General features: G+C 45.8%; 3 protein-coding genes and 2 long non-coding RNA genes across 6 annotated transcripts; 3 read left to right on the top strand and 2 right to left on the bottom strand.

Annotated features, from left to right (window-relative positions):
• The first annotated feature begins 27,212 nt into the window (after nt 1-27,212).
• On the top strand, nt 27,213-35,947 carry LOC125414740 (uncharacterized). The gene is made up of 3 exons (XR_007236359.3): nt 27,213-27,513; nt 31,301-31,394; nt 35,487-35,947. It is a non-coding gene; the product is annotated as an uncharacterized LOC125414740 (long non-coding RNA).
• A 10,136-nt stretch (nt 35,948-46,083) lies between these two features.
• Nucleotides 46,084-59,736, bottom strand: LOC146891225 (uncharacterized). Its single transcript, XM_085677774.2, has 4 exons — nt 59,705-59,736; nt 51,471-51,527; nt 49,654-50,804; nt 46,084-48,617 (listed from the first exon to the last, which is right to left on the bottom strand). Exons 1-3 carry the CDS (start codon nt 59,734-59,736, stop codon nt 49,679-49,681), a joined length of 1,215 nt encoding a protein of 404 aa, XP_085533900.2. The 3' UTR covers nt 46,084-48,617; nt 49,654-49,678.
• Nucleotides 50,291-81,759, top strand: Cnn3 (calponin 3). Its single transcript, XM_087897612.1, has 8 exons — nt 50,291-50,431; nt 72,933-73,054; nt 73,262-73,328; nt 75,034-75,171; nt 75,520-75,622; nt 76,248-76,261; nt 78,168-78,314; nt 80,636-81,759. Exons 1-8 carry the CDS (start codon nt 50,375-50,377, stop codon nt 80,978-80,980), a joined length of 993 nt encoding a protein of 330 aa, XP_087753738.1. The 5' UTR covers nt 50,291-50,374; the 3' UTR covers nt 80,981-81,759.
• Nucleotides 81,760-83,343: 1,584 nt separating this feature from the next.
• Slc44a3 (solute carrier family 44 member 3) lies at nt 83,344-153,524 on the bottom strand. Of its 2 annotated transcripts, none has more exons than XM_048456661.3 (15): nt 153,367-153,524; nt 152,882-152,989; nt 149,093-149,235; nt 147,663-147,799; nt 146,697-146,790; nt 138,400-138,560; nt 137,043-137,132; nt 135,001-135,125; nt 134,127-134,313; nt 123,521-123,686; nt 115,187-115,343; nt 112,077-112,166; nt 88,111-88,248; nt 84,907-85,143; nt 83,344-83,772 (listed from the first exon to the last, which is right to left on the bottom strand). In XM_048456661.3, the coding sequence occupies exons 1-15, from the start codon at nt 153,391-153,393 to the stop codon at nt 83,668-83,670; spliced, it is 1,965 nt and encodes a 654-aa protein (XP_048312618.3). In that variant the 5' UTR covers nt 153,394-153,524; the 3' UTR covers nt 83,344-83,667. The 2 variants fall into 2 exon arrangements, with proteins under 2 accessions (XP_048312618.3, XP_048312619.3); XM_048456662.3 differs by having other exon boundaries at nt 112,077-112,163.
• Nucleotides 153,525-189,795: 36,271 nt separating this feature from the next.
• LOC148119363 (uncharacterized) lies at nt 189,796-196,074 on the top strand. The gene is made up of 2 exons (XR_015735320.1): nt 189,796-194,410; nt 194,681-196,074. It is a non-coding gene; the product is annotated as an uncharacterized LOC148119363 (long non-coding RNA).
• Nucleotides 196,075-211,146: the final 15,072 nt, after the last annotated feature.

The raw sequence follows: 211,146 nt of genomic DNA, 5'->3' as shown, positions 1-211,146 counted from the left end.
GGATCTACTGCGTAGCTAAGGCTAGCCTTGAACTCCTGATCCTCCTGCTCTACCTCTGAAATGATGGGATTACAGGCATGGGCTACCATGCTTACCCTACTGCCTCTTTTTGAAAAGCAATAGTAGGAGTCTGAAGAACAAAACAAAACAAAAGAAGTTCTTAACTCTGTAAAAGAGAAACTCGAGTCACTTGCGTTGGGCGCGCAGCTGGTTGTTGGCACAGCCAGAGCTCAGACAGTTCTTACAATTCCACATTCTTTCCCACTGCGCTGCCAAAGGAGAAAACCACACTCCCCGCGGATCTCTGGGACTCCCGGACCCTCCTGAAAAGCAGCTTCTACCCGGTAAATTGCTTTTTGACTGCGCCCCACCTTGTTGGTGCCAACTGAGCTTGTGGCAGACAGACAGCAGTGGTGGCAGAGCCTCCAAATTACCATGGGAGGTTGACTCAGCAGAGAAATATTTGGTTAATCCTGGGATTTCACTCTTTGTTCTGAACTTCTGACCTGTAGCTGCTGGCCCAACCACAGGCTCTCAAGAAGGTGACTTAACTAGATGGTAGCTTTGCTGAACGAATGTCCAGTCAACCAAATGTGGGCCTCTGTTTCTTTTAAACCTGAATGCTAGGAAGTAACTTCTGATATGCAGAGACCCTTCCACTTTCCCTCCAAGGACCTCCTGAGGTATAGAAATAAAATCTAGTCAAACATAAGTTCAATCATAATGAAGCATTCAGCAAACTACGGGTAATTTGAAAAAGCAAATGTCTGCACACAAAATTTATTACACTATTTTGAGGGGGCATCATTTGATTTGCTTAATAGCAAGTAGTCAATTTAATTCTGTTTTGGAGACTAACCACAGATACCTACAGTTAGGAATAATGATGGTAGCAAACGGAATTGAGTGCTTACATGCCAAGTACAGGCTTTGATCTTTCACAGATCCCACATTCACTGGATGTGAATTCACTCTCAATAGCATTAGGAATAGTATTGCTACTTCTTATTTATAGATGAGAAAACTCCCAGAGTCATCAGTTGGGGAGTGAAGTAGCACAGTAAAGCAACTATCTAAATGCCAGATACAGTAAAAATGAGAAAAAAACCAAAAATGGTAAATCCTTAATAAATTATTACATAGTCACATAATAATTACGCCACCATTAACAATTACAATATTGGGTTGCAACAACACCAAAAATAATAGTAATAATGGCTCTGCTAATAAGGTGCTTGTTACATAAGCATGAGGACACACTTGAACTTAGATCTCCAGAGCCCATGAGAAAACTGAGCATGGTAGTGCTTGCTGCTGATCCTGACACTGGGAGGCAGAGGCAGGAGGGTCCGTGGGCCGGCACATCGGCCAGCCAGCCTAACCAGAATGACGAGTTCCAGGTTCAGGGAGAGACCTTGTCTCAAAAAGTAAAGTGGTGCCGGGTGTGGTGGCACACAGCTTTAATCCCAGTACTCGGGAGGCAGAGGCAAGGAGATCACGAAGAGTTCCAGGACAGCCAGAGCTACATAATAAGACTTTGTCTCAATTAATTAATTAATTTTTTATGAAGGTAAAATGTCAAGTAATTGAAAAAAGCATATTAATCTCTGGCCCCCACACACATGTGTGTATGTGCCTGTGTACCTACATGTACCCCCCGCCACACACACATTCTTACAGGATGTGGTGCCCTACAATCCCAGCCATGAGGCAGGAAAACTATAAATTCAAAGTCAGCCTGGGCCACATAGTGAGTACCTTTCCAAAAAAAGAAAGAAAGAAGTAGGGGTGGGGGCAGAGGAAAATAGACAGAAAGAAAAGAGAAACAAAGTTAGTTCTTATGGGATTGAGGTATAGTTCCGTGGTAAAGTGCTTACTTACTATAGTCAAGATCCTGGGTTCAACTCCCGGCACCACCGAAGTCATTTTCTTAGCTGGACACCATCGTGCATAGCTATGGTCTCACTGCTCTTGGGCAATAGCATCACTTGAGCCCGAGAGCTAAGGACAAGACTGGGCAACGTGAGGAGATCCTATCTCAAAAGCAAAATCACCAGTCATGGTGGCACACACACCTTTAATCCCGGCACTTGGGAGGCAGACACTGGTGGATTTCTGTGAGTTCGAGGCCAGCATGGTCTACAGAGTAAGTTCCAGGATAGCCAGGGCTATGTAGAGAGACCCTATCTCAAAAAAAGAAACAAACAGAAAAGTACATTTCTGAAGAATATTTATTGCCAAAAAAAATCATAAAATTTTACACTGAGAGCTGGTGTGTGGCTGGAGCAATAGCCCGGCAGTTAGGAGTGCCCACTGCTCTTCCCCAGGACCTTTGTTCCCATCACCCATGCCTGTGATCCCAGCTCGATAGGATCTGACCCTCTTCCAGCCTCCGTGGGCATCCACACATTCTCATACAGAAACACATCCATCTACACCAAAAATTAAAAATCGAAGAAGAAAATAATAATTGTCGGTTTGGTGGTACACTCCAGCTACTCAGGATGGCTGAGGCAGGAGGATTAAAGTTTGAGATCAGTCTGGCCAACTTTTAGCAAGCCCCTGTCTTGAAGCAGATTTTCTGAAGGTTCAGTGATATATAGTCCATTGACAGAGTGCTTGCCTAGCATGCACAGGGCTCTGGCTTCCATCCCAAATACTACAACATATGAATGAATAATTTTTTAATTGTTAAGTTTGTTAAGTACCTCTTTACTCTCCATGAGGGAGATGAATGTGGAAGGGACCACGGATACCCCGTGTCTGTGAAATCAGAGAGTGGGGAGACCTGAGCCCCGATATTGGTACTTGTGAACTATGTCTATGGTCAGATCCTTTGGCTTCCCTGGGTTTTTGTTTGTTCATCTGGATACAACACAAATATAATCGGGCTGCTGGAGCCCAGTGCCTGACCTGGAGGTCAGTGGCCTTCATGGTCGCATGCCAAAAATCCTCTGTGATTCCGAATACTTTGAATAGCGACGTTGGTGTCTTACTGAGGATTCTGCTGGAGGATGGACCGTATTCCCAGCAAATGTTCAGAAAGGCTTTGAGGGGGACCCTTCTCTTCCCCCTCTCTCTCTCTTTATCTGTTATCTGCCGGTACCCCCACTCGTTTGTATGTGTACATATGTCCGTGCATTTGTCCTGTGTGCATATGTCTGTGGGGAATGAGCCCAAGGCTTGATGCAAGAGAAGCAAGCACGCTATCCCCCAAGCGACACCTCTAGTTCAGTTTTTTTCAAATTTGAATCCAGACCAAGGCAGGGTAGGGAGGCACATGGGTACTCAAATTCCCAATACTTTCATTTTGAGACAAGCTCTCACGTGTCCGAGGCACGTCCCAGCTTGCTATACAGGCTAAGGCTTCATCTTCTCATACTCCCGGTACTCTTCCCTGACCGCAGGTATTGCCATCACGCCTAATTTATTTGGTGCCGAGTATCCAGCCCATGGCCTCCTTCCTGCCAAGCAGGCACTCTCCAGAATGAGCTACACCCCCAGCCTTTCGCTGTTGTTTTCATTGTTTGACATAGGGTCTCCCTATGTGGCCATAGCTGGCCCGGAACTCGCATTGTAGAACAAACAAATCTCTAATCTGTGGCAATGATCTTGCTTCTACCTCCTGAAAATTGATTACAGGCATGAGGCTCCATGCCTGGCACTAAAACTGTTTTGAGTGTTACATGTAAAACGAGAGGTAAGCCATCCTGCTCACACAAAGCCTCATAGCTATTGTTTTCAACTATTCTATGCTTTTATAAAATTAAATCCAAAACAGTATCTCCTTCCAAAATATTGATAATAGTCACAGCCAGCATACATTGGATCCATAGTGCCTCAAAACACTGTATGGACTGCTTTGCGGTCAACCTTCATAATATAGTGAGATATGTACTATATGTTGTCCCTCAATGAAGAAACTTAAATCTAGACACTTGGCTTGTCTGGCGCCAAGTAGCCACTGTGTAGCCAGGCAAGACCCAAGTGTTCCTGCCTTGAGAAGCTATGCCTTTCAGGTTACCTTCTAAGTACACTCTATCCTGTCTCTGTGCATCCATAATGTCGTGTCTCACCACACTTCCTATGGTCCCTGTGAACGTTAATGCAGTAGGCCACTCTGCTTTCCTGTTCTCGTAATTCTTGCCCTCTGCCAGAGCATCCTCAGATTCAGTCTGAAGCAATCATCCATCACTTGAACTTCTCCAGTGCCTGTAGAGCCGTGGTCAGGTGCCACGCCCTACAGCAATGCTGTGGACTTGTTATAGACACGTGTATGGTTTCTACATCACAATTGTTTTTCCTTCTTTAGTTTTTATTCATACTCATAAACTTTGCAATCCAGCTAGACTTGAAGAGGAATGAGGAAACTGTGGAACCCAAAGAACTTCAGTGAGAGCAGAGATTACAGTATGTTGTGAGCAGATGGGGTGGGGCTCTCTCCTGGGCTACGGGGGCATGGTCTGAGTGGGTAGGATGCCTGCAAGTCAAAACAATTAGAGTTATTCACAGTTAGAAATGGTGATCTTGCTGGTCCTGCTGTTCCTGGACCCAAAGCCTCCATGGCTCCCACGAAGCTCATGTCTTCTCTCACCTTTCCAAAGACCACATGTTTGCCATTCAGCCACTTGGCAGTGCAGATGAAAAAAAAGATGCAAAGCACTGGGAACCATTTGTGTTTGGTCCAGCGTTTCCCATGGACAAGATGCCAGGTCCTGTATGCTTCAAAATGAAGGGCTTATCCTCAAATGTCTCTCCCTCTATGGATTTGCTACCAGTGCCGTTATGGCATGTGAAGTCACCACACTGGCACATGAATCAGAATAGAATAATTCTGTGAAAGGACAAACCCTTCTATCCAAATCCTTTCTCTCCAGTGCTCAGAGTGTGGGAGTTTTCTGCTGCCCTTGGAACTCTGTCTGCAAACAGCTGGAAGGCTCCCCATCAGCTGTGATGGCCAAGAACACGGCGGGGTTGACCATGGCTTCAGCAAGAGATGACAGGAGGGTGGCATCTGCAAAGCCAGTTTCTATGTCAAAATTCATAGGGTTTATCAAGGAAAGCCCAACGAAAACCACTTTTAATTCCTAGCAAGAAAGCCTAGGAGTTAATCCAGTTCGAAGCCTGGGTGGATTGAGGAATTCACGCCTCGCTTATTTCTGCTCCTTCAGGGACTCTGTTCTTCCCTTCCTGTCTTCATTCTATGTCACCAGAAGTTTTGGGTTTATATTCTCCTGATTCAGTAACTTCAAAGGAAGACGTTCTCTCTGTCTCTGTCTGTCTGTCCGTCTGTCCGTCCATCCGTCAGTCCCTCCCTCCCTGTGGTTAGCTCTGCCTGAGTCCCACGAGTCCATCATTATGGAGTATGATTTATAATCTCATCAGTGTGGTAAGGAGTAGGGGAGAAAGTGCCCACCGAAGTTAGGAGAAGAAAATGGGAATATACATAAACTCATCTGAGACACAACTGTGACTGTCCATCATGACATCACGGATAATAATGAATTTAGGTGACAGAGCAGAGCATGAAACAATAATACAGAGAAGCTTATACTCGCTCACTGACTGGTGCCCAGAAAAGATGGATCTTGAGTTGAAGATAGGAACCAAAGGGTTTCAGAATATTATTTTAAGACGTGCTACATTTGTTTATACTGTGGAATATATGTTTAATGATGCAAAGATGTATTGCATTCTTTTATGTTGCATTTGTTTAACTCTGTGAAGCAGAGTTACTTTGCTTCTAAAACACATAATTGGTCTAATAAAGAGGTGAATGGTCAATAGCAAGGCAGGAGGAAGGAGAGGTGGGGTTGTAGGCAGAGAGAATAAGTAGGAGGAGAGAGGTCAAGGAGCGAGAAAGAGAAGGAGAAGAAGACTCCAGAGGCCAGCCACTCAGCTACATAGCAAGCCACAGAAGTAAAAGAAAGGTATACAGAAATAGAGAAATATTAAAGCCTGGGGGCAAAAGATTGACGGGATAAGTTTTAAAAAAAAGCTGGCTAGAAATAAATCAAGCTAAGGCTGAGCATTTATAAGTAAGAATACACCTCCATGTGATTTATTTGGGAGCTAGGCAGCAGGTCTCCTGAAGAACCAAGAGTAAAAAGCAACCAATTACACCAAGGAATCAGAAATGCAAAACCAAGAACTTTTTAGTCTACATAGATCTCCTGGTTTCCTATCCCTCCTGATACGTTTCCTGGACCCTGATAATAGGTTTCTCCGCTGACACCGTAAGCAAGATCAAGCCAAGTTAAAAATAAAAGATCAGGTATATTTAAGCAAAGCACTGAGGAGTGACTTTGGAGTCCCCAGTGATAAGGCAGAGAGGAAGGGGACAGGAAAAAAATCCCATGGCCGCTCTGCAGGAGGAGGCTTAAATACCCCATAGGTGTGAGGCAGGGTGATGATGCACCCTCCACATGCTGGGTTTGTGTCCATCATAGTAGGCAGGGTCTTGAGCAGCTAGCAGCCTAAGGGGGAGTAGCCACTGCCATCCCCACGAATGTGAAACTGGGCTTTTGGTGGTTCTCTGAGAGGGTGTGGAATTTGGAGGGAGAGGACTGGGGCAGAACTGGGGATTCCAGCTGAATACCTCCCTTCGCCAGGTTCCTGTTGGCTTTCCCTAACATCAGTCCAAACGGTGCTGGTGGGAACAGAATGGAGGCTCCCAGACAAACAACAGACAGAGACCATTATAGAAAACCACAGCAGGTCAAAATGCAGAGAAAAATTTACGGCGTTCCCAGACCCAGTGGATACATCTGCAACGCAACCCCTTAAGAGCAAGAGGACCAGAAAATCTGCTGTGAGACCGCGTCTCCTAGAAATGACTGCACGCTTACCTCATGCTATCCCAAGAATACAGCCGCCTACACAGGACCTGAACAAGAGCATCAGTAGGCATGCTAGTGTAGAAGGGAAAACTCATGTGGTCCCGCCCCTAGCCAAAGAACTGCAGGCAACTAAGGGACGCTGAGAGTGGGGTAAGTAGAGCTCCCCCAAGAAGGAGCCTCCAAGTTGGTCATCTAATACCACAGGGTGAGCCCTGAAATCATGAACCAGCAACACTGGAGAGAGTCAGCAGTTTTATATAAATATAAGTACATTTATATGCATATATGTGTGTAGATAGATAGATAGATAGATAGATAGATAGATAGATAGATAATGTGTATGTGTTTAACAATAACAAGGAGGAAAGAAGCCAGGAGTTTGGTTTGGGAGGGAGGACATTGAGGAAGCAGATGGCTGGAGTTGAAAAAAATGAAAGGAAATGATATATTTTAATATATGTTAATTTTACAAAGTTAATAAAAAATAAAGCAAATTAATTAATATTTTAGGAAAGCAAGACAGATTCTCAGTTCCACGACAGAAATGCTTTTCTCATTAGTTCAAGCAGAGGAAACAGGAACTGGTCATTTGGCGAAGCGTGTGTGCGTGAGACTTAAGAAAGATGAGCCAAGAGAAAGAAAGAAAGAAAATTAACTTTAAAGGAAGCTCAAATATCCATGTTTTGCTGGATGTGTTAAGTAAAAATAGAGCCTTTCCTCAATGGAAAAAAAAGCTTCACTCATGACCTGGATAGACAAGGAACTTGAGCCTTCTGACAGGCTGTAGAGCTGTGGGCTTCATAATGTCCCTCAGAGACCTAGCATGGTGTCTGTTCGCCAGAACCTTCAGAGTGGTCTGCACAGTCCATGCTCCACATTGCTACTACAGCCTCCTGTTAGAAAAGTGAGATTTTCTTAAAAAAGAAAATCTTCCTTGAAGATTGGTCACCTGTATTGAGAATGCCTTAGAGGGACTCTCGAAGAACCAGAATAAGTTTTACATCCCCCCCTCCAAATAGTAAGTGGTCACACATCTGTAGTGAGCTGCCAATACATTCCTGCTCCCAACAAGGCTAGAGTGATCCAGTGGACGGTGGGCGAATGTCTTGACTTGGTATCAATGGAAACAATTTCCACTGGATTGTTCCTTCTGCTGCATAACATTTTGTGGATAAACGTTGACATAATTCAAGAATCTGAGGGCTGTTGCATGAGGCTGGGCTGTATAAGATCTGAAATGAATGGGTGTGAACATAAAGCAGCATTACACAGCAGCTTCCTGGTCTGAAAAGGAAGTAACTCTGTTCACAATGGAAGGATTTCCTTGCTGCCCCCTCTCCTGCTCTGGAGAGGGGTGCAAATAGCCTGAAATCAATATTTATTTAACCAAATGTGTATTTTAAAGTCCCCCTCTTTAGCATAAAAGACAAAGATTCCTTTTTTGTTTGTTTGCTTGTTTTTCAAGACATGGTTTTGTAAATGTGAGATCTTGAATCCACAAGAACCTGAAATAAAGGGAGGTATCAAATATTTGTTGGGGACACTCATGGGCAACAAGGTGGACAGTCCTCTGCTCTGTGGGCACTGGAGCTGCAATCAGATCTCCAACAACCACCCAGGAGAGCTAGCGAGCAAGCCCCTCCTCTCTCTTAAAAGAAATTATGTCCACATTCAAAGACCACGCCCCTAGTACCCCCAAAAGCTATGGGCTGAATGAATTTCTACAACACTTCCCCCTTTCATCTAAATAGAAGGGTTTTAAATCTAGTAAAAACTATATACAATAAGGACAAATATCAAGTATTGTCCAGGAGAAAGAAAGGGTAATAACATACATAAAATAGAACTACAACCACCAAGCATGAAACATAAACACATACTAAATGTTCAGGCTATAAGTAAATAACCGAATAATCCAATAGTTGTCCTATCCTGACAAGTTAAAGTCTTATACCTAAAATGTCTTAGCTAAGTTATGAGAGGATTTTACCCATGACTGTCTAGGGTGTTGGTTATAAATGATTAATTGTCATAGTCAATCTCTTTCTAAAGAGAAAAGGGGGATATGATATAGAAATGAATACTTTACACTGGTGAATTTTGGTTTATTGATACAAATTTAAGGTCAATTTTGTTATGCTGTATATATACTTCTACTCTTATTTAAGGTATTATGTTTATGTAGTTCACTTAAAATGTAATGTATAGTTAAGAAATACAAATTAATAGTCATCTATGATAGTCAAATTTATAGATATGTTAATTAGGTTTTCTAGATATGCAGAAATTTATTTCAGATAGTCTTCAAACACTTCAAAGACCTACAGAATATGGCATTTAAAATACTTTAATAACATACAGTTCATTTTTTATGATGAGACATGTTTGCTCCTGGCAGCACCCATCTACTTCAAAGAAGATGATGGGCATCAAAGAAACTCCATATGGAATTTACTTTCATTGTGGCAAAAATTAGTCACTGGGCAAGAAAGTGCCCTTGCCTCGACTGCTGACAATATGCTGTCCAAATGGGACAAGCAGGACCCAAAAGACAGGACTGCCCAAGTTTGCCAAGATAAGATAGGACAGCCCTTCAGAAAAGCCTGCTTCACAGAAAAGTCTGTCAGACATGGATGGCCCAGCATTGCAGACAGACCCTGGGTGACTGTCCAGGAAGCCAGCTGTTTCTATCATTTCTCACATTTTTTTTGGAAATCGCTTGCTTGTACTTCCTGCTTACTCAGTTACTATTATTTCCTTCTCGGTTCTTTGATGGAGCTGAAGACTAGATAGTTATAGTTTTCCTTAGTCATGTTAAAAGATAAATTAGATATAAAATTTTATACTCACAAAGATAGGATAGATGATAAAATGTTTAATTTTGTCAAATACAAATAAACTAGATATTATAACTGATTATTACTTGGTAACTGTTTTGTTGTATATAATTTTACTGTATTAAAGATAAAACTTTCCTTTTTAATTAGAAAGAAAAGGAGAGGTGATGTGGGATGGCCTTCTGTACACTGTGAATATATATTCTTCCCATTGGTTAGTAAAGAACCTGGCCTATGGCAGGATAGAATATCACAAGGTGTGAAATCCAATCAGAGATAGAGAGAGAAAGAAGGCAGGGTTGAGAAATGATAGTCACCCATCCATAGAACAGGATACCAGAACACCCAAGGTAATGCCACGGCTATGTGGCAATATATATACTATTAGAAATGAGTTAATTTACAAGTGAGAGCTAGCCAGTAACAGCCTAAGCCATTGGCCAAGCAATTATATTAATATTAGCCTCTGTGTGATTGATTATTCTATAAGCAGTTACAGGGACTGGTGGGCTGGAGAGAAACTGGTCCGGTGGGCCCTGGACAAGACAGAAAAGCCTCTGGTTACAGTTTCTCTGTGTGGCCCTGGATGTCCTGGAACTCACTCCTTAGATCAGGCTGGCCTCAAACTCAGAGATCAGCCTCTTTCTGCCTCTCAAGTTCTGGGATTAAAGGCATGGATCACTACTGCCCAGTGAAGACAAAGATTCTTAAAACTGAACTCACAGAAATGTCTGTACAGTTTTGGGGACTTAATGTATATCTATGAATTTTCCAGAAAGACAAGCCATTCTTGAATTAGATTCTCTGTAAACCTCTCCTCACCCCGCCCCCACAAACATACAAAAAGGATGTTAAAGAGAATGCCTATTTACTGTAAAATCTTTCTTCCTTGCCCCACCCAAATCTGGGGCCTGAAGGGAAAGGAAAACCCACTTTCCCAAAATTGAACAGTAAACGAATGTTTGTGCTGTAGGAGGGAGGGTGTGCTCTCAATACTGTCCGCAGGTGATAGTCTAAGAGAAAAACAGGAAAGAAATGGCAACAAGCTTTAAAGGATCTATTTCAAACAAACAAACAAACAAACAAACGACAACAAGGAAGACCCAAAACAAAAGCAGGTGTCTGGGGCTCTTGCAGAGGACCCAGGTTTGGTCCCAGCATCCACACGGTGTCCCCAACAACTGTGACTCCAGTTCCAAGGCATCTGACACCCTCTTCTGGCCTCCATTGCTACATGCGTGTAGTGCATATAAACTTAGGCAAGCACACGCATACAAATAGTAAATAAATCCTTTAAAAAAACCATCTACCTTGGAGTCTTCCTCTCCTTCTTTTCCCTCTGCTCCTTCTCCTCCCCTCCCCTCCCCTCCCCTCCCTTCTCCCCTCTGTCTCTTGACTATTGTTCATTGTTATTTAGAGTTCTTCACTATGATTATTTTTTTGTGGGGGTGGCTGTAAATTACTAGATTTCTTTTAACTAAAAGAGCCAGCACAGCACATTCATGTTCTGTTATAAATTAAGTGATGCGATGACATATGCTTAGTGGTTGGACTGACACACAAAATAAATCAGATGTAATCACTGGAATAGAAGTTTGAGATATAAAATAAACCATTTTGGGGTCGAAACAGAAGACAGGCCCATAGAAGCAGCAGTTTGCCAAAACACAAATAAGCTAATTCTGTTTAGAGTCAGCGAGAGAAAAATCATCCCAATTGGATATTTTTGTGTGTGTGTCCTCAAAAACAGTATCATGAATAGATGTAACTCAGATGCGAAAACATGAAATTCAGAGCAGGCGCAGTGAGGACAGGGGACCAAAGGCACATCCAAACACAGTGTCTGGTCAGCGGAACACCAGAGCCCCAATTCACATGCTCACTTCCTACTCCCTCCTACCCAAAGCAACAGCAAGCGCAGTGGCCTTGCAAATCATCATAGAATGCTATTAAAGAACGCAGATAACCACCTACCCCCATGTGCCGTGTGCTTGCATGCGTGCATTTGTGTTTGCATGTGTGAGGGTACATGTGTGTGCTAGTGTGCATGTGTTTGAAGAACAGAGGTTGATATTGGATGTCACCTCAATCACTATTTACAGAGGCAAGGTCTCTCACTGAATCTGGAGCTGTCCCAATCCCCAAGTTCAGCTTCGCCTGGCCAGCCAGCTTGCCCTGGCAATCCCCAGCACCGAGCACCGGGATCACAATCATGCAGACATCCTCACCCTATTTTCACACGGGTTCTGGAGATCTAACCCCACTTCCTCACACTCGTATCACAAATGCTTTATCTACATTATGTTTCCTTTTCTGTCAGTGTGCCTCGCTGTGGAAGAACGAAAACCAGAAAGATGATTAAAATAGGACGTTAAACCTAGAAACCACACCTTAATATACCAGAGGAAGCAGACTGTGTGAGGCTCAGGGACTTCCAGGCCCATGGCTTCTGCAAGCCTCAGTCCTCGTGTTTACTCTGAAGAAACCCACTGACTGGAATTCCCGCAGTGGGGCAGACCTGGGCATGGCTCCTCTCATTGGCTTCCCGTAGCTCCAACTCCTGGGTGTGGCTCATTCCATTGGCTTTTTGAAGATCTCACTAAAGATCTCCCTCCAGACATCTTTACAGACCCTATCTCAAAAACAAACAAATGAAAAAACCAAAACCAAAAAACGTTAGCTGGACCCCAAAGCGACACCTAAGACTCATCTCTATCCCAAGAGTGGGAGTGGGGCCGGTAGAAGTCAGGGCTGGAGGGGTTCTCGGGGAAGCGCTACTGGACAGACTTATTTTATTCACCTTTGTTTTCCAGCTAGATGATGACATGTTGCTACAGAAATAGTTTGATTCTTAGGAAAGCCTGAGCACAAGACAGATTCAGTAAGAACAAAGCATGCAACCTTTTCAAAGAGTTATTTTCAACATTTTTAGATACCTCTGGTTCCGTTCTCGGGGATGCTGGAGCGTGGGAGGCCAACAGAACCTAACATTCGACAAGCCAGAGAACAATCAAGTCCTCTCCCGCCCAGAGACAGCCGACCGAGTGGTAGAACACCTGTGCCCTGGTGCCAGGCTGGCGAGGCTTTAAACCCTGTCTTGCATGTACCCTAGCCAAGCTACTGAGCTGCTCCTCTGCCTCGGCCATTTCATGTGGAAGGTGGGGACTGTGGTTGTAGTGCCTTTATAGGGTTGTTTTGTAGAAGATGAAGGGCATTAATAGACACGAAGCACATAGTCACACACAGTAAACACTCCATAAAAAGCTTTATGAACTTAAATACGTTTCTTCACAGTCCTTGTTAAATCCGTACCACCTTTTTTTTTGGGGGGGGGCGGGGGCCGCCAGGAAGCATTTTCAAAAAGCCCTTAATACATCCATCCCAAACTCCCACCACAGCGCTCTTCCGGAGGTCCCTGGGTGCGGGCTGAGTTGACAGGCGTTATTACTATGTCCTGGGCATCCTGCCCTACAGGATTTCCAAGCAGCCTCGGGTCCTTGGACATGAAAGCAGGAATTGAAATGACAGAAAACAAAGGGGGAAACAATAGAGCTAGGAAAGGTTTAGCTGTTTCCCATTTCACTGTGCATAAAAAGAAGATTAAGAGCAACTGAAAACCTGTGACGTCCAGTGCGTCTTTCAGGGCAGGGCATCTTTCAGGGCTATCTTTTCTGAAGGTTGGTTGAGTTCACAAATATTCATGCGGCAAGCATCTGTTGATTATGTAGTATGGGCTGCCCTGATGCTTTGTGTATATACGTCTCTTGGCCATCTACTCTGGATTTTCTAGAACAATCCTAACCTTAAATACCTTTGGTGTGTTTTCGTGGGGATACATTAGCAAGGCAAAGAGATGAAAGCCTTCCTCAGACCTGTGGCCAGAGCTTTGCTCCCTGTTTACTGTCGTCATGCGCTGAGGTTAGGAGCCACCCACTAAAAAATACCTCCAGGTCCTAAGGGCTGCAGAAGCCAGGACAGAGCAGGTCCCTCTGCGCTGCCTCTGCAGGAAGAGTAGAAAAAGAGACGCATAAAAACTTCACCCACAGTTGTGGTTGTTCCTATGAGGCAGCAATACTGAAAAGGAATTAAATATTCTCATAACTTTTGCTCATTTCGCTCTACAGTAAGATGTATTACAGTGATGAGAGAGAAAGAGAATACTTTTCTTTAGCATGGCTTGCTGCCACAAATAAAATAGACGGCTCTCTCCAAGCAAGGGTCATAAAGAATGGAAAGAAACTCCATACAGGATGAGGGTGGGAGTCACCGGCATTTCTCCTCCTGGGGTTCCAGAAGCATGCTCCAGAAACTTCTATCAAAGGTGTGAACAAAGGCCTTTTACATTTGTCCTAAAACACTTTTACTTTCCCAAATAGAAATATTGTAACGCATGCTAAACATGCCAGAAGGTAGCTGTGTGTGTATAAAACCTGAATTTATATAGAAACTATGACTCACTTAATGAAGTATTCGTCAGGTTCCCTTGTACAGCACATCTCCAAAGGTTTAAAGGAGGTTTGATTCCCTTCACTTTCTTTGTGAGACGATGAGGTAAAGCGCTCTGTGAAATTGAGAGCCCAGGATGTGAGTCCTGCCTCCTCTGCTTCCTCTTTGAGTCCTTACTTTTTTTTTTTTTTTTAAGCTGTGTCTCCGTGATCTCTATAGTAAAACTAGAGCCATCCGTCTAATTACAGACACGCACTGAATCCCCTGACACAGTGCCAGGAGCACAGACGGAAACGTGAGCTGCTATTAGTATTGTTTCCTAGCTAGCACCTTTGGAAAACCTCGGGCAGGAATCGGTGTGGTTAGAATGATAACCCCCAAGTCCCGAAATGCACCGCGCAGCTCAGACTCAGTGAGTATGAAAAAGCAAGCTTGTCACGCTCTACCCCAGCCAAGGGATTTAAACGCTTAGACTCACATCATTTCATGCTCAGAGTCCCGCGAGCACAGAGGCCTCCTTCGCTTCCTTGTTTATATAACACGGGTGGGAATCCCAATCCCACCCTCCCCCATTCTAGCCTTTGAAGTTCCGCTAGGGGCGGGGAAAGAGAAATTTGGGAGGGAAGACTGCAAAGCTTGGATGTTGGGGTTGCAGCCTAGCCAGAAGAGTCCCTGAAGGTTCAACCCAACAACAACAACAACAAAAAGATCTCAGATCTCAGACTACAGTACAAACTTCCCAGCATGATAAAGACCGAGAGCTATACCCTAGCAGGAGGAGGAGAAGTGTTCTCTGGAACTCTTTGAGGTGGGACAGATCCTGAGGGGTGGATGGGCTAGAGGCTCGACGTAGCCGGACGTGGTTCAGACCACGTAAGCCAGAAAGCTTCAGGAACAGTGGGGCGCCAGAGCACAGCAAACAGCTGTTTCCATTCCATCTCTGGGCTCTGCCTCCAGAAGGTCTAGCTACAGGGCACCAGCCAAGCCGGGGCTGCACGGAGTTCCTCCGAGCTTCCCTGTGGTGAGGGAGCACAGGAGCTCCAGCCTGGGCTGAAATTCCTGGCGAGTCAACAAGGCAATGGGCCTCCTCCCGTGTCACGCCTGGCCTGCCCTCCTCCTGGAGTCTGGGAGAGGTACCTGGGAACTGGACAATGGACACAGGCCACTGACCTGCTGAATGTTCCTGTCTCAACAGCACAAATGAACTCTTATCCTCGCATGTCTGCCACAGGTCCTAATTATATAATTGTATTGCAATTTAAAGGAAAGGTGGGTTTGTGTTTGGGGTTGTTTTATTTATTTATTTATTTATTTATTTTAAGAGTCAGAGGCTGCTTGGCCTTCACGACTGAAGATCTTGCCTGGTAAGGTGGTGCTGTGCTTGTAATCTCAGCATTTTGGATGCAGAGGCGGAGAGATTGCTGCAAGTCCAGGCCTGTCTGAGCTAGGGATACATAACAAGACCCTGAGATGGGTCAGCTTCACCTAATCAGTTGAAAATCTGAAAACAACAGGAGTCCTCCCAAGCCCTGGGCCACAGGGAATTCCACCAGTCCTGCAGTACTTTGCTACAGGAAAGAGGGCAAGAGTTTGTCCTCTTAAAAGATATTCACTTTCCTGTGCTGATTTTTTTCAGAAAGCTTATTCCATTTGCCCCCAATTCCTTCTTTGTGGATGCTGGAACAGAACCCCAGATCCTCTGGAAGAGCAAGCAGTGCTCTTAGCCACTGAGCCATCTCTCCGGTCTTGGGGCTGGGCTCTCAGTAAGAAGTGTTAGGTTATGTGAGGGTCTGTCTCCACAGATGGCTTTGCTCATCATTGCAGAGGTGTCTGTGGTTGCTTCAGGCCATGCAGGAAGGCCCTCTCCAGATGTCAGTACCAGCAGGGCAGGACAATCTCTTTAATACCCCCATCCCCACCCCAAAGCCATGCAGGAAGGCTCTCTCCAGATGTCAGTACCACACTCACGGCCTTCACATCTCCAGAACTACGAGTAAATAAATTCCTTTATTTTTTCCTTTTTGTGATACTGAGGCTTGAGCCCAGAGGCGTGTGCATATTTGTCAAGCATTCCACCTCTGAGCTACACATACCTACTTATTTTATTTTAGAGACAATGGTCTTACAAAATTGCCCAGGCTAGCCTTCAGCTTGTGGTCCTCCTGCCTCAGCCTCCTGAGTAGCTGAGACGTTAGGCATGCACCACCACACCCAACTAAATTTGTTTTCTCTGTAAGTTACTTAGCCTGGGGTATTGCTATAGCAACAAGCACGTGTTAGAGCAAAGAAATACAGACTAATGCCTTCAGTGCGTGGCTTCCCATCATTAAACTTTCATAGACTTAAATTTTGGCAAGGATAGCAAAGTTAACAGAAAAAAAATTAAGTAATTACAGATGTCAACGTGCTCTTATGTGTGAAAAAAAAACCCTCAGGATGTGTGGTCTAGTATCAAAGTATTCAGAAAGAAAAGATCTCTGAAGTTGTTTTTTAGAAAACATTTATGGAAGTGTATGTGAATCGGGACTGTAAGCATGAGTGGGCTTTCGGGGGAAGAGGGGTGGGAGGCCATTTCAAGGTGGGCAGAGAAGAAGAAAGAGCAGGAAAACAGGGAGTAACATTTATGGTTCAGTTAACAAACTAGTATAACTAGAGGGGACGCTAGGAAAACACTTCTTTTTTTTTTTTTAGGAAAAATAAATGGATTTCATCCTAATCGGATTAAAATGCTATGTAAATAACAGAAGTCCTTAGAAGCTTTTCATGTGACAAGGGAAGTGTTTGGAAGAGTTCACAGTGGTGTGTTGTGGGGGTGACTACAAGGGACACCGAAAGCGAGTGGCTAGGATCTTCAGAACCTGCCCTTTAGTTTAGTCTCATGGTTGATCTTGATTCATGAAAACTTTTCAAGGGACACGGGAAGGAGACTCAACTGAAACTAAAGCAAAAAGACAGTTCCTCGCTGGTCATGGTGGGGTTTGTCTGCGACTCTAGCACTCAGCAGGCAGAGACAGAAGGATCACCCACAATCCAAGGTCATTTGGGCTATGTAGCAAGTTGGAGGCCAGCGCGGGTTACACAGACAGATGCTGCCCTTCTCCACAAAATAAATAAAAAGTCCTTGGTTTGTGCAAGAGGAAGTCTGGGACTCATTCATTTTAGTCATGCCTGGATCCAGGAACATACCTCTACAGAATGTCACCTTCATGACAGCCTGCGGTCTCTTAGGATGTGTTGGGCAGTGTGACAGGGGCATAAAGGGGCACACAGGGGCACACAGGGCACACAGGGGCACACAGGGGCACACAGGGACACACAGGGCACACAGGGCACACAGGGGCACACAGGCACACAGGGGCACACAGGGGCACACAGGGGCACACAGGGGCACACAGGGCACACAGGGCACACAGGGGCACACAGGCAGCTCCAGTGTCACAACCTCATTAGCCCTCAAGCCCAGCAGGAAAAGACTGGCTTTCTAGACAGAGCCTAAAAGGACATGCTGGGGCAGACTTCCATGGGCAGGTGTGTGTGTGTGTGTGTGTGTGTGTGTGTGTGTGTGTGTGTGTGTGTGTGAGCACATATGTGTGAGCACGTGTGTGTGCATGTGAGCATGCATGCATGTGTGTGTGTGTGTCTGTGTGCCTGAAGGGGAGTGTAAGGAAAGATGCCAATGGGCATGGATGTGTGTGTGAACACATATGTGTGAGCACGTGTGTGCATGTATAAACATGCATGTGTGCATGTGTGTGTGCCTGAAGGGGAGTGCAGGGGGAGGAGTGTGTGTATGTATGTATGTGTGTGTGTGTGTGTGTGTGTGTGTGTCTGTGCACGCACGTGCGAGCATGCACACAGCTCTGAACTCAGAAACTTCAAGAACATCTTGTGTTCATCCTTTCCCAAACCCCGCACCTCTTCCCTGTTCCACGCCCTCTTGCCTGGCCTTCTCAAGCGAACACCTCACTAGGCTCCCCACCTCTAAATTGGCCTGACTTCTTATTCTGCCACACTGCCAGAGTTCTAACCCTAAAAATAAAGCAGAATTCTCAGATTGTGACAGGCCTTGACAGAGAACAAATTCCATAGTCCCAGACCCAATATGGCAAAGTGACAATTTTCTTAATGCCTATGAATCCCTTCTGTCTCCATTTGTCTGTATGATATGTGTGTATCTTTGCCAAGTGACCTTACTGCTTTGCCATTGTACCATGGAGTCCACTTTCCTACACCTTTAAGTCTGTACTGATCTTACAGTTTAGCTTGACAGATAAACCAAAGCTATGATTGGGTATGTAGTTCTGTTCCTACAGTGCTTGCTTAGCATGAACAGAGTCTTAATATGGTCCTCGATGTTACATAAACCACACGTGGTTGCACCAAACTTTATCCCAGCACTTGGGAGGAAGAAGCAGGAGAATCAGAAGTTCAGGATCGTCCTCAGCTACATAGCAAATTTGAGGCTACCCTGGGATAAATACATTTAACTAATTAAATAAAAACAAATTGTAGTAGGTGTTACCTATGAGAACTGAAGCTGAGATTAAACAAACCTGGCAACTCCAGCCTTTGAGGATCTGGAAAGATGCCCTGAACATTGGGGCAAAGCAGCCAGTCTGGCCCACTGAATTGATGAGCGACCACAGGGAGAACTGGGGCTCTCTGGGTTGACCCTGTGTCAGAGGCCAGGCAGATGAGTGAAGTCATCTGGGCATCCCAACCCCACTGAAGACTTGCTTGCTCAGGCACATGAACAAGCCTGGAAAAAAACTGATAAACAAATGCTCAGCCAACCCGTAGAATCGTAAGACTGAGTTATTGGGGATGGTTCCTTACCCAGCAATGGAAAACTGCAACACATAGATCAACCAGATCTATCGGAGACAGAAACGAGGCACAGTGCTCCAGGCCTGTAAACCCAGGAAGATCGGGAGTTCAAGCTAGACTGGGCCACATAGTGAGTTCCTGACCAACCTGGGTTATGTAGGAAAACTGTCTCAACAAAAACAGGGGATGGGGGAGCGAAGGAGATGGGTATGATGACTCCCATTCATTGAGGGTGACAGGAATTGATAAGTTCAGATAAGAATTGAGTTCAGATAAGAATGTGCGAGACATCTGGAGCCTTTCGGGGGTGTTCTCGTAGAGATGCCCAGTGAGTAGAGAAATACATGCATTTGAGCCTGTCTAGGGCTGGGGTCATACATTTGACCAATTGAGGAGGAACTGACCTGTCCAGGACCACCCACAGAATAAGAAAATGCAAAAGCCAATGTTCAGAGGACAAGACCCAGCGAAACCTTAACGTTTAAGGATGGGCAGAGGAAGGAAAAGCAACAGAAGAGATTACATTTTGTAACACATATAAAAAGGGATATGACTTGATACCTGGGATGGGGTAGGTAATATGGGGAAATTGTATGGACCGAGTCTACTCATCCATCTCACAAGATAGCTTAGAAACTCTATGAGGCCAAGGTGAGATACTGAACACACACTCCCAGGCCCTGGGCAAGCTCAGCTAAGAAGCATTGTAAGCTATGTGGAGAAAGTCACCCCACACTGCTCCCAAATCCCTGTCCCCAACATGACAATCTGGAGAAAACCCAAACAAATTCAGAGCTAAAAGAGCAAAACAGCTACTCTGATCAGTGCCAGAGGGCACAGCAAGGAATTCAGTTACAGGAAGCAAACAACAAAGAACCTAGACGTCAGCGAGAAAGACTATGGTGATCCGTGAGCAAGCATGCGTGGGGTTGTGCTACCTCTTCTATAGACTCGTCTCTCTCGGTTCCAACACTGTGGCTTTCTAGAACATTCCTGTGAGGAGGAATCTTGATTGCTCCTTCGGCGTTCCAGGACCGAAGCAATCGCATACTTAAGCCAGCCTGACGCCGAGCATTCAGAAGCAACGGCAGCTTCAACGAACAGACCTGCTGGCGCTGTTTACAATACAGCGTGAGAGTGCGTGCATGCGCGTGCGCGCGTGTTAATCCCAGTTTATCCCACATCAAAGCTTAGCTATCTTGGATCTACAGTCTCCTTGTTTGATGATAATGTTTCCCCTGTTTCTGACAATAAGCCTGCTGCTCTGCTTCCAGCCCTGCCTAACTGAAGACTTAGTTTTACAGACACATGCTGAGCACCCGCACCAGGCAAGGCTCTGCAGAGCACACACAGACGAGACAGGGCTACGCTGGCAAAGGACGCGTCAGGAGAAGATAAGGCCTGATTTATACATAGCATTTACCCATTTTGGGGGGTGTACATGCTTCCTCCACAGCTGATTCCAAGCTGCTCGGGGGTTTAACAACTGGCTAATAAAAATCTTTGGGACAGGGACTTGGGAATTGACTCCGTGTCAGAGCACTGCCTGTACCATCATGATGACCTGAGTTCAAATCTCCAGCACCCACACAAAAACCTGAATGTGGCTGCATGGGAAACCCAGAGCTGGTGGAGGGGGAGACTGCTAGAGCTTGCTGGCCACTTGCTTAGCTCAAAGTTCAGCGAGAGACTGTTGGACAATCTTGAGGTACCAAGACACCCAGTTTCTTCCTCTGACGTCTGTGCAAGCATGTGCTTGTTCTTTCTCTGTCTCTCTGTCTCTCTGTCTCTCTGTCTCTCTGTCTCTCTCTCTCTCTCTCTCTTCTCAGTGAAAAGTTTCTACACCCCGATAAGCAGCAACCCAAACCAGGCCAAATCAAACCAAACTAGAAAATGCCCAGGTTTAATGGATAAAAACACTCCCTGATGATTTTCCAGTCCCCCCAGGGAGGAGACAGGAGAGGAAGACCAGAAAACCATGTACCTGTTTTCTGGAGGCAGTTTAAATACCCTGTGGGAGTGGTCTTGAGCATCTCTGAGGGAGGGGTCATCATTTGGTGGGCTTTCTGAGATACAGCAGGGTTTGGAGAGAGTTGGGGAGGGAGCTTGGGATGGAGCTTCCACCTGAACATTCCAGACTCTTTGGGTATATGGATGCCAGGGGCTTGGGGTGGAGCTTCCATAAGAACATCTGGCTACCTCGAAGGGACAAGAGTCTGGAGAGATGGCTCAGTGGTTTAGAGGGAATTCTGCTCTTTTGGAGAACCTCAGTTCAGTTCCCAGAACCCACATTAGAAGTCTCACAACTGTAAGGTTACCTCAACACCAGCAGATTGTCTCCTCTGGCATCCACAGGTGCCGTCACGTGTGGTTTTTTTTTAAAAAAAAATGAAATAAATTCTTTTTGTAAAAAAGAGCGTGTACTGCTATGAAGTGGACTGAATTTGGTTCCCAGAACCCACATGGGCAAATCACAATCACTCCAGCTCCTGTGGGATCCAATACCTCTGGCCTTCACATACACACACACACACACACACACACACACACACACACACACACACACACCACAGAGAGAGAGAGAGAGAGAGAGAGAGAGAGAGAGAGAGAGAGAGAGAGAGAGACAGATGCAAGCATGTACATAGTTAAGAATAATAGAATACTTGGGGAAAATACTGAACTGAACTTGTAGGTCTTTCCAGGCCAGCCAATCTGTAGCTGAAGTATACATGGGGAAAATCAACCGAAGAAATGTCCCAAGCAAATCAAGGAAACAAGATTAACCTGTCTGAAGCCACTAAGTTTTGGGAGTAGTTTGTTATGTAGCAATCAACTGATGTACTCCTAGCAGCCAGGAAGCAAGAGCCTTCCAGCCCCACCGCCTTTGTTGTAATCCGGTCCTGTCCACAGCTATCTGAGCACTTCTGCACCAAGATTTCTGGATCCCCGGAGCCAGAAATAAGCACTGACAGCTTCTGTACTTTTGTCCTGTGGGTATGTCAGTGATCAGACTGGGGGCTGCACAAAGTAGACACTCGTTGAGCAGACAGGTATGAGGAAACATTTTATTGAACATGAAAGCTGTGAATTTTATCAAATAAAGGGATTTAGAGCCATTGTAAACCAAGCCACTCAAAACAGGCAACAGTGGGTTGGGATGTAGCTCACTTGAAAGAGTGCTTGCCTAGCACTCAAAAAGTCCTGAGTTCTGTCTCTGGTACTAAGTAAGCCAAGCTCAGAAAGTAGAGGCAGGAGAATTAGGAGCTTAACGTCATCATTGCTTACACAGCAAGTTGTGAGCTAGCCTGGGACACATGAGACCATGAGCAGGCAACATTTAGTAGTACCTTCCTCTTCTACTTTAGTGTGTCCTTTGGATACAGATCAACCATTCTTGCTTCCTTCCTTTCTCCCTCCCTCCCTCCTTCCCTTCCTCTCTCCTTTCCTTCCTCTAAAGTTTATGAATGTTTTGTCTGCATGTACATGCAAAGCCAAGAGAAAGACAAGAGTATTGGATCCCTAGAAGTGGAGTTACAGATAATGTGAACCGTGAGGTTGCTGGGAACCCAAGCCAGGTCCTTTGCGAGAGGAGCCAGGGCTCTTAACTGCTGAGTCATCTTTCCAGCCCCTGGATTACAGACATTCTTATGTGTCCACCATCAGAAACAGACTTTGGACAACTGTAACTGGTTTGTTAAACATTGACAGAGCGCAGGACCCACGAGGACCCGTTTCTTCCAGAGCACCTCACTTTACAGTTAGTGCCTTGCGGGGGTGATCCCCTCCTTTTCTAAGTATGGTGGTTAAGGCCTGGCTGGACATCACTAAACTGTGTTATCTTCTCCCAAGGATTTCAAAGGAAATACTTCCTCCTTTTGAATAGTGTACCTTGACCATGAGTGGAATATCATCAAAGTGTTGGGAATGGGCTAAGAGCAAAATCACCTTGAAAAATCAGTTTCCTAGAGCAAGAAAATAATTATCAGAAATGTCAAGACAGTGTTTTCTCCAGGGAGGAAAGAGTTAATGATTAAAGAGAGAACAAATGGGGGTTTTAACTCTTGCCTAGCTAATAGGATAAGATGTTTTTGAGTCTACCATATGTTTTTAAGTATTCATATTATTCTTCTTTATCATTGTGTGTGTGTGTGTGTGTGTGTGTGTGTGTGTGTGTGTGTGTGCCTGTTCATATGTATGAGTACAGGTAGGAGCAAGTCAAGGCACGTGCACAAAGGTCAGAGGGCAACCATGAGTCCCACCTTGGTTGGGACTTGATCTCTCACTGTCTGCCACTGCAAATGCCGGGCTAGCTGGCTTATGAACTTCTGAGAATTCTCCCATCTGTATCCCCCACCTCAGTATAGGAGCACTGTGGTACCATCGTGCTGAAATACAATCCCTACATGCATGGAAACCCATCTGTTTGGCTGTGCTTGCCTTATGACAACACTGTCTAGGCTTGACTGTGGAAGAAGTTGAGCTTCAGAAGGACGAGAGAAATCCAGGCAAACAGGTCTCAGACACATTCAATTAGTCATGGCTCTTTTGCTTCTCTCTCTCTCTCTCTCTCTCTCTCTCTCTCTCTCTCTCCATATATATATATATATACATATATATATGTATATGTGTATATATATATATATATGTTTTAAATACAAAGAGCTAGAATGGTTTTATTTGCTGTATTGCTGGTATGACATTGATCTTGATTATCAACTTGACTGCCCTGAGAGATACATAGGACTCCTGCAATACATACCTCTGGGTGAACCTATGAGGGCATTTTCATAAAGGATTGGTATCCAATGGGCTGGGAACCCAGTTGGGATAAATGTGGAAGGAGACGAGGCCAGCCAGTATACGCAGCACGCTCCATCCAGAGCCAGCGTGTCTATGTGTCTATTATTGCTGCCATCGTCCTGGATGTCAGACTCCAGCTTCTTCATCCTTTCGGTATAGACTCCCACCAACAGCTCTCCAGGAAGCTTCTGGTCCTTTAGCTGTGGATTGGACCACATCACTGCGCCCCCTGTTCGAAAGCTTGTAGCTTCTCGAGACTGCACAGCCACCAGACTGTCTATCTCGCTACCCTGCAGGTGGCCACTGAGGGACTCAGTCCCCATCACATAAGGTAAAATAAAGCTAATATCCTTCTGGCTTAGTTCTAAGATATAGGAACCCTCATTAGTGCCAATGGCATGGATAATCCATTCAAGACAGGTTCTCAGCCCGACTCAAGAAAGCCCATTTCAGGACAGGTGTCAAAGCCAACACCATGGTCAGAAGTTTGAGGGTGGCACCAACCGAGCTGCTGGTGACACATCCTTTACAAGAAAGCAGTATGGGACATGTTCAAGGTGTCACCCTGGTTTCTCAGAGTCCCTGATGTACAGTTGCCACCTCCTTGTTCAGCCTCAAGAACTGCCAATTAGTTGTTAGGGTCTTTTTGGTTTTTGTTTTTTTAGATTCAATAATTTTATTATTGGTGTGCACGAGTGGTTTGCCTGCATGTTTATATGCGCACCATGTATAAACCTGGTGCTGAAAGAGGCAAAGAAAGGCATGGGATCCCCTAGGATTGGAGTTCTAGGATCCCCTAGGATTGGAGTTCTAGACAATTGTGACCCGTTATCTGAGTACCAGGAACCAAACCCCAGTCCTCTGCAAGAGTGATCAATGATCTTAACCAGAGTCATCTCTCCAGGCTCCAGCTGTGAGGTTAGGGTTTTGGTTTTGTATATTTGCTTGTTTTGTTTTGGTTTGGCTTTTGTTTTATTCAAGACAGGGTTTCTCTGTGTAACAGTCCTGGCTGGCCTGTAACTCACTTTAAAGACCAGGCTGATCTTGAGTTCACAGAGATCTATCTGCTTCTACCTCTCAAGAAATGGGATTAAAGGCATGTGCCACCACATCCAGCTTCTAGTTGTGAAATTTTAAACCAATTTCCTTAACACTGCTAGCTGGGTCTAAATATGCTCACCTATAAAATGAGAAAAAGGACATAGGATTTGTTTTCTTGGTTTATTGTCAAATTTAAATGATTTAAACAGTATCCTGGCTTGGTAAAGGTTATGTAAGTATTAATTACAATATAAGTTAAAAAAAAAAAGGACCAGAGGAAGGAAAGAAAAACATCAAAAAGTGGCTGAAAACAAAGCTCAGTGGTAGAGCACCTGTCTACTCTGCCCAAATAACAACTTAAAGAAAAACCCTTCACGCTCACTACTAGTATTCTCGTGATTACCGCTACTGATAGCGTGCATGCAGAAAGAAATTAGCAAAGTGGACCTGAACTCCTCCACATGGCAGGCCTGCTTGCAAGGTTGCCTCGGCTGGTACCTGGGAACTTGGATTTTGCTGGGATTCCTTCCCGCCCTTGATGATAAGAGGCTGGCCTTGCCTCAACTATGCAAACAATATGGTTTATGCTGCACACCTGCTTTCCTCCAGGGAGTCTCAAATTGGCACCTGTGCCAAGCGGAGGCTGCTTGTGTGACCTGCCCCCTCCATAAAACCTCGGATGTTGCGTCTCTAATAAGTTCCCTGAGTGATAACATTTCAACCAGTTCTCACATGGAGAAGCCCTTGCTTGAGGTGTTATATGTGTCTGACTGTCCTGGGATAGCAGTCCCGGGACCCTGTGCCTGGGTCTGCCCAGAGGGCACGCTCTATTCTCTTTTCTATTGCTGAGTCTTGCAAACATTTGGTCTCTTGTTGTGAGCCCTCATCCTGACTAGGGTTGCCTGAGTGTCCTCTTAGGAAGTTCCCAAACCTGGGGGTGTTTCGGGGGCCCTCTCAATGCAATGTTCAATCAGTTACCTCTAAAAGAATGTTTTGAGGGTAGACAGCACATTATCCAACTCAACGTAGATAAATGAACTCAAAAGCATAGGGTCTGAAGACAAATGTATTTTTAGGTGGGACAGTTGCTGGGGATCAGGGAATCAACCCTCCATACCCTCTCCCCACCTCTGCCACCTTATGCATGCTAGGCAAGCATTCTGTTACCCCCAACTCTTGGAAGAACTAGCCCTACATGAATAAAAGACACTGTTTGGGTGGAAGTTCCACGATTTGGTCTGATTTGGATTATTGCGGAGGCGGAGAGGTTTATCAGGGTGCAGAAACTTTCCAGACACAGACGCCATCCAGCAGTGTTTTGCCTTCAGCGGCCTTTCTCTAAATGATAAACACTTCACGAGCCTCCGGACTTTAGAATCTAATCACCTTGCACACACTGAAACAGAAAGCAGGACTAGCATTTAAATCGTTTAGGTTATTATACACTAAAAGCTTCTGGTCCTGCCCCACCCGTGTGTGACTTTTTTTTTTTCTTCCCTCCGCAATAGACTCTTGTACAAGACAGGGTCTCACAGTGTAGCCCTGGCTGGCCTGGATGTCCTGTGTAGATCACACTCGCTTCACATTCATAAGTAACCACCTGAGTTCCGGGCTTAGGGTTGTGCACCACCACACCTGGTGGAAACAACCGACTTGTGTGCATTTTTTTCTTTCATTCAGTTTTCGCTCTGTTAGGGACTGCATGTAGGGCATCAGCACACTAGCCAAGGGTTTGTACCACTGACCTAGACCCCCGGCTCCACCACAAGTAGACTTGGATGGCTTTTCTACATGCGTGAAGGGAAATGGCATATTTAATCACAAATCCTGTGTGTTGTGGGAGTTCCGTGTCAATGTGCTGGATTAGGAATGTTCTGCTGTTTCTGCGTCTGTTTAAAGTGTACTCAATCAACAAGAATTACTTGAATACCTCCTTCGTGCCAAGCAGACTTGTGAACTTCTTTGATTGAACATGAATGCTGCAGCTCAGAAACATCCTCATTAGGGAAGCCTCTGGGAAATTCCGTTCTCCTCTGTGGAAGAGAATCAACGAACCACGTGTTTGGGGGATGTTGCATTGGGCCTCGTATCCAGTGTGCTAGATACAGGTCTTGCTTTCTGTCTCTTTGATAGAATGCAGCCTTCCTGGGGGGAGGGGACAGGGAAATCAACCTTCCCTTTTTACAAAGGTTAATAAAATGGTACTTGTTTGAGAACTCACTATGGAGCTCAGACTGTCCTGCCCCAGCCGGGAATTATAGCCATGAGCTACTATGCCCAAAATGGTACTTGTCTCCAGCTGGTTAAATTTAAAACACTGGAAAAAAAATAAAATAAACAGTTTTGTGCAAGGCCTTTCAAATCTGGGCATGAGCATATTCTTCTGCGGGTGAGCTGATCATATTGGCATGTCACTCACAGGTCTGCAAGCATGTGTCTACCCTGGAGGGAACTGAGCCCTCCAGGCCTCCGTTACCCTTCTGGTTCTCATAACAGTGTGGTTCGCATTACTGCGGCTGCTGCTGGCCCCTTCTCCCTGAGTGCTGACAGGTTTCAAGGAAGGGCTGGGCCAAAACTGTTTCTCTTTTCTTCTTCAAGCTCTGAACTGAGACATTCCCTGACATCCCGGTGACTGGGCTTCTGAGGCCATTGGAAGCCTCTGTTATGCAGTTGGCAGAAACGACAGATAGTGAGTGCATCCAGCTGCAACAGGAAGCAACAGAGTAAGTCAAACCGGTATTTCCCTGTGAGCATGGGTGCCGCTGCCTAGCCTACACCTGGTGTCCGGGTTGAAAGAGAGAAGTGCAGCCCCAGCGGCCAGGAGCACTCCCCTGCTCCTAGTTCTTTGACATCAAGGGACAAAAGGTCACTGGATTGACTTAATTGGGGTTACTGTAAACTGGGGAGGAAAGCTGCTGAGTCTCCATGACGACCTGAAGTCTAGAGCCTGGTGCCAGCAGGAGGCCGCTGGAGGGTGTGCTTCTCAGGAGGCTGCTTTTTCTCTCCTTGCTGACACCCTGACTCAACCTGGGGCTCGTTGAGTCTGTCGTGCCTGTGACATCACTTCCTCCATCTTATAGAAGAGAATTTCTGCTAGATATATGACCACCCAGCTAGTAAAGACACTTCTGATGAAGTTCTGACCTGTGCAGTGTGGGTAGACACGATATGGACAACGTCTGGGTCATTCTCTTGGTGCTTTCTGTTTGTTTGTTGTAAAAACAATTCAATGGGAAGCAGCCTGGCCTCAGCCTTGGGATGCTCTCACCCCACCTTCTGAGTGCCTAGATTACAGCCTGCTGCTATTACTTTTTTCAACAGACACAGGTAAACTCTTCTCCCCTGTGCCTTCCTTGGTCTTGGTGTGGCTGAGAAGCAGCAGATGAAGTCACTGCCTTTGACCTAGAGAGCCGGGAATGGAAGGTTGACTATGGCAACAATAGCACAGACATCTGGGCCTCAACTACACAGACCCAAGATGATTACTAACCCTGCTTAGACTGTTGGTCTTCATTCACACTTTCCTATAAAAAGGAAACTGTTGTGCAGGATTAGTTAAAGATGTGTTACACTTGTATATGCTGTGGAACATTTGCTTAATGATGCAAAGATGTGTTATATTCTTCTATGTTGCATGGGTTTAACTCTGTAAAGCTGTGTTGCTACCTTGCCTGTGTAAAACCACCTTATTGGTCTAAGAAAGAGCTGAACAGCCAATAGCAAGGCAGAAGAAAGGATAGACAGGGCCGGCAAGCAGAGAGAATAAATAGGAGGAGAAATCTAGAGCAAGGAACAAGAAGCAAGAAAAGAGAGAAGAATTCAAGGAGTCAGCCACCCGTGGAGTAAACAGGAAAGCAAGATACACAGAATAAAGAAAGGCAAACCACAGTTAAAGAGAAATAGGATAATTTAAGTTAGAAAAGCTGGCTAGAAACTGAAAAGTTTCTGCACCCCATAAGCCTCCTCGCCGATGCAATAATCTGAAGCGGACTGAATTAGAAAAAGCCCAGGTTTAATGGTTACAAACGCTCCCGGAAGGCTTCCCAACCCCAACAGTGGAGATGAGAAAGAAGACCAGAAAACCACATGTTTGTTCCCTGGGGGGCAGTTAAAATCCTCCGTGAGAGTGGTCTTGAGCATCTCTGGGGAGGGATCATTATTTAGTGGGCTTTCTTGGGGGGGCAGAGTCTAGATTGAGGCAACCCCATGGGAGGAGGCTTGGGGTGGAGCCTCCATCCAAACATTCCAGACTCTGGATACATGAATGCTGGGTGGAGTGACATTTCCACCCAAACAGAAACAAGTCAAGTTAGGCAGGCATTCAGAAGAAAGAATACATTTCTGCTTATTTACTACAGGAAAGTTGCTGTCTTATTTGAGCTATTGTTATACTGAGCCTTTAAGAGAGTCTAAAACCTGGCGGGATGGTTCAGTGGGTAAAGCACTTGTTTCGTAAGCCCAAGGGCCCAAGCTCAATACTTGTTTCCAATGGAAAGGTGGAAGGAAGGAACCCGCCCCCCACATATGTGCTGAGGCATGCCCCTTTCCCACATGCCATACAAAAAAAAAAAAAGTAATGAATATTTTTTAAAAATCTTGAACCAAACTTGTAAATCTAGTTTTTTTTTTCCTGTTTTCTGATATGGAAAATGATCCCCTTGTCACTTGTAAATTTACCACACCTCAGTGGAAGTAGCCATATGAGAATTTTCAGTTCTTCCACCCAGGAAATTGATTGGTCCATCTTTTGTCTTCTGCTCAGCTAAACTATGATGGGAGAGTCAAGGAATGCAAGCCTAGTTACTGGGCATCCCCAGGAAAGGACATTCCCAGAGGATGGTCATTTACTTTCCTGACCCAGGCTTATGCTCTGAGGTCAACCAAGCCTAGAGGCGTGTATACGGCACCTCAGAAAGATATAAATTCTAGCATGGAAGTAGATTAGCAGGACATACATGGCCACCAGCTGCCAACTCCTGGACTCACTTCAGTGGCAATCCTTAGGTCTGAAGTCACATTTGAACATCATTTGAAAGGACTATGCCTGAGGTGAGATCCCTCTCCATCACCAGTGAGCCTGTAAAACCCAGTTGTCTTCATACTCTCAGAACAAAATGGCTAGATTCTCCCTTTCTGAAAGGGAGATAGGGAAAAGGAAGAGATGACAGGTCCCAAGCAAGCCCCAAACCTAATGGAATAAGCACTCCACATGCAGAAAGCTGAAGAATGACCTCTTCAGATGTCACTGTCTGCCCTTTCTTCTCTGCTAGGACAGTGGTCCTGCCTCTGTGACCAACTGGGGTACTATTCCAATCTTCTAGATGGACCGGAAGCGCAGGTTTTCAATCGCAGCCTTCAAGCCTTCAAACCTGGAGTTTTAATAAGCAGCACTGGAACCTCCATGACTCTGAGAAAAGCGCATTTTTACCTTCTGATAGCGCTACAATCTCATCAATAATAGTCATAATTTTTAAAAAGGTCACAAAATTAGCTGGGCAGTGGTGGCACAGGTCTTTAATCCCAGCACTCAGGAGGCAAAGACAGGTGGATCTCTGTGAGTTCAAGGCCAGCCTGATCTACAGAGCTTCCAGGACAGGCTCCAAAGCTATAGAGAAATCCTGCTTCAAAAGAAAAAATAAACAAAAACAAATCAATCAATAAAAAGGCCACAAAATTGACTTCTTCCTCTTTCTTCTCCCCAACCTTCTTTCTTCTCCTTTTATTTGGTTTCTGAGACCAGGTCTTGCTAAGTAGTCCTTGTTGATCTAGGACTCACTAGGTAGACCAGGCCCACCCACAATTTTCTTGCCTCTGCCTCACAGGTTCTGGGATTAGAAGTGTGTACCACCATATCTGTCTTACTATGTAACCCAGGATGACTTTGAACTAACGATCTTTTTACCTCAGCCTCCCAAGTACTAGGACTGCAGGAATTAACTACCATGTCCAGCATGACAGCATGCCTTGCTCTGCTCCTCCTTCCCCCTCCCTCCCCTGGTGTCATTCTGTTCAGTGCACAGCTGACCCTTAGAACACCAGTGTCCTTCTGGAACCTGGGCCGCGTCAGCTGGCCACACACCGAGAGAATGACCTCTTCGGAGCTTTCTCAATTTTTCACAGAGTGGGTAGGGTGAGAATTTTCTAAATCTTTTACATTCTAGTTCCCTTTGCTTAACAATTCTGACTTCAAGGAAGTTCTTTCTTCTCATGTTTGTATCCGGGACCTGAGCTCCTTCTCAACATTTGGCTTAGAAATCTATCCAGGTAAATGGCTAATTTCCCCTCCTCTCCACCTCCCCTGCCAAAAACAAACAAAAAACCATACAAACAACAACAACAACAAAAAACCTGCTAGAGCATAAACTTGGGCTCTCTGCTCAGCAAGAACTATCTTTTCCTACCCTGTCTGTTGGAGTCCTGGTCACGATGGCGTCACCGCCCACATGTTTACCAGCCATACTGGTTATAACTCTCTAAGACACTTAGCAGTTTTCTTCTTTCCTCTTGGAGTTCCCAGGAGACCTGATTTTAAAGTCCCTTCTCGGCAACCTGGGCTGCTGAGCCAGTCTCGTGGAGTCCAATTCCATAGCTTCGGCATCACCAAGTAAGTACACAGAACCACCGCACTTCTCAGCACCAAGCAACATAGTCACACACACGGGCCGCAAGAGCAAAATACCCGTATGCTGGGAAGTTCTTGCAAAGCTGCGAAGGCGCCAGCCCAGTGTCTGCTAAGGGTTCTCCTGTTTCTAGAATGTCGACCTCATAGCACAGAGAGAGCAAGCTGTACCACGCCAGGGTAGGTGTCGGGAGGAATCAAAGCGAGCAAACAATAGAGATGGCTCCACACCCGTGTTTATTGCGGCGCTATTCACAACAGCCGAGATAGGAGACAGCCACATAATGCGGTTTTATCTCACCATAAAGACTAATGAAAGCATGCCGTTTTCAGGAAAATGAATGAACCGGAGAACATCATGTTAAGTAAAACAAGCCAGACTCAGAAAGACAAAATTACATGTTTTCTCTCATGAGTGACAAAAAGACATGTAAATAGAATGGGGGGGCCGTCTTAGGAGGCGGAAGAGGCCAGTTAGAGGGGCATGGGGAGGCAAACATAATCAAAGCATTAGATGTGTATGAAACTGTCATAATGAAACATAATGAAACATCAATTCTGTAAAATTAATATAAACCCATGTCGGAATACAGCCCAAGAATGAAGTTGTGTGAGAATTTTGTTCTGTTGTTGTTGTTTTTCTATTTTTTAAGACAGGGTCTCTCTGTGTAGCTTTGGAGCCTGTCCTGGAACTTGCTCTTGTAGACCAGGCTGGCCTTGAACTCACAGAGATCCACCTGCCTCTGCCTCCCGAATGCTAGGATTAAAGGTGTGAGTCACCACCACCCCAGCTGTTGTGTGAAAATTCTGAGTGCTTGTGAGAAAACTCCAAGAAAACAAGAGTCTTGAGCAATGCATGCCTTTCATTGGAGCACTCAGGAGGCAGAGGCAGGCGGATCTTCTGTGAGTTTGAGACCAGCCTGGCCTAAAGAGTGAGTTCCAGGGCAGCCAGGGCTACACAGAGAAACCATGTCTTGAAAAGCAAAACAAAACAAAAACAACAACGAAAAACAAAGAACATCAAAAAGAGTCAAAACGCAGAATTGATGTTGGAACGTGTTTTCGTGCTCCTCCCCAGGTGTATCGGAAAGGAGTGAGCTCATTTCAGCTGTTGTTACTCATACGACTCTGTAGAAAAACCTGCTTTTGCCATGTGTGGCTTGTCCTTGTGACTGTACTCCTTACTCAGGTGACTCTTAACCCACAGAGTATAAAGTATGATGCACTGAGTGAAGCTGGCTATTATATGAGACTTTACTTCGCCTCATTTTTAGGCCCTGCCCTCCCAGGTTGATTTGGCCAAGCAGATCGGTAAACACCCATGTATATGTACACACATACACACACACACACACACACACGCACACACACACACACAGGTGGGGAGGGAGAGGTAGAGAGAGGGAGAAAGAACAAACTAGCACTCCAACTTCATACAAGGACACTAATCCAATTCAAGAGCTCCGCCTCTATGACCAGTCACCTCCCAAAGGTGCCATCTTCTGGCGCCACCATGTTGTGGTTGTGATTCCAACATGAATGTGGGAGAAACACTAACAGTCAGTCCCTAACAGACAGACTAGAATAAGCTGCAGAGGGGCATGCTGGGGAATCTCCAGTCACAGTGTAACTGGAGAAAACGGTGGTGAACAGTTTAGTGAATGAGGGCAGGGGGTTCTCGGGGCTCATCACTCTCCCGCTCCCAGCAACCAAGCAGGATTTGGAAATGAATGGACTCTGGGGCCCCCTTCCCAACAGTGACCCTCTCAGGGTCGCCCTTTCTTCACTTTCATATATCGAAAGAATAGAAGCACGGGGTTAAATTAGAATTCAGGAAACAAAATGGAAACAGTAAGCGCTGTGCACCAGCCTTTACTAAAGTTAAGCTCGAGAGAAGGGTATGTGAGCTCATACTGTATTCCCAGCACCTGAGGTGGCTGAGGTGGGAGGATTGTTGCAAATTTGAGGCCAACGTGGGCTACAGAGTAAGACCATGTCTTTAAAAAGTATTTATGTTTTGTGTCTGAGTGTTCTGCACGTACACCTACTTGCCAGAAGAGGGCATCGGATCCCATACAGACGGTTGTGAACCACCATGTGGGTGCTGGGAATTGAACTTGGGTCCTCTGAAAGAGCAGCCAGTGCTCTTAACTGCTGAGCCATCTCTCCAGCCCCAAGACTGTGTCTTTAAAAAGCAAACAAAAAATTAAAACTCTAATAATTGTTATTATTATTCTTTCAAGGACACATGCTTATTAAGTCCTTGCTTACTGCCAGGAATAAGAGACCCTCTGAGTTAAATAATTTAGTGGTCCCACAACTAATCATTCTCCTGGGCACAACTCTAAAAAGCAGGTACTGGGAAGAATTATCTTCTTTCTCCCACCCCCCCTCTTCGTGTGTGTGTGTGTGTGTGTGTGTGTGTGTGTGTATGCATGTGCATATCCAGGCACATGTCCATGGAAACAGAGGATAACTTATAGGAGTCAGTTATCTCCAGGGATCAAACTCAACTGTCAGTCTTGGGGGCACGCATCTTTACCTGCTAAGCCATCTCCCCAGCCCCTAAGGAGAATTCTTATCAATAACACATCCTCCATTCCTTCTCCTCCAGCACCTCCTACTTCTTTGTTCCACAAATGGAAACACACTAGTCTCTAAATTCAAGCACATAGTCTGGTGACAAAGAGTGACTAGTCAATTATGATGCGCTGGATTCTAGGACTTGTTAAAAACCAAGTCATGAAGCCAGGTGTGGTGGTGAGCACCTTTGAGCCCAGCACTTGGGAGACAGAGGCAAGCGGATCTCTGTGAGTTCTAGGCCAGCCTGGTTGGTCTACAGAGCAAGTTCTAGAACAGCCAGGGCTATGGAGAGAGACCCTGTCTCAAACAAACAAAAAACTGAGTCATATAAAGCTAGCAGCAGCTACTGAACCAACATGGGCAGATGGGAACAGGAAAGGCTTCCTGGAGAAAATGACAGAGGAGACGGGGCTGGTGAACAGAAAGCCACACAGTGAACAGGAGAACATGGAAGAGCCCCCAGACGCAGATGTGTTGCGTGGTGGCTGAAGGCAGGTCACTGGAACACAGGTGAGAAACATGGCAACTACAGCTCATTTATTCCAGGCGGCCAGTGAGAAGGCCCAGGAGAGGAGATCTTTGTAGTCTTGTCCGTGATGGGGCCCACCAGGAATGCCAGCACTTGGGAACGAAGGTCAGAGGGGGGCTGTGAATTTGAGGCCAGTCGTAGTTACATAATAAGATCCTGTCTCAAAAACAAAGAGGGTGTTTAAAACTCTAAGATGTTTGGAGCTGTCTTCCAAGCACAGTTGAGTCCCCCACTGGAGGGACGAGGTTGGTTACGCAGCTGTCCTTGGGCACATGCAGAGTTGGTTAAATACAAGACGTAAAAATTATGGCTGGAGGTGTAGCTCAGTTGGTGAAGTATTCGCCTAGCAGACACAAAACCTTAGTCAGAACATGGAGGCAGTCTGATAAGTTCAGGTCTAGCCTTGGCTACATAGCAAGGTGGAGGTCAGCTTCGAGTACACAGGACCCTGTCTCAAAGAAAGAAAGAAACCTCTTGAGTTTTCATAAATAGAAGTTTGGATAATAAATCCCCAGTAATGGAAGCCAAGCTTTTCAAGGCATGGATTTTGTCTTGTTTGTAGCTTACTTCTCAGAGTCCAGGACAGAGCCTGACACACAGGGAACACTTGACGGTCATTTGTTCAGTAAGTGGGGGAGCTAGCGGAAAAGAAGCATATATTCTAAGCGTGCTGTTCGCCGACCTTTGTCCATCCCTTTCGGGTTGGCCCTGATTACAACAGCATTTTTGGCTCACATCTGAAGCAGACAACAAGTTTTTTAAGTTGTATATTAACTAGGCTTTTCAATGGTTATGTAAATGAAAAAGCAGCCTTCAAGAAGTAGCACTGAAACTTTCATTGCAAAAGAATAGCTGAACAAAATTAATAGTCTTCTTGTTAGCCTTTTATTATTACTCCGACAAAAGACTGGAGGAAAGTCAATTTTGAAAGAGTGAACTAAACAAACCTTCCTTTCAATTTTCAGAGATGTAAACCTGCCACGGTCAGTTAGCCCACTGCCTTTGAGCCTGCGGCAAGCAGATACTTCAGGGCAAGAAGCACGTGGTGGAGCCAAGCCAAAACTGGTCCCTTCCTCCTGGCCAAGAAACCAAGGAGAGAGAGAATGAGGTTAAGGTCCCAGGAGCGCCACTGGCCTTACTTCCTTTGTCTAGGCCCTCCTCAAAATTCCACTTCCCTGTAGCACCCCAGGCCTTGGGGACGTCTAACTGGGAATGATGGGACTGTTTGATTCTCTCCCATCTGCCTCACCTTGCAAATCAGACAGAGACAACTTGCAAAGGTCAGATGCATCGTCTGCAGAACACCCCACCGCTGCACATCTTCAACTCCAGGCTGCTCCCTTAACATCTGCCCTGCAATTCTACTCTATCTAAAAAGGCTTAATAGGAATTGGCTCCAAAAATACTTGACTGATGTCAAGGGAAAAGAAACCATTTGAATAAAAATAATCATTTTCTAAAAATAATAAAATTTAGCTCTTTCTTCTTTTCACGGGGTTTTGCTATGTTGCCTAGGCTGGTCTTGCTTGGATTCCTGAACTCAAATGATCCTCCTGCCTCAGTCTCCCAAGTGACGGAAACTATGTACTACCAAGGCCAACCAGGAGCTGCATTTCTTAAACTTCCCCTGCTCTGCCTGTTCATCTGTCTGCGCAGTCATGACAATGATTTCTCACTGTCCTGGAGGCTGGGAGGGAGCTGTGTGTTCTCAGGCTGACCCTCACACTGCAGCAGACAGAGAAGGGGCCAGCCTTCTCTGAAGCCTCCTAGCCTCCTTTATAAGATCCTTAATCTCATCCCAAGGGAGAGGCCCTCAAGACCTGGTGATTCCCTGCCGGTCCGATCTCTTGACACTAAGGCATTGCAGAGTAAGTTAGCGGACACAGTCAGACCATTGCAGAAAAGCTAGGGGAAACAGTCAGACCATTGCAGACTAAGTTAGCAGTCACAGTCAGACCATTGCAGACTAAGTTAGTAGACACAGTCAGACCATTGCACCATTCGTGAGATAGCAAAACCAGGCAATCAGAAGTGCATTTCAACAGCTGAAATTGATATTTTTCGGTAGGGGTGGAGGCTGGCAGGGAGTATTTGGAATAATGCCTGTAAATAACACCACCCTAGTTGAGACCTACAAGCAAAACATATTCAAATTCCTTTACAAAGAAATTTCCTTGAAAATGTTTTTTTGGGGAGGGGGAGGAAAAACTTTTTAGGTGAGGCCAACTTTTTTCTTTTTTAATCTATGATCACAATCCAAATAATTTAAAATGCAAAGTTGGAGAAAGAAATGGAAACGAATGTGGAGGCCAGTTCCGCGCTCACAAAAGGGAGTGGAAAAATTCTTTCCTATTATGCTGACCACATTCCTCTCCTAAAACATAAGCTCTCAGCTGAACCAGTATTATAATACAATAGGCGTGTTTTTATCCAGGATGGCTGGACAATGGGTCCACCTACTTCTTTTTCTCAGCACTGGGGTTGAAAGCAGGGCTTCCTACGTGCTGCGCAAGTGCTCCATGGTTGAGCTGCAAACAAGGCCCACTTTCTAATTCAGATAAAATTAAATTGCTTAGGCTGCCCTAGAACTGACACTCTAACCCAGGCAGGATGTGAACTTGGAATCCTGCTACCTCAGCCTCCCAAGCAGCTGGGAGGCCTGAATCACGTTCCTCGCCTACCTAATTTCAGTGTGGGGCTGAGTTATCAGGTACACCACTCAAGACTTCATTTTTAAATCACCTTATTGTCTAACTAATTTGGGCTTATTTTAATCCTTCTTTAATTCAGAAACACACAGAGAGGGTTGTTTCGTTTTGTTTTGACCTCCGTCTTCATTGTTACTGATAGTAGTCTGTTTCCTGTTGTAAAAATACATCTGATACTGCTTTAAATACAAGCTTGGGCTGGAATATAGCTCAAAAGTAGAGTGCTCGTCTAGCAAGGACAAGGCCCTGGTTTCAAGGTGCAGAGATGCATAAAATTAGACGTGGTCAGGAATGCCTGTAAACCTAGCGTTTGGGAGTTAGAGGCTGGAAGACCAGAAGCTCAAGGTCATCCTCAACTAGGTAGCAAGTTCAAGGCCAGCCTGGACTGTGCGAGGCTGTCTCGCAAACAGGAGCCATGTGCTCTTTAACTGGAAGTTTCGGAAGCTGAAAATACAAAATCTTACAACCCCTGGAGGGTACCCTTTAAGCAGAATTTCAGCATGGCAGATGGCATGGCAGGAACATAGATGCACAGGGAGGGATCAAGCACACAGGCAGAGAGACTGGAAGCCTGAAACAGGGAGGAACCAGTACGGTCTTTCGTTTCAGAACCGCCCACTCTTGAGAGAACTAAGGTCCCAAGAGAACTGCATTAATCCTTTCTGAGGGCTAATGACCTAATCACTTCCCTCTCACTTGGTCCTACTTCTTTGGACATTCTCAGTTAGGGTTTCTATTGCTCTAAAGAGACACCATGACCACGGCAACACTTATAAGGAAAACATTTAACTGGGCTGGTTCACAGTTTCAGAAGTTTAGTCCATTAGCTTCTCAGTGGCGCGCAGGCAGATATGGTGCTGGAAAACGAGTAGGGAAGTCTACTTGATCAGCAGAGGGAAGCGGACTGAGACACTGGGATGTGACCTCCACGTAAATGAGCCGTCAAAGCCCGCCTCCACATTGACACGCTTCCTCCAACAAGGCCACGCCCGCTGCCATAAAGCCACACCTCCTAGTAGTGCCACTCCCACGGGGCCATTCCTCCCCCCCCCCCCCACTACCTTGGTGCATGTATATGTTTATGTGTGACTGCATATGTGTGCAGGAGCCAACCTCGGGTGACACTTGTGTTACCTTTGCATATCTCAGTTTAACGTGGAACTTGCTAAGCTGTTTGGTCCGATCCTTTCACCTCCCTAGTGCTAAGGAATCGGGTGCGCACCAATACACCCGGGTTTTTACTGGTGCTGGAGATGAGACTCGGTCCTTATGTTCTTACAATAAGCACTTTGCCAGCGGGGTCGTCTGCCTCCCTCAGCCATACCCGTAGAAGAGTCTGCTAACACCCCTCTGCACTAGAGACCAAGCCTCTGGCCCATGGACCTTGGGACCATACCCTCCATCCATTCAAGCCATAACCTTACTTCTTTAAGGCCAAGCTCCTCACAGCCTTCAGAGCCCTCTTGCTCTGTCTGACCTTTACCTGGCCCTCCTCCTCCTTCACCTTTCTGCTCCCACTCCCACCCCACTCAATGCAGCCAGCAAATTCTCTGCTTTTTTTGGGGGGGGGGGTGTTTCAAGCCCAACCTCTCCCAGGAATGTATCCTCCCTTTGTCTTATCAACAGTCACATCTCCATTGACAGTTCTTTCTTCCCCAGACCACTCTTCCACAGCACACACAGCCTCGAGGGCAATGTTAGCACTTGATAAGTACATTCCAAGGCGTCCTGGTCTGACTGAATCCTACACCCTGCTCCCTCCTAGATTGGAAGCCCTGAAAGATAAGATCTGTACCTCAAAAGTCACCATGGTACAGGGTCGACACTCAGCAAACAACAGCTAAATTCAATGAAATAGGTTCACCTGTAAGCTGCATTCTTTACCAGCTTTTCTCATATTTTTATTAGATATGAGAAATATATTTAATATTTAACTATTTAATAATAATTTTTAATACAAATAATTAAAGTTATTTGGGGTCTCAGATATAGCTAATCCCAAGCACTATCAAAAATTAAAACAAAAATTAAAAACAATATCTTTTACCAGAGCGTGAGGTAGCACCCTGGGGGATTAGGAGTTTGAGGTCATCCTTTGCTACACAGTCCATTCTGAGCTACGTGAGACCAAGACTCGGAAATAACGAAGTGGTCATGATTCCTGAGTCAGGCAGACCTGGACCCTAACCAGCATAGTTCCATACAGAGACAGTGAAGGGAACACGGAGGCTTTTATGAACTGTTTGCAGAAACAAGGCAAAGGAAACCTCTGATTGGTTAAATTGAAAACATCTGATTGGTTAAAACCTAATAAAAAGTTAGCTGCTGGTTTCTGATTGGCTAAACTGAAGTTCCCTTGCCATTTGGACAAGTTTTTATTTTAACAGCCTCCCAATTCACTATTATAGTGGTCATCACCTTGCTGAGAGGCAACCCAGGACCTTGCACCTGTTAGGCAGTGTTCCTACCACAGAGTTCAGCTCCTAGCCTGCAACTAATTATTCTAACAAGATGGATACTTATTAGCCTTGTCTGAAGTTTTGGGGGATACACTGGTAGACAGAATGGCTCGTGCCCTCTTGATGCTTAGAATCTAATGTGAAGGAAAATAAAGCTTGGGTTATCAGGGTCTTCAGTTTCCTATACGAATGCTTTAAAAATCATTGAATCAATCCAAGCATCTTCACTGCTAACAGGTAATTGTGTGTGCGTGCGAGTGTGTGTGTGTGCGCGTGCGCGCGCGCGTGCAAGCGCGTGCACGTGTGTGTTGGAGATGCAACTAAACATAATTATTTTAAGAAACAGGTGCCCAGCAACTTTGAACAGATCGAAGCTTCTCCCTTGCCACGGTGTTAAAGGAGTTGTTTCAGAAAGGTGTCTGGCTTTCATATTTCAGTGTAAACAAGTTTACAAAGGAATTAAACTGCATTAGTATTCTGATCCCTTCTTAAATCAAATTATCTAAGTCTTTGGTAAGCAGTAAAGACGGCTGGAATATGGCACCGGAATGCAGGCCATTGCTTTTCTTTAGAAAATTTACTTGGCGGAGATTCTCGGTGTTTGCCCTACTCTTTATAGGCAGGAGTCTTTAAGCTACATCAAACTCAAGGACTTAAACGAACATAAAGAAACTGAAAAGGAGCAAGTGTGTGGGATGGGGTAAGGTGGACAGCCCAGAGGCTATGATCCTCAATGCCTGAGAATCAGTCAACACATCAGAATCTTTCTAAAACACACACTGAGCTGGACATGGTGAGGCATGTGTTTAATCCCAGAGCTCTGACCAGAGGCAACTGAATCTATGAGTTCAAGACCAACCTGATACAGGTGAAAGAGCTACACAGAGAAACCCTGTCTCTAAAACTAAAACAAACAAACAAACAAACAAAACACACTGTATACATGAGCACACTGTACACAAAACCACCACGGAAAGTGTCTCAGACCTCATTACCCGGCTCTCTTGCTCAATTTCAGACTGCTAAATCCAAAGGCACCGGTCCACACTTAACCTAGAAGTCAACCACCTTTGATCTTGAATGACGATCAGTGAAATTAATGAAGTGTTAACATAAAACTAAAAAGGGATTAAAGGGAAGGAGGAGAATGGGAAGAGTCATCCAGAAGAGAGGAAAAGGAAGGAACACAGGAAGGAGAATAAGGAGAGGGGTGCGGTGAGAGGAGTGAAAGGAGTCCTCCCTTTAGGATTCCTAGAATAAATACTCACCCACCCCCATGGCCCTGCCTCCCTGGGCTCACCTCCAGCCCCCTAGCACCTCTGCTTTCCTCTGCAACTCACCCCCCTCCACGCCTCCCAAAGGATCTGACCTTTCCTGCTGCCCTCCACAGTGCTGGCCTCTCTAGAGCCTCTGCCTCCAACTTCTCCCTTCCTACTTTAACCAAAAATTTGTTTCCAGTTTTGGGGCCAGGTAAATGTCATGACAGGCCCCTAAAAACTCAGTTAAGAATTAGGCCTCAGTTCCAGCCTCCTGAAACTGAACAAGTCGGTTTCTGAGGAAGACATGAACAAAGGGCGATCAATCCCCAACACACCCTCCACCCCCACAGTAAGGATGAGGGGAATTGCAGGTACTAGGCTGGAACCGTCTCGAGATAATAAAAGCTTTTGCTGATTGTATACATGGACGGTGGTCTTTTGTGGAACTTCTTCAGGACCCTAACAAGCTTTAGTTTGGTTGGTTAGTTTAGTTTACTTTGGTAGCCTGGTTAACCATGCAGCTGAGGATGACACTGAATTCTGACCCTCCTGTCTCTGCCTTCCAAGTGCTAGAGTTAAATGTACATGCATCACCAAGTCTTATACTGTAGCCAGGCTAGCCTTGAACTCTCAGTGATTCTCCTGCCCCAGCATCTCTAATGCTGGGATTACAGGCATGAGGTGTGAGTCACTATACCAACCAAAAACTCATCTAAATCTGCTGGACCCATGGCCCTGTGACTTCATTCTCAATGAGAAGACCAGAACTCAAGAGGACATGACCTTTTGTTCCATCATTGACCCTGTCTGGTTACTTAACCCCTTTGCTCTTTCTGAGTTCATTTTTGTGATTTCACATGTTTATGGCTCTAGCTGCTTCTGTTATCTTTCTCCAAATTTGAGTAGTCCCAGAATTTAACTTTCGCTTTTTTGTTTTCTTTACACAACCTGCCTGAGGGAACTATTGATTATGATGATGTAATACAGTGTGACCAAAAAAACTAAATCACACATACAGATAAAAAATTGGTTTTGAGACGGCAGTGGAAGCAAACAACTTTAATCCCAGAATTTGGAAGGCAGAGGCAGGTAGATCTCCATGAGTTCGAGACCAGCCTCTGGTCTACAGAGTGACTTCCAGGATAGTCAGAGAAATCCTGTTTCAAAGAGAGAGAGAGACAGAGAGAGAGAGACAGAGAGAGAGAGAAGGAGTTTTAGGAGGCAAGGGAAACACACACACACACATATACACACACATACACAAATCTTCCTGAAGATATGGCAAGAGAGGATTGGAGTTCAAAGTCATCCCCACCTATCTCCTGGACTCTCTTATTTTCCCCATCACCCATCAATTCAAACAGGTTGTAAATAGCACCACTAGGACCAAAGGTGCACAAACATCTTTTTAAGATGCCTTCCACTATTTTGGGTTTATAACCAAAGTGAAATGGTTGGATCATTTGGTAATTATATATTTGAACTATCCCTGAGGATGGAAATCTTCTAGAGATGAATCTAGAGAGACAACACTGTGGCAAGAGACACTTAGACCCTGGGCTTCCAGCTGTTGTCAGTGGTGGGCTAGCAGTTTGTCTAATTACTTCTGGATTGAAGTTAGAGAGAGGGTGTGGGTGTTCTGGAGGATTCCCTTAATTAAAGGATAGCTCCAGATTTGGGTAGGGCTGAAGCTTATATAAGTTTAGTAGTATTTATTGTGGAAATTTGGTCTGACAGCCAATCGTGGGTGACTTGGCCCAATGGGTGTGGTCTTCTTTGAGGGTATGTGACCTGAAGACCCCCAAATAAAAAGCCACGGTGGGGCAAAGCTTGCTCTCTCTTGGACCGTGGAGGGTTTGCTGGCCGCAGCAGCTTGGTGACTTCCCCAGACCTCTCCATCTCTCTTGGGAGAGGATCAGAGATCTAAGCAGCAACAGTGTTGCATCCTCGTTCTGTATTGTGTGTTTAAATTTCTCGCCTGCTTAACAGACCGGGCTTAGTCACAGAGATCCATTCCTCCTTAGCTATTCTGTAGGGAAAGGATGAATGGAAGTACGGAATGGTAAGGTTTTTTGTTGATGTTGTTGTTTTCTTGGTATTAGTTTACTAAGAAAGTATCTCAAAGAGCAGGGGACCTTCTCAGACAGAACGTAAGGGAGGAGTTCACACAGTGGGTGTCATCTTTTTGTTGGCCAGTAGCTCCTCTTCCCTCCAGTTAGTAAAGAACTCTACTGAGTTCTGTGTGGTAACTGGGTCTGGAGGACAGTATGGTCACTTTCTTAAGAGTGCCATGGACTGCCTATGGAGAATGTCATCACCTTCCTCTGTGGTTGCACCTGTGTGAGAACCAAAGTTACATTTTAAGTGTTAATAACTATGCCGAGGAGATCCATAAAACAAAATGTCTCTGATCTGCAAGCCTGTTACTAAGTACAGCTAGTTCCTGAAATGCTGTAGACCGTTGTTTACGGGAAATAACCAGCCACATGTTCTCACTCCCCTAAACAAGTTTATTTGACCCATCTGCGCTGGATGTGCTTGATCACATATGGGCAGGAGGTACATAGGCAGGCAATATGTCAGGATATATGCTTGCCCCCGATTGGACCTGATGGGAAATGCAATGAATTATGGGCCTTCCTTCTTAAGCCCTTGTCATACCTGATTCTGGGCCATCTTCTGGAAACCCAGAGATGAATCTGACCAGAGCCCATCTACCTGTCCACCTGGCCAGTAGTTAATTAAAGCTTGTTTTAAATTTGGCTTTAAATTATGATAGTGGTCTTCTCGATTGGTGGGATTAACACCTGGTACCAGTACATGCAGTGAACCATTATCTGAAATAGTAGAAAGAAAATTCCAATGACAAGCAATTCATAATTATGATTTTTGTTTTCACGTAGCCCTAGCTGAACTCAGCCTTGCTATGTAGCCAAGGCTGGCCTTTAACTCTTGATCTTCCTACCTCTTGCTTCTAAGAGCTGGGATTAGAGGCATGGTGTGATATCTTGTTTGTCCTCTAACAAACAAAGCTCACCTGAAGATCAGAGAAGCAGAGCTGCCAGCCACTGGAGTTCTTACCTCTACAAAATGTCCTGATGGAAAAGGGAGCAAGCTCCTGTCTCCTCCTGCCTTATATTCCTCTCTCTGCCCACCCGGCCATATTACTTCCTATTTGTCAGTACACATCTCAAGACCTCTATGGTTAACTAGTGGCTAGTTCTTTCCTCTGATCTTCAGGCAAACTTTATTTGTTAGAGTACAAACACGATATCACCACATTTCCCCCTTTTTTGTCTAAAATTAAAAAAAAAAGATTATGCCAGGCAGTGGTGGCACATGCCTTTAATCCCAGCACTTGGGGGGCAGACACAGGCAGATCTCTGTGAGTTTGAGGCTAGCCTGGACTACAGAGTGAGTTTCTGGACAGGGTCCAAAACTACAGAGAAACCCTGTTTCAAAAAACCAAAAAAAGTTAATAGCTAATATAAGAAAAATAACATACAATAAGTATAATAACTATATACAATATATACAGGCAAAAAATACATCAACAATGTCTAGCCAATTGGCATTTTACAAATTTAGAGACAATACTCCATATATATCCTATTTTGGTGAGTTCAGAAAGTTGTACTCAATTCATTTTGTATCCTAACTTGCATTATCAACCCAAAATTTTATCTTTTTATGTCTCTCAACTTTATATATTTTACAACTCTTTAGTGACTTTCTTTTCTGAATCTGGCAACAAGTAAAACTATTATATACATATATATATATATATATATGTCAAAATAAAACCAAAGGATTATGAGATTAGTATCAATACAATAGTCCCTTAATATTTGTTGATTTTGAATTTTACTTTAACAAGCATGCATGGGTTTAAAGAAGGAGAAAGCCACATTCCAATTCCAAAATTCAGCTTTAATTTTTAATTAGAGTGGGACTACAAAAAGATCATTTGCATTATATGTCTATGGAGAAAAGCAGACACAAACATTTGGAAAGATTTATGAGATTTTATCCTATTGGAGATGTGATATACTAACAGGCCAAAACTCCTTTTCTTGGGACTTTTTTTTTCTGGATGATTTGTCCATTTTCTTCAGATGTCTCATTTGTCCAGTAGTTTTCAAATTCCTCAGCTGAGTGCCTTCATTCTCCAGAAAAGACAAAGACAAAAATGCTTCCCCAACTCTAATTTTGGAGAAATTCCCTTACGGCAAGTTATATCTGATCAAATGAAAAGCATTTGTTAGTTTTAAAGTTAGTTTAGATTGAATAGCTATGCTGTTTGATGAACTACCACCTCTTCTAATCAAGAGGTCTCTCTTGTTGAAATCTAACCTTTATCAATTTCGATGATATCCATAGCTTTTGTTTCCCCTGTGGTAACAAAAGCAAAGCCTCTTCCCCAATGTAACACATATCCTGGTTTCCATTCTGAGAAGTCAGCACATCTTTAAAGTGTACAGGCTGATTTAATTCTGTAGTTTTTTTTTCTACTATTCAATGTCTTTCTGCAGCTGCTGTTCCTTTCTCATTGGCATTTAGAAAATTCAAAGTTAATAAAGCATTATGCAATTTATTTCTGGGAGTCTTTATTATCCCTTTCTGTTTATTTAGCATATCCTTTAGAATTTGATTAGACCTTTTCATAACTGTTTGCCCTGTAGGATTATGTGGTATACCTGCAATACACTTTATATTATAATAAACAAAAAACTGTTTCATTTTCTTAGAGACATATGCAGGGAGTGTTATCAGCCTTAAGTTGTACAGGTATACCCAGGATGGCCATCACTTCTAGCAAATGTGTGATTACTGAGTCAGCCTTTTCAGAACTTAAAACAGGTACCCATCGAAAACCTGAATAGGTATCAGTGGTGTGACTGGAAGTGATATGACTGGCAGAGAGAGGAATATAAGGTGGGAGGAGATAGGAGCTTGATCTCTTTTTGGTCTTGAGGTTTCATAGAGATGAGAACTCCAGAGTCTGGCTGCTCTGCTTCTCTGATATTTCTGCTTTCACCCCCTAATATTTGACTCCAAGTTTTTATTATTAAGACCAATTAGAACTCATGCTACAGATACTACATTAGAAATTTATAGGTTTCTTTTCTTTTCCTTTTTCTTTTCTTTTTTTTTTTTTTGCAACAGGGTTTCTCTGTGTAGTCTTGGCTATCATGGAACTCACTTTGTAGGTCAACTCACAGAGGTTCACCTGCCTCTGCCTCCCGTGTGCTGGGATGAAAGGTGGTACCACCATGCCCAGCTCAAAATTCATAGATTTTAATTATAGTTTGATGGGCATGGTAACATCTCATACTGTCTTATTTTTGTGCCACGCACCATGTAATTCATCCCTTTGTTCAGAGTATCTACACCGAGTAAGCTGTCTGTCATAGTTACCTTCAATTGTCAGTACTTCCATATCTGATCATATGGACTCTTGACTGAGGAACTGCCTCCATGGATTGGCCTGTGAGGATGTTGTGTGGGGTATTTTCTTTTCTTCCTTCCTTCTTTCTGTTTTTTTTGTTTTGTTTTGTTTTGTTTTGTTTTGATTTAATTTTTGAGGCAGGGTTTCTGTGTGGCCTTAGCTGTCCTGGAGCTCACTCTGTAGACCACGCTGGCCTTGAATGCAGAGATTCGCCTGCCTCTGCCTCCCAAGTGCTGGGATTAAAGGCACAACCCACCATACATGAGGCATTTTCTTGTTAATTGATGGAGGAGGACCCAGCCCACAGTGGTTGGTGCCATTCCTGGGCAGGCAGTCCTCCAGTTATATAAGGACAGTAGCTGAGCACCCCTTCATGGTGGCAGCTTTGTTCTCACCTCCAGGTTCTTCCCTAGACAGGTGAAATAAACCCTTCCCTTCTCAAGATGCTTTTCTTCAGTATCTTGTGACAGCCATAGGCAAACAACGCTACCTGCCCATCACTCACTCTTGAGCCTGGGTCTCAGATCCTACACAACATCACAATGGCTGCCTTCAAGCAAACTTACTGCATAACAGCCCCAAAGTGCAAGGACTGTAGTAATGGCAGTAATTTCACTGTGCCAAAGAGAAGGTGGAAAGTACTTCCTTGAAAAGTGTATCGTTGTTGTCTTTAATTATGTGGGTGCAGATACACATGTGTAAGTACAGGTGCCAGCTCCCCCTGGAGCTGGAGTTATAGGTGGTTGTGTGCTTGTTAAGTAGATACTGGCGAAGCAAATTCAGGTCCTCTGGAAGAGCAGAATGTATTCTTAGAGCCATCTCCAGTCCTGAGTTCTTCCCAATATAAATATAAATATCACATCATCACAAAGCAGGGTGACTCCAGTGCAGGGCAGACTATGTTCATAAATAGCAGAGTTATCATTTCTCTTACTGTACCTAATGCAGAAATCAAACTTTATCATTGGTATCCATATAGAAAAAACAGTACAGTCTTCTCAGCATTCAGTACTATTCTGGGTGGTAGGCACCCCCGATTCTTGAGGTCCATGTGAGGGGGGTTAGGGAGCTGGCTATACCAACAATACCACCTCAAGTAAGGGATGGACATTCCCCAAGGGGCACGAAAAAGAGAAGAGTCTTACAAGAGTCATTTCAGCTGGCAAACTCTGTGTCAGACCTAGCTGTATGCCTGTGATCCCCGCACTTGGGTGGCTGAGGCAGATTTTGAGGCTAATTTGATCGTCAGAGTGAAGATCTATTTCAAAACAACAACATCTCCCAAATCAAGAAAATACCCCTCCATCCCACCCCCACATACACAAAAGGGATTTCATACAGTTTCTGGGGACTTGAACTTGTAGAGCCATGGTCATCAGGCTATGCAGGGGGCACCTTTGCCCACTGAGGTATCTATTTGGCCTCATTATTCCCATTGCTAAAAGTCTTCCACACCCCTCTCCCCCTCTTTCCTTCTTTAAGAAACAGGGTCCCACTGTGTCACTCTGACTGGTCTTGAACTCACTGAAATCTGCCTGCCTCTTCCTCCTGAGTGCTGGGACTAAGGTGCTTTCCCATCCCTGCCTCCACATTTCACTCCCGACACAGCTCCACTTATCTCTGGCAGGGCGCTAAACTCGAAGAACAACCCAGCCACACTGACAGAACCTGCTGGGACCAACAGTACTTCCCAACAGTACTTCCCTAAGTGTTGGTGGGAGAGCCACACAAATGTACTTTGGGGAGAAAAAGAGTGGAGCAAATGTTAATGTTCATTTTGAAGCCATACAGAGGGACAAGAGTTAAACACCCACAGCTGTGACTGCCTCCACTGTCCCTCCACAGTGCCTTTCACATCACACACCTTTGAAGCTCTGTAGTCCTTAGCGATAACTTGTTAAACATTAGAATCCATGCCCTGGGCGACAAAAAGGAATAGAATTCCCAAGCACTGTACCCAGGATGATTTAGGAGATCAAAATAGCATTGACCACAATTCATTACCCACTGTGGCCCAACACAAGCCCCGAGGCTTGGGGTTCTGCAGGACAGCTGTGGCAGTGGCTGTAATTTCTACTTCAAATCTGGCTGCTAGGTTTCAAGTGCTGGTTCTAAAAAATGGGTTTGGTCGGCTGGATGACACAGGGCCACTATCACAGGACCGGAAAAACAGCCCCAACCACTCGTTCCATCATCATATTGGGTCAGTTGCGTCATCTGTCTGTGGAAAGAATGCCCTAATTAGTCTTAGGACCTCCAGAAGCAATTGGTAAATCCTAGGTCATCTCACTTTTCTGCCTATTCGACCCATCCCTATCCCCTCACACTGTACCTTACAGATTCGATGAAAAATTCTTTCAGCTAACAGAAATTTTCTGCCTTTTTCTTTTCTATATCGCTCAGGCTGACCTCCAAACTCAAACTCACAGCGATTCTTTTGTGTTGGAAATGCTGGGACACCATGCCACATTTCCTTATTTCTATCCCAGAAAGGTTCAACTTGGCTATTTGGGCTCGTTTGATTCAGGCAGCCACCCCTGGTTCTGTGGGCTCATCTGGAACGTCAGCTTGTATTTGGGAAAACAAAACCCTTATATTAGGACTCAGAGGAGTGAAACCTGTCCCGGGTGTGCTCCAGAACGCCAAGGCATGAGGTGACACTATGGGGGTGGGGTCTTTGGTCGTATTAGGAATCTGAGTTGCAGCCTTCAAGTCGCTAAAACAGACATGAATTCCAACTCGGAGTTCTGGGTAAGTGAATGGGTTAACCTTTGGAAGCCCTACAGTCCAGTGTAGTCCCAGGAGCAGAAAGAAGCAAGGGCCAACGTTCTGGTCTCACCTTCCTCTATCAGTTTGCCTTTGAGATCAGAAGAAAGGAAAGGGACAGGAAAGAATACAGAGTGCTGATTCAAAGAGATCTCTGACTAAAAAGAAAACAAACAAAAGCAGGTAGACTCCTGATTCAGGACAGTCCTCTCACTAAAAAATAAAGGAGCAAACTAAAACTAGACTGGGCAACTGCCACCTAGACTTTTGGCCTGGCTGAACTTCCTCCCTGTAAAGATGCGTGCAGAGGGCAACCGGTGCGAATCCAGAAAAGGATCTGAAAAGCCCCCAAAGCTTTGCCATAGCACTTTCCCCGATTTTTTCGCACTCCTTTAAAGTGTAGTCAGAGTGAGCAGGGATTTGGCAAAGAACCTTGATCAAGACAGAGGTCAGACCCACACAGGTGCGGCAGCTGAGTGGGGAGGGAGGACCTGGCAGGTGTTGCTGCAGGCCTCCCTAAGCCAGACGTGTGGGCTCGGAGGCTGCTCCCGGGATTTCCAGCGCAGCATCAGGGCGCGCTGTGATCCGGGAGGAGGCGGATGGAGTGGCCGGTGAGCGGCGGGCCAGCTCTGGGAGCTTCCTGTCCCCCTCCATCGACGGAGCGTCACGGATGCCTGGGAGTTGATGAGAACCGCGGCGGCTGGGAAGCCCCCAGGCGCCGGGGCGGGGCGGCCGCAGCCCGCTGACCAGCCGGGAGGAGGGGCACTGAGGTCCCCGGTGGCGTGAGGGCGGGGCCGGGGGCTGGGACCCGCGGGAGGGAGCGGCGCGCCCGCTGCGCTGCCATTGGCCACGAAGCCCTGGAGCCGGAGAGGGGGAGGAGGCGGCGCTCCATTGGTCGAGCTCCCCGGCCAATCCCCGGAGGCCTGGGGGGGGACCAGGCTGGGGGCAGAGAGTGCGGAGCTGCGGAGCGGGCAGCGAGCCGGGCAGCCAGCCCCATTCTAGAGTGTCCCTGAGCGTCCGCGGGAGCCGAATCCGACGAACCCTCGAAGCATCGCCCGCGTTCCCCAGCCGGGCTCCGGAGTCTCTCGTAGCGCGCAGAGGAGCGAACTCGAGCATCTCCCGCGCGGCCACCGCTGGGACGAGGAGTAGGGACACCGTGGGCGACAGACCCCCTGAGCCCGAGTGCAGCCGCTTCCCGTCGTCGGAACCGCCATGACCCACTTCAACAAGGGCCCTTCCTACGGGCTCTCCGCCGAGGTCAAGAATAAGGTACGCGCGCGAGCGGTCTGGGGTCGGTCTGCCGCGGGGAGGGAGGGCTGCGAGCCGCCGCGGAGAGACGTCGGGGCTGCCCGAGAGGTGCGCGTTCCCCAGCTCACGGAGCCGGCTCGCACGCGCTGGCCCTGGCTTTGTTCCCGCGCCGCGGCCCGGCTGGGGGTTCCCGGACGCCTGGAGTCCCGCAGCGTCGCGGGGCCCGTTCGAAGGCTGCAAGATGCTCCCCTCTGGGGAAGAGGGCGCTCCAGAGTGGTCTTTGGCCCTTAGGCGGGGCCTGGCCTCGCGGCTGGGACTCCGGGAGTTGCCGCCCCCGCCATCCGCCTGGGTCGGGGCTGCCGTGGGACCCTGCGTCTCCTCCCATCCTGGCCCCCTCCTCCCACAAACGAAGTTGGGCGGTTACGTGGCCAAACCGGGCCCCTCATTGTTCCTCTCCTTCTCCATGGGAGGGGATGCTGAGTGTCCCGCCGACCCCTGGGACCCGCGGGCGGAAAGGGAGCCCGTCGGTGGTGCCTCGGTGCCATTGGCTCTGGTGAGGAAAACCCAGACAAAAGCCTGAACGCGCGGCCTGAGAGCCGGCTCAGCTGTTGATGGGAGACTTAGAAAAGCAGTCCTGAGAAGTTTGCAGCACGTTGAATTGTCACGATCTCTCGGCAGGGTCGCTTTTGTTCGGGGGTTTGTTTGCTGTGGCGGGTTGTATTTTTGGAGTGATCGGAATCTGGCGACCCTGCTTTGCCGAGTACTCATCTCAAGAATGCATCGGGGTTTATCTCTCAGACTTTTGGTCTGGGAAAGAGATGAGAAGCGTCCCCCTCCCCAAATCCTCTCTTTCCTTCCTCCCTGCCTGCATTCCAAGTCCATGACATCAGGGGTTTCGGGGGGGGGGACCAGCCAATCCGCGTGGAACTGCGCACAGACCGCTCATTGTCTCCTTTTTGCTGTTCCGGCCAAAGCGCCACAAAGGAGGGCTGCTGTGGTTTAATTCCCATTAACCTCCCGGGAGCCGAAGCATGTCAGGATTGTCACCGCGCTGTCCCACCTCTGGTAGAATGCATTGGCATTGTCAGGGCTGTTGACACCTCGAAGCTGCGGGTGTCTGCGGTGCGAAGGGAATCGCGTAGAAGTAATGAAGCGCACCGTTGTCAGACCCAATCAAGAGCATGGTTTATTCTCTCCCGCTGTTGAAGCTAGCGCACCGCTTTGTAGTTCATCTAGAAGATTCTAAACAGTCTTTGGAGCAAGGGGTTAACTTTCATCTGTATTCTAAAACGGAAATCTTCAGGGTTTTAACCTTTTAAAAAATGTTTTGTCTGTATTAAAGTTTCCTTAAAGAGGCCGAAAAGTTTGTTTGGAGTACAGCCCTCACCAACTGAAAACCTCGTTGCAAAATAGCGGTCCTTCCAAGTTTATAGCCCTAGCTTTAGGAAGCCGAGGGCGTTGGCGTGTGAGAGCTGGGTGGCTTGTGCTCCGGCGCGGCTTGGCGGCGCACAATTTTAATTCCCTCTGGGATTCTGGCGCCCAGTGAGTCTCTTTACCTTTGCATTGTAAATGAGGTCCTGGTGACGTTGGCAGCCCTTCAAGTGACTTGGCTTTTCCTGGTTCTTAGTATCCAAGCTGGTTTTCTTTTTGCTGACTGGCATAATAGCTTCTCCCCCTTGTAGTTCTAACCGAGCAAATAACCCCAGGAAGTGCAGAGACTCGGGCTGGATTGCTATTACTGTAAGTGTTGGAAACAGTAAATCCTCAGGGTTTTTTTTTTCTTTTTTCTTTTTTAGAACGCTTGGAAATTTATAAAGGCTGTTGGGATTAAACACCAAGCTCATTTGAAAAAAAAATAACCCCCCCTTTTTTTTTATGCGGGACTGTCATACAAGACCTTTTTGTATAAATCTTTTTGATCTCAGCAGCAGAGGTGTCGGGTGAGGTGAGGAGGACCACTGAGATTCCAGCATCATTTTTTGATTAGGATGCTGGGCTCAGGAAGGGTGTGATTGGTCCAAGGTCACAGAAGAAACTCAGAGTATTCTAAGAATTCCAAGGATTGGTGTCTTAGTTTAGCTAAGTACTTAGATATGTTCAACCACAGGACACTGTTGTCTGCCCCTGCCCACCCCTATTTTTGTCATCCACCTGTTACTACTTGACATAGTAATTATTCCTGTCATGGTATTCATCATCTGTCCGGGCTTAGAAACCGAGTCTGCATGCCTGAGCGAGGTGTTGGTCTTTGACTGGAGAGTAGGGCTGTTGGATAAAGAGTGGACATACGGAAACATGAACTTTTCACATCGCATCTTCATTCTCTTCTGCCCCCCCCATATATTGTATAATTAACGTGTTGATTAAATATCAGAATTTTGTTAATTATTTTGTGTGTATGGGTGTTTTATCTGAATGTATGCCTGTGCACCTTGTACCTACAGTGCCTTTGGAGGCCAGAGGAGGGTTTTGGATCTCTGAGAACTGGAGTTACAGATGACGGTGAGCTACCAAGTGGGTCCTGGGGGTCGAACCCAGCTTCTCTGCAAGAGCAACCGGTACTCTTCAGCATTTAGTTAGAGCTCCAGTTCATTTTCTTCCATAAAATACCATTTCATGTCTTGGTAGGTAGTGTGGAGTGGAGTTTGAGTCCAGCAGATGTAGATTCTAGGTCCTCCCCCACTTTGGCTAGTTCCTGTTTTGGATGATGTGGGCAGGTCCTTTGACATCTGTCTATTGGAGTCCTGGTTTATGACATGGAAAGTTCGGCTATTTTGTTTCTTGCAGTTGTCTGACCTGCTCTTCTAAGAACTCAAACTTTGTATCAGAAAGCATGGAGCTTATGTTTTAGTGGTGAAAGCAGCCCACCAATGAATTGAAGGCATCTTTGATTTTAAAATACTTCGAATCGCTAATATTCCAGGGCGGCAACTTTGAAACTAAACCTTTATTTCGTGAAATGCCAATACATAAGCAGAACATGCAAACTTATTTTAAAAAATAGGGCGAGAAAATGTGGAAACCTGGATTCAAAAAAAAAAAAAAAGAATCCCTTCAGTCTGCATTGTGGATCAAGTGTTTCTTCTTTTTTGAGACAGGGTCTCATGGAGTTGAGGCTGATCTTGCATTCACTGGGTAGCCAAGAATAATCTTGAACTCCTCCTATTCCTGCCCACATCTCCCAATTGAGTGCTGGGATTATAAATATGCATCCGCCATTTCTGACCTGGCTTTAAATAACAGTGAAAGAAAGGAACAACAAAAGGACCAGTAACTGATCTCCAGAAGCTTTACCTGCCCTGGAAGTAGGGTGCTGTTGGGTCCTTGAGGAACGTGTGTGTGTGTGTGTGTGTGTGTGTGTGTGTGTGTGTGTGTGTGTGTGGCGGGGGGGGGGGACGACTATCCTGGGTTGTTCGGGTTGAACAGGCTCTGTGAGACTAAAAGGGAAAAAAGAAAGCGAAAACAATAAAACCAACAGACCCTCTAAGGAAGGGCAACGTTTCCTGACAGTTGGGTCTAAACAAATGTTGGAGCCAGTAAAAGCTGGCTGGCTTGGGGCGGATGTCGCAGGGCCCTTACAGCTCTCAGGGTAGTGGAGGAAATGAACAGGAGTGGAAAGGGTTGGTACCCCCACCCCAGTGGCTTTACAACAGTGTGTTTTCTCGGCGGAGCCTGAGTGTTGAGAAAGAGATGGGAACGTGTGATTGGAATAGGTGTTCTCACTCACAGCCTTCTGTCCCTATTGGAAAGTCTGGCTTGAGCAAACTAGCTTCCTGGAGAATCTTTTTGGTCACTTAGTGGTATTCCCAAACAGCTAAAAGCACTTTGGAAGACATTACTAAAAGTTTAAGGCACTTAAAAGTAGATTAAACGGCCCTATCATAAAGTGAGGACCAGGACCCGTGACATCTGAGCAAACAGCTGCGTTTTGGAGTGGCCTGGGTTAGGGTATTTCCCCGGTGGCTCCAGAGTAAATTATCACTGAAGCCAGACTTGATGATGCACTCTTTAATCCCAGGTGTTGGGTGGTAGAGGCAGGTGATTCTAGTGAGTTTGTGGCCAGCCATGGCTATGTCTCCAAAATAAGCATATATATAAATAAAAATAATAAAATCACTTAAGGCTGCATACCAGAATCACTGTAAAAGCATGTAACAGGGTTTATCCTTTTTTTTTAAGTACTGAAGTTAGACAATTTCTCATTAAATACTTGGTGTTGCCTATCTCTGCCCATTAGAGATAAAGATTCCAGGTCTTATTCGGGGATGCATCTCAAGGTCCTTTTTAGGTTGTGGTTTGGAACATAAGAGATGCTGTGTAACTATATTCCTTATTATAAGAAATGGAAACTTATCTTGGAAGTTGTAGTAAATATTTATTGATTTAATGAATTTGTCGATCAGGAATAGATTTTGCTGTCTCCAACAGCTGGAAATCAATCTGCTGAGTAGTCCCCCCGGTAAGAGAATTCCGCTGGCAGGTCTGACGTTTTAGAAGGGCTTCGATGGCTTTGTTTAGTTGTGGTTGAGAGGGGGTCTGACTATGTAGCTCTGGAATTGGCTGTTGTGTAGATTAGGATGGCCTCAAACTCTCAAAGATCAGTCTCACCTGCTTCTGCCTCTCAGGTGATGGATCTTTATAAAGAAGTGTATTCTAACACTGGCCACGTGTTGTTTCGTAAAGTAATTTGCTCTGTGTATTAATAGCACCTTGAAAACTTAACCACTTCAGTAATTCCATCTTCTTGCTGATTTGGGAAAACTCTTTCATGGACTTCCAGCTAGACCGAAATGGTAGAGATCCCCTCTGGAAAGCCTGTTTTGATGCTGAGCCTCACAGAAGTGAGACAGGGTGACCGTCTTTGCTGCTCAAAGGGACTAATTACTGAGATTTGTTTTCTGGCTCACTTTTCTTTTCCTTACCCCTTCCCTCATGTCAACCAAAGCCAAGAAGATGCACTTCGAAAGGACAAGGAGCGGTACTATACCTCTGGATCACTGTCTTTTCATGCTTACTGTCCTGTGGCCTTTCACAGTCTGAGAACATTATATTGTTAGCCTACAGTTTCAGATTTCAGATATAGGCTGAACAGTGGAAACATTGTCGGTACATCCAGTAACTAGAGGGGTGTGCACGGCGTGTGTGTGTGTGTGTGTGTGTGTGTGTGTATGTGTGTTTTCTCTGTGACTGTTTCCCTTCCAGATTAGGACATGAAGATGAATGAGGTTTTTTTTCTTTTCTTTCTTTTATGTGTATGTGTGTTTTGACGGAGCATGCTTTAATGAGTTTTTTACCTTCTGTACTCCATCCCCTGTACACCGTGGCTAAGATGGCTAATACTATTTGTGAATACTGTATTTTTCTCTTGTAAAGCACAGTTGGATGGTTTTGCTTGGCTTGTTTCGCCATCTCTGTAGGCATTTTAACTTCCTTCTCGTGATGAGAAGGTAGCCGTGTGGAGCTTGTCCTCAGTGTGGGGCAGGTCCTGTGTTCTTCTTGGCGTTAACCATATATTGTGTGCATTGGTTCTCTGACTCTAGATTCAGCCATATACAGGCTCTGAACTGTTGATGCCTGTCTTGTGTCCTCTGTTTTATGGTAAGCATTTCTGAAAAGGGGTTGTACATCGCATTGTTTGTGGGGACTCACGTCTAGTCTTTATAGTAAGCAATATAAACATCTTTTGCAAGTTTTCTAAACACAATGTTTCTGAACACTGAAAGGCCTCCTGGCAATGTCATCTCTGGTTCCTGCCAGTGAAGAATGGGTACCCTGGGTTTGAATCCAGTGTCTTGGAGATTCACTATGGACTTTGGGCAGGTGATTTAACTTGTTTATATATCAACTGTCCAGTGTACTTGGCTTTACAAGATTTCTGGGAGATATATGACCTAGATCGATCGTTCATGTCAAGTGTTCAGAATTAGCCCAAAGCCCACACAGTATAGATTTGCTGACTAGGCAAGTATTTTGTTGGCCGGTTTAGTTCAGTTCTGGCTTCTGAGCTGTGTTTGTTGTGTAGATGTTGATACTGTCTCCAGAAGCTGAGCTTTCGTTTGTATTGAGGCTTCTGACAGGACAGGACCAGGTCACCAAGCATCCCTACTATTTCTTTTTCATCAGGAATATGCTGGGGTGTCTGGATCCTTGTCTGGAACTCCTGTAGCATCCTGGGTGATGCCTCTTTCTTGCCCATGCCCCGCCCCGTCTAAGTCCTGGGTCCTCTGTGCCTCTCTGGCCTGGTTTATCTGTGTGTATCTGCCTTCTGAGCAGAAACGGGGAAGCTGCAGGGAGTGGGTGTGCCTCCTGGGCGGAGCTTCCACAATGGCAAAGCCAGAGAACTGGGATCAAGAATGTAGCAGAAAGAGGCCCCCTTTTTCCTCTTCCTCTCTGGTCTGTCTGTCTTTTCTCTTTAATCGCAGCTTCCCAGCCTTCCTTGCTACTTACAGGCTCAGCCAGTGGGTAGGGTATGAGCTTCGTCATTTCGCTTTTCTCCCTCTTTTCTGCTTCATGTGGGAGGAAATCTGAGAAAAAATAATTAGTACCATGTGTAGCAAGTCTCTCTTACTGTTGGTTAATTCAGACATATGATTCTATTTAAAAAGCAACAGCGAGCCAGAGGCTACAGCTCAGCTGGTAGGCTGCTTGCTTAGCATTCACAAAGCCCCGGGTTCAATCATAGCACTCTATAAGCCCAGCCTGGTCACAGGAGCCTGTAATCCTGGCACTTGGGAGGTGCAGGCAGGAAGATCAAGAGTTCAAAGCCATCCTTGGCTATATGGTTAGTTTGGAGACAGCTCGAGGCACATGAGAAAACTTGTCTTAAAAGCGGGATGGGGAAATAATTCACTTGGTAAAGTGTTTACCTTTGGATCCAAGTTTGATTCCCAAGAAGCCACAGAGGACAAAAAGAAACAGTTGGGTATGGTGGCATGTGGTTGTAATCCCAGCACTGGGGAGGCCGAGACAGGCAGCCTACTCAGCAAGTCCCAGGACAGTAAGAGATCCTGTCTCGGGGGTAGATGGTGCTTGAGGAGTGGCACCCCAAGTTGTCCCCTGTGTCCTACACGTATATACACATTCCCCTAAAAGAAAAGCTACAGCGGTCACGTTACACTTTCCATCATTCATAGAGATTGTATGTACATGACCCTTATCCCGGGAGCTTGTTAAAAGCCCATGGCCATTAGCAGCAAAACTGCGTCGTCAGGCTGTTCCGAGAACCTGAATGCTGAGTATTAGGAACCGCCATGACTTCGCCCTGGTCAGATAGACCTAGACATTTTATCTTGGTCGGTTAGGTTTTCATTTCTAGTGTTCTTCCTCTCCTGGCTCCACCTCTTTGCCTTCTTTTTTCTTCTTAGTGGCCAGTGATTCACTTGTAGATATTATCCTGGGGTTGATTTTCTAGTACCTTCCCAAACACCTGTGACAAGAGGCTACTTTCTGGAGAGGCCAGTAGAGTAGTCTTCAGTCTGAGCTATCTTTGCCGGGTATCTGCTTATGAACTTTTGAACCGTGCTGGCGCTGCCCCCCTGAGACTGCAGAGTCTCCTGGCTGTTGGAAGCAGAGCTCCTCCCTGGCAGCAGGTTCTAGTTTATCAGTGTGATAAAGTGATACAGGGGGACAGGGATAGTGGCTGCCTTTTCCCCCCCTAGATGGAGGGGCTCTTCCAGTGTTGCCCGGGTTAATCTCTTTACTCCTGGACCCAAGCAGTCCTCTTTGCTCCGCTCTTCTCAGTGGCTTGGGAGTCCAGGCCGTCTCCACTGCCTTCTCTTGCTGCTTTGTGATGAACTAGCCATGAACTGGATAGAGCGGATGAATGGAAGTAGAAAAGGCTTAGACCCTGGGCAGGCCTGGGTCCAGATTCCTGCTTGACACAAACTCAGCCTTTGGATAGGTCATCTCTGCTTTCTTCCTTGCTTATGAGAGCCTCTCCAACTCTTTAATCTTTGTTTGGTGAATGACATAATTGTGAAGAACGGGAACGGTGCCAGAGTGTCAGAGCAAAGCCCTGAAAGAACCCCGTATCCTTGCCCTCACCTCTGGCTCCAGTCACCCCGACTGTCACTCATACCCCACAAACTGAACCGTAGTCTTTGTATGGATTTCCATGATTTGCTTTCTACTTCCGTACTGGCAGACATTCCTTGAAGATGCCTGCGTGGGAAAGTGCATAGCTCTGGACCCAATATTTAAGTGTATGCTAAGTATTCAGAAGTTGTTCATTTTTGAAAATCAGGTTTATGGTGTGAAACAGGAAGAACGCCACGTTATTTATTTTCATAAACTGAAAGCCAGTACTTGGAAGATAGAGAAGGGAGGATCAGGAATTCATGGCTATTTCCAGCTACCTAGTAAGTTCTAAGGCCAATCTGAGATTCTGGGCTTCATGAGACCCTGCCTCAAAAACACCAGACAGCAGGGCCCGGAGAGATGTCTCCTCGGCTGAGAGGGCTTGCTCTGCAGTCATAAGAATTAGAGTTCAGCTCTTAGTTCCCATGTAACAATCCATTCCTGTAGCCCTAGTTCTGGGGAGGGTGGCGACAGGAAGATCTCTGGGGCTTGCTGGCTTCTAGCCTGTTAGGAGAAAACATGAGCCCCGGGTTCAGAGAGAGAGAGAGAGACCCTGTCTCAGATGGGTGGGTGGGGAGTGAGGGAAGAGGGCACCTGGTGCCCTCGTTTCAGGTCTGTGTGAACACAGGTGCACACACGTGCACATTCACTCTCTCGGCCCCTCCACAGCTAGATAAAGAATTCTCAACAGAAATGACAGCCAGACACGCACAGGAAAGCTATGTAAGTGGCCGTGCGGAGACTCAGGCCACATGCTTTTAGCTCTTTACTAGTGTGTGGTGAGTCACCGACATCCCCACTCCCTGTTCACTGCTCACCCTGTCAGACATGGGGACCGGGCAGCGGGGAGGGATGACGACACTTCCAGTAGAAATTACGTGGTAAGTCGTTCTTAAAGTAAGAAGCTTAGGCAGCATCAGAATGATCCCATTAAATGGTACCCAATGCTATCAGCTAATTGTGATGATGTGCAGTCGGCCTCCTGTTTCTGTGAGCTTCACACGTGTGGAGGCAGCCAACTGTGGGCTGAAACTGTCCCCCAAAATGTTCGTGTCTGTACTGAACCTGTCCACAGACCTTCCTACCCTTTCTCTAAACAGTGTGGTATGGGAACTATTTACAGAGCGTTTGCATTTCTGTTAGGTAATACCAGCGATCTAGAGATGATTTTAGGTATGGAGGGGTGGCGGCTGGAGTTGTAACTTGGTGGTCGAGTACCTGCTTAGTGGGCAGGAAGCCCCGGGCGCCATGTCCGGTGCTACACACATAAAAAGTCATGGAAGGATGTGCACAGGTCCCTTGCATGTACTACTTAAATACCGTTTCATACAAGGGGCCTGAGCATTGGGTGTTTTGGTATTTGTGGTGGTGGTGGGGAATGCCCTGGAACCAGTCCCCGAGGATACCAAGGGACAGCTGCTGAATGTGAACAGTCTTCCAGTAACCGAATGGGAGTCGCCAACAAAGCATAGGAGAAGAAGGGAGACATTCAGGGAGTCCCTGCAATGTTCGTGAATGAACTTGGGGTGATTCTTAGCAGCCGTGAGCAGTGAGAGCCACAAGAACCTCAAGGTTGCAGTAGAGGAAGCGCTGTGCGTGGGGAGAGGCCCCTGCAGTTTCCAGACCTCCACCCCAGTCCCAGGCTAGAGCTCAGAGAGAACCAACATTGTTCAAGGGGCAAAAAAGAAAGGTGTTGAGCCTGGCGAGGGCAGGCCAGGGCGAGGAGCCCCAGGATGGGCCTTTGCCAAGATGCAGGGGAGGAGAATCGGAGGTCCAGGAAGGCTGGTCTCATGCGGGAGGAGGGCTGGAAACAGGCCCTGGATTGTGCTGCTGAGCCCTTGCTGCTAACCTTTTGAGAGACTGTCTTCAGTGGAGCGTTTTTTCCAGGAGGTGGGAGCACCAAGAGAGGAAATGGAGAGATCTGGCCGGACATGAAAGAGAAACAGGTCAGTGCTTGAGGCCAGCATCAGGTTTATTCAAAGGTTTGCTTGTTTCAGTCGAGATGGGAGCCTGTGCCCATTGAAGGGCCAGTGAGGGAAAGGCTGGGGCAGAGAGTAGAGCTGAGGGTTGGCAGAGGTGGGAAGAGAGTGGAGGACCCTAAAACCAGATGATGTGGACATCTCTTGAGCCAGTAGTATCGCTCTTATGTAGAATGGGGTGTCTCTTTGTCCCGGGCCTGGCCTGGAGCTCCTGAGCTGGTCGCATAGACCACAGGAACTGAAGATGGCTTGCCCTGTGTGTGGGATATACTGCGTTCCTCTGCTTGTCTCAGCTGAGTTCCGCTGGACCCTTTGCTGCCAGGGCACTTGTTCCCTCCACCCATTCCCTTGGCCCTTGGCCTGGAGCGGATGGGAAGTAGGGTTTCCGTTTTGGGTTTTGTGCGCGTGTGTCTGTCAGATCACCTCTGGGAGACCTTTGTGCTGGGGCAGAACAATGACCAACACCATAGTTCACGAGGACTGACGATGTTCCTCTTGGTGTATTCAAACTCTGTGACAGTCACATACAGTGTGAGTTGTCACTGTAATTGGGATATCCTGGGCCTCATAGCCAGGTCCTAGCTGGAAAGAGGAAGCTGTGTTCAAGTTTTATTTATTCATTTATTAATGTGTGTGTGTGTGTGTGTGTATGAAACTGAGTCTTGTAACTAATTATCTCCTTTTTTGTCGTGGTGAATAAGAAGCTTGAACTTCAGTGTGCATCTAACCTATCTTCAGTAACATTTGTGTAGGTCATGGTGGTATGCAGGTATGTGATCCTAACTCCCAAGTTTATCATTTTTCCTATTATCAAATTAAAAGAAAAATGAGCTTAAGCTTGATGGAGAGGCCACTTGTTTTGTTCCCGACTGCTCAGCCCCACTCAGAAACTGTTTTAATTAAATCACTGCTTAGCCCATTAACCCTAGCTTCTTATTGGCTAACTCTTACATCTTAATTTAACCCATCCCCATTGATCTGTGTACCACCACGAGGTCGTGGCCTACCAGCAAAGTTTCAGCTTGTCTGTCTCTGGTGGAGACTTCATGGCTTCTCTATGACTCCGCCTTTCTTTCCCCAGCATTCAGTTTAGTTTTTACTGACTAACTAAGTTCTGCCCTGCTATAGGTCCAAAGCAGTCCTTTATTAACCAATTGTATTCACAGCATGCAGCGGGGAATCCCACATCACAAGCTTTTAAATTAGGGACCTACCAAGTCCTTACACCCCTTGGGTCTGGGGACTAGGGATGATGAGGGAATGAAGAAAGGGCAGACACATGTACAGGAAAGCCGGGATGGGGTGGACTGGGCTCTCTGATGGAGAAACCACAGCATCCTGGAAGCTCAGTGTGTTCATTATATGCAGTCAAATAGAGATGGGGTTTTTGCATAGAGCTGAACGGGAAAGTAGGGTTATTATATGAAGATAAAAAAGGAGCCTTGATTATTAAATATAGCTGAGCAAAGAGACAGATTTAGCTGATCTTGGTAGGAGTGTCTCTGCGGGGGACCTGTCCTCAGCTGTAAATGTGGCACAGGGAAGCCGCGGTGGGTGTTCTCTGTAAACACTATCAACATTTGCACTCCAGACCAGAAAAGGGCTTTGCCCCTGAGCCTCACCTGGCCACGCTCTTGTCAACAGCACGTGCTCACTCAGGACGTCACTCCCGCAAGGTCACTTCCTCTGCCGTTTCATGAGGCACAGGGGAGCTTTTTGTTAAGGGGGAAATGGGAAGTTCCGTCCTGTTAGTCAGTGGAAACGTCATGTCCTCTAACTTTCATGGTGGGAGAAGGCTGTGCTTTCCTGCCCATGTGAGACCTTTTTGGGGTTCCCTAGCCAGCCCGCAACCTGCCTTTATTGCTGACGGTTGCCTCCTAACTCTGCTGATCGTCCAGCTCAGTAGTGGATAGGGAGTCATATGGCTCATGGTAACTCGTAGGTGATGGGAGGAGGAGGAGGACCCGGGAGGAGGAGGAGGACCCGGGAGGAGGAGGAGGACCCAGGAGGAGGACTTCCGAGGTCAGTACCAAGGAGCTTCTGGTTGCTCTGTTCTGGGGACTGATGGTGAAGTGAGTTTTGTGAACTCTTCAAATCACAGTAGATCTTGAGTTGCATCCTCTCCGGCAAGCCTGAAGTTATCCTGTGAGGCGTGAATACATACACGCCCCAGAGCTGCAGAAGGCGCTGCTGCAGCCAACACAGCCCACATGGATTTCAGCGCTGCCCGAGTGTGGGTTCAAAGGTTTTGGAGGCAGCCCCAGTCCCGAATCTAGGCAGCAGCAAAGAGCTGACCACAGCGGGTGCTGCTGTGGGGACGCATGCGCGCTCCAGTCATGGAAATGCAAACTTGAGAAGTAGGCTGGTTTTCATCCACTGCAGCTTCGGCTGGGACCCTGTGCCAGCAAGATCTCTATAGATCTCTCAAATTGACAAGGAAGCCCTTTATCAGAATCTTCTCCAGCTGCCTTTCTTGCAAGAAGGTTTCCTGCTTGCACTTCGCTGGTACTAATAAGGTATTTTTCCATTTGGCTTCTAGTTCATTTCCTTGGGATTTCTGTTTATTTATCCTGGGTCTAACCTCCATGTGCCTCAGAATAAATTGGCTCTCTCTCCTGTAAAACTTTCAGTTAATGTTCAGATCATGGCTGGCTTCTCCTATAACCTTCCAGGCCCCTTCTGGGGTGTGTATAGTCACTTCCGGCTGCCCAGTTTTTCAGAATAGACCATGTATGATTGATTGATTGAACATTCATTTATTGAGGCTAGCTTTCAAATTGTAATCCTACCTCTGTCTTCTAAATGCTGGTATTATAAACATGGGCCACTTGCTTGGCTGTATCTGAATTCTTTAATTTTTCATCACCCAATTCGATCTTTCTAGACCAGTGGTTCTCAACGCTCCTGATGCTGAGACCCTTTAAATCCTCATGTTGTGACCGCCAACCAGAGAATCATTTTTGTTGCTACTTCACAACTGTAATTTTGCTACTGTTATTAATTGTAATGTAAATATTGGTGTTTTCTGATGGCCTCAGACAACCCTTTGAAAGGGTCATTCAATCCCCCAAAGGGGTTGTGATCCACAGATTGAGAATCACTGGATCCTGATGATCAGTTTGTTGTATCCCCTTTTAGAATGTATCTGGATTGCAGTATTGGCACAATGTGGTTTCACCAGGGTACAGTTGAGTGATTACCCAGTACCTGGTGACTGCTCCTGCTGACCTTCCAGAACTACGACACACAGTGACTATGTCCCTAGCAGTCCATCTAAGATTACTAGATCGGCTGATGAAGGCTAAGTGACGCCTGTGGTGACTGCAGCAGCATTCAGATGCAGATGTCCTTCAAAACAAGATAGACCTCTGACTCTGAGGCCTCAGGCTGGTGACATGATCCATAGACGAATGCCACCTTTAAAGTACCATTTTGTACCATGCATGAAATTGAGATCCGCAGAGATGAAGTACTGGTCTTACCTCATGGAAGGAGACCTGGGCAGCTGTTCTTGCTGTGACTTTGACCCTTGCTGGCTGCTGGTGATATCTACCCTCCCACCTGCCAAGTGCTTGCATACACTCCCCTAAAGTCTCAGGTTCCCTCCAAGACAGTCATCCTCACCTGCCAGTCATAGAGACTCTTGTTAGGGGGTGGGAGTCAGAAGTGGGTAGACCTGGCTCCAGGATTCTATTCACAATTGCTCACCAAGTGAGATGTTGCCATCCTTATTAACTGAAGTTTTTCAGTTTCGGCGTGTTTGGGGAAGCCAGCTTCCATAGTTGTGCTCCCCCCACCCTGTTGCATGTGCACACGTACCCCTCCCTATTTAGGGCTGCACTTTCCGAGTCTACTTTTACCTGTGTATAGTCTGCATCTGAGAATCTAAAGATTATTTTTCTAGACAGAGAGGCCAGGGTTGACTTTGCTCTTCGCTTTTCCTTCTGTCGGTCGTACTGTTTATTGGAGTAGGCACTAGTCCCGTTTCTCTCGGTGTTTTTAAAGCTCTAGCTTCTTGTCGGTTTCACGGTAACCGCATCATCAAGTCTTAGGGTCTTTGTGTGACTCTGGCTGGTAGAGTTGGAATCTGGCACGCCTTGTGTGTTGAAAGCTTGGTTGTCTACTTATGGCTGGAGGAATGTGGAGGGAGCAGGAGGTGGGGCTTAGTGAAAGACAGTGACATCATGGGGAGGTTTGGGATTATAGCCCCTTCCCCTGTCTCCCTTTCTTTACAGACACCATCAGCTGAGCAGTTTCCTCTGTCTCATGTTTCCCACCCTGCTGTTCTGCTGCATCGTAGGCCCAAAGGCAACTGGGCCAAGTAGCCACGAACTGAAACTGAGCCAAAGGAAACCTGGCTTCAGACATTTTGCTTCAACAGTAGGAAACTAGCATGGTCCATATCAGGGGATATAGTCTATATCATGGTCTGTAGGTCTGGCTATAAGCCTTTGAAAGAATGCCTGCCTTTGAGATGCTCTTGGATGCTACTGTGCTGACTTGCTCCAGATGTGATTGTCCTTGACTTTCAGGCTTTCCTAGCAAGTGCACAACATAGAATGACTTTCAGATTCTGAACTACTGGAATATAAGATCTCTTGGGGCCGAGTCTGCCGTCTGAAAAGAGGACTAGGGGAGCAGAAGCTGAAAGAAACATCCAGAAAACATGTGACAGATGCTGATTTAGATACTGTTCCATCTCTGAAGAGACACTGTGACCAAGGCAATTCGTGAAAGGAAGCCGTTCACTGGGGGCTTGCTTACACCTTTCTAGGGCTGGACCGTGATTGTCATGATGGGAAACAGGCATGGTGCTGGACCAAGACCTGAGAGCTTTACATCCTAATCCACAGGCAGCAGACAGAGGCAGGACCTGGCATAAAGTTTTGAATCTACTCCCAGGGATGTGCTCCTTCAACAAGGCCACACCTCCTAATCCTTCTCAAACAGCTCCACTAACTGGGGGCTAAGCATTCCAGCACAAGCCTTTGGGGGCACTAACATGGGTGTAGTTTTTAGTAGCTAGATTGGGGTCCTGCTGAATCATCTGAGGGGGTCAAAAGCAGCCCTAGAATTCAGGCATGACTGAAAATTGGAAGACTGTTGTCAGCACCAGAAACAATAACCTGGAATGTTGTTTTAATAGCCCCTGTGATGGTTTATTGTAGGAAGGAAAAGTGCTTGGTTCTCTGCTTGCATGGGCCAGGCATCTGCAGATTCAGTCAGCAACATCAAAAATACTAGGAAGAAAATTGTGTGTTCACCAAGCATATGTTTTCATTGTCATTATGCTGTGAACCTTATGTGCCTGCTTATTATACATACATACGTATATATACATATATATATATGTATATATATCGTTTACATTGTATCAGCTCTGATAAGTCTGCAGTTGATATAAAGTATATATGGATGTGCATGGACCATGTATACGAGCTATGCTATTTTATGTAAAGCACTATAGTAGGTAGGGATTTTGGTGTCTGTAGGAGTCCTGAATCAGAGCCCTGTTGATGATACAGGAATAAAAGCCAAGTGCCCTTTACTCTTCAGGGGACTCCGCAGTGTGCCTGGCAAGTGTGGCCATCGGGCAGTTCTTTTCCCATGAGGGTGAGCCCTCCGCCTCTAGGTGCCCTAGTAGCTTCTTGTTGAATGCTTGCTGCTTACACCAACAAAAGCACTACAGAATCGCACTGGGTTTGCCTCTGGTCCATTGCTGAGACGCCTTTGAAGCCTTTTGTCTCCCCGGTTACCTTGTCTTCCCATTGAAGACTTGCAGGGAAATGTCTCTCCACAGTGCCAGGTCTTGGCTGCCTCTTACTCAGCTCTGGAAGGCTGTTATCTGATGTAGTGTCTCCTACCATTAGGAAGGACAGGCCCTTGGGGCTTGTGGTTTTGAAGAGAATCCTTCCTGTGTTGTTTTCTGTTTTATTTGACAGAGGATGACACTTTGAAGAAGGGGGGGTGGGGCTGGGAGGGGCGACGGAAAGAGTCGTGTACCCTAGTTCATCTGGCATTTCTTCCCCTTGCTGTCTGTCACTGTTGCTTTAACCTAATGACCTTTTCGCTCCGTCTCTGCCAGATGGAGTACAAAGGAATGAGACTGTGGAGTGGGCTGGGCTTTGGAGGGTCCCGAGTTTGTCTAGGATTCTGTTCACTGTTGCCTGCAAGACTCTCTGTGCGCTCTGCATACTTCCATAATTTTATTTTTGTGAACAAATACTGCTCTGTAGAGAGCTAAAGCGAGGACTAAAGACTAGCCATGCAGGACTGCCCGCGCTTGAGAGAAGGGCGACTCCAAATGGTTTCTCTGAGCTACCCACATTCAGACAGGAGTGCCCAGGCCGAGCAGATGGGTGGGTGAGGCTCCACAGAGCAGGAGGAACGCAGCTGGGGTAGTTCAGCCTAGTGCTCTTAGCAGGGTTCTTAGCACTGAAGGGAGAAAGGGAGGAAGGAAGGAAAACAGTTGATGTTCAAAGGGGTGAGCAGAACAGGCAGTGTTGGCTGGTAGTAGAGGGCGGTCCACCCATTTGCGGAGGTTTGAATAAAAATGGCCCCCATAGACCCATAGGGAGTGGCTATTAGGAGGTGTGGCCTTGTTGGAGGAAGTGTGTTGCTGGGGGGTGGGATTTGAGGTCTCAGGTGCTCAAGGCAAGCCTGGTGTGGCCCTCTCTTCCTGCTGCATGTGGATAGAGATGTAGAACTCTCAATTACCTCTCCAGCAAGTGTCTACCTGCATGCCACCATGCTTCCCACCATGATAGTCATGGACTAAACCTCTGAACTGTGAGCCAGCTCAAATTAAACGTTTTTTTTTTGTTTGTTTGTTTTGTTTTGTTTTGTTTTGTTTTTTTTCATAAGAGTTGCTGTGGTCATGGTCTCTTCACAGTGACAGAAACTTCAGCTAAGACTTCATCTAACAGCCTGGAAGGCTTTTCCCTTGGTTTTCATCCCTACTGGTGTTTGCAGGAAGGTGTTGGCGAGCTTCAGTGGGGAAGTCTCCATCAGCTGTGCCCAGGCTCGGTTCTCCTCGGCTCCGTGATCTTCACTTGGACTTTGATATGGAAAAGATGATGGCAAAGGCAGGGGTGTTAATCAAATATTTCTCTCTCTCTCTCTCTCTCTCTCTCTTTCTCTTTCCCTCCTTCCTTCCCTCCCTCCCTCCCTCTCTCTCTCTCTTTTCTTTTCTTTTCTTTTTTTTTCTTTTCTTTTCTTTTCTTTCTCTCGAGGCAGGGTTTCTCTGTGTAGCAACGACTGTCCTGGAACTCCCTCTATAGACCAAGCTGGCCTCGAGCTCTCAGAGATCTGCCTGCCTCTGCCTCCCGAATGCTGGGGTTAAAGGTGTGAGCCACCACCTGACCAGTTTCCTTGATGGCAGCTATTCTAAACAGAGTGATGTGGAATTTGAAAGCAGTTTTAATTTGCATTTCCCCAATGCCTAAGGTTGTTAAGCCATTTAACAAAAACAGTATCTATTGGATGATTTTTGTCTTGATGTTTCATTATTTGAAATTCTTTATATATCTTTGATATGAATACCCTTATGTGTGATTGGTGGTTTGTTGTTGTTTGGTGGTTGGTTTTTGAGACAGAGTTTCACTAGGTAGTCCTTAGTTCCTGTCCTTGGACTGAAAGGATCCACTGTTTCTGCTTCTCAAGTGCTGGGACTAAAGGCATGTGCCACCACACTTGACTTAGCAGAACGTTTTTCCTCCTTTCTGTAGGCTGTATCTTTATTCTAACATTAGGGCAATTGGATTTTGGTTTGGTTTGGTTTTTGTTTTGTTACAAGGAAGAATGCTGTTTTAGCCCTAAGTTACTTTTTGTTTTTAGTTTTAGTTTTGAGAATTCCATAATGCATATGATGTGTTTTGATCAAACGCCTCACCCATTCTGCCCACCATTTCCCTTCCCATCTTCGTGTGCTCAGTTAAGCGTACTGAGTCCACTTAGTGCTGCGTGTATGGGTGTGGGTGTAGGATCACCTCCTAGATAGAGCATCTGCACCGTCTCCAGGATCACATCCCTGGAGAACACTCTCATTCCACCAGTGTCCATCCTTTGCCAACAGCTCCTTAACTAGGAGTGGGATGTCAGGAACCTGTCCGTGTTGGGATTTCGGCTGGCTTGATCTTGTGCACGTCTTGAGCTGCGGTCACAGCTGTGGGTTAGTGTGTGCAGCAGCCTTGCCAAGCCAGGTGACTGCATTTGCTGCAGGTGTCCACTGCCTCTGCTTCTGCAGCTCTTCCACCATGTCTTTCCACAGTGACTCTGAACCTTGTCGCCAGGGCCTGGGATACAGAGGACCCATTTAGAGTTGAACACTTCATAGTCCCTTATTCTGCGCATGTTGACTAGTTGTGGGTCTCTGTATTAATCACCAGCCACTGCAAATCTGTGGTTGTTGGGTAAGAACTTCGGATGCAGTTTATTACTGTGTCCATTTAGCAAAATAAGAGCAGTAGGTTCTTATGGATGACTTAGGCAACCATGGGTTTTTTGGTCCAGTTAACAGTGCCAAGTCATGAGGAGTGAGCCTTAAGTCCAATCAGAAAGCCATCTGTTATTCTTATAACCTCCATTCCCCTGTTTCACCAGTGGCCATATCATGCCAGACAGTTGTAACTTCAAGATTCACAATTGTTGTTTACTTTTCAGTCCCAGTAGGGAGACTGACTTCTAGGTCAGTACCGGCTGGATTTCTCTGTGTTCTTTGTGTATATGGATGTGGTGTCTTTAGGGAGGGTAACAATTCTGCAGGGTAACAAAGAAGTCTGGCAATAATAGCCTGTAATGTTGGAGAGATCCTATACCTCTCAAAAAAGGTATCCCATACCTGGTACTGGGCTTTTTAAATAGCTTGTGATATCTATAAGAGGTGTTGTCCTTCTGGTATAGAGCAGCTCCATTTGAACTCTATGCTATCCATAGAAACAAGAGAGACCCTGCCTTAAAAACAAGGTGGAAGGAGAGAACCAGTTCCTGAAAGGTTTTCTCTGACTCCCTCCTCTCTATCTCCACACACACAGGTTTTTTTTTCTTTGCAGGACAGTGGTGATGGTTTCTAAAAACCCTGTAACAATTTCATCTCTGTATTTGAAAAAGCAAGAGGATATTTTCCACCCACCCCCAAATATGGTCTCACTGTGTGTCCCCCACTGACTTTCCACTCCACCCATCTGTCTTCTTGTGTTGGGATTGCAAGTATGCAACCCCTCTTTACTCTCTTTTTTTTAAATGTGTATGGGTGTTTTGCCTGCGTTTATGTCTGCCCCATGTGTCACAGTTTTTGATGCTTGACCAAGTTAGTAGACAACTAGAAGGAACTTATTTACTGAAGTCAGTTTTGCTGCGATGGAGACAGGAACTGGATCAGTGTTGCGCCATTTGTAAAAGGAGTGGGAAGCGGGCTGCTTCCCACTGCCCGGCTCCCAGCTAACTTTACCCGAAATTAATTACATGGAATCCATATTCATTTAAACACTGCCTGGCCCATTAGTTCTAGCCTCTTGTTGGCTAATTCTCACATCTTGATTAACCCATTTCTAATAATCTGTGTAGCACCACGGGAAAGATTCAGCATATTTGACCTGGTGGCTGGCTCCATGGCGTCTGCCTGACTCTGCTTCTTTCTCCCAGCATCCTGTTCTATCTACTCTGCCTATCTAAGCTGCTGTCCTATCAAAAGCCAAGGCAGTTTCTTTATTAACCAATCAAAGTAACACATAGACGACCCTCCTACATCAGATCAGAAGATAGATGAATTAACAGTGGGCCCTTCTTGAAGACCGAAGGGCAGGTAGAGCGAAGACAGAGGCTTCTTGTTGGGTACCACTCTTCAGGTGTGTTGAAATGCATCGTGCAGTTGGGCATCCATCACTTGGAAAAAATCAGCTCAGGTCAAATTTGCTTTCCAGAGCCGTACCTACGGAGGACTGACTTCCGTTTTTGCCCCTATCCTAATCTCTCACCTTCCAGTGTGCATAGTTTATTCTACTCTGTTTAGGAGTCATATATAATTGAACCTGTTTTCTATGTGGAAGGAGATAAATTACCACGGATGTTTATCTGGGGTAAGAGAGCGGTGGCTGCTTTCTGCTTGACCCTCCCTGACAAGGTGAATCCCAGGCAGAATCTACTACTGTCCATACCTCCTTCCTCCTCCCTCAGGTAGCTCCAGTGTCACCCACGCTGGCAGGTGATAAAGTAGACCTTCTCAAGGCGTGAGGGTACGAGGGAGGGAACCTCGCTGCCCACGAGGCTCACTTTACACTGTAGAACTGTCTTCTATAAACTAACTTACAGGTGGGCGGGACTGGATCCATGAAGCACCGCTGTGCCGGCCTAACCCTGACTGTGGAAGCTTGCTGGATTTCCTTTTCTAATCTTGGTTAAGCAAACACGCAGTTAATGTAAATTATCCATTATCCAGTCCCTGTTTCTCTAATTATGGGTAATGGAGTGTGAAGGGGCACAGCAACCCCTGAATCATCTGTTTACTTCAGCGGAGCCTCCCTTGGTGAGGGGGGAGGGGAGGCACCTGCCAGTCGGCTGCTCTCTGATGCTGTTCCAAGGCTACCTGAAGCCTAATGAGCCTGCAAGAGGAGGATGTGTGTGACTCTTTCATTTATTTGAAGTGAGAAATGACATTTTTCCCACCCTTGGGGAAAAAAAAAAAAAAGTAAAGCCATCATTGTCACCTGAAGAGGAACTGCAATCAAGTGTAGTCCATTGTGGCTGCTTGTTTTTAAGACTCGGTGCTGACTTTCATTGTTGGGTGTTCACAGTAACCTAATCAGCCTCTTTTATGTCCATCCTGACCCGCCGACCCGGGGTTCTCTCCTGCAGGGCTGGCTGACCTGCACTCTCTGGACCTGCTTCTGAGCAGTGTGGTGATCCATATCTCTCGGTCCTAAGCCTGATTATGTTTTATGGCCAGCAGACAGCCCTGCTGTTCATTTTCCTTTCTGACAAGGCTCTAATTGATGCCCAAGGTCCTATCTCTAGCCACTGGGCTCTGCCTAAGTGTGTCTAGCTGGCGTATTCACCTGTGGTGAACGAAAAGAGAAAGTGCGTGGTTTTGCCTTGTTCCAGCTGCAGCCGCCGAAGCTACCACTGCCTCCTCTACCTCCTATTTTATTTTATTTTATTTTTGCTCTTGAGATAGACTTTCTCTGTGTGGTCCTGACTGTCCTGGAACTTGCTCTGTAGACCAGAACCCACAGATCTGCCTGCCTCTCGCTCCTGAGTACTGGGGTTAAAGGTGAGCACCACCACCGCCCTACTTTATGTTTTTCATTGACCAGACTCTTTAAGGAACTTTTAGGGCAAGGGAACTTGAACAACTTGAACATTTTTTTTTCTTTGAGACAGGGTCTCACTTTTTAGACTTGGCTGACCTGAAACTTAAATGGTTTGCCTGCCTCTGCCTCCTGAGGGCCGGGATTAAAGGTGTGGTGCGTGTCATTTTTAATATTGAAGTTTCATTTTTAAATAAGTTTAGGGAGCGGGAGCAATGGTTCAGCTATTGAGTGCTGTTTGCTCTTCCAGAAGACCCAGGTTAGATTCCTAGCACCCACTCGGTTACATCCTTCTATAACTTCAGTTCCGGGGGATCAATTGATACTTTCTTCTGGTCTCCATGGGCTCTGCATGTTGCTTAGACACACGTACAAGCAAAACACCCATACACGTAAAATAAAATAATAAATCTCAGGAAGGAAAAAGTTACTGGGTGGTGGTGGCGTATGCCTTTAATCCCAGACATAGGCAGGTGGGTTTCAGTGAATTTGAGGCCAGCTCGGGTCTATCAGGACAGCTAGGACTACACAGCGAAACCCTGTCTCGAAAAACCAAAAAAGAAAAAAGAAACTAAAAGGAAAAGGCTTAGGGTTGTGGTATTATTGTGAAAGGGTCTTTCAAATGTAGTGTTTTTCTAAGCCTAGAGAAATGCCTTTCAAATGTATTTTTTGAAGTGTGTTTATTATCGTGTGTGTGCAGTATAATTTGTATTTGTAATAGAAGGCAGATCCCAGAGCTTTCTGGACAAACTCCTGGAATGGTATGTCCTAGATGGTTGAGATAACCGTGTGTCATAATGCCATGTGTTGGAATCTTGCTCCATCTTTCTTTGGAATATGGTGACTAACAACTTCATCTTTAAAATGTAAGGTCCAGCCGATTCTGTGTTGCAACACCGCTAAATCGCGTTCCTTGTGTCGTGGCTCAGGCTTTGCCTTGTCCTGTTGGGTTCTCTCTCCTTGTCCCTTAATGGACACTGTCTTCATGGAGAATTTGTGTGTAGTTACTGAAGCTGTGACAGCCGGCTAAGGTCACCTGTGAACTCTCCTACCTGTCACTGCTGGGCTTAGTGGGTAGTGACCAGAAGCTGAGGACCCTGGGAGGCAGTGGAGGGCGGCACCCTGTCACCGAGTCCCTCTAAAGTTAGGGGACTTGTATTTCAGATTGCATCCAAGTATGACCAGCAAGCGGAGGAAGATCTGCGCAACTGGATCGAAGAGGTGACCGGCATGGGCATTGGCACCAACTTCCAGCTGGGCCTGAAGGATGGCATCATCCTCTGCGAGTAAGCGGCCTCCCCGGGTGGTTTATGCTCTTCTGCCCTTTCCATGGGCCTTTCCCTTAATAACCCTGGCTCCCCACCCCAGCTAGAGTGTCGGCCTTGATAGTCTACCACCGTGTTTAATACTTTCCTTTACTGACTCCAGGGAATTAGCTTAATATCTAATCCTTGTTTTTGACCCACAAAGTGTCCTTGTAATTTTGTTTTTAGACTCATAAACAAGCTACAGCCAGGCTCTGTGAAGAAAGTCAATGAGTCCTCACTAAACTGGCCTCAGGTAATTACCAAGTGAGCAACCTCCCATCCATTCCTTTTCTCCCTCTCCTCCCTCTTCTCCTCCCTCCCTCCTTCCCTTCCCTCCTCTCCTGTCTTCCCTCCCATCCTCTCTTCCCTCCTTCCCTCTCTTCCCTCCCTCACACCCTTCCCTCTTTCTCTCCTCTCCCTCTGTTCTTTCTCTTGTTCCCCTTCCCTCCTTTCCTTCTCTTGTTTGAGACAAGGGTTTCACTTTGTAGCCCAGGCTGGACAGAACTCAGAATATTCCTGCCTCAGCCTCCCTGGGCCTAGAATTACAAGTGAACTGCACTATCCCAGTTGGCTTCTTTTTATTTGGTGAAAAAGGTCAAAATTTTTATATAAATTGTAGGGCTCTGTGTGTGTGTGTGTGTGTGTGTGTGTGTGTGTGTGTGTAAACAGAAAGCTGTACACGTGGCTTTATTTGTTTTTGCCATTAAAAATGTTGGCATTATTGCTTACTGAACTGGTCTCTTCTCACGTTTAGTTTTAGAAATTTTTTGCATTTAGTTAGTTTACTTTGAAGAATACAATCTTACACACATACCATCTGGACCATAAGAATAAAGGGGAGGGGGAGCAGTGACCCCTAGTTTATGATGGAACATCGCATCATAGCTTCATTTCGTTGGTGCTTATGAATGGCTTTAGCTATGTATTTGGTCTTAAGTGGGTTGGGAGATGGCAACCGCTTAGTAACCAACTTACTTTGAAACTAAAATTAAAATGCATAGTTAACTATTAATATTTGTGTGTAACTTTTGATAAAGAAAGCTCCAGGCCTAGATCACGCTGACACAGAATTCTTAAACACGTGTAAGGACGATGGGCCTGGGAGCCGTGGGCAAAGTGGTCACCACCTAAGCCCAAGGAGTGGAGTTCAGAACCCCGTAAAAGCTGGGTGGACGTGTAAATCCTGGGTGTGTGGGAGGCAGAGACGGAATCGCCAGGGCAAGCTGACTAGCAACACTGACTGAGTAGGTGAGCCCTGGGTGTGCGGAGAGACCCTCCTTGCCTCAGGCAATAAAGTGGCAGGTGATGGGGGAGAAAAATCTAATGTCAGTCTCTAGCCTACACATGTATATGTATACACACGGGGGCACATGCAACTAAATGTCCACATGATGCATACATGCATACCCCCACACACACTCATACATGACCAGTTTTGTCCTTAGAGAGCTTTGAAAAGCAGGGAATATGGGCCAGTCTGTGGAATGCTTGACTAGCATTTGGGAAGTCCTGGCTTTGACCAGCACGGCATAAATAGGGGGTGATAGGGCTCACCTCAGATTCCAGCACCATGTCTGGAGGGTGGGGATCTAGGCCATAAGGTTCAGAAATTAAAGATCTTTATTGTAGCCAGTTTGAGGCCAGTTTGAGCTTCTTGGATTTTGTTTTGTTTTTGTTTGTTTGTTTTGTCTCAAAATAAGAACAGGAAAAAGTGTGGTTTTTATTTTGTTGTTGTTGTTGTTAGGGTTTGTTTTGTTTTTGTTTTGTTTTAAGATCTTCTTAAAGACCGTTCTATAAACCCTTTTCCAGAAAGAGCTGTGTCCTTACTGTGTGTCTGATAGGGATTCTTACCCCAAACCCCTCTGTCTGGAGTCTCGCTAACCAGTCATCAAGATTGCAGGTTCTTAGTGTGTCCGTAGTTAGCTTCAAACCTGATGTGACTCTTTCTATTTATCCAGTTGGAGAATATCGGCAACTTCATCAAAGCTATCCAGGCTTACGGTATGAAGCCCCATGACATATTTGAAGCAAATGATCTTTTCGAGAATGGCAACATGACCCAGGTTCAGACTACACTGGTGGCCCTAGCAGGTCTGGTACGTACATGCTCTACAGTTTCCTGCACATAGCTGGTGAATTACATCATTGTTCTCTCAGGGATACAAAAACTGGGGGGGGGGGGGACACTGCATCTTCCATAATTGCTAGCTTCATAAAAAGACTGCTGACATCAGCTTGTGTCAGATAGGTTAATTAGAACCCTCATTTCAAAGGGTACACTATTATCATTGAGTGGCCCTGAGTAGGTTTTCTCCTTCTGGTATGATATGATCTCACCCTTGAAGCTTGTCTGTGGACATCATCTCTTTGTCGTTTCCTCTTCAAAATGCTGGTGGCAGAATATCTGTGTTCCGACTCAGCTGGCGAATGTGTTTTATGTCTAGGCAAAAACAAAAGGCTTCCACACAACCATTGACATCGGAGTCAAGTATGCAGAAAAACAAGCAAGACGTTTTGATGAAGGCAAATTAAAGGCTGGCCCAAAGTGTAATTGGTTTACAGGTAAGTGGTGTGATATTATTTTTTCATCCATTAACATGGTGCCATTAATTATTGCTACACGAAGTGTTATTGCCTCTCATGAGGAAAGTGTTCACGAAAGTTCTATAATGCAGATTGCTCACATATATACATGGCTTATACAGTTTCGACCTATTTAAAACCAGTGGTGGGGCATGGCGGTTTACACCTGTAATCCCAGCACTTAACAGGGTGGAGCAGGAGGGTTGCTCTGAGTTCGAAGTTCTCCTGGGCTACATAGGAGTTTCAAGACCAGCCTGATCTCCAGAATGAGATCTTGTTTCAAAAAATGAAAATTAGCTGGGTGGTGGTGGCACAGGCCTTTAATCCCCAGCACTCAGGAGGCAAAAGCAGACAGCTCTGAGTTCAAGGCCACACAGAAAAACCTCATCTCAAGAAAACAGAAAAAGAAAAAGAAAGAAAAGAAAAAAAATTAAATAACACAACAGCTATAAGAAAATGATGGTGGTGTTTTGATTATTTTCCCCCAGACAAGGTTTCTCTGTATGACAGTCCTGGCCAACTTGGAACTCACTTTGTAGACCAGTCTGGCCTTGAACTCCTGGAGATCCACCTGCTTCTGCCTCCCGAGTGCTGGGATTACAAGTGTGTGCCTCCATGTATGGCTAAAATGATGACATTTTAAAAGAAACTTCAGGTATGCCGTTCAGCTTGCCCATTGTTTCTCTAGGAAATTAAGTTTTGTTGTTGTAGTTTTTCCTAATCATACTGTCTTTTAAAAAGAAAGAAAATGCACTTTATAAATTCTTAGATGTCATTGAGCAAGGGGAGCAATAATACAAAGCCCACAGTGCCAGAATCATTACACACAATCAGTGTGCAGTATTGCGACCAAGCCTGCTGATTGGGAAGCTGGTGGTTAGGGTGACTTTTACAGTCTCCCTAAAGAGAGTCACAAAACCACACACAAGTGGTGTGAAAGCCGAGGACCTCCTTGGTGAACTGCCCCTTTGACTGAGTCTCTCTCAGGTGGCTTTCATTTTCAAAAGTACAACATTGTATAAATGGAGGGCAGTTAGAGTGGACGAGCCCGAACGCTGATCAGTGAGAGCCCCATGCAGTTGGAGCCTGCAGCCTGAAAATTAACGCCAGTGCTTGAAAAGATAAATTAAGGGAACAAAATAAGGTTCTAAAATACTGTTAACTTTTAAAGCGAAATATGTATTTTTGGACAGTGTGGGTTTCTAAATGTGGCTTTAGTTATACTCAGGGGGACATATGCAGATAAACCCCAAGGGGTATTCACAGATGTCTGTTGCAAACTCCATTTGCATCTATACAGATGTTAATATTGCAGTAATTCCCCCTCCTTTTTTTGCTTATATGTATGTGTGTGTGTCAATCTTTGTGTGTGTGTCAAAACCCCGTGCAGGGGTTTTGCTTTTTGTAATAGACGTTTTCTTTTGTAAGTGTTCTCTGAGCATGGTGGTGTGCACCCATGTGCACCCAGTACGTGGGAAGTGGACCATCAGGGGTTTAAGGTTATTATTCTTGCCTACCTAGTGGGTGCAGTGCTAGCCTGGGTTTGTATGAGACTCTCAGAAAAGCAAAGCCCCACCCACATTCTTTAAAATCGTAGGAACTGGTCCTCTCGTGACACTGGTGGCACTGAGTCCTGGGTCATGTAGTTCTCAGCTGGGCAGAGAAGTTAATTATTCCTCTGAGGCTGCCTCAGTTTACACTTCTCTGGCTGCCTCTTCCTGGTTCTGGCCAGTATACGAGAGTTGTGGGAAGAAAATGTCTCTTTCCTCTCTGAAAATGTTGAGGATGGCTAAGTATGGGCCTTTGCTTTGCTGTTTTAACTCTGAGCACACAGACTGTGCTTGCAGCAAAGATTGCTATGGACTTTAGCCCAGCATGACATTATAAACTTACTGAAACATTACAAGATGTTTTTTATAAGTGCCCCCCCCCCCCTTGTGACTTGATTATGTGACTCAGGAGTGTGAACTTTGTTGATGGCAGCAGAAAGGTCGGGTGCACCTGGACCCGGAGTCAGAGGCTTGTCCTCTTTGTCCACACCTGCTGCAGGGTTCCCTGACTGAAGTGGGCACACTTTGAACTGGTCCCCGTGCTGCAGAGAGTATAGAAAAGAGGGGCGGGGAATTTCTCCATGGTTCTGCCAGCACAGTAGCTTCTTACTTAACACTACGCCTCTTTCTGCAAGTCTGTATACAGCTGATTGTTCTGTGGGGTTCTGTGTATTGAAGAGTGTTTGGAGTTTTTCTTTTAGAGGTAGGCTTCCCATTTTGCTTTCAGAAGCACAGAGGGGAGTTCACACCTAGTTGCCTAGCACCGCCTTAGCTCGAGAACTTGTAAGTCCCCTGCTTCCCCTGCCCCAGCTTTTTGGTGCTGGGTTCGAGATCTTTGTACACAGCAGGTGAGGACTCTAGTGCCGAGCTACACCCCCCGCTCCACTTTACGTTTCCTCGTTGTATTGTGTATCTGTTACTGACCTTTGATAATCAATGCTGATCTTTTCACTTGAAAGATGGGAACCAACAAATGTGCCAGCCAGGCGGGTATGACAGCCTATGGGACCAGGAGGCATCTTTATGACCCCAAGATGCAGACCGACAAACCCTTTGACCAGACCACGATTAGTCTGCAGATGGGCACCAACAAAGGAGCCAGCCAGGTAAGCAAAGGGCACGGAGGCCGCTCTAAGCGAGCACTGACCCCGTGTGTAGCTAGAGTCGCCGATGGTATTTTTCCTATAGTATTTTTAGTCTTCAGGAAAGTAGGCTTTGCTGGGAGAGCAGGAGAATCAAAGGGCCCTTTCTCCAGGCTGCAGAGTGTAGCGTGACTAATGGTTTTGGTTGGCAGCAAGAACAGTTGGCCTTTCTGCCTCAGCAGAAGAAAAAAGTGATGTTTATGTGTGTTCCTGCTCCTAGATCCAAGTAAAAGATGGTCGGTCCTCCCTTACCCCAGTTTGGTTTTGCTTTTCGAGGGGCCCGTTTAAATGGGTCCGTAAGATTATCTGGCATTTCTGCTAAGAGCTGTTTAGTCAGCATATTCTCACGGAACAGTAAGTGAATGAGGGGGGGAAAAAACAAAACTAAGGAAGCACATGGCTGCTGCCAGGGATGGTGGAGGAGAGAGTTTACTGTAGACATGCGGGAGAGCACAGCCAGAGGCAGGGACATCTGGGAGCGGCCAGAGTGGGGCATGACCAGACTGAGCTGGGCCATGTAGGGAGAGGGGAACCAGGTACAGCAGCCAGGAGGCCAAAGGTGCAAAAGGGGCGGAGAACCAAAATGTCTGGGTTACGTAGGGAAGAGCCTCTGGGGGCCAGGTGTGCCAGCCATACCCTGCAGCAAGTAGGGACTGAGGGATCCACCTCAGCCATTTGTTCCTGGTTTGAAACTTAACATGGAGTTAGGGGAGAAATGACTTTTTATGAAAGGCTGGTTAAGTAATTCTGTAGCTGTTAGTGTTCTGACTCTATGGCTGCAATAACACAGTCTGACCAAAGTAACTCGGGAGGAAAGGCTGTGTTTGCCTTACGTTTCCAAGTCATAGTCCATCCTCCAGACAGGCTAATGCAGGAACCATCGAGGAAGGTCACCTACTGGCTTCCCTTGCTACCTTTCTTAGACAGCCTGGCTTCCCTGCCCAGGGGGCCCTCCTGCATTCATAAGCGATCAGGAAAATACCCTTAGATACACAGACACAGGCCAATCTGATAGAAGTAATTCCTTCATCAGCATAAGAATTTTTCAATAGATGAGGGTGTGGTAAAGATGGCCCAGGGTGAAGGCATTTGTCTAGTGACCTTAGTTTGCTCCCTGCAGCCTCCCTGAAGATGGAACGAGGGCACTGACTACAGAGCTGACCTCTAGCCTTCTTATGTGCATCCTGGCCCATGTCTTCCTTATCTGCCCTCCTCATCACACTTTCTGTTACACACACACACACACACACACACACACACACACACACACAACAAGGAGGTACCTACCCAATAAGCTTTTGAGAGCAGCAGGATTTTATATCTAAAAATAATAACTGTAAGTTTTAGTAACCCCATTATGTTTATGGGGAAATCTGCTATTTTTCTCTTTCTGGAACCTGCCCTGTCACGAACAGTCGTTTCTCGTAGCTGCCACTCACGTTGGCCTTTTCACCCACTCTGTGTCTGAAAGTGTGCTTGACATGAGTGAGAAACTGAGGTAGGAGTGAAGGAACTGAAGAGGGTGGCTCCTCATGACAGCCTCTTGAGACAACTCAGTCCCTTAGATTGGTTCAGCATGCTTCTAGTTGAATGCTTATTTAATGTATGCTTATTTAAGACTGGTGGCCTAGGTGGCCGTCAGTAGACATTCACATGCAACTTTTAGGTTTGCCAGTGTGGAACTTCTTTAAATATAAAAAGTATTAGTTACTTGGTTTTTGTGTGTGGCTATTTTGCCTCTGTGTGTGTGTGTGTGTGTGTGTGTGTGTGTGTGTGTGTGTGTATACCATGTATATGTCTGGTACCCTTGGAAGTCAGAAATATGCAATATTTCCTGAAATTAAGTTACAGATAGTTGTGAGCCACCATGTGGGTGCTGGGAACTGACCCTGGGTCCCCTGCAAGACAGAGAAGTGCTCTTAACCACAGAGCCGTATTTCCAGCCCTGGGCTTTGTTTTTATATTCTTTGTGTCTAATTCTTTACTTAGCAGTAGGTAGTATTGCTTCTGTATTACATATAGGGGAAAATACTCAAAGTAAGTTGTTGGAGGCCATGTGGAGGTGTTACAGTGGGCAGAGATGTGAAAGATGACCTGGCTCAGCTCAAGACTAGGTGACTCCTGTCGTAAAGATGAGTAGTTTAAGAATATTTTGGTAAGTTAGGTCCTCATCAAACCGATTGAAAGTTGCTCACAGTCACATGACTTTCACAGTGTCGACAATATTAACAAGTACAGCTCTTAGCTCCGGTCTCACCTTGTGTACTGTTATGTTCTCATACCAGGCTGGGATGTTAGCACCGGGGACCAGAAGAGACATCTACGACCAGAAGCTAACATTACAGCCAGTGGACAGCTCGACCATCTCGCTACAGATGGGTACCAACAAAGTGGCTTCCCAGAAAGGAATGAGCGTGTATGGGCTTGGGCGGCAAGTGTACGACCCCAAGTACTGCGCCGCCCCTACAGAACCCGTCATTCACAACGGAAGCCAGGGCACAGGAACAAATGGGTCAGAAATCAGTGATAGTGATTACCAGGCGGAGTACCCCGATGAGTACCATGGCGAGTACCCCGATGACTACCCCCGAGAATACCAGTATGGCGATGACCAGGGCATTGACTATTAGAATCACACACGGGAGCGCAGTATTTAGTCCATTGTTTTTATCCAGTGAGACCCAAGCTAGCCTTGAGTAATTCTTCTCTCGTCTTCCTAAAACACTATTATGCTTATTGTACCTTAAGAAAAAGAATGCCTTACATACATTCCTTTTTCCTTTCTCTGCCTCCTCCCCAAATAGTTGCCTTCTAGTGCTGTAACCGTTAAGTCCTACAGCATAACCGATAACCGCGTGTGAAGTGAAAAGGGACACCATGGAAGGGCAGCCAGTTCTTATATTGACAAGCTATGCATTTTTTCTTACAATCTTACACTTAAACTGGTATTTTTCAAACAATAGGAACCTATTTTTCTTTTCTACAGTTTAGTGTGTATCTGGCTTAAACATGGAAGACTAAAATGTTGATTTGCTAAATGTGGTCTTTGCCAACTAAATCCTAAGATGCAGCGTGTAGAAAACCTGACACATGGTTGTTTTTTTTTTCTGCAGTCCTGCTTGCTGAGTTTTAAATAAAGTCATGATCAGTGTGCATTTGTGATTATACGTGTACTCATTCTCTTCTATAAGCTGACAAGGTCTTTTCCGAGTGGCGCTTCTCGAGGCGCGTATACCAAGATGGCCGCGGACATGTAGGTTTGGGTGTGTACCTGCAGACTTCATTTGTGCCAATGTATCACTGTAGAGTCGCTGTTTCCTCCAACTGTATTTATTGCTGCATTTCTCAGCATAAACTTATCCCATTGTATTTTTTATAAATAAATATTTTTTTTGAACATTCATATGAACCGCAGGCTGGTTATTTTCTGGCTAGCTTCTGTGTAGGCAGAGTCAGGTCAGAAATCAGAGGCCTCATTCCTTGGACACTGAGAAGGTATTTCAACATTATTTAACTCATACGACATGGCACTCGTGGAGACTGAGTCTAAACTGGGTGTGATGACTTAACCCCCAGTAATCCCAGCACCAGAGAGGCTGAAGCAGGAGGATTTCTGCGAATTTGAGGTCAGCTTGGGCTACAGAGTCCCTGTTTGAAGGCTACAAGAGCAAAACAATAACCAAAAGAAGAAAAATTCCCATTGCGTTAAGTGACAGCCAGGAATTACCTGGTCCTTGCGTTATTATGACTTGGCTGCCCTGGTTCATCTTAAATTCAAGTTGGAATACTCTTAAAAGCATTTCCGTCTGCAAGGGAGAGTTACTATATGGGCACTGAGGGTAGGATATGAATGGTGCCAAGCTGACCTGGGGGAGCCCAGGGTGCTAACTGAGGAAACTCTAAGCCATCCTTCTCACCTAAGGGAAGGCTGAACAACAGCTGGGTGTGGGAAACTCCAGTGTCTCGCTGAGGGAAGTTGGTCATGCACGCCTTCCGACCTTGTCTCAGCCAAGCGATTTCTTCTGATGGGGCTGGCGGTTGGGCTCCGGTGGTTTTTGTCAAGACAGATAAAGAGATGCTTGAACCCACAGAAATGACATCATCACTCAGTGATGACTCACTCATGCTTCTGGGAGTGCCCTGGAAATCACTCAGAGCTGAAAGGTACCGTGGAAGAAGAAATTTGCATTTAAAGTGGGCCTGAGCTGTCAGACTGTTTCCTGTCAAATGCAGAGGTGGCTAGGACAAGCAAGGGAAGGGGACTTTTTTACATCACAGGCGCTGGCCTGCCAAGTCTGTCAGGTCAGGCTTCCTCTTAGGATGGGCGTTCCACACCGCATCCCGACTGATGAGGCGCCCGTCCTCACATTCAAACTTCATCTTGTTTAGGGCTTTAAAAAGGAAAAGGTCTTCTGTAAGCCATCTACATTTTGGCTGCTGGTCAGGTGTGTTTAAAAAAATAATTTAAAAAGCTCCCTGGCAAGTCTCATTTTGGGCAGAGGTTGAGCATCGCTTTCTCTTAATGTTTGCTGGTTTGTGAAAGCGCCTTCTGCTTGCAGGCGGCCGGCTGAGCCGCATCCTGCTTAACTGCCTGTCCTGGGTATGCTGCTCCAGTCGAGTTCACGCCTGCCTTATGTCAGTAAGTGTAAGAGCTGATAGCGTGCTCCCAGAGTTGCAAGAATCAGAACGTCCTGCCCTGTGTAAGAATAGTATTCTAGAGACTTATGCTAACAAAATCTGCCATAAAAAAATTAAGCTGGTTGTGACCTCACAAACTCAGGTAAGTTTTACGAGGTATGTTATTTACTTACATTTTAAATGTATTTTATTTTGTGTGTGTTTGTGTGTGTGTGTCTACATGTGCCACGGCACAGGTGTGGAGGTCTTGAGGCAACTTGTGGGAATTGGTTCTCTCCTTCCACCATGTGGGTCTGGAGGGATCAATTCAAGGCTTTAAGCTTGGCAGGAGTTGTCTTTATCCAGAGGGCCAATCTTATTTTTTATTTGTATTTATTTATTTATGTTGAGATACGGTCTCTACATAGCATTCAGGTTGGCTTTAAATGCCTGTGTAGCCCAGGCTGGCCGTAAACTGGTGCTCTTTGTACTTGAGCTGCCTAATTGTTGGGGATGGATTATAGATGTATGTCACCGGGCCCGGGCACTGTGGGCCTTTTAAAGAGATGGCAGTATAAACATAGTTTTACCATGCTTTTTCTTGCTCTGGTTCATGTGAAAATAGCTGTAGACTTGGTGTCAGCATCACCGCGAGGTCAAAGCGCACTCAGGGTCTTCAGGTACAAAAGTCTCTGGGTCCCTATCTCACAATGGGCCTCAGCTCTGTCCCCTCTTCATTTGGTAAGGCATCCTTGTGTTCTTGAGACCTTGTGTTGTTAAAGTTGTTGGTCCGTTTTACAAAACTCTGAAAAACAAAAGAGTGACCAGCACCAGTGATGTGACAGCTCCTCGGGTAGCCATTTAGTCACGGCCCTAGAGTTTTTAGGAAATTGATTGGAAAAGGTCTCCAAGTAGCCCGGCTGTGGTGGCACACGCCTTTAATCCCAGCACTCGAGGGGCAGAGGCAGGTGGATCGCTATGAGTGCAAGGCCAGCGTGCATAGTGATGTAGCTTTCAAAGTCGACTTTTAACTGGAGATGTACAAGTCATGAAGAGTAGAGCAAGTTAAAGTTAGCTTTAATGCAACCATCAGGGTACATAAAGACAGGTAAAAATTGTTATGTGTCTGTGAATGGAGGGTGGTTCATATTAATACTCATGCACTCATAGAAGTGCTGAAGTCCAGTACCTGTTGAACTGACAATGCTTTGAATGTTTTAAGGCCAAAGGAGCTTAAGCCTTAATTTTTATGGCAACAAAATGAAAGAAAATTGCTAAAATAGTTGACCCCCAGCAGCCAAAGAGGAGACACGGCTCAGTTGTTGAAATGTGTTCGGTCTGAAGAGGATAAAACAAAAGATGAACAATTTATTGTGTTGCAAAAAAAAAAAAGCTGTTGGAAACCACTGCCTGTTAGTTCCAGATACAAGCAGCATGGGGCTTCTGGGAGGGTGTGCCCTGTTAGCAGGGGGCCTGAGGGCAGCGGATCTGTCAGTATTGGTGTTAAAGGTGAGGAGTTTGCAGAACAACACGCTCTACCCAAAGTTTGTGGGTATGAATAGTGCTTGGAACTGCAAAATGCTTCCCATAAACACCGATTGTTCAAACTCCCAGACTATCCAAGGGGCTGTTAGTGCCGAAGATAACCACTACTGCATCTACGAGAGTCCCACGGAAGAGTCCACACACCCCATGGCGTTCTCAGTTCTCTTTGGAGAGGGCAGAGGCTTCTCCATAGGGAAGTAGTTCATCCTCAGAAAGCTGAGCTCCCATCCCCCTCTGGAACTTTGGGCCAGGTGGAGGTAGCAACTCATGGAGCCCCCTGGACTAGAGTTGAGACTGGATGTGTTGCTCCCCCCCACCCCCGTCAGTCTTCCGCACTTTGGTGGGGGGGAGGTCGTGAGGATGGAGATGACAACGAGATGGAGTGTTTGCTTACCAAGAACTCGGGGTGCATGAAGTACGGCTTCTCTGGTGATCCGTCATTGGTTTCCAGGTCCACAGCGAGGCACAGGAAGAGTGTATCGAGCACGGTTTCAAACACAGACAAGAAACTGTGAGCCACTAGGTAGGCGAAGAAGGCCACTAGCAGCAGAGGGATGGCCCACAGCTGGAGCGCGCGGTTGTAGTTAAACGCCATCAGCCCGCCGAAAACAGTGAAGCACACCACCAGCACCTGTGGGGGGGCGGGGAGGGGGCACATTGGAAACTTTCATGAACAGGGTCAGTGGCTATTTTACCAAAGGTTCCCCCCAACACACACTACAAGTAATGCTGTTGTGTATGTGTGTGTCCTAAAGAGAATTGGGCAGGGTAAAAGACTAGGCACCTACTCTACCATTGAGGCTGGCCAAGGCAACCCAGTAAGAGGAAAGAGTCCCCAAAGCATGCAACAGAGTCAGAGACAGTTCCTGCTCCCACTGAGGAGTCCAACAAGAAGATCACGCTACATAGCTGCAACATGTGCAGAGGGCCTAGGTCAGTCCCATGTAAGGTCTCTGGTTGGCGGTTCAGTCTCTGTGAGCCTTTATGAGCCCAGGTTAGTTGATTCTGTGGGTTCACTTGTGGTTTCTTTGACCCCTCTGGCTCCAACACCAACAAAGACATTTAAGGTTGGAGATTTTCCTTTCGATGCATGTGTGTGGGAGGGGGTATGTAGTAATGTAGGTGTGTGCATGTGGGAGGGGGTATGTAATGATGCATGTGTGTGGAAGGGGGTATGTAATAATGTAGGTGTGGGGGGAGGGGTATGTAATAATGTAGGGGTGTGGGCGGAGGAGGTATGTAATAATGTAGGTGTGTGGGGGAGGGGTATGTAATAATGCAGGTGTGTGGGGGAGGGGTATGTAATAATGTAGAGGTGGGGGTAGGGGTATGTAATAATGTAGGTGTGTGGGGGAGGGGTATGTAATAATGTAGAGGTGGGGGAGGGGTATGTAATGTAGGTGTGTGTGGGAGGGCGTATGTAATAATGTAGGTGTGTGGGGGGAAGGGGGTATGTAATAATGTAGGGTTGGAGGGAGGGGGTATGTAATGATGCATGGCTGTGGAGGCAGAGGTCCATGTCGGACGCCTTCCTCCATTGCTCTCCATCTTATTTTTGAGTCAGAGTCTCATTGAACCTGGAGCTCATTCTTTTGGCTTCCAGAGATTCTCCCATCTTTACCCACTCCACCTCCCAGCACTAGGAACATGTAACATCACCCCATCTTTTATGGTGGTCCTCGAACTTATACTCCACGAACTCATTCTGTAGACCAGGCTGGCCTTGAATGCAGAGATCCACCTGCCTCTTCCTCCTCAGTCCTGGGATTAAAGGTGTGTGCCACCACACCCACTTTTTTCTTTAAACCCCATTTTTGTTTGTTTGGTTTTTGAGACAGGGTTTTTCTGTGTGGCCCTGGCTGTCCTGGAACTCGCTCTGTAGACCAGGCTGGCCTCGAACTCAGAGTTCTGCCTGCCTCTGCCTCCTGAGTTCTGGGATAAAAGGCATGCGCCTCCTGGCTTTAATCCCATTTTTCTATTACAAACGATTGAGTAGGTGAATTATTAACTTCTTAAGTGATTGGTTTCACCCTCCAGGCACTGGAAAGTGGACAGACTTTCCAGTGTTTGTGTGCAAGATAATTGGATTCTCCCAGGCTTTTGTGACATGTAATTATTATTTCCAGGAATACACTCACAGGCCATGGTATACTCAGCTTCTTAAAATATGTGAGAGTCCACCAGGAAGCCCCCATTACCCCTAGATGCCTGCAAAGACGAATATGCAGAGTGCTATTTCCTTCAGAAGCCTAAAGTCACTAATTATCCTATATCTTTTGAAAGCTCATTAGGCATGGTAAGCTTCTTACAGGAAATCTTAAGAAAATGAATTTATATTTTATATTTAAAGTAAAAAAACCTAAATGCATTAAGAATTATGAAACTGCACCCCCAAAAAAACATTTTTGGAATTAGAAAATGTATCACCTGCAATCCGACTAAGGAGACAGTATTATCAAATTGCATGCCACTATACCTTATTTGACTGTTTGGAAAGGCATAATTACATTGTGCTTCTGTTTCTATTGTCACATGAAACATCTCTGGGACCCAGGTGAGCCTTAAATGTATGTGTGATTAGCACACACCTGTGAGAGCCAAGCATGTCTTAACATGCTGGAAGCTAGCTATGACAGTCATACACCAAATATTACACCAGAAGCGCAGAAGAATAGAATCTTAAATGGGGCACAATCCCCATGTTTGGCATCACCCAGGTCACAGCTGGTGACTAAGATCTTGTCGCTGTGGGCGTTGCCACAAACTGGTATTCCTATGAGACAGGGAGGAATTGTTTAAAGACAGAGACTGTGTGTTTAGCGTTGAATACAGCACACATGGTGAGAAAGATCGGGGTCAAGAATCAACAGCATCTAAGAGGAAGTAGGAGAGCCAGAGAGATGGCTCAGCAGTTTAGAGTGCTTGCTTCTTTTGCAGAGGATGTAGGTTCTGATTCCAGTCCCCAATTAGGCTGCTCACAACTGCCTATAACTCCAGTTCCAAGGGCTCTGAATCCTCTCTCCTCAGCTGTATGCACATAAGCACAGATACATACATATGATTGATGGAAATGGATGGATGGATGGAAATGGATGGATGGATGGATATATAGACAGACAGGCAGATAGATATGGTTGATGGATGAATGGATAGATGGACGAATGGATGGATGGATGGATGGATGGATGGATAGATAGATAGATAGATAGATAGATAGATAGATAGATAGATAGATAGATAGATAGATAGATAGATATGATGGATGGATGGATGGATGGATGGATGGATGGATGGATGGATGGATGGATGGATAAATGGATGGATGGATAGATGATGGATAGACAGACAGACAGACAGATAGGTCCTTAAGTGGAAGTGGGATCAAACAAACTAAGTTATGCAGAATTGGCCCAGAAGATGAAAATTACAGATAGTAACTGTGGACCCTGGAAGCTGCAGAACAGACAGCCTCATAGGATTGGGGAACAAGGCATGGCAGCTGCTCCAGAGCCAGAAGCACAAGTCCCCTCTCAAATCAGCCCCCACATTATTTAATTTGTTGAATTTCAGGCTCTGTTATTTAATCAAGACATCTCACCTTTCCCAGGAAGATGACGAAGTTTCCAGAGCAGTTAACAGACGTGAGATGACTTGAGTTCTTAGACATGATTTTGTCTGCATCTTTCGCTGATGTGCAGAAATCCGTCCCATTAATGGCAGCTGCGGTGTATGCATTCTAGAACGACAGACGGCAGTTACGAGGATGGCGATTCCTGTCATTTCAAGACAGCAGAACGACAATACAGAGTCTGCGGCTGTACGTTTAGCGTCTCTACCGCAAACGTGGAAACGATGAGTCAGCATAAGTTGTTTCTTAATACACAGCAGAGTGGGTGGGCAGGAAATGGAGTTTGGGTACCAGAAAGAGAGCAGACCCTAGTGACCTGTGAGCTGAACCCAAGGATACAGCTGGTCTGGTATTAGTGAGGGCTTCACGGACCAGGATCCCTTAGGCCTGAGAGATAGTGTTGGTTCTTGTTAGAGAACTGAGTTTCCTGTACAAATTAGGGTTCATAGTTCAAAATCAACCAGCTACCCAGGAAAGGGTCTGGAAGATAACCTCCTATGTGTTCAAGATGATTGAAATATCTGGAGTCTGAGCCAGAGCAGAGCAAACTACTCCTGCAGGGGATGGTGGAGCCCTACAAACAATTACTCTGACACAGTGGGCCCCCAGGAACCAGACAGACCCAGTGTAACCAGCAGTACTTTACCCTGGGGATGGGGAGAGTGGCAGTCAGGAAAGAGGTATGCTGAAGGAGCCCGGAGGAAATGGAACTCGGGTCAGAGGGAATAGCAAGATGGTAGGAAGAAAGAAGAGGTGGAGTAGGAAAACAATACAAATAAAGCACATTCTGGAAATTATGTATTTGATTTATGCCTTTATGGAAGCACTTTATATTACATGGCACCTAAAAATTTAATTTTTAGGAACCGTCAGTTCTATGGGGATGTGTGTGTGTATATATATATATATACACACACGCATGCGGGAAGGTACACTTGAACATAGCCAAGAGGACAAGAAGTGAGACAGACCTACTGGATATTTAAAATATTTTGCTGTTATAAATACAGAGTGAGCGTCTTAATTTCCTAATTTTAGATAATTTCAAGATACACGTGGGTGGGTGTGCATGTGTGTGTGTGTGTGTGTGTGTGCTCAAGTGTGCATGTGTGTGTATGTGTATTTGCATGTGTGTGTGTGTGTGTGTGTGTGTGTGTGTGTGTATGTGTGTGTATAATGGCAGATTTGTTTTTGCTTGAGACAAGTACTTACAAAGCACAGACAGGCCTATGGCCTGGACCTTCTGACCCTCTTGCATCTTCTCAAATGTTGAGGCTTGGGGAATCACACTCAGTTTGTGTGGTGTTGGGAATGGACTTCAGGCCTTCTTGTATGCTGGGCCAGCACTCTGCCAACTGAACTTTATCCCCATCCCAGACTCATTCTTTCATAGACTGGAAACCAAGATTAAGGGCATTTTCCAAAAGCCCTCTGATGAGTCAGTGAGACAAAGAATGCTTTCTTTAAAATCCAACTATCTGGTTTTTAAATTCACCAGTTTGAATCATGCCAAAACTCAATTTAAAAGCATGGTGGTTATGGGAAGCACAAGCCCTGTAGTCCAAACCGTCTCTAGGCTCAAATCCCAGCTCTCCCAGTGAGGCCAGGAGATACTGGGCACGGGCCAGTGACCAGCCTCTCTGAGCTCCTCTTCCTTCTCATTAGAGGAGGGCAGAGCACCCACTGATAAGAGGACTAAAGACACAGCCCTGGAGAGCCCAGACAAGCTGGAGGTCTCCAAAGATGACATCATTTACCACTGGGAGCACGGATCAGCTCCTCAAGCCTCTGCGAGGCATAGGAAGGACCTGTGATGTCTTCATCCTCAGGTTTTACATCATGCAGATCCAGGGGTGGCCAGCCGTGTGTCTCAGGCCATGTCCCAGTGCTCAGTGTGACTACCACGTGTCTCTCCATCTTTGCTTCCTCTCTTCCTTCAGGTGCTAACCCAGCGTGTTCCCTTTCTTAACTGATTGCTAATGGATCTCCCGAGTCATATGGGAAAGGGTAGTTTTGTTTTGTTTTTTTTTTTTTTTGAGAGAGGGAGGGTTGCCCCCCCCCCACCCCGAAACCCACTCCCTCACAGTCAATTTGGTTTTATCCATCACTCATAAGCAACAAAAATAGACTTTATTCCTCGGCTAAGATGATTAAAGGTTAAACGGCACATTTTCATGCATGGGTCAACTCCACAAATTTCGAGGGGGGCTCGTAATCATTTATCCTTAGCATCTCATGGCCCACTGAAAGAGAACATTAAAACCACACTGACAGGGAAATTGCGTATGCCTTCCTGAAGAGACTACAGCACCGGCATTTTACCACGAGAGTCAACCCCGAGTGCCACATCGAGACCTAGATTAATGACTGGTGAGATTAATGGCTGGGTGAGAGCAGAAGGGCGGCATCGCCCCAGACACGGGGCATGGACCAAGCATTCTGCGGCCTCAGCATTAGTGGGTCCACACTTAAGCGGAACAGAAGCTGCTTCCTCGGCAGGCATCAGAAGGACGGGCTGCACCAGGCTGTCCACAGTGTGTGCGTGCGCCTGAACTGACAGTTTCAGAGTCATGTGCTAAGACAGTCACAGAGATGGGCAGTGTGGCAAGGATGGCGTGTGATGGGGAGTAGGAAGTAAGGACATCATGTCGACCATGAATGACTAACGGGGAACCTCCTCCCTGCCCCCCATGGCTAACCTTTCAGCAAGGGAAAGAGAGGGTAATGGTTAAAACGCTTTGAGTTGATGACCACATGCAATTCACAGGACAAGCTGCTTTGATTTCTTTTTGTGAAATTGGGTCTCACGGGCCGGTTCTCAAACTTTGTGACTAGGATGGTTTTGAACTTGTGATCTCCTTTCTCTAGCTCCCGAGTGCTGGGATTGCAGCATTTGCTGTGTGGGCAAGCACTCTGCCAACTGAGCTCCATCTCTAGTCCAGGTCAAACGATTTGAGGGTTGACCTTCTGTGACCAACCTTAGAAAGATAAAGGGGGAGCAGGTGAAGTGAGACGATCTGAGAGAGAGTTTCTTCAAAGTTTTCCAAGTCACTTAGGAAATAACACAGGCTAAGGGAGGAATAAGCCACAAAGTAGGGCTGAAAGCCATCATATCAGAATTTTGCAAGACATTCTCACACAAGCCATAAAGCCCACAGGGCGCTGCTGCACTTAGGGGCACTGTGGTGTGACCACACATCCACCAAGCCACTGGCTCAGTGACAGTGACAAACCAGAGTCTGGCCCAAAGTCAAGAAACTCTGCCCTGGGCACAGATGCCCAGGACTAGGAACTGTAATTCTTCCCAGATGCTCTGACTACTGAACACTCTGAGCCCTGCAGATCTTTGCATGCTATGTCCCCCAACAGCTGGGCACAAACCTGAAGGGGGTTTCTTTTTCTGTTTTTAAAGATTTATTTATTTATTGTGTATATAGTATTCTGCCTGCCTGCATGCCTGCAGGCCAGACAAGAACACCAGATCTCATTACAGATGGTTGCTGGGAATTGAACTCAGGACATTTAGAAAAGCAGGCCGCCATGCTTTTAACCACTGAGTCATCTCTCCAACCCTGAAGGGAGTTTCTTATCTCTTCTCTGTGGCCTTTAAATGTTTTCTTCTGTCAGGATGTGTGCAACTTTTATGTGAAAGTAAATACTGTCGCAAATATTCATCCAGTACACAAAGGGTACCCCATCCTAGGCTCTCTTTCTGAACATACTGACTCATTTAGTCCTCCTAGCCCCAAGACAGCAAGGGAGCAGAGAGCGCCCAAGCACAGAAAGGCTAGATGGCATGCCAAGTCACACGCATGAGACTGATGTTACGTCACTGCTGTGTGGAGAGGACCTCTGACTCTCCAGGCCCATCTGTAGGAAAACATTTACTTCGAGGTGTGCCTTGTTCATTGCCGTAGAAACAGCCGTGTGGTGTTCTCGCGAGAGCTCCTACTTGGACACGGCAGGATAGTCATTTTGTAGAAGGAGGCTGGGTTCTAAAAACGGTTGTCTCCCAAAGCCTGCAGAGGGATCTGCCTCCTCTCAGAAACCCCATTCTGGGCTCTGTAAAAGGATGTCTGTTGGCTTTAAAGTTTTGTATTAAAGATTATCATGCTTTTTTAGAGAGAGATTCAGCGGGTATGAGTGCTTGCTCTGTCAACATGAGCCAGAGCCCACACTTAAAGCTGAGTGAAGGGGCTGGAAAGATGACTCAGTGTTAAGAGTACTTGCTGCTCTTACGGAGGACCTGGGTTCAGCTCCTGGCACACACATGACAGCTCACAACCCTCTGTAACTCCAGTTTCAGGCATCTGATGCTCTCTTCTGGCCTCTGCAGGCACCAGACATGCATGTGGTGCTCATACACATATGCAGGCAAACATTCATGCACATAAACAAAATAAATAAATCTTTTAAGAAAGGAAAGCTGAGGTGGTCACCCACTAGAGTGTGGGAGAGAGGCAAAGACAGGGGCCTCACAGGGCTTGCCGGCTCCCAGACAGTGCCAGATTCAGTGAGAGACCCTGTCCTGTGGGAACACGGTGGAGAGGGCTAAAACAGGCCACCTGATGTCCTTCCCAGGCCTCCATGAGTATGTATGTATGCTCGTACCCACACATACGTATGTGTGCACACACATACAAGCACACGCATACACACACAGGCACATATATGTTTCCGAAGTGCTTCACGGTAGACCAGCAACTCTAATCACACGACTTGGCCTGAACTCAGTAAAATAACCACTGTAGGCACTGCTCTCCCCCATTTAGTAGAAAATTCTAATTATTGTGCTTTTAGGTAACAAAAAGGCTAGATCGCCTTTTTATTTTGAAAATTCTCCAAGAATATTAACACATAGAAAGGGTCCCCCCTCCCTCTCCTAAAATCAAAACCGAAGTTTTCGCAGCCTGGCCCTTAGTCCCCCGAGAAAACCCATCGGTCCTCCCCCGAAGCTGAAACGGCTCCTTCTTTTGATGGTGGAGCTCTGAAGTTGAGTTGCTGTTGACTCTTCAAAAAGTATATAGAATTTTCCTCCATAGAGAAGGGAAGGGGTTTGCCCCGCGACCCTGCCATGGATAGCTGACTTGATTTCTGGAATGACTTTTCTAACTGAGTTCTGATTTTATTCACTTGACATAAAGCAAGAATGCCAAAAAGCAAACTTGAGCAGCTAATCCAGCACCACTTCCCTCAGAACTCAGGGAAGCACGGGGTAGCGGAGTCCACAGACCTTCAGAAGGCCTTCTGAGGCCCCTAGGAAAACTGGCAGGAACTAGCCCAAGCCAGTTTCAGCTCTGATTTTATCACAAACACGTGGGGAGGAAGTCAAGGCACCCGGCAAACACACTCCAGCCTTCCAGGGCCTGGCATTTACTGGCCCCTTTCCTGTTTGCCAGGCTGCAAACCATTACCAAAGAGACTGCGAGTGGGGAAGCCTGCCAGTGTTGTCCCCTTCAGGGGTCCTGCCAGGAGGGAGTCGGGGTGGGGAATGGTGACGGGGAGTTACTGCTGCCAGAAAGCCAGAAGCAGGGCAATAACAGTTTCTTTGCTCTTCTGAACTGTGTTTGCTTTTAGGCTTAAGTTTTAGGATGGTCTTATTCTATCCAAACTCATCATTTAAAAAATTAAGCAACACAGAGACAAGAAGAAAGGAAACCATGGCTCAGTCTCAAGTAGCCCCTGGAAGAACCCTTCCTTTTCCTCCCAACAGTCCTTGGCAAAGGTGCACAGTTGAAAGGACAGACAGACAGACCAGCCCAAAGGTACTAGAACTACATTCCGTCTACAAGGTTTTCAGTGAAAGCACACATGTTGTCAAGTAAAGAAAGTGACATTCAGCCTACACACAAGGAATACTTGAATTTCTCATAAATCATACTTCCACATATAAGAATGACCTTTTTTTTGTTTGTTCGTTTTTGTTTTTAGAGACAGGGTTTCTCTGTAGCTTTAGAGCCTGTCCTGTAACTAACTCTGTAGACCAGGTTGGCTTCGAACTCACAGAGATTCACCTACCTCTGCCTCCCAAGTGCTAGGATTAAAAGCTTTTGCTACCACTGCCTGGCAAGAATTAGCTTTCTAAAAGCCCCTTTCCATTTATTTTAACTTATATAAACTTTATTTTATTTGTTATTATTATCATTGTGTGTGTGTGTACAAGTACTACAGCACATTATGGGGTCCAGAGACAACATGTCATTCTTTGCTCTTTGAGTTTCTGGAATGGAACTCAGGTTACCAGGCTTCTGTGGCACGCTGTCTTAACCAATAAACCATCTCACCAGTCCTAAAACCCTTTTGAAAAACAATCATGGAAAACTGGGCCTACAAAGACATCTGAGCCTGGTCAAGTGCTTGTCCTGGAGGTATGAAGAAAGACCTAAGTCAGATCCATAGAACCCTTGTTAGAAACCAAAGCAAACGCAATGGGCCAGACCTACCTAGCAGCTCAATCCTTTAATCCCAGCGCCCTAGAGGCAGAGGTAGGCAGATCTCTGTACGTTCAAAACATGCTTGGTGTACACAGTGAGTTCAGGGCCAGCCAGGGGTATATAGTGAGACCTCATCACATAAAACAAAACAAACCAACATTGACACTTGTTGTCACAGCACTGGGAAGGCAGAGCCGGGAAGATCCCCGGAGTTCTCTGACCAGCCAGCCTCGTCTACCTGGTGAGTTCTAAGAGGCGAGAGACCCTGTCTCAAACAAAGGTGGACAATGACAGAGGGGATGACATGGAATGCATTCTTCTGGCCTCACCTGCTGTGCACATGTGTGTGCACACACCTTCAACACACATGAATTAAACCAGCAAGAAAATGTTGCTTTTAAAAAAGTTATAGATTTATTAATTTTAGGAGTTCAGAAGAGGTCATTCCCTGGACCTGGAGTCACAGACAGTTGTGAGTCAGCTTGTGGATGCTGGTGTTTGAACCCGGGTCCTCTGGGAGAGCAGCCAGTGCTCTTAACCACTTAGCCATCTGTCCAGCCCCATGAAAACTGTCACGAGGGTTAAAAGACTTCTTTTCCTTAGCATTGTGTTTTAACTTCAGGGAACACTGACTGTGGGTTCCTCTTCTCTCTGGCCTCTTGATTTCATGGTTTTCACTATTACCCTGACTTTGTGAGGTCACTTAGGACCTCTCTGATAAGACCTCCACTTCTGACCTGAACCAGCATGGCACCAGGCCTGCCACCTCAAACACCTGTTCTGTACCCTCATCCCCTACTCTTGGAGTTCTGCAGTACCCCATAGTTCCTCTGTTGAGATGCCTTTTTGGAGCCCTATCCTATATACAGGGCCATTTGTTGAATACATAAATGAAGATCTTTTTTGGCAAAGGGTGTCTTCCAAATACTATTCCTTCATACTAAACCTGAATTTGGCTGATTGGTACATTTGTTTCTTTAGAAGAATGTTAGCCTTACAAGGTCCAGGGCTGGTGGAATGGCTCATTGGGTAAAAGTACTTCCCACCAGGCTTGATAACCTGAGTTTGATTCCTGGGACCCACATATGGAAAAATAGAACCGGCTTTCACAGGTGAGTCCTTTGACCTCTAAACTTGTGCACCTCCCCAGTAAAGAAAAATAAATAAGCATGTAAATAAATAAATATGCTAAAATAAATGTAAAGACACCTTCAGATGTCCCCCAGGAAAACCCTTCACATTCTACTGAGGATAAAGCCTTCTCAATAGGCCGTGGCCAGGGAGAGGGGACCAACATGGAGCACAGTCCAGGAGCAGACAGCACATACACTGTGAGAGAACACTCATCTTCCCTCAGACCCAGGAAAAGCCCACCCAGACAAGTGCATCTTGCTGATGCCCCTTGGGCTGATGTAGGAACACTCTGTGCCCTGCAATGCGGCTGTGTGGCTCTGAGCGATTAGGCAGGTCCAGGAATCAGTGCCATGTAGACTGTTACCTTCACCCCACGTCCTCCCCCGTATAGAATGATGGCAGCCCCCCATCTCTTTTGACCTGTAAATAGCAGAGGAATTGGGCAAGTCAGAAGGGAGGCCTGGTCTTTTGCGAAGACTAGTTAAACTGTGGGTGTGTGAGGCGGGAAGGGCTGGCACGGCTACTGACTTCAGACTTTGTCAGAACCGGAGACTAGATGCTTGCCCCTGGTGGCTGGAAGCTTCAGTTCCTTTCCTCACCCTCATCCTTGAATAGGGACTCAGCCAGTGCCGCCAAGCCAGTGGTGCTGTGGCTTGTGGCAGTCTTAGCAATGACCTTCATAGAACCATTGTCATCCTGGTGGAGCTCCTTAGCCTCTGGGCTTCAGCTCCCTCATTTATACAGTGTGACTGACAGCTACCTGACACTCAGAGTCCTGAAGAGGTTAAACCTCGAGAGCACGCGCAAAATGTTTACCTCTGATGTAAACACAATACTCACGTACGAAACTTCAAAAAAATAAATGTGAAAAAAAGCGATGTTTACCCTTGGGCCTGCTCCACTATGAAACCTACACAAACACTGTAGTGCTTAGAGGTGTTAGACAGTGGGCGCTTTGGTTAGCACCGAGCATCTCCAGTTTGGAGCTGAGCACTGGGGAAATGGTGCTAGTGAGACGAAGGTAGCAGTGGGAACCGGGTGTGTTCCTGGATACCACAGGCTTAAGGGAAGATAGCTTTAAGTCGGGCATCTACACATTGCTGATTGACAGGGGACTGGCAAGGCAACAGCTGACCTGCTAGGCTGAGGGACAAGGGCCAACAGCAGCCCTGGTTCGGCTCTGTACTGTGGCCTGGCAAACCATGTAGGAAACACTCTGAGAAGAAAAATGGATATCTGAAATATATATATAATAGTCTATCTTTCCCCTTCTTTTATTGTAATGAAAACATACGACATTAAGTTTATCATCTTGAACAGTTTGGGAATATCAGGATAATGGTACATAGAAATGGTTGTGCACAGATCTCTAGAACTGTCTTATTTTATAGCACAAACACTCAATATCCTCAAAACATGGATTCTCCCAGTCCTGGGTAACCACTTTTCTACCTTCTGTTTCTGCAAATTTAACTTCTTTAGGTATTTCATACAGTGGTGTTATGATTGGGGTATCAGTTGCCCTCTCCACTCCCACCCACCACAAAGACTCATGCATTGAAGGGTTGTGTGAGGACATAACCTCATCAGTGGATTACCCATGGATGGGTCCATGGCTAAACGTTCTACTAGGAAGTGGGGTGTATCTTTGAAGTGCTTTCCCTGTCTCTAAGTACTATATTACTTTTTCTGCCTTCTGTCCATCATAAAGCCAGCCATGTTCATATACTCTCCCCGTGAAAGTCAGCCTCATTGTGTAGCATGAGGGGCCGGCTTGCTTGGGGTATCTGTTCCCGCCCGGTAACCCACAGCCGGCAAGTCCCAGAGACAATCAATCACACAGAGATCTATATAAGTTATAGATCTGATTGGCCCATTAGCTAAGGCTTCTTGTTAACTGTGGGAGAATTGTCTGTATTCTGTCAATCATATTTTAATAAAACGCTGATTGGCCAGGCAGGCAGTATAGGCAGGAAAGCCAGACAGGAAGTAGAGGTGGAGCAAAGAGACTGGGAGTATTCTGGAAAGCAGGAAGCTCCCTCAGCAGTTCTGCCCAGACCACTGGAGAGAAAAGATGTAAGCTGCCCCGCTGGAAAAGGTACTGAGCCATGTGCTAACGTAGATAAGGATAATGGGGTAACATCAGTTATAAGAGCTAATAAGTAGCCTGACCTAATGGGCCAGTCAGTTTATAATCTTATGGAGTCCTATGTGTGATTTTCCTTGGGGTATGCCAGCTGTGGGGTACCGGGTGAGACAGAAACCCCAACAAGCCAGCCCTCATGTTACATCATTGTGCTTGAACCCAGAAGGAACAAAGTCAAGTTAGCATGGACTGAAGACCATGAGCCAACACAAAACCTTCCTCTTTAAGTTGTTTCTCTCTGGTGTTTTGTCACTGTGAGGAAGGACTGATGAATACAAAGGAAAAGGTAGGGCATTTGTCCTTTTGAAATGGATTATTTAATGTTGGGAAATAATCTTTTTGTACACTGTGAAGATGTGTCTTTTCCAAGGCGCCTTCTGAATGGTTTAATAAAGAGCTGAATGGCCAATAGCTAGGGAGGGAGACGTTTGGCAGGACTTATGGGGGAGAGAAAGAGGAGATGAATCGAGGCATGGGAGAGATGCCAGAGGATATGGAGAGGAAGCAGGACAAGCAGGAGGAGGGGTAAAAGTCTTGAGCTATGTGGCAGCTCATAGATGAATAGAAATGGGTTACTGTAAGTTATAAGACCTAGGTAGAAACAAGGCTAAGCTAAGGCCGAGCTCTCATAATAAGTCTCAGTGTTGTTATTTGGGAGCTGGCAGTGCAGCCAAAGACTTGCTACAATGTAACTCAGTATAGTCTTAAAATTCATCCTGCTGCAGCGTGTGACAGGGTTTCTTTTCTTTTAAGGGCTCTATAATATTCCTCTGTGGGTATGTAACCATTCCCTCTCTCTGTCCATCCATGTACACATACACTGGTTTCTTCCACCATTGGCTATTATGAGGGATGCTGGGATGAGGACAGCTGTGTACACAACTCTTTGAAGTTCTGCTTTGAATTCCTTTGCATGGATCCCAGAAGCAGGAGTGCTGGGCAGTGTGATGATGCTGTTATTAATGTTTTGGAGGAAACTTCATGTTGTTTTTCCATGGTTTTATATTCCCACCAATAGTATACATGAGCCCCAACTTCACATCCCTGGCGACACTCATAATTGTGTGATATATTGAGAGTTACCTACCTGAAGGGCATGAGACGACATCTCATGACCTTGATTTACATGTCCCTAATGGTTCGTGATGTTGAATATATTCTCATGCATTTATTGGCCATTTGTATAAATTATTTAGACATACATCCTTTTCAAATCCTTTGCTCATTAAAAAAAAGAAGTTCTTTGGTCTGTTGTAGTTGAGCTGAAGTTCTTTATCCATTGGTGATATTAACCCCTTATCACATGTGACTTGTCGCCATTTTGTCCCTTTCCAAAGATGGGCCTTTCACTCTGTGGATCACTCTGCAAATTGTTAAACTCAGTTCCTGAGTTTAAGGTAGACTTTTCTATCTGTTTTATTTTTGTCCTATGTTTTTGTGCCACATATGAATTATTGGTACCAAATCCAGTGCCTTCCACTTGCTTCCTGTGTTTTCTTCCAGGAAGAAGAAAAATACTAAAGTTTTCAAAATTTTTTTTAATCTACTTTAATTTAATGTGTATGGGTGTTTGGCCTACACATAAGTGCTCTATGTGTGTGCACTGTCCCAAGAGGTCAGAAAAGGCTCTAGACCTGGAGTTACTGGGGGTTATGAGCTGTGTGTTGGTGCTGGGAACAAATTCAGGTGCCCGGGACGAGCAGCCAGTGCTTAACCACTGAGCCATCTCTCTAGCCCAGGGATTTGGAGTTTTAGGTCTTTCGGGTTAAAGTTCATTCTGAGTTGGTTTTTGAATGCTGTACAGTGAGAGTCTTCTGCTTCTAGACCGCCAGTTTTCTCAAGAACGTTTGTTAGAAAGACCGTCTTCTCCCTATGATATAATTGGTGTCTCTAGCCATACATGAGACACTATTTTTAGCCTCTGCACTCTGTTGCAAAAGTCTACACATCTATCTAATATGTTTATTTATGCCAGTTCTTGTAGCATCCTAATTATGATGCCTCTTTGTATGACAAATGTCGTCTCTCTGGGCCTCCGAAGCCTGGCTACTGGTCTTTCTATTCAACACTCCCTCTCCGCTGGTACTCTGCTCAGAAAGCCGGTCTCCTGACATGCAGCCCCGGGTAAGAGCAGCTCTTTTGAACTAGTACTCCCCTCCCCTGTTTCAGATTCCCAACTATTCTTTACAAATGAAAGAGCTATATGAATTCAACACGGACCCAGGGCTGGTGTGAAGACCACATGGGCCTCATGGTTGTCTGTTAGGCCGTAGGCATGTGTGGAAGGTCTGCTTTGGTCAAGCTCCCAGATACAGACTAGAATAGGGCACTTAATGAGAGCAGCAGTCTCTTGCTCCCTGGGCCTCCCCAGCTTTCTTTGTTGTCCCTTTCATGGGCAAACACCTCCAGACAGCTTCCCCACTCACACCAGAATGCATTGTGTTGAAGCCGTTTAGCGCAGCTGTCTCATTCCTCAGATAATGCAAGCTCAGTAATGCTCTCTCTACTCCACCCCATGCCAACTGAAGCATCCTGTGAAAGGCAAAACGAGTGGGAAGGTGACAGCAACTGCTGCCAGAGACTGGATCCAACTGCCCACGCTTTTAGACACGTCCTAGCCCCGCCTACTTAAGGAAGCTAAAGGAACTCAATTTATCGACACCGTTCCCTTGCCTACTTTGCAGAGAACTTGTTTCCTAATGTCTAGAGAGATGAGTCTCTGAGCCGAAAGGCTGCCCACGGTCTCTGCCAGGCGCATGCGTGCTTCCTGCCCTCTTTCCTGGGATTTCTTCCTTTCTCCCTGCAGGACTCAGGCTCTACTCCTTCAGTGCAGAGGGAGAGCAAAAAGATAATTAACCCATCTACCACTTTTACTGCTTCCCTGCCCCTTGCCCCAGGTTTTAACCTTTTGAGCCCTTCCCTGCAAGGGGGAAAGGCAAAGGAAGAGCTCCCCAATCTGATCTGAATGGCTTGCACGAGGTGTGTGTTCTGGTCTTTCTCCACCTGAAGAAGGAAATCTTACTGGGACGAGGGACCAGAGGTTGGTGGGTTCTGACCAGAGGTTTAAGTTGTTTTTGTCTTAGCAGAGCGAGCAAATGTTCCATGACTACCTCTAGGGCCTTTATTTGTTTAGGAAAGAGGAAGTTGCAGAGCTGTGTTCTTCTAGATGACCAGGGCAGATGGTAACCTCCTGCTGGGCATGTAAGACCATATGTCGTGACTTTCTAAAAGAATCCCATTTCCTAGAGAGGGCCCAAAGAGCCATGAAGACAAAAAGATGGTTTTCCTAAGAGCATCCTGTGCCAACTGATGCCTGTGAACTCCTGAAACCTTGCATGAGGGCCCAAGAATAGCAATTCACTTGTCTGCCCATCCAGTGGAATGGGTGCTCAGTGTAAGAACTTGGGTTATGAGACATGATACAGTGTTTCTCACACATCTGAGTTTTGATCTTTGATTCCCAATCATGTGACAATCATTCAAATATGAAGCTCAGGTGGTGGGAGCCTCGTGGGATTCCAGCGTGGATTAGTGACTGCCAAATCGAGACTATTTTATTCCTAATCACCCTGACTCACACCTCCTCTCATTTGCTTTTCTTATGAGAGCATTCTCTAGTCTCCGACCAAGCACTTCCTTCTCAACATCTAGGACAGAGACTACCGGGGAAGGCCAGCTGAGAAATGTACGCACAGTTCCTGCCTTGCTTAGCAGGCAGGGAAGGGAGGAGGAGTCTCAAGGAGCCCCTGATGGTGGCTTTTTCCCAGAAGAAGACCCAAAGAGAGATAGCACAAAGAAGCCTACTCCCTACCCCAAGGAAGATTAGATTTGTGGTCGGAGCTACTTAACTGTTTAATTCCATTTCCCATGCTAAACCAGCTCGGGAAGCATCAGCAATAATCTATAGTCTTTACGTTTCTTCAGCACTCGGGGTAGTGTTGGCCTGTCAGACATCCTTCTTGCATTCTGAGCTCCTTCCTCCCCACCTTTGAACACAGCAGACGGTCTATCTGCAGTTGCAGACAATCAGGGTGCCTGCCTCAGACACAAAGCTGCCGCGGGGAAGAAATGTAGCAGAGGATCTCCTGCTTCTTGGGCTGCCAGATCCTCCGCAGTCAAACACTGTCACAGAATGTCCTTATTTATGAGGAAACTGGTTTCTGCTGATTTCAGTGATAGTTTCCATAGATCAAAGTTAAAAACCCAAGTGGTTCCGTCTGCTGTTTCTGGCATATCTCAGACGTGTTTTGACGGGAAGGTAAGAGCACAGGTTGGTGGCCTTGTGTTTTAAGTGACGCTCAGAATCATACAAGGTGTCTCATAATTAAGAAATGATGGCCCCTAGGGTAGGGTGAATTTTTAGACCTCTGTTTCTGGAAACAGTCTTAGTTACCCTTGTTAGGCAATGTCACCAATGTTCCCGATGAAAAAATGGGAATGATAGCCAGGCATTGTGGCACGTGTTGTTAATTCCAGCACTTAGGAGGCAGAGGCAGGTGGATCACTGTGAGTTCAAGGCCACTCTGGTCTACAGAGGGAGTTCCAGGACAGCCAGAGCTGCATAGTGAGACCCTGTCTTGGACATCAGAAAATGAGAGTGACAAGGAAGCTGAGGCAGTGACAAAGGCTTGAAGCACAAGGGACAGGGACAGACAAACCTGCCACCTAGAACTGGGGGGCTGAATCACCTGATTTCTCCATCTCCAGCCACAGTCACAGATCTGTGTCCTGATCTCAGGTTTAGATGTAAGTGCTGGACCCTGGACTTGGGGGAAACATCAGGCTGCTTTGGAATGTGAGAAGCGAAAGTGGTATTCTGAATAGCTCTACTTCCTATCTACCACCAGATACGGTGGTGGCTGGGGTCAAGGAAGGGAAGACCACTGTAGGAGAAACCCTCCACGAATACTGATTCCCCCCCAACAGAGAAGATTCGATGAATAACCCCGTGAACTCTGCAGTCTTCAGAGTGCTACAGGATACAACCAGGCACTCCCACGCCCAGCGATGGGTTGGTGAGGGAATGCTAATGTCTTCTGTTTTATCTCTACATGCCAGCCACAGAACTAAGAGCTTTGCAAAAGAGCTTTAATTATCAGTCAAAACCTTGGGAAACCGACACTTTAACATCAACTTTTCCAGCACACAGACTTCCAGTATTTAGTGAATTGAGAAGTGAAAGTTACTAAATCCTCCCCCTCCCCTATTGAATAACAAAACCAGGAGAATTCAGGTGACCCTGACTCCAGGATTCAAACTTAGATTTTTACTAGTCCTCTGCGGGCCTTCCTTCCACAGGCTAGGTCCTCAGAGCCCTAGCCCACTAGACATCAGAAGATACCTCCCTCCATTGTAGCAAATAACATGTATAGACCACATAAGGAAAAGACAGAAGACACACTTAGCTGTGTGTTAGCTCCCTTAGTCCTCCCTTGTGTCCACGAAGGAGTCATTGAGACTTTTGCTTTATATTTGAGGAAACAGAGGCTAATGGGGTGAAGGAAACCATTCCAGGCCCCACAGTACTCAGGTCCAGCTCTATCTACCTCCAACCAAATTCTCCTTACTCTAGCCCAGTCCTGGGCAAATGGAAATATGGCGCAAGTCCTGAAAGAGGTAAGGAATGAGGAAGAGAGAACACTGGTGGACAGGGGCAACTGTCTTTTAGAAGAAGGGAAGAAGGAAGACAGGAGAAGCTTGGAGCAGGAAGTTGAGAGTATGGTCCCATCATTACCAGGAAATCCAGGTCCTCCAAGGACCCAAACATCCCTTCACCTTCTGCCCTCGGAGCAGTCTGTCTTCCATGTTGCCCCTGTGAAGGGTACAAGCTGTATATAGTTCTTCTTTGACTACAGTGTATAAGGGGACACACTTGCCTGTCCTCAACTTCTTAGTGAAGAGTGGAAGGCAGAAGACACAAGATAGAGATGAGGGCTGAAAGACCTCGGTTCACCACGGAGCTTTGGATGAGGCAGCAAGTTCTCCGGCCTACAGGTTTTGCTGTAATAAAGGGAAGGTTTCTCCTCAAGTCTGAAGGGCTGAGGTTCTGAGGACCTCGCCTGCGAAAGAAATGCTCCAGGCCTGGTGATAACCCAAGTATGGAGTCAAGGTCACCCAGACTCTCCTGATTTTGTTGTTTAATGACCAAGAATGTCCCTTGGGAGAATGTAGCTCATTTCTCTGTGGGGAAGAGGCAGACTTCAGGACTAGTGTGTGTGGTGTGGGGAGCAGAGCGCAGGCTGACTCAGCCCCCTCCGGACTCTTGGGGAGGGGGTCCGGCTGTCGCAGAAGCTGTAGTCCCTCAGCTCCAGCCCCCACTCTGGGTAAGGCCTGCAGGAGGGTGGCTAGGTCCCTTTGACTTAGGGTGAACTATTGGCAGGCTGTTCATGGGATGCGTTTTCCAGCCAGCTGATTTGGTGCTCAAGGTGATATTTTCAGGCTTGACTCTTGTGTCTCTCAACTGTTTTGAACTTAGATAAGGAGGAAGAGAGGCCTAGTGTGTCTTCTGAACCTCAGGAGGCAACTCTCACTTCCCTTCTGTGTTAACGTCCGTCTTAGAGTCTAAGTGTTATGTCTGTTTGGAAGAAAATAACAGTGCACCTTGCAAGGGCAGAGGGAGAGGCCGACTCTAGTTAATGCCGGTGAAGCAAGAGTGTCCAGCACGGCATCTGTAAGCACCCAACACAGGCATACTCGTTTCTGGGGATAACACACTGGGGAGGAAGTCAAAGCCATTTGTGCTGAATACAATCACCTCCCAGCACAGGTGCCTGCTTGCCCCAGTACCCGGTATCATTCCCCTCCCTTCCTGTTGGTGATGCAATCCTTCATTTAATAAACCCCAATTATTTTCCCCTTAAAATAGAATCTCAAATCGGGAAGAACCTCAGAGTCATGTGGAAGATGGCAGCTGCTCCCTGAGGGTGTACCAAGGTCCACTTAGAGAAGAGCGCCCTAGGGCCTCGCCCTCTTAAGCTTGGACACTTGGAGCCTGCTCAGAGCAGGTGTGAGCCGAGCCTGGGGCAGGCACACAAAGCCCCTCTGACCCAGCAGCAGCTCCAAGCTGCACACCAGGAAGCACAGGGATTCAGCTAGTTTTCTTCCAGACAGCCTGGGGCCACTGACAAAGAGGAGGCTTAATTCCTCTCTATCTAAAGCAGGGGTAATAGCATTTGCTCTGAGACAGCTGGGAGCGGGGGTGGGGGAATGGGGGGGATTATCACTGTCCATATACAAGCCTGCCTGCAAATGGTCAATATGGTCACACATGTGCACTTCCCTCTAAAACACACAAGCAGGAGGCACCTCTCTAGAGCTCCCGCAACAGCTGGCTGCCCAGGGATAGCTCCGAGCCAGCAAGCAGGGGAAGGAGGAGGCCGAGACACCTCTGCCATAGAAAGAGACAGCCCTGATGCTCTATGAGCAGAGTTACTGTTAGGGCCACATTGGGGACTAAAAAGAACTTTCTCTTCGCCCTCTTTCCATCCTTCTCAGAATCTTGCTAGAGGAATTTCCCACAGTTCATTGCCTCCTTCCCCTGCTCTGGGAAGGAGGAAAAGAAGTGTCATGATCTGCCACTCATGGCTTCTGATGAGCCAAAACTGGACATGGAAAAGTCATCGAGTACTGCTACTGTCCGTGGATGGAGAGACAGACAGGCATTGGAGGCAGAGCTAACGGCAAGGACCTGGGGACAGGAGGCTTTGAGATCTTTCAAAGTCAAGCTGACTATAGAACTTTGGAAGACAGACTGACTTTATGTTCACTAATAAAAATCACTGGTAGCCAGGCAGGTGAGGGTAGTGGCTAGGAGGAGGGAGGGGAGACGAGCCTTTTCCCATGAAGCAGCAAGCTCCTCTCTGCACTCAAATGAGTGGAACCATCTGAATCTTTCTGACGAGTATGTTTGTTGCTCAGAGAGACAGAGCTGCCTGCCAGTGCTTCCATACAAATGCCAGGAGGCAAACATCTTTGTACTGACTTAGCCTGCATCCAGAAAGATGCTAAAGTAAAGGAGGCTACATGCATGACAGTCTGCTTCAAGGTACTTCAAGGTAATATACCCTGCCCCCTCTTCAGGGACACATGCCTGTCTTCCTGCGTCATCACCTACAGGGAATGGGGGCAGGAACCGTGCTGGGCACCATAGTACTTGCCCACTTCTAAGGCTCCCCATGATGACCAGTGTCTGTCCTGAGTCCCACTGTACGTCATACATGCTGTTTCCTCCAGCCCAGCGGCACTCCCGACAGAATCCCTCTAGGTGGACCCAGAGAGATGGCTCTGCTTTGTTCTCGAGTATGCTTGAGAGCCGTTACCCAAGATTCCAAATGGCCAACACAATGATCTTTGTGATTCCAGGGTCAGGCCTTGCCATAGATTAAGAAGCATTTGGGACCAAGTGTGGTGGCGCACGCCTTTAATTCCAGCATTCAGGAGTCAGATCCATCCAGGCAGGTGGAGCTCTGCACATTCGAGGCCAGTCTGTTGTATAAAGAGAGTTCCAGGACAACCAGGGCTGTTACACAGATTAAACCCTGTCTTGAAAAGCCAAAAAGAAAAAGAAAAAAGAAAAAAAGGAAAAGGAAGGAAGGAAGAAAGAGAAAGAAGGAAGAGAGAGAGAGAGAGAGAGAAAGAGAGAGAAGAGAAAAGAAGCATTGTTGTGGGGTAGATGGTGAAGATCCATTGTGTGGTAATTTGGGAAATGACTGCTGGTTATTTGAGAGCAAGCAGTCAGAACAGGAAAACTCTGACTACAAGATTTTAATCCCAGTTTACAGGCACATGGCAGAGTGGGCTTGTATCTGCATGCCTCTCCTCTGAACTAGATAGTTCGCCAAGAGCAGAAGGCTCTATATGGAAGTATTATTATTATTATTATTATTATTATTATTGCTTTTTGAGACAGGGTTTCTCTGTGTAACAGCTCAGACTGTGCTGAAACTTGCTTTGTAGAACAGGCTGGCATCGAACATCTGCCTCTGCCTCCCGAGGGCTGGGATTAAAGGTGTGCGCCACCACTGCCCGGCTTCAGGCTGTGGGAGTTATTCAACCCAGCTCTTTCAACCTGGAAAGGTACTGAGGTTGAGAGGCCAGCTTGAGTTACACACAGAAGGAGGGGACAGAGGCAAACAGCTGTGACACCCAACTAGGAGCTGACATTTTCTGGGAGGTTCTCCCAGAAAACTGATGGTTTTCAAATGGGATTGGTATCACCCTGTGGCTCACTTTCAATAGCTCTTTCCACTTCTGCTGGAAGGAAAAAAAACAGAAGAGGAAAGCCAATGCTTAAAATGACAACAAATAAAATTTAAAGATAGGTTAGAACCAAACACCCAAGTGTGCCTCAACAATACTGGTTAAATATTTCCCAATTCATATCATCCCAACTCTGCCAACCTAGGATCTAGTAGTAGTTTGTATGTCATTGCCTCCCCATAGTTCCAAAGAGAGGGACACTATCAGGAAGTATGACTTTGTTGGAGAGGCTATGGCCTTGTTGGGGGAAGTGTGTCACTATGGAGGTGGGCTTGGAGGTTTCCTAGGCTCAGGAGACCACCAATCTGACAGTTGTCTTCCTATTGCCCATAAGATGCGGCACCAGCTCCAGCACCACATTGGCCTGGACACTGCCATGCTCCCCACCATGATGATAACAGACTGAACCTCTGAAACTGTAAGTGAGCCACCCATTTAAATGTTTTCTTTATAAGAGCTGCTGTGGTCATGGTGTCTCTTCACAGCAATAAAAACCTAAGCTAAGATAGGTCCCAAACTCAAATAGTTTCCAGGCATTGCCCTGATAGTTAGACGTCATAACAGATAAGAGAATATAAAGTCTAACAATACAGAGTAATGTACCTACTGGGGTTCATAAAAAACGCATTTCAATAGCCACAGGTTCTACTTTACTTACTGGTAGAAAGCCTAATCTTTGTTTGTGTGCAAGAATAAAAACCTATAGGATTTTGTAATTTTCCTCTAAGATTTGTAAAAGGAAAAATATCTAGCATGCTTCAGATCAATGCAGACGTGTCTTTGAGAGTGTTGGAGGCTCAGCGGTGAAATTTGTGCTTAAAAGGGCTCTGCTATAAAGCCGCCAGTAGAGCGGGGACCGACAGATGCCCTGCATGTAGGTAAGAAAGCATTTTCATGAGGACAGTAAGGAACACAGAAAGCAGGCTTTCTAGTTGAGTGGTTAGCAGCATGGTCCCTTGGGGAGGTTTCAGTTGGGCCCCTCAAAGGTGTTGGTGGGGAGCAGAGAGAGCCCAGGCTTCCTTGCCAGCCAGGCTGATACAAACCAGCCTCCAGGGCCAGAAGCCTGGACCACTGATTCGCCTAGGGAGAGGAGAGCAGTCAGACCACCCAACTAAGGCTTCTCTGACCTGAAACCATAGGATTCGTGGTCGTGGCTTCTGGTCCTCTCCAAGTCTGTCATTAGCAAACCTTCCCCTGCCAATAAGCTAGCCTGTCTGGATCAGAAATCTGCTGGAAACAGTCCTGGGGAGTTGGGGGGTACTGGGTCTGGGGCTAGAAAAGCTGCATAATGCTAAGACTTAATTGTGGCGAGCAAATGGGCTTAGACTGACTCCTCGTTCTGACATTGACTATGAACCTTCTCCAAGCCTCGGTTTCCTGGCCTGTAAGTTGAAGATACTCCTCCACCACAGAGGATTGATTGGCAGTTGGTGCCACTAGCCTATAGCCAGCTTTGTTACTGTTTTATTAGCTGGTGATATCCATAGATACTTCAATTACCAAGGTTGTCCTTTGTTGACTGTCTGCATTTTCCGAATTTATTCCTGCTGTATACATGTCTCATACATGCATTTCCTACATTCCTGCTACATACACATCTCAGATTCCCTTGGTTCCCTTCCTATTATGCCCAGGTGCAAATGGTTGCACACAGCATAAATGAATCAGTGATTTTTGGGGTAATGAATATGTGAGGTGACACCGTTGCTTTACAGTTGTACACATTTGGTATCTTTGAAGCAGAGAGAAGCAAATAAAGGAGAAACTATGGGGCTTGGTGTTTTATTACCCCACTCTGCGAATGAAGTATGCGCAGCCTTAGACTGGGTGTCTACCAAGGCAGAAACATCTACCTGCCTGTGTCCTGGGTCTCAGTGAAGATGGATGAGGCTTTTAGGAAGCAGTGATAAGCCATAGCAGGGTTTATCCTCCGAGCATTTGGTCGTCTTCCAGCTTCCCTTGCTTCTTTCCCATCAGAGTAAAGAAAACAGGGTTTGGCCCTCTTGTATCTGATTTCGAGGCACAGAGATGCCCATACTTTCCCCACCCCAACAATAACCTAGTCCAAAGGGAAGCTGTTTCCCAATCCAGTCTAAATCCATTCTTCCCTTTGGACTCAGTTTCCTTTGTTTATTGACAGATGAGATTGACAGCTGTGCTGACCACCCTTTTACCATCATTATCCCCGCCCCCTTCCTCTGTCCTCGCACGCGTGTAACTCAGACTAGCCTGGAACTTTCTACGTAGCTGAGGTTAGCCTCGAGCATCCATCTCCCTGGGCCTGGGATGGCCGGTGTACAACACAGCTCGTGTGTCCGTTGCTGGAGATGGGACGTGCATAAACCCCCAACCAGCTCATCTGTGCTCTGTTCCTCTTTTTGATAGTTCATGATTTCTGTGTCATATCAAAGAGCTCTGTGCAAACCCAGGGTTACTAAAGGCTTCTCTCCTGGAAGTTCCACTGTTTGGATTGACATTTAGGTCTGTGTTCTATTTTGAATTATCACCATCATCATTATCATTATTATTTTGGCTTTCTGAGATAGGGTTTCTCTGAGATATATGATGGACTTGTCTTTTCATATAGAGTTTCCTTTTTTCCTCTGGGTTCCTTTGGTACTGTTTGTAAGAAAGCCTGGCCTTTCTCCGTTAACTTCAGCCGTATCCGTGTTGTTCATGCAGTGTGTCAGGGTTCTGCTTTCCTCCCCTGTACCTCTGTCCCCCCGACTGCCCCCACCATGATGGTCAATCTTCACTGTCTGTCTTCCTTCTTAAGCATAGACTTCACTTTCAGGAAGTCATTTAGCCCAGACCCTTCCAGACCCTTCTCTTCTTCTCAGCATGCCTGTCGATCTTCCTTTCCCATGCCTCCCCCTTTAGCTCTTCTTACCCAGCCGCCTGCCCTCTGCAGTTCCCAGGCCAGATGGCATTGCCCAACCCTGTAGGAGTCACCCTAGTGTAATGAGGCCACAACAGCCAGTGGAGACCGTGGTTTACAGCACAAACCCCGAGGTCAGAATCTCAGAGAGCCATCCCGGCTTGCCCCACTGACTCATTCTTGGAGCTGGAGCAAGGTCAGCTTACTCTTAATTGCCCAAGACAATTACCCCACTGCCTATCTGTTCCGTATCTTTATACAGGACACAGCAGCTGTATAAAGGTAATTCCAGCGTGGTTCATATGAACACTGCACCCGACCGCCACTATATTCTCAATTCCCTAGGTCTTAGTTAAATTTAGTGGGTGAAATTTAGATGGCAGAGACTATATGCCCTGGGGGTAGCAGAGTAGAGAAAACAAATGTGAAAAAAATCAGACAGTGGTTTTCAAATGTGCTGAGTGGCAGAGTCCTGACACCCCCCAACCTCCCCCTTCCAACCCCTAGCTTCTCCCCTCCCCCGGCAAATGGTAGACTCCAAACCTAAGTCACGTACGAGTGGAGCTGTCTTAAGGAAGGCAGGGCAGGGTGGAAGGAATAAGCCAGAGCTCCTCCTACCTCTTCCCCACTGGTTTTTCTCCCTTCCTGAGTGGTGTCCTAGGTTCTCATGGGCGCAGTCTGATACCAAGAGTGAAATAGGGAAGGACTCAGAAATCCCATGAAGCCCAGAGTGGTTCCAGCCTGGAGCCCTGGAGGACCATCTAGCTAATTAATAGGTTTGTGTTAGTGCTCCCAGGCTTTTGCCTGTCCAGTCTAGCTATATGGTTTTTTTTTTAGCTTTGAATTGTGACTCAACTATATCTAGCTTATCACATATCAAGGGACCAGCGCATCTCCAAACCCTCATACTAACAGCTGGTGTCCAGACTTGTGCCCACAGCTCTGAGAAAAGCATGGCGTTTTAGTCTATGAGCATATCCACGAGGCGTGGCCTGGCTTGGTATCTGCCCCACCTTACTGAAACACGCCACATCACCTTATTGTGTTTTATATATAGTGGCTTGTGGTATTTAGATCCAAATATGTCCTAAAATGTACGCCCAGATTCCGACTTAAAAATAGAGTGGGACTTTAAAAAAAAATGCTACACTTTCCCTGAATAATGAAAGGCATTCATTCTAAATACCCTTTATAAGACATCAAACGCGGACGGCCTAATTAGCCCCTTCCCTTCTGGTGGGGCGTCTGCTAGGAAGATGGGCCATACTAAGAACGGCTTTCCTAAGTGAGATCTCTGCACACTTAGATTACAAAACAGTTGCTGCCCCTTCCAGAAACACTGTTTTGTCTAAATGTGACTAAGAGCTATTACACTTTCCTAAATGGGCTACAGAAAACAAAAGCATTTGTTTACATCTCTGTCTATTTGAAAGATTTTTTAAAAAGAATATTTGTAGCTCAAAAGGGAAGGGCTGGTGAAATGCAGGGGGAAAAAAGAAACGGAAGAAAATTCTCCTAGATTAGAATTACCCCTGTTACGGCATTGATAATTTGCTTACAGCTGAGAGACATTCATTATACTCCAATATGAAAAGGTGCATGCTCATTTTTAGTTTAGAAAGAGAGAGAGAGAAAAAAAAGAAACTCCTTTCTGCAGAATTTGAAGAGCCGTTGTAACAGCCTACAGTTCCAAGGGAAGGTCTATAAACCGCAGCCCCGGGGAGGTAGTGTGATCAGTCTGACAGACTCCGGCCCTACCTTCCTCAGGCTACAGCGAAGGGTGATTGTCTGCATTAAAATGAGTGAGTGGAAAGGCCAAAGAAAAAACGGTTTTTTTTTTTCACGTGAAATCACACGACATTCAAATTCCAGAGTCCACCAGTAAAGTTTTATTGACACACAGCCATGTGCATTTCTTCACATGTTGTCTGTGACTGCTTCCCTGGATGTGATGGTGGAGTTAACCGAACTTGACACATTACGTGGCTGAAAAGCCGACGAAATTACACAACCCGCCCTGAAGAATTTGCTGATCTAAGTGACGGAAGCCACCCTCAGACTCCTGGGGCTCAGGGAAGACACATACCTGGTTGAGATGGTGCAGGTGTCTGGCGAGACACGGAAGCCCACAGTAGCTGCTGCATCTGAATGCGCCTCTTGACCACGCACCATGCTGCTGGGATCAGGTAGGTCCGGGCCACAAAGACAGAGTGGGAGACGACAGAGAAAAGGTAAGTACCTTGTCTCTGATGGGAGGGCGGTTTCCACTTGCAGATCTATGTACTGGGGGAAACCCTGGAGCGATTCTTACTCATAAACCAGAAACTCAACTAATTGCTATCTCACAGATGAACTAGCTTTCATTCATGGCCTTAGATGGCATGGTTCAGTTAACCTCTAGCCAGAGAGAGAGAGATGGGCTAAGTGGTATTCAACAGCAAAGGGAAAGCTGGCCTTCTAGTCCTCTTCCCTCTTCATCTGTCTCTAAGTGTGTCAAATGGGATGCACAATTTTTGTTTGTTGTTTTTTAAAGACAAGGTCTTTTGTAGCCCATGCTAGCCTTCAACTTGTTATGTACCTGAGGCTAGCCTTGACCTCCTTCTGATTCTCCTGCCTCTGCCTCCCAAATGTAGGTATTATAGGTATGAACCACAATGCCTGGCTGAATTATTTTATTCTTATTTTTGATACAAGGTGTTGCTGCATAGCGCACACTAGCCCCAAGCTCCCAACACCCCTGCTTCAACCTCCAGATGCAGAGACAATAGGCAAACGCCACCGTGCCTTGCACACTTTGACTTTTGATTGTGAAGTTTGTGAGGTTTTGTCACCGACTAGAAATCCAATCATGTATGGTAGGTACTAGTCATGTGCCCACAGAAAGAATCAAGCTTAACGTTGGGGGAAAGAGATCCTATCATGAGGTTTTCAGACTAAATTTCAAAGATTCGATCTTCTGAAGTAGAACTTGAGTGTGTAACTTGAGAATGAGTTAGCTGGGGAAAGGGTGGTTCCCAACGTTCTACCTACCACCTATTGTAAAAATAAAATGAAATAAATAAAAATCTCAGCCTAGAGAGCTGGCTCAGGAGGTAACCCGAGGACCTGAGTTGGGTTTCCAGGACCCAAAGCTCCTTTCCCCAAATAACAAATAAATAAATAAAATAAAAATTTTAAGAATTTAAAATGAATCTGAATGATTCAGGGCAAGGGGTAGTTGTCATATCCTACCTACCTCCCAGAGAAAACAAAACAACACCCCCAACCAGCTAACAATTCTTCACTAGCCTACTCTGTGGACCCCGAACAACTCAGCCTTAGGCATTTTCTTGTCCCAGGGTTAATTCAACTGGATGGAACTTGGCTTGGATAGGTTTCAGCCTGGCGGTGATAGTGAATGAGACATCACCCATGACTATGAGAGCTAGTGGCACTTCAGGCACAGGACCAAGCCCTAAGGCTGCTGCAGAAGTCCTATGTGAAGTTGTATTTGACCTCGGTGACATCACTAAATGAGTGTTTGTGGAATCTGGGGAGATATGAATAACCCTTTAGACCCAGATCAGAGAGACCTCTGTCTTCCGCTAGTTTCTTTTTGGGTTTATGAAAGCTGTTTTCCCCAGGGCTTAAGATACCTACTCCGAGGGGGACAGCAAGCTCTCAGCTGCTCCTTGATTTATATTATCAATAACCAGTTTACATGTTAAATAAATGAATACATGCATTGTTAAATAGATGTCCTAGTGGCCAATATATTATTACATATGCATGATTGTAAAATACATATTAATAAAATACATATTCAGATATGTGCAGCATATGTACAAGATACTCAACCTGACCTGAGTATATTTAAAGTAAAAAGCGATTCTGTACTTCAAGTAACCCTGCACTGGGGTTGGAGTGATGGCTCAGTGGTTAAGAATACGGGCTGCTCTTGCAGGGGACCCACGTTCGATTCCCAGCATCTGTAGGGCAGCTCACAACCGCCTGTAACTCCAGTTCCAGATAATCTGATGCCCTCTTCTGGCACATATACTCATGCAGGTTCACATACATAAACAAACAGATAAATAATAAATGTTAGAAAAGAAGGAAGGAAAAAAGGAAGGAAGGAACCCTTCTCTAGGTTTCCCAAGACTGTAGTAGCTTAGATTCACCCTGGGTCAGGTACAGCCACCTCTTTAAGTGTTCAACATCCAGCCAGGCAAGGAACCACACAGGAAACCACTGCTCCACGTGGCAAGATAAGAAAGCTAGATAATTCCACGTGTAGTTCAGCTCCACTGATAGGCCAGGCTGAAATCTTGATTGTGGATTTTAAAATAGCAACAATTTAGATTTCTGTTTTTAAGAACAAACACAATTGATCGCGAGCAACGTGAACCAGGGCATCCATCTTCCCCACTTACTAAGGTCATGCAACCATACCCAAAGGGCTGGAATCAGGTAAGCTTGTGAAACTCAGAGCATGTCCCAAACCCCCAGGGTGGAAACCGAGGAGGGGAAGGATTAGCATTGTATGAGAACAGCAGAGCTGGGGAAAGTCCAAGCCTCCCTTGTGTGGCAGCTTAGAGACACCATGAGAACAGCTGTTTTCCTGGTGTTCTGGTTTCCACGGGCTTTCATAACTAAATGCGCATGGAAATAAAACCCGAGGAGGAGAAAACGCTCAGCACAAAAGCCCTACAGTTTTCCTTCCTTTGAGCTGAGATGTAGGTCAGCTTGCCCATTACTCACTCTCGAGTGCGTGTGAGCATGTACACAGACACGTGCACGCACGCGCGTGAGCACACACACACACACACACACACACACACACACACACACACACACTGACTCCTTCCTCCAGGCCCACACCAATCACTTCCCATGACACCCTCTAGAAACACAGCAGGCAGGGAATACACGGGCATCCAAACAAAACAACTATTATCCCTACTTTATAATGTATCTTTAGTTACAAAGAGGCATGAGAAAGAGGCACAAACGCTAGCTGAAACTGCACCATCAGAACTCAACCATTTGCTCCGCATTTTAATTAGAAGGATTCCGGCTAACACGGAACTGGAACGACTCCTTTCTCAGCCGGACACAAAGCAGACTTGGGGAGCGGGGTCCCAGCCCTTGTATGGGGCCAGCACGGAACCTTGAGTTTCCAGTCCTTAACCTGTCAGCTTTAGGGTGTTGTCTTACCGGATCTTTCAGAGTATTATAAACGTGCATGAGAATGACTCTCGGGATCCTTGTCACAGTGATTAAAAACGACCCTTTCGCCACAGTTCCTTGATGGTAGCAGAAAAGTACAGAGAGAGACGAAAGGATTGGGTGGGCAGGAGGGTCGTTTTGATTCCTGGGAACAGGGGAAAAGAACATTTAAAACTCATTATTAGAAAAGCAACAAGAAACTTGTCTCTGGTTCAGATCTCGCTGGCATTATGCCGTAAGCACTTGGCAAGATTTTTATCCTCCTGGGTAGCCAAGGTTACTTTATATCTCGGGCTAGTTCACATTTTTTGGTGGCATTCATGTGTAAACAAATGCAAAACAGAAAAAAATATTAACGAGCCAAAATACACACCCTTCTTTCTTCTGTTCTCAGCCCTTCCACCCACCCTTCCAGTTGCCTACTGATACTGTTTTCATTTGCAATAGATTGAGCCCTTCACAGTATTCACCGTTAAACTGGCAGGGAGACGTGTGTAATTTTTTTTTTTTTTTTTTTTTTTTTTTTTTGCCTGTATTAACCTGGTGATTAGAGCTATCCTCAAGTCACATGATCAGGACCAGGGCCAGCAAAGGTAACCCAGAGCTTTGATTGGAAGGGAAGCTGTAACAGCATTGAGCCTTTTAGCTTCTGCACAGTTTTGGGCTCTCTAAACTCGCTGATTTCTTCTGTGTTCCCTAAAGGTCACCTCAGTGTGAATCAATTACTGGACTTGTAATGACACAGCTCCCAAGAATGTGTGCAAGTCAGCTTCATAGAGAGAAAGAGCGACCAGAACAGGAATGGTCCTCCCTCTCCCTCAACCCTGAAAACTGAAAGAAAGGAGAGCTGATGTCACCCTTCTGATGACCTTCTGATTGACCCTGAGTTCTCAAGGATGCCATTCCAGAAAAGGAGGCCGACTTTCCCAGAAACAACTTCACGGGGCTCCAAACGAGGCTTGCTTTCTTTAGAAAAGATTCCTCTATGACTGGCTTGGCCTGCTAAGTCACTATGAATTAAAGTTTTGACAATGGCCTGGGATCCAAGGGAGGAGGAGGCCCACGGCCAGCAAGGTCTCAAGAGTTGGCAACTGTTGCGTTTTCTTCTTACTTAAATCATCCAGGAAGAGAAAGGGAACATGGACGCAAGGCAGAGGCAGAACTATAGCCTGGCTGTCTACCCAAGGGGGCTGTGTGTGTCAGCGCGGCCCACCTGTGCTTGTCTAGCAAACGCAACACGGCAGGGTCAATCCCCAGTGCTGTGTGAGCCCCGAGGGGTGGTGCTGTCTATAATTCCCGCACTCAAGAGGAGGTAGAGGCAAGAGGACTAAAAGTTCATTGTCATCCTCCCCTGTACGGTGAATCTGAAGCCAGGAGCCAGCCTAGGAGAGCCTCCAGCAGATCCAGGGGGTGGAGCTTGGTATTTGAGGATGGACCTGGGCTTTCGCAGATGGGAATGCATTTTGTCATTTTGATCGATACTGGAAGAGTAGACCAGGCCAGGAAATTCTGACACATTTTCCTCACCTACTCCTTTTTTTTTATCCCCCCCGCCCCCGCAAAAAAGAAGGATGTTTACTTTTCCATTGAGATTTATAAGCCTTAGAACTTACTCTACAGCTTAAGACAGAGATGCAGAGGGAACACCTGCTTCCCATCTGGTTGGGAAAGAAATGACTCACAGGTCATTGTGAAAGGGCCTCGAGATCTGGTCCTCCAGGTACTGAAGTCTGGTTTAGGCATCAGATTTCTGAGCCGGTTTCACTACCATTTGGGACAGAGGAGTGCCTGCCCCGCCTCCCTCCCAAGTCACAATGCTTGGCTCTGCAGGGCTTGGCTGGAGGAAGATGTGGAGGCTCCAGAAGCTAGGTTATCACATGATGGGAGAGGGAACTTAAAAAGGCCCTTTTAACCCAAGCCAAGAGTCACTCGATACCTGCTTTCAAACCAGAGACCGTCCTGCAAAAGAAGGACCCAGTAGAGAGTGTCACTGAAGTCACCGTCCCTTCCTACGGTCACCTGGGACATCAATCAGCCTGCCATTCCTCCTGCTGTACAAGTGGCTAGGGCCGTCAGCTCTGCTCCCTCACAGCCAGCACAGCCTACCTTTAGGGAGCAGATCTGATTGTTTCCCCAGGAAACTGAAAATAATACTAAAAAGCTCTGTACCTAACCATGGTTTGAGAACCGACATTGTGGTGCTAGGCATGCTGGGTAACCAGTGATAACTTAAATAGGAGTCAGGGGGAATTTTGTTGTCGTTTTTTCAAGACAGGGTTTCTCTGTAGCTTTCAGACCCTGTCCTGGAACTAGCTCTGTAAATCAGACTGGCCTTGAACTCACAGATATCCTCCTGCCTTTGCCTCCTGAGTGCCGGGATTGAAGACGGTGACACCACCGCCCGCCCGGTGATTGAGAATGCCTTTAAGTCAAGGTACACACAAGGTTTTCCAGCCACACCAGCAATGTCAGGGCCATAAGAACAACAGTTCGATTCAGCCTGCCACTCTCTAGAAACTCCTCCAACGTTATGCAAAACCAATTTTGTGCTTCAGTCCCTGAAAAAAGTCTGGGCTGCCTGGGGCGCTTGGCTCCCAACAAATCCTTAGTGATTTGTTGTGTGGTAGTGATAGTGAGTGGGAACCAGTGTGGCCCCTGCAGAGGCCTCATCCCTTTGTACGTCTCTAGTAAAACCTGCAGGATGGAATGAGAGGCTGTGAGGTGTCGGTAAAGGTCATCCGTCCAATTACACAAGAAATACAAACCGTCTTTATTACAGGTGTGTGTGCGCACGCGAGCATGTGTGAGCATATGTGTATGTGTGCGTGTGTGTGTGTGTGTGTGTGTGTGTGCTCCTACACGTGGAATCCAGAGGTCAACCTGAGGTGACAGGGGTGGATGTTGTTTCTTTGGTGTCTTCCAAACCTTGTTTTCTGACTCAGGACAATCAGCGGCTTGGCTGGTTGGCCATCAAGTCAAGGAAGAATCTGCCTATCTGTACCTCCCTAGCACTGGGGATACTAGTCTACTCCACAGGACTAGAGAGAAGGTCAGTGGGCAAAGGTGCTTACAGCCAAGCTGATGACCTGCGTTCCACCCTTAAAACCCACAGTGAAAGAAGAAAAGTACAGCAAATTGTCAACTGGCCTTCGTACTCACGTGTGCACGTGTGCCCCCCCCCAACAAATGTAAACAACTTGAAAATTTCAAACAAATGTGGCATACCATGTCTGGCTTTTTTACGTGAGTTCTGGGGCTCTCCCTCGGGTCCTCGTGCTGGCCTGGCAAGCACTTTATCAGCTGGGCCATCTCCATCGCTCCCCCTCCACCCACCCACTGCCTTTGCTGAGACAGGGTCTCCTGTGCTCAGGTTAGCCTCCTACGTAGCCTCAAGCTCATTCCTTTTCAAGGGTGACCTTTAAATTCCTGACCCTCCCCAGCGCTGAGATTCCAGGCCCGTGTTCTTGGCTTCCCAAAGAGAGTTTCTGTAGATGCCCTCTTCAAGTGAATGTTCGTTTGTATCTTAAAGATATATTTATTTTTATCTTCTGCATGAGTGTTTGCCTGCATGTCTGTATGTGTATCAAATGTATGCTCAGAGGCCAGAAGAGCTCATAGGATCCCCTGGAACTAGAGTCACAATGGCGAACTGCTGTGTAGGTGCTGGGACCCAAGCCTGGGTCCTCTGCAAGCGTACCAAGTGCTCTTAGCGGCTGAGCCATTTCTACAGCTCCGCAAAGCAGGCTTTAAAGGCGAGCTTTAAGGTTGGTACATTGCGGTCTCCTTATAAACTCTTCAGGCTTCTAGAAGCTTAAAAAATGACAACAGTCAATGCGAGCGATCACGTCAGTCAAGATAAGGCCTGGAAGAACTGTAAACTGCAGATGAGGAAAACCTGGCGGTTTCACGGTGAAGCAGGCAGCCCAAAGCTAAGTCCTTTCTGTTTCGAAACAGGCTTTCTCTACGTCGTCCATGTTGGCCTAGAACTTATGTAAACCAGGTTCGCCTCAGATGTGGTAATCCTCCTGCCTCCGCTTTCTGAGTATGCCACCATGTCCGGCTGAGAAGGCTCTCTCTCTCTTTTTGGTTTTTCGAGACAGGGTTTCTCTATAGCTTTGGAGCCTGTCCTGGAACTTGCTCTGGTAGACCAGGCTGGCCTCAAACTCACAGAGATCCGCCTGCCTCTGCCTCCCAAGTGCTGGGATTAAAGGTGTGTGGCACCACCACCCGGCCATGAAGACACTTTAATAGTTAACTGTAGTACTAAAAATAAATCATTATTTTATTTTAGATTTTTATCTCTAATTCATGCACATGTCTACGTATGCCTGCCACACGCATGTAGCCTACTGGAGAACAAAAGAGGGGCTGGCTCTCTGGAGTTGGGGTAGCAAGCTGTTGCAAGCTTCTCAATGTGAGTTTGAGGAACCAAAGCTGGGTCCTCTGCCGGAGCAGCAAACGCTTGAAAGCACTGAGCTGTGCCTTCGGTTCCCTCACGTATTAGTGCTGGTAGGCCTAAGGGAAACAGCAGTTCGCTTCACCTGTCCTAAATTCTCCCTCTCTAGAGATGCTAGTTTGGCTGTTTCTTCTGGGATGTTCCCCCAGGCTTTAAAACTGTAGGTTCTTATGACTTGTTTTTTTCCTGTGGCATACTGTCTGTTTTTTTCCTCTGGTATTGAGGCAGTGTGCTACCATCTCCGCTTCGGGTATTGTCGGGTGTTGCCTACTGATGGCCCATGCAGAAGATTCAGGCTGCTTTCTCCTGTGCATCTTCACCTCCCCGCTCTAGGCCCTCATCTTCCCAATCTTTCTCAGTCACGCTAACTTTTTAGTTAATGTTTAGCGTCACATCACCAGTACATAAAGAACATAAATGTACTGTGAAGAATATTCTCAACTGATCCAAGTAGTCCTGTCCAACTATATTTCTTGTCTGTACCCTAGGGTTTCCCAGGCATTCGTACTTGTACCACAATTTTCTATTTGCCCCGTTTCCCTTGGGCTTCTCTCAACACTGAGCCAAAGCATAAATCTCCACGTGTTCAAGCACATCCGTTCCTCTCTCCGTTCTGTCTTTGCTTGGAGACAGCCTCTTTCTTGCAGGTCACTGGTCTCCCACTTAGTCTTAGACTTGACTTCTTGTTTTAACACTTGCAACACAGCTTCCTTCCCGGGAGCTGCCCCCTCTTCTTTCCACAGGCTGCTCACATCCTGAAATTCCTTATCCTCCCTAGCTTACTCATGGCATTCAGTGGAAATGTCCTTCCTAGCAAGGATGTGCCCCGGAAATCTTGGGGGATTTTCTGACCTTTGATCAATCGATGGTGGGAATGGGTACAGAACTCTCGGCCAGGGACCTGGGAGCCCTCACATTTGGACAGTTCTGCCCTGCTGTTTCCTGGGTTCAGAGTTGCTGCTGAATGTCAGAACATCAGATTTGTTCTGATGCTCAAGTCCGGTTGGGTCTTTTTTTTTTTCTTTCTTTTGAGAAGTTTCTGGAGTCATCTAACTTGCCCTCAGCTCTCATGAAGTTTCCTTGAAAATTTCATTCTTTAATTTTTGTTGTAGTTGTTGTTTTCTCTGTGTAGCTCTGGCTGTCCTGGAATTTGCTCTGTAGACCAGGCTGGCCTTGAACTAAGAGATTTGCCTGCCTCTGATCCTGAGTGCTGGGATTAAAGGAGTACACCACCACACCTGGCACACGCGACCAGTTAGTGTGGTACCATGCACTACTGAGTGGTAGTGTATGCCTGAAAATCTCAGCCCTTCGGAGGAGGAGGAAAGAGGATCCGGAGATCATGGCAACCCTCAGCAGCACAGCAAATTGGATGCTTGGGCTACATGAGACCGTGCCTCAAAAATTTTTTTGTTTGCTCTTTGTAAAAACTGTATCAGTCCCAGGATGCATTTCCTAAACAGCGCTGACATTTTATCCTTCCTCCCGTCTTCCCGTTTGTCTTTTTGTTCAACTTTCTGGAAACGTTCTTCAGTGTCACGGTTTAAGCATTCATCAGACAATTTCGACTTTTGAAGCAGCTGATTATTAAAGGGTCTTTCTCATTCTCTTCATACCCATTCTGCTGCGCCGAGTCTTAGACAATGAGTTCAGAATTTCTTTGTTCTCTGGGATAGGATTATAGGCGCTCCCCTTCACTGTCGCCAGCTTCCTCTGCAGCTGGCGTTGTGTCTGCTGCCTCTCAGCTCCTTTGGTTGGGTCTCTAATCTCTCTCACTTTCTTTGGATGCACAATATGAACAGGTCAGACACACTTGGATGCTCTGTGCGAGAGAGACTGCTTGTGGCCTGTGGAGCCTCACTGTTGGCATAGGCGTCTGGAAGGGAATCTCACTCGGGGATCATACAGCACCTGATTTGGATTAGATAGCTTCTCCAACCCTGCCTCTCTTTGGAGGACCAGCCTGGCTGTCAGCATCCTGGGAACTGAGCCATGGGACGTGGGGTGGGATGGTGACGGGGTCCTCACCAATCAATGCTTAGCCTTCCACCTGTTCTCCCTGCTTCAGCGCATGGCTTTGCCCCAGCCTCAGCTGTGCCCAATACCCCATGAACAGACCCTCTCTGGGTTATAGCCATGGGTAGCAAAGGCCCATACGGAGCCTCTTCATACGGAGGAAATATTGAGAGGTTGAAGACTTAGCATCTTTGGAAGCACATATTATTTTTTATTTGTTTGTTTTTAAATTTGTATTTATTATTGTGTGTCTATGTAAATGCTGTGTATGTGTGTGTGTGTGTGTGTGTGTGTGTGTGTGTGTGTGTGTGTGTAAACAGGAGGGCACGGGAATGCCCTGGTGAAAGGTGGAGGGCAGCACCTGGAAGTCAGGTGTCTCTTCCTAGCGTGGGATCTGGGGATCAAACTGAGGTCAGCAGGCCTTCATGGCAAGGACTTTCACCTGCTGAGCCATCTGGCCGGCCTAGAAGCACAGTTTATACTTGAATTCCTGCCTCTGGCTTCTGTGGCCAGCCAGATCTTCCTTGCATGTCTGCACACAGCTAACACTCGCAAGCCGACCTTTCTAGCTTTTCCCGCTGTGGCAGATCCTGTCTTCAGCTTTCATCATCCGGCTGAATTTTATGTTTTGACGTGAGCATCCAAAGGCACGCATGTCGAGGCTGATGGCTCTCATCAGCTGTCATTGCTTGTCTATTTCCCACAGTTGGTGTATGGACGCCTTTGTAGCTTTTTAGTAATGAGTGTGGACAGAATGAAGGGCTGGGATGAATGCCACGAGCCACGGAACCTCCTCATCCGAGCCTTTGCTGAAAATGCTTTGGTCTGGTTATGCTAAGATAACATATTACCTGCGGGCCAATTTGGCTGGGCAGATATGTGTTCCCTGATGGAGAGCAAGCAACTCCCACCTCCAGCTGCTGCAAAGCTCTCAACGACAACCAAGGGCAGAGGCCCCTTTGTGAGTCCTCCAGAATCCCTGATGATGAGGTTCCCAAAGGGTACCACTGTATTAAAAGCCCACAGTGCTCTTTGTTGTCCAGGGGCAACTGTTCAATGGCATGAATCATGGCTGCTTGGCTTTCTTACCCCCAGAAAGGTCATGTTTATCTACTCATTTGGTCCGGGAGACTAGAAGAGAGTCGGCTCTACCAGGAGTCAACTTCCTCTTCCAGCTCCAACCCTGTCATTGTCCTGAGCCTGCTCTTCTGGCTACAATCCCTGGAGAGTTACACACAAGAGATGCAAAGAGCTCAGGTATATGGGAGTCGGGGTGGTGTGGGAGTGGGGAGGAGCTGTAGTCCTCAGTTAGTGTCATAAGGAAATGGGCTATCGATACAGAAGGAAGGAATTAATTCACTAGTACCTAACTCTAAGGAAATGAGTTACAGTTTACAGTTCTTCTAGGGTATAAAATTATTTTCCAAGTAAATATTCTTCTGACTTCACAGAGATAAAACAGCTGATATAGCTACTGAAGTGTATTTAAAATAGATCCATGATGTTTAATGTCTGAAGTCAGCGAAGAATGGGCATTCACAGGAGACTATAACCCTTTCTTTTAGGTATTTGTTAATTCTAGGCAAGAAGATGACTTCGATGTTTCTTTCTTGCTACATTTCTAGTTTAAGCAAAAGAGCCTGGAAATGCATGAGATTTAAGACCGACTGCTTCTTCTGAACCATAAATGAGCTTTCAGGCCGAATTTTAGCTCCGTCTTTTTGTTGGTTTGCTTTTCTAATTCTTGTTACTCTCTTTCCAAGAGTTGAGTGAAAACTCCCAAATATCTTCAGAGATGCGTAGACAGCCCAGACACACAGGCACATCCCTGGGGTCAGGGCTGGACCCACCTGTTGAAGTAGCAAGCGGTCACTGCTCCTGCTGTAGTCATCCGCTGGCATGCAAGGACGAACTCGCTGGTCCAGACGAGGCCGATCAAATGGTACCACCACATAAACCGAATGCCCGAAAGAGGCTTGTATTCCACTTGGCCCCCTTCCATCACCTGGGCAGTGCCTGCAATTGAAAACACAAACATGCTTCACACCAGTATTTCCCTCACCTTGGAAGATGGTTCAACAGGCCACGTCTCTTCACGCTTGGTCTTTGACACTGTGCAAAACACAGACGTCAACGCAAAATTTAAATTCATACAGCAGACACTAAGATTTGAGACTTTGAAGACTACGAACAGCAACATCAGCAGTGACTGTAGGGAATTTGTAAGACGGCTGACATAGTAGGTAGTTTGAGCATGGAGTAATACAATCTAGGCGTTTGAAATAAAGCATGGGCCACAGACGTTATTCCTCCATGGATGACAACAATAACCATTATCTTTGTTGTTACCGTAGTATCGTTATCTTGCATTTCAGCAGCACAATACTGCATTAAATTAAGGTCAGTAAGGGTGTATTAGTAATGTTCCACTGCTGTGTGCTCCACTCCCCTTGCTCCCAAACCTAAAGAATCCTTTGGCTTAGCTCTGTAGATAGCGGGGAAACCAGCTCCCAGCTCTGTGGCCATTCTTGACTTCCATATGTTTTCTTACGAGCTCATCAAATAATCTACTGTAAGGAGAGAGCAGACACTTTGCGGTTTGGTGAAACCTACAACTTGCCTATGATTTGAACATGTGTTATATTTCTTGTCACAGCTATACATGGACATTCAGTTCATCCATTCATTCGCCTTTAGACATTCACAGTAGAGTTCATGAACAAAGGGAAAGGATGAAGATAATCACGTGTTAAGCAAAACAGATTCCACCAATGAAGGCTGATCCTCTTTCCTTCCTGTGTAAGTTCTGCCGAACAAGATTCCCATCGTGGGAGGTAGTTGGGTAGCTCACTTTACAGACAGACGGCAACATTGGTCTACTGAATGCTGAACCCGTTTTGGCTTGGAAGGAGATGTATTTCAGGTGAGGCATATATTCAGAAATCTGCCTGTGTTCTTCCAAAGCTGCTGCGCTTCGGAAAAGCATTCCCAAGCGCAAGCAAGTGGCCCCTCGTGATGACAATGCCCTTTAGATAAATCAGGCCAGCAGGCTTTGAGAAGAACACTCTGAACCATCTGAAGTACACAGGGCCTGAGAACAAGCAGGCAGTTCCTTTTGCAAGACCATGAGTCCCGACAGCAAATTATGTCTGGTGATATTTTGTTTGTGTTTGAACAAATAAAACTTGCCTGAAGATCAGAGTGCAGAACTAAGCCACTAGAGGCCAGGCAGTGGTGGCACACACCTTGAATCTTAGGACTCAGGAGACAGAGCCAGAGGGATCTCTGTTAGATCAAGACCACCCTGGGCTACACAAAATTGACCCAGTCTAAAAGAAACAAAGCTCACACAAAGGTGATCCCAACACTTAGGATCCCATGCCTTTAATCCCAGCATTGGGGAGGTGGAGACAGGAGTGATATGGCTGGGTGGAGAGAGGAATATAAGGCGGGAGGAGACAGGAGCTCAGAGCAGTCTGAGGATGCACAGGACACAGTCTGAGGACAGGACCACCTTTTTTGGTCTGAGCATTGGTGTACATAAGAACTCTAGTGACTGGCCACTCTGCTTCTCTGATCTTCAGCATGAATCCCTATATCTGACTCTGGGTTCTTCTTATTAAGTAAACAATTAGAATTCATGTTACAATTACGTTTTGGAGGTGGAGAATATTTACAAACAGTGTTGGTGGCATCTCTTTTCTCACACAGACAGAGGCCGGTATAGATGTTGAGAGATCAATCTGCCCTCTTGGCTGCCCTCCATGGCTATGGCTGCACATTTCCTAGCTTGTCACGCTGGTGACAATAGTCAGCAAGCGGAGCCTCTGAAGTGGTCAATCAAGATCCACTTGGTCCTCAAAGACTTTGACATCCTCCAAAGAAGCAAAACCCAGAGGCTATTTTTGACGGATTTCTATGGGTTGAAGTGCTGAATCTTCCCTACTCAACCCATGTGCCATGTGTGCAGGCAATGGGATGTGCTAATGTGTGTGTGTGGGGGGCCCACATGCCACACCATACATGTGGTAGTCAGAGGACAACCTTCAGGTTTTGGTCCTTGCCTTTCCATCTTGTTTGATACGGACTCTTTACTGCAGAATAAACCAGATTAACTGGCTCACAAACTTCAGGAGCTTCATCTGTCTCCTCCTTTTTCCTATAGCATGTTGGGATTATAGAGATTTGCACTACCATGTCCAGCTTTTATGTAGATTCCAGGGATCCAAATGCAGATTGAAAAGTCACACAGCAAGTGCTTTTACCCACGGAGCCATCTCTCTATCTCCTGAAGCTACCTCTTTATTTGTTCCTCTGTATCAGCTTTACTGAGTTGTTTACAGATGTTCACCAAGAGAGGATTATCTAACGTCTCAATGCACTTGTTGTCATTTTGGAGTAGATATTTCCGTGTAGAGTATAGTGATTGCTTGATCCATTTGTGGGTGTTTAGGAGCCATGTTTTGCCTTGACCCCACATTTATGATGATTCAAAATACCTCCATATGATGCCCAATGCCACCCGGGAGGAAATCACGGCAAGAGCACCACTGCTTTAAGCATGCCTCTTAAAGGATCAGGCATTGGGGTTGGAGGGTGAAAGCCTGGGAGCAGCAAGACCTTCACAGTGTTCCAGAGCCTGAGGGTGGGGTAAGCCTGCTTATGCATGCAGGACTGCCCCCTGCTGGATGGGCCTTGTTGGTGCAGGCAAGAGCCCCTAGAGTCGCTGACAAACTGCAAGCAAACCGTGGAACCTTCTAAAAGGTTCTTATCTGAGGATGGTAATGGCTACTTCTCACACTCCTGTAACTCTGTCTCATCCTGACTCTAAATGCGACACAAGTAGCCACCACTGGCAAATGTAATAGATGGATACGGTGCTAAGGAAAACGTGTGATGAATGGTTAACTACACATGACTTAAAGGTAATATGATTCCAAGGCTGAAATCAAACACTTACGGAACACCTATGGCACACTGGCATTTTGATGGATATTGGCTATTAAGAGGAAAAAATGGAAGCTGTACAGACAACCAGAAGATACCGCCTCTGAGACTCCGAGGGACTTACAGGTGACCATGCTAGATTGTTCATCTCGTCTTCTAGACAACTGCTTTATAATCTCTCTGCCAACCACAGAGCCAAGAGCTTCACTTCCTGATGCTCTAAGAAAAATGAGGCAATCTGCCTGCCCCCACCCATGCTTATCAATGTGACCAGAATTTCACCTTGACTCTTGAGAGGGTAAAGCTGCCCCTGTGTCTGAGGCCAACCCTGTCATTAGATCCCACACACTTGAGAATGTGTCCTCACAGTCTGTTCTTCTCCATCAAAATACTCCCTTTCCTGAGCCATTCTTAGCTCTTCTTCATTAAAAAAAAAATCTATTCTGGACCATTTCCTCGGCTCTCTTTCACAGTCAAATCCCTCCAGATTAACCGTCCACACCTGATCCTTCCAATTCCTTTCCTCCGACTTTTCTGCACAGAGTCTGCAGTCATGGCCTCCCCCACCTTTATCTACAATCACAATAGCCTGACCTCCAAGGTTCGGTAAGGCATCAATGCTGAGTTCAGTGGAACCACTCCCGTGCCCTGGAAACCCTTTCCCAGAATGCCACTCCTGTCACCCACCCCCAGTCTTCACTGTCAGCCCCCTTGGCTCCCCTTCCTTCTCTCCAGAGCCCGTTTAGTTATTTTCCAGAGCTAATCTAGGCAAGTGTTCTACTACTGAGCTAAGCCTCGGCCTTCTAGGGCATCTTCACACTGAAACGTTCCAAAGCACAATCTTTTATCTACGCCCAAATACTGTTTATATGTTCCTTCTGAACTTCAGACTCATTGCTTATTAGGAATATACACCTAGTTGCTAAAACATAACGCTCCAAATTAATTTCTACTCAGGAAATGCCCCTCTCAACTTTCTGCCCTGTCTTGGTTAATGCCCATCTCTTCTTCCAGCTGCTGAAGTTAGAGAAGACACAAACACCCAAAGCCATGGCTGACTCTTCTGCCTCCCCGTTTTATCTAGTACATCGGCAACTACCGCTCACTCTGGAGGAGCTGCGGGACCCAGTGTGTGACTCTGCACCACAAAGACCGGGTAGCCATGCACCCACTGTCTCTCCCCTTCCTGCATTAAGATGAACATGGGGTCATGTTTCTCTCCTCCAAACTTCCCATCTCACACCCTCAGGATTTGACCCCATTCCTTCTCTGACTTCAGTTTGCTCTCTTAATGACACTATTTTAGCTAAATGTGCTTCCTTCCTGTACCCCAGAACTTGGTCTTCTTTATGGTCATCTACTTGGGACATTCTTCCTTCCCTAAATTAGCCTTGTGATCCTGTATACACCACTGTCAAGTCCTTGTTCAAGAATTTTTTACTCAACCCTAACCCTAACTTTAATCCTACAGCCAAATTAAAAATTGAGTTTCTGTCTCCTCAGGCATTTGCTGTTCCTGTCCTCTGATTTGATTACATATCTCTTACCAATTATTATGGTCATTTGCTTACTTTACTTAATACATATTTTCTTCCATCTTCTGAAAAAATGCATTGTTCATGTGTTATAATAGGATTTTTTTTTCATTTTTCAAGACAAGTTTTCTCTCTGTATAGTCCTGGATGTCCTGGAACATACCACACGTAGACTCAAAAATTAGTGTGTTGTGCCTTCCAAGTGCTGGGATTAAAAGAGTGTGCCACCACTGCTTGACTCAGGATTTGTAGCTCACAGTAAATGTTGAATAAGTGGATGGAGATAGAGATCACTGAGTATTCTTCAAAGGACATATTTTATTTTTAATTTTATTTTATGTGTATGGGTGTCTTGCCTGCATTTATGTCTGTGCACTGGTGCCTCCGGAGGCCAGAAGAAGGTATCATATCCCCTGGAACTGGAATTATAGATGGTTGGAAGTTGCCATCTGGGTGCTAGGAATTGAACCTGGGTCCTCTGAAAGAGCAGCGATATGGTTCCCATCCCCAACATATTTTATTAAAGATGTTTGAGGCAGCTTTCTAGATCCCTCTGGAATGCACTAGAATAATCTGGGTTGAATTCATTATACGCCTAGCTGTAGCCTTGAAACATCAAGCTTTCAAAGCATTTTGAGAGGCGATGGTGGTACACTGATAATCGTAAATGGCAGGTTTGTAAGAAAGACAGAGCAGTCAGATAAGACAGTTTCCCAAAGGGAACTGACACAGCTCGAAAAGACTCGGTTTCCTGGAATGCTCTGTGTATTTTCTTGGAGCTTTTCTAGAAAAATGGCTCATGGGTCCTACAGAGTCTGTGGCCTTCTGACCCCAAACTTAGCTTCTGCCTCTGCTCTGGTTACAGGACAATTAGTGAAAACAAGAGGGAAATGTCATTGTCTTTAATATCCAGCTGACAGCTACCCATTCAGCTGTAGCACCCTGAGCCAAGAGACAGAGAAAGAGCAAACATGCCCCTCTACTCAGTGGATAATAGCTGTGCTGGCTAGTTTGACGTCAGTATGGCACAAGCTAGACTCATCTTAACGGGGGACTCTTGCCACGGGCATTGCCAGAGGAGCAGCAGGTTGCTATTGAAGTTCAGGTGTCAGCCCAGCAGAAGGGAATCCTCCAATGGGCCAGTCTCATTTAGGCAAGGCCACGGGACTGCAGACCCAGGGATGTCTTTTGCTTCTGCTGTGCACTTACATGTTTGCTGCAGTCCTCTTTCTCTGATATCTAGCATGGTGTGAGTGAACGTGGGGAGATTCCACTGCCTGTAATGTAGTGTATTTATCTCTTGGAAACAGCCCGTTCTATTGGGCATTTTTACCTGTGGATTGTTAAGAAGATGACCCCTCCCTAAGCTGTACTGTCTAATTTGATAACAATAATGATTGCTTATACGGAGTTTTGGTGGCTAAAAATAAATACAAGGATATTATTCATATCTAAGTTCTGTCAGTCTCACCTAAGGAGCTGCATGTATTGTAGCTCAAGTTAATGACTAACAACTGAATCCCAATAGCCCGACTGGTTTAAAATCTTTTAACGTTAATGTTGGGAGATGTGTTCACAGGTCTCAGAGTGCATCAGAGCTGGAACAAAGCTCTGAAAACAACAAGGTTAGACTAAGATGTTGTTGTCAAATGACTTAGAGGTGAAAACCCCAAGAAGACAATCTAAAGGTTTAGAAAGGCACATGGTGGAAAGTGAAACTCTTCAAGGTCAGGGAACAAGAACAAAGCAGCTCTATTATTACTGGCTGACGTTCTCTCCTTGGGAGGTTTGATTGATGACCAAAGGTGATGATTAATTCCTTATACCCATTTATGTCCTCAATCGCCTGATGTAAAAAACTATTAATGAATAGGTATGTACCCTAAAGAATTAACGTAGAGCTGACTGATCCTTTTTCATTAAAAAAAAAAGTAGTTTAGGTTTGTGATTTCTTTAGGATTCCTTACAAGAGTACCTTTCGAGATAAATAATAAAGCAATTGACCCTTTCTCTGTAACTGCAAAATGCAGCCTGCCCATAAAAGACCTGACAAAAATACCTTGATTGCCACGGTTAATCTATAACAAATTGCTTGGGTATAAATGCATGTGGGTTCTTGGGATAATTGTTTTTCATCTGTAATACATAAAATGTTTGATCACATGAGGGAGATGAAAGCATGTTTTCCCTATAATCATTTGCTTGAGAAATGGAATGCAACTGTTTTGACTCCTGGACTGCCTGGGAGATTCTGTTGGGGTAGAAAAGCTGTAAAACAACATGAGGTAGAAGAGAGAATAAAGAAGAGAAAGAATCAAGAAGGAAACCATCAAGAGAGTTTGTGAGTGCTTTTTTCCCTAACCCCCCTCAGATAGAAAAGTTTAGCCTCCCCAACTCTGTGGATTCCCGCCAAAGCCTTGTGCTGCTGGAGGCTGGTTCCCCAGGCAGCGGGAGAATCTCAACTGAGAAAATGCTCCCACCAGATTTGCCGGTGGGCGCAGTTTCTTGATTGATGATTGATGTGTGAGATCCCACCTCACCGTGGGAGGTACCACTCCTGGCCTGGTGTTCTAGGAAAGCAGGCTGAGCAAGCCAGTAAGCATCACTCCTCCATGGCTCCTGCAGCAACTTCTGCCTCCAGGTTCCTGCCCTGTTTGAGTTCCTGCCCTGACTGCCTTCAATATTGGACTGTGGTGTGGGGGCATACACTAAGTAAGCCCTTTCCTCCTTAAGTTGCTTTTGGTCATGGTGTTTTATCATGCCTTAACTCCTTAATTAAAACGGCAGCATATTGCTTTTTCCTGCCATACTGAGAACCTTGAGACATATGACGTATTTATCCCTCTTGCTGGAGAACAGGATTACTGACTTGCTTACCACTATATTTCAAGTACTCAAAGCACATAGTAGGCACGCATAATACGTCTCCAGAGATGAGCACACAATAGGCAGATAATAAGTATTTGTTGAAAGAAGGAGGAATATGAAAACAATACCCAAGATGTATTTAAGCATACATGACCAAGGAATTTGTAGACAATCATCCAAGAAATAGAATACTGAAAGCAATTTTTAAGGATTTCTAGTTTCTGAAGCAGTTTGTAGTGGAGAGCTGGGGGCGAGAGTTGGGAACGGGAGTGGATTCTGGGTCAGACCACACTGGAGCAAGGCACAGAGCGACGCACGAAGTTATCTTTTCTCTGCAACAGTGGAATGACCTGAACTTCTGGAAGACAAGGGCCACTGCGGTCTCTTGTTGTGGAATATTCCTTTACACCGTGCGAATATGTGTCACTGTGCTTGGTTCAATAAAAAGCTAACTGGCCAATAGGTAGACAGGATTTTCAGGGCAGAGAGGATGCTGGGAAAAAGAAGGAGGAGGAGGAGGAGGATAGAGTCATAGGAGATGCCGTGAGACACAGAGTGACAAGGATGGGCACTAGGGAAGTGAGGCAATAAAACCATGAGAAAGTAAATTAATAAAAATGGGTTAATTTAAGTCATAAAATCTAGTTAGAACCAAGCCTAAGCTATCAGCCGAGCTTTTATAATTAATGATAAGTCTCCATGTGGTTATTTGGGAGTGGGCTGATGGAACAGAAAAAAAAAATCCACCTGTAGTCTCTCTTCACTTTCTCATTCTGTTCCCAAGACAAGATTGAACATCAGCAGGCTCAGAGACATAACTTCACTTACCTTCTAGATCCCTGATAATTTTCTTTGCTACTAAGTTCTCAAATCCAGCAGACACAGCAGAGGGGTAGCAAGTACTGCACATGGCTGAGGCTGGTGTGAGATATTCCTTAGCCCGTGCTAATTTCTAACATCAGCAACATATGGTCCTTCATTTGAAAAGGCAAAGCTCTCCTCCAGCCCAGCCTCCCATGGACAGCAAGAGGGAAGCACAGAGAATTGATTCCTCAGGAAATCTGAAGCAGCCTGGACCCTGGGTCCATGGATGGGAAGCCCTGGCCAAGCCCGCTGCCTCCTCTCCAAGCCCAGCTCGGTGCCTGTTTCAAGTGTACTGTGTACACAGTTGGGACTGTCCTTTCTGCTAGATGGACCTGGAAGTAGATACCCTCCACCCTCCAAATGGGCCTTTTCTGTTCTTCTCCATGCTGGGCTTCTAGACCACCTTAGTGACCACGCTCCGCCCAGAACACTGGACTCTTTCCTACTCACTGACAGCGCATGCTGGATTTCTAAGTAACTATGATTTTTGCTTTTTGTTTTGTTTTGACTTTGGTTTTTAAAGACAGGGTCTCTCTTTTTATCCCAGACGTTGCACTCCTGATCCTCTAGCTGTAGCCTCCCGGGTCCTGGAGTGTCATGTATACACCACCACGTCAGGCTCTTTATTTCACTGGATTAGAGTTAATAGGCAGGTCCCAAGGGGCTAAGAGGTGTTACTGTGGCCAGGATGGTCATATGCGCTGCTCGGATCATCCTCAAAACTTGGAGACTAGTTAACAGATGAATGAAGTCACTAGAGAAACAGTTCATGTGAGAAAACATGAACCACCAAAGTCCACTATACTTCTGCACACTAAATTATTAACTTATTCAACCATCAGTCTAAAGGAAATTCATAGACCTTTACCTGCTGAGGATACCCCTTCACAACACTCACACAACTTCACTCTAGGTCACAGAGATCCTGTCCTCTTATATCACGGCCCGAGAGGACATTAAATGACACCAAGAGTCACTGTGCACTGTCCACCTGCATCCTCTGGCAAGCATCCTTTCCCAAGATGTGGAAGTGGCTCCCCCTTCTCACAGGCACAGCTGGGGCATCTTCCTAGAGTCAAGAATCGATGCAGTTGCTGGCCCACTTGGCCCAGAGCCAAGCCACTGACACTGGATGAAGAGGCCTTGGGGAACAAAGGGGACTCTGTGCTCTTGGGCAGTCCGTGAGTGTGTGGAAAGGAGGGTCAGGTGGCCCAAGGGAGTCCATGACCCTGGACGACAGCTGGGAGGGATGGGGCAGCTCTTTGTGGTACCCACTCCGCTGTGAAGGCAAAGATAGCTTACCTGGGGAGCTACATTCAGTTCTAGACACCCAGCTTTCTTTTCCTTCCCTGAGGTTCCTCTCAATCGTGCCCACTGGGGTTTTAAACTAACAGAGAACAATCATACCCTGACACACGGTCCTATGAGGTGGCTGTGGAAAAACAGGCTACCTTCAACCAAAGAATGACCTGCCTCCCTGCCTGAACTCTGGGTCCTTGTGGCTGAGGCTGTCAATATTCTGTTGCTGGGCCCATGGAGGAGAATGTCACAGGGTACCAAGTTAGCAGTTCAATCCCAAGTCAGCTTTGGGGCCGTAACTCCATGATGTCACCTTCAACTCTCCCTTGGAGGTTTAGGTCCAGCATGCTCCATAGCCATTAACACCGAGAATGTTGCCTTGTTCACCCACTGTTGTCAGTATCTTAGCTATAGGAGACACTTAAGCAGAAATATTAGAGCCACCATCACCCCTCTCATAAGACACCATACAACAAATTTAGAAGGAGCTAGCAGGGATTTTATGTGATCTCATACTTGGCCAAAGAAAGTAGTAGATAGGTCCAATGGATGGACCCATGTTGAGTTAAGTTGTATGGGATTAACAAACCTCTACTTCCGGAATGCTTATTTTTAAAAGCACGTGCCACTTCACTCAATTTGTGAGGTGCTGGGGGAAGAAACCCAGGGTTTTGTGCCTGCTAGGGAAGCGTTCTGCTCACTGAGCTATAGTCTCCAGCCGTAAACCTGAAGGCATCTAACAATAGCCTTTCTATGGGCTTTGGTTCATATTAGTTTCACCTAAGTTTCCAAGCCTGATTGAAATTACTAACCCATGAAACCCAGCTTCCCCAAAGCCAACATGAAAGAGACATGACAGAGCCGCTGACTCCACCACTGTCCTCCCCAGACACCCCTGGTCGCACAAGAGATTTGGCACTCATAGGAATGGGCTGACACCTACCAGCAGTCCCCAGGCTCAGCAGCACAGCCACCCAGAGGACCCAGAAGAAGACAAGAGTAGCAAACGTCCACAGTGGCTGGAACAGCAGGGACAGACAACTGCTGATGGCTTGATTTGTGATGCGGAGAAGCTCGACTGTCGACTTCATTCTCTTTCTGAGGGTGAAAATCAAGACGAGGAGAACCACCTGTGGAGGAAGGGGTCAGAGTGAACCACTGCAGGGCAGAGAGGTATCCATTACTTCTGTTATAACTGGATAGATAAAGTCCCAATCACTAACTGAGCCCCTGCTCTGCACTGGCCCCTGTGTGAGATCCTGAGGTCGCAATAGTGAACAAGGCCTAAACCCTTCCTAAAGGAGACAGTCTGAGTTCGAAGGTGAGAATAGGCTCTTCAAAGGTCAGGTGGAAAATCTGTGTTTCCCTCTTCCATGCCACGCACCCAGAGATGGGGTGCAAATAAGCCAGAGAATATGAATGTGACATAAAAGGAGCGTGCTTCAAAGCTACTTGCTATGCCATCTTGACCAGGTCTCCCTTCTCTAGACAGAAATAGTTGTAAGTCTCCCAGATTAAGGAAACCACCGCCCTTACCCCTGCATCATTCAACCTTCTGTACTATTCTCTTCCTGGTCAAGCTTCTTGGTTTGTCTTTGTCATTGCCTGTCTCCCACCTCTAACCCCTATCTTTTTATCCACCACAAGTTCCTTGACCTCGACACTCTCCTTAAACCGTTTTCCCTTAGGTCACATCCTACGACCTCTGGAGTAGTAAGTCTTCTGGAATATCCGAGTTGTTTTTGGCTGGAATTCAGTAACCTGGATTCAGAGCTGATGGCGGTTACTCAATGAGCTTTTGGAAGGGCTTGTCTTACCGTCACGACTGTCGTAATGATGGCAAAGGCCAGCATGCACTTCATATTCTCCCTTTCTGTGTCCAGTTCTGTGCTGAGGTCATTGGTGTAGTCGTAATACAGCCACCATAAGACGCCGCAGACAACTGGAAAATAAGGTGACCGCAGGCTTGGCATGTGTACTGAGGTTACCCACTTCTCTACACACACACACACACACACACACACACAGAGAGAGAGAGAGAGAGAGAGAGAGAGAGAGAGAGAGAGAGATGTCCACACCAAGTTCAGCCATTTCTGACCCAGTGATCCTGTCCACACAGTAGGTCCTAAGTCCCCAGATGCTTTGGAACCCATCACTTCTCTCTGGGTGATCCGGGCAAAGCCAGGTTAGCCTGCAGAGAACCTATTAATTCCAGGTAGCTACTGGCCTTTAGCAGACACAGGGACCTAGTCTGCAGGATGAGTCTGAGCATAATCAGGAAGGCGTGGTACCAAACAGAACGGTGCGAGGAAGAGCATGAGAGTCTAAAGTCTATAGTATTCACATAAGGTCTGCTGGTGAAAGCTCCTGGATGTGGGGGACTGGATGTTGGCTCCTTACCCACAAAGGTGTGCCATTTACACAGCCCATGGAAATCATGTTATCAGAGATACACTGACACTATAAACACTCTGCTTCTAGATAAAAGCCTGACCTTAAATCATCACGATTGTAACACCAGGGAGGTCCGAGTTGTCTACTGATCATAAATGGGGAGATGGATGCTATAGCCTTCTCTAGTCACAGTGACCAGAACTTGCTGTGATTTAGAACTGAAATGCCCCCCTGCTGCCCCAAAGCTCATGTGTTGAAGGCTAGACCCCCGGCTGGATCTAGCCTTGGTGTTACCCGGAGCCAGAAGAAATGTTAGGTAGGATCTATTTGAAGGAAGTGGGTTATTTGAGACGCGTTCTTGGGAGACATAGGGAGACCCTAACTCTATGACTTAATGACCACGCGGTAATACCCAGCTCTAGGCTGTCACACATGTCCACCAGGAGAATATTGCTATAGGCTTGGAACAAGGGAACCCAGTGGCTGTGGATTGAAATCTCCAAAACTGTGAGCCCAAGCCAATCTCTCTTTAAGTGATTTGCTCAGGTGTCTCGTCAGAGTTGGAAAGGCTGACACAGGAATCCAGAGCCCTGTGTGGCTGCCTGAGAGCAGAATGAAATATTCAAAGGGATAAAACACTGCTGTCATATTGGTCATTCAAAATAAAAATGCCCTATATTGGTGGGAAAATAGGGCCTCTGCGTTCTTCCTCAAAACTCCTGGAGACAGTTACAACCCATTGTAAGGAAAAGAGGGGTCAACAGGTGTCCCCTGGTCTCTGTTCCTTCTCAGCCTTGCTCTTCAGACTGACCAGAGCTTTTGTGTGATACCCATGGGTTCTCATGGGCACACAGAGTAAGTGTAGTACAGAATAAATCCTTCAAAATGAAAGAAACAAAAGATTGAGACAGCGTCTCTCTATGTAGCCCTGGACGCCATGGAACTTCCTATGTGGATCAGGCTGGCCTCAAACTTGGAGATATTCATTCACCTGCCACTGCCTCCCAAGTGGTGGAACTAATGGTGTGCACCAACATGACCAGCTGGAATCTTCCTTACAATATAAATAAATACTAGGAAAAATATATTTTTGTTTTGCTGTTTGTTTATTTGCAGTGCAGGGGATTGAATATAAGACCATGTGCAAGACTCAAGCACTGAGCTCTGACCTCATCCCAGTATTATGGGCTCCAGGGTCACTCAACTGTTAGGCTTGTCTCAAAACTACACAATAGGTAGAATCAAGAATAGACTGGGCATTAACACTCCTTGGGAGGCAGAAGCAACTCCCATTGTCCTCCCTGGGCCTGTTTTTTCTCATATTAAAATGATGGGACTAGACTGTATCCCCATCTAAGACTCTTGTTAGTTAAAAACCTTAACAAAACAAACAAAAAACCCCCAAACCTTAAATCCTATACTTACTGGAAAGATGTTCCGTTTACTCAGGAGTCGAAATACTTACACAGCAATCCCAAAATAACCAATGAAATGATAATATGGACCAGAAGCGTGGAGATGAATCGGAAAGTGAGCATCATGGCCAGAGACAAGGCTGGAAAGGGAAACATAGCACATGAGGCTGGGGGCAGCAAAGCGGCAGGGGAGGGAGGGGGTGGGAAGAGCGCTAAACATAAAACTGTGATGACGGAGCCCAGAAAAGTGAGAACTGACAGGCTTACCCAATAACCAAGTAGCTTGGGAAACCTACCAAATACAAATATGGCAAGCTAAGCTCAGGGTCTCCTCCTAGGCCTGCGACACAGTCAGCCTTGGTAAGTAGGGTCTGAAAACGCTTTCTTCTCAAGTTTAAATAAAGATAAATAAGTAATGAATAAATAAATAAATGTGTTGTTCCACAATACCTGAGCACATATTTTTTTCTTACAAATCCAAATTAACTATTTAAAATTTTACCGTACGTCAGTCTTTTGTCTTTTACGCTGGGCTATGTAAAGTTCTAACTTTGTTTTTCCTTTTATTTGGGTTTTTCGAAATAAGAGTTTCTTTGTGTAGCCCTGGCTATCCCAGAACTCACTCTATAGACCAGGCTGGCCTTGAACTCACAGAGATCCACCTGTCTCTGCCTTCTAGGAGCCGGGGTTAAAGGCTTGCAGCACCCCTGCCCAGCTACTAAGTCACTTTTCTAAACAGGCAGAAATACACTGATGACTGACCAAGGTGGGAGGCCTGCTCCCCGCAAGGGTGGAGGTAGCGACCTACGACATTTGTCTGATACAGTGTGGCTTAACCTCTTCAGACAGGAAATTGGCTCTTAGCCTCAGCAAGGTGAAACACAGCATGGAAGCCACAGGGTCCAGTGTGGGCAGCTGCTTCCCCAAACAAACAAGGGAGCAGACCTTTGCTCAAAGCTGGTGGGGCTCCATCAGCGCTAGGCACCCGGGACATTGCATCTGACTCTATCACGGACACACACTCCTTCCTTTCCCCAGCCAGAGGACTTTGATCTCCTAGACTGACAAGTGGAAGGTACACTGGCCAACAGAACTGGTGTTTGGTGCCACTGATGCTTGTACTTTACATGGCCAATGCAGAAAGTGGCCATGTTGTATTTGCCTATCTCCTATGCAGCTAACAAAAGGCAGGAGCCAATATATTAACTCAGTCCTAGGCAGGGCAGCTTCCTAGCTGGCAGCCAACTACTCTTCCTTCCTACTGCCCCCATCCACACTTGAACCTCCGAACAAATATAAGCTCAAGATTTAAGTCGAAGACGCTGGTTCTCACTACACAATGTACTGGAGTGCTAGAAAATTCGGCATTCCGTATACAGTTACTAAATAAGATGAACGGAGAATTACCGAATGTGAAGACACACAGGCCGAGGATGGTGTCTCTTCCCGCCATTATTCCACTTAGAATTCGATGGAGAGCGTCAGCATCGTTTATCAAGACTGATGCATATAAGGAATAGCACTCGGGGGTCTGAGGGATGCACCGGTTAAACAGGGGGAAGGGCTTGCTGGAAACAAAAGGTAGAACCAATGGTAAAAAGATCAATTATTCGTCTGTAAAAATATTTAGATTCAAAATTTCCACGTCCCCAAACCAGAAGCTCAGCATTTATAAAAATGGTTTTACGACTAACGAGATGGACCAGCAGGTAAAGGCACCTGCTTCTGAAGCCTGAAGACCTGAGTTCAATCAGGATGCTGTCCCAGACCTCCACATACGTGTGATAGCATCTGCCCCTGACCCAATTATGCACCCAGTTATGCATGTTTATCTAAGGCAGCCACATGGAAGGCAGTGGGGACCTCAGCAGAATGAGGCTGCAAGCTGCCCCACTCAGCACTGAAGAGGACCTCCCAAATGACCAGCCAGAGTGGGGGACACAGGACACTCAGTACCTAGAAGTAACAAGAGAAGACTCCTGACCTGCCTGTGTTTAATTTGAGAGCAAGGGGTGGAGAGACGGACCAGTTTCACTGAATAAATTTAAAGAAATGGAGGGGGGGTACCCAAGTTCTTTCTGGCTATGTCTTATGTTCTGTTTGTATGATGTAATGGTTATGAAATGACATACACAGGAGTATAGGTTTGTGCATTATCTAACTGAAAACACATAAATCACATCACATTTCCCCCTTTTAAACAAGAGGCAGTACACTACATCCTGAGCTATTGGTTGTTTATTTAATAAGGTTAGTAATGTACCTTACAGCTCTGCACATATCAGAATGAGGGATTTCCTATTTCTTTTTTAGAATTTCTTTGGTTTTATTTATGTGTATGTGTGCAGGTGAGTACAGGTGCCTGGGGAAGCCAGACATCAGAGTCCCTGGAACTGGAGTTATTATAATCAGTTGTGTGCCACTTAATGTGGGTCCTGGGGACTGAACTCAGGTCCTTTGCAAGAGCAATATACATTTTTAACCTCTGAGTCATCTCTTCAGCCCCTGGGATCTTCTGTGTTTATTGTTGTAAAATATGTATGTTACCGCATAATGCTCAGATTTTAAACATGCAATCAGACTTTTGGCAAATACATACATTCACATAACACCTGCCCCTTTCAAGATATGATAGGAACACTGCCCCCAACACACTAACCTGCCACCCTGTCTCATTATCTCATTATGTAACCAATGCTGGCCTTAAACATGGAATATTTGTGCCTGCATCTTCCAGGGCCTGGGATGACAGGCATGAACTACCAGGGATTGATTAGGACATGGAACATTTTTATAGCTGCAGTAAGTCCCCTTATTCTCCTGCAGATCTGACTGGTCATTTTCGGTTGTTTATATTGGGAGGCTGTTGTCAAACTCACTATGCAGGCAAGGGTGATTTTGAGCTCCTGATTCTTCTGCTGGGTTCGTCACACACATCCTGCTGTGTTCATACAGTGCTGGGGATTTGAACCCAGGGCTTTATGCTTGCTAAGCAAGTACTCTACCAACTAAGCTGCATTCTTAGCTCAAACGATCTGATTTCTACAGCTACTACAAGGGTTTGATCCTGGAACCATGGGACATGCACCTTTGTGTCCCACTCCTTCCACTCTGGTGTTGTACAGGTCAACATATTAACCCTTTGTGTCTAGCACTACACACTCAATGGACATAAAACTTGCCCTTCTGTCTTCCTGATGATTGCCATTTGAGCTGTTTCTAAATGCCAAACATAAGGATGATATAAACATTTACATGCATATCTTATACTTTTGGTATGTATAATTTTCATTCTCTTGGGTAATGACTTAAATGTGGAATTTTAGTTATGGCTTATACAGTATGTATATGCTTATATATAAGAAGCTAACTTATTTTTCCTGGAGACTGGCCTCACCATTCACACTCTTCCTGAACACACACATATGTGTATATATGTTTATGTGTGTATGTGAGTAGATATATATTATGAATGTTCTGATTTCATGTCCTCAGCAGTTCTTAATTTTGCTTTCCAAATGAGTAACTCTTCTAGTAAGGGTGTTGTCCCATTAGAGAAAATGTCTGCTTGTGTCTTTTTCGTGATTCTACTGAGCTGTTTGTCCTTTTGTTACTACTTGAAAGTGGGGATCAGCTAAATGTGGCTGCCTTTTTTGTTTTAATCCCTAAAGTTGAAACACATCTCAGTCCATTTGTTCATGTATTTAAAAATGTTTATTCTCTAAAAACTTTAGTGTGTGTGTGTGTGTGTGTGTGTGTGTGTGTGTGTATACATGCATGGGATGTGTAGAGGCTAGGGGACAGCCTTAGGCTCTGATCCCTGCCTTCCCCCTTGTCTTAAACATGGTCTCTTAGATGTTTTCTGTTTTATTCACCAAGTTATCTGATCAAAACCTACTGGGGATTCTCCTGTCTCTACCTCCACCTCCTCAGAGAAGCACTAGAGTCACAGATGGATGCTCTACTGCATCCAAATGTGCATAGATTCTTAAGATTCCAACTCATCTTCATGCTTGTGCAGCAAGCATTTTATCCACCGAGTCCTCCCCTCAGCCCTGTCATTTCCTATGACTGCATCTGCACTCATCCAGAACACTAAACACATATACACCACTCAAGGGAAGAATGTTTTATTCTGACTCAAGATCTCGGGGGGTTCAGTACATGTTTTCTTGGCCCCATGTATTTGTGGTGGAGGATATTCTTCACCTTGTGATGGACAAGAATCAGCGAGGAGAGAAGAGGATGCAGCAAGCAGGAGGCAGGAGGGGAGCAGAGGTAAGAGACCCTGTAAGATGCCACGTCTGGTTGACCCACTTCCTCTGGCTAGGTCCCACCTGCTGAAGCTCCCATAACCTCCCAAACAGCCCTGTTGCCTGAGGGCAAGTGCATCACACATGAGCCCATGGAAGGCATTTCACAATATGACTCCATAAACTATAGCACCGATAACTTTATCTTCTCTAGGTTTTTAGAATAATCTTATCAGTTTCTATAAAACTTGTATTGGAATGTGCTGGACATATAAAACAATGTTAAGAGAGATGACATTCTAACGCTATTTATTGTGTGAACAGAGCGTGTTTAACCGTGTACACAGGCTCTTTCATTTCTCCAAGCAAGATCTTAAAATGTTCAGCGAAGGTCAAGGATTTGTCTGTCAAGTTTATGTCTAAGCTTCTTTCTTTTTAAAAGTTCTGGTAAAGATGGACTTTGACAACTGTTGAACTGTTTGCTATTAGAATCCAAAAGACTTTTTTTTTTTTTTTAAAAAAAAATTGAGACAGGGTCTCTGTGTGTAGACCTTACTGTTCTGGAACTTCCTATGCCATAACGATAAATGAATGAACTGAAAGAGAGGAATAAAGTCTTTCATGATGAATTGTATGATTAATATAGAGCACCTTTTTATTTGTTTTTGCTTTTTTCATTGTATCAAAAATGGCACTGATGTCTCTCTCCTATGGTTTCATATATTTCTTGGTAAATTGATTTCTAGGCATTTTGGTGTCTTTGGATGTGATTGTTGTTCCTGCTGTAGTAAAGAAGCATTTTTCTTTCTTTCTTTTTTTTAAATCACAAATGTGCAGATTTCGGTATACCAGCTGATCTCACGTCACCTACAGGAGTTTCTTTATTGTACGCAGGGACTTTCCAGTTCGCTATCCGAGCTTCCCGGGTCTGTAATCACACCCTCTGCAGACCGGCAATTATCTCCTGATTTCCGATTTCTAAACCTCTAATTTCTTTTGCTTTTCTGACCCTGAATAGTTTCACAACGCCAACAAATTGGAAGTGTTTTAAAAGCAAATATATTCTGAAGTTTCATGGGGGTTTCAAAAACCAAAGAACAAACACAGACTTAATGCTATTTTATTCTTCTGATCTAAACATTATTCTTCATCAGACCTTAATTTTATACATGAAGCTTTGCTAACGTGTGTGTGAGAGTATGTGTGTGTGTGACTATGTGAGTGTGTGTGTGCGTGAATGTGTGTGTGAGTATGTGTGTGTGAGAGTGTGTATGTGATTCCCTAATCCTGTGCTGACAAAGAATGACAGGAAAGCTTCATTTTGCCCTGAAAGAGACACAGAGAAACGTGTACAGTTTGAATCTCTTATGAGTGACCTACTTAGTCTCACACTGAGCTAGGAAGGGAAAATATGCCATATCATATGTCCTGAGGTCACCACCTCTTCTACCTCTGAAGCCAGCCTCAGTCTTTCCACCCTCAAGTGCAGACCTTGCCAATACTAACTCCCCAAGCGCAGACCGGCTGCCTAGCCGTCCACTGAAAACGCCCATCACTGACTTGGCTGGAGATGCATTAGCTCACAGCCTGAGGTTTCTTCCACACGGCTGCCTTTCATCGCCACTAGCGAAACCACTCCAACTTGCAGGAAGTAGTCTGGAGGGCCGCCCAGCTAGATGTATGGACATCTGCATGCGGATTTCACCCAAGCGAACAATACAGTGTCAAGCAGGAGGCCAGAAAATAATTGAGTGGGAGGCGAGAGTGTGGGGGAGAGAACTTCAAACCTTCTCAATTTCAAATGCACAGGAGACTCAAAATAAAGTAGTATGTCAAGCACCAAAGGGAAAAAGGTTGTTCTTCTTCTGCTTGTTTTCTTCCATGGTATCTTTTCCTTGCCTGTCAAAGCTCATGCACAGGTGCCTATGCCTTCTTGAAATTCAGCCACTGCTTTAAAAGGGTGTGCTACACCTTACACGCTCGACACAAGCAGGAGCAACAATTGATGTAGTCAGAAGAAGTGTTTCGAGAATGGTCTTTGGCTCTATAGCCACACTTCTCATGTTTTGCAGCTTTTAAGGCTTGGCACAGCTCTTCCACGATAAATATGATAATTTCCACCTTAAACAAACGCTTGCTTGTGCAGGAAAAGGAAACAGTGCCCTCAAGCCTATTTCTGTCTCCTTCGCTTTGTCCAAAAAAAGGCTAATCAATCAGTACTTCTATCTGCACTCAGAAAGTTGGTACTGGCAAGGTCTGCACTTGAGGGTGGAAAGGCTGGGGCTGGCTTCAGAGGCAGAAGAGGTGGTGACACCAGGACATGGGATGTGGCATATTTTCCCTTCCTAGCTTTCTGTGAGCCTAAGGAAGCATTCACAGGTTGTCCAGTCTAGTCTTGACTGCATATTCTGAGTTATGGAACCCAATATGAATGCTGCTTGGTTTCGAATGCCTGTTTTTCTCCCTGCTCATTGTATGGGCTCAACCTTTCTCTGGTCAGTCTTCTCATCTATAAAATAATATCTACAGCACAGACACTCTGTGAGGCCCCGGTGGGCTAGTACTTCTCAGGAGCTTAGAAAAAGGAACCAAGCAGGAGGGAGAGCTCCACAATTGTTTGGTAGCATCATGCAAGTTTCCCATGGAGTCATGGCTGCCGTCTCAGCTAAAAAAAGAGGATGGCAGATTGGACTCTGTTTAAATGATAGCCTTAACAAATTTCATTCTCAGGAAAAAGCGGCTTAGTCTGTAGGAAAGAGCTTGCCTTATAAGTAAGAGGGCTGGGTTCCCCGATATTTGTGCAAAAATGCTGGGTGTTTTGGTACACACTTGTAATCCCAGTATGAGAAAGACGGAGACAGTGCCTAGCTGGTGAGCTCCAGGCCAACAAGCCCCTGTCTCTAAGAGGTGGATGGTGTTTCAGAGTATGACCCCTGAGGGTGTGCTCTGGCCTCCCCATGCTCACATGCACATGCATGCATGCACACACACACGCACACACACACACACACACTTCACGCACGCATGCAAAATACATCACACATGATGCACACACACACACTTCATGCACACATGCACACACATGTCATGCATGATGCGCACACGCACACACACACACACACATACACACTTCTTCCGATTCTTTATGCAGGTATACTCACATTGCTCCTAACACCAATATCTTTTTGTCCAAGCATTACATAATTTTAGTTCAGCCCACTAAAATGTTCTAGTTGTTTTTTTCTGGTTCAGCTACGTTTTATCAAGATAAGCAACAATAACCATAATAAAAAAAATAAGATACCGTGGGAAAGTGGATTACACAAGCTCCTCTGCAAAATTTAGGAAAGAATACTCCAATGGTGGACTCCATTCTAACCCCTATGCATTCCATCCCGCTTGTCGCCTTTAGGACTTGCAAGGTTGGTGTTTTTCAAATTGTTTTCACAACCTGTTAGAGGATTTGCTGATTGTCTTTTCTCCCAAGACAGGCTTTCTCTGTGTAACCCTGCCTGTCCTGAAACTTGCTCTGTAGACCAGGCTGGCCTTGAATTCAGAGATCTAGATCTATTTGCCTCTGCCTCCCAAATGCTGGGATTAAAAATATCTGCCACCACGACCCGGCAGTGATTATTCTTAATACAATATTTTTATTAATTCTGTGAGGATTTCATACAATGTATTTTGGTCTTATTCACCTCAACTCCTCCCCCAATCCCAGATTCATTCCCCACCTCGATACTTAAGTTTGTATTTCTTTTTTTTAAATCCGTTGAGCACAATTTATACTGACTACATATTTCTAGAGGAGGGACCACCTCTGAAGTGTGTACTCTATCTGCCGGGAGCCACACCCTTAAAGCAAACCGCCTCTCCCCCCTCCAGAAACTGTCAGCTGTCAATCCCTCCCCAGCTAGGAGTGGGAGCTTTGGAGTCCCTCGCCTCTGCGTGCTGGAATGTTTACTGGCTGTCCATACAAATATACGCATTTTAAAAACCTTCTCTGGAATAGAAACAATCCCACGACTCATATGCAATAAGAGGAGGTCTTTCTGTGACCTTTCTATTTGTTTTACACACCAACATATGAAGGTATCTGTGTGTGCCAGGCTGTGACAGAGTATACTTGATTTTGTGGGCCCCAAGCCAAAGTTGCATCAGCACTGTATGAGTTGGTCAAGGCAATGTCTTGTTTTACTTAAATTGTTGTTCCTCAGGGACTTTTTTCAGGAGTACTTATTCACTGTCAACACATTTATGTTTTCCAAAAGAATGGCAGTGCAAACTCAACAAGCTTTCTCAAGCACACCAGAGCACCCTGCCCACGGCCTCAGCCTTTCCCAGGGGCAGATGGGAGCCACTCTCACCAGCCCTGCTTCCTTACGGTTCAGTAAGTACTGCAGCATTCTGGGGGTGAGTAAGACCCTGGCGAGCAAGAGGAGCCCCCCAGGATGTACAGAAGGACCCGTGCTTATGTGTTCACTGAAAGACAAGCATGGAGCCTGCTTGACCTTCTCCTTCCAGGACTATTTCTTGCTTTTAAAAATACATAATCAGCTCTTTAAACCTTAAAATTCTGATAAATTTAACCTGAACACACTGAATTTTCTGAGTGTTTTGCCTGCATGTATGCATGCATGCATGTATGTGTGTGTGTACACCACATGTGTGCCTGGTGTCAGTCCAGGCCAGAAGGGCATGTTGGATATCCTGGGACTGGAATTACAGAGAGACACCATGTGAATTCTGGGAATAGAATCCAGGTTCTCTGCAAGAGGAACAAGTGCCCTTAACCTCTGAGCCATTTCACCAAACCCCCAGGGCTATTTCTTATGGCATAGTCTTGAACAATAAAGACTAACAATTTTCGTTATAACGAAAAAGTGAATGTTGATGGTTCTCCTTAATGATAACAAAGAACTGGGAAAGGAAAGATGCGCACTAGCCCCTTCACAAAAACCATTCGTTTGGTAATAATGCATAATATCATTTATATTATAATATGAACACATATATTATAACAATGTACACATTTGTTTTCGCGGTCTCTAAAGAATTATTACATTTTATCGTGTGTAATATGTATGCCCATGCACCATGGTATGTTTATATATAGAGAGAGGTTGGGGGATGATTTTCAGGAGTGGGGTCTCTCCTCACATCATGCAGGTCCTGGGCATGAGACTCAGGTCACCAGGCTTTGGGACAAGTGCCTTCAGGTGAGCCACCTCTCCAGTCCAGCACTAGTGTGTGAAGACCACATGTACTCTTATTGTCTGCTGATTTCCCCCCTTTTTAGCCATTATCTATTATGTATATATATTACATAGTCTTTCTTTGTCTGTTCCTGATTATGAGCCACACCTTGCATCTCCCTTATATTTTTAATAGTGTTTAGAGGAGGAACAGACATTACCAAATCCTAAATGCCTTTTGTACATAAGCCCTTACCTTGGAGGAACAGGGAGCCTGGGACACAGTGTATCTGCGTTTGGACTCTGAGTATAGTTGAAGGAGTTCAAGCTATAGACACACAGGAAAGACCCTGAAATCAGAACACACATACACTAGGCTATTGCTTTGCATCCATCTTCCTTGGGAAGCCAGAAAAGAAGCCATGGCCACTTTACCAAATCAGGAAGGAATTGAAACGCACTACCCAGACTGGGAAAACAGGTGGCCAGCACTCGGAAAGAACAGGTGTGCTATCTGAGGTGGTCTCGGGGGTCTCTTTCCCTCCAAACCCCAAATTCAATACTCTAAATCATAGGTTTGGCATTGAAATGATTCGAAGGTTATTTGAAGATGATTTATTGGAGGAGGTTGAGATTTTTAAGCCAGCTTTGAAAAATTTTTTTAAGATCTCACAGTCCATTTTTCAGGCAGATAAAATTCACAATCAAGTTGCCTCAGTTTTGTTTGTTTGCTTTTTTGCTTCCTTTTAAAATTAATGTTAACTATGAACTGTCTGGCCCAAGTGGTTTTAGTTCAAGTTCTCACTCCTTCTGTCAGTGAAAGCCCTCAACGACTCTGACAGCTTCATCAAAAAACTTCCACGTGGGTGATTTGAACAAGAACCTCAGGGCCCTGTGTCTACTGCCCACTTCTAAGTCTCTAAGGTTGACTTTATACTGCCATGGGCAGTGACCACACCCAGGGGGTTCAAATAAGTGCAGAAAGCCTCAGGAGACATTGAACGAGTTCCTGAAGAAATACTCCTAGTCCTTTCCACATGAGAGGCGCCTGAGAGGGGCCTAATTCCTACCTTTTCAGAGAAAGTAGCTTCAGGGTAAACTGAGGTAAACACTATCTATCTGGGACCCTACAGGTTGCTTAAGGGTCAATTACACTTTCTATCTGGGACCCTACAGGACCCTACAGCTACACAGGGTGATAGAGTGGGCCCTCAGCACCTACCATTGATGTCGGCAAAGAGCTGGAGCTCTTCCAGGGTGTCCAGCTGCTTCTCAGGACAGCTGGACACACAGAGGGCTGTGGGACCAAGCCACCGGTCTTTGACTTCCAGGTCACAGGCATTCATGAAGAACACGTGTCTACAGATGGAGGAAACATAGCCTGTCTCAGACCATGGAGACCCATCGGTTTAACGGTGGGCTTTGAAAACGAAGCCTGTACCATCGCAAGGGGGAACAGCCAAGGCAAACTTTTGTAGCCAAATGCTCCCGAATAACTGAATATTATCACACCAACTGGAGGCATCTTGTGAACCATACCCAAGCGGGACAAACCTCTCCTTCTCTAGGCTCTGCATCTGAGAAGCGGGGAGATAGCAAGAGTCACCTGAGATGTCACTGAGGAAGAGAAGGGAGGCCAAACTGCTCACGGTGTGTTAGAAAAGGACACAAAAGCGACTTAACGGAAACCACTCTAAAGTGGTCAAATGTTTCAGAGAAGAGCGGAGCTCAGGGAAGTGACGGGTGGGAAGGAAGGAGCTGAGGCTGGGGAATTAAAGGGGCACAAGGGCCAGGAGAGCCAGGGGACCTTCAGCTTCTGGGCCCAGAGCTGGCTGTGGCCATCAGTGGGTCATGTGCAGTCAGTGGTAGCTTGCTGCCCCCGCCCTGCAAACCAAGGCTGATATAGGTGGCTAAAGTCTCAGGAACGCAGGGGAAGAGCTCCTGGGGTCTGACTGGGAGGGGAGCGCCTAGCAAAGTGTTCTTGAAGTCACTCTCCCTCCACTGACTGTGGGTGAAAGGAAGATCGTACCAGAGAAACAGTGGGGCAGATTTCATGCGTGAACAACACCCAAAGATTTTATTTTGTTTAAAAATCTAAAATTGTGTTAAACTATCCATCCAGTTTGCCTCCTTGATCATTTCCAACACACAGTTGGGGGAACGAAGCATACAGATGGGTCTGTGCAACCGTTCCCGTCACCAGCTCGTGGAAACTGTTCCGAGAGACAAGCTCCTCATTCCCCCTCCTTTCCCAACCCAGGAAATCACCGGTTCACCTGCCCTCCTCCACCCCCAAGCAGAATGCAAAATGCATAGCTGCCTGTCTGCTGCTGAGCCCTTGGCGTGGGCACAGGGAACATCTGCTTTAGTTCATGCAGTCTCAGGGGAGCATTAACACAGCCTCGAAAGACAGGCATCATTACCAATGTAAAAAGATTGGCCTCAGAGAGGCTGAGGACTCTGCCCCAGGTCTCAGAGCCGAGAAATAGTGGAGGCTGGAAGCGAACCCAGAACTACGACTGCGTGCTCCCTCACTTGCACACGCCTCCTCCTTTCCAAATAGGGAAAGTTGCCCACGCTCTTAAACGAATACGAAGTTTTGGAACACGGCCCCTATCTAGGTAGGAGACCTAACTAACTCACAAGACTTACTTTTTGAGAGTCATGTCCTGCCCTGAGAGGGGGGCCCCTTCCACTGGGGAGTTCCTCTTGCCACAGACATTGCCGAAGCTGTCATAGCCGAAGAGGAGTCTTCCTGCTGCTCCAGCCACCACCGAGTAGCCCATGATGAACACCTGGCAAAACCCAGGGGCACACGATGACTGCTTGGCCACAGGGAGGAAGCCACAGCCCCTCACATCCCTGCAGATGCTGGTGTGAAACCCAAGCAGACAAAAGAGGAGCCATTATAGCTCCTCAGCCCTTACTGCCCTTAGCAGCGATTCCATCCACCAAGGTAAGGTCCAGCATGGCGAACACTAGTGTAGCCGGTGAGCAGGGAGGGCACCCTGAAGCACACAGACTTCGCTCCCTTTGGCTCTTTGTTCTCTCGCCTCCTCTTTGGCTTCTTCAAGAGGTCATCACCCTGTGATTTTTTTTTTTTCAACCAAACTTGACTGGGGTAGTTTCCATTTTATCCCTTCAGCCTGTCTGGGTTGTGGAAGTGCATCGAGATTGTGCTAATATTTTCCCGTGTGTCTATGTGCGGGCATGGGTATGTTTGCATGTGTGGGCGTCCATGCATGGATGCATGCCTATGTGTGGAAGTCCGAGGACAACTTTGGCTGTTGCTCTGCAAACGGCGTCCTCTTTGGTCTTTTGAGACACAATTTCGCTGGCCTGAAACTCACCAAGTAGGTTAGGCAGGCTAGCCAGTGAGCCCTAAGCGTCTGTCTTCATCTGATCAAATTCAGGGCCCCTAACTTGCAATGCCAATACTTACCGCCTGAGCTATCAGGCATTCTGCCTTTCCTTAAAAATGTTTTTTTTATCTTACTTTTTAAAAAGTTTTAGAGAACTCTGTCAAGGCTCTACAGTCAACACACGTCAACTCACAAGGCTGAAGGCGTCTTTGGGTTATTTGCTTAAAATTCACCGAGTAAAGAACTTGGGAGAAAAAAAAAAAGGAATCTCAGGATTCTGTTTGGCAAGGGCATCTTGCAATCAACAGGTGTTTTTTTGTTATTGTTTATTGTTATTGTTGTCATTGTTACTGTTATTCTATAAATCCACTTTTATAGGAAACGTGGAATATCTGAAACTTTAGCCCAAACCACGGCAGCATCCTTACGCGCCTGTTTGTCCGCTGCCAAGGCTTCTTCTCACAATACGAACTCAGAGCGGGGGTAAGTTTCCTGATCTACTACATATAGAAAGCCACCGAAAAGTTCGTGATACTCGCACGCTATGGAGGGCCAGAGGCTGTGGGGAGCTGTCCACTAACATAAGGGATGGCCACAAGTTCCAAAGTGACACTGTCTTAAAGCCACCATACTTCGGAGGCCCTGCATGCATTGTCAGCTTTGAAATAAAATAATAACAGGTGAACAGGTGGTGCACGCCTGAAACACCAGCTCTCAGGAGGCAGGATGGAGGGTGGAGAATTCAAGGCCAGCAGCCTTGGTGACAGAATGAGTTCAAGGCCAACCCCAGGCTACGTGAGACCCTGTCTCAAAACAACAACAACAAACAATAGTATTAAATATTCCTCAAGTGCTCAGCGATGCCAGGACTGTTACCAGAGGACACAAAGATAACACAACCTGGTGCCTACCCTCAAAATTCAGCCCCCAGGATTGTTATTACTGATGGCACTGCCCTTGACGAGGGTTGGGCAAAGAGGCTTAGGGGAATAACTTTGCAGCCCCCAAAGGAACAGGACTTACCAACTGGACCCCAGGTGAGGGAGGAGACCCTTGTCCCTTCTTACTTCTCAAGTTCCTCCTCAGTTTACCTAGTGAGGTGTTCGGGATGTACAGGTCACCTCTGCTAAGAGTTAGGGTCACCCGGAAGTACATGGAAGTGTGGTTCGGTGTGCCCAAATGGCCTTGGCATGTCCATCTTCTGTCCACTCCCCTTCACCACTCCCGTGGCCTGACTTTCTTTGCTAAGGTAAGGCTGGCGAGCTCCCGGCCTCAGAGCCCAGACTCCAGTATCAGCAGTGTAGGAAGTGTGTGTGTTAGTGTGCTGTGGCTTCAAATGAAGTCACTCTAAGCTGGGTCTGGGAAGTGGGAGTCTCGAAAGGGAACTAGGAAAGGGCGATGTGGGAGAGGACGCTGGACGGTAAGTAGAGGCCAGGCTTGGTCAGAGCTTCCGGCTTGTTTTCTGGTTGTGGACGTAAGACAAGCATAAGCACAGACAGGTGCTCTTACTACCTGAGGGGACCAGCGCTGCTGGCAAGTCTGGCAACCCCTCCCCCCCGCTCCCCTTCTTTGACCAGCCCGGCTGAGGGCAATGACATCAATAATGATTCTGTCCTACACTTGGTCAGCTGGTATATCCATCAGGGGACCCAGAGGTGGAAGAGTGCATGAGTGCGCACTCGCGTGCATGTGTGTGCGTGCACACGCAGTGCGCGCGCGCACACACACACACACACACACACACACACACACACACACCTTGTTCCGCTTTAAATAGGTATCTGTAGCTAAAACCTTTGCAGAAGCTGGAAGCAGCCAGTCACCTAGGAAAGAACTCTTAGGACTAAACGCAATAAAGAGAATCCGGGCATACGGAAACCCTTAGACTTATCCTGCAAACAGAGTGTACTTTCTCTGCAGTTTCCAGCTTAGTGCGTGCAATGTCTCAGCCAGCTCATAATTCTTGAGGCTCTGAAGGGCCATCTATGATCTTCTCCCTAGCAGCTGCCCGCCTGAGAGCCAGAGTCATGGAGGATCATTAAATAACATTAACAGCCCAAGGTCAAAGGCAGACACCGGAGAGACAGCTGCTCCCTATATTTACATAAAGTGGGGGAGACCAGCAACCCTTGACGGGGAAGGTAAGAAGACTTGGTATACACAGCCTTTGTCAGGCTCCTCGAGGAGAGTTCCAAGGGCTGCAGAAAGAACACAGCAGCTACAACACCTCTAGGCCCAGCCTTTTACTGTGTGTCTAACCAAGTCGAGCTACGCAAAACCAGTTGGAAAATTAAAAACTGAATAAATGCCTTCTTTACTCGGGAAGAACAAACGTGGCATTTCAGGGTGAACTCAAACAGTCTTTTCAAAGTAGCCAGTTGCTATTTGGTAGATAATATAGGGCACCGTGAGTCAATCATTTACTGGGCAGCGCATAGCATGCTCCGGCTTGGCACGGATGTTTCATTAGCACAGCCTTTGAGAAAGGTGACTGAGGCTCTAAGACTGAGAGACTCAAGATTCAGCTCCAAGAGGCTCTCAGGATTGGTGTGACAGGGTCTGACGGGGTCCGCCACCAATCACGTGTGCCTGACAGGATGTGATGTGATGGTTTACATCAAATTGCTGAGCACAGTAGGCCAAGAACATGTACATGTGGTCGTGTGTGTCTCTGTATGCACACAGTTAAAAGAAAACATCCCTAGACTTTTCTTGACTTTCCCATTGTTAGAAAACAGCAAACATTGAGGAATATTTGACTGCAGGACATGGTGGGTGTTGAAGGACTTCCACTCTGAGAGTTGGGAGAGCGAAAGCATGCACCTCGCCCTCACCAAGAAAAAGACACCGCTGGGAACGGATTCTTCATTTCCTACTGGAGACCCAAAACATCCCTGTCTACTTCAAGAAGACAGCCTCCTCGGACAGTTTAGGAGCTTGTGAAATCCCAGAATAAGACTTTCCTAACTCCTGGTCATTCTGGGCACAAGTTTGTCCTTGCAGCGAGAACATTTAAGAGACATTTGCGTCTGAACACACACACAAGGGGGCCTTATGCCTGCCAGGCCGCCGTACTTACCAAACCAGTCCAAAAGAGAAAGAACAGGACCAGCCACGCCGTATCTGTGCATTTCCTATAAATCTGGGGTCGCCACTCGCGCTGCCCGGGTGTTTTCTCTGCGGAAACCTGCCAGAAGCATGCGGAGTTGAGAAAAGGAAGAGAAACAGGTGGAATCAACCGAATCGAAACCTTTCCAAAGGCTGCTTAAAGTAACTCAACTTTGTCACCTGACTCTTTCTCCTGGGGAGACCTGCAGGGTGGGTGTATAGTCCTCTGGGTGCCAAATACAACTGGAGGTAAGGGCACCCTTCTCCCTCTAGTCCCTTGTGTCTTTCTGACCTCGGTCGATATTTATGTACAGGGTCCTCCGGGTCAGGTGTCCTTAAAGGAGCGGTGTCGCAGAGAAGGGACTTGATCCTCAAGGGACATGGGAGACGGAAGCGTCCTGCCTGTACAGGTGCCCGCAGAGGCCGTTTCCCTAGGGCCCAGATTGTCGCCCTTACCAAGTACTCGGCGCCCAGGCACTGCATGATACACTCGGTAGCTAGGTCGGGGATTGGCAGCCGTGGTGGCCGCGGTGCACACCGGACAGAGGTGCAGCGGCCGGCCCAGGTGGCCCAGGCAGGGCGGGCAGGGCGCAGCGCCGCCTAGCGACAGAGGGCGCTGATTACCTCCCCCGACTCCCCACTCCGCCCCAGGCCCGCCCTCTCCGCTGTCGCTTTCCTGGGAGCTTGGGTGGCACCCGCGCAGTCCGGGCTCCCAGGAAGTGCACCTGACTACTGTGCGCCAGCTGCGGGCTGTCAGCGCCTGGAGTAGGAAGTGAGGCCTCTGGGATCAATCCCCGAGGGCGGGGAGCATGCAGGGGTGTGTCACACACAGGTAACCGGCGCTTGCTGTGTGCAGAACCCTCACCAGCCTCAAGTTGCGAGTTGTTGTCCTTGAGCTACCGATCGAAGGAGGCTGGGGCAGGACCAGCAGTTGTGCTCAGGGAGACACGCTGTCAAGGGTGTCTACCGTTCCAGCTGCTATTTCTCCAAGGCTGCAGTCTCTGCCCAGAGTCTTTCAGAAGCTTGAGTCTCAGGAACTCAACAAGGACAAAGTCCCCAGAGACCAAGAACTGACTTAATCTGTGTGTGGGTGTGGGGTGTGGGGTGGGGGTTCACTTCTCTCTTACTCTGCCTCATCACCTGACTTTACGGTAGGCATTCTTTGACATACCCCGGGTGTGTACGTCCCAGGTGACAAGAGTTTTCTCTTCTACACTTGGGTGGGTACAGAAGCGCTGCCGAGGCGAGGAATTAAAAACAACGGCAGAGGACTTCCTTCTCAGTCCCTCTGCCTTCTCATCTCCAGCTCAGCTACTTGCCCCTCCACGCCCTTAGGCTGCTGGCTCCCTGGTCTCCCCCAAAGTGGAGGCTGCTTTGCGGCACTAGTCAGTAAAGCAATAGAAAGGGAGCAGCCCAGCTGGTACAGCTCTCGTGCTTCTGTGAGGCCACCCACGGCCGCAGGATCGACCCACCAGGGGCCATCCACACTCTTCAAGAAGATTGGCTCTCCCTCCTGAGCAGAAGCTATCAACTGTCAGCAGCTCCTCAGCTAGAAGGCTAGCCAGTGAGTCTTCCCTCCATACGGCAGCGTTGGCTGGTTTATTCTTGCGAAGGTTTGGAGCAGGCAACCACGACTCCGAGTTCCTAACTGCCGAGGATCCACCGTGTTTCAGGAGATACTATTTTGCCCTGGTCCTCCCTGGCCTCTGGCTCTTATGGGCTTCCCTAACTTCTCTTCTGGAATGTTCTCTGAGCTTTGTAGATGTAGTTAGGAGGAGGAGTTGGGGGTGAATATCATCAAAATGTTTTTGCAAGGCCGGACGGTAGTGCCTGCACATTTTTAATCCACACACTCGGGAGGCAGAGGCCGGCCTGGTCTACAAGAGCTACAAGTTCCAGGATAGGCTCCAAAGCTACAGAGAGACCCTGTCTCAAAAAACCAAAAATAAACAAATAAAATATTTGCAAGTATGTATAAAAATCTAAAACAGTAATACAAATATATTAAAAACAAGCTGGGAGTGGGTAAAAGGGAATGACAGTTAAGGATCTCTGGTGTATAGGGTGGAAATCCTTCTAGGCTGCTCCTAACTCTCAGGACTTTCCCGAAGGCAGCTACTCAGAGCAAGTAGCTGGAACCCACAGGACCCTGAGTTCACCTGTCCCAGCACTTCCCAGCAGACAGCATACAGCCGCAGAAAGACCACAGTTGAATCACAGCGTCGGAAACAAGTTCTCACTGGAACAGATGGACGGAGAGGTTGAAATACACACTACATGCATATTTCTATCTGCAGAGCTGGGTATGATAGTCACAACGAGGCAGGAAAAACAACGATGAAACCAGAACCAAAAGTTCTATGAGGCATGGAGAATTTAACGATTAGAACGAACGCTTCCTGGTACCATTTAGTCGTCGTACGGAATAAGCGGGAGAGGGGGCGTAGCTGAAGGTGGATGAGTGATTGGAGGAATGGCAGTATGTGTATTATAGCCACTCTCCGGTCTCATACATTTGAATGGCCTGCGGATGTATGAAGGAGCAGGTGAAATTCTCTCCTTTCATTCGCCAAGTAAGTGCGCCTGTCTCTCAGATGTCTCTTACTCAAGTTTTGGATGGTACACACCGATCTCGAGAAACCATTTTGTCTTCCTAAGTGCACACTGAGAGTTCTAGCAGAAAGCTTGAGAAAGTCTTGAGAGCAATTGTTTGTAGTTTGTAGTTTTGTTTGTAGTTTTTGTAGTTTTTTGTTTGTAGCAATTGTTTGTAGTTCCCGGTCCTGAGGGGCGTTAGACCTGGAGATGATTACTGGAGAAGATACCCTGTGGCAGACATGTTTTGGCATATCTATACAGTTATTAGCACTGGAAAGTGCTACTTAAGGGCGGGTTCAGCATCCTTTCTTATGCAATATGCCAAGTGTTAGAGAGGTAGAAATTATTTCCAAGGCACTTGGAGACCCCTCCTTTCCTGTGTCTTTCCCATAAGTCAATCCTACCTATAATTTCCTAAATAGACCAAAAAAAAAAAAAAATCTTTGATTCTCTATTGAAGGAAGACTACAAAAGACTCTGAAGAGGACTCAGGACTAATAACGCCATCATTAGCTATGGACGTTCACTACCGGATCCCATTTGAATCGACGGTCTTGGTGGAGAGGAAGAACCGAGGGGGTGCAGAAGCAGCACACGGAGGGCAGGACTGCGACCGATCAGTCACTTGCCAGCTTTGTGCTGACCTCAGGCCTGTACTTTTGTTGTCCAGTTGGATAAACGTCATGGCTGGCGGAGTCCATTTGTTTACTCTGAAATATGAGATTACACTGACATTTCATGATGGTTGGAAAACAAAGATACCATCTGCTTTGGCTTCTTACCAAATATCTCATAGAGGTCTCAGTAATTTTAGTTAATATGTGAGGACATTTGTAGGAAAACAGCTTCCATTTTATTTCCTGAAGTTTTACTGTAGCTGGTTATGTTTCAGTGAGAGTTTTTCATGGCTGAGATAAAGACACAAACATCAACTTAACAGAGGAAAGATTTGCTTTCTCTTACAGTTTCAGTCCATCACAGTTGGAGGGTTTATGAGAAGAAGAGCCCGCTATGATGACCAGAAAGCAAAGAGAAAGAATCAGAGCACTTCTCCTCTCCCCTCTTTGTTCCATCTGAGCCTCCGCCTGTGGTTGGAGAAGTCCACGTTCAAAGTGGGCTCTCTCATCTTAGTTAGTCCTTTTTGGAAGCACCTTCCCACACATACCCAGAGGCAAGCTTTTCCTGCTTGCAGACATCTTTCCCCTCCACCACGGTGGCAGGGTTAACTCACAGGTCACCTGTGTCTCATCCTCCTCAGCATCCAACAGCGAGCCGTTCATTTGGAGGGAATGCACAGAGGTGCAGAGCCAGGAGAGCCCCTAATCACCCCACAACTTGGCTCTGCTTTAAAAAATTCCTGTATGGAGTCCTTCTCAGGAGACATTCGCTGAATTATCTTGAAGTTTGCAATCCAGCAACATTTTTCTGTTCTTTGTGAAGTGAAGCCAACAAGAAAAAAAGGGGGGCAGAGGCCCATGATGGCGTTCACAGAGAAAGACTCATTGTTGTAGATATGAAAACCTAGGTCAGCTGGGGAGCAGGAGGCTAGGTTCCTTTATCTCTGGGCTTCTTTGTAAAATGAGAATGGAAATGGACAGCCAAATTCTTCCTTTTTCCCAGTTCTGAAAACCTATGATTTAAAAACACATGGTATTTGCATGAAAGCTAAATGCCCAAAGCAAGTAAATTACAGGTGAAGGAGAAAAAAAGTGGGAGAGAGAGAAAGAGAGAGAGAGAGAGAGAGAGAGAGAGAGAGAGAGAGAGAGAGAGGACCAATTGAAATTAAGGCTTGTTCTTTGAAGAAAAAATCTAGAAAAGAAAAAAAAGAGACAGGACTCTGGCGAGGTCAATGGAAAAGGGATGAAGTGTTTATGCAGATTCTAACCACAGTGACAGCAGCACGATTTCTCTGCTCTGTTTTTTCCTCTACAGTGCTATTTTCCTTTAGCTTTACAATGTTTACTTCCCCCTTTTGTCCATATCTATGTTTTACACGAGCTATATTACAGCATTTTTTCGTAGATTGGCATCCTCCGTCCTCCATGAGACTTGAAAAATCCTGTGAGGGCTAATGTAATTACTACTTCCTAACAACAGATGGCACTGTAAGCCAGTGGTTGTGTGTTAAAAAAAAAAAAACTAGCCCATCTACATTTTTTTCGTGGATTCTGAGCTAGATGTCTTCTCTTATCTATATTTCTGTTACTTACATATTAAATACTAATATTTCAAAAAAGTTGCGGCAGCTTTTATACTCTATGGATGTTTCCTTCAATGCTGTGTGCCCTGTCAAAAGCTCTTAAATAGATGTAACGTCTACATTCTTTAAGTTGTCTAGCGTATTTAACATGTTACGAAACTCAGCACTATTTGGGATTAGTTAAATGATGCCTTACCTCATTGTCTAGGAGGATCTGAGTTTAGGCAAACTCAGCCTTGAGTCCAGACTCCAACGCGTGCCAGCCGTGTGAGTTGGCACACAACTTAAATTTAACGTATCCTGTATCAGCTACAGTTTCCTTGTCCCTGCAACGGCCAAGTTAGAGGAGTCTTGTTCTACGTCCACTCTGTAAGTGGGCCCCAAGCAAACTCAGCAACTTCCTGCTGGTGTTAAAATGCTTTCTGGAAGATTTAGTTAACTAAGATATCAAACAGACGCCTTTCATTTATAGTAAGTGGGTCAGTTTGTCTACGCTATTTTAGTGAATTAGTTTGTTGACTCACGGGCAGCTGTGTTCATATGGGTCTTTTGGGGGGGCATACAGACCCCAAAGAGCTTGCTCGTCATCTTTAATGCTGTGGCTTCAGGGCAGAGCCTCCTGGAATGACATTAACTTGGCATATTCCAGGGCTCCCCAGACATACCAGTGTGAAAACTCTGTTCTAAAATATACTGCTGTTGAGGTCGCATTAACTGGCTCAGTCCTACAGTGCTTGCAATGCGCTGACTTCACTTATTAGATAGTGGAAAAATTAACCTGTAGAGGGGAGTTCCTCTGTCCTTCCCGCTTCCCAGTCTGTCACACGTCTTCCGTTGTGCGGTAGCTTTCACCTCAATCGCAGCTTCCATTGGGGGCATCCAGTGCCAGGGAGGACGTGTCACCCGCACTGTGTGAAACGGTGGGAGTTCCAGGCTGGTGAGCAACTGTTCTAGAGAACTGAAGTTGATTTATCCGTTAACTGAGTTATGCCCCTCCCTAAAATTCACACGCAAACATCCCAGTCCCCCAGCACCTCAGCATTTGGAGATTTTTGTATGTTTGTTTTTTGCTTTTGTTTTTTGTTTCTTTGTTTGTTTTTGAGACAGGGTTTCTCTGTGTAACAGCCCCTGGTTGCCCTTAAACTCACTCTGTAGACCAGGTTGGCCTCGAACTCACAGAGATCTGCCTGCCTCTGCCTTCCGAGTGCTGGAATTAAAAGCATGCGCCACAATGGCTGGCTGAACCATTTCATTTTCTGAGTATTTATTTTTACTTCATGTATATGAGTATTTTGCCTGTATGTGTGTATAGACACCGTGTGCATGCCTGGGGTCCATGAAGGCCAGAAGAGGGGGGTCAGATCCTCTGGAACTGGAGTTACAGATAACTGTGAGCCACCAAGTGCATGCTGAGAAATGAACTTGGGTCCTCTGGAAAAGTAGCAAGTTTTCTAACCACATAACCATTTCTCTTCCTTCAGAAAGTTTCTAAACAAGGACACTCCCTCCCCTTCTGCTAGCCAAGATGATTAATGAAGGATTTCCCATCCCTACCTTCTCTCCATATTTTGATGTTTTATGATTTGTTTGTAAAAGCTTGTATCTAAAAATTAAAAAAAAAAACACACCAAGATATTGAAAGTTCTACTAAATATAAACCACACAAAACCAGGGCAGTTCTCCTGCTTCTTAGCATCGCACGCAAAGATGTTAGAATTACATCTCACGTGTGCAGATTAAGCCTTTTCTATATGAATGATTTGCAGTGTATTTGGGGGGGCAGTTGCTTTCAGCTCATCTTGGAGACTGTAATGGCCCTTTGCGCTGAGGCTTTGGCGGGCACCTCTAAATTAATGGAGGACCATGGGCTGCAAATCTGAACCGTGAACAATATCAGACGCTAGAGGGTCATGTTCTCACTGACTGATCCGGTAGACAGAATATCCCTTCAGCGACATCGAGTGGCTTTGGTGACGCTGTAGGGGCAGTTCACATGGCAATGCTGCGGAACGGCTCTGGCTTGCAGCTGGTCTGTAAATGTAAAGCCAACACAGAGATGCAAGGAGAGGGCAGGTCTGTCAGGCCCAGCTGAGAACTCCAGGTTCTGAGGTGGAAGGGTAGCTTCACACTCAGTGCTAGCTGGCACAGGCAGCCAGTCTCCTGAGGTGGGCTGGCTTCAGGTAAGACAGGAAAGGCAGCCGGAAATCCTGGAAGTCTGACCCCCGGCACCTGAAGTCCCAGCCCTGCTCCCTGGCTTTCACCCAGTTCTTCCGACTCACAATTAAGTCCAGAAGACGGAGCCAGCTAACTTGAAGCAGAGCACATGGCCTCCCCTGTAGTCTAAGGAGTTATTTACCAGATAAAGTGGAGTGGTTGGTGAACTTTACCCTGCTAGCCAGAATCCCCGGCCTCCTGGGTAAAGCCGTTTCTAATTGTTTAATTAATGAAAGCTGAGCCGCGGTTTCTCAGCAACACTAAGCAGAAGTCATCTTGTGTGATGTTTGAGTGTGTTTCCTCTAGGAAAACGGGATCCAAAGCGAAACCCCAGTGGGAGCGAAAGAAGAGAGACTCAATGTGCTAGAAATAAAATTCCAGGTTTTAACAAGTTATGAGGAAAGAAGCCCCCACCGGGCCCAGAAAGATGAGTTTGCCAAAGTGTGACTTCTTTCCAATTCTTTCCAACTTAGCTGAATAAAAATGAGTTAATTTAAGATATAAGAGTTAGTTAATAAGAAGCCTAAGCTAATAGGCCAAAAAGTATGCAATTACTATTAAGCCTCAAAATGGTTCTTTTATAAGTGACTTCGAGAACAGGTGGGCAGAGAAAACCCAGTCCAGGGGGACCAGCAGGCTGGAGACTATTTGCAGAAACACCAAAGAGAACAAGGGTCAGTTCTGGGGAGCCAAGTCAGGGACCTCAAGGGACTGTATATGACACTCGCAAGAATCCAGAATGTATTATAAGGTGAAAGAATACATAAATAATAAACGAAATGAACTATCGCTAGAGCAAATTTTCACATAGACATAAGTAGATTAAATTAATAGCAAACAGTAAGTTAAATAAATTGTAGACAACAACTATAAATAACAACTATAAACTGCATGTTTCCAGTTCCAGTCACAGTCCCCAAAGCGTTACTCATTCATAGGAAACCTCGTGGATATAAATAGCAATGTTTGTTAAGTTCCTAGAAGATCCCAGCTGGGCTTCCCAATGAGGCAAAAATTCAGAGGAAATACATGACTATGGGACATAAACCCATCCAAATTCAAAGTTAAGTAAGATATCATTATTTTCTGAAATATTTCCAAAATTCTTGTGTCTTTATTCTAAAGTATGATCGCAAAAGAAAAATGGGCAACAGACATGACTGCTTCACAAAAGACACATGAACTGGAAGCTGTGAACACGGAAGCGTCCAACCCCAGGTTTGTTTGCTTGATTTTGGAGATGGGATTTCGCTAAGTTGCTCTGGTTGGCCCCAGTGTGAGATCTCCCTGCCTCCGTGGGCAGGCAGCTGGGACTACAGGCTTCAACTCCAGATTTTAAATACAGACAACAGGGGTATCACATTCATTGACAGCAAAATTTTAGCCATGACACTTCAAACTAAGATGATCCAAATGTTGGCGACGGTGTGGGGAGTAGGTGTGCTGAGATCCGGAAGGGACTGGATTGTATGTCTCTTATGGACAATGCACACCTGCACACCTTCCTCTCTTTCCCCATCGACCAGTAAGAAAAGAGAATGGAATATCTGCTCTATTCTTTACTGGCTTCATGAAACTGGGCCATTGACCAGCTCTCCAGGCCTCAGTTTTCTTATCTATAAATTGGCAGAATAGTACCTAATGCTTTGCTGAGGGAATTAAATATAATTAATCTGTGGCGGACTTGTGGCTGGCACACACCAAGTGTTCAGTAATGCTAGCTGCTGTTGTTCTTACATTCCCATTCTAGCTGAATTTTTCTAATTTCAATTGTTTAACTTATAATTAATTTATAATTTAAATTGCAATTTTGCATATAAAATTATGCTAAGAATATAAAATTATTTATATTATATATAAAGCTATAAGTAAATATAAAATACAATTTAGTTTATAATTTTTATAAACTGATTTAAATCATTTTGGGATGTAACTATAGACAAATAAATACACACTGTGAGTCGGCACAAAGGCCACTGCTGGCTGAGGAGCTATTGGCACTGGATAGCTTAGGGGAGAGGAAAGGTCAATTCTCTTTAAGGGTGTGACCCTGGGAAGCTGACTGTGCTACAGGACAGGACACACCAAAGAGTATTTGGGCAACACAGACTGGACCCAATGGCTTTAAAGAGAGACAAGATATGAAGTCAAGTGGTTAGAGAGGCAGGAGTGGGTCTGGGAGGAACTAGGGAAGGGAGGAAAATATGAAAATATATCTAAATTCTCAAAGAATTAATAAAATATTATTTTAAATAATTACATTAATTTATGATGCCCCAGTGGTGATAAGTAACTAGAAAACAGAGTCAGATGTACATACATATCAGCAACCACCTCACCACTAAACGGACTCATCAGGTTGTATTACACACACTCTTACACACACGTAACAATAATAATTAGAGAACAAGAGGTCGTGAACTTGAGAGGGAGTTAGGTGAGTACACAGGAGGAGGGACAGGGAGATGGTGGACTGGAAAGGGTCTAAATATACTACTCACGTACAAAAACCTAAAAATAGAATAGAATAAATGTAAAAAAACCTCCATGTTTATTGCATGATTTTGGACACATTTTACTTTTTAAAAATTCTACACATGACCAAGCTGAAGTAATTTTATATGCACAAACATTTGGCACTGGGGAGATTGTGCCATCAGTGAAGCGCCTTGCAAACATCACGACCTGAGCGTGGTTTATTGATCACGTGAGGAAGCAGGCTCAGAGCACGTGCTTGCCGTCACAGCAGCGGAGAATGGAGGCAGAGAGTGTCTGGGGTCTCGGCCATTCCATCAAGCCCTCTAGAAAGCTTGAACGTCCCCTCTGACCTCCCACAGGCATGCACACACGTATGCGCTTGTGTGTACATCAACCCCTTCAGACACACAGCAACATTTTATGCATAGAATGTTTAGAATGACAGACGTCTATTCATGATAACTAAAACCTGAAAACCCTATGAATGTCTTCAGAAATGTATAAATGACTCACAAAGACGCTGTTTTGTTACTCACATGTTTTTGAAGATATCATAGGATGATGTACGCCTATGAGCCAGGCCCAGTGAAAAAGCAATTTTCTCACTGTGTCTACGACATGACCACCACCACCTAAAATAACACCGCAAGAAAAACCCTGGAAGGAAACTTAGTAACACGTTAATAACGGATTCCGAATGGAGAAACAATAGAAGATCCAAAATCCTTCTCCATTCATTTCTGTAATTCCCCCATTGTCTTTAATCATGAGTCTCCCCACCCACACAGCACCAGCTAAGGTCCCTGCTTGTACTGTGTGGATAAACAGAACAGCTCCGTTTGACCTGTTTCCTTTGGACAGAATGTCATCGTCAGGTCAGGAGACCTGCAATTGAAAAGTCGCGTATGAGGACATGGAAGGCTCTGAGCCTATGCCAGAACAGTTTAGTGGAGATGGACCTCGGTGCGGGTGCAGACGATTAAGTGAGAGCAAACAGAGCACCTTAGAGAAGGAGGGGAAGCTGGGTCTTGGTAGGACTTGCAAAAGTGACAGAAATTCCAAAATCAGGGCAATGGATTCCAGAGCAGAGGCCACTATTTATGTGGGCAAAAATCCCACACACCTTATCTCTGTAGAGAAGTGAGTGAGTTCTGGCTAGAACAGGCCGCCACTGTTATTCTTGAGTTTGTGTTATTTGTTTTAACCCAGAACCATTTAATGATTGAATTCAAACAGTATCAGAACCCTAAGACGGAATACTATACTTTGGAGTTGTATGCTGGCTTTACTGGTGTTAGTACTAGACTGTCCAACGGAGGTCATGAGAGTCCCAGTGCCCACTCCTGCCGTCTGTGACAGAATCCTCCCATCTCCCTCTGGCGTTGCTGGAGCTGCGGTTTCCAAAGAGGAAATTTTTTTACCTGGGTTAACTCTGCTCGCTTCAGAGAAATCATTTTCTGGAGAACTTAAGTTTCTTGACCAAGGTCACACAGCTGGAAAGCGGCAAAGTCGGGAAGTGTGAGCCCAAAGTGTAAGTGTAAGTGTAAAGTGTGAGTGTAAGGCTTTCTCCCCAGTGTCAAAACTGTTCACAGCTGTGGCTTCACCATGGCGAGCAAGGGTGTCCTGCACTGCTGTCTACTGCCAGCTTCTTCTCTCCAACCGAGCCACGTCCTTCCACGGCAAAAGCTATAAACCAAGCTCGCTTTTTAAATGGCTGCACTGCGTTTTGTTACATGGGAATTTTGTTTACTTTTTTTCTTTTCATTTCTTTTTATTTTTTTAATGGTAGGAGTGTTTTGCCTGTAGGCATGAATGTGTGTAGGTGCTCGTCATGTGTACCAAGAGCACACTGAGACCAGAAGGGTGTCAGATCCCCCAGGACTGTCCTTTCAGAGTTAAGAGCAGCCATGTGGGCGCTGAGAACTGAATCTAGGTTCTGACTAGAGGAACAAGTGCTCTTAATTGACGAATCACCTCTCCAGCCCCCACTTTTTATTTTATGTTTGTTTTTGTTTCTGTGGGTTTTTTTAGTCCTTCCTTCCTTCCTTCCTTTCTTCCTCCCTCCCTCCCTCCATTTCTTCCTTCCTTCTTTCCTTCCTTCCTTTCTCCCCTCCACACCCTTTATTTTGAGATAGGTCTCATTGTGTGTAGCTCTAGCTGTCCAGGAACTCATAATGTAAGCCAAACTGACATTGAACTCAAAAATCCATCTGCTTGGCGGATCTCTATGAGTTCGAGGCCGGCCTGGGTCTACAGAGTAAGTTCCAGGACAGCCAGAGGTATACAAGGAAACCCTGTCTTGAAAAAACAAAATCAACCAACCAACCAAACAAACAAACAAACAACCTCTCAGATCAGTCTGCCTCTTCCTCCTGAGTTCTGGGATTAAAAAAAAAAGTCCTTACTCCTGAATTACTGCCCCCTCCCCACCTCTTAAAGACAGCCTCTTGCAACAAAGCTCAGGTTAGCTTTGAACTCACTAAGTGTCCTGTGCTCGGCCTTGCCTGCAAGAACCACGTGGGACACAGGATCCTACTGCAGAAATAGCTTTAATGCCCCTTGGGAGAGCGAGCATCAGCCAACATGGCGGAGACCCAGAGATGAATGAACCCATCCCTTATATATGAAACAGTCCCTGTTTCGGACGTGTCACTCTTGGATTGGTCCGCTGCTCCCAGTCCTAGGTGATGCCTCGGGAGTAGGCGGGGACAGCGGTGGGAAATTACCGAGCACATGTGCGTTCACCTGGCATTGAAGCCGGATGTCAGTGCCATCTTGTGATGGAGAATGTGGCTGCGGCCCTCTACATCTCCCCCTTATTATTACTACTTGCAGAAAGGCAACTCCCTCAGAAGGTAAAGATAGAGGTCGCACTTCCCAAAGTGGAAACATTAAAATGGGCTTACACGGAATTTGCCCCTAGGCTCATGACACCTGGAACTTATCCGGCCTGCCCTCTGCCATTTTTCTGGGAAAGGGAAATATACGGCAGGAAACCCTTATGCAGGGCGACTTATCTCTCAGAGAGGGCCATTCTCTGTGCGATGCTTTTCAGCTCCACAACCTTCAGGGCTAGCTAAGCCAAGCACTCCACCCTGTGCCATGGACCACAGTCCTAGGGGTGCAGGAGCTGGTTGGCTTAAACCTTACTGCTTTAACATAGATAACCACACATCAGTAGAGGCTCCCTGTTCCAGGGCAGCCAGTGCTGTGTAAAAACCACTTTGTCCCTAAGGCTTTGGGATTTGAGTCAGCAGACCATCCAGAGGAGAAACACTATTCCATAGTGTAGGACCGTTCCAAAACATTTCCACCCCCACCCATTCTTTGAAGTAGGGGATGAAAGACACGACCCAGGACTGGAATCCTTCGGCCAGGCTTATGTCCACTCGCGTGGAGTTGATTGTCACGATGGACCGTCTCAAGGAAGACAGCAAATCATCAAAATTCTCCTGCAAGATACAAAGACAATTCTTGGGACAAGTTAGCCACTTTTATAAAGTTCTCATATGGTACACTGGTCACACATAAGGCTGGAGTTTTCCATTCACAGCCCAATTGGGCAAGCTGCCATAAGATATCCACCTGTTTTTGCATTAGGTCAATTCTTTAATTAAGAACCATTATTTTACCTCTAATAGATGTATCTATGGTAGCCTGCTGATCCAGGGCTGTAGCCACTGTGGTAGATAACTGATTGAGGGTCTTTGTTTTTCATGGTATAGGCCGTGCTGCCCCAGTGGCGCCTAGGAAAAACCCAGGCCCTGTTTGTTGATATTAGATTTAAGATTTATTGGCTCCCATATTTCTTGCCAGTACGGTGGCCTTGGGTTCCAGAGCCCGCCCGCCATCCAAGGGCTGTGTGCGGCACTGGGCCTGCTCACTGCGCGGCTCAGCGCGTCCCAGGACAGGAAGTGGCGGCTCCACCCCCAGGCGCCCCCGCCTTCCCCACGGGGCCAGCCCAGTCCTCCGCGGCTGTGTTGGTGGGGGAGTGTGGCGGGAGCCGACACCCAGACCGAGGCGGCACAGGCCGGCAACATCTCAAGGTTCACGCCAGAGCCGCTGCGGCTCAAGGGGCTGATGGGAGAGGCAGCAAACAGGGCCGCTTCCCTACTAGCAAACTCTCAACACCTGTGCCACAGCAAAAGTGGCTGTAAACTCTCACAGATCCAGCCAACGACCCAATCACCCCAAAATCCAAGGGCCCTTCGCATCCACCTCCCTGTGGATCCCAAAACATCAGATAAGCCAAGAGTATATACAGCAATCTTTCAGGAGGACTTGAGTTCTTAAAATGCTAAGCAGTTCTTAAAAACTTAAGTCGCACTATGTAGATGTAATACGGAACTGCCTGTTTACTGCGTCTAAACCTTAATTGCGCTTTTATTATGATAATTACGATCAGTCCAGCCTGAAGTCAGCGTAATTTAGCATAGCCAAGTGGAACCAGAGCCATTTTAGCCTCAGAGACCCTCACAGTTTTAGGTGCCCCCCACCATAGCCACCTAGCAAAGCTCAGCTCCACCCACTCCGAGCCCAAACCGGTGTACGGAGCAAAGCGGAATTCAGAGAAGCAGGCTTGCTGCTCTGCAACCACTGAAAGGACCTCACTTAAACAATCTTTTAGGGAATTTGGGTGTCGTTAGTCTCTCTGGCTACTTCCTGCTGAATTGGGCCGTTGCATTTTAGGGGTATACACTACAACATTTCAGGAGGTCTTGGTGATTCAAACCACATAAATCCCAAGTACACCTTTAGGCTCTCATTTTCTGTGGAGACGAAAACAGAACCTCTTTTCCAAAACATCATATTCTTAGCAGTTCCTAAATTTAAATATCTTTCTCCTGTCCAGTACACAAGAGACAACACAAACAACATAACATATACCTGTCCTTTTTTCTTATTGTTGGTATCAGAAAGCTTTTGACCTTGTTGATCAGTCTCCCCCATTCTTTACCGGAGGGTCATTTTTAACTTACCTGGGTGCGCGCACAACCTCCCACTGCTGCTCAGTTTCTGATATGCTCTCTGGACTTTAGAGCGTACCTCTCTGAGCATGCATGCCTGCAGTTCTGAAATCCTCCTGGTCTCCAGCGGTGCAAAGTTCTTCTTCCCGGGTATCAGCACCAGATGTCCTGCACTCGGCCTCGCCTGCAAGAACCACGCGGGACACAGGATCCTACTGCAGAAATAGCTTTAATGCCCCTTGGGAGAGCGAGCATCAGCCAACATGGCGGAGACCCAGAGATGAATGAACCCATCCCTTATATATGAAACAGTCCCTGCTTCGGACGTGTCACTCTTGGATTGGTCCGCTGCTCCCAGTCCTAGGTGATGCCTCGGGAGTAGGCGGGGACAGCGGTGGGAAATTACCGAGCACATGTGCGTTCACCTGGCATTGAAGCTGGATGTCAGTGCCATCTTGTGATGGAGAATGTGGCTGTGGCCCTCTACAACTAAGTAGCTCAGGTTAAACACATGTTATTGTTTGCTTCAGTGTCTCAAAGTTCTTGAGTTACAATCATGAGTCGCATGCATGGCCAAAGGTGAGAAAAACCATTCTAGATAGCTATTGTAAAATAGAGATTTGTGTAGTGCTGACATTACAAAAGAAATTTGACTAGATGTGCTTTCAAATTTGACGGTTAATTTAAAATTTCCTTGAGAAGCATCTAAATAAACAAACGAAATGGATACTCTGTGCATCTTTGTACAATCGTCAGAGCTCTGATTTTAACCTCGTGTTACTTCCAGGAGTCACTCTGTTCAGCTTTAATGTTTTTCAAAGTCTACTGTGTGGAACGTGCAATCCTGACCTGTGGAACTGAAGAGGGAGCCAGCAGTTCACCCTGCAGTAGGCACCGTAGTTCATGCATGTACAGCAGCACACCAGGAACCCTGGTCAGCGCATGATCACATGACTGGGAAGGCAGTCCACGTTAGCACTGTTGTTTCTGGGTTCTCCACCACATGGTTCTTTCATGACAATTTATTGTTTGTTAGGAACATTTATTGTTTATACCAAAAATAACAAGAGAGTTTGTAAACTCCTAACTGGATTTTAATAGACTGTTTGTTTAAGCACCATGTTCTAAATGATTGTAGTTATCTGAAGGTCAGTTTAGGGTCAAGTAATAAATTCTGGCCTATAAACTGTTAGCTGCACTAATCTAAGCTCCCGGAGTCCATTGCTTGTTTCTGTCCATCTTGGTAATAATATAGGGGCATCTTTCTATTACTGAAATAATAAGAATTTCCTCATAGAAATCCATCATTTGCTGTCCCAAACCACTCTGGGGAAGCTTAGGGAAAGTGGAAAGGGATGGGCAGTGGTCTGCAGGCCTGACCTGTGAGACTTCTGCCCCCAAAGCTCAAGAAGACCAAGCTGAAATAAAGTGTTTTTTCCCCCTCCCCTCTCTTTTGCTTCTCTGTCGTGTGTGTACAGGAGGGACAGTCCCCAGTGGCTCTCTGGGTATTCATAGGACTATCCTGGAGGAGCAAAGCTAGCATCCAGCGGTTATCTCAAGCACCGGCATTACTGTAGATGCGGAGTGCAGTACACGGCGGGGTCCTGACCGGGCTATGTGTGCAAGACAGAGCTGTTAGAAAGAGATATCCTCATACATCCGTGTGGGCCAACACCCAAGACCTCAGGAGACCCAGCAGATATGCTGTCAGGGCATGGGCCTGGGCTCCCTGCCACCTTTACACTGTAAAGAGCTCACTTGGCAGAGACATAAGACAGATCTGCTATTAGGCTCCACTCCTCACTGGACCTACCTATCAGAGGGAAGGATGCTACCACGCACTTCAGAAAGCATGGGAAGTCTAGCTGACACAGAGGCTTTGTCGGCTCAAATCACTGAATTTTCCTCTTGCCGTCTGTGCTCGCTAGACCGAGGTCAACGATCAAGTCATCAAACTCAGACATCAGTCTTTCAGAGCAGAAAACAAGGGAGTTTTATATCCCGTTGGGTCACATCCTGTTCACAGTGGCAGGAAGTGGGGGCCAAAGCCCAAGAGAGTTGGGAAAACATGACGTTTGGAGGAGCTTGCACGAAACGTGTAATGAGTCTTGGTGTACAGTTCCGAATAACGCTGTGGATACGTTGTGGTTAGGGAAGTCCTAACATTCTTGTCCAATGAAACTCACTACAACTTATCTGTCTGTGTTGGCCCTAACATTATGCATATCTTAAAAACAAGAGAGTCTTATTGGCCATCTGAAAATGTATCACGTAAACCATGAGTGTTGTCCCTAAAAATAGAGGTGCAATGTTGGGAATTCCTGAGGGACAGACAGTTCTTGGGACTACGGCATTACAGACTTTGTTCAGAACTGGGGATGTTGTGGTTCTTCTTGATGGGAAGGGATGTGTGTCAGGAGTCATGATGTAGGTCAAAGAACACGGCCTAGAAGGCAGTAGGCTTGTGCAGAATTGGGGGCACGTCGAACTCCCTCCCCGCTCATGGCGTACTTGTCTTTCCTTTGCTTGGCGGTTGTCTCCTCTGACAGAAGAGCTTTCGCAGCCTTGGCTTCACCTTCATGGCTCTGCCTACCTTCTCGTTTTCAGTTTCCTGTAGCTGAGGCAGGATGATGGCTCTGGAAAGCTCCCACCTGCTTCTCAAAGTGTGATACAAGGGAAAGCGACTACTACTTCTTGCGATGAGGTGGATAAATAGCATCCTCAGGGCGCTACCTGAGTGGCCCCTCTAGCTCTGGGTTTTCTAGTAACTCAGAACTGCTGTGCTTCCGAGTCTAGCTAGTAGGACTCAGAGTTTTGGTTGCTGGCCCCAAGAATCACTCTTTAAGAACGATGTCCTCGGACTGGAGAGATGGCTCAGTGGTTAAGAGCATTGCCTGCTCTTCCAAAGGTCCTGAGTTCAATTCCCAGCAACTGCATGGTGGTTCACAACCATCTGTAAAGAGATGTGATGCCCTCTTCTGGCCTGCAGACATACACACAGACAGAGTACTGAGACTACTGTATACATAATAAATAAATAAATCTTAAAAAAAAAGAACTATGTGCTCAGGAAATGTCACTCGATGGTCCTTTCGACTTTTCCTCCATCTTTTTTTTCATCTATGTGAAGTAGATGTGCTGAACGTGGTCCACAGTTGGTGGGAATTTATCTTAGGATCATCCACATGTTTTAAGTGGGAAGGAAGCTCACAGGTAGATGGGCTAAAGGCTTCATCTGTCATCGGAGACTTTAGCCGGTAATCATTAAAAAAAAAAAAAGGAGAGAGAGAGACAGATAGAAAGGAAAGATCTGAGATTGACATAGAATTAGGTTTTAAATTAGAATCACTTTACTATTACAACGCTGTGGCATTCCAGCCTGTACGCTGAAAGCAATGAAGGTTATAGCTAGCCGCCTAATGAAAACCTTGGGTAGAAAACTAACTGATGCGTGAGTTCAGAATCACTCAGATGTCTTCTCAAGTGCTGCATATGTCTCAAAGGTCCTGCTATCTGGCCAGGTCAGCAGGTAAAACTGTGTGCTTCTGTTGTGTATGCATGGCCTCTTTTCTGTTTTCACCTCACTGTTCCATTCTTTGGGAAGTGTGGGAGTGAAGGCTCTCCCTTGCCGACCTCCATAGTGCTTGCTGTAGGGCAGACAATGCGTTCAACTCTGGGCTCGCACCTCCTTGGATCCTGCTATCTGGAAGCAGGGGATATCATTGCTCTTCTATGCTGGAGAAAGGCTGGAGCAGCTCAGCCGTGCCTTGTGTTAATCTGGGTTGCACTTTCAGGACGTGAAACATCTAGAGCTTCCTAGAGCTTCTTGGGTCGCTCTTTCCTCTTGCAGTTCAGGTTCTCTGCTGCCCGTCATTGCTTTCCAATGCAGTTCCTCAGACAGATATGAGTGCAAAAACAATGTGTTCTAAAGTGGACTGTGTATTCGTCGGGCGGTGTGATCTCTGTCTTCCTTTATTTAGTCCAGCTTGGAAGCTTCAGTTGATGGTCACTGGTTTCTACAAGCTGGGACACTCATTACTGGACACCCCTGGTTACAGAATATAGGTTTATGTAATAGGAAAAGGTCTTTCAAAAATGTAATCCAGAGGAAGAGAAACGTCAGCAATTTCCGGATGTTTGGGTTCCCCTTTTTCCCCCCCATGAACTATTTGGTTTCATATGGGACTAAAAAAAAACTGCCTAAGAGGACAAAAATAATTTCCTTTGTAGCTTTACCTCATAAAGCAACGACACATTGTGTTTTTTTCATGGAAAGTCTATTTCTAGAAAGAATGCGGGCCACCGTCAGGCTCATGAGTAATAACTATTTGGCAAGACAACCACTCTGAGCCCTTCTTTGGAAGGTTTAGGCTTCTGTTTTGGTTTCATCATTTGTACACGCCAGTCTGCGGTACACAAAACCCAATTAATTAGAAAACCCAAAAGATACGTGCACAGGGCTATGGGATCTCCTTTTATTTCCTAGATAATGACTCAGCAATTTAGAGCAGAGAAAGCATTTGACTTTACAAAAACCCAAAGCACAGGGAACGACAGACCTTTGCACGCTCAGGCATCTTCCCCCAGGGAAGTGGTGGACTCTGTGGATTGTGTGTGGGGTCTGTGCAGCGAGACGGCTGGGCTCACGGGACGGTCACGGGAAGAATGTGCGCACGACTGTATTTTCTGGGGCTGCAGTTCACAACTGTTTGCTATTAGATGCAGATGTTTAGTCAGCTAACTGTAAAGACAGCTGGAATCGATTCCCTGCTCTCCTTCTGGAGTATTCAAAGGGATACCCAGTATACAAAGACTGACCAGGATACCAAATGCGAGGCCCAGAGAACCATGGTTTCCATGAGAGTTATAGAGAAGAACAGTAATCCTGTAGAAATGATTCCAGAGTCAGGTGGACGGCCTCCTATTTGCTTTTATATCATTCTATGGCTCTCTTGAGTCTTGTAAGTTTCTCCTGGAGGAAAACGTTTCAGCCACCCAGAATGTTTGTTGTTGTTGTTGTTGTTTGTCTTTTTGGTTTTTGAGACAGGGTTTCACTACATAACACTGGCCATCCTGGAAATCGCTCTGTAGACCAGGCTGGCCTTGAACTCACAGAGATTCACCTGCCTCTCCCTTCTGAGTGCTGGAATTAAAGGTGTGCCCTATCACAGCCCGGCTCCAGAGATGTTTTGATCGATAATTTGGAACTCAGTGTCAGACACTCTCCCTACTCAGGAAGAAATGGGTGACCTTTAAATTGGAAAAAGAAAAAATAAACAAACAAAAGTAGAAAAAAGATGGAAAATCAAGTTTAAAATATATTAATAATTATCATTATTGGTATTAATAACAAGTTTGACCCAAAAGTTATACTGAGAAATAGCAAGTACCTTGACACTAAAGTTCTATCTCAAGTGTCACCACCATGATGCTGGATTTTGAAGCATGATTAATAAAAACTCAGAGACAGAAATTGGGGTTCAACCTGAAGGTCAGAAAAGCGAAACAGCCAGTCACTGCCTCTTACCTCAGTCCAAATTGATGATCTTGCCTCCAGGAATCTCAGAATGAGACTGAGAATGAAAGCTGTCTCCTGTCATTTTATAAACCTCTCTAGTTCTGGGATTAAGGGCGTGCACCGCTAACATCTGGTTTCTACGGCAAGCTAGTGTGGCTACTGGGATTAAAGTTGTGTCACCATTGCCTTGTCTGTAAGGCTGACCAATGTGGCTGTTTTACTCTGAACTTCAGGCAAGCTTTATTTATTAAGATATAAATGAGGGGCTGCTGCAGGATTTGGCACCTGGTGCTTTTTGGAGCTGTGCATGCTCTGCTCAGAATTTCCTTGTGCAAACAAAGCATGGTTTGGCTCAGATTGCCTCCTGCTTATCTGAAATAGTAATTTAACTGACAGCTAAAGTTGAAGTTTACAGATCTGGAAAGCAATCGTGATCATGCCTTGATTTGGGCTATACATTTTGTGAAAAGAAATGAAAATGCTTTTGAACCACATATAATTTCCTTGTAGGAAGAAAGAAGAATGTGTGATTTATCCAAATGAGCCATGCACACGTGTACCTGAGATTCCATAGCTCTGCCCCAATATGGAAGAATTACAGAAGGGGCTCCACGTGAAGCTGGACACGAGCTTTGTTTAATTTAGGGAAACGAGACTCAGAAGTGAGAAGATGTGCCATACAAACGCCAGTCTTCGAAGTGCAGTGGTCTTGGATTTAAGTCATCGTTGCTACAGGTTTAGAAGCAAGATAACATGCCGGATAGAATGCTCTCTGTCCCAAGATTCCTGTGGAGTCTTCCATTCCGATCCAATGTCTGAGCCAACGAAACAATCACAAACCAGGAGTGACTTTAAAGTGAGGGAGTCAAAGGCACACCACAGAGGCCTGTGTGACTACTCCAAGTTGCTTTGGTCCCAGTTCTCGAAATAGGAATGATTTATGCATTGACAAGTCCAAGCTTATATAAGAGGTCTGCATATAACACTAAAAGCCAAGTCCCAAAGGATGAGTTCAGTTTTTTATTTTTTAAACATTCTCTTTCTATATACATAACTGATGGAGGAGGGTTATCTGTCTGTTGTGTTATTTTCATTGGTCAATAAAGAGACTGCCTTGGCCCTTTGATAGGACAGAAAATTAGGTAGGCGGAGCAAACAGAATAGAATGGTGGAAAGAGGGCAATGGGGCAGACGCCATGGAGCCAGCCACCAGGTCAAACATGCTGAATCTTTCCCGGTAAGCCACACCTCGTGGTGCTATACAGATTATTAGAAATGGGTTAATCAAGATGTGAGAGTTAGCCAGTAACTAACTCTCTAGAGATAATGGGCCAGGCAGTATTTAAATGAATACGACTTATGTGTTATTATTTCTGGGGCTAAGCTAGCCGTGCGGGAGCTGGGCGGGATGAAAAGCAGGCCTGCCCGCAGCCCCTCACTACACATAATTATATGTATTATATATTATATACCCAAAGATTTAATGATGCGAAATACCCAAATATTATATGTATGTACGTATGTATGTATGTATGTATGTATGTATATATTGAACTGGAGTTTTAGACATTTGTGAAACAAGTCAGGACATGGGTGCCGGGAACAGAACTCAGAACCTCTGCAAAATCACTAAATGCTCTGCTTTTTCTTTTGAAAGACGGGGTTTCTATCTGAAACTCACTCTGTAGACCAGGCTGGCCTTGAACTCACAGAGATCTGCCTTCCTCTGCCTCCCCAGCGCTGAGATTAAAGATGTGAGTCTCAGCAAATGCTCCCAACTGCTGAGTCACCTCTCTGGCCCCTTTGTTCCTTTTCGTTGGGTTGTTCTTCTTACGTTGTAAAAGTCCTGATGAGTTCTTTATTGAATACATGATTTGCAAACACCTGCCCGTAGGTTTTGGTTTGTCTTTTAAATTTCCTTCTCAAAGTTTATTTTAAGTGACTTATCAAACATAAAAATTATACATGTCATTGGAGGAATTTTGTGTTTGCTTTGATATATTTATATAGTAAAATGTTTATATATGTATGTGCAGTATGTACCATATACAGCATAGATACTATATGTCATACACACATATGCAAACATCACACTATATAAAATGTATATTATATATGATACTATATATAGTATAATGTTTAAATCTGGTTAACCATATTTATCCCCTCAAACATTAACCATTTCTTTAAAGTGAATTTTTTTTGAAATGTGTAATGCGTCTTTTAATTTTTGTTTTTTAAAAAATATTTATTATGTATACAGTGTTCCTCTGCATGTATGCCTGCAAGCTAGAAGAGGGCATGAGATCTCATTACAGACGGTTGTGAGCCACTGTGTGGTTGCTGGGAACTGAACTCAGGACCTCTGGAAGAGCAGCCAGTGCTCTTAACCACTGAGCCATCTCTCCAGCCCTCTCTTAATTTTCTTAATGGCTCCTTTGGAAGAGTAAAACTTGATTTTGATATAGCCCAACGTAACTCTTAGAATTTTATTGATCATGCCTTTGGTGTCACATCTAACAAATGTTTATATAACCCAAGGTGACAGAGTCTATTTTTTTTTCTAGAAGTTTTTTAGTTTTACAATTTAAAATTTGGTTATGATCCATCTTGAATTGTATTTGCTGTGGGGTAAGGGCTTCCTTTTTCTTCTTCTCCTCCTGCTTCTCCTCCTCCTCTTTCTCCTTCTCTTCCTTCTCTTCCTTCTCCTTTTCGCATGTGAATGTATAATTATTCCATTCATTGAGCGATTGAGACAGAAGCGGTTGCTGGATCAGGAGTCACACGACACGGTGGTATGGGGCAAGTGCTGACAGGCAATGAAACCACATCTTGAGCATCAGCTACAACGGAGTCATAACCTGGCTAAAGTTGTACAGTCCCCTGCCATTCTGTACGAACTATACCCTCGGCATCAGCTAAACAGGCGGGTGGAAGGCATAGTGAGATTCACAGCCCTGCGCCTTTCTTTTCTTCCACAGCAACGCTGCTCTCTGCTGCCCCCTAGGGATGCAGTGTTGCCTCCTCCTGCAGGGAAAGTACCAGGTTGCCTGGGCTGCAGAGTGACTTCAAGGTCATCCCAGATAATATAATGAAACCGTTGTTCTCAAATAAAAGATTTAAAAGGGCTGGGTGTGTGTGTGTGTGTATGTGTGTGTGTGTACAAAGTTTGCCCAACACGTGGGGGGCCAGAGGAACAATCTCCAGTACTGAAACAGAAAAGAAAGAAAAAAGTAAGGAAATACAGAGTTCTGACATCAAAACTACCTTTCCTTGTTGGTGCACGTTTTTTGCAGACCATCTTTCTAGAGCCTTGTCTGTCTCACCAAGGCACAGCACTAAATCCAGAATCTTGGCATAGTGAACCATGACAGAAAACAGGGCCTGTCTAACTTCATTCCATAATCTTAATGTCTGTTCCCAAACACATTCCTAGAATCCTGTCTGTATAGGTTTGAAAAGTCTTGTACTTCTTTTGGAGTATAAGTTTACCTTTACATGGGTCACGCTTTGTACCTCATCTTTGGGACTTGAATGTAGGGATTTAGCAGCAATGAAGGCACCAAGGAGGAACTTGAGGAGATTCAGAAGTATCTAAGCCAGGTGACAACCTTAGGGTACTCCGTTATGATTCCCTCAGGCGACACAGGCCTGAGTTCTCTCTGTGGGAGTGAGAGGAGGGGCTGCTCTTACTGGCAAAGAACACTCATTTAGTTCCTAGTTTGTCTAGGAGGAAATTCCAGCTCAGCCATTTGAAGGACTGTCTTGCCCCGGAGTTGTATGTACTAAGTCATTGAGAGTCTCATAGAGTGCCGAGTTGTCTCTAAGAACTGCCTAGGTAGCTTAATCACCCATTGACCTCAGCAACTGGTAGCACCCTCCGTATTCCCTTACGTCTCAGTTCTGGCTCCAGGGCTCCTGGGTGTGCACGGAGCCGGTTTCCAGAAGTCCCAGTTCCTAACTCACGGCTCCTCAAAGGCGCTCTTTCTGCCCACGCCTCTGGTTTCTGTTGCTCTAGGATTGACATCTGCTCTCCACTTTACCAAAGCTTCCAAGGAGAACTACAAAGTTTGGTATCCTGGGAAATAAGGGGTTGGAGAAGATGCAGGGGGCATCATACAGTTAAGTTTCAGTCCCCTATCACACTGCTGTGATGATGAGGTGATTATATGGCTGGAATGCCCTTTCTACAAACGCGTAAACACACAAGGCAACTAGAATCCCCCCACCCCGCCCTCCCCCCGTAACGGGCGATATTCCTCCCTCCGTGTCCTTGCCGGCCGTGGATACGAAGGCTGGTGTTAGGAAGTTCATAAGTGTTACAGTCTGTGTGACTCCACTCCTGGCGCTAGACCTTGTGTGTGACTTGTGGAGATGGGCTGGCGTCCAAAGGAAACAGGGATTGGTGGTGAAAGGCTGTATGGGCGGCTTGCTGGCTCTGCTCCCGCTGCTGGGCCACCTCCTCAGCCAAGCTGCCAGGCGACTTTGGGTTTCCCTGAAGCGTTCGGGAAGGCTGGGCCTAGTTTCCAAAAAGAGTTCTTTCTCACCGTTTTCCTTGCTGGGCGATTAGCAATTCTGCCGTTCCCACGTGGGCTCATGGGCACTGGATGACTGAGGGGTGCACGCCAGTCTGTGGTCCACGTGAGAGAGACGGCCGTGAGCTGGGAGGGTCCCGCACACTCCATCACTGTGAAAGATCAGTCCAACGCCCCGGGCTGTGTTTGCTGAGCCCAAAAGGAAGAAGAAAGCGATTCTCTGCAATCTACTAGAGAAAAAAGCCCAGGCTACGGGCGAAGCCTCACCCTGCAGTCAGTCACTCCTGTCTTTCCTTTGATATCCTGCCTGGAATGTCTGTCTGGACTACTCTGTCTTCCTGATGAAATCCCACTTACTCACGGAAGCCATCCCATCTTCTAGGAATCGATTCACCCTTTGTCCCCAAACCCTTGTTCCTACAGCTCTGTGGTCCTATCTTATCCTAGTGTATCAGAATGAACTGCTTAACCGCCCAAGTGCAGGAGTTAAACATTAAGAAAACCAGCCTACAATTCACGACCCCAGAGAATCTAGACAACCAAGAGGACCCTAAGAGAGAGACACAGGAAGGAGAAAAGACAAGATCTCCTGAGTAAATTGGGAGTGTGTATGTGGGGGGAGGCACAAGAGAGGGTAGAAGGGGAGGAGAAAGAAAGGAAAGGAGGGGAGTAGAGAAATATGTGTAGCTCAATAAAAACAATAGAAAAGGGGAAAAAAATCAAGACAAAACCCTTTAACCTTGGCACATAGGGTGGGGCTTCGAATGCAGGAATAACAGTGATGTCTTGATCTATTATAACTCATTGTTCAGTTAGCAGGTGCCAGGCATATTGCTGTGACATCATTGATTTCCAGCCACACTTTTATGGGTAACTATTGGGTCTCATCGTAGGTGTTGGGTGGGGTGTATTGAGCTGTTATTACCTGCTTGAAGTTCCATGGGTAGTCAAGGTGGAGCTAAGATTTAACCCGGACTGCACCACATTTCAAAGACCACCACTTTCACCATAAGGCTAGAGTGTTTCTGGGAAGGTTTTGAGTGCATGACTGGATCTCCTACCCGAGTCCCGTATCTCAGGCAGGAGGGTGTCCTTCTGTGGCCATCAGATAGTATGATGGTGACTTTGGCCCAGCTTCCTCTCTTGTTCAGGGTATCTTTCCTTCTAATTGGGAAGGTGGCAGGATGGGGGGGGGGTCAAAAGGTCTTCATGGTATGCTCAGATATACTTAGAAAAACACCCGCCTCAACATCACATAGGCATTCTGTCATGGCCTGAGTCACGGCTTACTGTTAACCCTGCAGGCTGGTGATGTCAACTGAGGAGCACACCGGCGTTCATTTGTCTTAGAGGACCATCAGAGGGCCATTTCATTCCCCCTGCTTTCCCTGTGGGTCCACATAGGATGCGGAAGGATTGGGGAATAGGGAGTTTGTGACGAACTCTGTCTTCTTCTCTTTTCCCAATTACAGATAAGACACCTGGCCTGCTGTATTGACGCCATTACAAACAGAATCAAGTATCAAAGGATATGTCTGAAAGCATGAAGGAAGTTGACACTTAATGACATTTCCCTCCCTTTTTCCCACTAGCTTCCATACCTGGCAGAGCATTGCCATATACCTGATATTCAACTAACTATTGTTTGTTGAAATAAATTTACGTTCTCTAACACCTGACATCTCTGTGCTATTTTATGAAGTTTCCAAAGGTATTTTCAGAGCTGCTGTTTCTATTGATCCCTGCATTCATTTTAAGGCAGATAATATTAAATATTGGAGGAGTGTGTTGACTTACCCAAAGTTACCAGCAATAGGTTTTCTGCACCCTGATAAGTTTCTCTACCAATGCAGTAAGCCAGATCAACTGGAAATGGGTATATTGAGCAACTCAACTCCCGGGTGAATTCACCAGTCCCAGAGAACAAGGCCAGAGAAGTCACGCACATGAGCCAGGACAGGAAAGTTTTATAGACTCTAGGCAAGTGGTGATGATATGTCTACCATAAACTGGGTTTGTGTTCAAGTAAGCTGAGTGCTTTGGCAGGAATTTGGGCAGCTGGCAACCTCAGGGGGAGGAAGCTGCAGTAGTTACCAAGAATGGGGAACTGGGCTTTTCTTTCTTCTGATACCTTTTTGAGGCAGAAGTTGTTGGGGGGAGGGAGAGAGGGAGGAATGGACTGTTCAGGGGTGAGGTGGAGGCTCTAACTGAACAACCAGAATGCCTCAGAAGCAAAGTCAAGGACAGAATAAGGCCCCGTGACTTTGAATCCAACATCTAAAACACCAGAAAGAGACGTTCAGATGCTCAATACCTAATTAAAAACATTGTATGTGAAAGTTTTGTCTGCATGTATGTACATGTACTACGTGTGTGTCTGCTGCCCCAGGAGGCCAGAAGAGGAGGCCAGATTCCCCTGGAATCTGAGTTACAGATGGTTGTGAACTGTCTTGTGGGTGCGGAAACTGAACTGAGTCCTCGCAAGAAGAGTCAGTGCTCTCAACCACTGAGCCATCTCTCCAGCCCCACGACACCTAAGCTTTTTGCCTGAAAGCAAATAATACTTAGTTTTGTCCTCTTTCGGCTGGTAATTGGTCCTATTCCCTCCGCTGTGAGGATGGGCTGTTGTCATTTCCTGTTAAAACCATCCTAGCCATGGTAATTGTATTGCCCTTGGAAATCTGTGCTGGCCTTGCTAGGGACCTGCGTGTGGAAGAAAATTTAGAATTTTTATTTCCCAAATTATTTTTACTAGTGTATATTCACTGTAAAAGCAATGGGTGTGTACTGACTGGTTTTGTGTGTCAACTTGACACAAGCTAGAGTCATTAAAGGAAGAAGCCTTAGTTGAGGAAGTGCCTCCATGAGATCCAGCTGTAAGGCATTTTCTCAACTAGTGATCAATGGGGGAGGGCCCAGCCCATGGTGGGTGGTGCCATCACTGGGCTGCAGGTCCTGGGTTCTGTAAGAAAGCAAGTTGAGCAAGCCAGTAAATAGCTCCCCTTCATTCCCTCTGCATCAGTTCCTGTCTCCAGGATCCTTCCTTGTTTTAGAACCTGTCCTGACTTCTTTCAATGATGAACAGCAATGCTGAAGTGTAAGCCAAATAAATCCTTTCCTCCCCAACTTGCTTTTTGGCTATGGTGTTTCACTGGAGCAATAGAAACCCTAACTAAGACAGGTTTCAAAATAATATTTTTCTCCACACATATGTACCTTGCCCTGTTCACTAGCCAGTACCTTTTCCTGTCACCACCCCTACTTCCTCTTCCCAAATACTCTCCCTTCTATTCTCATTGTGTGTGTAAATTTCACATGAGAGAGAACATGGTATTTGTCTTTCTCAGTCTTCCTTACTTTGCTTAATTTAACATGGTGATTTGTAATTCTATCAATTTTCCTTCAAATGACATGCCTTTTTTCCTCTTTATGGCTGAATCATGTGGACACATACATATCATGTGTACACATATACATCTATTCTTTATCCCTTCATCTGTTGAAGAACTCTGAGGCTGACTTTACAAGGAGGCTGTTTTGAACAGTGCCACAGTAAAAGCAGAGACGAAGAGACGATCTTGTGCTATGTATGCTGGCTTGGGTTCTTTTGTGTATATACCCAGGAATGGTGAGGGTCCATGGTAGATAGTTCAGGTTTCTTAGGAGTCTCTATATCGATTTCCATAGTGGCTGCGCTAGTTCACACTCCCAAACCCCTCACCAACTGTCTGTCTTTCTTCCTTCCTTTTTCTTTCTTTCTTTCTTTCTTTCTTTCTTTCTTTCTTTCTTTCTTTCTTCTCCTCCTCCTTTTCTCCTTCTTCTCCTTCTTCTTCCTCTTCCTCATCATCATCATAACCATCAGAGATGTGGGTTTGACTTGCATTTCCCTCATGGCTAAGGATGTCGAGAGCATTTTTCATTCATCTATTTTTTTTTAATTACTTCAAACCAGCACGCTCTTCCCAAGAAGCTACTGTGGTAAGATACAGAGGCTAGCAAAACATGGCTCATGATACCTTCACATTTATCCTTGCATAAAAGCAGAAACAGACTCACTGCCCTGGAGCCATGAGGGCTAAGAGCTTTGAAGTTTCCAGAGAAGCCTCAGAGAGAAGAGATTCTGATGGGCGCATCACAACAGTAGTGGCTTTGGAGCTAATGGATGAATGAGGTGTAGTTATTTTAAGGAATTTCCTGGGTGGGAAGCTGTGGGGGTCCCTGCTGGTGGCAGTCAGGGAAGTGAACCCTGTGAGGAGATGAGAATGAAAACCGATGTAGACTGACTTTGTCAGCCTGGGTCAGACTTTGTGGAGTCTAATGCCAGGCGGTTCATTGTCAGCACATTTTAAACACGGTACAATTTGAGAAAAGGTTTCTAGGCAAATCTATCCAATCAGTGCAATGCCAGGTGCTCAATAAAGGTTGAAGTGTGACTACATGGAGACTCTTTTACAAGGTCCACATGGGGGGTGGGTTCTGTAGCTAAAAGGCCTAGGTAGGATCTAGTGTGGTCTCTGATTTACAGCACAGAGGTCAGCAGACCATGAAGTACCAGTGACATCTCCCTAAGGATGAGTAACTATCTAGGCAGGGAAAAATCTGACACAGTCATTCTGGGGAATTAGGGTGAGGTTTGCCTCTATAGACAAAGGTGGGTGAGGTTTGCCTCCACAGACAGCAGAAAGGTCACCAGGTCAAAATCCATTCTCAGCTTTCTGAATGGGTTGCAGGTATTTGATCATTTGATCTGTATCTCCTCGGAGACACCCCTACGCGATTAACATTCCTGGTCTCTTAGTGTTTCTCTGTGAGTACAAGGACCTCTGTGCCCCCAACAGGAAGCATGGTCTGCTCAGGGCTGGATGCCTAGTTCTGGAGAAAAGTTTTATATATCTCTATATACGTAGAAATGAGCTGTACCCACCCGCCACACTGTCGGAGCTCCCTGAGGGACTAAAGCTCCGTGTATGTGGTGGGTTGTGGGGAGTCCAGCAGAGGTTGGGGAGGAAGCGGAGCATGAGCTGAGCTGAAGCCCTTGGGCCTCGGGCTTCACAAACCTTCTGACTGTTTGCTTGAATGTGGCACCCTGCTAGAGGCTGGGGTCAGAACTAAAGGCCCAGCCAGAGCCAGGCCTGTGGGTACCGCAATCACTCAAGCAGGGAATACTGAAGTGGAGGTGCCACGGTAGACGGCAGACGAATGTACCCCACTCAGTTGGTGCCACAGTAGACGGTAGATGTATGTACCCCACTCAGTCAGTCAACAAAACTAGGGAGGGGTTTGCGGGGTCCCAGAGATATCAGGAAAGCTTTTCTCACAGAGGTGGAGAGAAAGAGGTGGAGGTGGGGAAGTTGCCAGGAGGAATGATGCCCGGGGCACCTGTAGCTGGACTTTCAGCAGGACTGCCTCTGTTCCGTTTGTTTTTTTTTTTTGTTGTTGTTGTTGTTTGTTTGTTTTTTATAATCTCACTTGGCTTAGAGTAATTCTTCTCATTTGCAGAAAATGGATAAGGAAATACAGAAGCACAGAAAAAGATCTACAATCTATTACCTTGACGTAATAATTCTGAAAAACGGGTGGGCGTTTGTGATGGCTGGTCTTCCTCATCGGCTTGACTGGGTGCAGAGTCACCCAGACACCCAGAAGTGTGTCTGTGAGGATGCTTCTAGAAAGCATTAACTGAAGGGAGACGGCCCACCCAGAGCAAGGCTGGCACCATCCTGGGCGGGGGACCCACGCTGAGTGAAAACGAAAACTAGGAGGCCAGATGAGTGTGGGCTTTCACTGTCTCTGCTGTCTGTTCCAGGATGTGAGGAGGGAAGGGGTGCCAGTCTCATGCCTACACCATCCGGGAGCAGTTGCCACCGGGCCTCTCAGAGCAGAAGAACTGCCTCCCATCTACTGTGAGCCAAGGTAAGTCTGCTCTCCCATAAGTTGCCGCTTGTCAGACGTTTGAGATAAGAGACAAACAGCATCTTTTCTCCTTTATGTGCCTATGTGTGTGTGTGCTTGAATAACAATGAGTGTGTGTTCGTGCACAGAACACTGTACTTGTGTAGGTGTGTGTGTATGCTACATATAGCATAAGCAGACCTATATAAACAGTCTGCTGGTACATGCCCGATTACCTCTTTCTAGATGGGATAGCCTGATTCCCTAGCTTTAAGGATAAAACAAGTTTTCATGTCTTTAATGTCCAAACAGTGTTAACTCAGAACACATCCTCTCTAGCCCAATAGGACAGTCCAGCCTTCCTTACATATTCTTGGGTCTAAGCTAATGTTGGTTGCTTCCCATCTGCTTATTGACAATGTATTCATTTAACTAGGAAAGGGAAACAGGGGTGGAAAATTCATTCCAGCTAGACGGTAAATACATCCTGGGCCAGTAACCTCGTCTCTCAGCTGTTGCCCTGTCCCCAATGCTCCAGATGATGCTCACCACACAGGGTGAAGTATTTCCTGGCCAACAAATCTCTCCATCGATGCAAATAATCCCAATCAGACCAAATTAAAAGATGCCCAGGTTTAATGGGTGCCAGTGCTCCCAGGTGGTCCTGGGAAAACATGAAAAGGGGGAAGGAAAATCAAAATGGCACCGGAGAGGTAAGAGGGGAGACCATAGGGAACCGGGAGACCTTGTGCTCATTCTCTGGGGGGCAGTTAAAATATCCTGTGGAAGTGGTCTTGACCCTCCCTGGGGAGGGGTTACTGTTTGGTGGGCTTTCTCGGAGGTGGAGAAGATTTATTCTATCTGTCTTGGCAGGATGAGATGATTGATCCCCCGGGATAGCATCCAGAAAGCTGAAGAGGTGGAAGGCAGTTTTTTGTTGTGTGGTGGCTTTGCCATACCCAAAGGCGAGCCTCGAGGTGGAAGGTCTTTTGCAACCATGCATCTTTTTGAAGGAGCTATAGGATGCTGTGGGAGCTGGCATGTCTCTGTGTTAGAGGTTCTTTTGTTAAATGCCATACTCTCAGATCTGTAAAGGCACTTGAGAATTGGGTACCATTACTATTATATTTAAACTAGACATAAGAGCTAAATTTAGACATGTACTTTACCCAATTAGTTACAGCTTATCAATGATAGTAAATATAAGAAGATTAAAAGAAATATTTTAATAAGTCGAAGAATAGTAGCACACATGGGTACTCTTACTCAAGATGGTGGTAAGGTCAAAATGGAGATTACACGTGTTTGTATTTTTTCAGAGCTGTTGTAATCTGGAGTTATAAGACTTACAGATCTTAAAACACGCACACATTCACACAGAGAAATAAAGCAAGCTACTGTGGGAATGAACCCACATAATCACACAGACATAAAACAAGCATACTGTGGGAATGAACCCCCATACTCACACAGACATAAAACAAGCATACTGTGACCACATTATTTTAAAGACAGACAAATAAAACTCTTTTAGGAACCTGTGCCAGCTGACCAACTTAAAAATCCCCCGGAGTAGGTAGGTGGCAGGAGTTAGGGAAGCACACAGGTGGTCCCATTAAGGACAGGATTAGCGGATGCTGCAAGAGGGAACAAAAACAAAGAATACCCATGGAGCTTTAGAGTAGAAGCACCGCATCCAGAAACCTTGGGCTTTTGGAGCCTTGTTTTTGCATTAGGTGTTAGCCCCAATTTAAAATGATTTTTATAGGGCTGGAGACATGGCTCAGTGGTTAAGAGCATTGCCTGCTCTTCCAAAGGTCCTGAGTTCAATTCCCGGCAACCACATGGTGGCTCACAACCATCTGTAATGAGGTCTGGTGCCCTCTTCTGGCCTGCAGACATACACATAGACAGAATATTGTCTACATAATAAATAAATAAATATTTAAAAAAATTAAAAAAAATAAATAAAATGATTTTTATAAAAGGCAGCCCAATGGTGTTTGGAGATCAGGCTTTGAATTGCAAGAGCCCATTTCACAAGTGTATGCCAAATCTTGGGACTCAAGCCTGTCACAATGCATCTACCGTAACAAGACCTTGAGTCAAAAATAGGGGGTCATGAGAAATGAGTGGGCAGACATCTCTATCCACTCAGTCCCACCTCAGCAAGAACTGTCTCGCCGCTCCTGTCGGGCACCTGGCACTGACCATGTCTCCAACAGGACAACCAGAAAAATCATATGGGTCCTGGACCCTAGAGGCATGTACGCAGAAAGGGGAACTCCCTGAGATGAAGGCAATCTTAGCCTGGTGGAGAGTATGTGGGAGAAGGGCATTTTCCAACATGTAGCATTGGGTCTGTGGAAAAAACAGCTCACCCCCCATGGGACCTCCAAATATTAAGTGTTTATCTAGCCTACAAATCACTCTGCTGACACAGTAATCCCAATAAGACCAAATCAGACTGAATTAGAAGACACCCATGTTTAATGGCTGCCAGCACTCCCAAGAGGCCCGTACAGGGAACACAGAAAGAGGAAGAGGGGAAAAAGGAGACCACAGGAACCAGGAGACCACATGTTCATTCTCTGGGGGGCAGTTTAAATAGCCTGTGGGAGTGGTCTTGACCTTCCCTGGGGAGGGGGTTACCATTTGGCCAGCTTTCTTGACTCCTCCTGGGGAGGGCTCACTGTTTGGTGGGCTTTCTCAGAGGTAGAGTTAGACTGAGGCAACTCCCAGGGGAGGGAGCTTCTGTCAGGAGCTGGGGTGAAGCCCCCAGCTAAATACTCCAGACTCTTTGTATAAAGGGGTGCCAGGGAGCTGGGGTGACACTTCAGACCAAACACGCAGTAGGTGTTCAAAACTGCTAAGTGAATGAATGAAGTAGAATTTCTACTTCTTCAGACAAAGAAAGTTTTTTGGACATTTTTTTATGTGCTCAGTAGGAATGCACACATACTAGAAGGAAACCTTCATCTGTGGCAGATTTAAAGATAAGAACCTTTGAAAAAAACAAACAAAATTTTCATGAAATTCAGTAAGCTCCCCAACATCTGAGGAGTTCAAGCAGACAGCAAAAGGCTACTGGCCAAGGCTTGCAAGGGAGTCCTGGTTTGGGAGAGACGTTAGACCAAGTGATCACTCCCAACTCTTCCAGTGTAGAATTCTGCCACGGAAAACTTATTTACCGTTTCTAACTTATTAGCTGCAATAACGAAGCAGATTGCAGAAGACTCCAGAGGAGAAATAGTTATAAATAAAAAACATATTCTGATGGGATCCAAATATCTGTGGATAAGAAAGGAGATTTCTTGAGAAGCCTGCAGGATGCTATTTGATGAAAGGCAGATAACTTTAAAACAATGGAATTTTGAGAAATATTAAATGTCAGGATGTGTTTAGACATTTATTTTTTAATTTAATCTACCATACCTAAAGTTCATATCAATAAACAAAATAGCTAAGAATTAAGGCAAATAAAATGAACTCATTTTTCCTTTTCTTTTTTCCCCCTTTCTCTTTCTCTTTTTCTTTTTTGTTGAGTCTCATTGTGTAACCCAAAATGACCTTCAGTCCTCAGCCCTCAAAGGCATATGTCACATATCCGGCTAATAGGTCTTTCTTCAGACCCTCCAAAGAGCGGTGAGGAGATGACTCAGTGGTTAAGAGCACTGGCTGCTCTTCCAGAGGACCCTGAAGTGATTCCCTGTACCCATGTTATGACTCACAACCATCTGCAACTCCAGTTTCAGATCAGATGCCCTCTTCTGGCCTCTGTAGGCATCAAGCACAGACATACATGCAGTCAAAATACCCAATGTATAAAATAAAACAATTAAAATTCTTTTAAAATTAAAAATCTTAAACAAAGGAAGCCCAAATGTTTTCAGTTTACTATTTGGTTGGGAAATCCAAGCTCAACACAAACATTTCATTAGTTAGTCTTATTTGGTTCAAAGTTTTTTGTCTACTCATTTATTCAGGAAAAACATATATGTAGGGAGAGAAAAGGAGGTCACAGTGAACATCCACAAAGAATAAGACTGTAGGCCTGAATAATACCCTAAGGAAAACAAGATTGTTGCATATTTGAACAGATGTTTTAAAAATTTTATTACAAAAATAGGCATCTATTAAATAAAATTTAAATGTGGAAATTGTAAAAAAAATCTATAATCATCATCTAAATAACTATTGCTATATTTTAATGTTTGTTTCTTCTAGAATTCTTGTGCATATATATTTAAATTTTAAAATTTTGGTGTGTGTGTGTGTGTGTGTGTGTGTGTGTGTGTGTGCATGTGTGCACTACCACACAGATGAGGTCATTACAGCACCTCTTGTGGAGGCAGGTTATTTCCTTCTACCATGTGGATCCCAGAGATTGAACTCAGGTCGCCAGGCCTGGGCAGCAAACACCCCTACCCACTGAGCCATCTTGCCAGGTCCATGTTACATAATTGTGGTATTTCTGTAGGAGCTGCTTTGAACTTTCAGCATTCATAGTTAGATAGGCTGGTGGGAATATCTTGCTTTGTTGGGCCAAAATCTTTGTTCCCTAGAACTTTGATACCTGTGTCTGAGCTAATTTTATTTTTTTTAACGTATTAAAAGTAACTCCTAAATTGAAAAAAGTTTCAACATATAGGTTGTGGTTAAAAACAGCACCAAAGTCTGTTTTGACTGCTTTGAATTTGCTCAATATAATGTCCAGATTATAAAATTAGACTACAGCTTGCCAGTTGGGTACCTAAGCTGATACCAGACACTCTACGGTTGGTCATTGTCTGTAACACCACACCTAACCTTAATATGACTAATTGTTTGCCTGCTGATCTTTAATGACCCATTTCCCTATTAGTCTCTGTTTCGGTCACAGCGGTATCTCTAGGGGCTCACTTATTGTCATCTGCTACAGTCCAATACGACTTAAGTAAGTGACTTATTTATTTATTATTAAGTATTATTATTTACTGCTGGCATCAGGGCCTGAGTCTTGACAGCCCTAAGAACCTGGGCTTGGCCACCCATCCTCATCATGCCAATTAAGCAGACAGTGCGACATGAAGAATAGAAAAAGATTTATCCAATGTGGCCACATGAGAAGACGGGATAAAGCATGACTAACCCCATTCAGTAGTTTAAAAAGGCAAAGTATGTGAATGCCGATGTCACGTTAAGTTGAGAAGCCACTGGTACTGGAAGAGGAAGGCTCCAAGTGCCCATCTTCTGTCTCTGGGTTCTTTGTGTCTTAAACAAAGGACAGAGCAAGACAGGAGATACATACTAGTTGTGAAGGCAAAGATCTATTTAAATCAAAGAAAAGCCAAGAATCCACTTTGCAGGCAGGAGCAGGCTCCAGCAAGCGTTTGGCCCGAGAGTCCCATTTTCCACTCCACAGGGAAGGGAGGAAGTCACAGAAGTACTGGACCTGTCTTCATAGGTGGTTATGCCAGAGGGTGTTCGTACAATCCTTGGGACAGTCTGAATGACAGCCTTTCTTGGTTGCTGAGTCCCAGAGTTGACTTCGTGTATTTCAGTCACGGGCATATCATGCACATTTCCCCTCCTCATGGCATTTCTGACAATGGGCAAAGGAGGATTTTGGCAAGGCCCTGGGCTTCTTTCTGTGGGGCCTTTCCAATCCTCCATCCGAGGGCTGTGGGGGGAAAAATAGCCAAGTCTAAGCATGTGCGGTTTTCCAGCACTAGTTAGCTAATGCTGCCACTTGGCCTCTCCCAGCAGAGACAATCCTCAAAGCCAGAATCATAGTCTCTTCTCAAACACTTACCTGCCTCATGCCTGTTCTTCCCACATCCACTTCTTGACCACAGGAACCAAATCTATTTTGTTCACCTCTTTGTGTGGCTCACAAAGTGCCTGGAGCCCTGGAGCCACTTCCCCATATGTGTGAGGCTATGACTGACAAGCTGGCCTCACTAGTAACATGGGTGTCCCATCGACCAAGTGAAAAATAAAAACAAAACAAAACTGGCTTTTTATCAAGGACGGTTACTGTCTCTGAGTGGGGAAAAGCTCTCAGGTGGGAAAAACTCCCTTTCCCAAGGGTGTGGAGCTGCTCTCCCGGCTGCTTCCTCCGCCCCAGGCAGCCCATGCTCTTTCCTCACCTGTGATCTAATGGGAAGGAGGACGTCACCTTTCCAAGTCCTAGCAAAGTTATCCTTGGCTCACTCATTATCTTCTCTGAAATCTTCTGTCAACCTCTTCCTTTGTCTCATTGACACTTGGGACACACTGGAGGCTGATTGCATGTGGACGTGACACGCAGGAGTAGGAGGACACAGTGTATGTCTGCCCAGGAAGGAGGTCAGTCCCCAGAGAGGTGTTCTGATCCCCAGCGATCTCAAGGATGTGAACAAATTAACCAGCAAAGGTAGGTGCTATAGGTCGAAGGACTCTGATAATGAAGGCCATGGACACTTGAGAGCTGTTGTCAGGTTTGGAACCCACGCTGGTGTGCCACTCAGCTTAGCCTTATTTGAACTGACCAATGAAATGAAAGCTTTTCTGCTTCTGTACCCGTGCTTTTGCTCCCCTATAAAAACCCCTCATCCCCAACCTGCAGGCGCGCAAATCCTCCGAGAGACTTTGCCGCCCACAGGTGCCTGTGTATCTCCAATAAACCTCTTGCAGTTTGCATCCGGCTGCGTGTTTTCGACTGATCTTTGGGGCGCAGGGGCCTCTCCCGAGGGAAGACGCCCCAGGGGAGTCTTTCATTTGGTGCGTTGGCCGGGAAGTTGAGGCCCCTATCCCAGAGACCACCGAATCACTGCCGGGAGGTGAGGTGAGCTGGCCAGAATTCTATGTTCTATGTTCTATGTTCTATGTCTATGTCCTGCACTTGTCTTACGTCTTTTGCGTCTGATTGTTGCGCTGCGAATCTGAATCTGTTCGACACAGCTGGGTCGACACAGCTGGGTCGGTCTGTAGCGGGCCTTGGAGAGGGGCTGACGGGCCTGGGAACTTTCCCCCCCGCACCCCGGGAGACGTCCCGGGGGGAGTCTGTTTGAGCCCACGACCAGAATCGGACTTTGTCCGAGGGTACGGGACTCGTCTGTTTGAGCCCACGACCAGAATCGGACTTTGTCCGAGGGTACGGGACTCGTCTGTTTGAACCCACGACCAGAATCGGACTTTGTCTGAGGGTTTGGGATTCGTCTGGGAGGTGGGGTGCCCGGGAGCCCCTCTGTAGTAACCTCCGTCTGTGCAGCGCGTCTGATTATCGGTCTGTTCTATTGTGCATCCTTATGGTTTGTCTGTTTGTTTATTGAAACACCAGCAGGGGGCCGCTGAGGACCAGCGGCCTGCCTGGCCTCCCGCTGTGCCTGCAGCGGAGAGTGAGGTTTGCAGGCGGCCGGCCAGCAAGCCCTGAGCCCAGGGCAAACGGCAGAGTCCCCGCCCACGACTTCCCGCCCTTGGCCTGCAAGCCGTTGCTGGCAGGACTCCAGTGGGGGAGGAAAAAGAAAATAGAAAGAATCAAAGTTAAGGTATCTGAAAGAAGGTACAAAAAGCAACGGGGAAGAAAAATCCCTTAAGTTCAGTGCAGGAGGAATTTGAAAAAACAGCAGAAAAAAATGAGGTAACTGAAGGCGGGACTATGAGGACGATGGGGTACGGGAAACCGCGGCTTCCGTCCCCTCTGACAACTGCCTTCCCTGTTCTTAAAGAGCCACAGAGTTTTTGAGGTGATTCTCGCCTAATTTTGATGGGAGAGCTCTATGCCTGGCTCTCATATGTATGTTTGAAATACTGGGCAACCGTTGCAGTGGCTAACTGACACGGAGTTGGGCCAGGCGCGGTGGCGCACGCCTATGGTCCCGGCTGCTCGGGAGGGAGGTGCAGAACAGCACCGGAGAGTGCTGGCTCGTCCGGGAGGCGTGGCCATGCTAACCAGATGCTGGCGGGAATTTGCTGGAGTCCGCAGAGGCGTCTACAGAAAGCCAGGTCGCTGTGGCGGCTTGGGCGGGCTAAAGTGACTGACATCAGAGGCTATGTGTCCCGGCCTTCTGGCAGGGTTGCGGTTTTCGGAGGACCTTTTCTGCACCTGAGCACGGGCTGTGCGGAAAGCCGCGTTTCCATAGCAACATGGGCGGGCTCATTCAGGGTGCACAGATCGCAGGCGGAAACGAGCAAGGCCCGGGCGGGGCCATGCCTTTGTTTGAGCGCGCCACAGTGTGCCGTGCCTCAGAGGCGGAGCTGTCGAAGCCGCCGCCGTCTGCTGCTGGTTACCCGTATCCTAGGTAACAGAGGCGGACTTATCCTCAGGCAACGGATAAGATAAGATAAACAATGCTAGACTTAGAGGCTTTTTTTCATCTGAATAGCGGAGCTGAAGAGATGGCTCAGAGGTTAAGAGCACTGCCTTCTCTTCCAGAGGTTGTAAGTTCGATTCCCAGTGACTGTGTCATCTTAGGATTCCAGGCTGGGAACAGGAAAACGGTTTTCCCATATTTTTGGAGCAATAATCTCATCTGTGCCAGATTTAAAACGGTTTAATTCTAAGGCACAGGCAAACAAGATTTGCTCTTTGAAACAGAGACATGCAGGTCTCTAAGTTCAAAACCAGCCTACTTCCAGTACTGATTGTGCTAAATTTTTACCCTGAGATTTTTAATACTCTTAAATATTAATTTGGGAGGAGAGTTTTGTTTATGTTTTTCTAGGAATGCTGACATACATTTGGGTGCCAGCAAGACTGACAAGAGAAATTAAAAAAAAAAAAAAAAGATGACCCAGTAGATGCTGAATGTCCTGCTTTGGAAGATTCATATGGAGGCAGCAGAGATGACCTTCAACCTCTTATCTCTTACTCTATTTTGCCTTTTCCTTCCTTAGGAATGGGTGGGAACAGAGATATTCTTGGCATGCTGTGTCTAGGTGGAAGTGCTGTATGTCTTTGATTGGTGTGCTACATGCCAGCTCAAATGAGGAGGGACAAGGTCTTTATGGCACAGGCCTTGACAGCCTTGAAATGTGTATCCTCACCCCAAGTTTGGCTCTCAGCCTTAAAGAGCTCTTTCAGATCCTATGGGTTATAACTATTATAAATATCTGTCATCATTTATAGGGGCTGGTTACAAATTATTGTCGGTTAATGTTAAAAAAAAATTGCTGGTCTCAAATGTTTCGTACTGGTATGTGCTGTTCTTGTTTAAAAATTATCATTGGTTAATGTTTTATTTTTTTTAAAAAAAGAGCCTATCGCTGATCTCAAATGTTTCACACTGGTATAGGATTTTATATGCTGTTCTTGTATGCTGTTCTAGTTTAAAACATAGCCATATATCCCCACTGAGAAAAACCACAAGAAAGACTTTGGTAAGAGTTTTTATGTTGTCTAAAAGCAAGAGAAATTTTTGCTATGTTGTCTAAAAGCAAGGAAAAATTTTGGTTAAAAAAATATATAAACAGATGGGCCTTATCTAGGTCCCCATGTATAACTTAAAGCAGGTGGGGAGCAGCTGACAGTCCATCACCGCAGGGCTCTGCCATCTATGTTTCTTGAGCATTTAAAGGAGGCTTACAGGCATTATACTCCCCATTGACCCTCAGAGGTTGTCTTGGCAGAAGGAGGTCAATGGTACCTATGGCCTTTATAGGACAGTCAGCATCAGATATTATGGTTAAAAAGAGTTACAGGATTTAATTAAGGAGGCAGAGAAAATGTTTCATAAGCGAAAAACTGAGAAAGAGAGAGAAAGAGGGAGAGAGATGGAGGCAGAAGAAAGAGGACTGGAGGGATCATAGACAAAAGGGAATTTTGGCCGCAGTGGTAGGAGAGAAAGGAAAGATAGGAACTAGACAGATAGGGAACCTGGGCAACAGAAGATCAAAGATGAACATGGACAGGCACCCCTTGGACAAAGGACGATGTGCTTATTGCAAAGAAGAAAGGAAGGGACTCTAAGGTACTGGCCCTAGAAGAAGATGATTGGAGGGGACTGGGCTCAGACACCCTCCCCTGCGCCTAGGGTAACCCTGACTATGGAGGGGACCCTTATGGATTTTCTAATGAACATAGGGGCTGAGCACTCTGTGCTATGACAACCATTGGGAAAGCTAAAGAATAGAAAGACTATAGTAATTGGAGCAACTGGACAGAAACAATATCTGTGGACCACCTCACGAACTGTAGATTTGGGGAGAGGACAAGTGACTCATTCCTTCCTGGCTATCCCCGAGCGTCCTATCTCTATTAGAAAGAGACTTGCTAACAAAGCTGAAGGCCCAACTGGGTTTACTCAAACCAGGCTGGAGATGATTAAAGCCTTTTGTTGACTGAACCAGTGACCTTCGCTCCCCCTGCTGTCCTCCATCCCGCTACCCTACTGCCTGAGACTGATGACATCTCGTCTACTCATCAATGCGCTGAGAAGCTGGCACCAGAAATGATCTGAAGGATCAGCCGTGGCCTGAAAGTCCGAGCTGGTGTACGGATGGCAGCTGTTTCATGATCGAAGGTAAGCGGAAGGCGGGGACAGCAGTGGTGGATGGGAAGCAAATGGCCTGGGCATAGCCTCCCTAAAGGACGTTGGCACAAAAAGCCGGACTTGCTGCTTGGATACGAATGACAGAGGGAGAAGTCTCAGCATCTACACTGGCAGCAGGTATGCTTTTGCCACTGCTCATATTCATGGAGCAATATACAGACGAAGAGGACTGTTAACATCTGCAGGAAAAGACATATACTTGTCCAAGACACCAAAAAGCTTGAGATGCTGTGGCTGAAAGAAAATCAGACGACAGACTCTCTGTCTTGGCAGAAGAAGTAGTCAAAAACTGCAAGGACTGTGCTATGATTAATGCAGGACACTCCATATATGCTCCTGGGAAGAGGCTCAGGGGCGATTGGCCTGGAGCCTATTGGAAAGTATATTTTGCAGAAATTAAGCCAGCCAGATATGGCAACAAGTACTTATTAGTTTTTATAGATACCTTTTCAGGCTGGGTAGAAGCTTTTCCTACCAGGACTGAGACAGCCAATGCGGTGGCTAAGAAGATCAAAGAAGAAATCTTCCCAAGGTTTGGGATACCCAAGGTAATTGGATCTGATAATGGACCTGCATTTGTTGCCCAGGTAAGTCAGGGACTGGCCGCCCAATTGGGGATCTATTGGAAATTACATTATGCTTACCAACCCCAGAGTCAGGACAGGTAGAAAGAAAAAAATAGAATTCTAAAAGAGACCTGCGGAAATGACTGGACAGCCCTCCTTCCCTTTTGCCCTGTTCCAGGTTTGGAATACCCCAGGGCGATTTAAACTCATCCCTTATGAGATCCTATGTAGAGAACCACCACTGCTCACTGGGTCGGATAAAATGTATAATCCTGATGTTATTCTTTCTAGACCTTTATTTTCCCCGTCTAAAGGCCCTTGAAATGGAGAGACACCAGATCTGAAAACCACTGAAAGAAGTACGCGTCTCTGCCTGGATCCACACCACCCACATGAAGCGAGCTCCTGAACTACCCAAACTACAGTATCCGAGGCTTTTGACAATGCTACCAGTCAAAAGACTTGGGTTTAGGGGATTAATCATAGACGGACTCTTACTGAGGTTATGTAATGAGACTCTAAGGGCCCTAAGACTCCTGACACCTGGTACTTGGTTCCTGGTTTAGATAGATGATGGGTTTATAGTACAGGTTTGATGCCTTGCATGTCAATGTTAATTTTTGATGATACCAAAGATTACTGTGTGTTTGCACAACTGGTATGAATTTGATAGAGAACCCATTTCTCTGACACTAGCAGTAATCCTGGGCCTTAGAGAAGCTGCCGATGTTGGGGCAGGTACTGCTGCCCTAATACAGGCCCCTCAGTACTTCAATGTATTAAGATTTGAGGGCTTTAGAACAATCTGGTTCCAAACTCGAAGAGTCATTGACTTCCCTCTCAAAATGGTCTTACAGAAGGGGTTTAGATTTGTTATTCTTAAAGGATGGAGGATTATGCAAATAGATCTCCCTGGATGACTACTTTGATATCCTCCCTTATGGGACCACTCCTAATTTTGCTTCTGCTACTGATGTTACCTTTATTAGAAAAAGAACAAGTGCTGTTCAGATTTTGATGTTACACCCCCAATACAATGCTTTAAGGTCAAGAAGATACTGAAATCTAGTTCTATGATTAGAACTAGGCACTAGAAAAAAAATGGGGGAATGAAGGACCCCAACTTCATTGGGGTCACAGTTAAAACTGTGGTTTTAACTTTAACCACAGTTATAACGCTCTGCAAAGGTTTTCAGATAGCAAGCTTCATTAAAGGCCGGGATGCTGAGCAAAGACACCTGAGCAAAGACAGCCTTATCTGGCTGTGAGACAGGAGATTTATGGATTGGTCATAGGAACAAAGAAAGAGAAGATTGCGAGGCCTGAGTCACGTAGAAAGCGAGGCTCGTCACGAGTTAGGGGCTGTGCGATCAGACATCTAGTCGCCAGCCAAGCTAGGAAGGCAGGAAGAGATAAGAAAAACAGGTAGGACAACCCCCTCTTTGGTATCCAGGTGGGTCTGGACAACCCCCTCCTTGGTATTTAGGTAAAAGGTCAGGAATGTGCCACTCAGCTTAGCCTTATTTGAACTGACCAATGAAATGAAAGCTTTTCTGCTTCTGTACCCGTGCTTTTGCTCCCCTATAAAAACCCCTCATCCCCAACCTGCAGGCGCGCAAATCCTCCGAGAGACTTTGCCGCCCACAGGTGCCTGTGTATCTCCAATAAACCTCTTGCAGTTTGCATCCGGCTGCGTGTTTTCGACTGATCTTTGGGGCGCAGGGGCCTCTCCCGAGGGAAGACGCCCCAGGGGAGTCTTTCACTGGTATGTTTGCTTAGGGTGTGGACCTGGTTTCCAGGTTACTGCTTGTTCTTAATCAAGGCTAGAGTGTGTGACATTTGTTTTAGGTGAAACTACACTTTCTCTGCCCCACTGTGACCTTGGAGTGTCTGCAAAAGCAGTCACTCAAAATGCCTATGTGAAACCCCACTCCTGCTCAGCTGATGCCAGGGAGGTGACGAAAGCCACTTAAGGCATCCAACCATTTCCTGGAAGGGGTCTCTACAAGCACCCTCTAACTCCCATTTGAAATCTATCTCATTTTTTTTTAAATAAAAAGATCACTTTCCATGGCCCAGTGAAGCAAGGCAAGAGCAGAATGGAGCACCCACGACCTAGATGAGGTGAATTGGCTGAACAGTGGAGAGATCCAACACCTCACAATCAAGAGAATTGGAAATGGGCAGTTTGGATAGTCTCCCAAAGACATAAAAATACCTGGTGATACGATTGAGCACCCTTTGGGAATGTGCCCAAGAGTGGTATAATTGGGCCTTGAGGCAGACTGATTTCCAGTTTTCTGAGAAACAGCTATACTGATTTCCAAAGCAGTTGTACCAGGTTGCACTCCCACCAGCAATGGAGGAGTATTCCCCTTGCTCCACATTCTCTCTAGCATAAGCTGCCATCAGTGTTCTTGATCTTGGCCATTCTTACAGGTGTAAAATAGAATCTCAGAGTTGTTTTGATTTGCATTTCCTTGATGACTAAGGGTGTTGAACATTTCTTTAGGTGTTTCTCTGCCATTTGAGATTCTTCTATCGAAAATTATCTAATGTAGGATTCCCCTCTGTATGCTGTGAATACCATTGGTTAATAAAGAAGCTGCTTTGGGCCTATTGCAATGCAGAATAGGACAAAGTAGGAATTCCAAACAGATAGAGGAAGAAAGATTAGGTGGAGGGAGGGAGAAGTCATGTAGCTGCAGCAGGACACAGACGCTGGAATCTTACCTAGGCTGCAACTGCATGGCAATACACAGATTAATACAAATGAGATAATTTAAGATGTAGGAGCTAGCTAGGAATATGCTAGAGTCATTGGCCAAGCAGTGTTGCAATTAATATAGTTTCTTTTTTTTTTTAGTTCTAGAGTATTTTTTATTGATATTTACTGAGTTCTACATTTTTCTCTGCTTCCCTCATTGCCTCTCCCCTTCCCCCTTCAGACCTCCCTCAAGGTCCCCATGCTCCCAATTTACTAAGGAGATCTTGTCTTTTTCTACTTCCCATGTAGATTAGATCTATGTAAGTCTCTCTTAGTGTCTGCATTGTTGTCTAAGTTTTCTGGGATTGTGGTTTATAGGCTGGCTTTCTTTGCTTTATATTTAAAAACCACCTATGAGTGAGCACATGTAATAATTGTCTTTCTGCGTCTGAGTTGCCTTACTCAAAATAATGTTTTCTAGCTCCATCCATTTGCCTGCAAAATTCAAGCTGTTGTTATTTTTTTTCTGCTGTGCAGTACTCCATTGTGTATATGTACCACATTTTCCTTATCAATTCTTCGGTCAAGGGGCATTTAGGTTGTTTCCAGGTTCTGGCTATGACAAGCGAAGCTGCTATGAACATAGTTGAGCACATGTCCTTGTGGCATGATTGAGCATCCTTTGGATATATACCCAAAAGTGGTATTACTGGGTCTTGAGGAAGGTTGTTTTCTAATTTTTCTGAGAAATTGCCGCACTGACATCCAAAGGGGTTGTACTAGCTTGCATTCCCACCAGAAATTCAGAAGTGTTCCCTTTTCCCCACAACCTCTCTAGCATAAGTTGTCATCAGTGTTTTTGATCTTGGACATTCTTACAAGTGTAAGATGGAATCTCAGAGTTGTTTTGATTTGCATTTTTCTGATGAGTAAGGATGTTGAACATTTCTCCTTAAGTGTCTTTCAGCCATTTTAGATTCTTCTTTTGAGAGTTTTCTGTTTAGGTCTGTACTCCATTTTTTTTAAAATTGGATTATTTGTTCTTTTGATGACAAATTTCTTAAGTTCTTTGTATATTTTGGAGATCAGACCTCTGTCTGATGTGAGGTTAGTAAAGATCTTTTCCCATTCTGTAGTCTGTCATTTTGTCTTGTTGACCATGTCCTTTGCTTTACAGAAGCTTTTCAGTTTCAGGAGGTCCCATTTATTAATTGTTTCTCTCAGTGTCTGTGCTGCTAGGGTCATATTTAGGAAGTGGTCTCCTGTGCCAATGTGTTCAAGTGTACTTCCTACTTTCTCTTCTACAAGATTCAGTGTGACTGGATTTATGTTGAGGTCTTTGATCTATTTGGTTTGTGCATGGTGATAGATATGGATCTATTTTCATTCTTCTACATATTGATATCCAGTTATGCCAGCACCACTTGTTAAATATGCTTTCTTTTTTCCATTTGATATTTTTTGCTTCCTTGTCAAAAATCAGGTGTTCGAAGGTATGTGAATTAATATTGGGGTCTTCTATTTGGTTCCATTGGTCCTCCTGCCAGTTCTTATGCCAATATCAGGCTGTTTTCAGTACTTTAGCTCTGTAGTAGAGTTTGAAGTCAGGGATTGTGATGCCTCCAGAAGTTCTTTTATTGTACAGGATTGTTTTGGCTATCCTGGGTTCTTTGCTTTTCCATATAAAGTTAAGTGCCTTTTTTTTTTGAGGTCTGCGAAGAATTTTCCTGGGATTTTGATGGGCATTGCATTGAATCTGTAAATGGTTTTTGGTAAGATTGCCATTTTTACTATGATAATTCTGCCTACCCAAGAGCTGGGACAATGTTTTGTACCCTGTCAACTGTATTTTAATAAAACACTGATTGGCCAGTAGCCAGGCAGGAAGAATAGGCAGGGCAACCAGACAGGAAGTAGAGGTGGGTCAATGAGAACAGGAGAATTCTGGGAAGAAGGAAGTCCTAGTCTGCAGTCGTGACCCAATCACAGAAGAAGCAAGATGTGACTGCCTCACCAGAAAATGTACCAAGCCATGGGGCTAACATAGACAAGAATAATGGACTAATATCAGTTATAAGAGTTAATAAGAAGCCTGAGCTAATGGACCAATCAGTTTATAACTAATGTAGACCTCTGTGTGATTTCTTTGGGACTTAACAACTGCGGGAACTGGGCAGGACAAAAAACTCAGTCAACAGAGATCTTTCGACTTTCTGTTATCTTCTTCAATTTCTTTCTTCAAAGATTTAAAGTTCTTGTCATACAAGTATTTACTTGTTTGGTTAGAGTTACTCTGAGATATTTTATGCTATTTGTGGCTATTGTGAAGGGTGTTGTTTCTCTGATTTCTTCCCCAGTCCTTTTATTATCTGTATATAGGAGGGCTACTGATTTTTTTGAGTTAATCTTGTATCCTGCTACATTGCTGAAAGTGTTTATGAGTTGTTGAAGTTCCTTGGTAGAATTTTTGGGATCGCTTATGTAAACTATCACATCATCAGCAATCAGAGTTTGACTTTTTTTACAATTTGTACCCCCTTGATCTCCTTTTGGTGTCTTATTGCTCTAGATAGGACCTCAAGAACTATATTGAATAGATATGGAGAGAGTGGACAACCTTGTCTTGTTCCTGATTTCAGTGGGGTCACTGGGAGTTTCTCTCTATTTAGTTTGATGTTGGCTGTTGGCTTGCTGTATATCGCCTTTATTATATTTAGGCATGTTCCTTGTATCCCTGCTCTCTCCAAGACCTTTATCATAAAGGGATGTTGTATTTTGTCAAAACCCTTTTCAGCATCTAATGAGATGATCATGTGGTTTTTATTTTTCAGTTTATTTATATAGTGGATAACATTGACACATTTTCATATGTTGAACCATTACTGCATCTCTGGAATGAAGCTGACTTGATCATGTTGGATGATGGTTCTGATGTGTTCTTGGATTGGATTTGCCAGGTTTTTTTTTCTATTTTTGCATCAGTGTTCATGAACATTGGCCAAGCAGTGTTGCAATTAATATAGTTTCAATGTGATTATTTCGGGTCTGGACAGCTGGAAAATGAACGAGCAGCCTCTGCCTACAAGTCTCTCTTTAGGTCTGTATCACATTTTTGGTTGTGGGCCTAACCTTTAATGGCTGAGCTATCTTTCCAGATCTGTTCCCTATTTTTAAATTGGATTATTTGGTTTTCTGATGTCTAGTTTCTTGAGTTCTTTATATATTTTGGAGATCAGACCTGCCAGATGTGGGGTTGGTGAGAATCTTTTCTCATTCTGTAGGCTGCTGTTTTGTTCTGTTGACAGTGTCCTCTGCCTTACAGAAACTTTTCAGTTTAATGAGGTCCCATTTATTTGTTTGCTAATGTTATGGTCTGTGCTACTGGAGTTCTTTCTATTCATGGAGTTGTCTCCTGTGCCAATGCATTCAAGGCTATTTTCCACTTTCTCTTCTACTTGCTCAACTATGTTCACAGCAGCTTTATTCATAATAGTCAGAACCTGGAAACAACCTAGGTGCCCCTTAACAGAAGAACTTATAAAGAAACAATACAATGGAGTATTACTCAGTGGTTAAAAACAACAACATCAGGAAATTTGCAAGTAAATGGATGGAACTAGAAAAAAAATCATCCTGAGTGAGGTAACCCAGACACAGAAAGACAAACATGACATGTTCTCATTCATAAGTGACTATGAAGTATGAAGTAAAGGATAACCAGGCTACAGTCCACAGACCCAGCGAGGCTAGATAACAAGGAATGTTCAAGAGCAGACACTTGGATCTCTGAGAAGGGGAAATAGAAGAGATCTCCTGAGATGGGGAGAGGAACTTGAGGGATCAGGTTATGGGGTGGATGGATGGGAAGGGTATTGACAGAGATGACTAGAAAGGAGGTGAGCATTTCAGGGTCAGGTAGAAACCTGATGCCAGGGAAACTCTCTTGAATCTGAAAGGATGATCCCAATTAAGACTCCTAACAATAGTGGATACATAGACTTAACTGGTCATCTCCTGTGACCAGATTGGTGACTACTTCGATTGTTACCCTCTGAGTCTTCATCCAGAAAACGGATACAGATTTCCATAACCAAACATTAGCCCAAGCTTGGGGAATCCTGCTGAAGATAGAGGGGACGATTGTAGGAGGCAAAGGGGCTAAAGACATCACAAGAGAACCCACAGAAACAACTAACCTGGCTCATGGAAACTCAGAGTTTGAATCAACAACCAAGGAGCCTGCATGGGACTGACCTAGACCCTCTACATGTATGTGACAGTTGTGCAGCTCTGTCAACTTGTGGGACTCCTAATAATGGTAGTAGGGGTTGTCCCTAATTGCATTGTCTGGTTCTTGGGAACTTATTCTTCACACCAGATTGCCTTGCTCAGCCTAAAAACAAGGGGCGGGGGTGCTTAGTCTTACTGTAACTTGATATGCAGTGGTTTGTTGATACCCATGGGAGGCCTGCCCATCTCTGAATAAAAACAGAGGAGTGGATTGAGGGGGAGGACAGAGGGGAGCTGGGGGAAAGAAATAGAGAGGAGGGAGGGGTGGTTGGGATATGAAATAAATAACTAAGTAAATAACTAAATAAATAATATTATTATTATTTTAAAACACTGCAACCTTATTACCACAACTGTTTGTGGATGAATGAGGTCTTTTCTCTGTGTGTGTTTTGTTTTTTTGTTTTTTTTTTTTGTTTTGTTTTGTTTTTTTTTTTTTTTTTTTTTGGGTGGACCGCTGGGCAGCAGGCCTGAGACAGGCACACCCAAGTTCAGCCTGTTCCTCAGCACATCAGGGGGTGCCTTTTCCCCCTCAAGGCTGCTCTGTCTGTGTGGACATGGACTCTTCTTACAAAGCAAAGCTTGAGATTGGCTTCATTTACAGGTGCAAAACAATCAGGCCTCGATTCTGTAATGAGAACATTACAGAACTAGGGTATAGCCGGCATGTCCCTCCCCAACACCACAAGTTTACACTATTTCCTTCCTGTTAGAGAATTCGAAGATTTAAAATATTTAGGGACTGGAGAGATAGCAAGCATGGGACCTGAGTTCAAACCCCAGCACCCATGGAGAAAGGTAGGTGTGGTAGCATGTTATAATCCCATCGCTGGCTATATGGAGATGAATGGGTCCACGGGGCTCACTGGTCAGCCAGCCCAAATTAACCTGTGAACCCCAGCTTCCCGTGAAAGACTCTCTCCACAAACAAGGCAGACGGCTCCTAAGGATGGCACTTGAGTTTGACATCTAGTGTCTACAGTGTCCACCTGACATATGTACATGCACATACATGAATAACCATAGTCACCCACATCCACACATGATTTAAAACATTTAAAGAAGCAATAGGCAAAGTAGCTATTTGATCCCTCTATCTGATGACACTCTTCACCTAGCCTTGAGAGCTCAGTATCCAGGATGCAGAGAAAATTGTTTTATTATTATTTTTTATTTATTTATTAAAAATTTCCACCTCTTCCCCTCTTCCCCTTTCCCTTCCCCTCCCCACCTCCCCCTCCCTCTTTAGTCTTAAGAGCAGTCAGGGTTCCCTGCCCCATAGGAAGTCCAAGGTCCTCCCCCTTCCATACAGGTCTTTAAAGGTGAGCATCCAAACAAACCAGGGTCCCACAAAGTTAGTCCGTGCAGTAGAATTAAATCCCAATGCCATTGTCCTTGGCTTCTCAGTCAGCCTTCATTGCCAGCCACGTTCAGAGTGTCCATTTTGATCACATGCTCCATCACTCCCAGTCCAGCTGGCCTTGGTGAGCTCCCATTAGATCAGTCCCACCGTCTCAGTGGGTGGACGCACCCCTCGTGATCCTGACTTCCTTGCTTACGTTCTCCTTCCTTCTGCTCCTCATTTGTACCTAGGGAGCTAAGTCCAGTACTCCAATGTGGGTCTCTGTCTCTATCTCCATCCATCGCCAGATGAAGGTTCTATGGTGATATGCAAAATATTCATCAGTATGGCTTTGGGGTAAGGCCAGTTCATGCACCCTCTCCTCTGCTGCCCAGGGAACAATCTGGGGATCTCTCCTTGGACCTGGGAACCCCTCTAGAATCAAGTCTCTTGCAAATCCTGTTTTATTATTTTTTCCCCAGCTTTTTAACTCCTTAAGTGGAAGTCCACGGACTAAAGGGATTTTTCAGATTAACTTGGCTGACCCTGGCATCGTCCATTGGGTCATGTGGGCCAGAAATGCTGTATTCTGCTTGAGATCCCAAAAGCCAGTAAGAATAGAAGATGCATCCAGAACCCTGGAGCCCTTTTGAGGTCCAGCTAAGCCCTCAGTCTGCTACCCCCAGCTGCCTCCTTCCTCACATCTAGCTGTGGGTATTTTGTTCCATTCTGTCCCCCATGCCTTCATGGGTTCATCATCAGCACACGGCGTTCTTTGTGTAGACAGTACTTAAGAAGGTGTTGCCCAACCTTTGTTTGCTTGGAGGTGTGGTGTCTGCTTCTGGCAATGTCTTGGAAATGCGTGGGAAATTCTGCAAGGCACCCTCTGTGCCCTTCATGGTTTTCAAGGACTGGGGCAGTGATGTCACTCATGTTTAAACAGAAAGAACAAGCGAAACTTGTGTCCAGGGTACAGCAGCACATGCAGAGGCCATTGTGTGAGCCAGGTCTATGGAAGCCTTAGGAAAACCATCTTCTCCAACCTGGGAAACAGGTACAAAGTTTATGGGGCTAGAGAGATGGCTCAGCAGTTAAAAGCATTGGCTGCTCTTCCAGAGGACCCAGGTTCAGTTCCCAGAACCCATGTGGTAGTTCACCACTGTCTGTAACTTCAGCTTCAGGGGATCGGATGCCTTTACACATCCACACATGAAGGCCAAACACCAATGCACCTAAAATAAAAAGAAATAAATAATTTAAAAAGAAGGTACAAGGTTTGTAACTCATATGAGGAAAGCCCGAGTGTCTTAGTTACTTTTCTATTGCTGTAACAAAACACTGTGACCAAGGCAGTTTATAGAAGAGTTTATTGGGGCTTACAGTCTCAGGGCACATCCATGACCATTGTGGCAGGAAGCACAGCAGCAGGCAGGCATGGAGCTAGAGCCACAGCTGACAGCTTATATCTGATCTACATGCAGGGGGCAGAGAGAGCTAACTGGGAACAGTGTGGCTTTTGAAACATCATAGCCCACCCCTAGTAGCACACTTCCTCCAACAAGGCCACACCTCCTAATCCTTCCCAGACAGTTCCACTAACTGGGGACCAAGCATTCAAATATATGAGTCCTATGGGGGCCATTCTCATTTAAATAACCACACCCAGTTATAACCTTAGAACACCAGTTCCCAAGACTGTGCCATAGTTGCTGCTCTTTGTGCTAGAGGTAGTGCCTCTGTTATGTGTGCAAAAATCCACTCATCTCATTCTCTACCCACAGTGGCAGCATCAACTATTATCTCAGAGAGACCAGTGAGACTCAGCTCCTCATCCAAAGCCACACAGCCAGAAAGTGGTAGAGTCTTGAGTTAAGCTGGCTTACCCTACACTTCAGTTCCCCTAAAGGTGACTCTTGCTTTTGAAGACCTGGCTGCTGGGCTCCCCAGGGCTGGGGCCACTTGCTCTTGAATTGTTAACTCCAGACAGGCACCAGGCTTCCGTTCTGTTCTTCACATTTAGCCTCCAGAAAGGAGTGGAGGACATTTATTTCTCCCCTGCAAAGGTTGCTCTTGATAGTCAGCGTGATGGAATTCAGAGTTACGAAGGAGACATAGAAACTAAAGAGGGAAGACCCACTGTGAGAGTCAGCGGTACCATTCCACAAGCTGAACGAAAGGATAAAAGGAGGAATCAAGCTGAGACCAGGATTCAGCTCTCTGCTTCCTGACCGTCTATGAAGGTGAGCAGCTGCCCGTTTTCTGTCACCGCATCCTCCCTCCAAAGCAGGCCATATCTCCTCTTGAATCGGTCCCCTTCCTTCTTTAAATTACCTTTTCCGGGTATTTGACAGCAGCAGTGAAAGAAGTAACCAATATATCCCGTTTCTGGTCCCACATCCTTGTCCTGAGGAATAGGGAGAAGGCAGGAAGGCCCAGCCACCTCCACTCATTCCTCTTGGTGTTTGTACCAGGGAGCACAGTGACGGAGGGGGCCAGACTAAGGTGCTATGGGCTGGGACATTGTCACAATGTTTCAGTGCTGGGTTTTGGCACACAGCTGTGCTTTTTCCAGAGAAGAAAGAGGAAGGTTGTTTACAGTGTTGAGTGTTTGAGTTCATTTCAGCAGGGAAGCCTAGCCTCCATGGGAATAATAGTAATTGGGGATAATTTACTATAATAATAGTAAAGTAGATAAATTACAACTATCTACTACATGAGTAAGATATTGTTGTCAGACTAGCCTGTCATTATCTCCTTCCAAGATCTTAAACAAATATGTGTCAGAAATAATTTATCTATATCTTGAAAAATTGTTTTTGCTTCCCCTGGTGTCAGTGCAATAGGAAAATGTGACAACTATGGAAAAAAAATAAAATTCTGAACAATATTGACATGAGGCACTTATTTTATTATCTATGCATGGGTTCTTCGCCTGCCTGTATGACTGTGCATCACACATGTGCCTGATGCCTGTGGAGGCCAGAAGAAGGTATCAGATCTCCTGGAAGTGGGATTACAGATGGTTGTGAGTCACCATGTTAGTGCTAGGAACTGAACCTGGGTCCTCTGCAAGAGCAGCCAGGGCTCCTAGCTGATGGGCCATCTCTCCAGCTTCCCACTCAACGTTAATTTTTTCACTATATCAATAGCAATTAAAAAAAATATTGTCTCTCAGAAGAAAGCTCATAATGAAAGGTATGGTAGGGAAGCCACCATCTTTTATTGTGGACCCCTTTTAAAGGTAACCGCAACAACAAATGAGAACATCAAAGTTTTACACTTGCTTCCTCCTCTTCCCTCCCCCAACCTCCCCCAGCCTTCCCCAAGACAGGGTTTCTCTATGTATCCCTGACTGTCATGGAAATAACTCTGTAGACTGCTATGGGACAATGGTTTTGTACCCTGCCAATTGTATTTTAATAAAACGCTGATTGGCCTTTCTAGGCAAGACAGCCAGGCAGGAAGTAGAGGGAGATGAGAACAAGAAAATTCTGGGAAGCGGAATGCCCATTCTGCAGTTGTGACCCAGCCACAGAATAAGATGTGACTGCCTCGCTGAATAAGGTACCAAGTCACGTGGCTAACACAGACAAGGTTTATGGGCTAATATAAGTTGTAAGAGTTAATAAGAAGCCTGAGATACTAGACCAATCAGTTTATAACTAATATAGACCTCTGTGTGATTTCTTTGAGACTTAATGACTGCGGGAACGGGGCAGGACAGAAAACTCAAACAACAGTAGACCAGACTGGCCTCGAACTTACAGAGCTCCACCTGCCTCTACCTTTTGAGTGCTGGGATTAAAGGCATGAACCACCACTGCCTGACTATCCTCCTCTTTTTTTTTAATATCCTGGTGCCAAGGATTGAACACAGGGCCTTGTGTGCACATTAGACAATTGTTCTGCCTCTGAGCTGTGCTTCCAGTCCTTAAAACAAGTTACTTTTTCTCCTTTTCTTTGTAGATTGGAAAATCCAGAGTGAAACCCTGCCTAGAACATTGGAGACTGAACCCAACAAAGAATGATGAACTGCAAATAAACTCAGTGGTTCCAGCTCTGTCATTTACTGACCAGTCAAGTATCTTTCAGTGTCTGGCCTCTCTCTCAGTCCCCACTCTGCAGCACAGGACATATGCAGTCACAAAGGAAAGATGGGTCCTATCCTGGTGTGGTAGTCTGAATGTAATTGGCCCCCAATTACACTCATAAGGAGTGGCGTTACTAGGAGGTATGACTTTGTTGGAGTAGGTATGGCCTTGTTGGAGAAAGTGTGCCACTGTGGGGCGGCTTTGATGTCTCCTATGCTCAAGCTACACTCAGCATGGTACACAGTTGCTTCTGCTGCCTATGGATCAAGATGTAGAACTCTCAGTTCCTTCTCCAGCACCATGCCTGCCTGCCTTCTGCTGTTGTCTCACCATGACGATATGGACTAAACTCTGAAGCTGTAAGCCACCCCAATTAAATTATTTCCTTTATAAGAGTTGCTGTGGTAATAATGTCTCTTCGCAGCAATAGAAACCCTAACTAAGACACCTATGTGCACAACTACTTTGTAGTCTGTGTTTTCAGAATGGTGGATCTTGTATTTGAACAAAATCAAAGTCAGTGGCCTCCATTGGATCATTATGTCTGGACATCTTGGATCCAAATTTCTTTGTGGAAGTTGTCACCTACCGGCACTGAGCTATCGCCTCCTTCTCAGATGAGTGTGCAACCTATATCCAATGGCCACATTCTGCTTTATTTACACTCACCTTGCTTTGGGGTTTACGAAAGGGTACGATTCCAAAAAGAACCTTAATAAACTTCTATGCACACCCATGGTGTGTGCATTTCCTGATACCATCCTGCATATGCTCATACTCACAGACACTGCACACAAACACATACACCATACACACTAAATAAGCATTTACGAGAGTGAAAGAATGCTTGATAAAACAGGAGAATTCTCTTATACTATGTTGGCAAGTATGGGAACATAAGAATGCGTTCCCAGAGCCTGGCGTCAGAGTGACATCCAGCTTGAGCTGTCCTGAGGGAGCCAGAGCTTGATCTCAGGTTGTCAGATTTGTGTGACAAGCACTCTGACCCGCTAGGCCATGCCAAGAGCCTGGACAATGTCACCCAGTCTGAGCCATGTCAGTCATCAGCAGAGGACACCTCACAAGGCTGGAACAACTGCAATTACAGAATTAACAAATAAAGATTTTTGTTGGTGTATTTTTTCTCCTGCATTTTCTAATGAAGATAATTTTGTTGGTCATTTAATTTGAAAACTTCTTATTTGGGAAAGACCTTACTGAAAAGTAATTCTCAGGTTCTCTTAAGACCAGGAAAGGATTTACAAAAGAGCCCTTTAAAGTCACAAGAACTCCTCCTAAGGCCTACAAAATAGGGAACAAAAATTTCACTTATATTTTAACAATATGAGGCTAGGTAAGCTTAGGCTGTTATGTCATAAATGCTATGAATATAATTTAGATTCAATTCTCTTACTGAGTTGGTAGATTTATTTGCTATACTACTTTGTCTTACAATGCTAAAAAAAAGTTACATGTAGCCAATGAGTAGAAGAGAGATATAAAAAACACATAAGCAAGAAAGACACTTTGATATGAAAGTATTTTTGTAAACTAAAGTAAGACTTTGACCTAAGGTAAATTGACTAAATTTTTCCAAAGAAAAAAGAAGAAAAGTCTTAACACAAAACCAAAAAAAAAAAATAAAACAAACAAACAAAAAAACCATGAGCATCACAAAAGTTCCGGGTTGGTCACAGGAGTCTTGTGAAAGACAAACTGTGTGATTAAAGCTCCTTAACTTCCTAAGGCGAGAATTCTGTATAAGACAGTGATCTGCTTAAGGTATTCATCTGTTTTGGTAACATTTATATAAACTACCCTAGAAAACAGAGTTTGTGCTTTATCAAGATAATTATGTTTTCTGCTGTGTTTGCCAACTTTTAACTGCTTAAAGAGCTGAGTCATAACAGAATAGCGACTTATTTTTAAACCGGATTTGTCTAAGCTTTGTGCTTACCCAAAAGCTCAAACTAAAATCCATTATTTCTTTTCTCTTGAAAATTATTTTTTTTAATTTATTTATTTTTATTTTACTTTCCTAGCTGTTTTGCCTGCATATACATCTGTGTGAGGGTGCTGGATCCACTGAAACTGGAATTAGAGGCAGCTGTAAGCTGCCGTGTGGGTGGGTGCTGGGAATTGAATCCGGGTCCCCTGGAAGAGCAGTCAGGGCTCGTAACCTTGAGGCATCTCTCCAGCCCTCATCATTTCTTTTATAAGGGGGGAAAAGTTCTTCTGGGTATTAAGCAACTAAAGCCTGGAGGCCCCAAGAGGATGAAAAAGAACCAAAATGACTTGTACTGTTTTGGTCTTTGGCCACCAAAGTAATCAGGGAGTTAGAGGACTTGGCTAAATGAGCCCCGCATCTCTGGTATGCTACTATCTTCTTGATTAGAGAGGCAGCGGTGACCCTAAGAGATGGACGCCAACCAGCAGACATATCTTGCAAAGAAGAGAGTCACTAGAAGAAGAATTGTCCCCTAACTGTCCAGGGATGGTCACATGGTCAGCAAGACCCTGATTCAACATAGTAGAGGTCACAAGTGTTAGAAGAGGAAGTATATAAGATATATTAGTTCTTCTTACATATCCCTGTGAGTAACCTACATGGAGTCTTCACCGACCTTCATAGCTTGGAGGAAAGAGCTCCTTTTTGTCCAACTGCCTAGTCTTGAATCCAGGTGGGGGGGGGGCAGATGTGTAGCCAAATAACAATAGTAAGTAATACTAAAAAAAAATTGAGTCAAATTCTTTTCCTGACCCAGATCAGACATGGGACTTGGTACACTTAAAAATAACAATAATAATTTTAAAAAAAACCAATCATTAGTATGACCAACTTCAGTCATTTAAGGAGACCTCTCTCAGTCTTGCTAAGCAACCCAACAGCTGTCAGACTCCATGGAATTGCTAGCTGGGCTCACTTCTCCGGGAAGCGAAGGCCATGTTCCAGCCAGTGCTCAAAAAGAAACAAGAGAGCCCATTAGAGTAGTGTCTTAGGGCTTCTATTGCTGTGAGGGACACCATGACCTTTGCAACTCTTATAAGGAAAAAATTTGATTGGGGTGACTTGCTTACAGTACAGAGGTTCAGCCCATTATCATCATGGTGGGACATGCAGTGTGCAGGCAGACATAACGCTGGAGAAGTAGCTGAGAGTCCTACCTCTTGCAAGCAACAGTAACTGGTCTCAGACACTGGGCAGTATCTTGAGCATAGGAAACCTCAAAACCCACCCCCAAAGTGACAAGCTTTCTCCAACAAGGTCACACCTCCTAATAGTGCTACTCTCTATGAGCTTATGGGGGCCAGCTTCAGGACACTCACTCCGGACCCATGACACAGGACCCTGGCTTGGAGATTTTCAAATAGGAGGTCCTTCCCAACCTCTAAACTCACCCATACTTTGTCCTGCCAGACCAATCTTTTCTTGAACGACAGAAATCCCTTCAAGATGTTTTTAACTTCTCTCAGAACTGACTTGCCTGGCTCCGAATATATGAACTCCAGCTCTGCTCAGTGCCTAGTACTGGAGAGGAGCTCCTTCACCATCACCCTCCATCATAGCTGGGCTTTTCACCGCCACCATCAGGCCTCGCTTGTACTATACACCAATCCACAAACATATCCTAAGTTCTCCTTCAAGTCTCAGACCCCAGAGGACCCCCACCCCGACCCCTGCACCCAGGCATATTGGGGCAGCTAGCAGACAAGAATTGACCATATCTAAGTCTGTTCCCAGGTTTGAGCCTCTCCTATCTTATAGAGGTTTCTGAAACAAAAATAGGACCCAAATCCTCTGTCCCCATGGCACACCAGGCTCTTACCTTCCTACCGGTTTCCCTAGTGGGTAAAGATTTTGCCTTGTGCTAGGCCTTTGCCCTGTTCTTCCTTCTCACAGCCAGTGTCCATTATCCCTTGAACGGGATATCTTATCCTGATCTACATTTTCAGTTCCTTCCTCTCCCAGCGTTTGTATCTTCCAGAATTTAACATACCTGGCCAGGACAACTCCCGAGTTACCTCTCCAGATGGCTTTGGACTGCCTTGGTTCCTAAAGTCCCTTTCTTTTTAATTCTGTTTTGTGTTTTCGGCCCTTGCTTTGGCTCTGTTGGTACTATTGATGTCCTTCCGACTGTAAGCCATTGAGTTCCAGATGGTGTCACCTCATGGATAATAACCACCAGGACCTGTCGCCTACCACTGAGGACCTCTCAGTCTCCAAATGGTGTCACAGCGTGGCCTTGGACACCTTGTGGTAAGGACCCCTCCCATTTCCAAACTCCCTTTTAAGCCATCTATGCATTATGGCTCTGAAACCATTATG

This window comes from Myodes glareolus, chromosome 17 (assembly GCF_982192425.1).
Source record: "Myodes glareolus chromosome 17, mMyoGla1.1, whole genome shotgun sequence".
Lineage (NCBI taxonomy): Eukaryota > Metazoa > Chordata > Mammalia > Rodentia > Cricetidae > Myodes > Myodes glareolus.
The sequence above is the reverse complement of the archived record's forward strand: the minus strand, read 5'-3'. Positions and strand labels throughout refer to the sequence as shown.

Coding starts and splice junctions, on each gene's coding strand:
- Cnn3 (XM_087897612.1), top strand. CDS start 50,375: ATGACCCACTTCAACAAGGGCCCTTCCTACGGGCTCTCCGCCGAGGTC. Junction 73,329..75,033: donor CCTCACTAAACTGGCCTCAG/GTAATTACCAAG, acceptor CTATTTATCCAG/TTGGAGAATATCGGCAACTT. Junction 78,315..80,635: donor CCAACAAAGGAGCCAGCCAG/GTAAGCAAAGGG, acceptor TTCTCATACCAG/GCTGGGATGTTAGCACCGGG.
- LOC146891225 (XM_085677774.2), bottom strand. CDS start 59,736: ATGGCGCCCGGGGCTTCCTGCCCACTAAGCAG. Junction 51,528..59,704: donor GCTTCCTGCCCACTAAGCAG/GTACTCGACCAC, acceptor TTCGCACCGCAG/ACACCCGCAGCTTCGAGGTG. Junction 50,805..51,470: donor GCCAATGCATTCTACCAGAG/GTGGGACAGCGC, acceptor TTGTGGGAGGAG/GGGGCCAGGATGGGAGGAGA.
- Slc44a3 (XM_048456661.3), bottom strand. CDS start 153,393: ATGCAGTGCCTGGGCGCCGAGTACTTG. Junction 152,990..153,366: donor GCCTGGGCGCCGAGTACTTG/GTAAGGGCGACA, acceptor TGCTTCTGGCAG/GTTTCCGCAGAGAAAACACC. Junction 137,133..138,399: donor CCTGTGTGTCTTCACATTCG/GTAATTCTCCGT, acceptor TTCCCTTTCCAG/CCTTGTCTCTGGCCATGATG.